Genomic DNA, 251727 nt, shown 5'->3' with positions numbered 1-251727 from the left:
GAAATGAGGAAGAACGTGCGGGACACACCCGGGTGGCAGGCAAACTTCGAGGTGTGCCCCCACTTTAGCACACCTGCACGCTGAGCGTCCGGAACAAAAAGTTTGCCAGCAGGGCAGCCTCCGGGCACCCTAACACCCCGTAGAGAGTCTTCCACTAGCCGCTCAACCTCCCATCGGAGTGCGCCGATGATCAGGGTCTCTGGAACAACAGGCTCCTCTGAAGACATTTCCTCCACCGGTTCATGAATTCTTGACAAGGCATCGGGCTTCCCGTTGCGTGATCCCGGACGGTAAGTAATCACATAGTTGAAACGTGTCAGGAACAGCGCCCAACGGGCCTGGCGTGTGTTGAGGCGCTTGGCAGCCCGAAGGTACTCCAAATTCTTATGGTCGGTGAGTATTTGGAACGGCACCTCCGTCCCCTCCAACCAGTGCCTCCATTCCTGTAAAGCCTGAACTATAGCGAGCAGCTCCCTGTTGCCGACGTCATAATTTGCCTCCGCGGGGGTGAGGCGGCGGGAGTAGAATGCGCAGGGGTGTAGTCTCTGGTCGACTGCAGACCTCTGGGATAGGATGGCCCCCACTCCGGAACTCGACGCATCAACCTCGACCACAAAAGGAAGATCTGAGTCAGGGTGAACAAGGACAGGTGAGCTAGTGAATGCCCTTTTAAGACCTACAAAAGCGGCTTCCGCCACAGAGGACCACACAAACGGGCGTTTATTAGAGGTCAACCTGGTAAGGGGCTCGGCCCTCATACTATAGTTCCGGATAAAACGCCTATAAAAATTGGCAAACCCGAGGAACCTTTGTAACTGCTTACGTGAAGTGGGGGTTGGCCAATCTGCAACTGCCTGAATTTTGGCTGGGTCAGGCCGTAATTGCCCTTTTTCGACGATGAAACCAAGAAATTGCATTGACCCGCGGTGGAACTCGCACTTCTCGGCCTTGACAAACAGCCTATTTTCCAGAAGCCTTTGGAGGACCATGCGGACATGTTGGCGGTGTTCCTGCAAGTTTCTAGAAAATATTAAGATGTCATCTAAATAAACAAAACAGAAGACATTTAGCATGTCACGAAGCACATCATTTATGAGGCTCTGGAAAACAGCGGGTGCATTAGTCAGACCAAAAGGCATGACTAGGTATTCAAAATGTCCGAGCGGGGTTTTGAAAGCGGTTTTCCACTCATCTCCATCCCGAATCCTAACCAAGTGGTAAGCGCTGCGCAAGTCTAACTTGGTATATATGGTGGCTGACTTTAACGGTGCGAAGGCCGAATCTAATAATGGCAGCGGATATTTGTTTTTAACAGTAATCTCATTAAGGCCCCGGTAGTCAATGCACGGCCGAAGACCCCCATCTTTTTTGCCAACGAAAAAAAACCCCGCTCCCAACGGTGAGGACGAAGGGCGAATTAGGCCAGTTGCCAAGGAAGAGGTTATATAATCTCTCATAGCCTCCTGCTCAGGTTTAGAAATTTGATATAACCTCGAGCTAGGTAGTGGGGCATTGGGCTGCAAGTCAATGGCGCAGTCGTAAGGGCGGTGCGGAGGCAGGGTCTTAGCCTGGTCTATACTAAAAACCTGTTCGAGATCATGGTACTCGGCAGGAACATTTACTAAATTTACAGGCTCGGCAACTGTTTGGGCTTGATCCGGAAGCAGGCACGCCGAGCGTAAGCAGTGCGCGTAACAGAAGGAACTCCAAGTCACTACTTGTGTTTTAGTCCAGTCAATATTAGGGTTATGCATCTTTAGCCAGGGAAGCCCTAGCACAACCGAAGCCGATTTACATGGCATAACCAAGAAGCTACGAACCTCAAAATGGTTCCCGGACAGCTTTGTTTTAAGCGGGGGCGTTATAAACCTTACGTCCGCCAGGGGTCGCCCATCGAGATCTAGAACCTTTTTAGGAGTAGAGAGTCTTATTAATGGGCATTTAAGAGCATCAACAACACTCTGGTCTATAAAACATTCATCTGCCCCTGAATCTACTAAAGCAGTGAACCTAAAATTAACCCCCCCATGCGAAACCTCTCCCGGCAATTGCAGTCTCATTTCACCTCGAGTTTGTTTTAGTTCAATCGACTCGTTGCGAGGCAAATCATTAGACTGATTGCCATAATGTACGAACCTGGTCCCCCCTCTGGCGAGAGGAACCCCAGGGGCCGAAGATCCAGGACGACGTGAAGAGATCGCGTCACAGGCGGCAACGTGGTGCCCCGGCAAGCCACAGTAAAGACATAAGCCCGCCCTCATTCGTCTCCGCCGCTCCTCCGTAGAAAGACGACCGCTGCCGAGTTGCATTGGCTCCTCCCCCGCCAGGACCGGACTCCGCGTCGGCGTAGAGGTTGATGGTGATTCGACGAAGCCGTCTGCACGTAACGTTGCCGGACCGTACCGCGATGACGACCCACGACGGCCCCGCTGCTCCAAGGCTCGTTCCCTCTCGCGCTCCTTCAGTCGATTGTCCAACTTCACGGACAAGGAGATAAGGTCTTCCAGGCCCGAAGAATCCTCCCGGGCCGCCAACTCGTCCTTCACCGCAGACGACAGCCCCCTCCGAAAAATTCCACACAGCGCCGCCTCATCGTAACCGCACTCCGCGGCCAAAATGCGGAATTGGATGGAGTAGTCCGCCACGCTAAGCTCGCCTTGAAAAAAATCCAGCAGGCGGCTGCCTGCCTCCTTGCCTCTAACCGGGTGATCAAACACTCTCACAAACTCTGTTTTAAAAGTCTCGAATGACTGACGGATTGCGGGATTAGCGTTGCTTACCGCCATTGCCCAAGTGGCCGCTTTACCGGCGAGGAGACTCATGGTATACGCTACACGGGACCTGTCACTCGCGAACGTATATGGCTGCTGGTCAAATACAAGGGAGCACTGGTGCAGAAATTGTCGACATGCGCCGGGTTCTCCCTCGTAACGATGGGGGTGTGGCAACACTGGCTCCCGGAAAGCAGCTGGTGGAACAACCGGAGACGGGGCGGAGTGACCGGGCGCCGCGGCAGCGTTACCTACGCCACCGGACTGTGCAGGTGGGGCCATATTTTCAATTCTAGTGGTTAGCGCGGTGATCACGTTCACTAGTTCATTTAACGATTGTTCATGCTTGCTGATCATATGACCATGACCGGCAAGCGCGTGGCGAATACCCTCCGAGTCTGTGGGATCCATGGTCGGACTATTCTGTTATGACGGCAAGCCGTTAATGTGGATCCAAAAACACAGACCAGGAGATCAATAGAACAAATGTTTGTGTTTAATTAGTATAACAAAGGGCGCACGCTAGAAAACGCGGATATAACAAGTACAACAGAGGACGCACGCTAGAAAACGCGGATATAACAAGTACAACTTAGGACGCACGCTAGAAAACGCGGATATAACAAGTACAACGAAGGACGCACGCTAGAAAACGCGGATGTAACAAGTACAACTTAGGACGCACGCTAGAAAACGCGGATATAACAAGTACAACTTAGGACGCACGCTAGAAAACGCGGATATAACAAGTATAACTAAAAGAGCACCCAAGAAGGCGTGAATATAACAGAGTACCAAATCCTAACTACAAAAACCAGAAGAGCACAAAAGTAAATAAGATCAAACCAGACACGACCGAAGAACGTCGGAAGGCACCGAGGATGACGATGAGCACACAGCGATAAGCAAGGCAGGAACAAGCATATGTAATAGTCCGACACTCGCAGACGGTGACAGGAATCCTTAAATAGTGAGCGCTCCTAATGCGCCACAGGTGTGCGGCCACGGCCCCGCCCATCCAGCTGAATCAGATGCTGGAAAGAAAAAACAACTGAGAAGGCATACAGATATGACAATGTTATTCCCTGACACTTGTAGGAATGCCTCTGCCATTACATTTGACTGTTGATTAAAGTTATGCATGGTAAAACACTGTTTTCTCTTATTTTGAAATTACTTTACCTTCAGCGTTTATTTAGCAATCGGGGAAAATACTTGGATAAAAAGAATATCTTGTAAAAATATTGAAGAGACAGAAACAATGACATTTTGCAGCTCTCTTCGTCGCGTTTTCCTCGTTGTGAATAGTTCCCCCTCGACGGGCTGACTGGTCCTTCTCAAGCCATTTATATAGCTATTGGGGATAAATACTTGGATAAAATGAATATCTTGTAAAAATATTGGAGTAGAGAGACTGAAAGAATGACGTTTTGCGGCTCTCTTCGTCTCGTTTTCCTCGTTCTGAATAATTCCCCCTCAATGGGCTGAATAGTAAAACCGGTTAGCACAGTCTATCGCTGACGTCATCCACCAGTTGGGGACGCTAAAGCCCTTTAAAAGTAGGCGTGGCTAATCAGCAGATTAAAAGACGAATTTCTCGTCATCTGCGCTTTGCTAAATTGTTGTATATAGTCGAATTGTCTCAAAATATGATTCTAATTCACATAATAATGCCATTTAAGACTTTTTTTCTCATGTCATGCGCTCTTTAAATCTGTCTGAGCGGGGCATGTGCGTTAATTGCGTCAAATATTTTAATGTGATTAATTTAAAAAATTAATTACCGCCCGTTAACGCAATCATTTTGACAGCCCTACTTTATTGTTGTTGTTGTTGTTGTTTTTTGCTACTGTTGCATTTTCTTCGATATGTTAGATGATAAATAATCAAAGGAAAATCGGAAAAAAAAAAAAATGTGTAAAAGGGTACATATTTCAACCAAAAAAATCTCGACCACTCCTTGATATCTGCGATTTCTGCATCGCGACCCTTGTTATATTACCATTACCACCTTGTTATATTTCCCAGACTGGAAAATGCAGGTTGACTTAGACCACAGGTGTCAAACAAGTCCTCAAAGGACTCAAAGCACCTCAAGTGGGTGTGGGTTTTTGTTCAAACCCATTATGAGGACAGCCTTTCCCCAATCTGCTGTCTTATAAGTATAATCAGTTGATTGCAGTCAGGTGCTGCTTGTTTTAGCAGAAACCTCATTGGTTGAACTGTCTGTGCTGGATCTGTTGGAACAATGACCAGGACACACTTGCCACGTTTACATGGAGCCAAATATTCCAATTACAATCGGAATATTTGTTCAAACCGAATAAATGTGTTCCATATAAACACCTCATTCGGAATGAACAGGCCCAAACCGAATGGAATTTCATTCCGATTCACAGGGGTGGAATATTCCTTTTCCCAAACCGATTAGAAGTAAAATTATATCATGTAAACACGGAAGCGGAATGGTGTCTGCTTGCGTTCTTTCTGCGCATGCTCCGTACTGACGTGGTGACGTCACTTAGTGACGTAAGTAACGTCACATGCAACATGGCTTCCAAGCACACGCACGGCGCACCCACACAACTTTTTAAATGAACGGCGTGTCATTCTGAAGTTTTGTTTCCACTCGAAAAGTTAAAACAGTAGCTGATCTGACGATCGATCTCCATGTTTTGCAACGTGACACTTTGTTTTGATTAATCTGCGCATGTCAGACGGCAGTTGTCAAACGTCCTTTCGGAATAAAGGCAGACACATGTAAACGCTGGATCGGAATAGATGAAGTGACATGTAAACAGCTGATGTGAAATTTCCATTCGGAATGATTTGAATCGGTATGAATAAAAGTCAGCATGTAAACGTGGCTACCGTCGCCCTTTGTGGAATCGGTTTGACACCCCTGACTTAGACCAAAAACGCATCTTCCAGCCTGAGATCATTACAACCAGCTTCAGGCCGGACCTGGTCTTGTGGTCATCCTCCCAGAAAACTGTGCTCATTATACAATTAACTGTACCATGGGAAGCAGCAGTTAGTGAAGCATGTGAGCTCAAACGACTGAAGTAGGCGGACATTGCAGCCCAGGCAGAGCAACGCGGCTGGCATGCCCAGGTGCTTCGAGTTGAAGTTGGGTGCAGAGGCTTTGTTGCCACGTCCACAACCAAGCTTTTGAAAGGAATGGGAGTGAGAGGTCAGGCCTTGCGGCGGGCTGTAAAATCCTTGTCAGATGTAGCCGAACGAAGCAGCAGGTGGATATGGATTAAGAGAAAGGGCCCCATCTGGGCTACAAAATAACATCCAGGGGTAAAGACTGAGGGGCGGGCACACCTGGGACGTCGTTGAGCCCTCTGGAGGTGTCGTGGGCCTATCAATGAAACACCAACGAAGGAGGGTGCCCACCTGATGACGCCAGTGAAGCCTTTGCCCCTAACCCACAACCAACACCAAGTGCTGATAAATCTGAGGGATTGTACCATCTAGTCCTATGAGCTCAACCATGTTGCAACTATAAAATCCCCCCCAAATCCAGCAGTGTCTTGACACTCAGTGATACATGCTACATGGAGTTTCTGGATCGTAATAAGGTAAGTACGCGATAATATCTGGTTAAAGTAATGGCATCTTTAATTCTGCTCTTTCATGCTCCCACCTCCAGATAGGGTTTTGGTGTTTAAATTTGTTCTTTTTTTTTTAACCCCAGCCATTTTCACCAGAGCAAGGCCCTTCGCTCCCGGCCGTTTTTTCTGGATTTTGACTGATTTTGCATGGCCCACAGAAAATTCTGTTCTATTGCTATATAAACTTTGAACACACCAAAAGAAAGATTAGACTCTCTTCTTTCAGCAGAAAAAAAAGTAAGTTCGTATCTTTTTCCATTCTTCAGAAATCAGCATTAGAAAATAGCTTAGTTTGAGCAATTTTCCAATTTCTGATGAAAAAACGGAGAAAATGAGCTTTTTGTAAACGCATACATTTCAAACATAACTTTGACTTTAACAAAGCTATTTTTTGCATTAGTTACATCCCAAACATCTGAATAATGTTTTCCTTTCACAAAATAACATGAACAACCAGCCAAATAGAGCTTTTGATCGCAAAGTAGCAACTTATTCACACATGACTAGTGAGAGATGACGGTTTGTAGCCGAGATGACGCCGTTGTTGCCACGTCAGCCGTGTAAACTTTTCCCTCGTCGTTGTCTGTCTCACAAAGATGGATTATTTTTGCATTCCTGCGGGGACTGCTCGGCGAGCCGCTCCACGGGGGGTTTCACTCGTTTTGCACGATCGTCCAGCGCCTGGCATCCCAAGCGTCCTCAGCGCTCTGTCAATGCTGGCCGGCCGTTCACTGCTGTTGAATCGGCTTGCCTGGTCTTCCAAAATGCACTACTGCCCTCCAGTGGCCAGTTTTATTGCTTTAAAATTGGTTTGGAGCGTTGTTCTTTGTTTCTCAGTTCCAGCGGAAGCTATATATGCTTATAAAAAAATTTTTTTTAAACGCAAAAGAGGTATAAATACGTTTGTGGGACAGTTGAGCATTTAAAAATAGAACGTATTTATACGGTTCCGGGAGCAAATGAGTTAAATGCCCTCCTGTTCAAAATCTTTCTTCCCCCAGAAAATTGAGATTTTAAGCTTTCCAATGATTTATCACACATGCATATCGGACAATTTTGAAAGTTGGCCAAATCGGGTTTCTCAGGGCAGAACTTCAAGTCACCTGAGTGTTTTCCGCCATATATATGGCCTAAGTAGAGAAGCTATGATGATGATCAGGTGTGCAGAACAGCTGAGTAGAATGAGTACTAATGACTGGGAAAAAACATTTTTTAAAAACTAGGGCTGTCAAAATTATCGCGTTAACGCGCGGTAATTAATTTTTTAAATTAATCACGTTAAAATATTTGACGCAATTAACACACATGTCCCGCTCAGAAAGTATTCTGCCTTTTGGTAAGTTTTACAGCAAGGCTTTTAGTGCTGTCCAACAGCGAACTCTTGTGGTCGCTTTGCGACATGGTTTATTTTTTTTCTTGCCAGTTCAATATGGCTGCACGACGTCTCGGGCTGACGCCTATGTTGTATTGTTGTGCTCATATGATCCTTGGACAAGATTTGTCCGTACGTATGGTTGTTGTAAAGAATGTACATAATATGTTAGTAAGCGAAATGTTATATTTTTTGTATGAGACGCTTTTTGTTTATGTTTAGTGAACCTGTATAGCGTGCTAAGCTAACGTTGTTGCTAATGCAATGCTTGTGTACTTTTTTTTGTAGTTTGACTATGGTCTAAAGAGGACAGTGGTTTGAGGCCATTTTATTAATAAATCAGATGAAAAAGAAAGAAGTCTGATTATTAAGGCGTCGTTCACTAGCTGTCTAGCTTTGGAAAAAGTAGACGCTTCGGAGTGAGGACAGCATAGACAGATTTAAATGACAGTAGACTGAAATGCCCACTACAGTCCTTATGTACGGTATGTTGAATGTATATATCCATCTTGTGTCTTATCTTTCCATTCCAACAAATTCTTTCACAAAATATATATATAATTTACAGAAAAATATGGCATATTTTATAGATGGTTTGAATTGGGATTAATTGCGATTAATTAATTTTAAAGCTGTAATTAACTCGATTAAAAATTTTAATCGTTTGACAGCCCTTAAAAAAAACACGCAGGCTTGCTGCAGTGCCCTAACAGGCCTAGTTACTGTAAACAGGAGGGGTGGAGTGGTACATCTCGTGGATTCATTTCGATTGGCTTTCTTCAAGCGATGCTTTTTAGTACAGAAAAAGGCAGTACTTGAAATGCTTTTATTTTAAGAAATTTCATCAAGACAAGTTGAGTTAATATATATTCAGGTATGAAAATCTCTCACCTTTATAATTCGCCATTTTGAAGTCAAAAAGGGTGACCTATGTGAATTGCGTATATCCGAGGAGAACATTTTTAGAGTGATCCTCTAACTTAAATAGATGTAGGCTCTAATAAACCACAATTGTTCTCTTGTACTAAAACATATTGTTAGAAACACATAAAATGTTAAATCAATAGCAATATTTTATAATATTTACTCCGTATTTTGACCGTTAGTTGGCGCCATGGTTTGCGGGCTCACAGTGATGACGTAATTGGTAACTTTCCAAATGTGTAGCGTGTTAAAACAATTGCTTATTGCTGCCTAAACACGCAAAGTAATATGCCACGATGTGCTGCTTTTGGATGCAATTTCCAGTCAAATGGAAACAAAGGGAGTGATGTGAGTGGTCAAGGTGGAAATATTATTTTTTGTGAATAAATGTGCAGAAGTGGAAGCTTCTCCCCTTTTTGGTACTTTTATACACGTATCCTAGCTACCACGCGTTACAATGTACAAGACATGGATTACACATGGTGTGCTTTTTGCCCTGTACTGTATGTAAAGCACACGACAGCTCTGGATGCTAACAATCTACATGATTATATTGGGATAAGTTTGAAAACGCAATATGCTTACCTTGAATATCTGCTAATAAAACTGGACAGCATACACTCTCGCTCCCAACCGGCGTTCCAAACGGCATACACTCTCGCATCACCAGTTTTGCCCAACTTTTGTCTTATCAGGTATTTGCTGCACACATTTTTCCCTGAAGCTCGTCTTGTGACGACAGTGCTGTCCTGCTCTTCACCTTTCAGATCTGGTTCAAATAGGAAGGGTAGAACTGACGACATGTTGGAAAAGCTAACGAGTGACACGCTGGAATTTCGGCAACGGGACCAGTGACGTCACGCAGTGCGATGTAACAAGAATGGCGAGCTGTCACTTAAAATAATTTTCCAACCTTTATTAAAAACATTAAGAGGGGTTTTAATATCAAATTATTATAACTCATACTAACATTTATCTTTTAAGAATTACTTGTCTTAAAAATAGAGGATCCCTTTAGGTGGGGTGGGGGGGATGGGGGGGGGTCGAGAGATCTTTTTAATGTCGGGCGCTTGGTATGCAAGCGGCACACAGCCAAAAAAGTGCACCACAGTGGCCAAAAAATTGACTTATTTCACCCAAACAAAGGAGGGTACACTGTTGCGTCCTGTCTTTAAAGTGTCAAGGTTGACTGCACGTCGGCCGTGAATGAACACTTGAAGCACTGTCATCTGGTTGTAATTTTGGAAGACGACAGGAACTGGCTGATTGTAAATCCATCTAACTAACTAACGACATGTTTTATTGCCTGTCGCGATATGCCATGAGTCCATTTATCGCACGGTAAATAAAAATGAGGGCGGTCATTTTCACGGCTGCGTTTTATCGCTGCGTGCGTGCTTGTACATGTGCGTGTTGATGGCATATGAAACTCCAGTTTTCACAGATTTTTATTGGTCATCCACACGCAGTAGAATTAAAGTTCAGACATAAAAAACAAGGAAACACATCTATATTAAACACTGTAAACGTTAGCATTGCTACATTGAGGCTGATAGGGAAAAAGACAACCTACTTTAGCCTGCTATAAAACATTGGCAGTCTTCTCCAAATCGCAAACTTGCGGTTAAAAGGTGACACTTCAGATATGAAAAATCGCTGCTTAACAGCATTTGCAAACGAAAAATAAGGGGGGAAAAAAAAGATTACTGACAGTAAATGCAATGACAAAAAGAGCTTTTTTTTGCAGAGTGTAAATCTGCCTGTTAGCGGTTTAGTGAACATACTTCTGGTGAACATTTCAAAATAAAAGCACGTCATGTTCGTCACAACCCAGCACATACACACGCGCAAATCCGATACCGATAAATAACGATTTCTGGAGTTATTCCCACATACTTCAGAATTCAGATTCTACACTAAGAGTAGCTTTAAAATGACACCCTTTGTGAAAAATCTGATTGGCAATGAATAATTATTGTGCTACTATTATATATTGTAGTATATATATTAATGCTAGATCTTTTTTTAAAGATTGTTTTGAATCATGTTGGAAAGGCAAAGTCAGTGTTCTGAATCTGTTTACGTTCCTTTCTTTTTCACTAATTAATGCTTTAGCATTTGACCTGATTATTTATTTGAGATTTATTGTTATTGACGTGTTTATTTGTACTTTAATAAAGAATATAAGTGTTCCAAAATGTTTTTTTGAATGAATAAGTGCCATCAACAATTTGGTTGCTAAATTAGAAAAAAAAAAAAGGGGGAGGATTATTAGATTAGTCGACTAATCGGGAGAAAATTAGTCGTTTGGGACAGACCTAGTTGTACGGTGTACCGGAACATATTTCCTCCACACCCTTCTCCCCTTTTTTACCCCTGACCCATGCCTGTATATTAAAGTGATCCATTTCGCTGATATTTCAAATGAATGAGTTTTTTTGTTAAAAAATATTAAACCTTTCATGCATGAATTGTGATTCCCCCCCCCCTAAATTTAACTCATTGGCTACCACTGATGGCGCTGGAAGTCCAATCCATATTGACTGGGAGACACTGGAGAAAAACTCCTACACAGTTTGTGGTCAAAAAAATTCACTCCAATCCATTTTTTAGAAGCCATTGCCTTTTGTTCATTTACATTGATTTTAGCTGATCTGTCAAGCGGCACAGAATATTGTGTTTGATGGCTACACAAGCCCAAAAAGAAGAACAACTGGATTCCAATCTTGAATCATGAAAATCATTTTCCCCATCTTTTCCGTTCTTTAGTCATGAGCAGTTGAAAATCAGCATTTTTTTTTTCCTATACATTTTTGAACGCGAACCTAAGTGTTCTATCAAACACATCTTTGGGAGTGAATGAGTTTATTATTTTGTTTTGAGATTCGTTGTTGCGTTTTCTGATATGCAATTATTTTTGGATTTTTTTTGTTTTGTTATTTGCATATTTTTCTAATTAATGATTAACAATAATAATAAAGAAACCAACAGGTTGCTACCATTTTTTCCACTCCAATAATGTCTCTGTGAACTCATTTGTTGCCATTGACGAACAAATATTTTGAAAATTTGAACAGATGATTTCTTTGTCAATGAGGCGGGTAGTGATGCATAATTTTTATTCCGTTACATCGACTTTTGGGGGGAAAAAATGTACTTTTAACAGTTTCACCACACCAAACATTTCCCTTAAATAGATGTGTGAAGAAAAAATGCTACTCATGCTACTTTAGCATCCACGAGTCGTTTGTTGCTTTTCTAATGTTGGGTAGAGAAGCCTAAAATTGTACCCAAGAAAAGAGCAGCTTTATTTCCAAATACATGACTCAAGTTAAAGTAAAAGTGGTCATCCAATAAATGCACTCACGTAGAACGTATTTGGTTCAAAGAATACTCAAATACTGCTTAGCATTTCTTTTTAAAAATCATATAATCAGAGTCGTGTTACTTGGCATTGAAATTCTTTTCATTATATTGGCGACTCGACCTCCTGACCTTCCTGCATTTCAAATAAGTCAACAAAATGAAATGTTTCCAGTGTATTGATTCAAGTTCTTTTTTCATTTTTAGATGATTTTTAAAAACTAGCAAGTTAGGATTTTAATGTTCTCATCCAAAACAACATTTTACACAAAGAAGTGAAAACAATCAAAATTAAAACATAGATTTCATAATGCGCAAAACTATTTCAAGTGTACGTATGACATTGTCTTTTAAATTTGTGAAAAACATAAGTTAACCCTTTAAAGGGTACATATTGAACTCATTGGCTGTCATTAAAGGTGCTCAAAGTCCAATCCTTTTGGACAGCCCCTCCCAGTACAAATGGATGAAAAACAAATGCTGGTGGGAACGTCATAGACCTTCCCCCTCCATGTCGCTGCAAAGAACCCGACGACTGCCTCCTCGAATTCTGTGTGCGAGGCCACTTAGCCCATAGGGTCGACACCCGGTCAATCGTCGGAGAGTACATGAGACTGAACTAAATCCGTTGAAGACCAAATGGACTCAACTTTTTATAATAATAATCAACATTTGGAATGACTCATCCTTCTTGACGCCAAGGACCAAACGTTGTCGGAATTACGGAATCATTCCGTCAAACCATTCAAATCTGAAGAAAGACATAAACAATTGGTATTGAACATGAATTTACACTCTGATAAGTAACATTGCTGAGATCTTACTTGACAGTCTTCAGGCTATAGCTGGGATCCTCCTTGATGTCCAATAAGACCCTCTTTCCTTTTTCCTCTATTCGATTGTCCCTGAGATTCAACTTTTGAAGATGGGAGGGGTTTAACTTGAGAGCCTTGGCCAATGAAATGCATCCTTTATCTGCGATCCCGCACTCTGACAGCCTGCAACAAATGAGATGATTCCCTTTAGTCAAGAAGGGAACCTGCTTAAAGTGATGAAGGTTCTGCTGAAAGTAGGGGTGGACGATATCCATTTTTTGAAACCGATACCGATAACTTCCTGCTCCTCAAGGCCGATATCGATACGAAATCCGATAATATATTTATAATATTTCAATGTATGTACCTGAGTTTTTGAACGAATGTAGGTCAAAAATACTAGTGGTTGATTCTGCCTGATTTGCCTTTGACCGTACCAGAAACATGAACATTATTATATAGAACAAAAAAAGACAAGAACAGTTTTGACTTCAAATAAATTGTCCATATTAATGTTTTCAAATAAATCTGAGTCAATCACAATCAATCAGTCAATATCATTGACGATGTGTTCCCCTGAACAATAAACACAGATGCTTAACAAACATAAACCCAACAGGTATTCTGCTTTGTCAGCAGATAAAATATTTGGTGCAACAGGAGAGGAGACTTCTGTCATCTTGGTCCATGAAACAACTTTCTTAACCTGGCAATTACATATCAATAGCCAAAAGACCTCTTGAGAACTTGTAAACATAACACTGTAAAATGCAAACATTTGCTAATTGCCATAGTAAGGTTTATAACTCAGTGAAGGAAAAATACGGCCTCTAGAACAGTAATAAAACTTTGCATACTGACAAAACAGGAGTGGAAATGCACACATCCCAATCCGACACTGTGCCAAAAATATTATGAATAGGCCCGATAACATATATTGTTATCGGATTTATTGGGATGACGTCATAATTCCTATTATCGGACGGATCATTATCATGCACCTCTAGCTGAAAGTAACATTGTGTCTGCCTTTTCCTTGACTGATACAGGGTTGATGCGGGTCATTAAAAAGCATGAAGTGATTAAATGGATTTTGTGAAAATTAAAAAGGATTCAACTAAATGTGTCAAAAGCATTTCAAATTATGTAAACTTGACAGGATTTTTTTTTTTCTTAACATAATTGATTATAGTTATGCTAATCGTAGCAGTGATTCTTTCGATTAGTCGACCGGATGCACGGAAGATGACGAACTGGAGGAGCTTCATACTTGAGGACCTTTAAGATGCAGTGTGGGCTGGCCAGTCCTTTCGAGAGGATCTCAATCCCCTCGTCTGACGGATTGTTCCAGCTCAGGTCCAGCTCTTGAAGATGGGAGGAGGTTACCTTCAGTGCCTCAGCCAACGAAATGCAACCTCGCTGAGTGATGCTGCACTTTGTCAGGCTACAACAAATGAGATAATTGCCTGAAGTCAAGAAGGGAACATTGGTTAATGACGGTTCTGCTGGAAGTAACATTGCGTCTTCCTTTTCCTTGACTAATCCGGGGTTGATGCGGGTCATTAAACAGCATTGAAAGTATGATTTTGTGAAAATTCAGGCTGTAAAATGCATTAAACTAAATGTTTGAGGCATTAAAAATAATGTCAACTTGACGGGAATTTATTTATTTTTATTATTACATATTTTAATAGAGTTGCGGCTAACAGCCGCAGTGATTCCTTTGATTAGTCAACCGGATCCATGGAAGATTACGAACTGTGGGAGCTTCTTACTTGAGGATTTTTAAGATGCAGTGTGGGCGGGCCAGTCCTTTTGAGAGGATCTCAACCCCTTCATCCGACAGATCGTTCCTGGTCAGGTCCAGCTCTTGAAGATGGGAGGGGGTTACCTTGAGAGCCTCAGCCAATGAAACACATCCTTTACTGGTGATCCCGCAGTGTTCCAGACTGCAACAAATGAGATAATTGCATGAAGAAGGGAACCCGGTAAAAGTGGTGAATGTTTGCTAAAGGTAACATCGTGTCTGCCTTTTCCTTGACTAATACAGGGTTGATGTGGGTTATTAAAAAGCATCAAAACTCTTCAACTGTTTTTTTTTTTTGGGGTGAAAATTCAGGCCATAAAAAGCATTAAAAATGGTAAATGGTGTTATACTTGTATAGCGCTTTTCCGCCTTTCAAGGTTCTCAAAGCGCTTTACACTACATCGCCATCCACCTACTGCTGATGCAGCACCAGGAGCAATGTGGGGTTCAGTATCTTGCTCTAGAGCTCCTTACTTGAGGACTTTTAAGATGCAGTTTGGGCTGGCCAGTCCTTTCGAGAGGATCTCAACCCCATCATTTGACACATGGTTCTCACTCAGGTCCAGCTCTTGAAGATGGGAGGGGTTTAACTTGAGTGTCTCAGCCAATGAAACACATCCTTTATGGGTGATCCCACAGTTGTGCAGCCTGTAACAAATTCGATGATTGCCTGAAGTCCAGAATGGAACATTGGTTAAAGTGATGCCGATTCTGCTGGAAGTAACATCGTGTCTTCCTTTTCCTTGACAAATGCAAGGTTGATGCGGGTTGTTAAAACGCATCAAAACTCTTTAACAGTTTTTTGTGAAAATTCAGGCCTTAAAAAGCATGAAACTACATGTTTGAGGCATTTAAAATTATTTAAACTTGACGAGATTTTTTTTTTTTTTAATTAAATAATTTACTAGAGTTGCTGCTAACAGCAGCAGTGACTCTTTTGATAAGTTGACTGGATCCACGGAAGATTACGAACTGGCAGAGCTTCTTACTTGAGGATTTTTAAGATGCAGTGTGGGCTGGCCAGTCCTTTCGAGAGGATCTCAACCCCTTCATCTGACAGATCGTTCCTGGTCAGGTCCAGCTCTTGAAGATGGGAGGGGTTTAACTTGAGTGCCTCAGCCAATGAAACACATCCTTTACTGGTGATTCTGCAGCGGAACAGCCTGTAACAAAAGTCCAGAATGGAAAATTGGTTAAAGTGATGACGGTTCTGCAGGAAGTAACATCGTGTCTTCCTTTTCCTTGACTAATGCAGGGTTGATGCGGGTTATTAAAAAGCATCAAAACTATTTAACTTTTTTTGTGAAAATTCAGGCCTTAAAAAGCATCAAAAATGGGAAATGGTGTTATACTTTTATAGTGCTTTTCGACCTTTCAAGGCTCTCAAAGCACTTTGCACTACATCGCCATCCACCTACTGGTGACGCAGCACCAGGAGTAATGTGGGGTTCAGTATCTTGCTCAAAGATACTTGGGTGAGTTCATCAGGGGAGAGAACTGAACCCACATCCTCTGGGTTGGGGGACAACTACTCTACTACTGAGCCACGCCACCCCCTAAAAGATTAAAGTTTAGGGAGACTTGACTGTTAACATTTTTTTTTACATAACTTACGAGAGTTGCTGCTAATGGCAGCAGTGATTCCTTTGAATAGTCAACGGGATCCATGGAAGATTATGAACTATTAGAGCTCCTTACTTGAGGACTTTTAAGATGCAGTGTGGGCTGGCCAGTCCTTTCGAGAGGATCTCAATCCCTTCATCCAAAAGATTGTTCCCGGTCAGGTCCAGCTCTTGAAGGTGGGAGGAGGTTAGCTTCAGTGCCTCAGCCAATGAAACACATCCTCGTTTTGTGATCTTGCAACCTGAGAGACTGCAACAAATGAGATAATTGCATGAAGTCAAGAAGGGAACCTGCTTAAAATGATGAAGGTTCTGCTGAAAGTAACATTGTGTCTTCCTTTTCCTTGACTAGTACAGGTTTGATGAGGGTCATTAAAAAGCATCAAAACTCAGCATCAAAACTTTTTTGGGGGTGAAAATTCAGGCCTTAAAAAGCATTAAACTACATGTTTGAGGCATTTAAAATTATGCAAACTTGACGAGATTTTTTTTTTTTTAAATTACATAATTTATTAGAGTTGCTGCTAACAGCAGCAGTGATTCTTTTGATTAGTTGACCAGATTCATGGAAGATTACGAATTGAAGGACCTCCTTACTTGAGGACTTTTAAGATGCAGTTTGGGCTGGCCAGTCCTTTCGAGAGGATCTCAACCCCTTCATCGGACAGATTGTTCCACCTCAGGTCTAGCTCTAGAAGATGGGAGGGGGTTACCTTGAGAGCCTCAGCCAATGAAATACATCCTTTCTTTGTGATGCTGCACCTTGACAGCCTGCAACAAATGAGATAATTGCCTGAAGTCGAGAAGGGAACCTGCTTAAAGTGATGAAGGTTCTGCTGAAAGTAACATCGCTGTGCTGTCCACACAACACGTGACATGTGTTGCTCTTCAGCCAGCGAACCAAAAAATGAAACTCTCCAGAGATAAGGCGTACTTTTCTTGGGTTTATGGAGGTCTCAAATTGTTTGTTGGTAACTAAAATACAAATGAATACATTCAAAATGTAAAACAGTAATATCTTCCTACGTGTGAGTAGCTTAGCAGAAACACAACAGAATGTCTTAGTGAAATCAATGGATAGTGAAAAAGTTCGCCTAAAATAAAAAATACATTTTTTTTTTCAAACTCAATATACAAACTAACTAAAACCTTACAAAGACGAAGGTTAGCCTAGGCTTAGCTGGCAGAGCAAGTTCGTCGATGTTACTTTTAAGCCTCACAGGCGCTGAGAAACGTGCTTGAAAAGAGGAAAAAAGGTTGGCGTCAAGGATCGCTAATTGGGACAGATGCTCTGGCCCTCGGCATGAATGCACGTTCGCTGGAAAAGAAGAGGTCTCACTCCCAACGCTTTCCAGATGAAACCTTTGGACAACAATTTTTATATTTTAACTAACTTATTAACTTATTAATTTTTTTATCATTTTAACACAAAGGCATGACAAACAGTAGTGGCTTGACAGTCGTGTCTGCCTTTTCCTTGACTAATGTAGGGTTAATCAGGTGATTAAAGAGAATTAAAAGTCATGAAATAGATTTTGTGCAAATTCAGGCCTTAAAAAGCTTTAAACTACATGATTGAAAAATTATGTGAACTTGACGGGAATTTTTTTTTTTTGGAATGAAAACGAGATAATTGCCTCAAGTCGGGAAAGGAACTTGGTTAAATTGATGAAGGTTCTACTCAAAATAAAATTATGTCTGCCTTAGGGCCAAAATATACCGGCCGCGTTGACTGCGCATGACGCAGTGTGTCAAAAATTGGCAAAATATACTGGCTGCCTACAGCTGCGGTCCGGCAACTCCGTCCCGTTGTGAGCTCTCGGGTAATCGTGCACGACAATGTGGCATTAAAAGCAACGACAAACACACAGAGTCTGTACTCATGAGAGAAGCAGAGATAGAGGTGGACTTGATTTGACTGAACAAATTTTTCCCGAATTTTTTTTTTGCTTTTACCATGAATTTGTGACACTATTTCTGTTTTAAATTTCATAACTTGCATCATAATTCAACGTCCATCTGCTGTGGACACCATGCAGCTTCCTTTTCATTGTTGTCTTAGAAAAGTGATCTGCTGCATCATAAATCACATTGTGACTTTCCACCTCCATGATGAAGGGTTCTTCGTCCATGTTCACAGGTGTTTTCACCGTGAATAATCAACTGGGCTTCTGACTCCGGGCCTTGCTCCGCCCATTTTGACGGATCTATCTCTGGCAAAAATAGAAAATAGCCTAAACCCATCCGGCGGGCTCCGGGACGCATGGTCCACAGACAGTCCGGAGCACTGACGCGGCCACTATACTTTGAACGATAGGATAGAATGGAAATTCATTGGCTCCAACGCTCGCCAGACCCGGACCAAAGACGCGTCCGGTATATTTTGGCCCTTATCCTTGGCTAGTAGCAACGGTGATTCATTCGATAAGTCAACCGTATCCGCGGAAGATTACGAACTGGAGGTAGATTTCTAAGTGGAAGAGCTCCTTACGTGAGGACTTCTAAGTTGCAGTGTGGGCTGGCCAGTCCTTTTGAGAGGATCTCGACTTCCTCGTCCGACACGTCGTAGTTGGAGCTCAGGTCCAGATGCCTCAGATTGGATGGAGAACTGAGAACGGAAGCCAGCAGGTGACAGCTGCCTTTGTCAAGCCAACATTTACTTAGACTGGAGAACACAGAAAGGAGGAAGTCGTGAGAGTGAGCCAAACCTAACTTCTGCTGACTATGGTATGGTGCTTTGAAAAAATATAATAGATTATATTTCAAGATACAAAACAAGACAACAAAAAATAAAGAGCAAATGACAAAATCCAAAGACATTATGCAATTTATTTTCCCGTGATAGTATCACCAACATTACTTGTGCTGGATAGACGCAGTGTTTGTTTTGGATGTCGTCAAGAAGGACGTTCATCTCGTACAACCACGATGGGTGAATCGTTGTCTTTTTTTTTTTTTTCAAGATTATAGATTGGATTGAACCCAAATTTTGACCCATTTGAGATTTTTCAAGATTTTGGATCTCCTACTGTTTCAGGATGAACTTTAGGTAAACCTGTTACACTAACCCAGCTGTTTGTTTGCAATTTCTTACTGTCTTTACCAGTGTTGTTAATAACGGCGTTACAATATAACGGCGTTATTTTTTTCAATAGTGGGTAATCTAATTAATTACTTTTCCCATCTTGGCAACGCTGTTACCGTTACTGAGGACGGAAAGGCATGCGTTACTATGCGTTACTATATTGGTCGAAAAGTCTAAAGGAGACGGACTCACCGAGACGACAGAGCAGAGCAGGAGTGGGGAGGAGACAGGAAAGTTGTGACGCCGAGCAAACGCGATGCTAGGTAGCTCCAATAATACATGTTGTAGCCGATAGCCTACAAACTACGCCCGCATGTTATGGTAGATATGGTAGACATGGTAGATATCACATGTACTGTATATAGATATAACTAGATGCAAAATGACACGGCAAAAGACACGGCACTAGATGCGTTACTAAACAGCCGCCATCTTAAAGCAGTAGACTTTTTAGGACGGCTCTGTTGTAGAGAACCTTCCTAGCGAACCTAAGTAACTTTTATACTTTAATACTTCTAAATCGGCCAAATCTTGACTTGAATCCATCTTTAAATGATGAAACGGTTTTAAGACTTTCATATGTCAAAAGTAGAGAGAAGGGAACTAATGCAATAATGGGAGCAATTTTAACTTTTAACAGTTGATTCAGGGTAAAGGGTAAATTAGGGTAAAGAATTGGGCTCGGGCCAAATGTACCTGAAACCTTCACAAAAAACTTCACATTGTGTGGCAAATGTTTTTTTTTTGTTTTTTTTTTTTTGAGGAAAAAAAAAGTAATTATCACCAATTACTTTGCCAAGTAACTAATTACTCTTACATTTAGGTAATTGAGTTACTAAGGCAATTACTTTTTCGGAGAAGTAATTTGTAACTATAATTAATTACTTTTTTTCAGTAAGATTAACAACACTGGTCTTTACTTATGTCAATGACTTAGTTGGAGCATTACACACATTGAAATTAGGGTTAGGCAACAATTAAATGTGTTCATCTCAAGTAATAGCATGAAGTCTTTGCAATGAATCACACTGTCATCATCACTTCAAAAGTAGCAATAGACGTGGTTATATAGTTATCCTTCCACTCGTCCAAACAGCCACGAGTCAACTTCGCCATCAGTGCCAACCTTTTCTGGTTTCTCAACTTACTCACTCCCGGACATTTTTCAGAAACCATTGCTTTTTGTTCAGTTACAATATTTTGGCTGATCTGTCAAGCACTACAGAATATTGTGTTTCATGGCGACACAAACTTGAAAAAGAACAAGAATATTCCAATCTTTCATCAGGAAAAGAAGTTTTTCTACACTTTTCCATTCTTCAGTTATGAGCAGTTAAAAATCCTCAATTCTTGTTTCTATACGTTTTTGGTAGTAAACTTAAAGTGTATGTCAACACCTGGGGAAATGCTAATATTCCATCATTTATCCATAAACGAATGCCTTTTGGATTCATATCATGTCACTTCGTGTAATTACACACATCGCAACACCAAGAAAATGAGAGAAATTTGGGTCAATTTCAAGCTAAAAAGACCCGCCCCCGAGATCCCAGAAATCTGGCAGATTGTGTGCGTGACATCAAAACAAGGAAACAACCGGCTCAGTGCTTTAGTACTGAATGGCGGCGACGATGGCGGACAATTACGTTTCTAGTTGCACCGACGAATCCGACGTAACGAACATTCTTCTAATGGTGACGAGGAGAGTTATGAACCTTTGTTTGGTGTTTTGGGTTATCAATTTGAGCCCAAACGAAAGCCAATGCAGCCTAATGAAAGGATCATTGAGGGGAGCAATCACATTGATGAAACCCCGACAACAGTTCGTGTGGGAAACATCAAATGGTATTTTTTGCATTTCTTTTTGTGAAGCTGATACACCGTGACCGCAAAATAAAGTAATGTATAGAATAATTATCATTTAATATGCTATCATCGGTTTCGCTCTGCCAACCGACACAAATATGAATGGGATTAGAGCAGGGGTCCCCAACCTTTTTTGCACCACGGACCGGTGTGATTTGGGTCTTTTTTTTATGGACCGGTGTCCCTCTTTTATATTCAGTTTGACTCTCAATGTTATGGTGCTAAAAAACTATTTACATCACAAACATACATGTGCAACACGGAAATGGCATAAATTAACGCTTAACGACACGGCAAAGTCGTTAAGTGAGAGGGCTACGTGCAGTTGTTGTGTGCGCCAAACATGGCAAACGTAAGTTAATATTCCTTTCTTTAAAGAAAGTTTGTAGTGTATACTTAGGAATCGCTGCATTCGCGGTCCTTTTTAACATTACGCGCATGCCAACTCTGTCAGAACACCGGCAATGTGCGGTAGAAAAATACAGCAAATATAAAATAGCATTTGTTTTTAGCCCCGTCGTGTTAAGTGCAGGGAAAAAATACAACTCACCCGCTGAATCAGTGGGAGGGCTGAGTTTGTTTCGTTGAGACGAGATGGGAGAGTGAGAGAAGCTAGCATCAAGCTAGCGATGTTGGAAATTGTAGCAGTTTTCAGCGCGCTCCAAGCGATGTCGGGATATTCCGAAATGACTTTAATCCAGAACTTCGGTAGAGTTGTTGTCTCAAATGTACGTTTAAGTCGCCGTGATTTGCGATCTCTACAAGCTGATATTCCTGTTCCACAGACATGCTCGAATCACTCGATTTATTCACATACGGGTCACGAATTCACTCCTTCGCAGTTTGTGGGTCTTTAGTGATTGGGAAGTAGCATACATTTTGTTTTCTTTGAGGTTGTAGGCACATCTTCTGGCTCGTCAGGTTCCCGTTTCCCTGTAAAATTGCAAAATTAGCCCTCTTAGCACTGACGAACTTTACTCATTTTCTGCGTAGTCTAGCTCTTTTTCTCTCGTTCGGGAAGTCATGGGTACTACATTGTGACAAATGGCTATTCGTAAACCACATAGCATGACAGGTTTGAACCATTTTAGCGATTTTTTTGATAAAACACGAACGCAACTCTCTCGTCGATAAACAACGATGGCACCTGCCTCGATCTTTTGTTTCCTTGTTATGACGTCTCCGCCCCATTCGGCTGTTTCCGGAACACTTTCGGAAATGTTAGTCATTTTCGATCTATTTTCGATAATTGCTCATTAATGTGATTGATTTTTTTGTCAACTTTATCAATATTTGTTATCTTGGCACACAACGGTTCTATTGATGTCTCACACCCCCTTTGCGTTTTCATACCCTTTAAGTGTTCCAAAAAACCTATGAACACATCTTTGGGAGTGAATGAGTTAACTTTTTTTGTTTTCAGATTCGTTGTCACGTTTTCGTATAAGCAATTCTTTTTTAATTTGATTTTTTTTTGTGTGTGTATATGTGAGTTCCATTATTGTTATTATTATTTTTTTAGTTAATCTGTTTTGTGATTTTTTTAATGTTTAGTCATTTTTAGTTGTTTTGTTTGCGTTTTGTGCACTTGTTCTTGGATTTGCCATTGTGCTTTTGGAATTTTCGGACTCCACTTTATTTCACTTTGGAGCACATACTCTGATGTTTGAGAAGCCTTGACCACCAACAGCAGCTTTTTGAGCCCCAAACGCGATCGGGAGTAGCTGGCAAGATTAAAGGACTTCATGGTTTCATCGTCTGTCAGTAAGAAAAAGGCCAGGGCCGACCACATGTCATTTGACATTTGACCCCAGGACAGACGTCTTGAAGCTAATTCCTGCTGGATCTGCTTCAGCAAGGAGTCGTCCTTCAGCTCATTTAGGCAGTAGAACAAGTTGACATTCTTTTCTGGAGTGTTCTGTTTGATCCTTTCCATGATCAACTCGACTGTCTTTGACTTGCTTTGACCGCAGGCCTGAGGAGCCTTCAGCAGTTCCTCCACTAGTTCCTGGTTGCATGGCAAGGAAAGGCCAAAGAGGAAGCGAAGGAACATGTCCAATTTTCCTTCACTCTCTGAAGCTTTCTGCAGAGCTGACTGGTGGACCTCAGTGATTGTGGTCTGCTTAAAAAGCTCAGCCACTTTTTTCAGTAACCAACCTGAATCATCCAGTACGTTCTTTTTGTCATGGAAGAGGCTCATCATGACGTACAGTGCGGCCAGATACTCCTGGATGGTTAGATGAACGAACTGAAACATCTTCTGTTTGTTTCTCTTGAGCGGAGGGACCTCCTTAAAGACCTCAGTGAATATTCCGGAGTGTTTTGCAGCTTGGCTGTAATCAAAACCGCTGTCCACCAGGTCTTTCTCGTAGAAGATCTGACAGTTCTTCATGGTGTGGTCAAAGGCCAGCTTTGCGAGTGCTTTCACGTCAAGGATGTACTTATTTGTATTTCTCTCCTTGGAGTTTTCCAGTAGGTGACCTATTAACGCTGAGTACATGTTAGTCAGCGTTGTGGGAAGCTCTCCCTTCTTCCCTTTGTCCAAATGATGCTGAAGAACTCTGGCGGTGAGCCAGCAGAAGATTGGAATGTGGCACATGATGAAGATATTTCGAGATTTCCGAATGTGATCAATGACGCGCTCCTCATTTGGGAACCTTTTCCTGAAGTATTCCAGCCTCCGGGAATCGCTGAATCCTCTCACCTCTGTTCTGCTGTCGATGAGGTCGGAGGGGATATCGCGGGCCGCCGCGGGCCGCGTGGTGATCCAAACCCTGGCGCACGGAAGCAGGTTCCCATTGATGAGATACGCCAGCAGTACCTCCAGCGGGTAGGCTTCCCTCACGTCCATGTCCACTTTCCCCGTATTCTTCAAGTCGATTTTGAAGTTGCACTCGTCCAGTCCGTCGAGGATAAACAAGATCTTGATCCTGCTGCTGTCGTAGTCCTGCTTGTCAGACATCTGCAGGTCGGCAAATATATTGTTCAGTGTCTCCTTGCTCATGTGCCTGTTTCTGCAGATATAACATCGTATTAACTCGGCCAGCGTAAACCTTTTCCCTTTGTCCATGTTTAACTCGCGGAAGGTGAAAGGAAATATGAAGTCCATGTCCTGGTTGCTACTACCGCTGGCCCAGCCCGACACAAACTTTTGAATCAGGAAGGTTTTTCCTATTCCCGCAAAGCCGACGGTGAGCATCGTGCGTATCGGTCGCCGGTTCCCGTCAGGTCTTTTGAAGATGCCGCATGGCAGGATAGACTCCTTTGCCGCAGTGGCACTGGTCTCCATCTGAAGGACCTCGTGCCGCTCGTCGGGGATGACGTCGGCCCCGTAGGTGACGTCCAGCTCCGTGTAGACGTCCGCCAGAGGCTGCTGCTTCCAGCGCTCGGTGGTGCCCTCAGATGCAAAGCTGTATAAACCCTTCAAGTGTTCTTGAAGCTTCCCCTTCAATCGGTTAATCTGATTATCATCATGGACGGAGAAGACGGCACCTGCAAGAAAGCAGCAGTGACACATTATGGAAAAAATACAAACACCTTGCGACTAAGCACACAGCCATCGGGGACATGAATAGGTAAATGTCCCACCGTCACATCACAGACAGTTGCCACGTTTACATGGAGCCAAATATTCCAATTACAATCGGAAGATTTGTTCAAACCGAATAAATGTGTTCCATATAAACACCTCATTCGGAATGAACAGGCCCAAACCGAATGGAATTTCATTCCGATTCACAGGGGTGGAATATTCCTTTTCCCAAACCGATTAGAAGTAAAATTATATCATGTAAACAGGGAAGCGGAATGGTGGCTGGTTGCGTTCTTTCTGCGCATGCTCCGTACTGACGTGGTGACGTCACTTGGTGACGTAAGTAACGTCACTTGCAACATGGATTCCAAGCACACGCACAGCGCACCCACACAACTTTTTAAATGAACAGCGTATCATTCTGAAGTTTTGTTTCCACTCGAAAAGTTAAAACAGCAGCCGATCTGACGATCGATCTCCATGTTTTGCAACGTGACGCTTTGTTTTGATTAATCTGCGCATGTCAGACGGCAGTTGTCAAACGTCCTTTCGGAATAAAGGCAGACACATGTAAACGCTGGATCGGAATAGATGAAGTGACATGTAAACAGCTGATGTGAAATTTCCATCCGGAATGATTTGAATCGGTATGAATAAAAGTCAGCATGTAAACGTGGCTAATGACAGACAGTTTCTGTGATTGTGTAAATCAAGGCACTTCCTCTTCCTATCTGTTAAGGACAAAACAATTCCATTCCACACCTCAAAATTCATTGATAGGTTATGACGTTATATTTGACTTTTATGTGATATTCATGTGTGAATTTCAAAATAGTTTGAAAATGGCTATTCGTTAACAATAGAATATATATATTTTTTCACTCTTTAGATCGACCGTCTGCCAGAGCTCTCTCCCGTCCTTTGAGATGCGGACACTCCTTTCAGTGTAAAAACTCCGCGCCAATGATTAGTTGGAGGAGCGATTCAATTTTATGAAGTCCCACATGTAATTTATTTTTATCTTAAGTGAACTGTTTTGTATTCATATAAATTGCTGCCGTGTGCTGAAAACAAACAAAAAAAAAAACAATTTACTGTTAACACTGATGAATGAAAATTTTTTTAGAACTAAGGATTTATTTTAAATTCTTAATCATTTCTGATGTTTCTCATGTGTGGCTCAAAATGACCTCATCTATTGCTCCGGGGATGCATTCCAAAGAAATAAATGAGATGAGGAAGAGCGATTGATGAGATCTCGATAAGAGCTCACCATTCTCAGATATGTCTAAGATGAAAAAGAGAAACAAAGTCTATCTATTGTTCCTAAAGGTCTCTTTGGAGCAACAGAGCAGCAACAAATGATCACAAAATGAGAAGCAATAGTTAGGTCTCAGGAGTTGAGATTGGGAAATGGATGAGCAACAAAATTTTTGCAACGGGTTAATTCATGGTTAACTTCCACACTTTTCAAATCACTTGCTTTCTACCGCGGGAAGCTATGTCGGGGACTAACCTTTTATGTTCAGCATGTTGCTGTGCAGCTTCTGGGCCAAATCTTTGTTCCAGATCTTCTCCAGAATCTTGACGGTTTCACCCAGAGTGTTGTCACCGTGCTTACTCAAGAGCTTTCCAGCAATGTACTCACGGCTGGTGTTTTCACGCTCGCTTTCAGGCAGGTCCGTGTGGAACCTGAAGGACGCGAAGTCCTCCTCCCCCAGCTCCATCAGCGTGTTCCACAGCAGCTCCCTAAGTCTGCTGTCCTGAGCCATCCTTCAGACTATACACGTGAAGGAGGTGACCGTCGAACAGGTATCTGCGGACGACAACTTTTATTGACCTATGGTAACTTGAGCTCATAAACCGTTTGAGTGAGGTGACGCAAAACACAGATGTCAGGTCAATCTTCATCTTTCCTCTTAGCACTGGTTGAATGTAACGAAGAAAAATCGTCTCTCATTACTGTACTTCAGTACTTTTTTGTCTATATTTGACTTGAGTACAAATATGAAGTGGTACTTTTTACTTTTACTGTAATACGTTTTACATCACAAATATGTCCTTTTTACTCCACTACTTTTTCCAAATTGTCGCCTGTGTTACACGATACTTCTGATTGTTTTTTTTTCTCATTGTGAATTGATGGTTTTCATGCCTTCAGCGCAATCGATAAGCCCTGTGCAACTATACCTTAACTGAGCACTAGCTGGAGCAACAGCGTTTCCAACAGCAGTTCTTTCTGCCAGCTGTCTAGAGCCATCGTTCCTCCTTGTTAACATGTGAGCGAGGTGACCGTCGATCGGGTATCTGTGAACGATAACCTTTCATGGCTTAGATTGACTTAGTAACTGTTGAAGCACTGGAAGTGGTCCTCCCCCAGCTCCATCAGCGTTTTCAACAGCAGCTCCTTACGCTCAGTGTCCAGGGGCATCCTTCCACCTTGTAAACGCGTGAGCGAGATGACCGTCGACCGAGTATCTACGGACGACACCTTATTGTAACTTGAGCTCGACTTGTTACTAGCCGCTGATGATGGATTAGTCTCGATCCTGGTTCTGTTGGACCTGAGTGCAGCCTTTGACACAATCGACCATAATATCTTATTGCAGAGACTAGAATGGGACATAGGCATTAGAGGAGCAGCCCTCTGCTGGTTTAAATCCTATTTATCTAATAGGTACCAGTTTGTCAATGTAAACCAGCAATCATCACCGAATTCCAGAGTCAGTTATGGTGTGCGGCAAGGGTCGGTCCTCGGGCCCATCTTGTTTACGCTGTATATGCTTCCTCTAGGCAATATCATCAGATAACATAGCATTAACTTTCATTGTTACGCTGATGACACACAACTGTATTTATCAATTAAACCTGAGCAGATCAGGTAAGTGGATAAACTAAGCACCTGCGTCCGAGATACAAATACCTGGATGAGCACTAACTAACTTCTACTTAACCCTGAAAGGACAGAAGTCCTTATAATAGGCCCAAAAAGTATGAGAGACTCTCTAACAGCCCAGATAGTCACCCTGGATAATGTAAGTGTAGCCTCCAGCACCACACCTCGGATTTCTATTTGACCCAGACTTGTCATTTAAAGCTCATATTACACAAACCTGCAGAACAGCCTTCTTTCACCCGCGCAACATAGCCTAAATTCGAAATATTTTGTCTAAAAACGATGCAGAAAAATTAATTCACGCGTTCGTTACATCTAGATTGGATTACTGTAACTCCCTACTTGCAGCTTGTCCTAAAAGTCCTCTAAAAGGTCTTCAGCTAGTCCAGAACGCAGCAGCAAGACTTTTAACAGGAACTAATAGAAGAGAACACATCACACCCTTGTGCTCCAGGCCCTTCACTGGCTTCCAGTCGAGTTTAGAATTAAATTTAAAATCCTCCTTATTACATTAAAGACCATTAATGGTTTGGGGCCGTCTTATCTCACCGATGCTCTGGTTCCATAATGCCCCAACAGAACACTCCGCTCTCAGAATGCAGGTCTACTAGTAGTTCCCAGGGTTTCTAAAAGTACAGTAGGCGCTAGAGCCTTTAGCTACCAAGCTCCTGTCCTATGGAATCAGCTTCCAGCTAGTATTAAAGAAGCCAATACAGTCTGTACATTTAAGATTATACTAAAAACGTTCCTATTCGACAAAGCTTATGGTCAGGCTAGTTGAAATCGGACTAGACTCACCGTTCTGTTTAAGCTGCACGAGAAGCAATAATGCTGGAGAAGTACAGCCACTGAGTCCTATCTCCTTTTTCTCACTCTACCTACCACTTGTATTGTTCAGCCGCAGCCTTCTGATTATCCGGACCCCTGGCTGGCTGGATGGACGTCCTTGTTGCCCAACCCCAAGTCTCATCTGGCTAGATGGACCTCCTCTTGTTCCCTCACTCTATTGCATTTCTAGAAACTGTAACTCCGTCTGCTAATTCCCCTTAGCAGTCCTGGTGCATCTTGTCTATCCGTCCTGGGAGTGGATCTCTCCCGACTGTGGTTCTCCCTAAGGTTTCTCATTTTTTCCTCAGAGTTTTCGGAGTTTTTTCTTGCCAACATGGAGGGTCTAAGGATGAGGCATGCCCAGGACCTGGACGAGAACTTTATTTAATCTACATCTACTGCTTTTGACTGTGTATCATACTGCCACTGCAAAGCCCTTTGAGACAACCTTGTTGTCATATAGAGCTATACAATAAATAAATAAATAAACCATTTGAGTGACTCGACGCAAAGCATGGACGTCAGGTCAATCTTTTTCATTCATGTCGGGACTCCCTTGTTGCTTTGTTTGCTATATTGTTACACTAAATGACTTGATATTGAAAATACCTGACAATATACTGTAGTAGAAGACACAAAATACCAGATTGGGTTCAAATTTTCTTTTTCAAAGAGGCCAGATTGCAAACAATAGAATAAAAGCTGGCAACAAGGAAATGCATTCCAAGCAACATTGAGGCAAGTTGACACTTCCACAAGAAGTTGTCGAACCTGTTTAAGCACCCATTTCTTTCTAAAAACAACTTAATTGTCAGTAAATGTGTGTCGAAAATTCCATATTACACAAAATATAATTGGGTATTTCAAGCTAAAAGACATTTTGGTGAACACAAAATGTACTGTGCGCTTAAATGGTATTTTTGTGTTTCCTGTTACGCACCTGATAGAATTGTTGCGCAATAAACGAAAGAGTCGGCTCACTGACAAAAGGAGCAAATTATAAACAAACTTTAAAGGGAAGGAACTTGCGACTCATTTTTTTGCTCATGAGTTTCATTCAGTATAAGAGAAAACTTACGCGGCCTTGTTCTCTTCTCAACTCCTCCCGTCCAAATGACTTGTTTTTCTGGTCCTCCTAGACAGGGCACACTGGGTGTGACCCAGTGACGTGCGGTGAGGTTCATGGTTGGTGAGGCACTGACTCCTTTAGTGTCAGATTTCGAAATACATAAACCAAAAAGGGTAGCTTATTCAATTGGCTACTGCTTATTTCATATCTCATCAGCATTCTTCACAAAACACGCACACACGGTACATATTACAGATACATAAAAGTAAGAAAATAACATGCATTTGCTCCACACCCTCCATGGGTTGGCCGCTGCAGTTCTATAATTCATGCAAACGTCCGTGAAGTTGGCCCCCCATCAGACGCAAATTTATATAAAAATTATGTCAATCGTTTGTGCTATGATTGTGCTCGTTTGTGCTACAAAAAGTTTCGTTTGTGCCATCATCGTTTTGCAGTTATTAAACATTGTTTTTTAGGTCATCCAGAGTTCACCCAGCCCCCCATCTGCGGCGGAATGGAACCCCGGTGGTGTCATTTGATTCTGCCTCGTTAGTGCTGGATTGTGCTGCAAAAAGTTTTGTTTGAACTGCTACGGTTTTCGAGCTATTCATAAAAATGTCTCGTGATGACGTCACGCGCAGCCCCCCATCTGCGGCGGAATGGAACGGCGATGATGCCATTTTTTTCTTCGTCGTTAGTGCTGGTTTGTGCTGCAAAAAGTTTTGTTTGTGCCATCATCGTTTTGCAGTTATTAAACATTGTTTTTTAGGTCATCCAGAGTTCACCCAGCCCCCCATCTGCGGCGGAATGGAACCCCGGTGGTGTCATTTGATTCTGCCTCGTTAGTGCTGGATTGTGCTGCAAAAAGTTTTGTTTGAACTGCTACGGTTTTCGAGATATTCATAAAAATGTCTCGTGATGACGTCACGCGCAGCTCCCCATCTGCGGCGGAATGGAACGGCGATGATGCCATTTTTTTCTTCGTCGTTAGTGCTGGTTTGTGCTGCAAAAAGTTTTGTTTGTGCCATCATTGTTTTGCAGTTATTAAACATTGTTTTTTAGGTCATCCAGAGTTCACCCAGCCCCCCATCTGCGGCGGAATGGAACCCCGGTGGTGTCATTTGATTCTGCCTCGTTAGTGCTGGATTGTGCTGTAAAAAGTTTTGTTTGAACTGCAGTTTTCGAGATATTCATATTATATGAATAGCAAGGTTATCCAGTCTCTTGATCTCCTCAAGTTCATGTCTTCGCTTCCACCCTGTACCTGTCACACCCGACAGGTACCAGGGGAAGATGGCAACAAACCAACCAGCCCCCCCTGGAATTCTCTCGGGGCAAAGCCAAAGCACTACAACTCTGGAACTACACGGTATTATCCTTCTATGGAGGAAGTAGAGCCTAGTTCGGGCCCAAAAAATCCAGCCCGACCCGACACGGCCCGCTGGTATTAAGGCCCGACCCGGCGCGAGCCCGATCAATTAACTAGATTTGCAGGCCCGAGCCCGAAAAACCCGATTTTTTTAATTTATATTTTTTTGTTGGAGTGACACGGGAAAAAAAACGCAGCAGCAATTTATTTTCATTTCTTCGAGTTGGCAGAAAAAACGCAAGTTTTCTTAATGTTTAAATAGTTTACATATTTTTATGATCATTATAAAAACATTACACAACGAAATAACGCAGGGAAAGTTTAATATTAAAAACAATATATGCAGTTTTGCAGACACACAGAGGAGAAGATTCAAAAGGATCACATTTGTCTTGCCTTTGTGTGCATAAATAAAAGTGTCTTTCGTAATGAATTCACAGTTGTCCAAAAAAATGCAAGTTTACTCAATATTTAAATAGTCTACATATTTTTATGAGAATTATAAAAACATTTACACAACGAAATAACGCTGGGAAAGTTTGTTAAATATATTTCTGAGTGTGTAGGATATTGTTCTCATATGGACGCGCCTCTCTGACAAGGAGAGGGAACAGCAGGAAAAAAATAAATAAATAAAATTTTTAAAAAAAACTACAAATGCTTTGAAATAACATTCTTTATTGTAATGACAACAATACCAAAAATTAATTATAAAAAAATAAAAATGAAATAAAAGCTTTTAAACTGCGGGCCGGCCTTGACTGCAGTCTGCAATTTGCGGTCTCATGTCCTGCTCTTTATTCCTGTGAAATAAGGGAAATAATTAGACCGGCTCGGACTAAAAATGGCGATTTGAACAGCAGGATATTATGGCTTGCTTACAGTGTTTATATTTTGTTGGTCGTCGTCGTGCAGGAATAAGATTGCGTCCACTGGCAGGTTTCAGTGACCTTCTCTGCTAATCTATTGTGCGGCCTGCAGCGCTGAAAACTGACGTCATCACTTTACATTATTATGAATATCTCGAAAACCATAGCAGTTCAAACAAAACTTTTTGCAGCACAATCCAGCACTAACGAGGCAGAATCAAATGACACCACCGGGGTTCCATTCCGCCGCAGATGGGGGGCTGGGTGAACTCTGGATGACCTAAAAAACAATGTTTAATAACTGCAAAACGATGATGGCACAAACAAAATTTTTTGCAGCACAAACGAGCACAATCATAGCACAAACGATTGACATAATTTTTATATAAATTTGCGTCTGATGGGGGGCCAACTTCACGGAGGTTTCATGCAACATAAAAGAGAGTAAAGAGTGGTGTACAAAACCACAGAATTCATGACATATTCTGACCTTCAATGAAATATTCAGTAGTTTTTAAAATGTTTAATTCTGAAACTTTAATCAATTTAATACAGATTGTTCAACAAAAAGCATGGGAAAAAAAATAAATATTTAAGGTCAAAATGTTGTTTTTTTTAGTCTTGCGCCTGTCCTTCGCCACAACAACCTCCGTTACTTTGCAAGGTCGTAGGTTTCTCAACTTTGCTAGGGACGATATAACAGCATAGGTACACTTTTTGCTGGGGACCAGGGGTCGCGTTAACCGAATATTTTCCGTCGTTGACCGTTTTTTTTTAAACGGTGACGGAAAAAACTGAAGTCCGTCCGTCATTTTGACAGGTTGCAATTCACACCCCAGACCACAGGATAGCGAGTGAGCATATTGTAGCGTCGCCGGGGCTGTCATCAATGGGTTAATTTGTGCACCAACGCGGGGCTGTCATTGGTGTGCTGGTGCACCAGCGTGACGGCGGGAAGTTAATAAAGGAAAAGGGAAAAAGGCTCGTGTGTTGTTTTCGCGGCCAAACTTCCGTTTAGCAAACACTACAATATTAATAAGCTATTGTCTCTCTTGATGCATGACGTCGCTGGCCTTACACGGAAAAATGTCCGAACTAGCATTCAGGTGTAGCAAACACGGAAACGTTAGGAAGCTTTGGAGAGCATTGTCTAAGGCTACGTTCATTCTACAGGTCTTAATGCACGAATCCAATTTTTTCGTGTTTTTCCGACTCGAGTCAGGCATTAACTTAACGGTCTGAACGGGACAAGTCGCATAGAAGTGGACCATTTCAAATCCGATCTGGGTCATTTTTGTATGTGGTTCAGATCCGATTTTTCCAGACTGTCGCGGCGGTCTTTACCCTCCAGTGTCCCAAATCCGATTTCAGTTGTGCGTTATTGGCGCCTAGCTTGCAGTGAATACGGCTTGACAACAGTCATAAAAATATAAAAATGGGTTGAGGATAAGCATGAGAATGATCGGTTTTCTCTCTGCTCTATGTGAGCTATATTTCAACATTTCCTTCACGGCCGAGAGTCGGGAGAGGGGTCTGGCTGCAGCCCATCTTGGAGAGTCAGGTATGTGTGTGTCTGCCCATATGTGTGTGTGACATGCACGGACAGTGCGTGCATGCTATCGATCCATATAAACTGTGAATATAAGGCTAAACGGGGATTATTTATGTCTGTTATTTGTGTCCTTTTGAAAAGCAAAATATGATAGCCCTGGAATGACGGATGACTTGTCATTTGTTTTGATGCTTCTGCGCACCGGCGCGTGTCGGACTGCGAATTAGAGCGCATGCGTAATACTTGAATGGTCTCAATGGACAAAGGCAGTCTGACCGGGCACGCCCCAAAAACGGATATGACAAAAAAATTGGATTTGTGCATTAAGACCTGTAGTATGAACGTAGCCTAATTGAATGAGCAGGGACAAACAGCTTGGAGTCAGAAGTACGTGCGCTATTCTCAAACCTGAACGCACCCCGAGTCTTGGATGACAAATCAACAGAGCAGAGAGTAGACACAAAATGGCTGGTAGTTTCTTCAATTTATTCAGAGTTGAGTAAGTAACGCACCGCTTTTGACCAACACTGCTATTGAATATGTCATTATTATCATTTTAAAAATTTAAGTGACAGGTAAAAATAGATTATGACCGGATTTTTATGACCCTGTCAGTCAAAATGACAGACAACGAAAAAGTCTAGCGCAACCTCTGCTGGGGACGGTACATTAATAAGACCAAACAGATTGGATGGATGGATTCTCATGAATACGAACCTAATTAATTGATGGGCAAAATGACCAATGCAAAATAAATCCGTATCTACTGAAAATTACTTTCACGTGCATTGGACAGGTGATACGCTGTTCGATTCAAACCTTTGTTTTCAAAAACTACTAAAGAAACATTTTGAAAACTTCCAGAATAAATGTCTGTTTTTTATTAGCAAACATAAACATAATGAAAATAATTCTCTTAATAATGGTAGGGTCAGGTCTATCCTTACAACATACTGTATGGGAAGACAATATAAATTCCCTATGTAACTGAACTCATTATATAACGCAAATAAGGTAAGGTTGCTTAAAAGTTAGCATCCTGAAAAGTTGGTAGTGTTATGTCCCTACCGACCCGATGCAAACCTACGCCCTTGCTTTGTTGTAAAAGTCCTCCTTATTTTCCTTTATTTTTAAAAGTCTCTCCGCCTCATTGGAGACAATTGCTTCAGTTATATCGTTCTGTATTCTATTTGACAAGCCAGAAAACACAGTGGATGTGTCCAAATGTCTAGTTAACCTTTCATCTTTCTCAGCAAAAGCATGCAAGAGTTCTACATAACTGCCACGTTTAGAAGAGCTTGCCCTCTCATCGTTACCACGAAATGTTAACTCCTGTTTAGCTAGGAAGCAGGTTACATTAATGAGGTCTTTTAAAATCATTCGGTTTGCCTTTACCTTAGTGTTGTAGATGCTAACGTTGAGCTTCCGCTGTTCGTTTAAAGCCAAATCGATCCTTGAGCTTCCAAAGATTTTTAAAGCAATCTGGCTTTGAATGTGAGTGGTCGAGCTCTTGTGTTTGCTGAGGCTTCGTGGTCGTTTTTTAACGTCACAATATCCCGTGTTAGTCCAGACATTGGCACAAGTTGAGAAGGCAGGATAAGCAGTAAAGGCGATTTTTCGAAGGACAGCCACATAGTCTTTTATGGTTTACCACTCCGTTTGAAAAGCGCGAGTTATCTTCTGTCCCGTAGTCTGAAGCAAACCTTTAGCTCCAGCGTTGTGTTAATCAGTGATTAATAATCACGTCCACTTTTGAAGGGAAGTCCAGTTTCACGTACGCTCCCTTTCAGTGCGGCAGAGTACTATCTGCCGCAGCCTGTGCCTTTTCACTGCGGTTTTATTTCCCATCCGCAAAACTAACTATGTGCTAACAAATATTAAACTTTAAGGGTTAAAGACATTAGCCAGACTGTGGAAAATCAGGTCAAATAAACGTATCTGCAAACATTTTAATGTACAGTGGTACCTCTACATACGAATTTAATTCGTTCCAGGACCTTGTTTGTAAGTCGAAATGGTCGTATGTCGAGCAGGATTTTCCCATAGGAATACATTATAATTCCATTAATTCGTTCCAAAGCCTAAAAACACACACTAAATTCTTAATAAATACTGCTGGCACTGTTACAAATGGCAATTAAACATAGAAAAACAAATAAGTTATAAATAAATAAGTCAGAATAATATAATAATAAGAAGAATAATTAATAATTATTCCTGTAAATAATGTAACGAATTGGATTCTAATATGGCGGACACTTTTTACTGTCCCTGAACGCACCGCGAAGCTGACGTCACGGTGAGATAGGTCGGTGCGGTAGAGATAATACTTTCGTTTTCTTGAGAGCAGTCAACTGCTTAAGACAATGGGCGTTTTGTGTTGGATAAGTTCTTAAATAAATGATAAAAACGTGACGAAGCTGGCGATTTCCTTGGCAATGTTACCACAATAATAATTGTCACCTTAACTTATAAATAGTGGCGAACGGTGGTCGGAAGAGGACCATGGAGCTGTATTGTTGAGCCAGTTCAGGGACGCGCACACCAAGCTCATATTTTTCTATAACTTGCATCTTCATTTCAAAGGTAAGCATCACTTTTTTCCTTGTTTCTCCAACTGTATCAACTTTTTTTGAAAACTGTGTTGATTTCTCACACAAGAAAATCCACCGTGCGTTCGTTTGCAGTGCTGTCATGTCGTCGTATTTCGAGCAACTCGTCGGATGTAGAAACAAATGGCCGCTCAAATTTTACGTCGGATGTCGAAAAGATCGTGTGTCGAAGTGATCGTATGTAGAGGTACCACTGTATGTAACTAACCCTATGTAACTAAACCCTAACCGGAGTGTGTGCAGTATTATGAACCAAACAAGAGCACAAAGCAAAAAGCACTGGAGATATGAAGAGCTAAGACAAGGAAATAGCACGAAGCATATGTCATCCGCTGACTCTGAATACATTGTGAGATATGGAAGGACCAGTCTGTTGCAGGGGGCAGCAGGAAGCCAAATCAATTAAGACAGGGGTCTCCTAACCGGTCCTCGAGGGCCGCTGTGGGTCCTGGTTTTTGTTTATACCGATCAAGCACAGACCTTTTGACCAATGTGGTTTCTACTAAAACAAGCAGCACCTGACTGCAATCAATTGATGACACTTATAAAACTCCAGATTGGTGAAAAGATGTGGTCTTGTTTTGTTGGAGTGAAATCCTGCACCCACTGTGGCCCTATGTGGAATAGTTTGGAGACCACTGAATTAAGACATGACTTAAATACCCCAAACACATTGATAAGCCGCTTGCTTTTATTTCCATTGAAGACATGCTGAATATTGCCAATATTGCTTTGTTTCGCAGTGTAACATCATCAAACATTGCATACCAAATAAGGTGTTATACCAAGTTGTTACAAGCCGCCGTCAGCGGCATTGATTTAGTCTTTCCATATCCTGTTTTATTTTGGTAGGTTACTTTGTGTTCACTTAAGTCAGCTTTGTCTTCCTCCCCTAATCACCTGAGTGCCGACACCTGTTCCCCATTAGCTATACTCCTTAAATACTCCTCTTGTTTGTTGCCCTTTGCCAGTGCTTTTTCCATGTTTTGGAGATCAGTAGGCCATCACGTCAGCACCATCATTCAAGATTTGCCATTGCCTGTTTTGTGTTGAACTTTGAAGCCTGTTTTTACATTTCCTTTTGTGAATTAAATACTTTTTGGACATTGCAATCCTCTCTTCTCGTGCATTTGAGTTTAGCCGTGTGTGCCCCGTCGTGACAAAATAGATGCGTTTTTTAGCTCTTTTAACAAAGAATCGAGACAGTTTTACCGCCCACACGAAAACGACTTTCTTGAATGAATATGTATTATTTTACTCTGCTTGAACTTATAAATCTTGTATTGTGAATATGTATTATTTTACTCTGCTTGAACTAATAAATGTCATACCTGTGTGATTGTCATTGGAATGTGGTCGTGAAAACTTTTAGACTAATACATTTCTGTTCAAAGATGGTTATGTGGCCCAGTCCACGATTTGTTGTTAAAATACAGTACTAATATTTTGTGCAATCCAATTATTTAAAATAGGGCTGTTAAAACATTAAAAATTTTAATCAAGTTAATTACAGCCTAAAACTTAATTAATTGCAATTCAAACCATCTATAAAATATGCCATATTTTTCTGTAAATTATTGTTGGAATGGAAATATAAGACACAAGATGGATATACACATTCAACATACGGTACATAAGGACTGTATTTGTTTATCATAACAATAAATCAACAAGATGGCATTAACATTATTAACATTCTGTTAAAGCGATCCATGGATAGAAAGACTTGTAGTTCTTAAAAGAAAAATGTTAGTACAAGTTAGAGAATTTTTATATTAAAACCCCTCCTAATGTTTTTGTTTTAATAAAATTTGTAAAATTTTCAATCAAAAAATAAAGTAGTAGCCTGCCATTGTTGATGTTAATAATTACTTACACAATGCTCATGGGTGCTGAGGCATATAAAATCAGTCGCACCCAAGCACCAGCAGAGGGCGGCATAACTCTATACAAATAAAATTGAATTGAATTGAATTGAAAAACACAACAAGTGAGCGTTTCACTGTACTGTCATTTAAGTCTGTCTGAGCAGGTCATCTGCGTTAATTGCGTCAAATATTTTAACGTGATTAATTTAAAAAATTAATTAACGCCCGTTAACATGATAATTTTGACAGCCCTAATTTAAAACTGATTTTACAGTCGTAAATCCATTACTGTAATGAGTCCATGAAAACATTTGATGTTTTCACTTCAAAAAAGCGTTTATAAAGAAGCGCTCCCATCAGGGGGGACATTTAACGCGGAGCGGCTGTTTTTCGGCACACACCGGCCCGTTGTCGATCCGCCGATCAAGTTTTATTTTACAATCGTGACAACGGTGACGCTCACCTGCCCAAATGTCAGTTTATATTCGGGCCGGTGCCGATTTTGGGTACCCGACTCCTCATCGTGACAAACCGGAGTATGATAAGAAAATTTGTGGTCTCAGGACGAGCTCTGAAGCACGGGACGGGACCGGAGGGGAGGAAACATCGGTTTGGGCATCAAATAGGGATCTGGCGACTGGATCGACCGAAGCTTTTCCAAATAACGGCTTTTATGCAACTCATCCAATGAGTTTACAGCGTCTGAAAGCAGCGGGACTTCCATAATTTGCAAGTGAATCCACCTTTAGAAACTACGATCAATGGGAATACGGACACACAATGACGGACAATATGGCGGCACAATACAGCGATCATGTGATTGTGTGAAGTTGGTGATTGGGGTCTATAGTTTATTTGAACATTTCCAGTCTGGCTTTCGAGCTCATCATAGCACTGAAACTGCATTAGTCAAAGTAACTAACGACTTGTTACTAGCCGCTGACGTTGGATTACTCTCGATCCTGGTTCTGTTAGACCTGAGTGCAGCCTTTGACACAATCGACCATAATATCTTATTGCAGAGACTAGAATGTGACATAGGCATTGGGTGAGCAGCCCTCTGCTGGTTTAATCATATTTATCTAATAGGTACTAGTTTGTCAATGTAAACCAGCAATCATCACTGCACTCTAGAGTTAGTTATGGTGTGCTGCAAGGATCAGTCCTCGGGCCCATCTTGTTTACGCTGTATATGCTTCCTCTAGGTAATATCATCAGAAAACATAGCATTAACTTTCATTGTTATGCTGACAACACACAACTGTATTTATCAATTAAACCTGAGCAGATCAGGCAAGTGGATAAGCTAAGCACCTGTGTCCGAGATATAAATACCTGGATGAGCACTAACTATCTTCTACTTAACCCTGAAAAGACAGAAGTCCTTATAATAGGCCCGAAAAGTGTGAGAGACTCTTTAACTGCCCGGATAGTCACTCTGGACAATATAAGTGTAGCCTCCAGCACCACAGTTAAAAACCTAGGAGTTCTATTTGACCCAGACTTATCGTTTAAAGCTCATATTAAACAAACCTGCAGAATGGCCTTTATTCACCTGCGCAACATAGCCAAAATTAGAAATATTTGATCTAAAAACGATGCATAAAAATTAATTCACGCGTTCGTTACATCTAGATTGGATTACTGTAACTCCCTACTTGCTGCTTGTCCTAAAAGTTCTCTAAAAGGTCTTCAGCTAGTCCAAAACGCAGCAGCAAGACTTCTAACAGGAACTAATTGAAGAGAGTACATCACCCCTGTGCTCCAGGCCCTTCACTGGCTTCTAGTCGAGTTTAGAATTAAATTTAAAATCCTCCTTCTTACATTTAAGACCATTAATGGGTTGGGGCCATCTTATCTCACCGATGCTCTGGTTCCATATCGCCCCAAAAGAACACTACGCTCTCAGAATGCAGGTCTACTGGTAGTTCCCAGGGTTTCTAAAAGTACTGTAGGAGCTAGAGCCTTTAGCCACCAAGCCCCTGTTTTATGGAATCAGCTTCCAGTTAATATTAAAGAAGCCGAGACAGTCTGCATATTTAAGATTAGATTAAAAACGTTCCTATTCGACAAAGCTCATGGTTGAAGCTAGTTGAAGTCGGATTAGTTCAGTCTAAACTGCACTAGAAGCTATCATGCTGGGGGAAGTACAGCCACTGAGTTCTCATTTTCTCACTCTACCTACCACTTGTCTTACTTTATTTCTGTTTTCCAATGTTAATATCTAGTTAACTAGTCGCTTCATCACTAGTCACCCGGTGTCCCCTTTCCCCCTCCCCACTGGGGAGGGGCTATTTTTCAGCTGCAGCCTCCTGACTATCTGGAACCCTGGCTGGATGGACGTCCTCGTTGCCACCCCTGTCTCATCTGGCTAGATGGACCTCTTCTTGTTCCTTTACTCTACTGCAGCTTTACATACTGTGACCCCGTCTGCTAATTCCCATTAGCAGTCCTGGTGCATCCTGTCTATCCGTCCTGGGAGTGGATCTCTCCGGACTGTGGTACTCCCCAAGGTTTCTCGTTTTCTCCCAAAGAGCTTGGAGTTTTTTTTAGTTTTTCCTTGCTAACATGGAGGGTCCAAGGATGGGGGGTGCCCAGGACTTGAACTTTATTTATTCATCTTTACTTCATTTGCTGTTTCTGATGGTGTATCATATTGCCCCTGCAAAGCCCTTTGAGACAACCTTGTTGTGATTTAGGGCTATACAAATAAAAGTGAATTGAAACAAAACCAAAACTTACTATAGCATATCCTGGTAAAAACATCTGAAGTTACAGAAAAACATCTCCGGTAGGGGAAAAACACCTCAAGTTATGACCTTGAACACCGGCACTGGCCAAAATGATGATGAGCTCAGTCTGATAAGCCACAGTCACCCATTGTATTCAATCAAGGCATATTGGAAAACACAGGAACATAACAGTCCATATTGTGATTCAGTTTAAAATAGTCAAGGCTATGGAAAGGCACACTCAAACAGGTTAATATAACAATGATGCTCTATGCCAGGGGTCCCCAACGACCGAGCCGCAGACCGGTACCGGTCCGTGGCGCATTTGGTACCAGGCCGAGCAGAAATAATAATTTATTAACGACTGCATTCTGGCCGATTGACTTTGGCCTGTGCCGCTTAACACACCAATATCCCGGTCTACTCTAGATATACAACTACAGGACAGGAGGTCGTCATAGAAATGCATTGATTGGGCTGTTAGCACTAAATCTCGTTTTGTATATCTATGCGCGCTTGGACTCGATAATAACGTATGACGTAGGCCGTCGCCAATCACATTTCTTCCCGGAAATAATTAGCCCCCACACTAGAATGACTGAATAACAGCTTTGGACAGACTTTTTACGTGGAAAAGGGAACCTGACGAGCCAGAAGATGTGCCTACCACCTCGAAGAAAACAACATTTATGCTACTTCCTAATCACTAAAGACCCACGAACTGCGAAGGAGTGAATTCGTGACCCGTGTGTGAATTCGCCGTGTCGTTAAGCATTAATTTACGCCATTTCCGTGTTGCGCATGTATGTTTATGATGTAAATAGTTTTTTAGCACCATTGGATAACATTGCGAGTCCAACTGAATATAAAAGAGGGCTTTTTTCACCGCCACAAAAGCTTTGGGAGCAAAATTTTATAAGGGTGCAAAATTTGACAGAACACCGGTCCGGGAAAAAAAAGACCCAAATCACACCGGTCCGTGGTGCAAAAAAGGTTGGGGACCCCTGCTCTATGCTACAATATTCTCATGTAAGCATAACAAAAGCATGCAAAATATGTTTAACAGTTGTGTTTTAAGCATGAATAAAATTCTGTCACAAGAATCACGTTTTTCGGGACTTACTTCCTCCTCTGATCCACTTTCACTTTAGTATTCCGACTCGTGGCACAATCAAGTCGACGAGTCCCGACTGCTGTTTTCCATTGAGTCAAATTCCTTTTGCCGGAATCCTTACCTTTGATGACGTTATCGGTTTGAACGATGCAGAAGCAGAAATTATATTTCTTGCACAATTTCAATAGCTACGGATGTGTGCGAGTCTTGCTCATTGATTTTTGAATACTCTTTGACAAGATTCAATCATTTTTTTCGTTTGGGGGAAAAAAACGCGATCGTGGCAATTTAAGCCTACATTCTGTTTCATTTCTCATCTTTAACACTAGATGAAGCGATTCACGGAATTGGTTCTTCTCCGTAGCTCAAGAGTCACACCGTGAAAGCATGTTGATATCAATGTGGGAATTTTCAGTATTTTGTTTAACATAAATGAACATAAAATATCCAATGCAATAAATTGAGCTTCAGAAGTGTAATGCACATTTATATAAACTACCATTCAAAAGTTCAGAAATGTCCTCCTTTTTGAAAGAAAAGCACAGTTTTTTCAATGGAAATAACATTAAACTAATCAGGAAAAACATTCTATCCATTATTAATGTGGTAAATGACTATTATAGCTGGAAACGTTAATGGAATATCTACGTAGTTTTGTAAAGAGGCCCATTTACAGCAAACATTACTACAGTGTTCTAATGGTACATAGTGCTTGCTAGTTGCCTTAGAAAGATAATAGATGATTAGAAAACCTTATGCAATTATGTTGGCACAGCTCAAAACAGTTTAGGTGGTTAGAGAAGCTATAAAACTGATCTTCCTTTGAGCTAGTTGGATATCGGGAGCATCACCTTTGTGGGTTTGATTAAACCCTCACAATGGCCAGAAAAAAAGACAACTTTCACGTGAAACTTGACAATCTGTTCTTAGAAATGACAGCTAGAATAGAAATTGCCAAGAAATTGAAGATTTCCTATAACGCTGTGTACCACTCACAGGCGGTTTTTTTCTATGGGCAATGTGGGCGACCACCCAGGGCGCAATCTATTTGGGGGCGCACGAGCGCCCTCGAGAAAAAAAAAAAAAATCCGCTAGTTTTCTAGACTAATACCGCTCATTTCCACGTCAAGTTAGTAGAGTGGGCTCTAGGGCGCCCCTTACTATCATGTCAATTGCTGCTGCTAAGAGTCGTGTGTGTCAGAAGAAAAGGCAGGGGGAGACGGGAGGGGGATCAGCTGCTCGCAACTGCAGAGTGAGTGAGCAGGACGAGTCTCACTCACTCTCAGAGGAAAAGCAAGGAGGGGGGCGGTGGATAGACTGACCTCTCATGATCCCAGGCCACGCAACACAAACTCCTGCTTCCAAATAAATTGTATTTAATTCATGAAATTCACATAGATATTATTAAATGTATCGGGTTATGATATAACCCAATCAATGTCTTTGTAAAATGTTAAAAAAAAAAAAAAAAAAAAATGTCGGTTGGGGGGGCGCTGATGGGGTGGTTCGCCCAGGGCGCGAAAGTAGCCAGGACCGCCACTGGTACCACTCCTTCAGAGAGCACTACAAACAAGATCTAACCAGAGTAGAAAGAAAAGCAGGAGGCCCCGCTGCACAACTGAGCAAAAGACAAGTAATATAAGAGTCTCTAGTTTGAGAAATTGTTGATCTCAGGTCCTCATATAGCAACTTCATTAAATAGTACCCGTAAAACGCCAGTGTCATTGTCGACAGTGAAGAGATGACTCCGGGATGCTGGCTTTTGGGGCAGCGTGGCAAAAAAAAAAAAAAAAAAGCCAAATCTGAGGCACGCTAATAAAAGGAAACAATTAATATGGTCAAAAGAACACAGACATTGGACAGAGGATGATTGTCAAAAAGTGTTATGGACGGACGCATCATAGTTTGAGGTGTTTGGACTTTGGATCAAAGAGAAGAACATTTGCGAGATGCAGAACAACTGAAAAGATGCTGGAAGAGTGCCCGATGTCATCCGTCAACCATGGTGAAGGTAATGTGAAGGTATGGGGTTGCTTTGGGGCTGGTAAAGTGGGAGATTTGTACACTGTCAACAGGATTTTAAATAAGGAAGGCTATCACTCCATTTTGGAAGCGTGAAGTTTCTCTAGATGACCTCAACAAATTAACAGCTAGTATGTCATTGGTCTGCAAAGCTGTAATTGTTGCAAAGGGAGCATTCTTTGATAAACGCAAAGTTTGAAAGAGAAAATGATCGTTTCAAATAAAAACCCTTATTTCTAACCTTTTCAATGTTTTGACAGTATTTTCTATTCATTTTGCAACTCATTTGAGAAATAAAAGTGACTTTTGAAGGAAAACCCAAAATTGTCTGGGTGACCCCAAACTTTTGAACGGGAGTGTATCAGGGTAATGACTATATATCAGAATGGTGATATATCACCTTATTGTCCTGCCAAGAAGCCACATATTGTTTTCAAAAGGTGACATGTTTAAAAAAGGAAGCAGTAGGTTGCTAGCCAATTACTGTCAATCAATGATTGAAACTTTTGAATCGATGTCCACAAGTTTGCTTTTCCCCTTCATCCTGTCGGAACGCTAGAGGCTGGTCCGGCGACGTCAAAGAGTTCTCTTCTCTCAGGGCGAGTTACATTTACTTTTCGACTAACTTTTGAAGAAAAATGTACTTCTATGAGTAGTTTCACCACGCCATCCATTGAGTCGAAGAAAAAATGCTACCCTTACTCTGCTAATTTGGCCTACGATAGTCGTTCGTGACTTCACCAAAAGTAGGTGGCCAAAAATTATACTCAAGTTAGAGTAGCGTTACTTCCAAATACCGTAATATTGCTTCAGTAAAAGTAGTCATTCGACAATATTCACTCAAGTACAAGTAAAAAAAAAACATTATTTGGTGAAAAGAATACTCAAGTCCTAAGGAATTACCGATCATTACTATTTAAAATCATGTCATCAGAGTAGCGGGGCGGCCGTGGAGTAGTTGGTAGCTGGAGTTGTCCTTGGACCAAAGGGTCAGGGGTTCGATTCCCAGCTATGACTGCCCACTGTCGAAGTGCTTGTCCTTGGGCAAGGCACTGAACCCTGATTTGCCTCCAATGGGTTGACAGCGCCTTGCATGGCAGCAGTGTGAATGTGTGCGTGAATGGGTAAATGTGTGCAAATGTAAAGCGCTTTGGGCATGGTAACCATGCAGATAAATGCGCTATATAAGTACTGTCCATTTAGTGTTATTTGTTTGGACATAACACTGTTCATAAATGTCATAAAAATGACATGGACATCTGTCCAGGTAATTGTAAAGCATCCTCATCTTCTATAAAATTGCCCTCTCGCTGTGATTAGTATCCATTTTTCTTTACCATTAGGAATACCTGTTAAGTGGATGAAACATTTCCAGTGTATTTATTCAAGTTTTTGTGGATTGTTTGGTGATTTTTCAACTTTCATTTCAGGTTAGGGTTTTACAGGTCCATTACAAAATAACATTAGATCCTCTTTTTGACATGAAGAAGTGAAAATTATCATTTTTAAAACATTGATGTCGAAATGAGCAAAACAATTTCAAGTGTGCGTGTTACCTTTTTTTGAATTTGTGACAAACATGAGTTGAACTTTAATAAGGTATTTATTGAACACATTGGCTGCCGTTGGCAGTGCTGGAAGTCCAATCCATTTGGTCATTCCCTCCCAGTCCAAATGGATTGGACGTCTACTCGTGACAAACATATTTCAATTCATGGCAGAAAATAACTGCCAGCTGTTTGGTGGCAGCATGGTAGAGCAACGTTGCAGCAAAACACCCGACGCCGGCAGGCGAACCTCCTCAAATTCGGTGAGCGTGGTCGCGTTTGTCTTTAGCGGTGCTCTTGAGGTCGTTGGACAGTACGTAGCATCGATCTAAATCTGAAGAAGAACAAATGGGCTCAACGTCTTTTAAAAATGAACATCTGGAATGTCTCGCCCTTCTTGACACCAGGGATCAAACGTTCTTCTTGAACAATTCAAACCTGAAGAAAGACACAAAGAAAAGGAATTGAACATGAATAAACACCAGGGTGTCCCCTCCATATAAAAAGATTGAGGCGCGCTGCCACGCCTTTTTTTTTTTTTTTTAAGATTTAAAGAAACATTCTAATTTATAATTTGGATAATTAAACAAAATGTCTATATGAATATATAAAGCTAATTAATTAAGCGCTATTTGCCATAAGTCATCTGAAATAGTACGTCAAATACAAATTGTTCCTTTGCACGCCTTATTTTGAAAATCACATCAGTTCTCCTGTTGTAAACTTCCGCCTGACGTCGGCGCGGACTCCGCGGAGTTGGAAATCGGGGGCAAAAATATCCGTAGAAAGCTATTCCATTTGATGAATGGAATTCCAGTGTTTAAGCCTTTGAAAACAACCTTATTATGGACATTGGACATAACGTTGAAGTTCTTTATGGCGTGTCTATGACCCGAATCGTTGCGTCCTAGGAGCTTATTTGCCACAGGCCAGTGAAAGGAGGAGTAGAAATAACCAAATGGTTATGGCAAGCGTTGTATTTTAAAGTTGCGATAACGTGTTCAAAAGCGGAATGATGCAAGATCACAGCTTTACACTCAGCTCAGGAAGACGCTCCAGGGAAGGAGAACTGAAAGCAAACGCAGGCAATCTGGCTCGGACCAAACATGGACAGAAATGGCAAAGTTCAAGCTCTGGCTGTCCCACATAAATCAAGGTGAGTTTAAGATTTGTGCAACTATTATTTTTATTTATCATAATTGTATCGTTTTAACTTCAAGTGCCCGTGACACAAAAAAAGCATGTGTATTTCATATACCACACGGTATTTTATGCTCCTGAATGAAAAGGACCGCTTGCATGTGTGTGGAAGCGATCAATATATTTATTCAATTTTTTGAATCCCGCACTACCAAAATGGGATTTATGTGAAACACTGGGATCATGGCACACGTTTTAACAAGGAGGCGGCTTGCATTTTGTGGCTGACTCCCTGTACACCCAGAAGGCCACTCGGCTGACGACCGATGGCTCGTCGCACGCCACGGTCGCCGGCCGATGAGCGTCCGTGCTCGGGCAGCCAGGCGCTCTCATCTGCAGTGCTCGATTGTGTCCAGACTTCTACCCCCCTTCGGTCCTCTTCGCTGACCCGCCTATCGAGGCTAGCCTCGGCTTAGCATCGGGCAGCCACGCGCGCCGGCGTCGGCCGGTTTGTCCACTGAGAAAAGTTTGTGGAACTATTATTTTTATTCATCATAATTGTATTGTTTTAACTTCAAGTGCCCGTGACACAAAAAAAAAAAAAAAGCATGTTTATTTCATACTTTACGCGGTATTTTATGCTCCTGAATGAAAAGGACAGCTAGGATGTGTGTGGAAGCGATCAATATATCAAGTCAATTTTTTTAGTCCCCGCTACGAAAATGAGATTTTTGTGAAACACTGGGATCATGGCACACGTTTTAATAAGGAGGAGGCTTGCATTTTGTGGGTGACAATGCTCCCCGTCCACCAAGAAGGCCACTCGGCCGACGACCTGCGACTCGTCGCGCACCATGGATGCCGGCCGACGAGCGTCCGTGCTCGGGCAGCCACGCGCTCACGTTTGCGGTTCTCCATTGTGTCCAGACTTCCACCCCCCTTTGGTCTTCTTCGCAAGCCCGCCGATAGAGGCTATCCTCGGCTTGGCATCAGGCAGACGTCGGCCAGTTTGTCCACTGAGAATGCGCTATTTTCGGCGTTCATTCCCCCCTGCGCCCCCGGCGACGGGCACTGCCTGGCTGCTGAGCCCAAACTCGCTCGCTGCCGGTGGCTTGCCAATCGGTGAAGACAATCACCCCCGCTGCCTTGTGTGACACGTGCCGGGGTAGTTTTGTGTGATTTTTCTTTTTCGAAAGGCGAGAAAGAGACTTGGAGGTGCCGCTCGGCTCGGGTTAGCATGTCGCCTAGCTGTCACGCCTCCTGTTTTGTTCACGCTCTTACCGCCGTCTCCGAAGCCGGGACAGGAAAATGACAAAAGCCGGACTACGGTGGCATAAAATACTGTTCGGGAGGTTTAAGAAGTTGGCAGTTTTGACTATTATGCAGTAGTTTAGCCCTGCCGTCCTGAATACATGCATTTTTATGATTTAATATTCCATTTAACACAAGGCTGTTATTTGTCATGACCATACCATTTTTATTAGCAATTAGGGAAAAATACTTAAATAAATAGAATATCCTGTAAAAATATTGGAGTAGAAAGATTAAAACAATGATGATATTTTCTTCGTTCTAACTCTTCCCCCTCAATGGGCGGAGTTCTATATCAGCTGAAATCATCTGCTGACGTCACCACCCAGCTGGAGGCGCAAGAGCGCTATAATGACAGGAGTGGCTAAACTGCAGATTAAAAAACTCATTTCTCGTCATCTGCGCTTGGCCAAATTGTTGTATGAAGTCAAATTGTCTCAAAATATTAAAAAAATATGAATAATTTGGATTCCAATAATTATGCACAGTAGCCAAGTGGTAAGCACATCCGCCTCACAGTTCTGAGATCCAGGGATCAGTCCCGGGCTCTGGCCTTCCTGTGTGGATTTTGCATGTTCTCCCCGTGCCTGCGTGGGTTTTCTCCGGGGACTCGAGTTTCCTCCCACATCCCAAAAACATGTGTGGTAGGCTGATTAAACACTCTAAATTTTCCATAGGTATGAGAGTGCACGTGATTGGTGGTTTTTATCAGTGTGCCCTGCGATTGGCTGGCAACCAATTCAGGTTGTACCCCGCCTACTGCCCGTAGTTCGCTGGGATAGGCTCCAGCACCTCCGCGACCCTCGTGAGGCTAAACGGCATGGAAAATAAATGATTGAATGAATAATGATGCTATTTAAGATTTTTTTTTAATCGTGTCAGAGGCACTTTAACCCTTTAATACCGAATGTGTCTGTTGCGACACTTTACCCATATCATCTTTGACGCCTCGTCACACTGTAGATACGTCACCCACGTGCAACTGCCTGGTCTCATTTGAAAGTGCGGAAGTTTAGGTCCACGTCAGTTTTTACTTCAAGTCAAGTAAAACGGGAGATCATGTCATTTGAGTTTTAGTGCACTCATAAATAAGCATTACAACGCTGCATGGACCATGTGTTTATGTCCATATTTCTATCATTTCTTGTCCTTTTTCAAAACCGAAAGCACCACCAAAGACTACTTATCCCAAGAGCCGTTGTAGGGTCAAGAAGGACGAACGTAATGTTAACATTTTTAATAAATTGCCGAGGGTGGCGCCACCTAAGGAGATGGAGGCGACGTCACAAGCGATGGCCCGTAGGATTGAGCGAGCAACTTTGAAGCGTGCGCAATGAATCGAAAACTAAATTTTGCGCAAGCTTATGCATTAGTTCATCAACTCAAGGAAGAGGATGAGCCGGGTTTGCCGTTGTTTTACTCGGATGAGCCGGCGTCTCGGTGAGTGACAGCAGTGCGCAAATGGCGGAAGAGTGGCGAGTGGGCTGTCTGACGTAGCTCCGTGTCCTGTTCAAGAGCAAACTTTCTTAAGTCGCATGCCTGAAAAATTGAATTGGACTAGGTTATTGTCAATATTTTTTTAGGACTTTTTTTTTTTTCAATGTTATATTTGAGTTTTTCTTCACTATCAAGCTTTTCCATTTTTATATACTGTAGATGTGTGTGTTCGAGAAGGTTAATTGCATGTACCTGTGTATACTTTTGATAAGGTGATGGGTAAAATTCCTCACCTCACAAAGAGATATCCTCCAAACCCTTTTTATGTTAGATGATATAAATGTTAGATACACACATATATATATTTATATATTCCCTATTTTACACTTTATATAAAGGCCAAAAACGCCTATGACCATACCTGCTGTTTGTGTTGAATTGTCAAACATAAAACTATTCAGTCTTATTTTGTTCTGTTGAATGTTTATCCTAACAAGTTGAATAACTATTATCAAGTTTCAAAACGGTTGGTCGAGCATGTTTGGTTGTCAATGGGACATCAACATCACAAATTTTCTAAAATGTTGATTTTCATTGGTCAGTGAAGAAAACAGCAGTTTGAATATGAAGATTATGGTGTCCTGAAAAAAGGGACCCAACCTGGCCATTGAGAACATTTTTTTCTTTGAAATATAAAGGCAACATTAGAGGCATGCAAATTCGGCCAAAATAGGCTTAGGTGTTAAAGGGTTAAGTTACGGTGTTAAAAAAGGTTTGTTTATATCTTGGCACAGCCCTTGTCCCAAAAATTACAAAACAGATGGTGAATTTTCATTGAAATAAGTATTTTTCATCTCATTGAAACACATATATTTTTATATCGATTTCTACTAGGGACTAACTTTCAAACAATCAGAAAAGTAACTCCCTCAAAGACACTTCAGTTTTGACTTAAATTGCATTGACTAATGTAATCTTTGAAAACATGGATTTGAAATACTATAGTCCTAACGGCTAGTCCAGTTTACGTGTATGTAAGTTACAGATGTTTGTGTGTCTTAATTTCCCAGAGCTTTTTTTTTTTTGTACGGGTGAAGACTGAGACAGACCTGAGAAACCGGCTGGGGACAATCTGCTGGCGTGCATCACATTGACTATATATGGACTACTTATTGCTGATTTCCTTCAAATTGTTTATTAAAAATCAAGTGCAGGCAGGATGCAAACTTTGCAAATAGATCTTGGTCGTGGTTCTTCTTGGAAAAAACAAAATATATTGATAATAATCAATAATATAATAAATTGTTTTAAAAAAAGAAATAATCCTATTTGTCATGATATGAAAAAATTTCCACCACGGCAAGCTGTCTGAATCCGATGCAGCCCACCACCACCACAGCTTCAAAAAATTCTAGCTGAAAACCCTTAACACTCTGACAAGCAACATTGTTTTCATCCTACCTGACAGTCTCCAGGCGATAGCTTGGATCCTCTTGGACGTTCAATAAGACCATCTTTCCTTTTTCACCTATTGGATTCTTCCACAGGGACAGCTGTTGAAGATGTGAGGGGTTTAACATGAGTGCCTCGGCCAAAAAAACGCATCCTTTATTGGTGATCCCGCATGCTGACAGCCTGCAAAAAATGAGGTAACTGCCTGAAGTCAGGAAGGGAACCAGGAAGATTACCAACAGGAGGAGCTCCTTACTCGAGGGACTCTAACTTGCAGTGTGGACTGGCCAGTCCTTTCGAGAGGATCCCAATCCCTTCATCCGACAGGTCGTTCCAGCTCAGTTCCAGATGCTTCAGGTTGGATGGAGAGCTGAGAACGGAAGCCAGCGGGTGACAGCTGCCTTTTTTCAGCTCACAACCAGATAGACTGGAGAACAAAGGCAGGAGGAAGACGTGAGGGCAAGTGAAAAATAACGCCTGCTGACTTCAGTATGCTACCTTGAGTCATAATAAGAAATTATATTTCAAGATGAAAAAAAAAAAGCAGCACATCACAAAACCCTGTGATAAATCTGAAAAAACTAATTGTTTTATCCAAGGGCGTAGGTTTGCATTGGGACGGTAGGGACAAAACACTACCAACTTTTTAGGATGCTCAAATTGTCCCCACCAACTTTTAAGCAACCTTATTTGCATTATATAATGTGTTGGGTTATGTATATGGCTCATTTAGATTGTCTTCCTATATGATGTGACAATAGAATTGACCCTAGCATTATTAAGTGAATTATTTTTAATATTATCAGACTTCCATTTACTCCTTTTTCACTTTCTAATGAGCCAGTCCATGTTTTTTTCCCTCAAACGCACATTTGATTGGCTGATTATTCCCACCCCCACTCTCTCACAGCACAGAATTACGTTACATGTCGACATGCCCCCGCCTCCTCTGCCGGCTTCGAAGAGGAGGGATATTAGGAGGAGGAAGCTCATACCGCAGGTATTAATGCACAAATCCGATTTTTTTGTGTTTTTCCGACTCGAGTGAGGCATTAAGTTGACGGTTTGAATGGGACAAGTCGCACAGAAGTGAACCATTTTAAATCCGATCTGGGTCACTTTCGTATGTGGTTTAAATCCGATCTGGCCCACAGTTTTCCAGAACGTGGCGACGATCTGAACTGTCAAGTTTCCCAAGTCGGAATGCAGCAATTACGTCAGCAAAGAGCGACAGGAACGGAGGACGGCAGCGATTTAGGCGTTAGCGCCGAGCTTGAACTCGGCTTTCTGAGAAGAGGCGAGCTTGACAACAGTCAGAAAAAAAATAAAATCACGGGTCAAGGCTGAGAATGCTCGGTTTTCTTTCTGTGTGGTAAATGAGCAGTACTCTATTTCAGTATCGCTTCTATGGCCGAGAGTCGGGGCAAACTGACCGTATGTGTGTGCGTGCGTGCACGACGTACACACATACGGTGCGTGCGTTCAATCAATCCATATAAACTTTGAGTATAAGACTAAACAGGGATTATTCATGTCTCTTATTTGTGTCCTCTTTTTGGAAATAAAAATGTTATCATCCTAGAATGATGCAGAGCCAGCATGTGTGGTCATTTGTTTTGATGCTTCTGCGCATGCGGGTCCGTTCGCTCAGCGCCTGTCGGACTGCGAGTTAATGCACATGCGTAACACTTGATTGTGCTCAATGGACAAAGGCAGTCGGAACGGGTACGCCAAAAAAAAAAAAAAAAAAAACACATACGACGAAAAATCGGAATTGTGCATTAAGACCTGCGGTATGAACCTAGCCTAATTAGATGTTGTTGTTTTTTCCAGCTGGCAGCCACTGTAAGTAATATCAAAAGTGAAAAGGTGGCATAACGCAGCACTAATTTTGCCACTGAAAGTCCGACCTGCATCTCAGTTGAGCATTAACGATAAATTAAACTGTGTGAAGTTGCCAAACTGATCAGGAATCTGCTTCAGTATGAAGGTAGATTTGTGTCTATTATTCATTCCCAAAAAAAGTAGCTTCAATCAAAATATATATTTTCAATCACAAAAAAAAGTCACTTCAATCAAAAAAAAAAAAAAAAAGTGTTTGAATGCAAAAATAAATTTGAAAGAAAAAAAAATGCATTTCAAAACAATTTCCTTGATTGAATTTTCTGTTTTTGATTGAAACAACTTTTTTGATTGAAGTAATGTAGTTTTGCGTTTGGGCTAGAGCAGGGCGGTAAACCAAAAATTTACCGGTACCCAAATTCTTCATGCTGACAGACGTAATTTTGACCATGTCGGTGAATTCGGTAACTTAATAAAACAAGAAAATACAGTCTTTTCATCCCGCTTTGACGCTGTGTTGTTCGGCTATGTTCATTCCCCTTCAAGAAAGCAGTCAGTGTGCTTACGTATGGAGTCACATGGTTATCAGGAAGCCAAACAAACAGAAGCCCGGTAGGCTAACGCTAGCGGCTAACGCTACAAGCAAACGCGATGGAGTGTGGCTTAAGGGAGGTTCGCCAAACTTTCACCAGACACTAAGTAAACTTTTGGCCGGCATCCAGACAGGCGTTCACTCGCTGTCCTCCCTTGTTCTCACGATTTCCAGAGAGGGTGCTTTCAGTGCTTTCTACTGGTAGCCAGGCCACAGGCTAACGCTAGCGGTTAACGCTACAAATGAACGTGATGGAGACGGATGGCAGCTCTAACCTCGTCGAAACGGCTGAACTTAATGAATGGATTGGGCACGGACTGCATCTAGCAATTAGTAAGTCGCGTAATTTTGTATCTCTGTCTGTGTGTGATTTCTCTGATAGCTTTTTGTGATGGTAAAGCATTTAGCATAAAGTACAATCCAAGAGTGAAAATTATAATATGACCGTTTAATGGCCCCAGCTATTTTTTTGTATGTCCTTAATTGTGTGTCATTACTCCCATCATAAAATCTTAAATATTTCATTTGCAGAAGATCAATATAGCTTTAATGTGTGTGTGTGTATCTGTGATGGGGTTCATGTGTGCTTGCATGTATTAAAAAATGCACTGGGAAAAAACCCTGAAACCTTGAAGTAAACACTTGTGTTGAGTAATTATGTCACTGCAGCCATTAACAACAAATTGTCTTTTTGAAGTGTACTGTTCAAGCTGTAATTCATTTGTGTTACAAAGACATGTTTGCACAGGCATATTGATTTTGACAATGTACATTGTTCAAGCCATACAAGCTGTTATAAATGTTCATACTTGAATTCTCATTGTTTACAATAAATTTTTATATACTTAATGTTTAGACTGCATGTACAATTGTTAAATAAAATTCAAAGCTAGTAAATAAATCAATGAGAAACAGTTAATCTGTAATCCATGCACTTATTCAGATTTTTTCAATTAATATAACGGTCCGCTTGGGCGAATTTATCGTTAAATCTGCTCAATTTACCGTGATACGTGCTTAAGGCCATATCGCCCAGCCCTAGTTTGGGCCACATTTTGGCTAGGACATTTGTGTCTTTATATTCAATCAAAAAATATATTTTCAAAAGAAAAATCACTTCAATCGAAAATGAAAAATTTTCAATCATAGAAAAAAGTTTTTGTATGCGAAAAAATATTTGAAACTCAGAAACACTTCATTTATCATTGAAACTGTTTTCTTTGATTGAAGCAATCCTTTTTGCGTTTGGGCCATGTTGCGGGTAGGACATTTGTGTCTGAATCATTCAATTCCAGAAACAGTTGCTTCAATCGAAAAAACTATTTTCAATCCCAAAAAAAAAATCATTTGCAAAAGTAAAAGTGCCCCTACCTTAAAATATATATATTTTTTGAAAATATTTTTTAAATTTGAATTATGTATATATTTTTTTATTGAAGTGTCACATTCTTGTCGAGCAAAAAGTCTTGAACTCATTTATTTGAAGTCCTAAAAGTTCTGAACGCACTTTTTTTTTTTGAAGTAAAAAAAGTTTGGATTGAATCATTTTCACACAAAGATCACACTTCGCCGCTATTTCCGACATGTTTGAGTGACAAGTGACTCCGCCGATGGCGTAAGCCATAAAAGCATGATGACCATTCCGCCACACGGGACCCTCCAAGGAGGTGATCTCGGGGTCCCACCAGTGTGCTGCAACAGGGCACCGTACCGTCGCGGGCACTCTGCTGAGATACCGATGTCACACCACCGCCCCGGCGCGGAGGCCGGTCGCTTATAGTGTTGTATCGGTCGTGAACGATTCGTTCTTTTTGAATGAATTGTTTGGAGGAATGAGACCGAACTAATCATCTTCTGCACTGATTAGTTCTTAAGGAATTTGGGAGTCGGGACTTGCGTGTGAGGGCGTTGAGCAAGCGGCACCGTCTGACACGACCAATCAGACGCCAGCCTCATTGCGGGCAGGGGGAGGGAGCGGAAACAGAATCAGAGCGTCCGTCACTCACTTCCACGTGTGGCCAATAAGCAGCCAGCTTGCAGGCGGGGGGCAAGACTAAGTTATGTCACTTCCCGTTCAGTGACTCGGTCCTCCGGCTCCTGACCGAGATTGCTGCTAACTTGACTTTGCAGACACGCAGTGAACGAGTCAAAAACTGAAAGGAGAGGACTTTGTTGTATATTTGTTAATGTGGAGCCTATCATGTGCTGCTCAAACACACAAAAACACCACGCAAACCTAGCAAGCATGGTTTAGTGTACTACTTTTCTCAACAAACTCGGGACTACACATGATGACATACAATCAAATTTACAGTAGTTAAAAATTATTTCGCCAGGAGCTACGAAGCAAACAAAAGGTGAGCTGCGGACGCGTCATGGCAGCGCAGGGGGGAGAGAACTGTCAATCTATGGAGGCTTGCTTACCAAAATTAATATTAAGTGTAATCATTATAATACTGATTTGCAATGAAACAGTATATACATGTAATTTTTTCCCCGAGTTTTTTATTTTTTCCGTGTCAGGTGTTGGTTGGTTTGACTAATGAATTTCCATCCATACATCCTGCGCCAGTCAACCGGCCAAAACAACACAAGCAGGCACGGGTGATGTCGCAATATGTCTCTATTTTTCTCAACAGACTGATGAGAGTGGAAAGGCGACACTGTAAAGACGAAACATTCAATTATTTCTCGTCAGCATTTGACGATCTGAGATGAGGGGATGACACAAGAGCTGACTGGATTATATATTTATTAATACCAATGCAAAAATAATATTACAATAAGATCCTCTTAACACTGATTTGCAATGAAACTTTTTTTTGTATCAAAATTTAGTATTCTTTTCATTTCAGAGCAATACATTTGACAACCAGCTATTTAAACTTTAGTTTTAATAATAGTTACCAAAAATAATATTGATGAGCATAAAAACACAACCGAGCGTCAGGTAAATATAATGTGTTGGTCCTTCCACATTTAGAAATTAAACTTTCAATTTCTCTTTCAATTCGCGTGACAGCGTGTCATGGAGGCTGGTAGTAGCAATGTTGTGCAATGTGATCAAGATCCTGCTAGAGAAAGTCCGTGCGCCCCCGAGCCTACTCAAAAGGAAAATGTTTCACCGTGTTCCTAAATCAAAATGCATGACTTTGATCCCATAGAAATACGATTGACGACGCGGAAGTTCTCCTTCGCTATTGCAGCTGCGGGGGAGAGACGAGACAAGGCAGCGAAAACAGAACGATATAGTCCGTCACTCACTTCTGAATCTACGACGAGCGACCAATTAGGGGCCTGTGTGCAAAAGGGGGCGGGACCAAAAAATGTCACTTCCCGTTCAGTTATATTGCTAAGCGGTCTTTGGTGATTCTTTTGGCAACGTCACTTCCCGTTCACTAACCGAACGATTCATTTGGGTGAGTGGGGGGGCGAACGATTCGTTAAACGATTTGTTTGAACGAATCTTTTTACTGAACGAACCGGAATGGATTCATTTACTCAAGTGAACGACATATCCCTTCACTAGTCGCTTAAGATACGAGGCTTTACACCCCCGTACCGGCACGTCGCGACGCCCCGGTTGAACGCCGATTGCCATCTGTCACGTCAGGGCAACGGGTCAAGTTTCGCGTGTTGAATCACATTAAGCAGCAGGCTCCGAGCCGAGCCGAGTCCGATGGCTGGCTGGTACCCTGGTGGCCATTATTCTCGCTTCATCATGCTTTTATGGCTTACGCAATTGGCGGAGTCACTTGTCACTTAAACATGTCGGAAGTAGCGGCAAAGCTGGATCGTTGTGTCAAAATGATTCAATCAAAACTTTTTTTACTTAAAAAAAAAGTGCATTCAAAACTTTTATTACTTCAAATAAATGAGTTCAAAACTTTTTGCTCTCCAAAAAAATTGACACTTCAATAAAAAAATATATATCTCTCAATTAAAAAAAAAAAAAAAATCAAATATATATATATATTCATATATGTTTTTTTTGGGGGGGAAGGGCAATTTTATTTTTGCAAATGATTTTTTTCTTTGACTGAAAATAGTTTTTTGATTGAAGCAACTTTTCCTGGGATTGAGTGATTTAGACACAAATGTCCTACCCACAATACGGCCCAAACGCAAAAAGGATTACTTTAATCAAAGAAAACAGTTTCAATGAAAAATGAAGTGTTCAAATGCAAATTTCCGAGTTTCAAATATTTTTTCGCATTCAAAAATTTTTTTTCTATGATTGAAAATTTTATATTTTTGATTGAAGTGATTTTTCCTTTGAAAAAAATGTTTTTTTGTTTGAAGCAAATTATTATTTTTTGATTAAATAATAAAAACAAAGCTGTCCTAGCCAAAATGTGGCCCAAACGCAAAACTAAGTTACTTCAATCAAAAAAAAAAAAAAAAAAATTCAAAGTTTTCAAATGCATTTTTTGAGTTTCAAATTTATTTTTGCATTCAAACACGTTTTTTTCTTTTTTTTTTTTTTTTTTTATCGAAGTGACTTTTTTTCTTTAAATTGAAAATATATATTTCGATTGAAGCGACTTTTTTTTTGTTGTAGCAGCTTTTTTTTTTGCTGTAATAATAAAGACACAAATCTACCTATGTGTATTCGACTATCCTAACGTTAATTAAACTGAGAAAAAGAGTGAACTCTGCTCATCTTAAAGAAATGTTGTGGACTAAGGTTTACCCCCTTCTTCCCAATTTTTATTTTGCTTATGTGGTCTTAAGCAGCCCAAAGGAGCTTTCATTTTTTGTTGAGTTTGGCTGTGCTGTGCTTGTGGACAAAAGCAGTCGTGCTTTTCTGAAAGGAAGGCTCTTTTTTTGTTTATTTTTATTATTCCCTGACTAAGAATTTTTGTTATATTTACTTTATTTATACAGACAATTTTGAATGGTATTAAGACATTGATTTTTTTGCATTCCTGAATAGTTAAGAGATGATGAACAATTTTGTATTTTTGTATGTTAATACACAAATTTGTGTTCAAATATTGCAATTTAAATTTCCGAATAAAATCCAGACATTTATTCTGGACGTTTTCAAAATGTTTCCTTTGTAGTTTTTGAAAACAAAGGTTTAAATCAGTCTAAATCTACTAGAAATAAGTGAAATTATCTGCCAGTGCTTCAAGTAAATTATAATCCGATTTCCTAAAGAAAAATAGCTAGCTGAAAATAAACTTTACAGACTTTTTTTTTAAGCAAAAAGCTTCTATATTTAATCTTAAAAAAACTTTTCAGATATGTTATTCAATTATATATTGTTCAAAACATTATTTGAAAGCATTTTTTTCTTGATTTCGGGTGAAAAATGTCTGACGGATTTTTGGGCTTAATAAGAACAAGTGGTAATATTTACTAAAGGTAAATGTAAGAATCTGACACATTCATCTGTTAACTAGGCTTTAAAACTCAAAACAAGATGAAGAAAATTATTAGACTAAATTTAAGAAAAACGATCAGATTAACACATTATACTACTGTATATTTGCAGTGTGTGAGTTAGTGTCAGTCAATACAGATGTACAGTGGGGCAAATAAGGATTTCGTCAACCACTAATTGTGCAAGTTCTCCCACTTGAAAATAAAAGAGGCCTGTAATTGTCAATATGGGTAAACCTCAACCATGAGAGAAAGAATGTGGGGGGAAAAAAACAGAAAATCATATTGTTAATTTTTAAAGAATTTATTTGCAAATCAAGGTGGGAAAGAAGTATTTGGTCAACACCAAAAGTTCATCTCAATACTTTGTTATGTTCCATTTGTTGGCAATAACGGAGGCCAAATTTTTTCTGTAACTCTTCACAAGCTTTTCACACACTGTTGCTGGTATTTGGGCCCATTCCTCCATGCAGATCTCCTCTAGAGCAATGATGTTTTGGGGCTGTCGTTGGGCAACATGGACTTTCATCTCCCTCCAGAGATTTTCTATGGGGTTGAGATCTGGAGACAGGCTAGGCCACTCCAGGACCTTGACATGCCTCTTACGAAGCCACTCCTTTGTTGCCCTGGCTGTGTGTTTGGGATCATTGTCATGCTGAAAGACCCAGCCACGTCTTCAATCTTCAATTCCCTTGCTGATGGAAGGAGATTTTTCTCAAAATCTCTCAATACATGGCCCCATTCATTCTTTCCTTTACACAGATCAGTCGTCCTGGTCCCTTTGCAGAAAAACAGCCCCAAAGCATGATGTTTCCACCCCCATTCTTCGCAGCGGGTATGGTGTTCTTCGGATGCAATTCAGTATTCTTTCTCCTCTGTATTTCTAGCAAAAAGTTCTATTTTGGTTTCATCTGACCATAACACATTCTCCCAGTCCTCTTCTGGATCATCCAAATGCTCTCTAGCAAACCGCAGACGGGCCTGGACGTGTACTGGCTTCAGCAGGGGGACACGTCTGGCAGTAAAGGATTTGAGCCCCTGGTGGCGCATTGTGTTACTGATAGTAGCCTTTGTTACTGTGGTCCAGCTCTCTGTAGGTCACTCATTAGGTCCCCCCGTCTGGTTCTGGGATTTATGCTCACTGTTCTTGTTATCATTTTGACGCCACGGGGGGAGATCTTGCATGGAGCCCCAGATCTAGGGAGATTATCAGTAGTCTTCTATGTCTTCCATGTTCTAATAATTGCTCCCACAGTTGATTTCTTTACACCAAGCGTTTTACCTATTGCAGATTCCCAACCTGGTGCAGGTCTACAATTTTGTCTCCGGTGTCCTTCGACAGCTCTTTGGTCTTGGCCATAGTGGAGTTTGGAGTGTGACTGACTAAGTTTGTGGACAGGTGTCTTTTATACTGATGAGTTAAAACAGGTGCCGTAACGAGTGGAGCCTCGTTAGAAGAAGTTAGACCTCTTGACAGCCAGAAATCTTGCTTGTTTGTAGGTGACCAAATACTTATTATCCACTCTAATTTGGAAATAAATTCTTTAAAAATCAAACAATGTAATTTTCTGTTTTTTTCCACATTCTGTCTCTCATGGTTGAGGTTTACCCATATTGACAATTACAGGCCTCTCCATTCTTTTCAGGTAGGAGAACTTGCACAGTTGGTGGTTGACTAAATACTTATTTGCCCCACTGTATTTTATCATTTAGCCTATCAATTAATTACATTCTTATTGGTGAGAAATGTAGCCCTGGCCGCCGTTCACGCAGTCTGTTGGTCTTATCATGTCCCGTCCACAGCAAAAAGTGTACTGTACATGCAGGTTGTGTTGTTATATCATCCCTACCAATATAGAGACCAAAACTACGCTCTTGGTTTTATCGATATGATGTATTCTATTTTCAATCACCAACAGGAACGCTCATGTGCTGGCTGTGACAGTCTTCATTTATTTTGGATGTCGTCAACAAGGACGTTTGTCTCGTACGACTACACTGAGTGAATAGTTCTTTTTGCTAATAATAGCAGTGATTCTATTGATTGGTCGACCGGAACCACAGAAGATTATGAACAGGAGGAGCTCCTTACTCGAGGGATTCTAACTTGCAGTTTGGGCTGGCCAGTCCTTTGGAGAGGATCTCCACCCCTTCGTCCGACAGATTGTTGTAGCTCAGATTCAGATGCCTCAGGTTGGATGGAGAGCTGAGAACGGAAGCCAGCAGGTGACAGCTGCCTTTGTCCAGGTGACAACGACTTAGACTGGAGCAAACAAGGAGGAGGAAGACGTGAGCCAAACATACAACCTGCTGACTTTAGTATGCTGCTTTGAATAATAATCATAGATTTTATTTCAAGATGACAAAAAAAAAGGCAAATTACAAAACCTGATCGATAAAACTAATCGTTTTATCGATATAATGGATTGTATTGTCTAGTCATGATGTCACCAACAGGAACTCTCATGTGCTGGTTGTGACGGTCTCTATTATTTTTTGGATGTCTTAAACAAGGATGTTTGTTTCGTACGACCACATTGAGTGAATCATTCTTTTTTGCTAATAACAGCAGTGATTCTATCTATTGGTCGACCGGAACCACAGAAGATTATGAACAGCAACAGCTCCTTACGTGAGCTCTTCTAAGGTGCAGTTTGGGCTGGCCAGTCCTTTTGAGAGGATCTCCACACCTTCGTCCAACAGATTGTTGTCGGTCAGGTCCAGACGCTTCAGGTTGGATGGAGAGCTGAGAACGGAAGCCAGCAGGTGACAGCTGCCTTTGTCCAGATGACAATCACGTAGACTGGAACACACAGACAGGAGGAAGACGTGAGCATAACATAACGCCTGCTGACTTTAGTCCGCTCCTTTGAATAACAATAATAGATTTGAATTCAAGATGACAAATATACAAAAGAGCAAATTACAAAACCCTGTGACAATTCTGAAAAAACTAATCGTTTTATTGATAAGATGTATTGTATTTTCTAGTGATGTTGTCATCAACAGAACACGCATGTGCTGGCTGTGACGGTCTTTAATAGTTTTGGATGTCGTCAACAAGGATGTTTGTTTCATACGACCACATTGAGTGAATCGTTCTTTTTGCTAATAACAGCAGTGATTCTATCTATTGGTCGACCGGAACCGCAGAAGATTACCAACAGGAGCAGCTCCTTACTTGAGAGACTCTAATTTGCAGTTTGGGCTGGACAGTCCTTTTGAGAGGATCTCCACCCCTTCGTCCGACAGATTGTTCTTGCTCAGGTTCAGACTCAAGTTGGATGGATAGCTGGGAACGGAAGTCAGCAGGTGACAGCTGCTTTTGCTCAGGCCACACTCCATTAGGCTGGAGCACACAGACAGGACGAAGACATTAGAGCGAGTGAAAAATAACGCCTGCTGACTTTAGTCCGCTGCCTTGAATAATAGTAATAGATTTTAATTCAAGATGACAAATAAAAAAAAGAAATTACAAAACCTCATCGATAAAACTAATCGTCTTATCGATGGATTGTATTTGTAGTCATGATGTCACCAACAGGAACGCTCATGTACTGGCTTTGACAGTCTTTATTAGTTTTGGATGTCCTCAACAAGGATGTTTGTTTTGTTCGACCACATTGAATGAATCCTTCTTTTTTGCTAATAATAGCAGTGATTCTATTGATTGGTCGACCGGAACCACAGAAGATTACCAACAGGAGCAGCTCCTTACAAGAGGGACTCTAATTTGCAGTGTGGACTGGCCAGTCCTTTCGAGAGGATCTCCACCCCTTTGTCCGACAGATTGTTCCCGCCCAGATTCAGACTCTTCAGGTTGGATGGAGAGCTGAGAACGGAAGCCAGCAGGTGACAGCTGCCTTTGCCCAGGCCACAGTGACGTAGACTGTAGAAGACAGGCAGGAGGAAGACGTGAGCCAAACATAATGCCTGCTGACTTTAGTATGCTGCTTTGAATAATAATCATAGATTTTATTTCAAGATGACAAAAAGGCAAATTACAAAACCTGATTTATCGTTTTATCGATATGGTGGATTGTATTTTCTAGTCATGATGTCACCAACAGGAACGCTCATGTGCTGTCTGTGACAGTCTTTATTAGTTTTGGATGTCGTCAACAAGGATGTTTGTTTCGTTCGACCACATTGAGTGAATTGTTCTTTTTGCTAATAATAAAAGTGATTCTATTGATTGGTCGACCGGAACCACAGAAGATTATGAACAGGAGGAGCTCCTTACTAGAGGGATTCTAAGACGCAGTTTGGGCTGGCCAGTCCTTTTGAGAGGATCTCCACCCCTTCGTCCAACAGATTGTTAAAGCTCAGGTCCAGATGCCTCAGGTTGGATGGAGAGCAGAGAACGGAAGCCAGCAGGTCACAGCTGCCTTTGTCCAGCTGACAATCATGTAGACTGGAACACACAGACAGGAGGAAGACGTGAGCCAAACATTAAACCTGCTGACTTTGGTATGCTGCTTTGAATAATATTCATAGATTTTATTTCAAGATGACAAATAAAAAAACAAAACTATGACAAATCTGAAAACTAATCCTTTTATCGATATTTTGCATTTTATTTTCAAGTGAGGATGTGAGCAACAGGAACGCTCATATGCTGACTGTGATGCAGTCTTCATTTGTTTTGGATGTCGTCAACAAGGCCGTTCATCTAGTCCCACCGCGATGTGTTTTGTTTGGGTTTTTTTAATTCAAGATTGTAACTCGGAATTTCCACGAATTTCGACGCATTTGACATTCCTCAAAATTCTGAATTTGCAAGTGTTTCAGGATGAACTTCAGGTCAACATTTTCTTTGCTGCCATACAGATATCAATAATTAGTTGGAGCAAAAGATAGATTGAAATTGGGACTGGCAAGCAATGAAAAATGTTTATCTCAATGAGCAGCATGAAATCCTTGCAATGAATCACACAAAACCATCATCAAATCAAAAGAAAGCAAGAGACTCAGGAATATAGAGACCTCTCGAAATGCGTCTTTCCTCTCGTCCAAACAGCTGCGAGACAACTTCGGCACCAGTGCCAACCATTTCCGGTTTCCTAACGCTTTCACTCCCAGCCGTTTTTCAGAAGACATCGTCTTCTGTTCATTTGCGATGATTTTGGCTGACTTGTCAAGCACTACAGAATATTGTGCTTGATGGCTACACAAACATTTTTTTTTTCTTCACAAAATGTTTTGACTCTTTTCCGTTCTACAGTGATGAGCAGTTGAAGATCAGGAGTAATTTCCTTTTTCTATACGCCTTTGGTAGCGTTCTGGAGAGCTGCAGATTCTGTTCAGTTACAAACAGTTAAAAGTAAAGATGCACGATAATGTCGGTTACCGATAATTATCGGCCGATAGTGGCAATTATGACGTCACTCAGATAACAGATAAAAAAAAAAAATTCAACCGATAATGGAATCCGATATTTAGATACTTGATTTAGCCTCCAATTGTGCGCAGTCGAAGCAGTTTTGTCCAATTCTGCACCGCCGCCTCCTCAACCCCTCCTCCCTCGGAAGCCCCTGATGCATGAGTGACGCGACATGGTTGAGGTAGTTGGATGTCGTGGCGGCTCTTTCACCAGCGTAGGTTGATTTTTCCGTGTGTGAAACAAACGGCGCTCTCGCCAATTGCAAAAACATGCACTGCAGAAGTTCCACGAGGCGGAAAGAAAGTGTCCTCATGTAACACCACTAACCTGATCAGACATTTAAAGATGCATCAAAAAGATATTTGGAACGAATACGAGGCTGCTAGCGCGAAGGCTAAAGCGAACGTAAACAAACATAAACTAAGCTAAGTTACGGGGCTTGTGACGATCGAGAGCCGCTTTTGGCAGCTCGGTCTCGGGCAGCCCCGCCCCACTCATCTCCGGTTAAACTCATTAAGCGCCACGGCCAGACTGAGGCCTGGCGCGTGTGCTCATTTGGGGGCCGGACGGACTGAAGAGCACAGGCGGGAGGAGGTGCCAGGCTCGGTCGGACGAGAGACGTTTTTTTTTTTTACCGAAGTGACCCGAGAGCCAAAGCCCCTGATGAAAAAATAACGCAGTTTATACTGTACGTCCACCATTCTTCGTGAAACGCATGCCGATCACATCAGTTTCATCACGGACATTTGGACCCGTGACGTCAGTCAAGTAAGCATGCTTATCATTCCGGCACAGTGGTTAGATGATCATTTCAACATGCACCAAACCACACTCACAAGAAGTCAATCAGTCAGTGATGCATTCAGTACGCTATAAATTTACGACTAGGCATGTGCCGGTATGAGATTTTGACGGTACGATAACCTTGGGCAAAAATACCGCAGTTTTACAGTATCACGGTATTGCAATTATAGCTCCAAAATGTGTCATTTTGAGATGTATGGGTTTATTTTTAAGAACATATTTGCAAATTGTTACATGAATAGAATGTTAACATGAATAAATAACATATTTTAAATAAAATTAAAATGAATAGAACTTATAGACTATCCACAGGCACAGCTGCGTTTGCTCAAGATTTGAGCAAGAACAAAAATAATTGCTATTTAAAAAAAAAAAAAAAAAAACCTCTTCTAAATAAAATAAATATTTACTGCACAACTTTTTTGTTTTTTTGGAGGGGGCAAAAAGCTCAAGTAAAGTTTCGCCATTTTCAGCCATTGTGTCAACTCCAGTCTACATGTCATGCCTTTGTGTTAAAAAGACATAAAGTTAATAGGTTAAAATATAAATATTGTTGTGTGATGGTTTCATCTAAAAAAAAACATTGGGAGTAAGACCTGTCCTTTTCCAGCGAACGTGCATTTTTGGTTAGGGCAAGATCATCCGTCGCAATCAGCGATCTTTGACGCTATTCTTTTTTCCTTCTGTATGGAGAAAAACACCGGTGACCTTTTTGTGTCCCGCACTGGTTCCATCATTATTAAATACACATATATATAACAAAGGGCCTTTGGGCTATGTGTAAAAGTACAACTGTGTACTAAAGTACAGTGAGTTCCTTCCTTTGAGAATGCCTTTATTACAACAACTGCCTTCGACAATAAAGAGCCTAACCATGATTGGACACGACAATAAAGAGCCCAACCATGATTGGACAGGCAGTGTGTCTCCTGAGATCACGTGACATATGCCTATAAAGAGCCTAATCCCGGGCCACACTTTAGGGTCGGTCGTAGGATTTCACGCGTAGTCGCTCGGCCGGAGCTCCTTGATCGCTCAAACCAGGAACGCTGCGTGGCCCTCCGTTCATTGTCGACAGGTAAGAGCTTGATTTCAATATCATGGAGGAACTCATTGCGCTTTGGTGCGGGGATATTTTAGCTTCGACAACTAAATGATCTAGCGCCATTGTTATGTGTGTTGATGTGTTTTTAACTGCTTCGTAAGGGTTTTTTGACAATTCAGACCTAGCGTTTTAGTTATTCTTGATTTTGTTTCTGCTTGCTTTTGTGGGATTGTAATCAATTAAGCTTCATTCATTCATTTATTTGCAATTTCTAATCAATAAACATTGTCTGTTAAGCAAAAGTGTGCCTGTTGCTTACTCACTGCGAACCAGCTACGAAATTTCTTTCATCTTCCATAAAAAGTGTGATCCGGAAATTTCGTAAAAAATTTCGTAAAACACCTTCATTCAAGCTTGTTTCCCAGTGGCCATGAGATTTACAACCCTGACGAAGTTGCTCTCCCAAATAAGACTAGGCTAACATTTTCTACGGTATAACGGAAAATTTTAGTGGTTTTGAAACTGATGTTTTCATACCACGGTAAACCTTGAAACCAGTAACAGGCACGTGTCTATTTATGACGTCTTCATCAGATCATTTTTCTTAAATCTAGACAAATAATTTTTTCTCCATCTTGTTTTGAGTGTGAAAGACTAGTTAATGGATGAATGCGCCAGATTATTCCACTTACAGTGCCTTGCAAAAGTATTCGGCCCCCTTGAACCTTGCAACCTTTCGCCACATTTCAGGCTTCAAACATAAAGATATAAAATTTTAATTTTTTGTCAAGAATCAACAACAAGTGGGACACAATCGTCAAGTGGAACAAAATTTATTGGATGATTTAAACTTTTTTAACAAATAAAAAACTGAAAAGTGGGGCGTGCAATATTATTCGGCCCCCTTGCGTTAATACTTTGTAGCGCCACCTTTTGCTCCAATTACAGCTGCAAGTCGCTTGGGGTATGTTTCTATCAGTTTTGCACATTGAGAGACTGACATTCTTGCCCATTCTTCCTTGCAAAACAGCTCGAGCTCAGTGAGGTTGGATGGAGAGTGTTTGTGAGCAGCAGTCTTCAGCTCTTTCCACAGATTCTCGATTGGATTCAGGTCTGGACTTTGACTTGGCCATTCTAACACCTGGATACGTTTATTTTTGAACCATTCCATTGTAGATTTGGCTTTGTTTTGGATCATTGTCCTGTTGGAAGATAAATCTCCGTCCCAGTCTCAGGTCTTGTGCAGATACCAACAGGTTTTCTTCCAGAATGTTCCTGTATTTGGCTGCATCCATCTTCCCGTCAATTTTAACCATCTTCCCTCTCCCTGCTGAAGAAACGCAGGCCCAAACATTATGCTGCCACCACCATGTTTGACAATGGGGATGGTGTGTTCAGGGTGATGAGCTGTGTTGCTTTTACGCCAAACATATCGTTTTGCATTGTGGCCAAGAAGTTCAATTTTGGTTTCATCTGACCAGAGCACCTTCTTCCACATGTTTGGTGTGTCTCACAGGTGGCTTGTGGCAAACTTTAAACAAGACTTTTTATGGATATCTTTGAGAAATGGCTTTTTTCTTGCCTCTCTTCCATAAAGGCCAGATTTGTGCAGTGTACGACTGATTGTTGTCCTATGGATAGACTCTCCCACCTCACCTGTAGATCTCTGCAGTTCATCCAGAGTGATCATGGGCCTCTTGGCTGCATCTCTGATCAGTTTTCTCCTTGTTTGAGAAGAAAGTTTGGAAGGATGGTCGGGTCTTGGTAGATTTGCAGTGGTCTGATGCTCCTTCCATTTCAATATGATGGCTTGCACAGTGCTCCTTGAGATGTTTAAAGCTTGAGAAATCTTTTTGTATCCAAATCCGGCTTTCAACTTCTCCACAACAGTATCTCGGACCTGCCTGGTGTGTTCCTTGGTTTTCATAATGCTCTCTGCACTTTAAACAGAACCCTGAGACTATCACAGAGCAGGTGCATTTATACGGAGACTTGATCACACACAGTTGGATTCTATTTATCATCATCGGTCATTTAGGACAACATTGGATCATTCAGAGATCCTCACTGAACTTCTGGAGTGAGTTTGCTGCACTGAAATTAAAAGGGGCCGAATAATATTGCACGCCCCACTTTTCAGTTTTTTATTTGTTAAAAAAGTTTAAATTATCCAGTAAATGTTGTTCCACTTCACGATTGTGTCCCACTTGTTGTTGATTCTTGACAAAAAAATGAAATTTCATATCTTTATGTTTGAAGCCTGAAAAGTGGCGAAAGGTTGCAAGATTCAAGGGGGCCGAATACTTTTGCAAGGCACTGTATTTGAAGCAAATATTACTATTTGTTCTTATTAAGCCCGTACATCTAAAAACTTGGTCATTTTTCATCAAAATCAAGAAAAAAAATGCTTTCCAATAATGTTTTGAACCATACCTATTCTTGAATAAAGAACATCTCTGACAAACATGTTTTTTAGGATTAAATATATTAATGTATTGCTTAAAATAAGGCTGTTAAGCTTATTTTCAGCTAGCTATTTTTCTTATTTCAAGAAATGTAAGCGAGTGAAATGTACTTGAAGCGCTGGCAGATAGCTTCACTTATTTCCAAAAGATTTATACTGAAAACATGGGAATTTAACTGGTTTTAAGGAGGTGTGCTTTTGCAATGTAGTAATGTTATATATACATGTTAGGAATGCCTTACTTTTAAAGGCATTTTTGTGCAACATAGGTATTTACTCTGTAAGTAATTGTTGCCAAAAGTTTACCATTACACAATGTCAGACAATCTGTCATCATTTAGATGTTGGAATTTACTACTTGTTCACATTTGATGGTGAAAAAAAAACAGCAAAAAAAATTCAATTTTTACACAGTAATATTTGCTCTTGTGTATACTTTAAAATTTTACATATAACGTTTAATAGAATTATTGGCTTGACATTATCGATCATCGGCTGGGACGAGGAGGAAATTGTCGGTTATCGGTTGAAAAATGTATTATCCTACATCGCTAGTTGAAAGGACCGGAAGGATTGTTTCTATTAGTCTTTGTTAGCAAACCTAAGTGCTCCCAAAAAATGTACAAACACGTCTTTGGGAGTGAATGCGTTCATTTGCTTTCTTTTTCAGATTTGTTGTTGGATTCTGTGATATGCAATTGTTTTCAGATTTTTTTTTTTTTTTGCCCGTTTTGTGATTTGCAGTTGTTTTGTTTTGTTGAGTCATCATGTTTTGTGACTAGTTGCACTTGTTTTTGGATTTGCCATTGTGCTTTTGGATCTTTCCTACTTCAAAAAGACTTTAAACCACGCACCTTGATCGTTGAGAAGCCTTGACCACCACCAACAGCTTCTCGAGCCCCAAAGGCGATGCGGTGTATCTATACAGCTGAAAGACCTCCATGGTTTCGTCGTCTGTCAGTAAAAAGAAGGCCAAGGCTGACCACATGTCATTTGGCATTTTCTCCCAGTCAATATGGTGTGAAATATTTTTCTTTATCTGAAACTGCTTCAGCAAAGAGTCGTCCTTCAGCTCGTTTAAGCAGTAGAACAAGTTGATGTTCTTCTCTGGAGTGTTCCGTTTTATCCTCTCCTTGATCAACTTGACTGTCTTTGACTTGTTTCGCCTGCAGTCCTGAGGAGCCTTCAGCAGTTCCCCCACTAGTTCCTGGTTGCACGGCAAGGAAAGGCCAAGGAGGAAGCGGAGGAACATGTCCAGGTATCCTTCACTCTCCGAGGCTTTCTGGAGAGCTGACCGGTGAACCTCAGCGATTTTCCAATCCCCTTCATCTTCTGTTTCTTCTTCCGATTCTTTTTCTCCATCTTCTGATTCTGTTTCTTCTTCTGATTTTTTTTCTCCATCTTCTGATTCTGTTTCTTTTTCTGATTTTTTTTCTCCATCTTCTGATTCTGTTTCTTCTAATACTTCCGATTTTTCTTCTTCTTGGAAGACACACTCCAGTGCCTGCTCTGAATCAACCAGTATGTTCTTGTTGTCATGGAAGAGGCAAATCATCACGTGGAATGCGGCAAAATACTCCTGGATGGTCAAATGGACAAACTGAAACATCTTGCCCTGTTGGTTTCTTCTGAGCGGACGGACCTCCTTAAACACCTCAGTGAATATTCCGGAGTGTTTTGCGGCTTGGTTGTAATCAAATCCGCTTTTTGCTAGGTCCTCCTCGTAGAAGATCTGTTGCTTACTCATTGTGTGGTGAAACGCCAGCTTTGCTAGCGCTTTCACGTAATCAGCGTACTCGGTCGTCTGTCGCTCCTTGGACTTGTCCAGCTGGTTAAAAGCATACTCCGAGTACATGTCTGTCAGCGTTGTGGGAAGCTCTCCCTCCTTCCCTTTGTCCAAATGATCCTGAAGAACTGTAGCGGTGAGCCAGCAGAAGATGGGCAGGTGGCACATGATGAAGATGGTGCGAGTTTTCCGGATGTGCTCAATGACACGCTCCTCATTTTGAAATTTTTTCCTGAAGTACTCCAGCCTTTGGGAATCATTGAATCCTCTCACCTCTGTTCTGCTGTCGATGAGGTCGGAAGGGATATCGCGGGCCGTCGCGGGCCGCGTAGTGATCCAAACCCGGGCGCACGGAAGCAGGTTCCTCTTGATGATGTGCGCCAGGAGTATCTCCAGCGGGTAGGCCTCCGTCACGTCTAGGTCTACTTTCATCTCATTCTTCAAGTCCATTTTGAACTTGCACTCGTCCAGTCCGTCCAAAACAAACAAGATCTTGATCCGGCTGCTTTCGTAGTCCCGTATCCCGGACTTGTGCAGGTCGTCTAATATAATGTTCAGAGTCTCCTCGCTCATGTGCCTGCTCTCACAGACGTAGCATCGGATGAGCTTGGCCAGCGTAAAGTTTTTCCCTTCGTCGGTGTTCAACTCGCGGAAGGTGAAGGGAAATATGAAGTGTACGTCCTGGTTTTTATTCCCGCTGGCCCAGTCGCACACAAACTTTTGAACCAGGAAGGTTTTCCCGATTCCCGCGAAGCCGACGGTGAGCAGTGTGCGTATCGGTCGCGGCTGTCCGTCATGGCTTTTGAAGATATCGCACGGCAGGATAGACTTCTTGGCCGCCGCGGCACGCGTCTCCATCTGAAGGACCTCGTGTCGCTCGTCGGGCCTGACGTCGGCCCCGTAGGTGACGTCCAGATCCGTGTAGACGTCGGCCAGAGGCTGCTGCTGCCAGCGCTCGGTGTTGCCTTCGGGAACAAAGCTGTATAAACTATGCAGCTTTTCTTGCAGGTCTGCCTTCAATCTGTCAATATGATCATCATCATGGACGGAGAAGACGGCGCCTGCAAGAGAGCAGCGGTGACCCATTATGGACAAAAAAACAACAACCTCGCAAACAACCCCAGGGCACACAGCCACCAGAGACATGAATGCATAGATGATGAAAGTTCATCAGCTAAAAGTCTACCTTGCTTTTGTGAAATATGAGCTTAAGAAGTGAAACTGATGATTTTTTTAGGAGCTCTACATCCTGCTTTACAAAACAAACAGGCTTTCCAAATGTCTTTGGCTTTGATCAAAACTGATAAAGCTCCGATTGTCTGCCAGGGCAGAAGGAGCACCCGGGGGAGCATTTGAGAATGGAGGCTCAACTAAATCAGTACAACCTGAGGTTCATGCAGACCAGAACAGAATTTTAGGACAAGTAATTCTTACTCGTCTCATGGTTGACTTCCACAGTTTCTAAGTCACCGGTGTTCTAACCCCTGAAGCTACTTTGGGGCCTAACCTTTTATTTCCAGCACGTTGCCACGCAACTTCTCGGCCAAGTTCTTGTTACCAATCTTTTCCAGAATTTTGATGGTCTCCTCCAGAGTATTCTCGCCGTGCTTCTTCACCAGCGCGTTAGCAATGTTCACCCGGCGGGGGTTTTCTTGTACGCTTTGAGGCAGGTCCGAAAAGAACTTGAATTCCTCGAAGTCGTCCTCCCCAAGCTCCTTCAGCGTTCCCAACAGCAGCTCCTTCCACTTGCTGTCCAGAGCCATCCTTCCTTCTTGTCAACACGTGAGCGAAGTGGCCGTCTCTCGGATATCTGCGGACAACAACTTTTATTAACTTGAGCTCGTCAACCATTTGAGTGATGTGACCAGTGGCATTTCTTGGGTCTCCAAGCAAGATCTCTCTGGGGCCCCTGTCATTGCACGCTGCTAAAAAATGTGTTTTTTGCACACATCAATAAACAAGAAATAAGTAAACGATGTATAAGACCTCATCAAAAGAAAAAGTTGGTAGACAAGTTATATAAAACATTTGATAATATAAACCATTAACATAAAAAAATAGACTTGCTTGGTCTGGCTCGGCTAGTGCAAAATCCACAGAAGAATGGCAGCAACGTAACATTTAACTAACTTTCACAGTATCCACAGGTACACTGATTTTTTAAAAATTGCTTGCGAACATTTGGATTGTTCAAAACCATCCACAAAATAGACCAGATCCAAAGATCAGCCCAAAAGGATTTCACATCATAATTCAACATGTTTTAAGTTTAAACGTTCTCCTTGGTACATATACAGTGGGGAGAACAAGTATTTGATACACTGCCAATGGGAAAACCCACTGTATATACATATATATGTATGAAAATGTGTTTGATAGAACAATATGTCTATATGCTGCCATTGCAGATTCATGGCGCATTAAGCCCCCAAACTATTTTTAATTTGTGCCTTTTACCCTGGAAACCCTCGTTACAGACATGGCGAAACCGCTTTTGTGTCAACCCAGCCATAAAAAGAAGGTAAGTAACTATATTTATTAAACAAAATGTCTGTCATTTTTAGCTTTGAATCGTTAATTGATGTCTAATATTTTGTTTAAAAAAAGGAAAATAAACAATTTTAAAAGAATTATTCACTCGCATATTTTAATCTTTTAAACAAATTACGTCACACTGAAAAAAAAAATGGCGTCACGGATATCTATCTCATAACTATCGATTCATTGTATTTTTTGTTATTGTGGCATTTTCCCCAATATGTTATGTTATGAACTCACGTTTATATGATCACTTGTTTGCATTATGTAGCCTTTTGTCTTCAGTCAATGCAATAATGCATTCACATTCAGGTTAGTTTTAACATATACCATCTGGTGTCACAGAAGTAAGCCCAGTTATCTTAAAACTTTGAAGAAGACAAAGGAGTCACAAGACTCCCCTTAGTCGACTCATGTCTTTGATCATCAAATAAGGGGAAGTCAGACAACCCCCAGAACGCTTGAACAATTGTTTGAATGATTCAAGTAAACACCCGATAAATTGGAGTCAGACTCTGAAATGTCTGTGCCTCCTTCATTATGGCTACGTCTACACTAGGACTGATAATTTTCTCCAGGGTATTTTTCCAACTATTTTTATACCTGTCCAGGGGCGGACTGGGACTAAAAAGTAGCTCTGGACTTTGACTCTGCCCAGCCCACAAGAATCGCTATACGAAGGGAAACACAGACCCCCGGGGGCATGCCTCCCAGGGGAGAATTTTTTTTTTTTTTTTTTACATTTTATTGTAAAATGCATCAATTTCGGGCACTTTGAGAGAAAAATTAAGAAAATGTGTCTAGACTGTTACTGTCTGACCTGGGGCGCTCAAAGTACTGCAAGGCTGAACTGGGGTTGGATTCATTTTCTGTACTAGCTCTATGATCAACCTGAATAAACAAATGTAAGAATTTATTTTTCAAAGCAAGTTTTACGTGTCCAATTGATTATAATATATCTCTGTCTATAAAAGGACTTCATTGTTAATGCCATAATTCAGTGGTCTCCAAACTATTCCACATAGGGCCGCAGGATTTCATTCCAACAAAACAAGACAACACCTATGCACCAATCTGGTGTTTTACAAGTGTAATCAGTTGATTGCAGTCAGGTGCTGCTTGTTTTAGCAGAAACTTCATCGGTTAAACTGTCGGTACTCGATCGGTTGAAACAAAATCCCAGGCCCCACAGCGGCCCTTGAGGACCGGTTTAGAGAGCCCTGCCATAATTGATCTTGCCATACAAAAAATAAATTTCAATGAAAATACAATAAACATTTCAAGACACATCCTGTATACATAAAGTATGTAAAATAATTGACCTTTTACGGCGCTTTTACAGATGTCAAGTGACTGATAGGGCCAGCATAGGATTCACGGAAGTTAGGTAGTACCTGTGTTTACCGTAATAAGGACACAATCAATCGATTACAGTAGACAACAATTCACCTACCACTATCTCTTTTTTCTTCCGTTGCAGTTTCACCTCCAGAAGGATAACTCCTCTTCATTTTTTCAACCAGACATGATGGGAAGTCACATACATAAGAACGGGTGTAATTCACATGATGTCATACCCTCTTCAGGGTTTGTATCCCTCTGTGAAACTCCATCGAGTTTATATGGACCACCAGGATCTACTAGGGAAAAAAAAACATTCCATTTTCAAAAGGTATGAAGATGATGAATAATTTCAACAAGGCAATATGTTGTCTTGCTAAATGTATACATATTTCGAACGGCACAAATGCAATTAACATTTCTAGATGAGGTGGGAATGGAAGCGAAGTAACGCTAATAATTCCAGCAACCTACCTGTATGGAAAGCCTATCCGGTGTGTTTGTGTCCGATACAGATTCATTTTTTGCTTCGATACAAATGGAATCTTCTGAATTGTACCGCCTTCTTGGGAGACTAACGGTGTACACTTGCTTGGGAAACTAACAGGTCCAAGGCACGGATACTCGTTAGCCAGTTTGGGTTGATTATTGTCTGAAAACACAGGACACAGATTAATGGACAAAAGAAATGTGTCGTCGTTGCAAGAATAATCCAATCATCTTTCTTCATCCGCGAAACCGTCAAACCCATCTAAGAACACTCCCAGACACAAAAAAGGAGAACTGTGTCAAATTTTGTCAAAATCTGCATAGGCAAAAAACATGCGAACCAAAGGCGTAGGTTTGGATAGGAACGGTAGGGACATAACACTAGCAACTTTTCAGAATGCTCAAATTGTCCCCACCAATTTTTAAGCAACCTTATTTAGAGTATATTCAGTTCAGTTATAAGTTATATAGATTGTCTTCCCATATTTTGTAATGTTAGGATTTACCCTACCATTGTTAAGTGAATTATTTTCATTATGTTCGGACTAACATTTGCCCCTTTTTAATTGCTGGATGTACCAGTCCATTTCCCCTCCTCAAACGCACCTTTGATTGGCTGATGACTTGCATCCATTTAAAATGTATTTGTATATTTTATTCATTTTATTTGTGTTATACCCTGACCCTGATTCATTTATTTAGACAGTCAAAGACAAATGTTTATATATTTTTTTGCATTCCAGGATGGTTCGAGATAATGAGCAAGTTTGTATTTATCATTTATGTTATTATAATGTCAGTTATGTTCAAATATTGCAATTTAAATTTGCTAATAAAATCATTTTTGGAAATTTTCATAATGTTTCTATAGTAATTTTGAAAACAAAGGTTTTAATGGAACACTGCATCACCTGAACCAACACATATGAACGTTAGTATGAGTCAATACAGATTAATTTTCTTTTGATCATTTAGCCTATCAATTTATTTGGTTCATCTTCATGAGAAATGTAGCCCTTTCCCCCGTCGACCCAATCTGTTTGGTCTTATTAATGTCCCGTCCCCAGCAAATGTGTACATGCAGGTTAAGCTGTTATATCGTCCCTACCAACGTTGAGACCAAACTTAGGCCCTTGATGCAAACACCCACACACACTCATACACACTCACACAGTTCCATTTATATATATGTAGTGTAAGTATAGATTCATTTGACTTTAGTTTTATTATGTATTGCACATTATATGCACAAAATACATGTGTGGCCACTATTTGTCCAGTGATTAGCCTGTGTAAAAATAATTTGACTGCAAAAAATGACAAGAACTATGATCTCTGTAAAGTGTGATATCGCCTATCCCTACCTCCCAGTCAAAATTAATTGGTCAACTAGTGACGTCAATGGCAGCCCACGAGTCGTCTGCTACTTTTTCAAACTGTCCAATGACTCGTGTGCATACTTTGTATGTTCAACCAAGGGCATAGGTTTGCATAGGGACAAAACACTAGCAACTTTTCAGGATGCTCAAATTGTCCCCACCAACTTTGAAGCAACCTTATTTGCATAATATAATGTGTTCAGTTATATAATAATGTGTTCAGTTATATAGGTCATTTAGATTGTCATCCCATATGTTGCACGGTAGAATTGACCCTACCATTATTAAGTGAATTATTTTCATCTCTTTCAGAATTACATTTACCCCTTTTTCACTTTCTGAATGAGCCAGTCCAGGTTTTTTCCTCAAACACATGTTTTATTGGCTGATGACTTCACTCCATCCTTATGCACTCTCTCTCACAGTACAGAATTACGTGACATGCCTTCTCCGCCTGCTTCGAAGAGGAGGGATATTAGAAGCTTTTTTTTCCGGCCAGCAGTTACTGTAAGTAATGTCAAAAGTGAAAAGTTGGGAAAGGCAGCACTAATTTTGCTAATTAAAGTGCGACCTGCATCACAGTTTAGCATTAACATTACATTAAACTGTGTGAACTTTCCAACCTGAGTAGGGAGAAGCAGTGTTCTCCTGTATGTGTATTTTACTATGTTAACAATTAAACTGAGAAATGTAGTGAACCTCTGCTCAGCTGTAAGGAATGTAGTGGACCAAGGTTTACCACCTTCTTCCCAGTTTTCATTTTTACTTTGCTTACATGGTCTTAAAGCAGCCCAAATGAGCTTGCTTGCTTTTTTTTTGTTGAATTTGGCTGCGCTTGTGGACAAAAGGAGTCGTGTTTTTCCTGAAGGAAGCCTCCATTTTTATTTATTTTTGTTATTCCCGGACTAAAAAGTTATTTTGTTATATTTTATTTATTTAGACGGACAATTTTGAGTGGTATTAAAACAAATGTTTATGTTTTGCATTCCTGGATAGTTAAAACATGATTAACAATTTTGTGTTTCTTTGAATGTTAATACACAAATTTGTGTTCAAATATTGCAATATCAATTTGCTGATAAAATAGAATAAAGTCGTTTTAGAAAAGGTTTGAATCAGTGTCAATCTACTAGGAATAAGTGAAATTATCTGCCAGAGCTTCAATTTTACTCGAATTCTTGAAATAAGGAAAAATAGCTAGCTGAAAATAAGCTCAACAGACTTATTTTAGGCAAAAAGCTTCTAGATTAAAAAAACAACAAAAACAACCTAGTTTGTGAGAAACGTTGTTAATTCAAGAATAGGTATTGTTCAAAACATTAAAAAAAAAATCTTGATTTGAGTGAAAACTAGGTTTTTTGGAGTTAATGAGAACAAATGGTAATATTTACTAAACGTAAGTGGAACAATCTGACACATTCATCTGCTAACTAGCCTTTAAAACTCAAAAACAGAAAATGATTCGACTAGATTTAAGAAACATCAGATTAACACGTTATACTATAAATTTACCGTGTGAAAATTAGTATAAATCAATACAGATTTATTTTTGCATTTATCATTTAGCTTATCAATTAATTAGGTTCTTATTGGTGAGAAATGGAGCCCTGACCGCCTTTCACACGGTCTGTTTGGTCTTATTATGTCCCGTTCCCAGCGAAAAGTGTACATCTAAATTATGCTGTTATATCGTCCCTACCAACGCTGAAACCAAACCTGCGCCCTTGTGTTCAACCAAGTATTTTATTCAAAAAATAAACTGCTAACAAGGAAATGCACGGGGCAGCGCCAGTGGCGTGAGTCAACCTTCTGAAGACAACAGGAAGTTGTGTAACTGCTAACGAAACCGTTTCTCTCATAATAAAAAAAAAAAAAAAAAAGTCGAAAAGGAAAGGAATATTCAAGCACATGATCGTAATCACGCATGACAAAAGGCTACCTGACCAAAGGAGCAACCTGTGGGCAAACTTTGGAACTAGCGACTCGCGCCTGAAAGAGAAAACTTACCCTGTCAGCCTTGTCGCGACGTTTCTTCCAGAGCGTGTGAGTGAAGACTATCTCAACTAGTCGACGGCACGCCGCACCTTGTGTGTGTTGCGTTCAAGGGAGGGGAAGGGAGTCGAATTTATCCAACACGGATAGTACCAGTTCTTGTCTGCTTGCCTTAATCCTTCATTAGTAATGCTGTAAGGAAGTGCGCCGACGCCGCCGAGCCTTGGAAGTGCGTGTCAAGTCATGAGGGGAAGTTTCCGCGAAGTGCTTGCTTCATTTAGGGGAGGTTCCGAAAACGATGACGCCCGAAGCCTCTCTGCCCAGCTGTACCACGTGATTGCCTCAGTCAGCGCTTTCGATTTGTCAGCCCGCTACAGGATATCAAGGGCGTAGGTTTGGTCTCAACCAGTGGCGTCGTTAGGGGTGTTTGAGGTTGGCTTCAGCCCCCCTAAAATATTCTTCGGCCCCCCTAAATAATTTGGTGGTGTTTTATTTAAAAAAAAAAAAAAAAAAAAAAAGTTAAATGCTGACATATTCACTATGTAGTTGCCGGAATATTAGTTTAAATCATTAATCATGTAATCTGTTATTATTAACTTGAGGTGCCTGTGACACGTAAAAGCATGTTTATTTCATAATATTTTATGCTCCTGAATGATATGGACCGCTTGGATGTGTGTGGAAGCGATCGCTATATTTATTTAGTTTTTTGAATCCCGCACCATGAAAATGAGTGACTTCCGGCTTCGGTCTTGCATTGAGGAGGAGGGCGCTGTGACATGTACGGGTGAAGGCGTCCTCTTCACCAAACAGCCGTACTGTTGTGTATGAGGACTAAAGATTCAGCTGATTTTGCGGATTAATACGTTTTTTTTTCGCACCATGCCAGCATACCTGTTAAGTTGTAGAAATTGCAAATAGGGGGATTTCTGTTTGCCAACCCCGATGACGCGCGCGACAATCGCTAAGACAAAATGCAACCATTTTTTTTCAAGTTCATTTTGATCACAACACTTGTGTAAAAATTAACTACACTGTCAAAGAACCTCTTTGTGGCGGCATCAGAGATGTGATACTGCTATGTTGCCTGTGTCATGCCACTTCTCCTTGTTCCTGTAATCAACATCTAGGATATCCTCAGCTTTCCTGATCACATCCATTTGCACAAATTTGGACATCAGCTTCCTCAGCAGCCTCTTCATCTCATCAACCATCACTCCAATTAGGGTTTCGTCAGACTAAATCAGCAACATTAATTACATCATTTAGAAAATTAATCATATTTGTTTTTAAAAGTATCTTTGTCATGGCAGTTTTTTAATTGAATTGTAACCTAGAATTGAAACTTTATATTTTTTGTTTCAGCACAGTAATAATGATATAATGTAATAAAGTGTATAGTATACACTTTAGCTTTAGCATAATAGCGAATCTAAATGATTAAACTTCAAGTAAGTAACGATACGCTTTCTCACTTAAATTCATATATTGTGGGGGTAGGACCGCAGTGGTTTAATATTCCATGATGTTTGATCCACGAAAACACAGAGTAAAGCAGCGACTTCTTCCTCGTCATCGTTCTCCCATCATTAGCTCTAATGCTATTAGCATTATGCCTACTGCCCCGAGTTAGCTGGGATAGGCTCCAGCACCTCCGCGACCCTCGTGAGGAATAAGCGGCATGGAAAATGAATGAATGAATGAATGCTATTAGCATTAGGCTAGTTAGCTATCGCTGGCAGGTAAGACTTACGGCAATTACGTTGACGAACGTCGTTTTTCCCGAATACTGGAGGCCGACCAGGGTCAGCTCCATCTCTTCCTTCCAAAATAAAGACTTGAATCAGTCTAAAAGCCGGTTTATTAGTGCCAGCATCTTGGGAAGTCGGAGGTGCTTCGTCTCTTCCCTCCCTGTCAGATGTTTGGTTGGGCTATTCCAGCTCTGAAGGGCAGGGAGGGCAGGGAAGTCGGAGACGGCCAGGCTATTCGTTGTTGGTCACTTTCCGAATCGGGCCGAATGGTATCGTTACAAAACGGTGACAAACAAAAACGTTTAAAAAAAAAAAAAAATTGACATTTTTGGAAAATCGGGAGATTTGGCTTTCTAATTGTGAGGCGTGAGCATTGGGGTCAAAATCGGGAGTCTCCCGACCAAATCGTGAAACTTAACAGGTCTGCGCCAGTTGAACGGCTGCAGAAAAATCTTGCTGTATGAGGGAGAGGCGTGTGCGCCTTTTTGGAGTTGGCCAAAACAAGCCCTACTACTGTGGGACCATTGGACTTACGAGGAAGTGAGTAAACGTCTTGTTTTGTATTATGTCAAATACGAATACAGCGATTACAAAGTAAACACCACAAACTTTATTTAAATAAAGGACTACTTACGTTTGATCATTGATAGGCATGTAAAAAGCTCACCTCATGCACATTACCAGCACGTTAGCTGCACAACTGCAGCCACCCTCCTCCGGGGAACGAACTGTAAATTGCTCTCCGACGGGCGGTTTGCCGATCCACGAAGACAGTCGACAACCCAGTCGTCATGTCAAATAATCCAGATTAGTTATGTGTGATTTTCCGCTTCGAAGACTTTGAAACATCACTCGGTTCGGGTTAGCATGTCGGCTAGCTGTCACACCTCTTGCCTTGTTTACATTCTCCGAAGCCGGGGAAGGGAAATGACATAAGCCCGATTTAGTTGTCATAAAATATCGTTCGGGAGGTGCGACAGTAAAGGTGAAGTCGACAGTTTTGACCATTATGGAGTAATTTTGCCATGTCGTCCTGAATAAGGGCATTTTTATTATTTCATATTCCATTTCGCACAAGACTGTTATTTGTCATGACCATGCCATGTATTTAACAATTGGGGAAAAATACTTGGGTAAAAAGAATATCCTGTAAAAATATTGAAGTAGAGAGACTGAAACAATGACATTTTGTGGCTCTCTTCATCGCGTTTTCCTTGTTGTGGATAATTCCCCCTCAATGGGCTGCATACTAAAGCAGATGAAATCGTGACTCCGCTGACGTCATCCACCAGTTGGAGACGCTAGAGCCCTATAACGGTAGGCATGGCTAACCGGCAGATTAAAAGACTAATTTCTCGTCATCTGCGCTTTGCTAAATTGTTGTATATGGTCGAATCGTCTCAAAATATGATTCTAATTCATATAATAATCTTATTTAAGACTTTTTTTTTCTCCTGTCATACACACTTTAATCCTTCATTAGTAATGCTGTAAGGAGCTGCGCCGAGCCTTCGAAGTGCGTGTCAAGTCATGAAGGGAAGTTTCTGCGAAGTGCTTGCTTTATTTAGGGGAGGTTCCTAAAACGATGACGTCCGAAGCCCCGCTGTACCACTTGATTGCCTCAGTGAGCGCTTTCGGTTTGACAGCTCGCTACAGGATATCAAGGGCGTAGGTTTTCCTTGCCGACATGGAGGGTCTAAGGATGGGGGATACCCAGGACTTGAACTTTATTTATTCATCTTTGTTGCCTCATTTACTGTTTCTGATTGTGTATCATATTGCCTCTGCAAAAGCCTTTGAGACAACGTTGTTGTGATCCAGGGCTATACAAATAAAATTGAATTGAATTGAATTACTGATTATGCCTCAAAAAAGTAATCTAGTTATTTTAGTAATTACTTCAGCATCAAAGTAACAAAGTAACCAAGGGCACTTTGACAGTGGGCAGTCGTAGCCGGGAATCCAACCACTGACCCTTCGGTCCAAGGACAACTCCAGCTAGCAACTGCGCCACGGCCGGCCGAACAAAATAATGTCATCGCATGGAACTGATTTACCGATATGTGAATTTAAAGTGGGAGATCAGATTTTTTTGACGTAAGGCTTAATCTTTGAGTTTGCGGAGGTTTAATTAATCGATGGAGTTGATTTCACCACCATTGATTTGCGCTAGTTTAGCCACTCCGGAGCCCTGAAACTAACAAATTACTGACCAACTGCATGGATTTGTTGAAATCAACTCCACCGACTAATTCAACCGACGCCAACTGGAAGATTAAGCCTTATCTAAGAATTTCGGGTTTAGGGTTATCAGCATATCAGTGCCAATGTAAAACAATGCAAACTGACTGCAAAATAATCAACTACACACATATGAATTGCACAGTCCAATAAACACAAAGATGGGGGCGGGAGCGGATGCGCGTGCACAACCCGGAAGTAGGCCGTAAACACACGCAGTCAATGTGGACACAAAACATGGCGGCAACTGAGCACTTTACACTCAATCGGACTGACAACAAATCCCAAAGATGCAAAACAAACACGTCACCTCACGGCATAAATGTGCAACATGAATATCATGCAAACAATGCTTGCCAACTTGGTGCGATGACTGCCAGTCGTTGCAACGAAAGCTACGGAACGGCCGCGCATTAAGGGGGTCCAAACTATCGCTGATACCCTCGAGAATGAAGGAAAAATACTCACATTCATTCGTGGATGTACACAGATCAACATTCCCTCGCACATCTCAACACACGGCGCAAATGTGCAGCCGCACTGGCAGCCTGGCCCGCGCCCAGTGTTGGGAAAGTTCATTTTCTACATGAACTAGTTCAAATTGCAGTTCACAAATTTTAAAATGAACTGTTCACTTCATAGTTCATAATTCAAAATTTTGAACTAAAGTTCATGGTTCCAAAAAATGAACTTTTGTAGTTCAGTTCTTTTTGTTCGCCAAAAATTGTTGCAAGCTATTATTGGCAGTGTCCATATAGAACCACAGACAGTAATTCATGTATCCTTTTAAACACTGAAACTATGTGTTAGATTCATCTTCATATTCAATTTCAAATCCTTGTCCAACCAGGGTTTACACTATTACACTACACATATGTTTTCTTTAAATTTCCTGTTTAGCAGTATCTGGACTTTTTTTCTGGTCGGCACCTTCGGGATGGCTGCAACCCTTTAATTTGGTTTATGAAAGCTGGCCTTTCCACTTTACTCAAAGGCTGTAGGTCTCCCACAATATACTGCAGAACTAGATTGTCTAGCTGTGGCTGGGAGAGACAGAAAACGGGGCCACTCTGGTATGCTGCTAGCGGTATTTGGGTGGCAGAGGTACTGCTCTGGCCAACCGTTGCCGTCTCTTTCTTAATCGCACATGCTCGCAGTCGCAGATACCTAGCAAGGCTTGTCGCATGCTTTATTTCGATGAGCCTTTTAAGGTTGGCTAAAGACGTTACCGACGTACGGACGGTCTTCTTCAATCCAGGTGGACAAAGTTTACAAGTAAACGTTATGTTTTTGCCATCCGGGTCGGTACTGACTTTTTCGTAAATCTCTTTTAAATGCTGGTACTGTGTAGGAAGTTGCTCTGAGCGGGCCGGGTTTCGAGAGCTGCCAGCTTCTGTGTCCATGATGCCGTTGTTGTGATGACGTATTTGCTTAAACAATACGGCCGTGACAGGCTGCTTGGGTTGCCAGGTTGGATAATTTTTTCGCTATTAAGGTTCATTTTTTTATTCTGTGTTTTTAGCCTATGGCTTTATATGCAGTTTTGTCGGTAAGGCTCTAAATGTGATGAACTAATGAACGAAGTTATGAGCACCGCTCACAACCGCTAGAATGAGCGCGTTCACAGTAACGTTCATGAGACGGAAATATGATGAGTTCAATTCACGTTCGCCCAAAATATGAACGTGTTCATGAACGATCGTTCATTGAACGCGTTCACGCACAACACTGCCCGCGCCTTTCTCAGTCCCGACTCCCAAAACAATTAGCGCGTGCGACTCGAGACCAAAACAGGAAGCCGTTAGAGCGGTTACCATGGAAGCACATACCGGGGACGTTTGGAGCATTTTCTATTCAAAATGCTTTTTAGACATGACTACAATTTTCTTCATTCTACATGCATTGTGCGGCAATAACAAAATAGTAACGCACAGACACTAAGGAAACTAACTTGAATCAGATTACTGGTTTAGAAAAATGAACGCGTTTGATTACTCGTTACTGAAAAAAAGTAATCAGTAACGCGTTACTTACTAAGGCGTTACTGATAACAGTAGAGCCCCTTCAGTGCTTCGCTGTCCAATCCACTTGTTCAAATAAAGAACGCCCACATCTCTGAAAATCCAGTTCGCATTTTCCTGTGACCTAACTAGCAGTAGGTACTACCTTTTTATTTTTTCCGCAGTTGATCTCTGCGCACGTCTTTTACCTTTGGTGTTTTCCGATCAAAAGTCACATCCCAGCTGTAAAATAACGCTGATACTTAGCTGCTGCTGCTCGCTAGTTAGTCTAAAATGCTAGTAGAGTTAAGTGTGCACTCTTGTTACCACTATCTTTGGGGTGACTTCCTTCGGGAGAATCAGCTTTGTTTCTCACTTTACGCAGATTAGTACAGGAGCTGAGCTCATTCACGTATGATTATCATCAGTGGATAGTCATAATTATACACTAATAATAATCACTCCACTACCTATATTGCACTCCAGCAGTCAGAGCAGAGGAATAAAAGGTGAGTAGGAGAGTAATGATTAGAAAGTAGAGAAAGCCAAGACGATGATTATATACAGCATTAATACCCCCCAACTCTCGGACAACTTTTTTACATACAGGTTGTGGCGTCCAGGTGGGTATAACTAATTGAAAATAATGTAGCCTAATGTTTTTCTGCTGAGTGTGTATGATCACGTGACAGATTTGTAGATCCTACAATATGTGCTCGTCTGTCATTGTTCATTGTAAATCTTATCTTCCTTATTTTTGGAGTGAAACTTTTGAATTTTACATACGAAAATATTGAGTTAACGTCGACTAAAACTAGATGAAATTAGTATGAGTTTTCGTCAACAAAAACTTGACGAAGACAAACACATTTTGAAATGACTAAATTATGACTAAGACTAATCAGTATTATCGTCCAAAAGACGAAAACTAAGACTAAAATTAAAATGGCTGCCAAAAACAACACTGCTCTGGTGACTTGAAGTTCTGCTCTGAGACCCCCTATTTGGCCACATTTCAAAATGGGCCGGACAAAAGTATTGGAACCCTCAGCCTAATACTTGGTAGCACAACCTTTAGGCAAAATAACTGTGAACAACCGCTTTCGGTATCCATCAATGAGATTCTCACAATGCTCTGCTGGAATTTTAGATTTTTGGAGCCAACTGCTCCATGTCTCTGAGATTTGAAGGGTGCCTTCTCCAAACTGCCATTTTCAGATCTCTTCACGGGTGTTCTATGGGATTCAGGTCTGGAGTCATTGCTGGCCACTTTAGAAGTCTCCAGTCCTTTCTCTCAAACCATTTTCTAGTGCTTTTTGAAGTGTGGTTTCAGGAACGCCACTGGCAGCCAGAGGGTGACATGTGGCCCCTGTTTCAGAAAAGTCCCAGAAATGCCACTAGCTCAGAATACCCATGTAAGGTCATGTGCTCCATTGTTTGACTTCTCTTCAAAGGAAAGAACTGTAAAAAAAACAGGAAATCCACTCCTCTCGGGGGAAACGCTATCATAGCGACTCTACACTCTGTCACTGTTTCCTCCAACTGCAGTTTGTAATAAAGAAATCTCATCATTGTACCCAGATTTTCGATGTCTTGGTTTCGCTGGATCATACCGAGGGCAACATTATAAATCATGTCTCAAAATATAATAAATTCAGACGGTAAAAATATACTCGACGCCCCTGAGCTTTTACTTCCTATGCATGCATGTGTACGCAAACATGCGCACAGTGGTGTGGGTGTGTCCTAACAATGCAGGGTCATTCGAGGACGCAGCGTTTTTTTCTTTTTTGCAAAGAACGCACACGGTGAAGAGACGATGACAAGGACGAGACGAGAAACTCGCGTAAGTAACTTCTTCTGTCAGTCGGTCACTTCCTGGGTTGGTTGTTAAGCTATTATTTCATGCGATCTTAGTTTAGTTCGATTAGTCAGATGTTGGTCAGCTTTTGCTAGTCGATCAATTGTACCATTGGTAAGGTAGTTGATTCAGTATCTCACCAGATACCAAGTCATCTAAACATGCTAGTTTCGTTATGAGTCGTAATGGACTGCGATAGTAAAACAATAGACTTTAGGGTCAAGGTCTTCAGGGTCTGCTATTGCTTTAATTCATGTAAATAAAACAATTTTACGGATTCATATAGATATAATTACACTAAAATACACTTAAAATAGAAATTGTGTGTAATTTTTAAAACATACTTTTTTTTAAATTGACTTTTTACATTTACTTTTTGACGCTTCAAAATGTATGCTCAAAGTTAGTTCAGGCTTACATTCTCTGAGCGTATACTTTAGAAGGGTACAATGTAATATCAAGTTTGAGGGTTATATGCCAGTCTAATGATGAAGTTAATTACATTTGTACTTCAGGGCATTATTTTGGAAACTTTTCAGTAATCTACAGTTCTCAGAATAGTCAAAGTAGAAATGTAAGGATAAAATATACTAAAATAATATCAGTAAGCATATGATTACAGCTGCAGAACTACAGTAAAAATATAACGCTTACATATTTTAAAGCCACCAACAATTCATTTTTAATATACACATAACAAACTACACTTTAGTTTTGCTAGTTAAGCAGGTATTAGTACATACAGTATATAGACAAGTTTCCTGGGCGAAATATGGGCGCCGCTATCTTGGAAAATTACTGCTTCAAACTTCCGGTTTAGAAAAAACCTCATGAGTTGCGCTTTCAGTTAGCAGTGTGTTGACGAAGGTAAAACTGCAAAATCAAGCCAGAGGAAACCACGGAATCTCAAAAAAAAAAAAACACGGATTCAGGGTGACGTAGATAAGATTGTATGATTTTTCTTATCTTTTGGTTTATTGTTCATGGACAAAATTATGACAACCTGTCAGCCTCTATTGACGTGAGGTATAGATTGATACGCCGGCCACTTGAGTGACCAAAATCAGGTGAAATTACAAATTACATTAAATTTGCCAAATGCAGAAGGGCTGACACGGACTTTGTTGCTACAAGGAAATACTAGAAGGTATGTACATAGTATAAACAAAAATACTATTTCATTATTTTTCTCTTGCAGATATTGATCGCAATAAAACATCTGGACTAGGGCTGCAGCTATCGAATATTTTAGTAATCGAGTAATCGACTGAAAATTCTATCGATTAATCGAGTAATCGGATAAAACAAATATATTTTTAGGTGAAGAGCAATTATAAATATACATGAGAAAACAAGACATTTCATCTAATCTTGAACCATTTTCAGTCAATCAATGTCTTTATTTTCGATGTATATTGTAGCTAGAATAAAAAAAAAAAGACTAATTCACTGCTTTCACTCAAAAAACTTTTAGATCTTATTTAAAAAAAAATATATATATATATATATATATATTACCTAAAAATGCCGTTACGCTTGATAACACACATCACTTAAAAGTTAGGATTTTTTCCCACGTGTTTCAATTGAATTTCTCTTTGTGTCAAGCCATTTTTAAGTTCTAGTTAAGTTTTAAGTTAGTCTAAACTGTAAGTCCTGATAGAATTTTGAGTTTTTGCAGTGTTCAAAATAAATTTATGATACAGGCTGTACTGGGGCACATTAGGGACCAGTGCTACTTGGTGTTTTATCCAGCAATGACTACAGAGCTAAAATTGATAGTTAGCGTGATTAAGTTTTTATTTTACACCCTCATCACTCCACAATGCTATGTTATGTTAAAGCCTGTATGTAAGACACGTTAGCCACGCAACGACAGTGGTCATAATTAATTGAAACCTAGTCCTCCGCAGGGCTAACTTTACGTGAGCTAGTAGTGACAGTAACGTTAATCTTATTTATTAGCGCTTAGCGCTGTACTGCTTTAAGATGGCGGCTGTTTAATAACGCTGCCCAGACGCGGCCGAGTCTGTCATTGCGCATCTAGTTCAACATACATGTGATCTTTAGGAGACGCATCAGACGCTAGCTGTTACCAATGTAGCATCGTGCGGGCTAGTATTTGGCAACGTCGGCGTCGTCTGTGGCGGCTGTCAGCTGCAGTAAGTTTTTTTTTTTCCCTTCTTCCTCTCCGCACGTGACAGCGCGTTGTCCCGCATTAAAAGTAGTCTGAGCAAAACGTGATGCTTAGAGCTGTCAAAATAAACGATTACTCGAGGTGAATAAAATTACTCGGATCAGTTTTGAAACTCGAGTTACTCGAGTTGCTCGAGTACTCGTTTCAGCTCTAATCTGGACAACATGATTCCATTTCTTGTTTTCTTTAAAACAATTGGTGCATGTGCAGAACAGGTCAATAAATCATAATTTATTAAATGATCGGAAAAATAGCATACAAGAATGTGATATCAGACAGCCTCGCCAAACTTTGACCCGACATTACGGACTCCAAACAGGCTTCCTCCCGCTGTCCTTGGTAATTCCAGCTCCAATAGCGTATCTAAAGTTAAAAAGCTCGTCGTTGGATCTCGGGATCGAGCAGAGGGTCCGCCGCGAGGCGAGCCTCCAACCCCCGCCTCTCGACCGCCCACGGGTAGAACAACGAAGTCTCGATATATGTCCATCAATGCATAGTAAGTGTTGCGGTGAGGCACATCAACTTATCTTCCAGTGTTTAACAGTGTTTTTCACCTGTAAACAAACGAACAAAAAACCTGTATCCACTGCATTGATGCGGTGACATAATTGTTCCATCTACACGTACTGGTTAGCAACAGGCTAGAAGCAGATACAGTAGTCGTAGTAAATAATAAGCAAGATCAGAATTACAATCATCATCGTAATAACAATATCAAAGGTTTTAGCTTTAGCATTTTTTGAGCACCGGACACATGAAAATGCAGGGATAGGAAGAACATACCTTCTATAATACAGCGGCAACATGGCTACAAAAACAACCGGTCTTTGTGGTAACATGAGCTTGGTTCCACATCTGCCTTTACAAACATGTCCTCCCCTGTCGTGATAATGGCATATGGATGCGGTATTTCCAAATTGTCCTTTTTAAGGGATTTTGATGAGTAATGTTACTCCAGCGCCACTATTGTTTTGGATGGAGAAGTTCTAAAACAATAGTTGCTCACAGACGTGCGGAAGTAAAGCGGAAGTACCTCGGAAACTTGTCTATAACATAAGTGAATCCTTAGGAGCTTGCCCAATAAAGGCTGAGGCAAGCAACCAATTTTATGTTAAAAATTAGGTAAGATAATTTTGCTATCGGACCTCTTGCAACAGAAGATATAGAATGATTAAATCATTTTGTCTTCATTCGTTTCAAATATTTCCAAAGTCAGAAAACGATCAATTCACAATGAGAAAAAAAGAAAATCAAAAATAACGTGTAACCCAGGCGATAATTCGAAAAGTAGTGGAGTAAAAAGTACATATATGTGATATAAAATGTGTTGAAGTAAAAGTAAAAAATACCACTTCATATTTGTACTCAAGTATACATACACGAAAACGTAGTTATGTAAAGTAATGAAAGCTACTTTTTCTTTGTTACATTCGACCACTGCTAATAGGAAGATTGACCTGACATTTGTGTTTTGCGTCACGTCACTCAAACCGTTTATAAGTTACAATAAGTCAATAAAAGTTGTTGTCTGCAGATACCTGATCGACGGTCACCTTCCTCCGTGTATATAAGTCTTCAAGATGGCTCTAGACAGCAGACGGAAGGAGCTGCTGTTGAAAACGCTGATGGATCTGGGGGAGGACGAATTCGAGTGCTTCAAGTTCTACACGGACCTGCCTAAAAGCCTGCGTGAAAACACCCGCCGTGTGTACATTGCTGACCAGCTGGTGATGAAGCACGGCGATAACACTCTGCATGAGACCGTCAAGATTCTGGAGAAGATCGGGAACAACAATTTGGCCCAGGACCTGCGCAGCGACATGCTGAAAATAAAAGGTTAGTCCCCGATTTAGCTTCCCATGTTAGAAAGCAGGTGGCTTGAAAACTGTGGAAGGTAACCATTAAACGACCCGTAGCAAAATTTTTGTTCATCAACTATTTCACAATCTCAACTCTTGAGACATAACTGTTGCTTCTCATTTTGTGATCAATTGTTGCTGCTCTGTTGCTTCTAAGAGGCCCTTAAGAACAATAGATAAACTTTGTTTCTCTTTTTCATTTTAGACATATCTGAGAATGGTGAGCTCTTTTTCATCAATAGCTCTTCCTCATCTCATTTATTTCTTTGGAATACATCCCCGGAGCAATAGATGAGGTCATTCTGAGCCACACATGAGAAACATGAGAAATGATTAAGAATTTAAAATAAATCCCCAGTTATTAAAAAAAGTCATTGATCAGTGTAACAGTAAAGTGATTTATTTATTTTTTTCAGCACACAAAAGCAGATTATATGAATACAAAACAGTTCACTTAAAATTAGGGCTGTCTAATTTTCGCGTTAACGGGCGTTAATTAATTTTTTAAATTAATCACGTTAAAATATTTGACGCAATTTACGCAGATGCCCCGCTCAGACAGATTTAAATGACAGTACCGTGAAACGCTCACTTGTGTTTTATGGAGTTTTGCCGCCCTCTGCCGGCGCTTGGGTGCGACTGATTTTATAGGTTTCAGCTCCCATGAGCATTGTGTAAGTAATTATTGACATCAACAATGGCGGGCTACTAGTTTATTTTTTGATTGAAAATTTTACAAATTTTATTAAAACGAAAACATTAAGGGGGTTTTAATATAAAATTTCTATAACTTGTACTAACATTTATTTTTTAAGAACTACAAGTCTTTCTATCCATGGATCGCTTTAACAGAATGTTAATAATGTTAATGCCATCTTGTTGATTTATTGTTGTAATAAACAAATACAGTACTTATGTACAGCATGTTGAACGTATATAACTGTCTTATCTTTCCATTCCAACAATAATTTACAGAAAAATATGGCATATTTTATAGATGGTTTGAATTGCGATTAATTACGATTAATTAATTTTTAAGCTGTAATTAACTCGATTCAAATTTTTAATCGTTTGACAGCCCTACTTAAAATAAAAATAAAGGACATGTGGGACATCAGCAAATTGAATCGCTCCTCCAACTAATCATTGGTGTGGCGTTTCCACAATGAAAGGAGTCTCCGCATCTCAAAGAACGGGAGAGAGTCCTCTCATTTTAACCTTTTAAACTCCGAGCAATTTTTGTTAAATTAGGGCTTGATTTTTCTATCAGTATTAATTAACTACCCCCCAAAATCGGTGCCTTGTTGCACATATTTTTAATCCTAAATCATCAAATGTCATGAATTTTCCCCCCAAATTTCTTACATTTTTGAAGTGTCATCAACAACTTACACTACCGTTCAAAAGTTTGGGGTCGCTTTGACCCCAAACCTTTGAACTGGATTGTACATAATGGAAAATCCCATATGATACACGATGGTAGTGTATTGTAACGGTAGTGTAAATCGAAGAATTTCACATGCCTGAATATGGAAAATCACACACATTGCTTGATGCCTGATAAACTATAAATCATAGTAAGGTTTTGACAACTGATCATAAGAATTGAACATCTTGGATTTGACACATCGTATATCGAGGTTGAGCAAATGAGCACGGGGTCATTTACATTCCAAAAATGGCCCTTTTTGACATTAGTTTGTAAACAATCGACATTATTGTCACAAAACTTGAAAACTGACACTTTCTGACACATTTGAATGAAATGAAACGTCATCTTTTACATCTGGAAGGAATCTTTTCATGCCTCTGGCTCTATCTCTCTCCCTCTCAGCCCTTGGAGCTCTGGCAGAGGGTCAAACGGAAAAGAGAAAAAAAATATATTGCATTATTTACGAATAGCCATTTTCAAACTATTTTTAAATTCACACACGAGTATCACATAATTGTCAAATATAATACTGTAACGTCATAATTTATCAATGAATTTTTAAGTGTGGAATGGAATTGCTTTGTCTTTAACGGGTCACTGCTGCTTTCTTGCAGGCGCCGACTTCTCCGTCAACGATGACGATCAGATTGCCAGATTGAAGAGGGAGCTCCAAGACAACCTGCGGCGTTTATACAGCTTTGCTTCCGAGGGCACCACCCAGCGCTGGCAGCAGCAGCCTCTGGCGGAAGTCTACACAGAGCTGGACGTCACCTCCGGGGCAGACGTCAGCCCAGACGGGCGGCACGAGGTCCTTCAAGTGGAGACGTGTGCCGCCGAGGCCAAGGTGTCTATCCTGCCGTGCGACATCTTCAAAAACCATGACGGGAAGGCTCGCCCGATACGCACGCTGCTCACCTTTGGCTTCGCGGGAATTGGGAAAACCTTCCTGATTCAAAAGTTTGTGTCGGACTGGGCCAATGGTAGTACTAACCAGGATGTGGACTTCATATTTCCTTTCACCTTCAGCGAGTTAAACATGGAGAAAGGGGAGAGCTTTACGTTGGCTAAGCTGATCCAAACTTTTGTCTGCGGAGACAGGCACATGAGCGAGACACTGAACAATATATTTGTCAACCTGCAAACTTCTGGGAAGCGGGACTTTGAAAGCAGCCGAATCAAGATCTTGTTTATCCTCGACGGACTGGATGAGTGCAACTTCAAAATTGACTTGAAGAAAGTGAGGAAAGTGGACATGGACGTGAGGGAAAGCTACCCGCTGGAGGTACTGCTGGCATATCTCATCAAAGGGAACTTGCTTCCCTGCGCCCGGGTTTGGATTACAACGCGGCCCGGGGCAGCCCACGATATCCCTTCCGACCTCATAGACAGCCGAACAGAGGTTAGAGGATTCAGCGATTCCCGGAAGTTGGAGTACTTCAGGAAAAGGTTCCCAAATGAGGAGCGCGTCATTGAGCACATTTGGAAATCTCCCACCATCGTCATCATGTGCCACATTCCCATCTTCTGCTGGCTCACCGCCATAGTTCTTAAGGGTACTTTGGCCAAAGGGAAGAAGGGAGAGCTTCCCACAACGCTGACTTACATGTACTCAGCGCTTATAGGTCACCTCCTAGAAAACTCCAAGGAGACAAATACAACGGAGTACGTTTGTGGCGTGAAAGCGCTAGCAAAGCTGGCCTTTGACCACACCATGAATCAGCGTCAGATCTTCTATGAAAAGGACCTAGAGGACAGCGGTTTTGATTACAGCCAAGCCGCTAAATACTCCGGTTTGTTCACCGAGGTGTTAAGGGAGGTCCATCCGCTCAGAAGCAACAAAAAAAAGATGTTTCAGTTTATCCACCTGACCATCCAGGAGTATCTGGCCGCACTGTACGTGATGATGAGCCTCTTCCACGACAACAAGAACGTACTGAATGATTCCGAATGGAAAAAAATAAACCAGAAGGCAATCACTGAGGTCCAGCAGTCGGCTCTGGAGAAAGCCTCAGAGAGTGAAGGAAACCTGGACATGTTCCTCCGCTTCCTCCTTGGCCTTTCCTTACCGTGCAACCAGGAACTAGTGGGGGAACTGCTGAAGGCTCCTCAGGACTGCGGGCAAAGCAAGTCAAAGACAGTCGATTTGATCACGGAAAGGATCGAACAGAACACTCCAGAGAAGAATGTCAACTTATTCTACTGCCTAAACGAGCTGAAGGACGACTCCTTGCTGAAGCGGATCCAGAAGGAACTCGATTCAGGACGACGTCTGTCCTGGTATCAAATGTCAAATGACATGTGGTCGGCCCTGGCCTTTTTCTTACTTACAGACGACGAAACCAGGAAGTCCTTTCATCTTTCCAGCTACTCTCCAGGGCCTTCGGGGCTCGAGAAGCTGCTGTTGGTTGTCAAGGCTTCTCAAAAATCAGAGTATGTGCTCGACAGTGAAGTAAAGTGGAGTGCGAAAATTCCAAAAGCACAATGATAAATCCAAGAACAAGTGCACAAAACACAAACAAAACAATTAAAATTTACTAAAAAATCAACAAAAAAGATTAAATTTTTCTTTTTTTTAAAAGAATTTCTTAAAAGAAAACGCGACAACAAATCTGAAAACAAAACAAAATTAAGAAACAGTAAATGGTTGGCAGTAATGGCGAAGTTGACTGGTCGCTGTTTGGACAAGAGGAACGAAAACTGTATACCGCGTTTGTAACTACTTTTGAAGTGATGATGATTTCAAACTATTACTCGAGATGAACAATTTTCATTGCTGCCCAACCTTAATTTCAATAGTCCGACTAAGTCATTGAAATACGTAAAGACGTTAAGAAGCTTTCTCTATGCGACCAAACAAAAAGCTGGGTCAGTGTAACAGGTTCACCTTAAGTTTATCCTGAAACTGGGGGAAATCCAAAATCTTGAAAAATCTCAAATAAATCCAAAGTTAAATCCAATTAATAATCTTGGAATTAAAAAAAAAAAAAAGACTACGATTCACACATCGTTGTCGTACGAGATGACTGTCCTTGATGACATCCAAAACAAAGACTGTGTCACGTGCAGCTTAAGAGATGTTGGTGACATTATCAGGAGAAAATAAAATGCATAATAACTTTAGGTTTTGTAATTTGCTCTTTATTTTGTTGTTGTCTTGTTTTGTATCTTGAAATAAAATATATTATTATTGTTCAAAGCACCATACTAAAGTCAGCAGAAGATAGGTTTGGCTCACTCTCACGTGTTCCTTCTTCCTGTGTTCTCCAGTCTAAGTTTATGTAACCTAGACAAAGGCAGCTGTCATCTGCTGGCTTCCGTTCTCAGTTCTCCATCCAACCTGAGGCATCTGAATCTGGGCTTGAACCATCTGTCGGACGAGGGGGTGGAGATCCTCTCGAAAGGACTGGCCAGCCAACACTGCAACTTAGAAGTCCTCAAGTAAGGAGCTTTGCAACTCAGAAATATACCTCCAGTTCGTAATCTTCTGTGGCCAAAGATAAAGGCCAAAATATACCGGACGCGTCTCTGGTCCGGTTCTGGAAAGATATAGCGCCGGAGCCTATCCGTTTCCATTCTGTCCTATTGTTCAAAGTATAGCGGCTGCGTCAGTGTCCCAGACTGACTGCGGACCATTGTAGTTTAGGCTATTTTCTATTTTTGCCGGAGACGCATCCTTCAAAATGGGCGGAGCAAGGCCTGGAATCAAAAGCCCACTTGCTTATTCACGGTTAAAACACATGCGAACATGGACAAAGAACGCTTCATCATGGAGGTGGAAAGTCACAATGTGATTTATGATGCAGCAGGTCATTTTATTAAAAAGGAAGCTGCATGGCGTCTTATTTTGTGTGTTTTTCTGGAAAAAGATATCAAACACACGACATTCCAACAACTTTGTTTTTTATTAACTCAGGGCGATAAAAATTCCCACAAACTGTGGTCTTGGCAGGCTGTCTCTCTCACTCCGGCGTCACATGACCAAAACAACATCACCGTTGCGTGCACTTCAGGGTGCCTCGAAAAACATTCAATCAGAATATTACACATGGGACACCACAGCAGAAGCTATGAGGATGGACGGCGAGGTATTATGCAAGTTATGTAGTTTAATACAGAAAAGCTCATGGTAAAAGCAAAAAAAAATTCGGAAAAAATGTTCAGTCAAATCAAGTCCACCTCTCTCTCTGCTTCTCTGATTAGTACAGACTGTGTGTTTGTCGTTGCTTTTTATGCCACATTATCGTGCGCAATTACGCGGAACCTCACGACGAGACGGAATTGCCGGACCCCTGCTGTGCGCAGCCAGTACGATTTTTTTACGTACTGTGGATTAGGCAGTCAACGTGGCCGGTATATTTTGGCCCTAAAGCAGACACAGTTTTACTTTGAGTAGAACCTTCTTCATTTTAACCAGGTTCCTTTCCTGACTTCAGGTAATTATCTTATTTTCATTCAGAAAAAAAAATTCTCGTCATGTTTACATAATTTTTCATTCATCGAACATTTAGTTTAATGCTTTTTAAGGCCTGAATTTTCACAGAATTCATTTCATACTTTTGATGCATTTCAATAACCCGCATCAACCCTGCATTCGTCAAGAAAAGGCAGACACGATGTTACTTTCAGCAGAACTTTCATCACGCAAAGCATGTCCTCTTCTTGACTTCAGGCAATTATATCATTGTGTTGCAGCCTGTCCGACTGTGGGATCACCAGTAAAGGATGTGTTTCATTGGCCAAGGCTCTCAAGTTAAACCCCTCCCATCTTCAAGAGCTGGACCTGAGCTGGAACAAACTGTCGTATGAAGGGGTTGAGATCCTCTCGGAAGGACTGGACAGCCCACTCTACATCTTAAAAGTCCTCAGGTATCGAGCTCCTCCAGTTTGTAATCTTTCGTAGATCCAATCGACTAATCAAAAGAATCACTACTGCTCTGAGCAGCAAGTCTAATAAATTATGTGGAAAAAAAACATTTTAACCCTCAAGTTTACATACTTTTCAATGCCTCGAGCGTTTAGTTTGAATGCTTTTTAGGGCTGAATTTGGACAATTTCCCTTTCATGACAAATCCAAAAACAAGTGCACAAAACACATACAAAACAACTAAAAATGACTTAACAATCAAAAATCACAAAACAGATGATTAAAAAAACAAAAAAAACCTCAAGCAAATCACACAAAAAAATCAAATTAAAAAACAATTGATTATAAGAAAACGCGACAACAAATCCGAAAACAAAACAAAATTAACTCATTCACTACTAAAGACGTGTTCATATATTTTTGGAACACTTAAGTTCGCTACCAAAAATGTGTAGAAACAAGAATTGATGATCTTCAACTGCTCATAACTGAAGAACGGAAAAGAGTAGAAAAACCTCTTTTTATGATGAAAAATTTGGATGTACTTTTGTGTAGCCATCAAACAAAATATTCTGTGGCACATGGCATATCAGCCGAAATCATTGCAAATGAACAAAAGGCGGTGGCTTCTGAAAAATGGCTGGGAGTGAATGAGTTAAGAAACCAAAAATGGTTGGCACTGGTGGCGAAGTAGTGGCTGTTTGGATGAGACGATAGTTAACTTTATGACGGTGTATATTGCTACTTTTGAAGTGATGATGACTGTGTGATTCATTGCATAGATTTCATGCTATTACTTGAGATGAACAATTTTCATTGCTGCCCAACCCTCATTTCAATGCTCTAAGTCATTGACATAAGTCAGGGGTGTCCAAACATTTTGCAAAGGGGGCCAGATTTGTTGTGTTAAAAATGTGGGGGGCCGACCTTGGCTGATGTCAATTTCTCGCTACGTATCTTCCCTGTAATCTTGTCATGTCAGCGTGTCTTTTTTGGTAATATCGCCTCACATCAAACTCTTTAAAAACAGCGACTGTGTCTTTGCAAATGAGGCAGACACAGTTGTTGCGTATTTTAGTGAAGTAATCGTCCAATTTCTACCTATCCTTGAAGCCATCGCAGTCAACTTTTTTTTTTGATTGTCGCCATTTTAGAAAATTGGGAGTAAAGGGTCACACGGGGTAATGTTGCTTCGAGTGCTTCTGCCATTTAGTGCGTAAATGAGGAGCAGCATTTAGTGTGTAAGCTACTTCATATGCTGGAACCAGCACTGCTGACCAATTTATTAAGTCTGTGTGCGGGCCAGACGGGATTGATTTTATGACAGAGGCTGGGGGCCGGATGAAATTGGACCACAAGCCGCATTTGGCCCCCGGGCCGGACTTTGGACATGTCTGACATCAGTAAAGACGGTAAGAAATTGTGTCTCTATGCGAGCAAACGAAAAGCTGGGTCAGTGTAACAGGTTTACCTCAAGTTCATCCTGAAACAGTGGGGAAATCAAAATCTTGAAAAATCTTAAATGGGTCAAAGTTTGAGTTAAATCCAATCTATAATCTTGAAGAAAGAAAAAAAAAAGACTACGATTTACACGTTTTGGTCGTACGAGATGACCGTCCTTGATAACATCCAAAACAAAGACAGCGTCACATGCAGCTCAAGAGACGTTGGTGATATTACCAGGAGAAAATAAAATGCATAATAGCTTTGGGTTTTGTAATTTGCACTTTATTTTGTTGTTGTCTTGTTTTGTATCTTGAAATGAAATCTATTATTCAAAGCACCATACTAAAGTCAGCAGAAGATAGGTTTGGCTCACTCTCACGTGTTCCTCTTTCCTGTGTTCACCAGTCTATTTGATTGTGACCTGGACATTGGCAGCTGTCACTTGTTGGCTACTGTTCTCAGTTCTCCATCCAACCTGAGGCATCTGGACCTGTACTCCAATGATCTATCGGACAAGGGGGTGGAGATCCTCTCGAAAGGACTGGCCAGCCAACACTGCAACTTAGAAGTCCTCAAGTAAGGAGCTTTGCAACTCAGAAATCTACCTCCAGTTCGTAATCTTCTGTGCATACGGTTGACTAATCTAACGAATCACTGCTGCTACTAGCCAAAGATAAAGGCCAAAATATACCGGACGCGTCTTTGGTCCAGGTCTGGAAAGCTATAGCTCCGGAGCCAATCCATTTCCATTCTATCCTATTGTTGCGGCCGTGTCAGTGCTCCGGACTGAGATGTGTCCCGGAGCCCGCCGGATGGCTTAAGCAATTTTCTATTTTTGCCTAGGACGCATCGGTCAAAATGGGCTGAGGAAGGCCTGGAATCCACGGCCCAGTTGCTTATTCACGCTTAATATACCTGCTAACGTGGACAAAGAATGCTTCATCAAGGAGGTGGAAAGTCACAATGTGACTTCAGATCATTTTTATAAGGGCAGAATTAAAAAGGAACCTGCATGGTGTCTTATTTTGTGTTTTTCCGCCAAAGATAACAAATGCACGACGCGCTGACAACTTTGTTTTTTGATTAACTCAGAGCGATAAAATCTTCCACAACCTGTGGCTCTTGGCAGGCTGTCGCTCACTCTCACGTCACATGACCAACATGACATTACCAGCCTCCCTTCTGCCTGGGCTACCGGCCGCGGGAGTGGGGGGAGGTCAGGGCTCCAATCTCGCATCGCCCCGTGGCGGCTGCTCTGCATCCTCCTGCTTCCGCCTTCCCCTCTCTTCTCTGACTGGGTTTCCGCCCTGTGCTCCATCACGGGTCGGTGGCTGGGCGCCGGTGTATCGGATGGATGTTGCCTGCTCCGGCGGGGGACCCTGCCCTGGGCTTGGTGGGCCGCTTGGGGGTCCTGTGAAGTGCCATGCCGGTTGGGGGCTGCGGTCGTGGCTCGTGGGCCTCGTTGGGCTGACGGAGGTGGTGGTGGGGTTGGTTGTGCGTCCCCTCTTGGTTGATGGGTGCGCGTGTGGCCCGGGAGGGGACGATGGCTCCTTTGCTGGGCTGCGGTAGGAGGCATGTGCTGCGCTGAACCCCCCCGCCGTCCCATCCTCCCTCCCCGGGCTGACTGGGTGAGGGCGGAGGCCCTGGGTTGGAGCCCGCGTCGCGTCTCCGCTTGTCTGCGTGGCTGTTGCGCGCTCGGTAGGGCTCGCGTGCGGCTGGATGTGATAGGGCGCGCTCGGGTGGGGGGTCCCGATGCCAGGAGTGGCGATGGGTCGGTCACCAACGGGCTTACACTCACAAAGGATTAACACGATTACTGGGTTCCAGATCATAGAGCTGATTTGTGTACACTCTGCCACTTTCAACCACTTGGCTTATAGACTCCCCCACCCCCGTCCCCCTCTTTCCCTGGTCAGCTGGTGGTGTCAACCGGAAATACATCTCGCTGACAATAGCACCAACATATTAGTAATTAGTGTAGACGTTCAATGTATTTCTTGTTGTTTGTTTGTGGTTCTTTTTGTTCTTCTCTTGTGTTTTTCTTCTGTTCCCCCATAACCCCTTCCTGTTCGCTGCTTTGTCATAATATACAAGGTATGTTGAATGATCACAATGGGAGTATGTCATTCTCTCAATGTGAAACATTAAAACTGTTCAGACCAAGCGGGTGCTTAGACTTCTATCCTCCGTGTCAAACAGCTGAACAGTACAGGTTTTAAAAAATGAATAGATAAAAAACACCGTTGCATGCACTTCAGGTTGCCTCGGAAAACATTCGATCAGAATATTACACATGGAACACCACAGCAGAAGCTATGAGGATGGACGGTAAATTATTATGCAAGTTATGTAATTGAAAACAGAAGTAGTGTCACAAACTTATGGTAAACGCAAAAAAAAAAAAAATTGGGAAAAAATGTTCAAATTCAGTCCACCTCTCTCTTTGCTTCTCTGATGGGTACAGACTCCGTGTGTTTGTTGTTGTTTTTAATGCCACATTATCGTGCGCAATTACCCGAGAGCTCACGACGGGACGGAGTTGCCGGACCACGGCCGTGCGCAGCCGGTATGTTTTGCCAATATTTGACATACTGCGTAGCACGCAGTCAACGTGTTCGGTATATTTTGGCCCTAAGGCAGACACAATTGTACTTTGAGTAGAACCTTCTTCAATTTAACCAGGTTCCTTTCCTGACTTCAGGTATTTATCTCATTTTCATTCCCCCAAAAATTTTTCCCGACAAGTTTACATAATATTTTATTGCTCAAACATTTAGTTTAATGCTTTTTAAGGTCTGAATGTTCACAAAATCCATTTAATGACTTTTGATGCTTTTTAATGACCCGCATCCACCCTGTATATAATGTAAATACACCAGATGCATGATTGTTCCGGTTCTGGTCCGGCTCAGTCTTGACTGCGTGCCACGCAGTACGTAAAATGCAGGCAAATCATACCGGCTGTGCACGGTTGCAGTCCCCCAACTCCGTTCCCTCGTGAGCTCTCGCTTGATCACGTGCGATAATGTGGCATTTAAAACGACAAACACACGGAGTCTGTACTCATCAGAGAAGCAGAGAGACAGCACATTTTTTCTTTGCATATTGATATTTTAGTTGTGTCTGTCTCTTAATTCCAGATTGACTGCATCATGTTGAGATCAGGGCTCCGTGTGTGGGGTAAGGGGGCCTATTATGCCCTTGGTTGTGTCGGTGGGCTTATAGCTTTGTGCACATTTAAAATTTATGCTACATAACATCTCATAGAGCTGTTATAAACAACTCTTAAATAATAGGTAATATTTATAAAATCGATAGCGAATTATATACTACACGAACTAAAAAACTGCGTACTTGGAATGGCGTTCCGCAAGCAACACGTCACTTCCGCTCATTAATATTCATTACATTAGCTACTGTTGCTAAATTGGGACAAGCCACCGTTTGTCCCTAATAGGAAATGAATGGAAGTCGTGTACGAAAGAGATGTTTACAGAGCTAAATCTACCAATTCTCTTCGAAAATGATGTGCCTGCTGCCAAATTCACTGGCAAAGATGTGGAACAACATAAAAATGTTGAGTTAAAGAGATGGCTTGAGTGTCGAAGGCTGAAAAAGACGAAAAAAATGAGCCGACCGAAGCATAGCTTTAGCTTTTTTATCGACGCGACTGACAATGACATTCTCCTTTTTTTTTTTTTTTTCCCCCCATTATGACAAAGCAGCGAACAGGAAGGTATTATGGGGGGACAGAAGAAAAGAAATACAAGAGAAGAAAGAAAAGAAACATACACAAAGAACAACAAGAAATACATTGAACATCTAAACTAGTTACTAATATGCTGGTGGTATCGTCAGCGAGATGTATTTCCGGTTTACACCATGTGGGGGCCTATTGGCCAGTGAAAGAGGAGAATGGGGGTGGGGGTGTCTATAAGCCTATAAGCTAAGTGATTGAAAGGGGTAGAGTGTACACAAATCAGTTCTGTGATCTAGAACCCAGTAATCGTGTGAATCTCTTATGAGTGTGAGCCCGTTGGCGACCAACCCTACGCCGCCGCATCGCCAATCCCGGCACCGGGACCCCCAACCCGGGCATGCCCTACCACATCCAGCAGCACGCAAGCCCCACCGGGCGCGCGACAGCCACGCAGACGGGCGGAGAAGCCGCGCGGGCGCCAACCCAGGGTCACGGCCCCCACCCAGCCAGCCCGCGGAGGGAGGGCGGGCGGGGGAGCGGGGGGCCATGCGCAGCCCATCCCTCCTCCCGCAGCCCAGCAAAGGAGCCATCCCCCCATAGCCCCCCCCCCCCCCGGGACCCAGGGTGGTCCCCCAGGCCACCCGCGCACCCATCAACCGGACAATGACAATGACATTGACATTCTCATATTTCAACAAGCTATCCTTTACCATCAGTCCTGTCTTTCTTATATATCCTCTGGTTGTCCTACATCTCTTACCATTTTTGGGGGTAATTTAGTTAGCTTTGTGTAGCGATCGCAAATGCTACTCAGTGACAGCCAACGAACACTTTTAATTTTTTCATTGATAACACATCTTAATTCTATAATTTATTTACCCCAAACCCCCCCCCCCCTTGCTAAAGTTGTTTATTATATACAGTGCCTTGCAAAAGTATTCGGCCCCCTTGAATCTTGCAACCTTTCGCCACATTTCAGGCTTCAAACATAAAGATATGAAATTACATTTTTTTGTCAAGAATCAACAACAAGTGGGACACAATCGTGAAGTGGAACAACATTTATTGGATAATTTAAACTGAAAAGTAGGGCGTGCAATATTATTCGGCCCCTTTACTTTCAGTGCAGCAAACTCACTCCAGAAGTTCAGTGAGGATCTCTGAATGATCCAATGTTGTCCTAAATGATAGAATAAATTCTATAAATAGAATCCACCTGTGTGTAATCAAGTCTCCGTATAAATGCACCTGCTCTGTGATAGTCTCAGGGTTCTGTTTAAAGTGCAGAGAGCATTATGAAAACCAAGGAACACACCAGGCTGGTCCGAGATACTGTTGTGGAGAAGTTTAAAGCCGGATTTGAATACAAAACGATTTCCCAAGCTTTAAACATCTCAAGGAGCACTGTGCAAGCCATCATATTGAAATGGAAGGAGCATCACACCACTGCAAATCTACCAAGACCCGGCCGTCCTTCCAAACTTTCTTCTCAAACAAGGAGAAAACTGATCAGAGATGCAGCCAAGAGGCCCATGATCACTCTGGATGAACTGCAGAGATCTACAGCTGAGGTGGGAGAGGCTGTCCATAGGACAACAGTCAGTCGTACACTGCACAAATCTGGCCTTTATGGAAGAGTGGCAAGAAGAAAGCCATTTCTCAAAGATATCCATAAAAAGTCTCGTTTAAAGTTTGCCTTAAGCCACCTGGGAGACACACCAAACATGTGGAAGAAGGTGCTCTGGTCAGATGAAACCAAAATTGAGCTTTTTGGCCACAATGCAAAACGATATGTTTGACGTAAAACACAGCTCATCACCCTGAACACACCATCCCCACTGTCAAACATGGTGGTGGCAGCATCATGGTTTGGGCCTGCTTTTCTTCAGCAGGGACAGGGAAGATGGTTAAAATTGACAGGAAGATGGATGCAGCCAAATATAGGAACATTCTGGAAGAAAACCTGTGGGTGTCTGCACAAGACCTGAGAATGGGACGGAGATTTATCTTCCAACAGGACAATGATCCAAAACATAAAGCCAAATCTACAATGGAATGGTTAAAAAATAAACGTATCCAGGTGTTAGAATGGCCAAGTCAAAGTCCAGACCTGAATCCAATCGAGAATCTGTGGAAAGAGCTGAAGACTGCTGTTCACAAACACTTTCCATCCAATCTCACTGAGCTCGAGCTGTTTTTCAAGGAAGAATGGGCAAGAATGTCAGTCTCTCGATGTGCAAAACTGATAGAAACATACTCCAAGCGACTTGCAGCTGTAATTGGAGCAAAAGGTGGCGCAACAAAGTATTAACGCAATGGGGCAGAATAATATTGCACGCCCCACTTTTCAGTTTTTTATTTGTTAAAAAAAGTTTCAATTATCCAATAAATTTTGTTCCACTTCACGATTGTGTCCCACTTGTTGTTGATTCTTGACAAAAAATAAAAAATTTGATATCTTTATGTTTGAATCCTGAAATGTGGCGAAAGGTTGCAAGGTTCAAGGGGGCCGAATACTTTTGCAAGGCACTGTATTTTATATAACTGTTTTTGTTTCATATGTACTGGTCCTTTCCCCCCCCCCCATAATTCAGGGGTACTGTGGTACTGCCCCATCCCCCCCCCCATACATCATGGTCACTCAGGTTATGAGGTTGATCCTATTGCTGAAGATGTATGCCAAATTTAACTTCTTTGACTGGAAAACAATGAAAAGAAAGTTGAAGAAAAATATATACTGTATACTTATGTGATAACCTATGTACATCGAGGCTTTGGTCAGACAATATTTTGCTAAATAATACCTTCCCAACAGACACACACACACAAAAATTAACGAATCCCTCATGTGGTTTGGAGACAAATGATTGTAACTATACAGTTAGCCAGCAGGTGGTTCCGTGGACACATGAAGCTCCAAGAAATGAACCCTTTCTCGAACCAACTGGCTCAAGTGGTGCAATGCCTCATGAGGCTTCATCTCACCATCACTACTAAACAGGTTCCTGCCTTGACCTCAGGCAATTATCTCATTTGTTGCAGCCTGTCCCGATGTGGGATCACCAGAAAAGGATGTGTTTCATTGGCGGAAGCTCTCAAGTTAAACCCCTCTCATCTTCAAGAGCTGGACCTGAGAACGAACCAGCTGTCTGACAAGGGGGTCGAGATCCTATCGAAAGGACTGGCCAGCAAACACTGCATCTTAAAAGTCCTCAAGTAAGACGCTCCTCCAGTTCGTAATCGGTCGACTCATTGAAAGAATCACTGCTGCTATTGGCAGCAACTCTAATCAATTATGAAAAAAAAAGTTTTTTTTCCTGTCGAGTTTTCATAATATTGAATGCTTTTTTAAGTTTGATGCTTTTTAAGGCTCCAATTTTCACAAAATATTTGAAATGACTTTTAATGCTTTTTAATCACCCGCATCAACCCTGTATCAGTCATGAAAAAGGCAGACACTATGTTATTTTCAGCAGAACCTTCATCACTTTAACCAGGTTCCCTTCTCGACTTCAGCCAATTATCTCATTTGTTGCAGGCTGTCCGACTGCGGGATCACCAGTAAAGGATGTGTTTCATTGGCTGAGGCTCTCAAGTTAACCTCCTCCCATCTTCAAGAGCTGTCCCTGAGCAAGAACGAGCTGTCTGACGAGGGGGTCGAGATCCTATCGAAAGGACTGGCCAGCAAACACTGCATCTTAAAAGTCCTCAAGTAAGACGCTCCTCCAGTTCGTAATCTTCCGTGGATCCGGTCGACCATTAAAAAGAATCACTGCTGCTATTAACTCTCATAAATGATGTAAAAAAAAAAAAAGTGTTTTCTTTAGACCGTCAAGTTTGCATAATTTTCAATGCCTTAAGACATTAAGTTTCATGCATTTTAAGGCCTGAATTTTCACAAAATCCATTTAATACTTTTAATGACCCACATCAACCCTGCATTAGTCAAGGAAAAGGTTGACACGATGTTACTTTCAGCAAACCTTCACTACTTTCACCAGGTTCCATTGTTCACTTCAGGCAATTATCACATCTGTTACAGGCTGTCCGACTGCGGGATCACCAGTAAAGGATGTGTTTCATTGGCTGAGGCTCTCAAGTTGAACCCCTCCCATCTTCAGGACCTGTACCTTTCCAAGAACAATCTATCGGACGAGGGGGTTGAGATCCTCTCGAAAGGACTGGCCAGCCCACACTGCATCTTAAAAGTTCTGAAGTAATTAATCAATGGTGTTAAAAAAAAAATCCTGTCAAGTTTACATAATTTTAAATGCTTTGAAATATTGAGTTTAATGCTTTTTAAGGCACAAAATCCATTTAATGATTTTAATGCTTTTTAAACCCGCATCAACCCTGTATTAGACACAGAAAAGACGGACACGATGTTGCTATCAGCAGAACCTTCGTCACTTTAAGCAGGTTCTCTTCTTGACTTCATGCAATTATATAATTTGTTGCAGGCTGTCAGAGTGCGAGATCACGAAGAAAGGATGTGCTTCATTGGCCGAGGCTCTCAAGTTAAACCCCTCCCATCTTCAAGAGTTATTTCTCATCAACTATCAAATAGAGGAAGAAGACGAGAGGGTCTTATTGAAGATCAAGAAGGATCCCAACTATAGCCTGAAGACTGTCAAGTAAGATCTAAGAACTCACCAAAATGTAAATTCATGTTCAATACCGATTCTTTGTGTCTTTCTTCAGATTTAACAAATGGGAATAAGAACGTTTTGTCCTTTGCATCACGAAGGGCAAGTCATTCCAATTATCCATTTGTCCTGGGAGGGTCTGTCCAAAAGGATTGGACTTTGAGCACCATCAATGGCAGCCAATGAGTTCAATAAGTACCCTTTAAAGGGTTAACTTAAATTTTTCACAAATTTAAAAGAAAATGTCATATGTAGACTTGAAATAGTTTTGCTCATTTTGACATCAATGTTTTAAATTTGATCATTTTCACTTTGTGTAAAATGTTGTTTTGTATGACAACATTAAAGGGGATGTAGTGCCCTGGGAAAATTTTGATATTCCATCATTTATCCATAAACGCATGCCTTTTGTATTCATATCATGCCACTTCGTGTAATTACACACAAGAAAATGAGAGAAATTTGGCTCGATTGTCAAGCTAAAACGACCGGCGCCCGAGATCTGGCAGATAATTTCGTTTCTAGTTTCAGCGTCGAATCCGACGTAGAAGGACATAACGAATGTTCATCTAATGGTGACGAGGAGAGTTACAAAGCTTTAATCGGTGTTATAGGTGACCAATTTGAGCCCAAACGAACGCCAATGCAGCGTAATGAAACGGTCATTGAGGGGAGCAATGACACTGATGAAACATCGGCAGCAGATCGTGTGGGAAACACCAATGATTTGTTTAGCATTTCTTTTTGTGAAGCTGATACACCGTGACTGCAAAATAAAGGAATGCATAGAATAATTATCATTTATTGCGCTATCATAGCTTTTCGCTCTGCCAACAGACACAAATATGAACGGGATCAGAGGATTTGTTCTATATATTTTACGAACGATAATTTATACATGTGTCGAGTCCTGTATCCAATGCGTGACATTTTTTTTTTTTTAAATTATAAAAGAGTACTCACTCTGGCCATTTCGAGCTTGGCTGCTCCCTCCTTTGCTTAGCTTTAGCCTCCTTTAGCAGTCATCGTCTCTGTCTTGATATCTCGGGACATTTAGGTGGCTGTGCCTGTATGGTCGGCACCGCATCTCCTTTGAGCAGCAATCTTTTAGCAAAACCCGATTTCTCTTGTCCATAGTTCGAGAAGCTTTCAGTTGGAAAATGCGCACCACAGAAAAGCGTGCCGGAGGCTGTGTCTAGAAAATTAGCCCTCTTTGCACGGACGAACTTTACCCATTTTCTGTGTAGTCCAGCTTTTTTTTTTCGCGTTCAGGAACTCATGGATACTATATTCCGATAAATAACTATTTGTACACCACATAGCACAGCAGTTTTGAACCATTGTTGTGATGTTTTGGTCAAACAAACCCTAACGCTACTCTCTCGTCGTTAAAAAACAATGGCACCTAGCTCCGCCTCGACTTTCAATCACTTGTCTTGACGTCGCCGCCCCATTCGGCTGTTTCCGGAACACTTTCGGTAATGTTCGTCATTTTCGATCTATTTTCGATCATTGCTCATTAATGTGATTGATTTTTTTGTTAACTTTATCAATATTTGTTATCTTGGCGCATAACGGTTCTATTGATGTCTCACACCCCCTTGCCGCAACATCCCCTTTAAAACTAGGCTTGCCACCCGTCCCTTGAAATACGGAATCGTTCCATAATTAGGAATCAAAAGTTGTGTTCCGTACTGAACTAATACGGAATGCTGTTTATTCCGTATTTCTCAGTTGTCCCATGGGGCAACCCCGCGGATCCAGCGGCGCGGAGGGGCGGGTGGCAGTGCCCTAGCTCATCCACGTCAGTCTCACACACACACACACACACACACCCGCGCTCACAAGTGAACACTGAACCAACAATAATGAACAAAATAAAGTGCAGGAAATATTAAAGAGAGCAAAATATGTTATCTGCCTGTTGTCTGCACTGCGCTCCACTTCCGGGTTTGTTGCCTAGTTACCTCGCTCGCTCTGGTCAGTGTACCGCCCCGCACGTTTTAAAAACAAATATGTCTAAACAGCTGACACTCACGACAGCCCACATCGTCCTCAAAAGAGGAAACATCTCCAAAAAGAATAGACTGGAGTGGGAAGGGGGTAACCCGTGGCTCGATAGTCACTGATGATGATTATAAACAGGGGTGCACATATTTTTTTTGCCCAGGTTCTCAGAGGAGGACCTGGAGATGTGACTTGGTCCTCATTGAGCTTGAGAGCCGACCCGCCTGATGCGATAAAATTATGACAAGCTTTACTTAGAGCCAATTACCTTTAATTAATTATATAAACAATTAACGCTTGATTAACATCAACTGGCACAACAAAATTGCCATTACTTTGAAGTGAAATGTAAAGTAATAAACATAAAAGCACTAATTCAAAATAAAGGGCATTCATATGCGGCTCTCACATTAACTCCAAGCCTTTGTAAAAGTGGGATGTCCTCCTCATAAGAGCTCATTGAACGTGCATGTTTAGCTTTGTGAAATGCGAGCAAAAACACGTTTGTCAGCGCATGGCGCTGTTCTACAATAACTTTATTCCGCCACTTGTCCATAGGGCGAGTGGGGTCCTGTCTGACATCGATAGTTTGATTAATTGCCACATGCTTTGTTTTTTTCGTGCTTTTCAAAGTTTGGATGGCTAAAATTCTTTGACCCTACATAAAATGCGCTGCTCTTATTAGCGACATTGGGATTCTCACGGCAAATGTTGCACCACATTTCCGTGCGAGCATCATTTGCTTCTAGCCATGGTACCTCCTGCAGCCACTTTTCAGCAAAAGTCCTTTTTTTCGGTAGCTCCGGTGATGTCTCTGTCGTCTGTCTGTCTTTTGACGGGGTGGGGAACACGGAAATAATTACTCAGTGGGGCCCGCCTCTTTGACATTTTGAGAAGTCATTTTCTCGTGTCCGCCGCAAATACAGTGGTCAGCTAGGCCTGTCGCGATAACAAATATTAGTGTGCGATAATTATTCTCATAAAGTATTGCGATATGCGATATTATTGCGCCCCCCCAATTTTTTTTTTCAACCAATTTACAATAACACAGTGAGAATACAGTATACATTCATAGATAAATTCAAAAATACTTTTTAAGAAATCACAACTAAAAACAATAGACCATGCCTCTTAAGTAAAAAAAGACAACAATATTGATACCGCACAGCACCACAGAATAAATAAAATGTGTTAAAAAAAAAAAAAATTAAAAAAAAAGAGAGAGGAAAAAAAATTGCACTTAATAACTTAAGCATTTAGGCAAATGAAAACTTTTCCCCGTCATAACTTCTGCAATGGTGTTCCATAGGGATGCAACATACAGTTAAGTCACGGTTCGGTACGATTTTTGATACGGGGTCACGATTTTCGATCCGATTCAATACATTTAATGCTCTGTAAAAAAAAACCCAAAAAAAACCAATTTTTTGTTTCGTTTTTTTTTTTTTTTTTTTTTTGCTAGCGAGCAAAAATTAAATTGCCATCATATAAACATGTATTTTAGTGCATAATATTTACTGTATGTGCTTACTTCTTACTGATCTGAAAAATGTTTGTACAAAAGAGCTGAGAACAATCTTTACAGTTGGTAAAGTGAGGCAAGGCACACTGTTGATTGCTACAGCTTTCTTAACAGCTAAGTTTACTACATGAGCAAGACATCCTATTTGTTGTCCTAATCCATCTGTGTCACGCACTGAAATAACAATATTTGCAACATTATCTATAGTCACTGGTATGGAATGATTTGGCCTTCTTAACTTCCATTCAGTCATGTCAGTTTAGAATTCATCGATGTACTATATTGACTACGTAACCCATAATCAATCTGTGCTCACATAGCCAATGGCATGGGATGTAGCACATCTAGTGTGCCATTTCATGATATCTAGTGTGTGCGCGCATTAAAAAAGTTAACAAGCGCCGCTGAAGTCACGTCTGCTCATTACTACACAACACCAGCATATGACACAGCGCTCTTAATTTCATTCAGCTGTTTATTGTCAAAGCGAGGTTGTTCGTAGCAGCCTAGTCTGTAACAATGTTTTGGCGGACTTCGTTGTAAATATCCGGCGTTGTGCCGAAAAACAGCCACCCGCGTGAAATGTCACTCCTGACGGGAGCGCCCACACGTCAACGACACCGGCGCGCTGTAGATGGTCCACAGCAGAGGTTGCGCTAGACTTTTTCGTTGTCTGTCATTTTGACTGACGGTCATAAAAATCCGGTCATAATCTATTTTTACCAGTCACTTAAATTTTTAAAATGATGATAATGACATTGTGGTGACCCTTTGTTTGGCATAATTCACCTTCCGTACTTGTGTGTCCATTTGGCCGAGCGCGTTAGCGGCTACGACACAGTCACATGACAGAGACATTTAAGAGCCGCGCGCGTTCCGGCGTGAATAGAGAGTTCACAGAGAGCAGCAGAGCTACAGCGGTTGGACACAGCAATTCGAGCTAACAAGACTCTTAACATTGTGTACCGCTTCAACAGTATTTAGTAGTGATGGCCAAATGAAGCCTCATGAAGCAATGAAGCTTTGCAGCCAATCGGTTTGCACATGTAGCAAAGCCTCATTGTGCTTCATTTACTCTATGGCGCCATCAAGTGGTCTACTCTACAAGCCCAAGTGGTCAACATTGTTAAGAATTCAATGGTTATTTTATTATGACAAAGATATGAATGTGCTTATGTTAGTAATTTAGTATGTGAACAAAATACAACAAGTGCTAAGGATAATTTGTTATTCATTTTTGTTGAGAAATAATAGCTTTCCCACAGTGGCTGGCTTTAAACGGTTTCATTTTTTTGGACAATATTTCACCAGCTTTAGAAAATATTCTTTCACAAGGCACAGATGAAGCTGGGGTGCAGATAAATGTGAGTGGCAGTTTATATAAATTTGGGTAGGTATTTTTTTGTGCCTCCCAGTACACCAATGGATTGTTCATTCTGTTGATGTTTGGTTCAGATAGGTACACACACTCACATTTAAATTAATGTAGTTCTTCTCCCTTACCTTATTGAAAGCAATCAAATGAAAATGTTCCCATACAGGGGAGGGTCGCTTTTTTGCGCAGTTTCCATCGCAAGCAAAGGACAAGGCTCGAAAAAAGATTGCACTGGTTGCACTGTTGCGCACAGATCATGTAACAAGTACAGGAACCCGAAATGCACAAAATGTGAGATAACAGGCGATCGCCATTGCGTTTTGCAACCAATTTATACCGTAGTCTGTAGCCTACTATGTTTGCAACGCGCGCCGAACGTCGGATCACTTCCGAAGCGTTCATTAGATTCAGCCGGCCGGCGAGGCTTCTCACGACATCATTTCCGGGTTCTGCCTAAATGACACGCGCCTCGCTACAAGCTTCGTGGAAACACCCCTCCCATTACTCGACACAAGCTTCGGAACCTCGGCCCAATTTCGTCCCATCACTAGTATTTAGTTTTCATTCAAATTAATATTCTGTCCGAACAAGCTTAACAGAGAATCCACACCGTGCCATCACACATCTAGCAGATGAATATGTAACTTTTTCTCCGCAGTGACAAAAACAGCTGACTGTGGCCCAGGTAGGTATGGAACAATGAAATTAATAGTTCACCTGCTGTGGCCTTAACGCAGTCTTCCTCCTGGTGCGCATGGACTTGAATTGCGTGCCCGCTTGTGCAGTCCCTGTTTTTTCACCTCTTTTATCAACACCATCGTCGTTTTGGGGCTTTTTGAAGAAACTTCGGACACTCAGTTGCCTTGACATTTTTCAGAGTAAAGCCAACGACGTCATGCATCAAGAGAGACAATAGCTAATTAATATGCCCACTCGCCACCCTGTGGTCTGGGGTGTGAATTGCAACCTGTCAAAACGACCGATGGACTTCAGTTTTTTCCGTCGCCGTTTTAGAAAATCGGTCAACGACGGAAAATATCCGGTTAACGCGACCCCTGGTCCACAGTCACTCCGGAGCACTGATGCGGCCGGTATACGTTGAACAATAGGGTATAATGAGAACGATTGGCTCCGGCGCTAGTTTTTGCCGGACTTGGAACGAAGATGCATTTTGCGCAGTTGGTAACGAGGAATCCGAACTTTTAACAGCACGTCTGCCGCACGCGCGCACGCACGTGCACGCGAGGCGATAAGTCGCAGCGGAAAAATTACCGCCTTCATTTTTATATATCACGCGATAAATGGAATTATTGCATATTGCGACAGGCTTATGGTCAGCCATTGGTACGCAAAAGCGTATGGAAGCCGTTGAGGGCCAGCGCGTTTGTCTATGTCCGCATGCGGACCACTTATGTGCACCCCTGATTATAAAGCAAACTGCAAGGCATGAAGGAAAGCTTTTTCAATGTCTCACGGAGGTGCGACAGACCTCAACAAACTGAATATAAGATCCCAGAGGAGCCACTTTTATCACAATTCCTTGTACCTGTAACATCCCCTGAGCTTGATTTGGTATGTTGTTATGCTCTTGTATATTGATGACATACTGTATAGCCTACCGTAATCTCCCGGATATAACGCACTTTTTTTAAATCAAAATTTACTTGCATGGTTTAGCACAATAATACCTAATCCCAACAACAGTGATATGATAATCAACTTTCATGTTGTGAATAATTGTTGTCATGATATTTTTCACAACAAATAAAATGTTTTTTTTTGTACTATTCGTCTATTATTTACCGGTACATTTTTCTTGCCTTGTCGTCGCAACATGCCTGCACACGGCGATGTTGTCTTGAAGAGAACGTATACGGCGATCCGTTTCATAGGCGTGGCGCAGTTGGTACAGTGGGGCAAATAAGTATTTAGTCAGCCACCAATTGTGCAAGTTCTCCTACTTGAAAAGATTAGGGAGGCCTGTATTTGTCAACATGGGTGAACCTCAACCATGAGAGACAGAATGTGGAAAAATAAAACAGAAAATCACATTGTTTGAATTTTAAAAAGAGTGGGAAATAAGTATTTGGTCACCTACAAACAAGCAAAATTTCTGGCTGTCAAAGAGGTCTAACTTCTAACAAGGTCTAACGAGGCTCCACTTATTACCTGTCTTAATGGCACCTGTTTTAACTCATTATCAGTATAAAAGTTACCTGTCCACAAGCTCAGTCAGTCACACTCCAAACTCCACAATGGTCAAGACCAAAGAGCTGTCAAAGGACACCAGAGACAAAATTTTAGACCTGCACCAGGCTGGGAAGACTGAATCTGCAATAGGTAAAACGCTTGGTGTAAAGAAATCAACTGAGGGAGCAATTGTTAGAAAATGGAAGACATAAAAGACCACTGATAATCTCCCTCCATCTGGGGCTCCATGCAAGATCTCACCCCGTGGCGATAAAATGATAATGAGAACGGTGAGCAAAAATCTCAGAACCACAAGGGGCGATCTAGTGAATGACCTACAGAGAGCTGGGACCACAGTAACAAAGGCTACTATCAGTAACACAATGCGCCGTCAGGGACTCAAATCCTGCACTGCCAGACGTGTCCCCCTGCCGAAGAAAGTACACGTCCAGGAGGCCCGTCTGCGGTTCGCTAGAGAGCATTTGGATGATCCAGAAGAGGACTGGGAGAATGTGTTATGGTCAGATGAAACCAAAATAGAACTTTTTGGTAGAAACACAGGTTCTCATGTTTGGAGGAAAAAAAATACTGAATTGCATCCGAAGAACACCATACCCACTGTGAAGCATGGGGGTGGAAACATATACATATATATATATATATATATATATATATATATATATATATATATATATACTGTTAAAAAAATTATTCACTTGGATATTTTAAACTTTTTAACAAATTACATCACAACGAAAAAAATTGTGTCTGTAAATAAGTCACGGATATCTTCCTCATAACTCTCGCTTAATTGTATTTGTTTTGTACTGTCGCATTTTCCCCGATATTCTAGATAATAAATTATCAATCCAAACAAAGAAAAACTGAAAAAGAAGTTTAAAAGGGTAACTATGTGTTAAAGTCTCGACCACTCCTTGATGTCTGCGATTTCTGCATCGCAACCCTTGTTATATTACCGTGTTTCACCCATAAAATATCCAGAAAATCCAGCTCAAAGTCAAAGTTTGCTTTATTGTCAATTCTACCACATGTGCAAGGACAGACAGAGAATTGAAATTGCGTGACTCTCTAGCCTCAGTGGCAGTAAAAATGAAATAAAAGAAAGAAAATATATATAAAAATAGACAACTGTACAATCTGACAATGTCAAACACACGAAATGAAAACAGGTACTGGAAAAGTAGCAGACTGCAATAGTGCAAATGTTTTGTCCTATACACACACACGCGCGCGCACACACACACGCACACACACACACACACACACGTATACATACATACCAACATGTATGATTGTGCAAAAAGGGTTGTATAAAGTGACTAGATGACTATTTATCAATGACTATTATAAAGTGAGTATAAAGTAACTGTTTTAAGGTGCCTATTGTAAAGTGACTGCGTGCAAAATGACTGTTGCTTGTGAAGTGGGACTGGGAAGTCAGAGTCCAGATGGAGCGGATGTGAGGAGCGAGGGCAGAGCAGGGAGAGAGTTGAGAATCCTGACAGCCTGGTGGATGAAACTGTCCCTCAGTCTGCTGGTTCTGGCTCGCAGACTCCGCAGTCTCCTGCCTGATGGCAGCAGGCTGAAGAGGCTGTGTGATGGATGGGTGGAGTCTCTCGCAATGCAGAGGGCTTTGCGGGTGAGGCGAGAGGTATACAGTTCTCCAAGAGAGGGGAGAGAGGTGCCCATGATCTTTTCAGCGGCTCTCACCATGCGCTGGAGGACCTTCTTACAGGAGCTGGAACAGGCTCCGTACCACACGGTGATGCCGCTGGTCAGGATGCTCTCAATAGTACCTCTGTAGAAGGTCCGCGTGATGTGGGCCGGGGCCCTGGCTCTCCTCAATTTGCGGAGGAAGTAGAGGCGCTGGTTGGCTTTCTTGGCCAGTGATGCGGTGTTGGTGGTCCAAGAGAGGTCTTCAGTGACATGCACCCCCAGAAACTTGGTGCTGCTCACCCTCTTGACCACCGCACCGTTGATGGTCAGGGGTGCATGCTGAGGGCGTGTTCTCCTGAAGTCCACAACAATCTCTTTTGTCTTCTCCACGTTTAGAGAGAGATTGTTGCGGTCACACCACGGGGCCAGGCGGCTCACCTCGCTCCGATAGTTGGTCTCGTCGTTGTTGCTGATGAGGCCCGCCACAGTCGTGTCATCGGCAAACTTGACGAGAAAGTTGGAGCTGTGCAGTGCTGTGCAGTCGTGTGTCAGCAAGGTGAAGAGGAGGGGGCTTAGCACACATCCTTGGGGTGCCCCAGTGTTCAATATGGTGATGCTGGATGTGTTCCTGCCGACCTGGACTGCCTGAGGTCTCCCAGTCAGGAAGTCCAGCAGCCAGTTGCAAAGTGAAGTGTTGATCCCTAGCTGGTCCAGTTTAATGATGAGCTGTTGGGGAATGATTGTGTTGAATGCTGAACTGAAATCAATGAACAGCATTCTGACGTAGGCATTCTTATTGTCCAGATGGGTGAGGGCTGAGTGGAGGGTGGTGGTGATGGCGTCGTCGGTCGAGCGGTTCGACCGATACGCAAACTGGAGGGGGTCCATGGAAGGTGGGAGGACAGTTTTGATGTGTTTCAGCACTAGCCGTTCAAAGCACTTCATAAGGATGGGAGTAAGTGCTACCGGACGGTAGTCGTTGAAACTTGAGGGCGATGACTTCTTCGGCACCGGGATGATAGTGGTGGTTTTGAGGCAGGTGGGAACAACAGCTTGGCTCAGGGAGATGTTAAAAATGTCTGTGAAGACATCTGTGAGCTCACCAGCACAGTCCCTCAGAACACGTCCCGGGATGTTGTCAGGACCAGAGGCTTTGCGGGCGTTGACTCTGCTAAGTGTCCTTCTCACGGCGTCAGGGCACAGTGTTAACACCTGTTCGCCAGGAGGAGGTGGTTTTTTCTGTGCCGGCGTGTTGTTTTGTGCCTCAAAGCGAGCGAAGAAGTCATTTAGAGCATTTAGCAGAGAAGTGGAGCTGTCACAGCTGTGTCTTGACACCCGGTGATACATGCCACACAGAGTTTTTGGATCGAAACAAGGTAAGTACGCGATAATACAGTATCTCGTTAAAATCATGGTGTCTTTAATTATGCTCTCTCATGGTCTCACCTTCAGTTAGGGTTTCGTTGTTTAAAAGTAAAAAATGAAATGCCCTACTGTTCAAAAATTAAAAAAAAAATTTTTTTAAAAGCTTTCTAATGATGTATCACACATGCATATAGGACAATTTTTGAATTTGGCCAAATTGGGTGTCTTAGAGCAGAACTTCATGTCACCTAAGTGTTTTCCGTTAAATATAAATCTGTGACAGAGGACATAGTAGAGCAAGGCTGCCCTCAAGCGGCCATCTCTCCTAAAGGGAATAGTTACCATTCTCGCAGACATCACACAACTCTCTAGATTGGTCTAACACATTCATTATAGTAAAGCATTCAGGGAGATGTTACTACATGCCATTGACACAGCAAAGTTGACCGACTTATCAGCCCTCGCCTGATAAGCGAAGGAAAGGACGTCAACAACACTTCGGTGGGGTCAGAACGCCCTCGCCTTACCAATACAACAACTTAGTAGCGTGGCGCCTTGGGCATCAAGACATGCCTTAGTTGCCGTGGCAACCACGTCCCAGCCACGAAAGATGACGCGCGAACTTGACCGGCCAAACTTGCCACAGAAGGATGATCCCAAGACAACACTCAGGCACGCCTTCCGCTAGGCCCACTCCGCCGCAGCTTTCAAAAGACTTAACTTTTAGCGAACAACGGTCGCTTCTCGGGGACATTCCGATATATGGGTTGTTTTGCGAACCTTGGATCCAACATTGCCTCTTCGTCGTCTGTTTTGCCTTGTTTTTTGATCACTATCGACGAATAAATTGTCAGCCTGTTTTCAGTGAGCCTTCTTTAAACCGTTCAGAATGGAGTCAGTACAAAGGGTTAACACCGGAGTGAATGCGCGGGATTTGGCCTTCGCGGCCGACTTGCTGGGGCTGCGCCAGTGGGACGCCTACTGGTTCGGCTGTTGCGGTCCCGGCGGCTCAGCCGGGAGGCCGAATTCCTTCACTCCCCATGACCTATAGTAACATCAGAATTCAATAAATAATAAGTAATGATTGTATATAGAATATCTAATCAATTTGAATATTATTTATAATTGATTCTGCATGCTTTCCTCAATTATTACGTTTGTGATGTGAAAATTGAGTAATTAGCTCTTGAAAACGTCAAATTTGCACTAAATAAAACATAATTAAGTTGCTATTTTGGGCAAAACCTTATGATATGTTAAATATTGCTATTGATCATGAAAACTTGGCATGCATTTTGTGATTTTTGTGCCTTTAGTGTAAAATCTGAGACTTTTATAGCCAAATTTTGTTATACTTATGTACATAAAAAATAATTCATCGGGATTTTATAAGGGAAAAACTGACTTTTTTGATGCACCCGCTCATGGAGTGTCATGTGTGCTTAAGGTAGGTGCCTGTTTTGGTTTTTGGTCGATAGCAGTTTTGGTTTTGAAAATATTTGAATTTTAAGTTTCTTTAAAAAAAAAATAGGCCCCCTATTATTCTGCCCCGATTCCCGTGTCCCGTCCATATGTTATGAAGTCTATGGCGCGGCACACAACAGATGTCCATTTACCATTTTTAAAAATATAAAATATACACGTGCTCCCCTTGAAACCTTTACTGCCGATCCGGGTCACGGCACCAATGTAACTGGTTTGCATGGAGCCACGCCGCTTGACGCGATCCATCGCCCTCATCTAGGTCAGGAGTCCTAACCGCGCTGCACGATGCGCCCAACACGGCAGGCGAGTGTGCTGACCACTAAGCCAAAAGCCCTAGCTTGCAGCTGCCAGCGCACCCTCTTGAAGGAATCAGGAGGGAGGTTTCACGCGGGTACGAGTCCTGACCTGAACGAGGAAGACAGATCGCATCGTTCGGCGCGGCTCCTTGCAGACCGGTTACACCAAGAAACGTTTTTATCTTGTCACGTCATCGTCACGAAAGAAATTGTCAACAAAATATTTTTGTTCCTTTCATTTTTGTCGAGAACAACAAAAAATTTTCTCCCGCCCCCAGTCTTTAAAAATAGACCAACTGGGCACAAAACCGCCCAATCTGGAAATGCGGGTGGCAATCATGCACACACGGGTGTTGTGGGTGTCACCGACATCTCGGAGGACCGGACAGACAAGTCATCACTCAGACGGGAGGCGACGAGGTGACAACAAGGCTTCGTAAGTTTTCTCTTATGCTGAAAAGAAAATTACAAACAAACAAAAAAGAGTCGCAAGTTTGTTTGCTTTAAAGTTGTTGTTGTTTTTATCATTTGCTCCTTTGGTAAGTTAGCCGACTGTTTCATTTATCGCGCCGCAATTCTATCATGTGCGTAACAGGAAACAAAAAAAATATCTTTTAAGCCATAGAGTACATTTTGTGTCCAAAACCGAAATGTCTTTTTGCTTGAAATGCCTCATTATATTTTGCGTAAGACGGAATTTTCGACGCTCGTTTACTGACATTGGAGTTTCTTCTTCTTTAGAAAGACATGGGTGCCTAAGCAGGTTCGGCAACTTCTTGTGGTATGTAGAAGTGGCAACTCGCCTCAATGACACTTGGAATCCATTTCCTTGTTGCCAGCTATTATTTGATTGTTTGAAATTTTGCCTCTTTGAAAAAGAAAATTTAGACCGAATCTGGTTTATTATGTCTTTAACTATATTGTCAGGTATTTTCAATTTCAAAACAAGTCATTCAGTGCCACAATACAGCTAAAAAAGCAACAAGGGAGTTCCGACATGAATGAAAAAGATTGATCTGACGTCCAGGCTTTGCGTCGCGTCACTCAAATGGTTTACGAGCTCAAGTTACAACAAGGTGTCGTCCGTAGAAACCCGATCGACGGTCATCTCGCTCACACGTTTACAAGGTAGAAGGATGCCTCTGGACACCGAGCGTAAGGAGCTGCTGTTGAAAACGCTGATGGAGCTGGGGGAGGACAACCATCAGTCCTTCAACAGATTTAAGTTATGGTAAGCCATGAAAAGTTGTCGTTCACAGATACCCAATCCATGGTCATCTCGCTCATGCGTTTACAGGGTGGAAGGATGCCTCTGGACACCGAGCGTAAGGAGCTGATATTGGAAACGCTGTTGCTGCTTCTAGTGCTCAGTTAAGGTATAGTTGCACAGGGCTTATCGATTGCGCCGAAGCCATGAGGGCGATCAATTCATAATGAGAAAAAAAGAAAACAATTCAAAGGAACGTGCGACCCAGGAAACAATTTGGAAAGTAGTAGAGTCAAAAGTACATATAATGTACTTTTGGAAAATGTATTGAAGTAAAAGTAAAAAGTACCTCTTCATATTTGTAATTAAGTACAGTATAAATACGCCAAAATGCACATAGGTATAGTAATGAAAAACTACTTTTCCTTCGTTACATTCGACCACTGCTAAGAGGAATGAAAACCTGACATCTGTGTTTTGCGTCACATCACTCAAACGGTTTATGAGCTCATGTTACAATAAGTCAAAACAAGTTGTCGTCCGCAGATACGTGTTCGACGGTCACCTCCCTTAAGCGTATAATCTCAAGGATGGCTCTGGACAGCAGACGGAAGGAGCTGCTGTGGAACACGCTGATGGAGCTGGGGGAGGACGACTTTGAGTCCTTCAGGTTCCACACGGCCCTGCCTAGAAGGGTGCGTGAAAACACCCGCCTTGAGTACATAGCTGACAAGCTCTTGATTAAGCACGGCGAGAACACTCTGGATGAGACCGTGAAGATTCTGGAGAAGATCGGGAACAACGAATTGGCCGAGAAGCTGCGCAGCGACGTGCTGGAAATAAAAGGTTAGTCCCCAACATACAGTAGCTTCCCGTGGTAGAAAGCAGGTGACTTGAAAACTGTGGAAGTTAACCATGAAACAACCCGTAGCAAAAATGTTGTTGCTCATCTATTTCCCAATATCACCTCCTGAGACATAACTATTGCTTCTCATTCATTTTGTGATCATTTGTTGCTGCTCTGTTTCTCCTAAGAGGCCCTTAGGAACAATAGATAGACTTTGTTTCTCGTTGTCATCTAAGACATATCTGAGAATGGTGAGCTCTCATCAAAATCTCATCAATAGCTCTTCCTCATCTCATTTATTTCTTTGGAATGCATCACCGGAGCAATAGATGAGGTCATTTTGAGGCACACATGCCCACAACCCCCCCCCCCCCCAAAAAAAAAAAACGGCGCAAACATGCCTTGTTTCCCATATTTTTACTCCAAAATCATCAAATGTCATGAACTTTTATTTTCCAAATCTCTTACATTTTTGAAAGTGTCATCACCAGCTAAAGTCAAAGAATTTCACATGCCAAATACGGATAATCACAAAAATTGCTTGATGACTGCTAAACTATAAATCTCAGTAAAATTTTGAAAACTGGTCATAAAAATTCAACGTCTTAGCTTCGATTTGACATGTTGCACATCGAGACTGAGCAAATGAGCACGGTGTCATTTACATTTCAAAAATGGCACTATTTGACAATAGTTTTTCAACAATCCACATTATTGTCACAAAAATTGAAAAGTCACACTTTCTATTCATTTTAATGAAATGAAACGTCATCTTTTAAATCCGGGAGTGGTCTGTTCATGCTGCTGGCTCTACCTCTCGCTCTCTCAGCCTTTGGAGCTAGTGCTGTATTGGTCGAGAACGATTCGTTCTTTTTGAACGAATTGTTTGGAGGATTGATACCGAACTAATCACCTTCTGCACTGATTAGTTCTTCAGGAAGTTGGGACTTGCGTAGGAGGGAGTTGAGAAAACGGCAGCGTCTGATATCGCGCACGACCAATCAGACGCCAGTCTCATAGTGGGCAGGGGAGGGAGCGGAAATGGAATCAGAGCGTCTGTCACTCACTTCCACGTGTGGCCAATAAGCAGCCAGCGTGCAGGCAGGGGGCAAGACTGAGTTATGTCACTTCCCGTTCACTTCGTCGGTCCTCCGGCTCCTGACCGACATTGCTGCTAACTTGACTTCTCAGTCACGCAGTGAACGAGTCAAAAATGAAAGGAAAAAACTTAATATGGAGCCTATCATGTGCTGCTCAAACACACAAAAACACCACGCAAACCTAGTGAGCATGGTTTAGTGTACTACTTTTCTCAACAGACTCGGGACTAGGACATCCTATCAAAATTACAGTAGTTTAAAACTCTTTCGCCAGTAGCTTCGAGGCAAGCCAAAGCTGAGCTGCGGACGCGTCACGGCAGCGCAGTTGGGAGAGAAATGTCAACCTGTGAAGGCTTCATGGCAGCAATATTCACCTCATCTGTGTACAGCAGTGGTGTCCAAACTATTCCACATAGGGCCGCAGTGGGTGCGGGTTTTTGTTCAAACCCATCATAAGGACAACCTTTCACCAATCTGGTGTCTCTCAAGCGTAATCAGTTGATTGCAGTCAGGTGCTGCTTGTTTTCGCACAAACTTCATTGGTTAAACTGTCTGTGCTCGATTGGTAGGAACAAAAACCAGGACCCACAGCGGCCCTTGAGGACAGGTTTGGACACCCATGGTGTACAGGAAAATGACTACCGTATTTTTCGGACTATAAGTCGCAGTTTTTTGTTTGTTGTTGTTGTTGTTTGTTTGTTTTTAGTTTGGCTGGGGTGCGACTTATACTCTGTAGTGATTTATGTGTGAAATTATTACCACATTATTATATCATTTCACATGTTATTTTGGTGTTTTGGAGTGACACTGATGGTTTGGTAAACTTGTTAGAATGTTCTTTATGCTATAGTCATGTGAATAACTCTTAATAGCTATGTTATTTTCACATACCGGTTCGCATTTCGTTGTTCATGCATCATGTAACATTATCATAATATAAACTTATTCAGCATGTTGTTCTCTATTGTATTTTTATTAGGGCTGTCAAACGATTAAAATTTTTAATCGAGTTAATTATAGCTTAAACATTAATTAATCGTAATTAATCGCAATTCAAACCATCTATAAAATATGCCATATTTTTCAGTAAATTATATGTATGTATTCTGTAAAATAAATTGTTGGAATGGAAAGATAAGACACAAGATGGGTATATACATTCAACATACGGTACATAAGGACTGTAGTGGGCATTTCTCTCTACTGTCATTTAAATCTGTCTATGCTGTCCTCACTCCGAAGCGTCTACTTTTTCCAAAGCTAGACAGCTAGTGAACGACGCCTTAATAATAAGACTTCTTCCTTTTTCATCATATTTATTAATAAAATGGCCTCAAACTATTGTCCTCTTTAGACCGTCGTAAAACTACAAAAAAAAGTACACAAGCATTGCATTAGGAACAACGTTAGCTCAGCACGCTATACAGGTTCACTAAACATAAACAAAAAGTGTCTCATACAAAATATATAACATTTCGCTTACTAACATAATATGTACATTCTTTACAACAACCATACTTACGGACAAATCTTGTCCAAGGATCATATAAGCACAACATTACAACGTAGGCGTCAGCCCGAGACGTCATGCAGCCATATTGAACTAGCAAGAAAACAATAAAGCATGTCGCAAAGCGACCACAAGAGTTCGCTGTTAGAAAGCACAAAAAGCCTTGCTGTAAAACTTACTAAAAGGCAGAATATTTGTCTGAGCGGGACATGTGCGTTAATTGCGTCAAATATTTAAACGTGATTAATTTAAAAAATTAATTACCGCCCGTTAACGCGACAATTTTGACAGCCCTAATTTTTATTTTAAATTGCCTTTCAAGATTACATATCTGTTCTATGTGTTTGATTTTATCAAGTAAATTTCCCCCCAAAATGCAACTTATACTTTGGTGTGACTTATGTTTTTTTCCTCTTAGTTGGGCATTTTATGGCTGGTGCGACTTATAGTCCGAAAATACGGTATTTAGTATGATCAGCATAATACTGATTTGCAATGAAACAGTATATGGTGGAAAAAACTCAGGTGACTTGAAGTTCCGCTCTGAGACCCCCAATTTGGCCAAATTTCAAAGTTGTCCGATATGCATGTGTGATACATCATTGGAAAGCTTAAAATCTCAATTTTCTGAAAGAAGAAAAATTTTGGACAGGAGGGCATTTTTAAAAGAAAAATGTTTTTTAAACAGCAAAACCCTATCTGGAGGCGAGAGCAGAATTACAGATGCCATGATTTTAACAAGATATTATCGCGTACTTACAGTACCTTGTTTCGATCCAAAAACTCCATGTCGCATGTATCACTGAGTGTCAAAACACAGTTGTGAATGCCCACAGTTGGATTTTTGGGGTATTTTATGGGTGAAAAATGGCAGTATAACAAGGGTCGCGATACAGAAATCGCAGACATCAAGGAGTGGTCGAGATTTTCTTTTTCATAAATTTACCCCTTTAAACGTTTTTTTTTTTTTCTTTCTCAATTTTTCTTTGTTTGGATTGATTATTTATCATTTAACGTAAAACAACAAAACATATAACAACAACAAAAATACCATTAAGCGAGTCATGTGGTAGATATGCGTGACCTTTTTACAGACGCCATTTTTTTCATTGCGACGTCATTTGTTTTAAAGTTTAAAATGTGCGGGTGAATAATTTTTTAAAGTCGTTTTTTTTTTATAAAGGAAATATTAGACATCAATGAACGATTCAAAGCTAAAAATAACATAAATTTGGAATAATAAATATAATTAATGACCTTAGTTTTATGACTGGGTTAAAACAAAGGTGGTTGCGCGACGTCTGTAAACGGGGGTTTACAGGGTAGAACGGACAAATTAAAAATAGTTCGGGTCTTGAATCTGCTATGGGAACATACAGACATATTGTTCTATCAAACACAACAGTTGTTTTGGCTTAAAATACAGCAGTTTCTTTTAAAGAGGAGTGCAAGAGCAAAAACTGATTTTTCAGTCTTGTCTGTTTTCCGCCACAGACATGTCATTTTTTCCACCCGAGTTTTTTAACTTTTATTTTTTTTTGTATCAGAGCATGTCGGGTGTTGGTTGGTTGGTCTGCCCAGCCCGTCCCACTCAAGCGCCCGAAAACAACGCAAGCGGGCACAGTTAACGTCGCAATATGTCTCCATTTGTCTTAACAGACTAATGAGCGTGGAAAGGCGACCTTGTAAAGAGCAAACAATTATTTCTCGTCAGCATTTGTCAATCTGAGACGAGGGGACAACAGAGGAGCTGAATGGATTATTTACTTAGCAATACCAGTGAAAAAAATGATATTTCAGTACGATCAACTTCATACTGATTTGCAATGAAACAGTTTTTTATCAAAATTTAGTGTTGTTTTCATTTCAGAGCAACACATTTGACAACCAGCTATTTACACTTTAGTTTTAATGATAGTTACCTAGTGATGAGCATAAAAACAAAAACAACAAGCTTGAGGTAAATATGATGTGTTGGTCGTGCCATTATTAGAAATTAAAATTTCCAATTTCTCTTTTTATATGCGTGACAGCTAGCGTGTCAGGCAGGCTGGTAGTGGCAATATTGTATGTTATCGAGATCGTGCAGGAAAAAGTCCGTGCGCCCCTGCCCCCATTCCCCAAAAAAGGAAAATGTTTAACCGTGTCCTAAATCAAAATGCTAGAACGAGACATAACTTTGATCCCATAGAAATATGTCAGACGACACGGAAATTCTCCCTCGCTATTGCAGTGGGGTGGGCAGTCAGATGAGGCGGCGAAAACAGAATGATATAGTCTGTCACTCACTTCTGAATCTACGACGAGCGGCCAATGAGGAGCCTGCGTGCAAGATGGGGCGGGATCAAGCAATGTCACTTCCTGTTCAGTTATATTGCTAAGCGGTCTTTGATGATTCGTTTGGCAACGTCACTTCCCGAACGATTCATTTGGGCCGGTGTGGATGGGGAGATGAGGGGGGTGAACGATTCGTTGAACGATTTGTTTGAACGAGTCTTTTTACTGAACGAACCGGAATGGATTCGTTTCCTCAAGTGAACGACATATCCCGGCAGCACTTGGAGCTCTGGCAGAGGGTCAATATGAAACGTGAAACAAAATATAGATTCTATTGTTAACAAATACCCACTTTCAAACTATTTTTAAATTCACACGAGTATCACATAAAAGTCAAATATAATAATGTAACGTCATAATCTATCAATAAATATTTAGGTGTGGAATGGAACTGTTTTGTCCTAAACTGCTGTCTCTGCTGCTTTCTTTCAGACGCCGACTTCTCCGTCCACGATGACGATCAGATTGCCAGATTGAAGAGGGAACTCCAAGACAACCTGCGGCGTTTATACAGGTTTGCTTCTGAGGGCAACACAGAGCGCTGGCAGCAGCAGCCCCTGGAGGACGTCTACACGGAGCTAGACATCACCTACGGGGCAGACGTCAGCCCAGACGGGCGGCATGAGGTCCTCCAGATGGAGACGTGTGATGCCGCGGCCAAGCGGTCTATCCTGCCGTGCGACATCTTCAAAAGCCCCGACGGCAACCGGCGACCGATACGCACGATGCTCACCGTCGGCTTCGCAGGAATAGGAAAAACCTTCCTGATTCAAAAGTTTGTGTCGGACTGGGCCAGCGGTAGTACTAACCAGGACGTGGACTTCATATTTCCTTTCACCTTCCGCGAGTTAAACATGGAGAAAGGGGAGAGCTTTACGTTGGCCGAGCTGATCCAAACTTTTGTCTGCGGAGACAGGCACATGAGTGAGCGACTGAACAATATATTTGTCGGCCTGCAAACTTCTGGGAAGCGGGACTTTGAAAGCAGCGGGATCAAGATCTTGTTTATCCTCGACGGACTGGACGAGTGCAACTTCAAAATCGACTTGAAGAAAGTGAGGAAAGTGAACAAGAACGTGAAGGAAAGCTACCCGCTAGAGGTACTGCTGGCGTATCTCATCAAAGGGAACCTGCTTCCGTGCGCCAGGGTTTGGATCACCACGCGGCCCGCGGCAGCCCGCGATATCCCCGCCGACCTCATCGACAGCAGAACAGAGGTTGGAGGATTCAGCGATTCCCGGAAAATGGAGTACTTCAGGAAAAGGTTCCCAAATGAGGAGCGCGTCACTGAGCACATTCGGAAATCTCGCACCATCTTCATCATGTGCCATATTCCCATCTTCTGCTGGCTCACCGCCACAGTTCTTCAGGTTCATTTGGACAAAGGGGAAGAGGGAGAGCTTCCCACAACGCTGACTGACATGTACTCGGCGTTTATTGGTCACCACCTGGAAAACTCCAAGGAGAGAAATACAGCGGAGTACATCCCTTACATGAGAGCGCTCGCCAAGCTGGCCTTTGACCACACCATGAATCAGCGTCAGATCTTCTACGAGAAAGACCTGGAGGACAGCTGCTTTGATTACAGCCAAGCAGCGAAACACTGCGGTTTATTCACAGAGGTGTTTAAGGAGGTCCATCCGCTCAAAAGCAGGAAACAAAAGATGTTTCAGTTTATCCACCTGACCATCCAGGAGTATCTGGCCGCACTGTACGTAAAGATGTGTTTCTTCCACGACAACAAGAACGTACTGGATACATCAAGATGGAAAAAATTGTTCATGTCTATTAAGCGGAAGACAATCACTGAGGTCCACAAGTCAGCTCTCCAGAAAGCCTCGGAAAGTGAAGGAAACCTGGATATGTTCCTCCGCTTCCTCGTTGGCCTTTCATTGCAGTGCAACCAGGAAATAGTGGGGGCGCTGCTGAAGGTTCCTCATGACTGGGAGCAAAGCAAGTCAAAGACGGTCAAGTTGATACAGAAAAGGATCAAACGAAACACTCCAGAAAAGAACGTCAACTTGTTCTACTGTCTAAACGAGCTGAAAGACAACTCCTTACTGAAGCAGATCCAGCATCAACTAGTTTCAGGACGTTTGTCCTGGCGTCAAATGTCAAATGATATGTGGTCGGCCCTGGCCTTCTTCTTACTTACGGACGACGAAACCATGAAGTTTTTTGATCTTAGCCGCTACTCCCCATCGCCTTTGGGACTCAAGAAGCTTCTGTTGGTGGTCAAGGCTTCTCAAAAATCAGAGTAAGTTCTCTAAAGTGAAATGAAGTGGATTCCAAAAGCACAATGGCAAATCCAAGAAGAAGTCCACAAAACACAAAGAAAACAACTAAAAATTATGAAACAATCAAAAATCACAAAAAAGATGGATTAAAAAAAAACTAATACAATTCTCACACACACAAAAACAAATTAAAACACAATTGCTTGTCAGAAGACGCGACAACAAATCGGAAAACAAAACAAAATCACTTCATTCACTCCCAAAGATGTGTTCATAAATTTTTGGAACACTTAAGTTCACTACCAAAACGTATAGAAACAAGAATTGAGGATTTTTAACTGCTCATAACTGAAGAACGGAAAAGTGTAGAAAAACTTCTTTTACTGATGAAAGATTGGAATCGACTTGTTCTTTTATGTGTAGCCATGAAACCCAATATTCTGTAGTGCTTGACAGATCAGCCAAAATCATTGTAAATGAACAAAAAGCTCTGGTTTCTGAAAAATGTCTGAGAACCAGAAATGGTTGGCACTGATGGCGAAGTTGACTCGTGGCTGTTTGGACGAGTGGAAAGATAACTCTATAACCACGTCTATTGCTACTTTTGAAGTGATGATGACAGTGTGATTCATTGCAAAGACTTCATGCGATTACTTGAGATGAACACATTTAATTGTTGCCTAACCCTAATTTCAACGTGTGTAATGCCTAAACTAAGTCAGTGACATCAGCAAAGACGGTAAGAAATTGCAAACAAAAAGCTGGGTCAGTGTAACAGGTTTACCTAAAGTTCATCCTGAAACAGTAGGAAATCCCAAATCTTGAAAAATCTCAAATGGGTCAAAGTTTGGGTTAAATCCAATCTATAATCTTGAGGGAAAAAAAACAAAAGACGACCATTCACACATCATGGTTGTACGAGATAAACGTCCTTCTTGACGACATCCAAAACAAACACTGCCTCCATCAAGCACAAGTAATGTTGGTGATATTATCACGGGAAAAGAAAGTGCATAATGTCTTTGGATTTTGTCATTTGCTCTTTATTTTTTGTTGTCTTGTTTTGTATCTTGAAATAAACTGTATTATTATTATTCAAAGCACCATACTAAAGTCAGCAGAAGTTAGGTTTGGCTTCCTCTCACGACTTCCTCTTTTCTGTGTTCTCCAGTCTAAGTGAATGTCGCCTGGACAAAGGCAGCTGTCACCTGCTGGCTTCCGTTCTCAGTTCTCCATCCAACCTGAGGCATCTGGACCTATTATTCAACGGTCTATCGGACGAGGGGGTCAAGATCCTCTCGAAAGGACTGGCCAGCCCACACTGCAACTTAGAAGTCCTCATGTAAGGAACTTTTCCACTTAGAAATCTACCTCCAGTTCATACTCTTCCTTGGATAGGGTTGACTTACAGTATCTAATGAGATACTGCTGCAACCAGCCAACAATAAGGGCCAAAATATACCAGACGCGTCTTCGGTCTGGGTCTTGCAAGATATAGCGCTGAACCCAATCCGTTTCCATTTTATCCTACTGTTCAAAGTATAGAGGCCGCGTCAGTGCTCCAGACTGACTGTGGACCATCTCCGGCGTGTCAGAACCAGCCGGATGGTTTAGACTATTTTCTATTTTTGCCGGACACGCATCTGTCAAAATGGGCGAGCAAGGCCTGGAATCAAAAGCCCAGTTGCTTATTCACGGTAAAAACACCTGCAAACATGGACAAATGCTTCATCGTGGAGGTGGAAAGTTACAATGTGATTCATGATGCAGCAGATCATTAAAAAGGAAGCTGCAGAAGAAGCTATGAGGATTGATGGTGAGTTATTATGCAAGATATGTAATTTAAAACAGAAATAGTGCCACAAACTCATAGTAAAAGCAAATAAATTCGGGAAAATGTTCAGTCAAATCAAGTCCACCTCTCTCTCTGCTTCTCTGATGAGTACAGATTCCGTGTGTTTGTCGTTGTTTATAATGCCACATTTTCGTGCCCGATTACCCGAGAGCTCTTGACGGGATGGAATTACCGGACCGCAGCTGTGCGCAGCCACTTTTTTGTTTGGTTTTTTGTTTTGCCAATTTTTGACATACTGCGTAGTGCGCTGTAAACGCGGCCAGTATATTTTGGCCCGAAGGCAGTCATAATTATACTTTGATTAGAACCTCCATCAATTTAACGAGGTTCCTCTCCCAACTTCAGGCAATTATCTCATTTTCATTTAAAAAAAAAAAAAAAAGGTTTTCCCGCCAAGTTTACATAATTTTTCATTCCTCGAAAATTTAGTTGAATGCTTTTGAAGGCCTGATTTTTCACAAAATCCATTTCATGACTTTTAATGCTTTTTAATCACCCGAATAAACCGTGTATTAGTCAAGGAAAAGGCAGACACGATTGTCATGTCTATGTGTTAAAAAGATAAAGAATGAATAAGTTGGTTAAAATTGTAAAAGTTAGTTAAAAAATAAATACTGTTGTCCAAAGGTTTCATCTGAAAAGCACTGGGAGTGAGACCTATCCTTTTCTAGCAAAAGTGCATATATGTTGAGGACCAGAGCATCTGTCGCATTGAGTGATCTTAGACACCAAACTTTTTTCCTCATTTCAAGCACGTTTCTCAGCGCCTGTGAGGCTTAAAGGTAACATCGACGAACTTGCTCTGCCAGCTAAGCCTAGGCTAACCTTCGTCTTTGTAAGTTTTTACTTAGTTTTTATATTGAGTTTGAAAGAAAAATGTATTTTTCTCTTTGAGGCGAACTTTTTCACTATCCATTGATTTCACTGAGACATTCTGTTGTGTTTCTGCTAAGCTACTCACACGTTGGAAGATATTATTGTATTACATTTTGAATGTATTCATTTGTATTTTAGTTACCAACAAACTATTTGAGACCTCCATAAACCCAAGAAAAGTACGCCTTGTCTCTGGAGAGTTTCATTTTTTGGTTCGCTGGCTGTAGAGCAACACATGTTACGTGTTGTGAGGACAGCTCAACGATCAGAACCTTCATCACTTTAACCAGGTTCCCTTCTCGACTTCATGCAATTATCTCAATTGTTGCAGCCTGACAATGTGCGAGATCACAAAGCAAGGATGTGTTTCATTGGCTGAGGCACTGAAGGTAACCCCCTCCCATCTTCAAGAGCTGGACCTGAGGTGGAACAATCTGTCTGACGAGGGGGTTGAGATCCTCTCGAAAGGACTGGCCAGCCCACACTGCATCATAAAAATCCTCAAGTAAGAAGGTCCTTCAGTTCGTAATCTTCAATGAATCTGGTCAACTAATCAAAACAATCAGTGATGCCGTTAGCAGCAACTCTAATAAAATTTGTAATAATAATAAATGAATAAAAAAATCCTGTCAAGTTTACATAATTTTTAATGCCTCAAACATGGAGTTGAATGCTTTTTAAGGCCTGGATTTTCACAAAGAAACGGTTAATGAGTTTGGATGCTTTTAAATGACGCCCATCAACCCTGTATTAGTCAAGGAAAAGGCAAACACGATGTTACTTTGAGCAAACATTCACCACTTTTACCGGGTTCCCTTCTTCATGCAATTATCTCATTTGCTGTAGTCTGGAACACTGCGGAATCACCAGTAAAGGATGTGTTTCATTGGCTGAGGCTCTCAGGTTAAACCTCTCCCATCTTCAAGAGCTGGACCTGACCAGGAACGATCTGTTGGATGAAGGGGTCGAGATCCTCTCAAAAGGACTGGCCAGCCCACACTGCATCTTAAAAATCCTCAAGTAAGGAGGTCATTCAGTTTGTAATCTTCCATGAATCTGGTCAACTAATCAAAAGAATCACTGCTGCTGTTAGCAGCATCTCTAATGAATTCTGTAATTAAAAAAAAAAAATCTCATCAAGTTTACATAATTTTAAATCCCTCAAACATGTAGTTTAATGCTTTTTAAGGTCTGAATTTTCACAAAGAAACAGTTAATGACTTTAAATGCTTTTTAATGACCCACATCAACCCTGTATTAATCGAGCAAAAGGCAACAATGTTACTTTCAGCAGATCCTTCATCACTTCAAGCAGGTTCCCTTCTTGACTTCAGGCAATTATATCATTTGTTGCAGGCTGTCATCATGCAGCATCACTCAGAAAGGATGTGTTTTATTGGCTGAGGCACTGAAGGTAACCTCCTCCTATCTTCAAGAGCTCGACCTGAGCTGGAACTATCTGTCGGATGAAGGGGTTGAGATCCTCTCGAAAGGACTGGCCAGCCCAAACTGCATCATAAAAGTCCTCAAGTAAGGAGCTCTAAGAGTTCATAATCTTACATGGATCCCGTTGACGATTCAAAGGAATCACTGCTGCTATTACCAGCAACTCTCATAAATTATGTCCAAAAAATGTTTTAACTGTCAAGTTTCCGTAAAGTTTAATGCCTCAAACATTTAGTTTAATGCTTTTTAAGGCTTTAATTCTCACCAAAAAAAACAGTTGAGTTAGGATGCTTTTAAAGGACACCCATCAGCCCTGTATTAGTCAAGGAAAAGGCAAACACGATGTTACTTCCAGCAGAACCATCATTACTTTAACCAATGTTCCATTCTGGACTTCATGCAATTATCTCATTTATTGCAGTCTGGAACACTGCAGGATCACCAGTAGAGGATGTGTTTCATTGGCTGAGGCACTGAAGGTAACCCCCTCCCATCTTCAAGAGCTGGACCTGACCAAGAACAATCTGTCGGATGAAGGGGTTGAGATCCTCTCGAAAGGACTGGCCAGCCCACACTGCATCTTAAAAATCCTTAAGTAAGGAGCTCCTTCAGTTCGTCATCTTTCGTGGATCTGGTCGAGTAATGGAAAGAATCACTGCTGCGATTTGCATAACTATAATCAATTATGTTAAAAAAAAATCCTGTCAAGTTTACATAATTTGAAAGGCTTTGAAACATTTCGTTTAATCCTTTTTAAAGCCCCAATTTTCACAAAATCCATTTAATGACTTCATGCTTTTTAATGACCCGCATCAACCCTGTATCAGTCAAGGAAAAGGCAGACACAATGTTACTTTCAGCTAGAGGCGCACGATACTTATCGGTCCGATAATAGGAATTATGACATCATCCCAATAAATACGATAATAATATATGTTATCGGATGCTTTTAATAATATTTTTGGCACAGTGTCGAATTGGGATCTGTGCGTTTCCAGTCCTGTTTTGCCAGTATGCAAAGTTTTATTACTGTTCTAGAGGCAGTGTTTTTCCTTCACTGAGTTATAAACCTTACTATGGCAATTAGCAAATGTTTGCAACTTACAGTGTTATTTCTTCACGTTCTCGAGAGGTCTTTTGGTTATTGATATGTAATTGCCAGATTAATTAAGTTGTTCCATGGACCAAGATGACAGAAGTCTCCTCTCCTGTTGCACCAAATATATTATCTGCTGACAAAGCAGAATACCTGTTGGGTTTATGTTTGTTAAACATCGGTGTTCATTGTTCAGGGGAACACATCGTCAATTATATTGACTGATTGTGATTGATTCAAATTATATTTGTAATTATATATTTATTATAATTTTTTGAAAAATGAATATGGACAGTTTATTTGGAGTCAAAACTGTTCTTGTCTTTGTTTTGTTCATTATAATAATGTTCATGTCATCATGAAAATTCTGGTTCGGTAAAGGCAAATCTATATTGAATCAATCACTAGTATTTTTGACCTACATTTGTTCAAAAACTCAGGTGAATATACATTGAAAAAATGTACATATATTATCAGATATCATATCGGTATCGGCCTTGAGGAGCAGGAAGTTATCGGTATCGGTTTCAAAAAATGGATATCGTGCACCCCTACTTTCAGCAGAACCTTCATCACTTTCAGCAGGTTCCCTTCTTGACTAAAGGGAATCATTCCATTTGTTGCAGCCTGACAAAGTGCGGAATCACTCAGCGAGGATGCATTTCATTGGCCAAGGCTCTCAAGTTAAACCCCTCCCATCTTCAAGAGTTGAATCTCGGGGCAATTCGAATAGAGAAAGAAGGAAAGAGGGTCTTATTGGAGATCAAGGAGGATCCCAGCTATAGCCTGGAGACTGTCAGGTAAGATCTAAACAATGTTGCTTATCAGAGTGTAAATTCATGTTCAATATCTATTGTTTGTGTCTTTCTTCAGGTTTAAATGAGATTAAGAACGTTTGGTCCTTGGCGTCAAGAAGGGCGAGTCATTCCAAATGTTCATTTTTAGAAGACGTCGAGTCCATTAGGTCTCCTTCAGATTTAGTTCGGTCTCATGTACTCTCCGACGATCGCAAGAGGACCGGGTGTCGGCGCTACGGGCAAAGCGGCCTCGCTCACAGAATTCGGGGAGGTCGTCGTCGGGTTCTTTGCAGCCACATAGAGGTGGAGTTCAAGGGGAAGGTCTACGACGTTCCCACCAAACTGCTGGCAGTTTTATTCATCCATGTATTTGTACTGGAAGGGGCTGTCCAAATGGATTGGACTCTAGAGCATCATCAATGGCAGCCAGTGAGTTCAATAAGTACCCTTTAAAGGGTTAACTTATGTTTTTCACAAATTTAAAAGAAAATGTGATACGTACACCTAAAATAGTTTTGCTCATTTTGACATCGTTGTTTTAAATTTGATCATTTTCACTTTTTTGTGCAATATGTTGTTGCGTATGAGAACATTAAAACCCTAACTTGAAATAAACGTTTTTAAAAATCATCTAAAAATTCAAAATGAACTTGAATCAATACACTGGAAACGTTTCATTTTGTTGACTTGATTGAAATGCAGGAAAGTCAGGAGGTCGAGTCTCCAATACAATGAGAAGAATTACAATGCCAAGTAACACGACTCTGATTATATGTTTTTTTTTTTAAAAAGAAATGATAAGCAGTATATGAGTTCTTTTAACCAAATATGTTTTACTTGAGTGCATTTAATGGATGACCCCTTTTTCTTTAACTTGAGTCATATTATTTGGAAGTAATGCTCATTCTTGGGTACAATTTTCAGCTTCCCTACCCAACTTTGGAAAAGTAACAAACAACTGGTGTATGCCAAAGTAGCAAGAGTAGCATTTTTTCTTCACACATCTATTCAAGTGAAATGTTTGGTGTGGTGAAACTACTGTTAAAAGTACTTTTTTTTTTTCTCCAAATTTCAAAGTCCCGGAAAAAAAATATATGCATCACTACCCGCCTCATTGACGTCGCCGGATGAGCCCTTTCAGTGCAAAGGGTTGGGTCTCCTCTAATGTCCCAACAGGATGGATAGGAAAAGAAAACATCATTTTTCAAAATATTTGTTCGTCAATGGCAGCAAATGCGTTCACAGAGACATTATTGGAGTGGAAAAAATTGGTAGCAACCTGTTGGTTTCTTTTTTATTATTATTAATTAATTAAAAATATATATGCAAATAACAAAAAAACAAAGAAAACGCAACAACAGATCTCAAAAATAATAAATTCATTCACTCCCAAAGATGTGTTTTATAGAACACTTAGGTTTGCGTTCAAAAATGTATCAAAAAAATACTTGCTGTTTTTCAACTGCTCATAACTAGAGAATGGTAACGAGTAGGAAAAAATGATTTTCATGATTCAAGATTGCAATCCAATTGTTCTTTTTGGGGGTTTGTGTAGCCATCAAACACAATATTCTGTGGTGCTTGACAGATCAGGTAAAATCAATGTAAATGAACAAAAGGAAATGGCTTCTAAAAAATGGATTGGAGTGAATTTTTGTCCACAAACTGAGTAGTTTTTCTCCAGTGTCTTCCAGTCAATATGCATTGGACTTCTAGCGCCATCACTGGCAGCCAATGACTTAAATTTAGGGAGGGAATCACAATTCATGCATTTAAGGATACATTTTTTTTTTTTTTTTTTTTACAAGAAAACTGTCATTTATTTGAAATATCAGCTAAATGGGTCACTTTAATATACAGGCAAGAAATTGGGAGGTGTGAAGGGTGTGGAGGAAATATGTTCCGGTACACCGTACAACTAGGTCCATCCCAAACGACTAATTTTCTCCCGATTAGTCAGCCAACTATTTTTACGATTAGTCGACCAATCTAATAATCCCCCCCCCCTTTTTTTTTTTTTTCTAATTTGGCGATGAAATTGTTGATGGCACTTATTCATTCAAAAAAACATTTTGGAACACTTACATTCTTGATTAAAGTACAAATAAACACAAATAAATAATAAGGTCAAATGCTCATAGAATTAATTAGTGAAAAAGAAAGGAATGTAAATAGATTCAGAACACTGACTTTGCCTTTCCAACATGATTCAAAACAATCTTTAAAAAAAGATCTAGCATTAATTTATATACTACAATATATAATAGTAGCACAATAATTATTCATTGCCAATCAGATTTTTCATAAAGGGTGTCATTTTAAAGCTACTCTTAGTGTAGAATCTGAATTCTGAAGTATGTGGGAATAACTCCAGAAATCGTTATTTATCCGTATCGGATTTGTGCGTGTGTATGTGCTGGGTTGTGACGAACATGACGTGCTTTTATTTTTGAAATGTTCATCGGAAGTACGTTCGCTAAACCGCTAAAAGGAAGATTTACACTCTGCAAAAAAAGCTCTTTTTGTCATTGCATGTCGTGTCAGTAATCTTTTTTCCCCCTTTTTTTCATTTCTAAATGCTGTTAAGTAAGCAATTTTTCATATTTGAAGGGTCACCTTTTAACCGCAAGTTTGCGTTTTGGAGAAGACTGCCAATGTTTTATAGCAGGCTAAAGTAGGTTGTCTTTTTCCCCATCAGCCTCAATGTAGCAATGCTAACGTTTACAGTGTTTAATATAGATGTGTTTTCTTATTTTGTATGTCTGAACTTTATTTTTATGGCGTATTGATGACCAATAAACATCTGTGAAAAGAACTGGAGTCTCATATGACAAGCACGCACGCAGCGATAAAACACAGCCGTGAAAATGACCGCCCTCATTTTGATTTACCGTGTGATAAATGGACTCATGGCATATCGCGACAGGCAATAAAACATGTCGTTAGTTAGTTAGATGGATTGACGATATGCCAGCTCCTGTCGTCTTCTAGAATTACAACTGCACTGAAAAAATTGTGGTGTTGAACTGACATAAACTGACATAGGGGTGGCGTGGCTCAGTGGTAGACACTGAACCCCACATTGCTCCAGGTGCTGCGTCACCAGTGGGTGGATGGTGAGATAGTGTAAAGCGCCTTGAAAGGTGGAAAAGCGCTATATAAGTTAACACCATTTACCATAAAAAAATTATGGAAAGAATTTGCACCTGATAATATTGCTTTCCTTCAGCATTTAGCAATTGTGTCCTTTTAACATAAAGCACACGTCTCGCCAACATTAGGCGCTTATGTTGCGTGACAGGGACGTGCGGTGAGGTTCATGGTTGGTGAGGCACTGACTCCTTTAGTGTCAGATTTCCAAATATAAAAAACCAAAAAGGGTAGCTTATTCAATTGGCTACTGGTTATTTCATATCTCATCAGCATTCTTCACAAAACACGCACACACGGTACATATTATCGATACGTAAAAGTAAGAAAATAACATGCATTTGCTCTACACCCTCAATGTGTTGGTCGTCGCAATTCTATAATTCATGCAACATAAATGAGAGTAAAGAGTGGTGTACAAAACCACAGAATTCAATTCTGACCTTTAGTGAAATATTCAGTTGTTTTTAAAACTTTTAATTCTGATACTTTAATCAATTTATTACAGATTGCTAAACAAAAAGTGTGAAAAGAAAAACAAAGAATATTTTATTTAAGGCCAAAATTTAGTTTTTAAATATTCTATTGTATTTTTCTTGGTCTAAGCTTTTTTAAAAAATTTTTTTTTTATAAGATTGAAATGAAAACTGTTTGTGCTCTTGCGCCTGTCCTTCACCACAAAAACTGGCGTTACTTTGGAAGGGCATAGGTTTGGTATCAACATTCGTAGGGACGATATAACAGCATAACCTGCATGTAGGTACACTTTTTGCTGGGGACGGGACATTAATTAGACCAAACAGATTGGATGAAGGGGGCAAAGGGCCACATTTCTCATGTATATGAACCTAATTAATTAATAGGCAAAATGATCAATGCAAAATAAATCCTTATCTTCTGATAATAACTTTTACATGCATTGGTTCAGATGATACACTGTTCGATTCAAACCTTTGTTTTCAAAAAATACTAAAGAAACATTTTGAAAACTTCCTGAATAAATGTCTGGTTTTTATTAGCAAACATAAACATAATGAAAATAATTCACTTAATAATGGTAGGGTCAATTCTATCCTTACAACATATGGAACTATTGAAAGATCTAAATTCTCTATGTAACTGAACATTATATCATGCAAAAAAGGTAAGGTTGCTTAAAAGTTGGTGGGGACAATTTTAGCATCCTGAAAAGTTGGTAGTGTTATGTCCCTACCGTCCCTATGCAAACCTACGCCCTTTTTGTAAAAGTCCTCCTTATTTTCCTTTACTTTAAAAAATCTCTCCGCCTCAATGGAGAGGATTGCTTCAATTAGATCATTCTGTGTTCTATTTGACAAGCCAGAAAACACAGTGGATGTGTCCAAATGTTTAGCTAACCTTTCATCTTTCTCAGCAAAACCATATAATCGTTCTACATATATGCCACGTTTAGAAGAGCTTACACGCTCATCGTTACCAGGAAATGTTAACTCCTGTTTAGCTAGGATGCAGGTTGCATTAATGAGGTCTTTCAAACTCTTTCGGTTTTCCTTTACCATAGCATTGTGGATGCTACCGTTGAGCTTCCGCTGTTCGTCAAAGCCAAATCGATCCTTGAGCTTCCTAAAGTTTTTAAAGCAATCAGGCTTTGAATGTGAGTGGTCGAGCTCTCATCTTTGCTGAGGCTTCGTGGTAGTTTTTTAATGTCACAATATCTCGTGTTAGTCCAGACATTGGCACAAGTTGAGAAGAAAAGGCAGGGAAAGCAGCAAAGGCGATTTTTCGAAGGACAGCCACATAGCCAGTCGTTTTTTTTCGGGTGTACCAGTCTGTTTGAAAAGCGCGAGCTATCTTCTGTCCCGCAGTTTGAAGCAAACCTTTTAGCTCCGGTGTTGTGTTAATCGCATCCACTTTTAACGGAAAGTCCAGTTTCACGTACGCCCCCTTTCAGTGCGGCAGAATACTATCTGCCGCAACCTGTGCCTTTTCACTGCGCTTTTATTTCCCATCAGCAAAACTAAATATGTCGCTAGCAAACATTAAACTTTAAGGGTTAAAGACATCAGCCAGACTGTGGAAAATCAGGTCAAATAAAAGTATCTGGAAACATTATAATGGCGACATGCAGATGTACGGCAACCAGCACGCTCCAATTCCATGTATCAACCCAGTTTGTTATGGATTGCGCATTCAGAGGTGAGGCTTTACTCGTTGCTGCCGCACCTCTCGTTTCATTTCTTTATTTGAACAGGAAATAGGCAAATTCAGCGATTTTGACTATAAAAAATCTTTGAAATGAGTCATACATACAGAGCAATGGACAAATATTAATATAAATTTGATGCTATAATTATTTTTTTGTCATGATGACAGCCTCCCCTGACCGCACGTCACTGCTTGAAAGTCTTCTCCAAACAGTTGGTCCAGAGCTGACATTTTCTTCTTTTTGCAAGGAGGCTCATCATCTGAATGAATAACAACAGTGGTATATTACCAGCTTTGTTTGCCATGACTCAGTGTTGCTTTTTTTTCATCTGAATTGACCATTTTGTGCAAAAATACACACACAAACCTTTGAGTACATCTTTGGTGGTGATGTCTGTGTCTTCATGGGCAGGCTCACTCTGACATGGATCTGACATGAGCCCAATAAAACATTGGATTAAATCTCCTGAGCTTTCTTTTTTTTTTCTCCTTTTAAAGCTGTCCTGTTCAGCTGTTTGACACAGAGAATGGAAGTCTAAGTGTCCGGATTCTGAACAGTTTTAATGTTTCACATTGAGAGTCTGACATACTCCCATTGTGATCATTCAAAATACCTTTTTATTATGACAAAGCAGCGAACAGGAAGGGATTATGGGGGTACAGAAGAAAAGAAATACACAATCTCCTGTGCTTTCTAAACGAAGCTTCTGTAGTGGTCAACACATCTGAGCCAACTAGTCACAAGCAGAATCTTCCACACTTTTTAGAAAAATATATTATAATAATATATTTTAATATTCTCTTGCACAAATTTATTGTTGTGTAATTTCAACTGGTTTAACTGCGTAAATAAATTGAAGATACTTAGCAAATAGTGTTTTGCTTGTTGCTGACAATGCTGACACTACGTTTCAGGGTCATCATAATTTTTGCCACCCCACCACCCCTCGGCCCCTGTTTCAGAAAAATCCTAGAACCGCCACTGGCTCAGAATACCTATATAAGGTCATGCTCTAGTGTTTGACTTCTCTCCAAAGAAAGAAACTAAAAAAGCAGAAAATGCACTCCTCTTTGGGGAGACGCTGTGATACCGACTTTGCTCAATTATGTCTCAAAATATACCAAATATAGATGGTAAAAATATCGTACGTATGTGTACGCAAACATGCGCACAGCCGTGTGAGTGTGTCTTTACAACACTGGGTCATTGAGGAGTAGTACTACTTTGTCATTATCATTTTTCAATGTAGCGCTAGTACGTTGCTATCCTAAATTTGTGCCGCTTACTAAATTTACGTTCTTTGATGTGTGCCATTGTTTGCTTGGTATAGCTTAGCTTTCTATGTTGTGTCACAATCGGACAGTGACAGCTGATGCTGATTCAACATAAATCTAGTAGCATCGTCATTATTGTGGCCTAATGAATATTGTTTCAGAATGTGATATAATCACAATATTTTACATACCAATAGAATAAATGAAACAGTCATCAAAATATGTCAATGTTGTTTACAATTTATGGTTTTATTTATTGTTTTTATGTAATTCATGCCCTTGTCAGTGCTTCAACCTCCTCAAGTTTGGCTCTCACGTCTGGGATCCCCTGACAACACAGGCAATCTCTTGGAAGGATAATTACTTGAAAGTTTACAGCTACACCTGGAAAATAAAAACGTCATTTATTTTGAAATATAAAATTCATTTATTCATTCATTTTCCATGCCGCTTTTTCTCACAAGGGTCGCGGAGGTGCTGGTGCCTATCCCACCTAACTACGGGCAGTAGGCAGGGGACACCCTGAACTAGTTGCCAGCCAATTGCAGGGCACAAAGAGACACACAACCATTAACGCACATACTCATACCTACGGACAATTTAGAGTGTTCAATCAGCCTACCATGCATGTTTTTGGGATGTGGGAGGAAACCGGAGTTTCCGGAGAAAACCCACGCAGAAATATAAAATCAATTCTATAAATAATTTATTTAGCCACATTTGGGCGAGCTTTATCATATTTAGATGGGTAGGAACTCTCCCTTAACCTAATATTCAGTTTCAGCAGTATGGAGAGCATGGAAAAATATACAACCATGTAATCACTTTCTCTCTAATAGAAAAATCTCGATGCTGGACATAGGCTTACCACTGTCCCGTTCGTGAAGTGTTGAGCTTTCAATCGGCGTCATCACAACGTCTGCTGTGTCAAAAAAGTCGTGGTCATCTGACGCCTCAGGTTCAAACATGCAGGGATTCATTGTAGATCATCTTTCCTGTGAGCCGTTGCCATCGTTAGCGTCACAAAAGAGCGATCCTGAATGGTTACTTTTGGTGGAAATATCACTGATACCGTTGCTGATATGCTCACTGTGGATAGTCTTCTGTTCAGTTACGCGTTAATATTGTTGTATGTTGTATGTAGTATTGTACATTGCTGTTTTCCGAACTCGTCCAAAGTTTATATTCGTAAAGTTACACCAAAATCCGCAAAGCTCTTTAGCTGCCCATTAACCAGGTTCCCATCCTGACTTCAGGCAATTATCTCGTTTGTTGCAGTCTGTCCCACTGCAGGATCGCCAGTAAAGGATGTGTTTCATTGGCTTAGGCTCTCAAGTTAAACCCCTCCCATCTTCAAGAGCTTGACTTGAGCGACAACAATCTGTCAGACGAGGAGGTTGAGATCCTTTCAAAAGGACTGGCCAGCCCACACTTCATCTTAAAAGTCCTCAAGTAAGGAAGTTCTCCAGCTTGTATTGTTCTGGTGATTTGGTCAACTAATCAAAAGAATCACTAATTATATTAGCCAAGGATAAAGCAGACACAATGTTACTTTCATTAGAAGCTTTATCACTTTCAACAGGTACCCTGACTGACTTCAGGCAACTATCTCTTTCATTGAAGGCTTTCAAAGTGCAACATCCCGAAGCGAGGAGGCATTTCGTTGGCCAAGGCTCTGAAGTTAAACCCCTCCCATCTTCAACAGCTGATTCTAGAAAGCAATCGTATCACAAAAGAAGGAAAGAGGGCATTAGTAGACATCCAAAAGGATCCCAGCTATTGCTCGAAGACTGTCATGTAGGATTCAAACAATGTTGCTTTTCAGAGATTTTCACGTTGAATTTTGATTTTTTTTTTGGGGGGGGGGGGGGTGTCTTTTCTTCAGCTTTTTAATTAAACACTGAAGAACAATGTTTGATGCCTGCACTAAAAACATCCTCAACTTGCTTAAAGAAATGAGAAATTGCTTGTTTGATGTGCACTCGTGATACGATGTTTTTGCAGGTTGAACAAGTAGTTTTGAGAATTTCAGTTGTGATCTGAAAAACGTACCAAAGCAATTGAGAAAAACTGTAATGCAATGTCCACTACTTTGGACCAGTTCTGGCCCAAAATGGTTGCTGATCCAGCAAGTGACTCTCTATTGAGTTTGGGCCATGTTTCAAAAAGACACTGGGGCAAACCGTTTTATGAAATTGGGCCAAAATTTGCCCTACATCTGGCCCATGTCCGCTACAGTTATATTTTGCTATCAGGGTTTACGCCTTCTGTCATTGTTTGCATACTATCCTCATTAAAATCTGAAAACCTATAAATGTTTGGGTGGTTTTAGTTCAAGCAGACGCTACATTTTAATCTGTGTGATTTTGACAAAGATCAGATCACATTTGATGGTGATTTTATGCAGAAATGTGAGAAAAATTCCAAAGGGTTCAGCTTTTTCATACCACTGTATTTTTTTTTTTTTTCAATATTTTTGATGTAAAAAAGTGACATTTATTTGAAATATTACCTTAATGGGTAACTTTGATTTATTTACACAAGTTTTATTGGTTTGATTTTTCAAAACAAAAGCATTTCAGGTACTGCCTTTTTTTGTGTGTTGTACCGAAAACAAGCTCCTCAAGAAACCCGACCGAAATTAAAGTATGAGATGGACCACTCCACCCATCTTATATATTGTTGCGAGGCCACGTTAAAGCTCATCATAAAACGGCCTCTGATTAAATCTAGACAGTTGAAAGTTCAAAAGAGTAAATCAACTTCTGTACAAACGTACTCGACTGCCAGCAATTCCAATGTCCCAATAGAAGCGTCGTTTCACATCTATCATGAATCTTGACTCTATATTGCTCAACATTGCTTCTAACTATTCGGGTGAAATACTTGGAGATAGGTTATGGACCTCACTTTTGCTGATTAAAAAAAACAACTCCACAACACTTATTTAATAATATATTCATCATCTAAATTATCTCTAAAAATATACCAAATGTACACAGTAAAAATATGCTAGAATCCCCTTAGCTTTTTCAACATTTGCACACGATGTGCGCAAACATATACACAAAGACGTGCCCGCATTGTGGGTGTGTCTTTCGGTCGAGGACTTTGGACCTTAGCGCGCAGTATTAAAGTGACTCACACGGCGAAAAGACGACAACAAGGACGAGACGAGAATCTCGCGTAAGTACAACTTTGTTCTGTCAGTTGTTGGATTGTCAGTATCTCTACCGGTCCAGGTTTGTTCATAGGTTAGTCGGTCGTTCCCTTCGGTTGGTTGTTTTTTTAGCGTTTATTTCACGTGATCTCGTTTTAGTTCGATTGGTCAGATGTTGGTCAGCTTTTCGCTAGTCCATCAATCGTACCGTCGGTAAGGAGGATGATTCAGTAGCCGCATTTTCTGAAAACAAAGGCTTAAGACGCACTTTCTATGAATGGCCTTTTTTAAAACTTTTTTTCATGTTCACATTGTATCACAAAAGTGAGTACACCATTTGCATTTTCATCCGTCTCATCAGACCATAGGAAATGGTTCCAATAATCCATGTGCTTTGTTGACATGTCTTCAGCAAACTGTTTGCGGGCTTTCTTGTGTACTGTCTTCAGAAGAGGCTTCCTCCTGGGGTGACAGCCATGCACACCAATTTGATATAGAGTGTAGCGTATGGTCTGAGCAATAACAGGCTGACCCCCTCCCCCCCCCCCCTTTCCAATCTCTGCAGCAATGCTGACAGCACTCCTGTAACGAGTCACATGACATTTTGGAGGGAAAATGACAAGCTCAATTTGGACATTTAGGGATGTATGTAGTTTCTAAGGGGTGTACTCACTTTTGTTGCCATGGGTTTCGATAGTAATGGCTATATTTTGAGTTGTTTTGAGGGGAAAATAAATTAATTCTCTTATATAAGTTGCACACAGACTACTTTTCATTGTCAAAGTTATTTTGTAAGTGTTGTCCCATGAAAAGATATACTTAAATATCTGCAGAAATTCGAGGAGTGTACTCACTTTTGTGATACACTATACGGTATATTTGCACCACATTTTAAGGTGCATAGAATAGACACTACAGTAGAGGCTGGGGCTACATTATGCATTCGTTATAGTATACTATACTATACTATATTATACTATACTATACTACACTATACTATATACAGTGTTGTTAATAACGGCGTTAGAATATAACAGCTTTACTAACGCCGTTATTTCTTTCAGTAGTGAGTAATCTATATAATTACTTTTCTCATCTTGGCAACGCCGTTACCGTGACGGGAAAGGCGTGCGTTACTATGTTGGATGAATGAAGCGAGAAAAGTCTGAGAGATACGGACTCACGGAGACGACAGAGCAGAGCAGGAGTGGGGACGCCGTTGCAAACGCGATGCGAGGTGGCTCCAATAATACCTGACTGTAGCCCATAGCCTACAAACTACGCCCACATAATGCTACGTTAGATATCACATACTATAGAACGAGATGCAAATGACAGGCACGTTGGCATAAGCAACATATATATATTTAGAACTAGATGCGTTAGTAAACAGCCGCCATCTTAAAGCAGCAGACCTCTCAGGAAGGCTCTGTTATAGAGAACCTTCCTAGCGAAGCTAAGTAACTTTTTATTTAAAATTCTCCGAAATCGGCAAAATCTTGACTTAACTCCATCTTTAAAAGATGAAACAGTTTTAAAACTTCCACAAGTCGAAAGTAGACAGAAAGAAACTAATGCAATAACGGGAGCAATTTTACCAACATTAACGGTTGATTCAGAACATACACCGCCCCCCCCCAAAAAAAAAAAAAAAACATGAAAATTATTACCTGTTACTTTGTTGCCAAGTAATTAATTACTTTTACATTCAGGTAACTGAGTTACTAACACAATTACTTTTTGGGAGAAGTAATTTGTAACTGTAATTAATTACTTTTTTAAAGTAAGATTAACAACACTGACTATATAGATAAACTATATTCGTTATACTGTGGTCCGAGTTGCTGTGAGACCCTAAACCTATGCTCCTATTCTAGGTCCTCAGGAAATAGTAAATTTTTAACCTGTTGACATTTGTTGTCAGTGCAAAGGGTGTGTCAAGTGGGAGGTTTTAAAACAACTGACTTTAGCCTATGCTGATATATCAAAAGATATCTACTTCTATAAATGCGCTAGTTTCGTTATGAGTAATAATGGACTGCGATAATAAAACAATGGACTTTAGCCTCTGCTGCCATCTCACGAAGCATCATGTCATCTAAACCCACTAGTTTCCATGCGTGTGCTCTGAGAAAAAAAAAAAAGATACTGGAGACAAAATGGCAGACGAGAAATCGGCGTCGTAAAGTCGAAATAACATATGTCGGGTACGTCGTAACCCAGGAACTACCTGTTTTTGTTTGGAAAATTTTTGAAAAGGAAAAAAAAAAATGTCTATTTTTCAATAGATTCGTGTATGATTTTTTAAAAATATAAGTTATTAAAAAAAGAGGAATAAACAGTTAACATCTCTATAGTCTGATCTGGTACAATACAGGATACAACAAAGCCAATACAAGTGACTATTATATGCAAGATAGCAAAAGGAATGTCCATTAGTTTCCTATTTCAATCAGTCGTGTTCATCGGCAGAACAGGAAACAATTCTCCAAATTAGTCTGGAGGAGGGCTGGAAGAAGGACCACAGAATGCAATCGTCCCGCGTAAACAAAGCGACGACGTCAACTTGGGTCACAGGCAAAGCCTTCTACCGTCACTGCTTTCTGTTGTGTTGCGTAGCCTGGAAAAACAGAAACTGAGCAGGACAAAGGTTTCTCAGCCGCGTGTGTTCCCCTTTTCAAGGTTCCCCATATAGGGAATCTTTGGCCACAAACTGAGCAGGAGAAAGGTTTCTCCCCAGTGTGTGCTTTTGAAGGTTCTCTTTTGAAAGAATCTTCGACCGCAAACTAAGCAATAGAAAGGTTTCTCACCAGTGGGCGTTCTGGTGTGTCTTTTTAAGCTTCCTTTTTGTGACCAAATTTTTTACCACAAACTGAGCAGGAGAAAGGTTTTCCTCCACTGTGTTGTCATGTGTTTCAACACCTAGGTAATGACTGGGGTAAAGGTTACAAGAGGTCAATATTTTAGGGTTTGGTGAAGCAAATAACAATTCTCATTGATGCTACATTGATGATCACATTGACAGCAACATATGTCAAAGCAATTGACTGCCAAATACATCAATTCCATTAACAGGAAGTGACCTGTCATCAACAGAAGGTGACCCGATATCAACAGGAAGCGACCAACCCTCCAATAAACAGTAACTAGGCCATGTAAAGCTATCACAAAAGAATCTCTGATCAAATCTAGACAGTTGAACGTTCAAATGAGGTAGCTATTTCATCAACTTCTCTCCGAACATACTCGACGACCAGCAATTCCAATGTCCCAGTAGAAGCACATCTACGTATCACATCTATATATATACTTGACTGTATCTTGCTCAATGTTGCTTCTAGTTATTTTGGTGAGCTACTTGGTCTTTTAACTCGCATTTGCTGATTGTTTCAAAAGCAATTACTTAATAATGTTTACGTGCAACATTAAAAGTATCTCTAAAATATAATGTAAATGTAGACCATCAAAATTTACTAGATGCTTTTCCTTAGCTTTTTTTGCACAAATGTACGCCTGCGGTTTGGGTGTGTCCTTCGGTCGTTGAGGACTTTGGTCCTGAGCGCAAAGTATTTAAGTCACTCACACGGCGAAGAGACGAAGACAAGGACTAGGTGAGAGGCTCGCGTAAGTACTTTTAGTTGTTGGATAGTCAGTGAATCGTTAGCTCAAGTTTGTTCATAGATTCGTCAGTTACTACGTTTGGTTGTTTAGCGATGATTACATGTGATCTCATTTTAGTTTGATTGGTCAAATGGTTGTCAGCTTTTCGCTAGTTGATCAATTGTACCGTCGGGTCAGGAAGATGATTCAGTTTTTCGGCTTAAAAAGTAGGTGAATCCTTAGGAGCTTGCCCAATAAAGGCTTAGGCAAGCAACCGGTTTTAGGTCCTAGGAAATAGTTTGTGCTGATCTTTGTCGTAAGTGCTATGGGTGTGTCAAGTGGTGGGGTGATTAAAACAAAAAAAAAACTGACTTTGGCCTTGGCTGATATCTCACCAGATATCGAGTCACATAAACGCGTAAGTTCTGTTACGAGTGGAATTGGACTGCGATAATAAAACTATAGACTTTAGCCTGTGCTGATATCTCGCCATTTATCTGGTCATATATACAGCAATTGCTCATAAATTTTGCTATCGGACCTCTTTGCAATAGAAAATATAGAATGATTGAATATTTTGTCTCCATTCATTTCAAATATTTTCAACGTCAAAACAGTTTATTTTGTAGCTCAGAAAAAGTTAGCAATAAGCTCCAACCTTATGTCGTGTCGCTTTCCCGAGAAATGTCTTTTGTGTCATGTCACTTAAATGGTTTACAAGCTGAAGTTATGATAAGCCATGAAAAGTTGTCGTTCGCAGATACCTGATCGACGGTCACATCGCTCACATGTTAACATGGAGGAAAGATGGAACTGCTGTTGGAAACACTGTCGCTGCCTCCAGTGCTCAGTTAAGGTATAGTTGCACGGGGCTTATCAAATGAGCCGAAGGCATGAAAGCGATCAATTCATAATGAGAAAAAAAGAAAACGATCAAAAGTAATGTGCAGCCCAGGAAACAATTTGGAAAGTAGTAGAGTAAAAAGTATTTATATGTGCTGTAAAATGGATTGAAGTAAAAGTAAAAAGTACCACTTCATATTTGTACTCAAGTATACATACAAAAAATGTACTTATGTACAGTAATGAAAGATATTTTTTCTCCTTACATTCGCTAAGAGGAATGAAGAAGATTGACCTGACATTTGTGTTTTGCGTCATATCACTCAAACGGTTTATGAGCTCAAGTTACAATAAGACAATAAAAGTTTTTGTCTGCAGATACCCACTTGACCGTCACCTCACCCGTAGATAAGTCAGAAGGATGGCTCTGGAAAGCAGACAGAGGGAACTGTTGTTGAACACGCTGATGGAGCTGGGGGAGAAGGACTTCGAGCACTTCAGGTTCCACACGGACCTGCCTCAAAGTGTGCGTGAAAACACCCGCCAGGCGTACATTGCTGACGAGCTGATAAAGAGGCACGCCCAGAACACTCTGTACCAGACCATCATGCTTCTGGAGAAGATCGGTAACATCAATTTGGCCGAGAAGCTGCGGAGCGACATGCTGAAAATAGAAGGTTAGCGTCCCGTGGTGGAAAGCAGGTGACTTGAAAACTGGAAGTTAACCATGAAACGACCCGTGGCAAAATTTTTGTTGCTCATCTATTCCCCAATCTCAACTCCTGAGACATAACCATTGCTTCTCATTATGTGATCATTTGTTGCTGCTCTGTTGCTCCTAAGAGGCGCTTAGGAACAATAGATAGACTCTGTTTCTCTATTTCATCCAAGAGATATCTGAGAATGGAGAGCTCTTATCGAAATCTCATCAGTCGCTCTTCCTCATCTCATTTATTTCTTTGGAATGCATAACCGGAGCAATAGATGAGGTCATTTTGAGCCACACGTGAGAAACATGAGAAATGATTAAGAATTCAAAATAAATCCTTAGTTCTTAAAAAAAAAGTCATTGATCAGTGTTAACAGTACATTCATTTTATTTATCAGCATACGGCAGCAGTTTATATGAATACAAAAGAGTTCACTTAAAATAAAATAAATTACATGTGGGACATCATAAAATTGAATCACTCCTCCAACTAATCATTGGCGTGGTGTTTCTACAATGAAAGGAGTCTCCTCATCTCAAAGAACGGGAGCGATTCTTCTCATTTGAACCCTTTACATTCCGAGCAATTTTTGTGAAATTAGGATTTGATTTTTCTATGAGTATCTATAAACCACTCCCCAAAAACGGTGCCTTGTTGCACATATTTTTAATCCCAAATCATCAATCTTCATGAACGTTTTTTTTTCCATATTTCTTACATTTTTGAAAGCGTCATCACCAGCTTAAGTCGAAGAATTTCACATGCCAACTATGGAAAATCACACACATTGCTTGGTGACTGAGAAACTATTACTCTCAGTGAAGTTTTGATCATATAAATTGAACATCTTAGCTTTGATTTGTCATATTGCACATCATGGTTGAGCAAATGAGCAAGGTGTCATTTACATTCCAAAAACGACACTTTTTGACAATAGTTTGTAAACAATCCACAGTATTCTCACAAAACTTGAATACTCACACTTTCTATTCATTTTAATGAAATGAAACGTCATCTTTTACATCTGGGAGTGGTCTGTTCATGCCCCTGGCTCTACCTCTCGCTCTCTCAGCCCTTGGAGCTAGAAATTTTGAACAGGAGGGCATTTTTGAAAAAAAAATATTTTCTTAAACAGCAAAACCCTATCCGGAAGAAAGTTTCATTTCATTGAAATGAAACATCATCTTTTACATCTGGGACGGGTCTGTTCTACCTCTGAGCCCTCGGAGCTCTGGCAGAGGGTTGATCTGACAAGTGAAAAAATGCATATGTATTCTATTGTTTACATGTAGCCCAGTGGTTCCTAACCTTATTAAAGGTACCAAACCCCACAAGTTTCACATGTGGATTTACCGATACCTTTGGAATTAGATAATAAAGCTGTTTATTTCTAATTCAAAACCTATATATCTAAGCTAGCGAAACAAATCAATTGATTCAGCAGTGAGGGTAACTCTGTTCAAGGTACTGTAGGTCTGGAGAGCTTAAATCTTATCTAATTTGATCTGCTCTTCAATATGTTTATGATAAATGGCTATATATTTTCATTTTATTACCTTCTTTGAGGAGATCAATGCCAACTTTGATCAAATCCTCTTCCTCTGAATTCATTCCCTCTGTTTCTATGGACTCATCTTCAGACGCGGCCTAATTCGGTGCTTCTACTCGCCTCATAAGGACTTATACTGGTGTTCTACACTTTATTCTACCCCTGCTTTGTCGTTGTGATTTCATTTTGTCGATGTAATTGTGAGGAAAAATTGGTTATTCTTGCAGAGCCGTGATATAAAACTTCAACTCACAAACATCAAGTCACCGCAGGAAACTCATTTAGTTACCATGCCACAGTGCTGCCATCTGGTGTTGAATGAAAGAGCGACTATTCCTGTACTATATACTGGCCAAAAATGACGTCTTAATGACGAGTACAACAGGCGTTACGGCCCACAGAAATCAAGGGAATGCGATTGTACAGTGGGGAGTGGAAAGTGAAAGACTAATAAAACAAAGACATCGCTGAACAACTCAACCATGGAGGTATCTATGAAGAGCCAGTGCCTTGGGTCACACAACCACAGAAACTGCCACATTGTCTGTGATGTGAGGGTGGGACTTTTACGTATTCATGTCTCTGGTGGCTGTGTGCCCTGGGTTTGCTCACAAAGTGATTGTGTTTTGTCCATAATGGGTTACTGTTGCTTTTGTGCAGGTGCAGTCTTCTCCGTTCATGATGATAATCAGGTTAACCGATTGAAGGGGGAGCTGCAAGACAACCTGCGGCATTTATACAGCCTGGCTTCCGAGGGCACCACCGAGCGCTGGCAGCAGCAGCCTCTGACGGATGTCTACACGGAGCTGGACGTCACCTACGGAGCAGACGTCAGCCCCGACGAGCGGCACGAGGTCCTTCAGATGGAGACGTGCACTGCGGCCAAGGAGTCTATCCTGCCACGCGACATTTTTAAAAGCCCTGACGGGACGCAGCGACTGATACGCACACTTCTTACTGTCGGCTTTGCGGGAATCGGAAAAACCTTCTTGGTTCGAAAGTTTGTGTTGGACTGGGCCAATAGGAAAAGCAATCAGGACGTGCGCTTCATATTTCCCTTCACCTTCCGCGAGTTGAACATGGACAAAGGAAAAAGCTTCACGTTGGCCGAGCTTATCCGACTCTACGTGTGGCACATGAGCGAGGGGACGCTGAACAAAATATTTGCCGACCTGCAGATGTCCGGGAGGCGGGACTACGAAAGCAGCAGGATTAAGATCTTGTTTGTCCTGGACGGACTGGATGAGTGCTGCTTCAAAATGGACTTAAAGAACCACACCAAAGTGGACATGGATTTGAAGAAGGCTTACCCGCTGGAGGAGCTCCTGGCCCACCTCATCAAAGGGAACCTGCTTCCTTGCGCCCGGGTTTGGATTACCACGCGGCCCGCATCGGCCCGCGATATCCACTCCGACTTCATCGACAGCCGAACAGAGGTGAGAGGATTCACCGATTCTCAGAGGTTGGAGTACTTCAGGAAAAGGTTCCCAAATGAGGAGCGCGTCATTGAGCACATTCGGAAATCTCGCACCATCTTCATCATGTGCCACATTCCCATCTTCTGCTGGCTCACCGCAACAGTTCTTCAGCATCATTTGAACAAAGGGAAGAAGGGAGAGCTTCCCACAACGCTGACTGACATGTACTCAGCATTTTTAGGTCACCTACTGGAAAACTCCAAGGAGAGAAATACAACGAAGTACATCCTTGACGTGAAAGTGCTGGCCAAGCTGGCTTTTGACCACACCATGAATAAGTGTCAGATCTTTTACGAGAAAGACCTGGCGGACAGTGGTTTTGATTACAGCCAAGCTGCAAAAAACTCCGGAATATTCACTGAGGTCTTTAAGGAGGTCCATCCGCTCAAAAGCAAGAAACAAAAGATGTTTCAGTTTATCCACCTGACCATCCAGGAGTATCTGGCTGCACTGTACGTAAAGATGTGTTTCTTCCACGACAACAAGAACGTACTGGATACAACAAGATGGAAAAAATTGTTCATGCCTGTTAAGCGGAAGACAATCACTGAGGTCCACAAGTCAGCTCTCCAGAGAGCCTCGGAAAGTGAAGGAAACCTGGATATGTTCCTCCGCTTCCTCGTTGGTCTTTCATTGCAGTGCAACCAGGAAATAGTGGGGGCACTGCTGAAGGTTCCTCATGACTGGGAGCAAAGCAAGTCAAAGACAGTCAAGTTGATACAGAAAAGGATCAAACGAAACACTCCAGAAAAGAATGTCAACTTGTTCTACTGCCTAAACGAGCTGAAGGACGACTCCTTGCTGAAGCAGATCCAGCAGGAATTAGCTTCAAGTCGTCTGTCCTGGCATCAAATGTCAAATGACATGTGGTCGGCTCTGGCCTTCTTCTTACTGACAGACACAGAAACCCTGAAGTCCTTTGATCTTCGCCGCTACTCCCCATCGCCTTTGGGACTCAAGAAGCTTCTGTTGGTGGTCAAGGCTTCTCAAAAATCAGAGTAAGTTCTCTAAAGTGAAATGAAGTGGAGTCCAAAAGCACAATGGCAAATCCAAGAAGAAGTGCACAAAACACGAAACAACAAAAAATTATGAAACAATCTAAAATCACAAAACAGATGGATAAAAAAAAAATAATACAAATCTCACACCCACACACACAAAAACAAATTAAAACACAATTGCTTGTCAGAAGACGCGACAACAAATCGGAAAACAAAACAAAATCACCTCATTCACTCCCAAAAATGTGTTCATAAATTTTTGGCTCACTTAAGTTTACTACCAAAACGTATAAAAACAAGAATTGAGGATTCTTAACTGATCATAACTGAAGAACGGAAAAGTGTAGAAAAACTTCTTTTACTGATGAAAGATTGGAATCGACTTGTTCTTTTATGTGTAGCCATGAAACCCAATATTCTGTAGTGCTTGACAGATCAGCCAAAATCATTGTAAATGAACAAAAAGCTATGGTTTCTGAAAAATGTCTGAGAACCAGAAATGGTTGGCACTGATGGCGAAGTTGACTCGTGGCTGTTTGGACGAGTGGAAAGATAACTATATAACCACGTCTATTGCTACTTTTGAAGTGATGATGACAGTGTGATTCATTGCAAAGACTTCATGTTATTACTCGAGATGAACACATTTAATTGTTGGCTAACCCTAATTTCAATGTGTGTAATGCTCCAACTAAGTCAGTGACATCAGCAAAGACGGTAAGAAATTGCAAACAAAAAGCTGGGTCAGTGTAACAGGTTTACCTAAAGTTCATCCTGAAACAGTAGGAAATCCAAAATCTTGAAAAATCTCAAATGGGTCAAAATTTGGGTTCAATCCAATCTATAATCTTGAAAAAAAGAAAAAGACTACGATTCACACATCGTGGTTGTACGAGATAAACATCCTTCTTGACGACATCCAAAACAAACACTGCGTCCATCCAGCACAAGTAATGTTGGTGATATTATCACGGGAAAATAAAATGCATAATGTCTTTGGATTTTGTCATTTGCTCTTTATTTTTTGTTGTCTTGTTTTGTATCTTGAAATATAATCTATTATATTTTTTCAAAGCACCATACCATAGTCAGCAGAAGTTAGGTTTGGCTCACTCTCACGACTTCCTCCTTCCTGTGTTCTCCAGTCTAAGTAAATGTTGGCTTGACAAAGGCAGCTGTCACCTGCTGGCTTCCGTTCTCAGTTCTCCATCCAATCTGAGGCATCTGGACCTGAGCTCCAACTACGACGTGTCGGACGAGGAAGTCGAGATCCTCTCAAAAGGACTGGCTAGCCCACACTGCAACTTAGAAGTCCTCACGTAAGGAGCTCTTCCACTTAGAAATCTACCTCCAGTTCGTAATCTTCCGCGGATACGGTTGACTTATTGAATGAATCACCGTTGCTACTAGCCACGGATAAGGGCCAAAATATACCGGACACGTCTTTGGTCCGGGTATAGCGAGATAGAGCATTGGAGCCAATGCGTTTCCATTCTATCCTATCGTTCAAAGTATAGTGACCGCGTCAGTGCTCCGGACTGACTGCGGACCATCTCCGGCGTGCCAGAGCCTGCCGGATGGTTTAGACTATTTTCTATTTTTGCCGGACACGCATCCGTCAAAATGGGCGAGCAAGGCCTGGAATCAAAAGCCCAGTTGCTTATTCACGGTAAAAACACCTGCAAACATGGACAAAAGCTTTATCGTGGAGGTGGAAAGTCACAATGTGATTTATGATGCAGCAGATCATTAAAAAGGAAGCTGCAGCAAAAGCTATGAGGATTGACTGTGAGTTATTATGCAAGGTGTGTAATTTAAAACAGAAATAGTGCCACAAACTCATAGTAAAAGCAAATAAATTCGGGAAAAAATGTTCAGTCAAATCAAGTCCACCTCTCTCTCTGCTTCTCTGATGAGTACAGACTCTGTGTGTTTGTCGTTGTTTATAATGCCATATTTTCGTGCCCGATTACCCGAGAGCTCTTGACGGGATGGAACCGCCGGACCGCAGCTGTGCGCAGCCACTCTTTTTTTTTTTGCCAACTTTTGAAATACTGCGTAGTGCGCAGTCAACGCGGCCAGTATATTTTGGCCCGAAGGCAGTCATAATTTTACTTTGATTAGAACCTCCATCAATTTAACCAGGTTCCTTTCCCAACTTCAGGCAATTATCTCATTTTCATAAAAAAAAAAAAAAAAAAAAAAAAAAAATGTTTTCCCTGCCAAGTTAACATAATTTTTCATTCTCGAAAATTTAGTTGAATGCTTTTGAAGGCCTGATTTTTCACAAAATCCATTTCATGACTTTTAATGCTTTTTAATCACCCAAATAAACCGTGTATTAGTAAAGGGAAAGGCAGACACGATTGTCATGCCTTTTTGTTAAAATGATAAAGAATTAATAAGTTGGTTAAAATTGTAAAAGTTAATTAAAAAATAAATATTGTTGTCCAAAGGTTTCATCTGAAAAGCGTTGGGAGTGAGACCTATCCTTTTCTAGCAAAAGTGCATTTATGCTGAGGGCCAGAGCATCTGTTGCATTGAACAATCTTTGACGCCAACCTTTTTTCCTCTTTTCAAGCGCCTGTGAGGCTTAAAAGTAACATCGACGAACTTGCTCTGCCAGCTAAGCCTAGGCTAACCTTCATCTTTGTAAGTTTTTACTTAGCTTGTATATTGAGTTTGAAAAATATATTTTTTGTTTCAGGCGAACTTTTTCTCTATCCATTGATTTCACTGAGACATTCTGTTGTGTTTGTGCTAAGCTACTCACACATAGGAAGATATTATTGTATTACATTTTGAATGTATTCATTTATATCTTAGTTACCAACAAACTATTTGAGACCTCCATAAACCCAAGAAAAGTATGCCTTGTCTCTGGAGAGTTTCATTTTTTGGTTCGCTGGCTGTAGAGCAACACATGTCACGTATTGTGAGGACAGCACAACGATGTTACTTCCAGCAGAACCGTCATCCCCTTAAGCAGGTTCCCTTCTTGACTTCCGGCAATTATCTCATGTGTTGCAGGCTGTCACAGTGCGGGATCACCAGTAAAGGATGTGTTTCATTGGCTGAGGCTCTCAAGGTAAGCCCCTCCCATCTTCAAGAGCTGGACCTGAGGTTAAACAGCCTATCGGACAAGGGGGTCGAGATTCTCTCAAAAGGACTGGCCAGCCCACACTGCATCTTAAAAATCCTCAAGTAAGGAGGTCCTTCAGTTCGTAATCTTCCATGAATCCGGTCAAATAATCAAAAGAATCACTGCTGTTGTTAGCAGCAACTCTAATAAATTATGTAATTTAAAAAAAAAAAATCCCGTCAAGTTTACATAATTTTTAATGCCTCAACCATGGAGTTTAATGGATTTTCACAAAGAAACAGTTAATGAGTTTAGATCCTTTTTAATGACCTGCATCAACCCTGTATTAGTCAAGGAAAAGGAAGACACAATGTTACTTTCAGCAGAACCTTCATCACTTTAAGCAGGTTCCCTTCTTGACTTCTGGCAATTATCTCATTTGTTGCAGGCTGTCATGGTGCAGCATCACGAAGAAAGGATGTGTTTCATTGGCTGAGGCACTGAAGGTAACCCCCTCCCATCTTCAAGAGCTGGACCTGAGCTACAACGATCTGTTGGACAAGGGGGTCGAGATCCTTTCGAAAGGACTGGCCAGCCCAAACTGCATCTTAAAAGTCCTCAAGTAAGGAGCTCTAACAGTTCATAATCTTCCATTGGTCCCGTTGACTATTCAAAGGAATCACTGCTGCTATTAGCAGCAACTCTCATAAATTATGTAAAAAAATAAATAAAAAAAAGTTTCCCTAAATTTGATTCTTTTAGGGGGTGGCATGGCTCAGTAGCTGTCCCCCAACCCAGAGGATGTGGGTTCAGTTCTGTCCCCTGATGAACTCACCTAAGTATCCTTGAGCAAGATATTGAACCCCACATTGCTCCTGGTGCTGCGTCACCAGTAGGTGGATGGCTTTGAGAGCCTTGAAAGGTGGAAAAGCGCTATACAAGTTTCACACCATTTGTAATGCTTTTTAAGGCCTGAATTTTCACCCCCAAAAAACGGTTTTAATGCTTTTAATGCCCTTCATCAAACCTGTATTAGTCAAGGAAAAGGAAGACACAATGTTACTTTCAGCAGAACCGTCATCACTTTAAGCAGGTTCCCTTTTTGACTTCAGGCAATTATCTCATTTGTTGCAGGCTGGGAAAGTGCAAGATCACCAGTGAAGGATGTGTTTCATTGGCTGAGGCACTGAAGATAACCCCCTCCCATCTTCAAGAGCTGGACCTGAGCTTCAACAGATTATTGGACGAGGGGGTCGAGATCCTCGCAAAAGGACTGGCCAGCCCAAACTGCATCTTAAAAGTCCTCAAGTAAGGAGGTCCTTCAATTCGTAATCTTCCATGAATCTGGTCAACTAATCAAAAGAATCACTGCTGCTGTTAGCATAACTAGAATCAATTATGTTAAAAAATAAAAATCCTGCCAAGTTTACATAATTTGAAATGCTTTGAAACATTTAGTATAATCCTTTTTAATTTTCACAAAATCCATTTAATGACTTCATGCTTTTGAATGACCCGCATCAACCCTGTATCAGTCAAGGAAAAGGCAGACACAATGTTACTTTCAGCTAGAGGCGCACGATAATTATCGGTCCGATAATAGGAATTATGACGTCATCCCAATAAATCCAATAACAATATATGTTATCGGGCCATTTCATAATATTTTTGGCACATTGTCGGATTGGGATGTGTGCGTTGGTTTCCACTCCTGTTTTGCCAGTATGCAGTATGGTTATTGATATGTAATTGCCAGGTTAAGAAAGTTGTTCCATGGACCAAGACGACAGAAGTCTCCTCTCCTGTTGCACCAAATGTTTTATCTGCTGACAAAGCAGAATACCTGTTGGGTTTATGTTTGTTAAGCATCGGTGTTCATTGTTCAGGGGAACACATCGTCAATGATATTGACTGATTGTGATTGACTCAAATTATATTTATAAATATATATTTTTTAAATAATTTTTTGAAAAATGAATATGGACAGTTTATTTGGAGTCAAAACTGTTCTTGTGTTTGTTTTGTTCATTATAATAATGTTCATGTCATCATGAAAATTCTGGTTCGGTAAGGGCAAATCTATATTGAATCAACCACTAGTATTTTTGACCTACATTTGTTCAACAACTCAGGTGAATATACATTGAAAAAATGTATATATATTGTCGGATATTGTATCAGTATCGGCCTTGAGGAGCAGGAAGTTATCGGTTTCAAAAAATGGATATCGTGCACCCCTACTTTCAGCAGAACCTTCATCACTTTAAGCAGGTTCCCTTCTTGACTAAAGGGAATCATCTCATTTGTTGCAGGCTGTCAGAGTGCGGGATCGCAGATAAAGGATGCATTTCATTGGCCAAGGCTCTCAAGTTAAACCCCTCCCATCTTCAAGAGTTGAATCTCAGGGCCAATCGAATAGAGGAAAAAGGAAAGAGGGTCTTATTGGACATCGAGGAGGATCCCAGCTATAGCCTGAAGACTGTCAGGTAAGATCTAAACAATGTTGCTTATCAGAGTGTAAATTCATGTTCAATACCTATTGTTTGTGTCTTTCTTCAGGTTTATCTAAGAAAAACGTTTGGTCCTTGGCGTCAAGAAGGGCGAGTCATTCCAAATGTTCATTATTAGAAGACGTCGAGTCCATTTGGTCTCCTTCAGATTTAGACCAGGTGTTGGCGCTACGGGCAAAGCGGCCTCGCTCACAGAATTCGGGGAGGTCGTCGTCGGGTTCTTTGCAGCCACGTGGAGGTGGAGTTCAATGGGAAGGTCTACGATGTTCCCACCAAACTGCTGGCAGTTGTATTCATCCATTTGTACTGGAAGGGGCTGTCCAAATGGATTGGACTCTAGAGCATCATCAATGGCAGCCAGTCAGTTCAATAAGTACCCTTTAAAGGGTTAACTTATGTTTTTCACAAATTTAAAAGAAAATGTGATACGTACACCTAAAATAGTTTTGCTCATTTTGACATAGTTGTTTTAAATTTGATCATTTTCACTTTTTTGTGCAATATGTTGTTGTGTATGAGAACCAAGGGTCGCGTTAACCGGATATTTTCCGTCGTTGACCGGTTTTTTAAACCGGTGACGGAAAAAACTGACGTCCGTCCGTCATTTTGACAGGTTGCAATTCACACCCCAGACCACAGGGTGGCGAGTTAGCATATTAATTAGCTATTGTCTCTCTTAATGCATGACGTCGTTGGCTCTTCTGTCAGAATATTGTAGCGTCACCGGGGTCTGGCGGCGGCACCGTGATTGACACATCAACGCGAGGTTCTTATTGGTGCATCCGGTGTGCCAGCGCGTCATCCAATTGATGGACAAGATTGCCGCCCAATCACATGACGCCACAACTCCGCCCCCCTGACTGGAGCCGCCATATTGTGTGTCAGCTGTTCATGTTTACACATTACCGCTATGTACATGCCTCCTATTACGGCGTGTTTTTCTGCTCGTTAATATTAATAATCAAAATGGTGAAGGCGTGTGTGGCGGTTGGTTGCTGTAACAGAAAAGATAGACGGAGAGACTTGAAGTTCTACCGTATTCTGAGAGCCCCGGGAGGTTGAGAGCGAGATGGACTGCTGTAATTCGACAAGAAATCTGGGCACCAAACGATCACCACAGACTATGTAGTAGTCATTTTATATCTGGTAAGATGCATATAATATATATTTAGAAGATTTTGAGCTGACAACCACAATTAAGATCATTGTGTGACGTTGGTGATTGGGGTCTATATCGTTGCCTCTTTTTCTTTGGGAGCGGAGTTGGCGGTAAGCAGAGTAAAAAGGGAGAAAAATACCACGACTCCCGTGTCTAATTTTTCGCCGCCGAGCAAGCGTTACAATATTAATTATAAAATGAATGAAAACTAAATACTATTGAATATGTCATCATTATCATTTTAAAAATTTAAGTGACCGGTAAAAATAGACTATGACCGGATTTTTATGACCCTGTCAGTCAAAATGACAGACAACGAAAATGTCTAGCGCAGCCTCTGATGAGAACATGAAAACCCTAACTTGAAATAAACGTTTTTTAAAATCATCTAAAAAATTCAAAAAGAACTTGAATCAATACACTGGAAACGTTTCATTTTGTTGACTTGATTGAAATGCAGGAAGGTCAGGAGGTCGAGTCTCCAATACAATGAGAAGAATTACAATGACAAGTAACACGACTCTGATTATATGTTTTTTAAAAAGAAATGATAAGCAGTATATGAGTTCTTTTAACCAAATATGTTTTACTTGAGTGCATTTAATGGATGACCCCTTTTTCTTTAACTTGAGTCATATTATTTGGAAGTAATGCTCATTCTTGGGTACAATTTTCGGCTTCTCTACCCAACTTTGGAAAAGCAACAAACGACTGGTGTATGCCAAAGTAGCAAGAGTAGCATATTTTCTTCACACATCTATTCAAGTGAAATGTTTGGTGAAACTACTGTTAAAAGTACTTTTTTTTCTCTCCAAAAGTCAATGTCCCGGGAAAAAAATATATGCATCACTACCGGCCTCATTGACGCTGCCGGATGAGCCCTTTCAGTGCAAAGGGTTGGGTCTCCTCTAATGTCCCAACAGGATGGATAGGAAAAGAAAACATAATTTTTCAAAATATTTGTTCGTCAATGGCAGCAAATGCGTTCACAGAGACATTATTGGAGTGGAAAAAAATGGTAGCAACTTGTTGGTTTCTTTTTTATTGCTAATTTAAAAAATATATGCAAATAACAACAAAAAAAGCTAATCCAAAAATAATTGCATATAAGAAAACCCAACAACAAATCTCAAACCAAATTAATAAACTCATTCACTCCCAAAGATGTGTTATATAGAACACTTAGGTTAGCGTTCAAAACTGTATAGAAAAAATACTTGCTGATTTTCAACTGCTCATACCTAAAGAACGGAAAAGTGTAGGAAAAAAATGATTTTCATGATTCAAGATGGGAATCCAGTTGTTCTGTTTTTTGGGTTTGTGTAGCCATCAAACACAATATTCTGTGGCGCTTGACAGATTAGCTAAAATCAATGTAAATGAACAAAAGGCAATGGCTTCTGAAAAATGGATTGGAGTGAATTTTTTGACCACAAACTGAGTAGGAGTTTTTCTCCAGTGTCTCCCAGTCAATATGGATTGGACTTCCAGTGCCATCACTGGCAGCCAATGAGTTAAATTTAGGGAGGGAATCACAATTCATGCATAATCAATCAGGGAATAGTATCATTTCTCATTTTCACTGTAGGACTGCACTACTCTAACACACCTAATGTAAAATAAATAGCACACCATCGTTTAAAGAAACAGAATAGATACACAACGCCATCTTATCACAGAAGCCCAAAACGTGTGCGCCACGAGCAAGATTGACGCACCAAACTCTGGCAATCAGTCCTACCGACAAACGAAAAAGGACAAAGACCAGCGCGCTTTGTCCTAAAACAAGTGGTGCCTGCCCAGATGACAAAGTTGATAGCAGGCGCTTGTGACGTCAAGACTAGCGTCGGTCGCTGTGGCAACCACATCCCGTCCACGCACGAACCTAAACAGCCCGAAACCAGAAGAGGGATGATCCCAAAGCAACGCCTGGACACACCTTCGGCCGGCCCACGGACTTAAAAAACATTGGACACTGAGATGAGACAGATTTGCTGCTCGGAAACGTAACCTTGTTTTGATCCAGAATTGTCCCTCCATCGTCTGTTTTTGCCTTGTTTTTGACCATTGTCGACAAATAAATTGTCATCCTGCTTTCGGCGAGTCTTTTTCAAACTTTTGGAACATGGAGTCAGTACAAACGGTTTATATCAGAGGTGAACGCGCGAAGTTCTGCCTTTCTGGTTGGCGCGCGCGGAGGCAGCATCGGCAGAGCGGCACTTTGTTCAGCTGTCGCTGTTTCCGTGCGGCTTGTCTGGGGAGGCGAACTTCAAACAGTTGGCGACCTGACGTGATAGGCCCAGACGACGGAGGGGATGGACGAGCGGCTGTGGAAGAGTCAACTGAAGCCCTTTCTAAAGGTAAAAAGACGTTTGGTCGAGGCGGGTGAAAGTTGACTTGTAGCGGCCTTCGACCATTTTGTGTTTTGTCTAACGGTGATTGTTGCATTCGATTGAAGGCACACGGGGAATTAGTTGCGTTACAGTAGTCTTAACACTAGAGGGGTAGCTTCATAGAGAGTGCATGAAGTACGCCATCCGTTTTGTAGTTTAGGCTGGGCGAAAGAAAAAAAAAGAAAAGGACAAGTTTAGATTAGAAAGCGGGTGTCCCCGGAAACCAATTAAATTGCGAGAGACAATAATTGAGAAGAGGTTGTGAGTCGCCCCCTCCCCTCCCACCCCCCGCGCTTCTCAACTGCAGGTTGTGAAACAGCACTTCCCTTCCCTCCCATACATGCGGGTTGGTGTCTGGGCGACACAATCACCAGATTGTTGTTTCCCGATTTGATTTGGTGGGACACACGTAATATATACATGCGCATATATGCATACATACATAAATATATTTGGGCTGTCAAAATTATCGCGTTAACGGGCGGTAATTAGTTTTTAATTAATCACGTGAAAATATTTGACGCAATTAACGCACGTGCTCCGCTCAAACAGATTAAAATGACAGCACAGTGCAATGTTGCCTTGTTACTTGTGTTTTTTGGAGTTTTGTCGCCCTCTGCTGGCGCTTGGGTGCGACTGATTTAACGGGCTTCAGCACCCATGAGCATTGTGTAATTATTGACAACAATGGCGGGCTACTAGTTTATCTTTCGATTGAAAATTTTACACATTTTATTAAAACGAAAGCATTAAGAGGGGTTTTAATATAAAAGTTCTATAATTTGTACTAACATTATCTTTTAAGAACTGCAAGTCTTTCTAGCCATGGATCGCTTTAACAGAATGTTAATAATAATGCTATCTTGTTGATTTATTGGTATAATAAACAAATACAGTACTTATGTACCGTCTGGTGAATGTATATATCCATCTAGTCTTATCTTCCCATTCCAAAATAATTTACAGAAAAATCTGGCATATTTTATAGATGGTTTATAGTGCGATTAATTACGAATAATTAATTGTAAGCTGTGCCCTGCAATTGGCTGGCAACCAGTTCAGGGTGTCCCCTGCCTACTACCCGTAGTGAGCTGGGATAGGGTCCAGCACCTCCGCGACCCTCGTGAGGAAAAGCGGCATGGAAAATGAATGAATGAATGAATAATTGTAAGCTGTAATTAACTCAATTAAAATTTTTAATTGTTTGACAGCCCTAAAATATATATGTATGGGATATGAATGGGTATGTATATGTAAGTTAGATTAGCTGGCGGGTACCCCCGAGTTGTAGTCAGATTGCGAGGAATTGACAATTGCAAGCTCGTTCTGATTGTTGGTTTCCGATCTGATGAGGGGGATGTTACACGCAATATGTGGATGCATTTATATGTATACATAGAAGATACATATATATGGATAGGCATATATACTTGTCCAAAAGGAAGTGGTTTGATTGGCAGGCAGCGTCAGGCTGGGTCAAATTCACCGGGACTGGAACGTGGCGGTTCCCCACCTCACGTCTGACGAGGCGGAGGTTGTGAGCTGGGCTCCCCCGAAACGGGGTAGTGGAAGCCCTAGAAAGTGGTCCCTCCTCAAAAAAACGATAGAAAAATGTATAAGTTAAGGCCGCTGTTGGAGTGACGCCCAACAGCAAAGTAGGCCTCGCTGCTTGCGGTAAGCAGGAAAACGATTTTGCTGTGGTAGCAAAAACATGGCCATGAGTGGATCCGCCCAGCGGAAATATAGGTTAGGGACCCGGGATGGATGGTTCAAAATAAGGAGTGCGGGCCGGCGATGGCCCCTATTTGCAACATGGGGTCCTCGACGGCATCTGCTGGGTTTTTGCCAAAATTAATTATAAAGGGAGGTTAGAATTGAAGCCGGGAATTTTCCAGTCTTTTTTGTTAACTATTTAAGATGAAATTGAGAGCCAAAGAGGGAAAACATGTTAAAAAAAAAAAAAAAATCAGTAGATCTGATTAGAAAAGGAACACAGTATTCAAAATGAGGTGGGCGTGAGGCCCCCCTTGCTCTTGTCCTGGCCAAGCAAAGCAAGGAGAGCAACATTCAAGCACATTTTACTACTGGTGATATCAAATTGACAGTCTAATGAAAAAACAATCTTAAAATAGAACTCCAGATGAAAAGCTAATAAAGTGAAGAAGAGGCGGCATTAGAGGAAAATAAACCCGTGAGCTTGATTGAATATGATAGAATGCTTTAAAATTACAAAAGCCGCTTAAATTGCTTAAAAACAATGAAACTGGTTTTATTCGCCGGGGCCGGCGTGTCGGCCTCGGCTGGATCACCCGGTATCGGCAATTCCCTCTCCGGCCAGAAACCCAGTACCAACTCTTTTTACATTATTTTTCATTAAAAGGTTTGGATTTTCTTTGCTTTTTCCCTTTTATTGATTTCACATGCGGATGTTGCTGTTAGGAATGTGGTGTGGAAAGACGCCCATGACGTTGTTGGTAAGTGGTGGGAATACACATTGTTTAAGTAGTAGGATTTTATTTTTTCCGTCACATTTTTTCGATCTTTTGCAGTCACATTTGGGTTCCGTAATTCCTCGACACATGTCATATAAGTTCACTGGGTTGTTTTATAGTTCCACAATCACAATAGATTCATTTTTGTAAATTCCGTTACCGGCTCAGGATTTTTTGTTCAAAGACTACTACTCTTTCGTTAAGTTCTGAATCATAGTGCTCGGTAGATTTTTGCCATTTAAGTCCCAGTTTTTATTCTTTATCCTGCATTTTTGTCATTTAGGATAGGAGATATTAATTTTATTGTTTTTTTTATTTGTAATTTTAATTAGGATATTTTATTATTTTTTTGGTAAATGGGGTGGAATAAAGTTTTTCTTCGCGTGCGTCACGAACAAGATTGACGCACCAACTCTTGCAATCAGCTCTCCAAGCAAACTCCAAGGACAAAGCGCTTTGTCCTAAAACAAGTAGAGACAGCCCGGACAAAAAAGTTGATAGCAGGCGTCCCATCCGCGCACGAACCTACGCCGCCCAAAACCGGCCACAGAGAGGATGACCCATAAGCAACGCTCAGACACACCTTTGGACACACCTTCGGACACACCTTCGACACGGCCCGCTTCACCACGGACTTTAAAAAGACTGGACACTGAGATAACACAAATTTTGCTGCTCGGAAACATGTAGCCTTGTTTTGGATCCAGAATTGACCCTCCGTCGTCTGTTTTTGACCATTGTCGACAAATAAATTGTCAACCTGATTTCGGCGAGTCTTTTTCAAACTTTTGGAACATGGAGTCAGTACAAAGGGTTAATATCAGAGGTGAACGCGCGAAGTTCTGCCTTCCCGGTTGGCGCACGCGAGGCAGCATCGGCCGAGTGGCACTTGTTTTGGCTGTCGCTGTTTCCGTGCGTCTTGGCCGGGGGGGCGAATTTCAACAGACTGTACTACTCTAATGCACCTAATATAAAATAAATAGCACCCCATAGCTTAATGAAATGAAGTAGAATAGATACGTAATGCCATCTTATCACAGAAGCCCAACGTGTGCGTCACGAGCAAGATTGACGCACCAACTCTTGCAATAATTTCTCCCGGCAAACTCCAAGGACAATGCGCTTTGTCTTAAAACAAGTAGAGCCAGCCCGGATAACAAAGTTGATAGCGGGTGCTTGGGACGTCAAGACCAGCGTCGGTCGCTGTGGCAACCACGTCCCATCGACGCACAAACATAACCGCCCAAAACCGGCCACAGAGGGATGATCCCAAAGCAACGCCCGGACACACCTTCGGCCTGGCCCTACTCGACGACGGACTTAAAAAACACTGGACACTGACATAACACAGATTTTGCTGCTCAGAAACATTTCCTATGTAGCCTTGTTTTGGATTCAGCATTGGTCCCGCCGTCGTCTGTTTTTGCCTTGTTTTTTACCATTGCCGACGAATAAATTGTCAACCTGCTTTCGGTGAGTCTTCTTCAAACTTTTGAAACATGGAGTCAGTACAAAGGGTTAACATAAGAAGATAACGCGCGGAATTTCCGCCTTCCCGGTAACATCGCCAAAGAAATCACCAGCTTCGTCAGGTTTTTATCATTTATTTCAGAACTTATCCAACACAAAACGCCTCCTAACCGCCAAAGTTGACGGTGTTCTCAAGAAAACATTGAAAACGAAAGTAAACTGTCAGCCGCTCCACTCCCTCCCCTCGGGTTCTAATGTGCCACGTCCGGCACATTAGAACCCGATTCGTGACACTATTACAGGAACTATTATCATCATTATTATATTATTATTCTGATTTTTATTTATAATTTATCTGTTTTGCTATGTGTAATTGCCATTTATAATCGTACCAGCAGTATTTATTAAGGATTTAGTGTAGATTTTTGGGCTGTGGAACGATTTAATGGGATTATATTGTATTCTTAAGGGAAAATCCTGCTCGACATCCGACCATTTCAATTTACAAACAAGGTCCGGGAACAAATTAACTTCGTATGTAGAGGTACTACTGTAATTATATCTATTATTCAAAATGTGTCTTTTTAGCTTAAAATCATGGTGTCTTAAATTATGTTCTTTCATGATCTCACTTCCAGTTAGGGTTTCGCTGTTTAATTTTTTTTTTTTTTTTAAATGCCCTCTTGATCAAAATTAGCTTCCCCCAGAAAATTGAGATTTTAAGCTTTTCAATGATGTATCACACATGCATATCGAACAATTTTGAAATTTGGCCAAATTGGTGTCTCTGACCAGGACTTCAAGTCACCTGATTGTTTTCTGCCATATATATTATAAACAAACACACTGTATATTCTGTGTTCTGTTGCCAGCTGGTATGAGCCCTTTTTGTGAGCAGTTTATTTTGTGAATGCATCACACGATGGGACAGCGTGGTCATCCTCTGCTTTTACAAGCAGTCGCCGAGTTGCGATTGAAATAAATCTTGTGAAAACGACAAAGAAAGTCTGACATCGTGACTAGGGATGTTACAATCTTTGCGCAGTTACGCACCCAAAACTTAGAAAATAAAGAATTGTGTGGCGCCTCGTATATTTCCTGGAAGCAGAAACCACAACCGGACACGACCAGGGAGACGTGTGCGTAACAGTGGCCGAGACAGGCAGAGCCTCTCTGGGTGGCAGTTGCGTGAGTCACGCCCTCTGCTCTCCTGAAAGTGACGTCAATTTGACAGTCCAAAAAGGCACCACTCCTGTGACTTTGGGTACCCTTTAGTTGTTTAATTTCCCCCTATACATTTTATATACCTATCGACGCGTAAGTGGGCGAGATCGCCTTGCGCATTTTATTGCCGCTTTGCCAGTGGCGGGGTCGGGCCATCCCGACTCGATGCCGAGCGAGTGGGAGGAGAATCAATCAGCTGGAGGTTCAGATGGGCAATGTCTCAAGTACAACATAAATCAAACAAGAGCAAGAATTAAACGGCCAAGAGAGACGGACAAGACATTGTTACATGCAGGCTGACCTCATGTACAAAAGAAAATGTCATACATTGTGAGCATACTATGGAAATTATGCTGCAGTTACATCTCGTTGTCGTAATGTAAGACGAAAATTGCCATTGGTCTCGTTATGTGTTCGTCTCTAAATGTAACCGGTCTGCATGGAGCCGCGCCGCACAACGCAATCGGTCCCCGTTGTGTGCGTTGCATAGAAACCTCGCTCCCGATGCCTTCAAGAGGGTGCGCCGGCAGCTGAAGCTGCGAGCCTGGGCTTTTGGCTAGTGGTCGGCATGCCCGCCTGCTGTGCTGGGCGCGTCATGTGGCGCGGGTGAAAGTCCTGACCTGGACGAGGGGGACGGATCACGTTGTGCGGTGCGGCTACATGCAGACCGGTTACATGGGTGCTGTCACCCAGATGGGCAGTTTAGGTTTCGGGCTTGAAGGCATGGGGAGGGATGTTTCTATGCACAGAACACATCGGACATACGCGCACCCGTAACACTCACCCCCCGAAACCTTCACTGCCGATCCGGGTAATGGACGCAATGTAACCGGACAAAAACAACAATGGTTTAAGGTTTTTCTACCGCCCCGAGTCCACCCATCTGGAAAAACTGGTGGCAATAATGCGCATATATGGTGTTGCGGGTGTCACCAAAGGTCACACCCAGCGTTATCTTGTCTCGGTGGACCGGACAGACAAGTCATCACTCGGACGGAAGGTGACGAGGCGACAACAAGGCCGCGTAAGTTTTCTCCTAAGAAAAGAGTCACAAGTTATTTTGCTTTACAGTTTGTTTATAATTTGCTCATTTTGGTCAGTTAGCCTTCTGTTTCATTTATCGCGCCGCAATCATGTTCGTAACGGGAAGCACAAAAATACCTTTTAAGCGCACAAGCGCATTTTGGGTGCACAAAAATGCCTTTTGTCTTGAAATACACAATTATATATTGCGTAAGACGGGACTGTCGATGCTTTTTTGAACTCAAAGAATATTGACGTTGAATTTATTCATCTTTTTAGAAAGAGATGGGTACTTAAGCAGGTTCGGCAACTTCTTCTGGTATGTAGAAGTGGCGATTCGCCTCACTGACCCTTGGAATGCATTTCCTTGTTGCCAGGGATTATTCAATCGTTTGCGATCTGGCCTCTTTGAAAAACAAAATTTACAACAAATCTGGTATAGTTTGTATTCAAATCTATTGTTAGGTATTTTCAATATCAAAACAAGTCATGTAGTGCCACAATGTAGCTAACAGGGCCGTCACACCACTCAAATGGTTTATGAGCTCAAGTTACAATAAGGCAATAAAAGTTGTCATCCGCAGATACCTGATCCACGGTCACCTTCCTCACACGTATGTAAGTCAGAAGGATGGCTCTGGACAGCGGAAGGAAGGAGCTGCTGTGGAACACGCTGAGGGAGCTGGGGGAGGACGACTTCGAGTCCTTCAGGTTCCACACGGACCTGCCTCAAAGCGTATGTGAAAACCCCCGCCGGGCGTACATTGCTAACGAGCTGATAAAGAAGCACGGCGAGAACACTCTGGACCAGACCATCATGCTTCTGGAGAAGATCGGTAACAACAATTTGGCCGAGAAGCTGCGAAGCGACATGGTGAAAATAAAAGGTTAGTTCCCGACATACAGTAGTTTCCCCTGGTAGAAAGCAGGTGACTTGAAAACTGTGGAAGTTAACCATGCAACGACCCGTTGCAAAATTTTTGTTGCTCATCTATTTGCCAATCTAAACTCCTGAGACATAACTATTGCTTCTCATTTTGTGATCATCTGTTGCTGCTCTGTCGCTCTTAAGATGCCCTTAGGAACAATAAATAGACTTTGTTTCACTTTTTCATCGAAGACATATCTGGGAATGGTGAGCTCTTATCGAGATCTCATCAATCGCTCTTCCTCATCTCATTTATTTATTTGGAATGCATCACCGGAGCAATAGATGAGGTCATTTTGAGCCACACATGAGAAACATGAGAAATGATTAAGAATTAAAAATAAATCCTTAGTTCTTTAAAAAAAAAAAAAAAAAAATGCCATTGATCAGTGTAACGGTACATTGATTTTTTTTTTTTTCAGCACGTGACAGTGGTTTATATGAATAGAAAACAGTTCACTTAAAATAAAAATAAATTACATGTGGGACATCATAAAATTAAATCGCTCCTCCAACTAATCATTGGCATGGTGTTTGTACAATGAGAGGAGTCTCAGTCAAAGAACTGGAGAGAGTCCTCTCATTTTAACCCTTTACACTCCGAGCAATTTTTTTGAAATTAGGCGTAGATTTTTCTATGAGTATTGATTCATACACCCCGCATCCCCCCCCCCCCCAAAAAAAAAACAAAAACAAAAAAAAAAAACGGCGCAAACATGCCTTGTTTCACATATTTTTATTAGGGCTGTCAAAATGATCGCGTTAACGGGTGTTAACTAATTTTTAAAATTAATCAATAAATATTTGGGTGTGGAATGGAACTGTTTTGTCCTAAACTGCCGTCACTGCTGCTTTCTTGCAGGCGCTGACTTCTCCGTCAACGATGACGATCAGATTGCCAGATTGAAGAGGGAGTTTCAAGCCAACCTGCGGCGTTTATACAGCTTTGCTTCTGAGGGGAACACCGAGCGCTGGCAGCAGCAGCCACTGGAGGACGTCTACACGGAGTTGGACGTCACCTACGGGGCAGACGTCAGCCCAGACGGGCGGCATGAGGTCCTCCAGATGGAGACGTGTGCCGCCGCGGCCAAGCAGTCTATCCTGCCGTGCGACATCTTCAAAAGCCCTGACGGGAACCAGCGACCGATACGCACGATGCTCACCGTCGGCTTCGCGGGAATAGGAAAAACCTTCCTGATTCAAAAGTTTGTGTCGGACTGGGCCAGCGGTAATACTAACCAGGACGTGGACTTCATATTTCCTTTCACCTTCCGCGAGTTAAACATAGAGAAAGGGGAGAGCTTTACGTTGGCCAAACTGATCCAAACCTTTGTCTGCGGAAACAGGCACATGAGCGAGAGACTGAACAATATATTTGACGACCTGCAAACTTCTGGGAAGCGGGACTTTGAAAGCAGCCGAATCAAGATCTTGTTTATCCTCGACGGACTGGACGAGTGCAACTTCAAAATCGACTTGAAGAAAGTAAGGAAAGTGGACATGGACGTGAAGGAGACCTACCTGCTGGACGTACTGCTGGCGTATCTCATCAAAGGGAACCTGCTTCCGTGCGCCAGGGTTTGGATAACCACACGGCCCGCGGCAGCCCACGATATCCCCTCCGACCTCATCGACAGCAGAACAGAGGTGGGAGGATTCAGCGATTCCCGGAGGCTGGAGTACTTCAGGAAAAGGTTCCCAAATGAGGAGCGTGTCATTGAGCACATTCGGAAATCTCGCACCATCTTCATCATGTGCCATATTCCCATCTTCTGCTGGCTCACCGCCACAGTTCTTCAGGTTCATTTGGACAAAGGGAAGGAGGGAGAGCTTCCCACAACGCTGACTGACATGTACTCAGCGTTTGCTGGTCACCACCTGGAAAACTCCAAGGAGAGAAATACAGCGGAGTACATCCCTGACGTGAAAGCGCTCGCCAAGCTGGCCTTTGACCACACCATGAAAAAGTGTCAGATCTTCTATGAGAAAGACCTGGAGGACAGCGGTTTTGATTACAGCCAAGCTGCAAAACATTCCGGTTTATTCACGGAGGTCTTTAAGGAGGTCCATCCGCTCAAAAGCAAGAAACAAAAGATGTTTCAGTTTATCCACCTGACCATCCAGGAGTATCTGGCCGCACTGTACGTAATAATGTGTTTCTTCCACGACAACAAGAACGTACTGGATACATCAAGATGGAAAAAATTGTTCATGCCTGTTAAGCGGAAGACAATCACTGAGGTCCACAAGTCAGCTCTCCAGAGAGCCTCGGAAAGTGAAGGAAACCTGGATATGTTCCTCCGCTTCCTCGTTGGTCTTTCATTGCCGTGCAACCAGGAAATAGTGGAGGCACTGCTGAAGGTTCCTCATGACTGGGAGCAAAGCAAGTCAAAGACAGTCGAGTTGATCAAGGAAAGGATCAATCGGAACACTCCAGAGACGAATGTCAACTTGTTCTACTGCCTAAATGAGCTGAAGGACGACTCCTTGCTGAAGCAGATCCAAACAGAACTAGATTCAGGACGTCTGTCCTGGCATCAAATGTCAAATGACATGTGGTCGGCTCTGGCCTTCTTCTTACTGACAGACGCAGAAACCCTGAAGTCCTTTAATCTTCGCCGCTACTCCCCATCGCCTTTGGGACTCAAGAAGCTGCTGTTGGTGGTCAAGGCTTCTCAAAAATCAAAGTAAGTTCTCTAAAGTGAAATGAAGTGGAGTCCGAGAATTCCAAAAGCACAATGGCAAATCCAAGAACAAGTGCACAAAACACAAACAAAACAACTAAAAATTATGAAACAATCAAAAATCACAAAACAGATGGATTAAAAAAAACAAAAAAAACTAATACAAATCTCACACACACACACACCCACACACACACACACAAAAACAAATTAAAACACAATTGCTTGTCAGAAGACGCGACAACAAATCGGAAAACAAAACAAAATCACCTCATTCACTCCCAAAAATGTTTTCATGAATTTTTGGAACACTTAAGTTTACTACCAAAACGTATAGAAACAAGAATTGAGGATTTTTAACTGCTCATAACTGAAGAACGGAAAAGTGTAGAAAAACTTCATTTTACTGATGAAAGATTGGAATCGACTTATTCTTTTATGTGTAGCCATGAAACCCAATATTCTGTAGTGCTTGACAGATCAGCAAAAATCATTGTAAATGAACAAAAAGCTATGGTTTCTGAAAAATGTCTGGGAACCGGAAATGGTTGGCACTGATGGCGAAGTTGACTCGTGGCTGTTTAGACGAGAGGAACATTAACTTTATAACCACGTCTATTGCTACTTTTGAAGTAATGATGACAGTGTGAGTCATTGCAAAGACTTCATGTTATTACTCGAGATGAAAAAATTTAATTGTTGCCTAACCCTAATTTCAATGTGTGTAATGCTCCAACTAAGTCAGTGACATCAGCAAAGACGGTAAGGAATTGCAAACAAAAAGCTGGGTCAGTAAAACAGGTTTACCTAAAGTTCATCCTGAAACAGTAGGAAATCCAAAATCTTGAAAAATCTCAAATGGGTCAAAATTTGGGTTAAATCCAATCTATAATCTTGAAAAAAAAAAGAAAAAGACTACGATTCACACATCGTGGTTGTACGAGATAAACATCCTTCTTGACGACATCCAAAACAAACACTGCCTCCATCAAGCACAAGTAATGTTGGTGATATTATCACGGGAAAATAAAATTCATAATGTCTTTGGATTTTGTCATTTACTCTTTATTTTTTGTTGTCTTGTTTTGTATCTTGAAATAAAATATATTATTGTTTTTCAAAGCACCATACTAAAGTCAGCAGAAGTTAGGTTTGGCTTCCTCTCACGACTTCCTTCTTTCTGTGTTCTCCAGTCTAAGTCAATGTCGCCTGGACAAAGGCAGCTGTCACCTGCTGGCTTCCGTTCTCAGTTCTCCATCCAACCTGAGGCATCTGGACCTGGGCAATTTCAATTTGCCGGTCCTGGACAGCGACAACGATGTTTCGGATGAGGGGGTGGAGATCCTCTCAAAAGGACTGGCCAGCCCACACTGCAACTTAGAAGTCCTCAAGTAAGGAACTTTTCCACTTAGAAATCTACCCCCAGTTCATACTCTTCCTTGGATAGGGTTGACTTACAGTATCTAATGAGATACTGCTGCAACCAGCCAACAATAAGGGCCAAAAAATACCAGACGCATCTTCGGTCCGGGTCTTGCAAGACGCTGAGCCCAATCCGTTTCCATTTTATCCTACTGTTCAAAGTATAGAGGCCGCGTCAGTGCTCCAGACTGACTGCGGACCATCTCCGGCGTGTCAGAACCAGCCGGATGGTTTAGACTATTTTCTATTTTTGCCGGACACGCATCCGTCAAAATGGGCGAGCAAGGCCTGGAATCAAAAGCCCAGTTGCTTATTCGCGGTAAAAACACCTGCAAACATGGACAAAAGCTTTATCGTGGATGTCACAATGTGATTTATGATGCAGCAGATCATTAAAAAGGAAGCTGCAGCAGAAGCTATGAGGCTTGACGGTGAGTTATTATGCAAGGTATGTAATTTAAAACAGAAATAGTGCCACAAACTCATAGTAAAAGCAAATAAATTCGGGAAAAAATGTTCAGTCAAATCAAGTCCACCTCTCTCTCTGCTTCTCTGATAAGTACAGACTCCGTGTGTTTGTCGTTGTTTATAATGCCACATTTTCGTGCCCGATTACCCGAGAGCTCTTGACGGGATGGAATTGCCGGACCGCAGCTGTGCGCAGCCACTTTTTTGTTTTGTTTTGTTTTTTTTTGCCAATTTTTTAAATACTGCGTAGTGCGCAGTCAACGCGGCCAGTATATTTGTATATGAACAAATCAGATTTGTTTATTTGCGTGACGTGTGCTCAACGAGCAACGTCACTCTTGCGCGTCGAAAGTTGTCGCCACAACAACACAGTTGGTGAACAGGAGAGCCGAGAATATGTTCCAATCCACGGTAAAATCAGTTTTAAATTACTCACCGCTGTTCCAGCGATTGAGTCTGGCCACCATTCAGCGGATACAATTTCCAGGGCGGAGCAAGCCACAGCAAACAGACAGCGGAGTGGACCAATCAGCGACGGGCACACGTGACGTTAGTAAAACGACGAGGCCAGGTCGAGGGACTTGCGCGCGGAAGTAAACATACGAGGAGAGCGGAGTTTATTCAACATGGCTAGCGCGAGACAGACTATTGTCAATGACTCGTGTCGATGTGTTTTTGGTCATTTAAAACTGATTTTACCGTGGATTGGAACATATTCTCGGCTCTCCTGTTCACCATCTATGTTGTTGTGGCGACAACGTTCGACGCGCAAGAGTGACGTTGCTCGTTAAGCACACGTCACGCAAATGAACGAATCTGATTTGTCGATTGATTTTGTACCTGCTCGAGAGGCCATTGATGGGCTGGGTCCAGACTTTTCTCTAACTGTTTGAAAAATACAGGGAGAACAGTCAGGCCATGCCAGGCAAACGTTTCTCAGCGCCTGTGAGGCTTAAAAGTAACATCGACAAACTTGCTCTGCCAGCTAAGCCTAGGCTAACTTTCGTCTTTGTAAGTTTTTACTTAGTTTGTATATTGAGTTTGAAAGAAAAATGTATTTTTCTCTTTGAGGCAAACTTTTTCACTATCCATTGATTTCACTGAGACATTCTGTTGTGTTTCTGCTAAGCTACTCACACGTAGGAAGATATTATTGTATTACATTTTGAATGTATTCATTTATATCTTAGTTACCAACAAACAATTTGAGACCTCCATAAACACAAGAAAAGTACGCCTTGTCTCTGGAGAGTTTCATTTTTTGGTTCGCTGCGGCTGGCTGTAGAGCAACACATGTCACGTGTTGTGAGGACAGCACAACGATGTTACTTCCAGCAGAACCGTCATCACCTTAAGCAGGTTCCCTTCTTGACTTCCGGCAATTATCTCATGTGTTGCAGTCTGCAAAAGTGCAAGATCACCAGTAAAGGATGTGTTTCATTGGCTGAGGCTCTCAAGGTAACCCCCTCCCATCTTCAAGAGCTGGATCTGAGGTGGAACAATCTGTCGGATGAAGGGATTGAGATCCTCTCGAAAGGACTGGCCAGCCCACACTGCATCTTAAAAGTCCTCAAGTAAGGAGGTCCTTCAATTCGTAATCTTCCATGAATCTGGTCAACTAATCAAAAGAATCACTGCTGCTGTTAGCAGCAACTCTAATAAATTATGTAACTTAAAAAAAAATCCCGTCAAGTTTACATAACTTCTAATGCCTCAAACATGGAGTTTAATGTTTTTTAAGGCCTGAATTTTCACAATGAAACAGTTAATGAGTTTCGATCCTTTTCATTGACCTGCATCAACCCTGTATTAGTCAAGGAAAAGGAAGACACAATGTTACTTTCAGCAGAACCGTCATCACTTTAACCAATGTTCCATTCTGGACTTCAGGCAATTATCTCATTTGTTACAGGCTGTTCTGCTGCAGGATCACCAGTAAAGGATGTGTTTCATTGGCTGAGGCACTCAAGTTAAACCCCTCCCATCTTCAAGAGCTTGACCTGAGTGAGAACCATTTGTCAAATGATGGGGTTGAGATCCTCTTGAAAGGACTGGCCAGCCCACACTGAATCTTAAAAATCCTCAAGTAAGGAGCTCCTTCAGTTCGTAATCTTCCATGAATCCGGTCTACTAATCAAAATAATCACTGCTGCTGTCAGGAGCAACTGTAATAAATTATGAAATTTAAAAAAATCCTGTCAAGTTTACATAATTTTTAATGCCTCAAACATGGAGTTGAATGCTTTTTAAGGCCTGAATTTTCACAAAGAAACAGTTAATGAGTTTAGATCCTTTTTAATGACCTGCATGAACCCTGTATTAGTCAAGGAAAAGGAAGACACAATGTTACTTTCAGCAGAACCGTTATCACTTTAACCAATGTTCCATTCTGGACTTCAGGCAATTATTTCATTTTTTACAGGCTGTTCTGCTGCAGGATCACCAGTAAAGGATGTGTTTCATTGGCTGAGGCACTCAACTTAAACCCCTCCCATCTTCAAGAGCTGGACCTGAGCTGGAACGATCTGTCAGACGAGGGGGTTGGGATCCTCTTGAAAGGACTGGCCAGCCCACACTGCATTTTAAAGGTCCTCAAGTAAGAAGCTCCTCCAGTTCGTCATCTTCCGTAGATCCGGTCGAGTAATCCAAAGAATCACTGCTGTTATTAGCTGCAACTCTCATAAATTATGTTAAAAAAAAAAAAAAAAAAAAGTTTTTTTTTTTTTAACAGTCAAGTTTCCCTAAATTTTATTCTTTTAGGGGGTGGCAGGGCTCAGTAGTAGAGTAGCTGCCCCCCAACCCAGAGGATGTGGGTTCAGTTCTCTCCCCTGATGAACTCACCGAAGTATCCCTGAGCAAGATATTGAACCCCACATTGCTCCTGGTGCTGCGTCACCAGTAGGTGGATGGCTTTGAGAGCCTTTTAACACCATTTACCATTTTTAATGCTTTTTAAGGCCTGAATTTTCACCCCAAAAACAGTTTAAAGAGTTTTAATGCTTTTTAATGACAAACCTGTGTTAGTCAAGGAAAAGGAAGACACAATGTTACTTTCAGCAGAACCTTCATCACTTTAAGCAGGTTCCCTTCTCGACTTCAGGCAATTATCTCATTTGTTGCAGCCTGAAAAACTGCGAGATCACCAGTAAAGGATGTGTTTCATTGGCTGAGGCACTGAAGGTAACCCCCTCCCATCTTCAAGAGCTGGACCTGAGCTACAACAATCTGTCGGATGAAGGGGTCGAGATCCTCTCAAAAGGATTGGCCAGCCCACACTGCATCTTAAAAATCCTTAAGTAAGGAGCTCCTTCAGTTCGTCATCTTTCGTGGATCTGGTCGAGTAATCGAAAGAATCACTGCTGCGATTAGCATAACTAGAATCAATTATGTTAAAAAAAAATCCTGTCAAGTTTACATAATTTGAAATGCTTTGAAACATTTAGTTTAATCCAATTTTCCCAATTTTCACAAAATCCATTTAATGACTTCATGCTTTTTAATGACCCGCATCAACCCTGTATCAGTCAAGAAAAAGGCAGACACAATGTTACTTTCAGCTAGAGGCGCACGATAATTATCAGTCCGATAATAGGAATTATGACGTCATCCCAATAAATCCGATAACAAATATGTTATCGGCCTATTCATAATATTTTTGGCGCATTGACGGATTGGGATGTGTGCATTGGTTTCCACTCCTGTTTTGCCAGTATGCAGTTTTATTACTGCTCTAGAGGCCGCATTTTTCCTTCACTGAGTTATAAACCTTACTATGGCAATTGGCAAATGTTTGCACTTTACAGTGTTATGTTTACACGTTCTCGAGAAGTCTTTTGGTTATTGATATGTAATTGCCAGGTTAAGAAAGTTGTTCCATGGACCAAGACAACATAAGTCTCCTCTCCTGTTGCACCAAATGTTTTATCTGCTGACAAAGCAGAATACCTGTTGGGTTTATGTTTGTTAAGCATCGGTGTTCATTGTTCAGGGGAACACATCGTCAATGATATTGACTGATTGTGATTGACTCAAATTATATTTATAATTATATATTTATTATATTATAATATTATAATTTTTTGAAAAATGAATATGGACAGTTTATTTGGAGTCAAAACTGTTCTTGTCTTTGTTTTGTTCATTATAATAATGTTCATGTCATCATGAAAATTCTGGTTCGGTAAAGGGAAATCTATATTGAATCAACCACTGGTATTTTTGACCTACATTTGTTCAAAAACTGAACTGAGGTGAATATACATTGAAAAAATTTATATATATATTATCGGATATTGTATCGGTATCGGCCTTGAGGAGCAGGAAGTTATCGGTAACGGTTTCAAAAAATGGATATCGTGCACCCCTGCTTTCAGCAGAACCTTCATCACTTTCAGCAGGTTCCCTTCTTGACTAAAGGGAATCATCTCATTTGTTGCAGCCTGTCACTGTGCGGGATCGCAGATAGAGGAGGCATTTCATTGGCCAAGGCTCTCAAGTTAAACCCCTCCTATCTTCAAATGTTATTTCTCTTCAACAATCGAATAGAGGAAGAAGGAAAGAGGGTCTTATTGGAGATCAGGGAGGATCCCAGTTATAGCCTGAAGACTGTCGAGTAAGATCTAAACAATGTTGCTTTTGAGAGTGTAAATTCATGTTCAATACTTATTGTTTGTGTCTTTCTTCAGATTTAACGACTAGGAGTAAGAACAATGTTTGGTCCTTGGCGTCAAGAAGGGCCAGTCATTCCAAATGTTCATTATTAAAAGATGTCGAGTCCATTTGATCTCCTTCAGATTTAGACCAGGTGTTGGCGCTACGGGCAAAGCGGTCTCGCTCACAGAATTCGAGGAGGTCGTCGTCGGGTTCTTTGCAGCCACATGGAGGTGGAGTTCAAGGGGAAGGTGTGCGACGTTCCCACCAAACAGCTGGCAGTTTTTTTCATCCATTTGTACTTGGAGGGGCTGTCCAAAAGGATTGGACTTTGAGCACCGTCAATGGCAGCCAATGAGTTCAATAAGTACCCTTTAAAGGGTGAACTTATGTTTTTTGGTGAACTTATGTTTTTCACAAATTTAAAAGAAAATGTCATATGGCCACTTGAAATAGTTTTGCTAATTTTGACATGGTTGTTCTAAATTTGATCATTTTCACTTCTTTGTGCAATATGTTGTTTTGTACGAGAACATTAAAACCCTAACTTGAAATAAATGTTCGTCATCTAAAAATTAAAAAGGAACTCGAATCAATACATTGGAAACATTTCATTTTGTTGACTTATTTGAATTGCAGGAAGGTCTGGAGGTCGAGTCGCCAATACAATGAAAAGAATTACAATGCCAAGTAACACGACTCTGATTATATGATTTTTAAAAAGAAATAATAAGCAGTATTTGAGTATTCTTTTAACCAAATATGTTTTACTTGAGTGCATTTATTGGATGACCACCTTTTCTTTAACTTGAGTCTTTTATTTGGAAGTGATGCTACTCTTTCTTGGGTACAGTTTTAGGCTTCTCTACCCAACTTTGGAAAAGTAACAAACGGCTCATGTATGGCAAAGTAGCATGAGTAGCATTTTTTCTTCACACATCTATTCAAGTGAAATGGTTGGTGTGGTGAAACTACTGTTATAAGTACTTTTTTTTTTTTTTTTCAAAAGTCGATGTACCGGGAAAAAAAATTATGCATCACTACCAGAGGTTGCGCTAGACATTTTCATTGTCTGTCATTTTGACTGACAGGGTCATAAAAATCCGGTCATAATCTATTTTTACCCGTCACTTAAATTTTAAAAATGATAATGATGACATATTCGTACTTGCGTACGACTAAAACCAGATATTACTCATCCTTAATAGATGAAAACAAAAATAATCCTAGGTTTCTGTTCAGCACTGTAGCAAGGCTGACAAACAGTCACAGCTCAATAGAACCTTATATCCCAACCTCCCTTAGCTGTGATGACTTCCTAAAATTTTTTAACAATAAAATCGCAACTATTAGAAATAAAATAAACGAATCACTTCCAGTTATTAGGTCTGATAAAGTGCAGACAAAGAATTCAGAATCTCCCATAAACCCCTCTAAAATATTAAATAACTTTACCACTGTAGACCAAATCGATGTAATTTCAATTATAATGTCCTCCAAACCATCAACGTGCCTCCTAGACCCAATCCCAACCAAACTTTTTAAAGAGACCCTGCCTCTAACTATTGACATTATCTTAAATATAATAAATACCTCATTAGTTACTGGCTACGTGCCGCAGTCCTTTAAATATGCAGTTATTAAACCGCTCTTGAAAAACCTACTCTTGATCCTGACATTTTGGCCAATTATAGACCTATTTCTAATTGACCATTTCTCTCCAAAGTCCTTGAAAGAGTGGTAATTAAACAGCTCTGTCAGCACCTACAGGACAATAGTTTATTTGAACATTTCCAGTCTGGCTTTCGAGCTCATCATAGCACTGAAACTGCATTAGTTAAAGTAACTAACGACTTGTTACTTGCCGCTGACATTGGATTAGTCTCGATCCTGGTTCTGTTGGACCTGAGTGCAGCTTTTGACACAATCGACCATAATATCTTATTGCAGAGACTAGGATGTGACATAGGCATTAGAGGAGCAGCCCTCTGCTGGTTTAAATCATATTTATCTAATAGGTACCAGTTTGTCAATGTAAACCAGCAATCATCATCGTACTCTAGAGTTAGTTATGGTGTGCCGCAAGGATCGGTCCTCGGGCCCATCTTGTTTACGCTGTATATGCTTCCTCTAGGTAATATCAAAAAACATAGCATTAACTTTCATTGTTACGCTGACGACACACAACTGTATTTATCAATTAAACCTGAGCAGGTCAGGCAAGTGGAAAAACTAAGCACCTGCGTCCGAGATATAAATACCTGGATGAGCACTAACTATCTTCTACTTAACCCTGAAAAGACAGAAGTCCTTATAATAGGCCCGAAAAGTGTGAGAGACTCTTTAGCTGCCCAGATAGTCACACTGGACAATGTAAGTGTAGCCTCCAGCACCACAGTTAAAAACCTAGGAGTTTTATTTGACCCTGACTTATCATTTAAAGCACACATTAAACAAACCTGTAGAACGGCTTTCTTTCACCTGCGCAACATCGCCAAAATTAGAAATATTTTATCTAAAAGTGATGCAGAAAAATTAATTCACGCGTTTGTTACATCGAGATTGGATTACTGTAACTCCCTACATGCAGCTTGTCCTAAAAGTTCTCTAAAAGGTCTTCAGCTAGTCCAAAACGCAGCAGCAAGACTTTTAACAGGAACCAATAGAAGAGAGCACATCACCCCTGTGCTCCAGGCACTTCACTGGCTTCCAGTCGAGTTTAGAATTAAATTTAAAATACTCCTTCTCACATTTAAGACCATTAATGGGTTGGGGCCATCTTATCTCACCGATGCTCTGGTTCCATACCGCCCCAACAGAACACTCCGATCTCAGAATGCAGGTCTACTGGTAGTTCCCAGGGTTTCTAAAAGTACTGTCGGAGCTAGAGCCTTTAGCCACCAAGCCCCTGTTTTATGGAATCAGCTTCCAGCTAGTATTAAAGAAGCCGAGACAGTCTGCACATTTAAGATTAGATTAAAAACGTTCCTATTCGACAAAGCTTATGGTTAGGCTACTTGAAGTCGGAGTAGACTCACAGTTTAGTCTAAGCTGCACTAGAAGCTATAATGCTGGGGGAAGTACAGCCGCTGAGTTCTATCTCCTTTTCTTACTCTACCTACCACTTGTCTTACTTTATTTCTATTTTCCAATGTTAATATCTAGTTGTCTAGTCTCTTCATCACTAGTCACCCGGTGTCCCCTTTCCCCCCTCCCCTCTGGGGAAGGGCTTTTTTTCAGCTGCAGCCTCCTGACTGTCCGGACCCCTGGCTGGATAGACGTCCTCGCTGCTTCCCCCGTCTCATCTGGCTAGATGGACCTCTTCTTGCTACTTTATTCCACTATATTTTTACGGACTGTAACTTCGCCTGCTAATTCCCACTAGCAGTTCTGGGGTTCCTGTCTATCCGTCCTGGGAGTGGATCTCTCCTGACTGTGGTACTCCCCGAGGTTTCTCATTTTTCTCCCAATTGACTCTGGAGTTTTTGGAGTTTTTCCTTGCCGGCATGGAGGGTCTTAAGGATAGGGGATACCCAGGACTTGAACTGTATCTATTCATTTTTGTTGCTTCATTTCTGTAAAGCCCTTTGAGACATTGCTGTTGTGATTTAGGGCTATACAAATAAAATTGAATTGAATTGAATATTCAATAGTATGTAGTTTTCATTCATTTTTAATTAATATTGTAACGCTTGCTTGACGGCGAAAAATTAGACACGGAAGTCGTGGTATTTTTCTCCCTCTTTTTACTCTGCTTACCGCCAACAACACCAACAAAACAACAACTCCGCCCCCAAAGAAAAAGAGGCAACTATATAGACCCCAATCACCAACGTCACACAATGATCTTAATTGTGGTTGTCAGCCCAAAATCTTCTAAATATATATTAAATGCATCTTACCAGATATAAAATGACTACCACATAGTCTGTGGTGATCGTTTGGTGCCCAGATTTCTTGTCGAATTATAGCAGTCCATCTCTCTCTCCTCTTCGGGTCTCTCAGAATACGGTAGAACTTCAAGTCTCTCCCTCTATCTTCTCTGTTACTGCAACCAACCGCCACACACGCCTTCACCATTTTGATTATTAATGTTAACGGCTAGAAACACGCCGTAATAGGAGGCATGTACGTAGCGGTAATGTGTAAACACGACGAGCTGACACACAATAAGGCGGCTCCGGTCAGGGGGGCGGAGTTGTGACGTCAAGTGATTGGGGTCTATACACAGGCGGCAATCTAGTCCACCAATTGGATGACGCGCTGGCACACCGGGTGCACCAATAAGAACCTCGCGTTGATGTGTCAATCACGGTGCCGCCGCCAGACCCCGGTGACGCTACAATATTCTGACAGAATAGCCAACGACGTCATGCATTAAGAGAGACAATAGCTAATTAATATGCTCACTCGCCACCCTGTGGTCTGGGGTGTGAATTGCAACCTGTCAAAATGACGGACTTCAGTTTTTTCCGTCACCATTTTAAAAAACCGGTCAACGACGGAAAATATTCGGTTAACGCAACCCCTGATTAAAATTGAAGTTAATGTAAAGATTTACCTTCATTTTTTAAATAATAATAAAGTTATAAGTAACATACATTCAGAAAAATAAGTACAAATGACTTTTATTATGCAGAGTGAAATGGAATATATCTCGAAGATCACGCAAACATTGACTTTTTTAAATAATAAGGAAATGAATAAGTAGCCTCATATAAATGAACAAATATAAGTCCAAAGTGCACATTGACAGCTAAGATGTTCTGAATCTCCCCATCAGAGCAAATAAAACTAAATATGATAAATAAGTCTCCTCAACTCTTTTGTTGCTCTTAAAGATTTGATCCATTTTATGTTGCATTGCCCTTTTTTGTCGCATCAATTTAACAAGCTTTTTTTTTTTTTTTTTTTGCTGTTCCAGAAAACATGCACATTTGAACCAATCAGAGCTAACCATCTATGCTGATCACATGTCAGTATGTCAGCCAATTGAACGGATAAATGAGTCCAGGCATTTTGCTTTGCTGAGCCTCCAGTTCTTTTCACAGATGTTTATTGGTCATCAACACGCCGTAGAATTAAAAGTTCAGACATTCAAAATAAGGAAACACATCTTTATTGAACACTGTAAACGTTAGCATTGCTACATTGAGGCTGATGGGGAAAAAGACAACCTACTTTAGCCTGCTATAAAACATTGGCAGTCTTCTCCAAAACGCAAACTTGCAGTTAAAAGGAGGCTTCAAATATGAAAAAGTGCTGCTTAACAGCATTTGCAAACGAAAAAAAAGGGGGGGAAATGGATTACTGACACAATATGCAATGACAAAAAGAGCTTTTTTTGCGGAGTGTTAATCTTCCTGTTAGCGGTTTAGCGAACGTACTTCCAGTGAACATTTCAAAATAAAAGCACGTCATATAAATAACGATTTCTGGAGTTAATCCCACATACTTCAGAATTCAGATTCTACACGAAGAGTAGCTTTAAAATGACACCCTTTATGAAAAATCTGATTGGCAATGAATAACTATTAAAGTACTATTATATATTTGAGTATGTTTATTAATGGTAAATATTTTTTTAAAGATTGTTTTGAATCATGTTGGAAAGGTGAAGTCAGTGTTCTGAATATGTTCACTTTACTTATCACTTGTCTTCACTTTCTCTTTTCTAATTCTAATATCTAGATGACTAGTCTTTTCATCACTAGTTACCCGGTGTCCTTTTGTTCCACTTAGCTGTGTCTGACCACACTCGAAGTGGAATGATGTCGAGGATGTTTCCTTTTGGTGCGTTGCTGGCAGCTTCTGATTGTGCCAGGTGGGACAGTGATCGGTCCTTATGAAGTGGTTGTCGTCAGCCCGACTACAGTGAAAGTTGACGGACGCACTGAGTGAATTGATCCCAGTGCAAGCCCGGTTGCCTGAAGGACCTAGCAACGCCAGTCCCCCAGGCCATGAGTCCTCAACTGGAATAGCGATGCAACCTACTACGAAGCTGCGCAACCTTGAGATGAATGTTCGTCGGGAGTCAGCAAGGAACGAAAACTGCGACGAGGATTAAGTCGACAAAAGGAGAGTGGCGGACACGGCCTACCATCGGTCCTCAGCTATTCTCCATCTTCTGGATCGAATCAACTGAAAAAACTAATTACTGAATTATGAACTAATCTACTGGATCTAATCAACATCACGAGCACATTGCCACGATCGACAATGGACTATTGGGAAAATGAACAATCAGAGGGGATGGTTATTATAAAAAAAAAAAAAAACTTGTGATCATTATGCAAACTGAATGTCAAAAATTGATATTCGATATTTTCTGCATCCTATATGGTATACTGGGGACGGGTTTCAATAGGCTTCGGCTTCTCCCGTCAGCCCTTTTAAATCGGGTTGAATTATTTGTAAACACATATAAATGCTGTATGTTTGTTTGGATTTGAAATGCCTGAAGGGAAAATAAATAAATAAATGAATAAATACATAAATAAATAAATAAATAAATAAATATGTTGACATTCCATTCTTTTTCAATAGTTAATGCTATGAGCATTTGGCCTTATTATTCATTTGCGATTTATTGTCATTTACATGTTTATTTGTACTTTAATAAAGAATTTAAGTGTTCTAAAATGGTTTTTTTTTTTTTTTATTAATATGTGTCATTAAAAATTTCATTGCTAAATTAGAAAAAAAAAGGGGGGGGGGGGATTATTAGATAGTCGACTAATCGTAAAAATAGTTGGCTGCCTAATCGGGAGAAAATTAGTCATTTGGGACGGACCTAGTTGTACGGTGTACCGGAACATATTTCCTCTACACCCTTCTCACCTTTTTTTACCCCTGACCAATTTTTATGCCAGTACATTAAAGTGACCCATTTAGCTGATATTTCAAATAAATGTCAGTTTTCTTGTTAAAAATATTTAACCTTTCATGCATGAATTGTGATTTCACCCCCCTAAATTTAACTCATTGGCTGCCAGTAATGGCGCTGGAAGTCCAATCCATATTGACTGGGAGACACTGGAGAAAAACTCCTACTCAGTTTGTGGTAAAAAAATTCACTCCAATCCATTTTTCAGAAGCCATTGCCTTTTGTTCATTTACATTGATTTTAGCTGATCTGTCAAGCGCCACAGAATATTGTGTTTGATGGCTACACAAACCCAAAAAAAGAACTGGATTCCAATCATGAATCACGAAAATCATTTTTTCCCCCTACACTTTTCCGTTCTTTAGTTATGAGCAGTTGCAAATCAGCAAGTATTTTTTTCTATACATTTTGGAACACGAACCTAAGTGTTCTATGAAACACATCTTTGGGAGTGAATGAGTTCATTATTTTGTTATAAGATTTGTTGTTGCGTTTTCTCATATGTAATTATTTTTGGATTTGTTTTTTTCCCCTGTCATTTGCATATATTTTTAAATTAATTAATAATAATAAAAAAGAAACCAACAGGTTGCTACCAATTTTTTTCCCACTCCAAAAATGTCTCTGTCTCTCATTTGCTGCAATTGACGAACAAATATTCTTAAAATTTGAACAGATGTTTTCTTTTCCTTTTCATCCTGTCGGCACGCTAGAGAAGACCCAATCCTTTGCACTGAAAGGGCTCATCCGGCGGTGTCAATGAGGCGGGTCGTGATGCATAATTTTCATTCCGTTACATCGACTTTTGGAGAGAGAAAAAAGTACTTTTAACAGTAGTTTCACCACACCAAACATTTCACTTGAATAAACGTGTGAAGAAAAAAATGTTACTCTTGCTTTTTTGGCATACACGAGTCGTTCGTTACTTTTCCAAGGTTTGGTAGAGAAGCCCAAAATTGTACCCAAGAAAGAGTAGCGTTACTTCCAAATAATATGAAGTTAAAGAAAAAGTGGTCATCCAATAAATGCACTAAAGTAAGACATATTTGGTTAAAAAAATACTCAAATACAGCTTATCATTTCTTTTGAAAATCATATACCGTATTTTTCGGACTACAAGTCGCTCCTGAGTATAAGTCGATCTAGCCATAAAATGCCCAACGAAGAGAAAAAAAACATATACAAGTCGCACCGGAGTATAAGTCGCATTTTTGGGGGAAATTTACTTGATAAAATCCAACACATAGAACAGACATGTCATCTTGAAAGGCAATTTAATATAAAAATACAATAGAGAACAATATGCTAAATAAATGTACAGTGTACAGTGCATGAACAACGAAATGTGAATATACTGTCCTACGCTACGGCTCGGTCCTGGCCATACAGCGAACTCCCAAAAGACAATGCTGGACGTCCGTATATTTTGCTGAATCAATTTGGTCCTCGATAGAAAACAGGTTCGCATCAACGTAAATGAATGATAATTAGGTACTATTAGTAATAAGTAACAGGTTAGCATGCGTTCGCTATCATTAGCACATCATTCAAACAACCACACAACTGGCTCAAAGTGTCCGATCGCGGGTGGAAAACACACAACAACAACAGAAAAGATGATACACGCAGGCGTTGCCTCTGTAGAGATGATTTAAAAGCATAAACAATGAAAGTAGGTTCGCAGCCGTCTATTCTCTCTCGCTAACTCGCCCACTCACTCACTCACTCACTCACTCACTCACTCACTCACTCACTCACTCACTCACTCACTCACTCACTCAGAGCTACGTAGCTGTCAGTGTTCTTCTGGCGTGTGAGCACTCTTCTTCACGTAAACAAGTGCGAGTGCGCCCTCACGTGGGCGTGAAAGCGCCACAAACTAAATGCATCCATTTCAAGATAAAAAAGTCAATAATACAATTGAACATACACTGCCAAAGGCAGAACGCGAACGTGGCCATAGCTATAAAGAGATATTCAGATAACTATAGCATAAGAACATGCTAACAACTTTACAAAACCATCAGTGTCACTGCAAAACACCAAAATAAACTGTGAAATTATATCATAATGTGTTAATACTGTTGATTTCAACAGAGGTAGGGTTATTTTACATTGAGCAACTTGATATGCCACCTTATTTGGTATGCCAGGTTTACTGATGTAACACTGCGAAACAAAGCGGGATGATTGTTGACGATATTCGGCACGTTATCACTGGGAAAAAAATCAAGCGGCTTATCAATGTGATTGGGAACTTTAAATGGTGTCTTAATTCATTTGGCTTCCTGCTGGCCCCTGCAAACATTTTTAGACACAGTAAACAGACTGGTCTTTCCTCATATCCTACTGTATTAGAAGTCAAAGCCCAAAGCCAAACGCTACACACGCTTTATCGTATTTCCTCGTCTTAGCTCTTCATACCTCCAGTGCTCTTTGCTTTGTGCTCATGTTTGGTTTAAAAATATTGCGCACACTCGGTTTAGGGTTAAGGTTACTTGGGTGTTTCGGGCTTGAAGGCATCAGGAGGGAGGTTTCTATGCACCGCACACAACAGACACGCATGCACCCCTCGAAACCTTCACTGCCGTCACGGCACCAACGTAACCGGTCTGCCTGGAGCAGCGTTACATGGCTCATCTAGCACGGCAGGCGAGCGCGCTGACCACTTATGGGGTGCAGCTTTAGCTGCCCACGCACATTCTTGAAGGCATCGGGAGGGAGGTTTCGCGCAAAGACAAGTCCTGACCTGGATGAGGAAGACAGATGCTTCAGCTCCTTGCAGACCAGTTACACCATTACACGTCACGTCATCATCATGAGAAAATTGTTTGTCAAGGAAATATTTTTGTTATTTTCATTGTTGAAAACAACAATGGTTATAAGTTTTTCTCCCGCCCCCAATCTTTAAAAAGAGACCAACTGGGCACAAAGCCACTCAATCTGAAAAAACGGTGGCAATAATGCACATATATGGTGTTGTGGGTGTCACTGAAGTTTACACCCAGCGTGCCCTGTCTAGGAGGATCAGAAAGACAAGTTGTCACACGGACGGGAGGAGAAGTGGGAACAACAAGGCGTAAGTTTTCTCTTAAACTGAAATGAAAAGCTGAAAGAGTCGCAAGTTTGTTCGCTTTAAAGTTGTTGTTTTTTTAATTTGGTCCTTCGATCAGTTAGCCTACTGTTTCATTTATCGCATCGCAATATTATAATGTGCATAACGGGAAACACAAAAGTGTCTTTTAAGTGCACTGTACATTTTGTGTCCACCAAAATGTCTTTAAGCTTGAAATACCCAATAATATTTTGCGTAAGACGCGATTCTTGATGCGTGTTCACTAACATTGAAGTTTTTCTTCTTTTTGGAAAGACGTGGGTGCTTAAGAAGGTTGAGCAACTTCTTGTGGTAAGTACAAGTGGCAACTTGGTTTAATGATGTTTGGAATGCATTTCCTTATTGCCAGCTATTATCCGATTGTTTGCAAACTGTCCTCTTTGAAAAAGAAAATTTAGACCGAATCTGTTATATTTTGTTTTCCAATATATTGTCAGGCATTTTGCCACAATGTAGCAAACAAAGCAACAAGGGAGTTCCACCATGAATGAAAAAGATTGACCTGACGTCCATGCCTCGCATCATGTCACTCAAATGGTTTACAAGCTCAAGTTACAATTAGGTTGTCGTTTACAGATATATAATCCATGGTCATCTCGCTCATGCATTTACAAGGTGGAAGAATGCCTCTGGACACCGAGCGTAAGGATCTGCGATAGGAAACGCTGTTGCTGCCTCTAGTGTTCAATTAAGGTATAGCTGCACGGGGCTTATCGATTGCGCCGAAGGCATGAAAGTGATCGATTCATAATGAGAAAAAAAGAAAACCATCATTAGTAACGTGCAACCCAGGAAACAAATTTGGAAAGTAGTGTACTAAAAAGTACATATATGTGCTGTAAGATGTATTGAAGTAAAAGTAAAAAGTACCACTTCACATTTGTACTCATGTCAAGTACAAAAATGCAAAAATTTACTTAAGTACAGTAATGAAATATACTTTTTCTTCGTTACACTCGACCACTGCTTAGAGGAATGAAGACCTGACATCTGTGTTTTGCGTTATGTCACTCAACGGTTTATGAGCTCAAGTTACACTAAATAAATAAAAGTTGTCGTCCGCAGATACCTGACGGTCACCTCCTTCACACGAATATAAGTTAGAAGGATGGCTCTGGACAGGAAGGAGCTGCTATTGAACACGCTGATGGAGCTGGGGGAGGAGGACTTCATGAACTTTAAGTTGCTCACAGACCTGCCTAAAAGCGTACGTGAAAACCCCAGCCGGGCGTACATTGCTGACGAGCTGATAAAGAATTACGGCAAGAACACTCTGGATGAGACCGTCAAGATTCTGGAGAAGATCTGGAACAAAGATTTGGCCCAGAACCTGCGCAGCGACATGCTGAAAATAAAAGGTGAGTCCCCGACGTAGCTTCCCGTGGTAGAAAGCAGGTGACTTGAAAACTGTGAAAGTTAACCATGAAACGACCCGAAGCAAAAATTTTGTTGCTCATCTATTTCCCAATCTCAACTCCTGAGACACAACTATTGCTTCTCATTTTGTGATCATTCGTTGCTGCACTGTTGCTCCTAAGAGGCCCTCAGAAACATTAGTTAGACTTTGTTTCTCTTTTTCATCAAAGACATATCTGAAAATGGTGAGCTCTTATTGAGATCTAATCAATAGCTCTTCCTCATCACATTTATTTCTTTGGAATGCATCACCAGAGCAATAGATGAGGTCATTTTGAGCCACACATGAGAAACATGAGAAATGATTAAGAATTTAAAATAAATCCTTTGTTCTTAAAAAGTCATTGATCAGTGTAACAGTACATTGATTAATTTTATTTCAGCACATGACAGCAGTTTATATGAATACAAAACAGTTCACTTAAAATAAAAATAAATTACATGCCTGACATCATAAAATTGAATCGCTCCTCCAACTAACTATTGGCGTGATGTGTCTACAATGAAATGAGTTTCTGCATCTCAAAGAACGGGAGAAATTCCTTTCTTTTGTGAAATTTGGGGTTGATTTTTCGATGAGTTTTCTATGAGTATTCAACCCCCCCCCCCCCACCCCCCACCCCCAAAAAAATGTTATTCCTAAATCGTCAAATGTCATGAACTTTTTTTTCAAAATTTCTTACATTTTTGTACACATTTGCATTGCATACATTTTTTCTCAGTAAGGTTTTGACAACTGATCATAAAAATTGAACATCTCAGCTTCTATTTGACATATTGCACATCGAGGTTGAGCAAATGAGCACGGTGTCATTTACATTCCAAAAATGGCACTTTTCGACAATAGTTTGTAAACAATCAACATTATTGTCACCAAACTTGAAAACTCACACTTTCTATTCAGTTCAATGAAATTAAACGTCATCTTTTACATCTGGGAGGGGTCTGTTCATGCCTCTGGCTCAACCTCTCGCCCTCTCAGCCCTTGGAGCTCTGGCAGAGGGTCGATCTGAAAATTGAATGAAATATATAATTTATTGTTTATGAATAGCCAATTTCAAACTATTTTTATATTCACATGAGTATCACATTAATGTCAAATATTTAATAATGTAACGTCATTATCTATCAATAAATATTTCGGTGTGGAATGGAACTGTTTTGTCCTAAACTGCTGTCACTGCTGCTTACTTGCAGGCGCAGACTTCTCCGTCCACGATGACGTTCAGATTGCCAGATTGAAGAGGGAGCTCCAAGACAACCTGCGGCGTTCATACAGGTTTGCTTCCGAGGGCAACACCGAGCGCTGGCAGCAGCAGCCCCTGGAGGACGTCTACACGCAGCTAGACGTCACCTGCGGGGCAGACGTCAGCCCAGACGGGCGGCATGAGGTCCTCCAGATGGAGACGTGTGCCGCGGCCAAGCAGTCCATCCTGCCGTGCGACATCTTCAAAAGCCCTGACGGGAACCGGCGACCGATACGCACGATGCTCACCGTGGGCTTCGCAGGAATAGGAAAAACCTTCCTGATTCAAAAGTTTTTGTCGGATTGGGCCAGCGGTAATACTAACCAGGACGTGGACTTCATATTTCCTTTCACCTTCCGCGAGTTAAACATGGAGAAAGGGGAGAGCTTTACGTTGGCCGAGCTGATCCAAACTTTTGTCTGCGGAAACAGGCACATGAGCGAGAGACTGAACAATATATTTGTCGACCTGCAAACTTCTGGGAAGCGGGATTTTGAAAGCAGCCGAATCAAGATCTTGTTTATCCTCGACGGACTGGACGAGTGCAACTTCAAAATCGACTTGAAGAAAGTAAGGAAAGTGGACATGGACGTGAGGGAAACCTACCCGCTGGAGGTATTGCTGGCGTATCTCATCAATGGGAACCTGCTTCCGTGCGCCAGGGTTTGGATCACCACGCGGCCCGCGGCAGCCCGCGATATCCCCTCCGACCTCATCGACAGCAGAACAGAGGTGAGAGGATTTAGCGATTCCCGGAGGCTGGAGTACTTCAGGAAAAGGTTCCCAAATGAGGAGCGCGTCATTGAGCACATTCGAAAATCTCGCACCATCTTCATCATGTGCCACATTCCCATCTTCTGCTGGCTCACCGCCACAGTTCTTCAGGATTATTTGGACAAAGGGAAAAAGAGAGAGCTTCCCACAACGCTGACTGACATGTACTCAGCGTTTATAGGTCACCACCTGGAAAACGCCAAGGAGAGAAATACAGCGGAGTACATCCCTGACGTGAAAGCGCTCGCCAAGCTGGCCTTTGACCACACCATGAATAACTGTCAGATCTTTTACGAGAAGGACCTGGCGGACAGCGGTTTTGATTACGGCCAAGCTGCAAAACACTCCGGTTTATTCACAGAGGTGTTTAAAGAGGTTCCTCCACTCAGGAGAAAAAAACAGAAGATGTTTCAGTTTGTTCATCTGACCATACAGGAGTATCTGGCAGCACTGTACGTGATGATGAGCCTCTTCCACGACAACAAGAACGTACTGGATGATTCAGGATGGAAAAAATTGTTCAAGCAGAAGACAATCACTGAGGTCCACAAGTCAGCGCTCCAGAAAGCCTTGGAAAGTGAAGGAAACCTGGATATGTTTCTCCGCTTCCTCTTTGGCCTTTCCTTGCAGTGCAACCAGGAACTAGTGGGGGAACTCCTGAAGGCTCCTCAGAACAGCGGGCAAAGCAAGACAAAGACAGTCAAGTTGATCAAGAAAAGGATCAAACAGAACACTCCAGAGGAGAATGTCAACTTGTTCTACTGCCTAAACGAGCTGAAGGACGACTCATTGCTGAAGCAGATCCAGCAGGAACTAGATGCAGGACGTATGTCCTTACATAAAATGTCAAATGACATGTTGTCGGCCTTGGCTTTCTTCTTACTTACGGACGACGAAACCATGAAGTCCTTTAACCTGGGTGAATACCTCCCATTTCCTTTTGGGCTCGAGAAGCTGCTGTTGGTCGTCAAGGCTTCTCAAAAATCAGTGTAAGTCGTCTAAAGTGAAGTAAATGTGCGAAAATTTCAATAGCACAATGGGAAATCCAAAAACAAGTGCACTAAACACAAACAAAACAACTAAAAATGACTAAACAACTAAAAATTACAAAGCAGATGAATAAAAAAAAAAAACTAATGCAAATCACACAAAAACATCAAATTAACAATTTCTTTTAGAAAACGTGACAACAAATCTGAAAACAAAACAAAAGTAACTCATTCATTCCAAAAGGTGCGTTCATATACTTATTGAAACACTTAAGTTTGCTACCAAAAACGTATAGAAACAAAAATTGATGGTCTTCAACTGCACAAAACTCAAGAATGGAAAAGTATAAAAAAAACCATGACTGATGAATTTACATGTTCTTTTTTAAGTCTGTGGAGCCATCAAACACAATATTCTTTGGTGCTTGACAGATCAGCCAAAATCATTGCAAATGAACAAAGGCGATGGCGTCTGAAAAATGGCTGGAGTGAATGAATTAAGAAACCGGAAATGGTTGGCACTGCTGGCGAAGTTGACTCAAGGCTGTTTGGACGAGAGGAAAGATAACTACTAGTATATCAAGACGTCTATTGCTACTTTTGAAGTGATGACGACTGTGTGATTCATTGCAAAGATTTCATCAAATCCAAAATATTGAAACATCTTAAATAGGTCAAGATTTTAGTTGAATACAATGTATAATCTTATAAAAAAACAAAGAAAAAACAAGACTACGATTCACACATCGTGGTTGTACGAGATGAACATCCTTCTTAACATCCAAAACAAAGACTGGCCAGCACAAGTAATGTTGGCGATGTTATAACGAGAAAATAAAATGCATAATATCTTTGGGTTTTGTAATTTGCTTTTGATATTTGCTGTTGTCTTGTTTTGTATCTTCAAATAAAATCTATTATAATTGGGATGGCGTGGCTCAGCGGTAGAGTAGTTGTCCCCCAACCCAGAGGTTGTGGGTTCGATTCTCTGCCCTGATGAACTTGCCTAAGTATCCTTGAGCAAGATACTGAACCCCACATTGCTCCTGGTGCTGCGTCACCAGTAGGTAGATGGCAATATAGTGTAAAGCGCTTTGAGCGCCTTGAAAGGTGGAAAAGCGCTATATAAGTATAACACCATTTACCATTTATTCAAAGCACCATACTAAAGTCAGCAGAAGTTAGGTTTGGCTCATTCTCACGACTTCCTCCTTCCTGTGATCTCCAGTCTTAGTGGATGTTGGCTGAACAAAGGCAGCTGTCACCAGCTGGCTTCCGTTCTCAGTTCTCCATCCAACCTGAGGCATCTGGACCTGAGCTACAATGACGATCTGTCGGACGAGGGGGTGGAGATCCTCTCAAAAGGACTGGCCAGTCCACACTGCAACTTAGAATTCCTCAAGTAAGGAGTTCTTCCACTTAGAAATATACCTCCAGTTCGTAATCTTCTGTGGATACGGTTGACTAATCTGATGAATCGCTGCTGCTACTAGCCAAGGATAAGGGCCAAAATATACCGGATGCGTCTTCGGTTCGGGTCTGGCAAGATGTAGCTCCGGAGCTTATCTGTTTCCATTCTTTCTAGAGCCTAGTTCGGGCCTAAAAAATCCAGCCCGACCCGACACGGCCCGCTGGTATTGAGGCCCGACCCGGCTCGAGCTCGATCACTTAACTAGATTTGCAGGCCCGAGCCCGGAAAACCCGTTTTTTTTTTTTTTTTTTTTTTTTTTTTTTTTTGAGTGACGCGGAAAAAACGCAGCAGCAGCAATTCATTTTCATTTCTTCGAGTTGGCAGAAAAAAACGCAAGTTTTCTTAATGTTTAAATAATCTACTTTTTTTTTTGAGAATTATCAAAGCATTCACACAACGAAATAACGCTGGGAAAGTTTGTTAAACATATTTCTGAGTGTGTGGGATATTGTTCTCACATGGACGCGCCTCTCTGACAAGGAGAGGGAACAGCAGCAAAAAAATGAAATAAAATAAAACTACAAATGCTTTGAAATAACATTCTTTATTGTAACGACAACAATACCAAAATAAAAAAATAAAAATGAAATAAAAGCTTTAAACTGCGGGCTGGCCTTGACTGCAGTCGGCAACTTGCGGCCCCCGCCTCATGTCTTGCTCTTTATTACTGTGAAATAATTAGACCGGCTCTGACTAAAAATGGAATTTGAACAGCAGGATATTATGGCTTATACTTGTTATATTTTTTGGTCGTCGTCGTGCAGAAATAAAATTGCCGCACTTCTCCGTTATGTTCTGCTCTACTCGAAGAGGTCCGGCCCTCGAAACAAAGGATAATAAAGGTGTTTGAGCAGTTTCTTTTTTGCCCGCACAGCTTTTAAGATGCCTGCTCAGCGTCGAAGTGCCAGTCTTTTTGCTGTTGTATGAGAGCAATGTGCCGCACTCGTTACATTCGACGAAGCCGACAGTTTTTTGTTGCATCTTCCACGATCAAATGAAATCCTTTCCACACCTCACGAGTCACTACCAGTGCATTCTTGCCTCTTCCATTCCACCGTCTTCAGTTTGTTTTTAGCTTCTTTCTGCTCCAAATTGGAAAAGTACCAAGAGGATGAGTTGTGTACACTCGGTGCAGAGAGGGAGAAAATGAGGGCGGCGCAGCGGGAGGACAAGAACAAAAAGCGGCCGGCGCCACGGCATTCGTGCACACGCACAAGCAAAAGCGCAATGCAGAGAGCCTGCTCTCCAATTTTTTATTTTTTATTTATTTTTTTAAATAATTTATTAGTCCGGCATGGCGGCCCGACCCGACTTGACCCGAACGTGAATGCTTAAAATGTGGGCCCGACCCGACTCGACATTCGGGTTCGGGCACAAAATCTATCCTCTAATTCTTTCCTATTGTTCAAAGTGTAGCGGCCGCGTAAGCGCTCTTGATTGACTGTGGACCATGTGTCCTGGAGCCTGCAGGATGGTTTAGGCAATTTTCTATTTTTGCCAGGGATGCATCCGTTAAAATGGGCGGAGCAAGGCCTTGAATCAACAGTCCAGTTGCTTATTCACGGTTAAAACACCTGCAAACATGGACAAATGGCATGGACATGGGGTGGCGTACCTCAGTGGAAGAGTAGTTGTGGGTTCAATTCTCCGCCCTGATGAACTTGTCTAAGTGTCCTTGAGCAAGACACTGTACCCCACGTTGCTCCTGGTGCTGCTTCACCAGTAGGTGGATGGCGAGATGGTTTAAAGCGCCTTGAAAGGTAGAAAAGCGCTATATAACACCATTTACAAAGACTGCTTCATCATGGAGGTGTAAAGTCACAATGTGATTCATGATCAGTGTTGGGAGTAACGGCGTTATTTTTTCAGTAACGGGGTAATCTAACTAATTACTTTTTCCGCCGTTACAACACCGTTACCGTTACTGACGGTCAAAAGCGGTGCGTTACTTACTCTGAATAAATTGAAGAAACTACCAGCCGTGTCAAGTCGACTCTCTGCTCTGTGGATTTGTCATCCAAGACTTGGGGTGCGTTCAGGTTTGAGAATAGCGCACGTACTTCTGAGTCCAAGCAGTTTGTCCCTGCTCATTCAATTAGACAATGCTTTCCAAAGTTTGGTAACGTTTCTGTGTTTGCTGCACCTGATGCTAGCCTCGTTCCCATCTCCCACTGTCAGCCAGCAACAATTCTGCTTCCATCTTGAGGACGGCAGACGCTTTGAAGGTGACGTGAATTGTCGGGAAACGAGCCTACCTGAATGCAACCTCTCGAGAGATGTGATGGAAGTGATTGTGATTGGCTGAGGGTTAGAGTCATGTGTCTTGGTAAGCCAATCAGAGCCGGTGATTTCACAAGCAACCCAGAACAGCGCGTGCGGCAAACACACACGCAAAACAGATGCACAGGGTAGGGATGGCAGAACATTCAGAAGAAAAATTGTCCTTTAAGAGGTGGAGATATAGACACTATTTCAAGTTTGTCGAAACGAAAGGAAAGAACCTGCATGTAATGTGTAATTTATGTCCCGGGGCAAAGCTATTGTCGACATCTGTGGTAAGCGATTCAAATCTGCTGAAGCACCTAACAAGTTAACTACCTGTCTGTTCTTCTCTATTCCACTGACTCGAATACTGCTCAGAAAATTTCAAATTCTTTGACATACAACAAGGTCTTTTTAAAGTAACGGAAATAGTTACTTTCCCTGGTAACTAGTTACTTTTACTATAGAGTAATTCAGTTACTAACTCAGTTACTTTTTGGAAGAAGTAGTGAGTAATGTAACTAATTACTTTTTTAAAGTAACGTGCCCAACACTGTTCATGATGCAGCAGATCATTTTCATAAGGACAGCATTAAAAAGGAAGCTGCATGGTGTCTTATTTTGTGTGGTTTTCTGGCAAAGATATCGAATACACATCAAAATTTACTCATGGAACGCCACAGCAGGAGCTATGAGAATGGACGGTTAGTTATTATGCAAGTTATATAATTTAAAACAGAAATAGTGACACAAACACATGGTAAATGCAAAAAAAGTTTTTGAAAAAAATTTGTTCTGTCAAATCAAGTCCACCTCTCTCTGCTTCTCTGATGAGTACAGACTCTACAGCAGGGGTCGGCAACCTATGACACGCGTGTCAGCACTGGCACGCGAAGGGTTAACCAGTGACACGCGAGGGCATGGCAAAAAAAAAAAAAAAAAAAAAAAAAAAAAATGCGTGTTATGTTTATTGTCGGTTGTATCTTTATCACTTGCTCAAGCGCCCCATCTTGTGGCCGTTTTATTTATTGGTTCTAAAACAGTAGAAGAAAAATGCAAATAGGAAGTTCTTCAAATGGGATTCAGTGTGTTACATGTCAGCTCCACTCTCACAACTTGAGTGGCATTTGTGTTCTTTAGAGCAACGTCTGTGAGTATTTTGTTGTCAAATTGAGAATTACACTGTTTATATTGTCTTTAGGTTGCATGTTTGAGGGGAAATGTGTTTGATATTTCTAATTAAGAACTACTGAATACAGACTAATTGTGTTTGCATATATGGATGGCATTTTTGTTCTTTGCAACATTGTTGCTGATTGCATGTATTTTTTCATTGTTTTAGTTTCATAAAAAAGAAAACAGACACATAAAGGATTACTGAAAACATCCGGAGTGTGAACCTTTTCGTGTTTAGCTGTTTGGATAGCGGAAGCGAGCCCATTTACAATGTGCCTTTTTACCGGAAATTAAGGCATTTTCAGTTGCGCGCCCTGTTATTTAGGGGCTTTACGGGACCGCCCCTCTCACCCACTCTGCCTGTGGCGTTATATGCGAGCAATAATGGATTTTGAGCACACCTCCAGCTCTTCCCCAATTTCTCGACGCCTGCGCTTGTCGGTTTTTTTTCTCTGCGCGTTTAATTCAGCCCACGCTACTAACATGTCACGAAGCCGACCAATCAGAGAGCTGGCGGAAGTACACTGTGTTACCAATTGCACTTTTTGGTAATTGCAACTCTGCACCGTAGGGTGTAGTGGACAGGCGAATAACTTGGCTTGTTGTCGTCGATTTGCCCAGTGCTTATTACTTCAGAGAGGTGGTGATGTGTATAAAAACACAGTGACACGTTGGATGGTATTTTGCTGGAGACTTTTATTAACAAAACTAAAACCAGCATGGGACACAGCCACTTTTCATGGCGCTCTTCGCACAACTCTCTCAAAACACCTTGCTCCCTGCCTCTCTTTTTCTTACGCTTAACTAGTAAGCTGGTCATACTGTAGGGGAGAGCGGCCCCTTGGGGGTGCCGGTAACAACTGGTTGGCTGGTTACTTCCGCTTGCTCTGTGCATTATGCCTCGGCAGCGTTGTGTGTGTGTCGCACAACAAGTGTCAAACGCAACTACGAGACGAAACATGAAATTCATGAAAAACAGGGCCAGGGATCACATTAAGGTAGGCATCTTTTGTATTTGTTATATAAAGTCTAAAATTGTGCATAGAATTCACTGTTAGTGAAAAAGACAAAGTAGTCGCCTGACTTTGAAGGTTAAATCAGCCCGCTCTGTACTGTGAGAAACCTGCACTGAGAATCACGCTCTTTCCCCTTTTCTTGCTGGGTTGTGTGTGTGTGATATGTTTACATAAGATGATGCTCAAGTTTTGATATTTTCTACAATATACTTTTATTTTTTAGTTATTTGATAAAGAAGAATGGTAGTTGTAAGATTTCAACGTATGTTCATGTTGTTTTCTTTGGTGTAAAATTACAGCTCTGTTGGATATAAAAATTCAGATGTGCATCATTAATCTTGGTGTGGCACACTGATTGACAAGAAAATTTGAAAGTGGCACGCCACACCAAAAAGGTTGCTGACCCCTGCTCTACAGTATGTGTTTGTCGTTGTTTTAAATGACACTTTGTCGTGCGTGATTACTCGAGAGCTCACGACGGGACGGAGTTGCCAGACCGCAGCTGTGCGCAGCCGGTATGTTTTGCCAAATTTTAACATACTGTGGAGAACGCAGTCATCGCGTATATTTTGGCCCAAAGGCACACACAATTTTACTCTGAGTAGAACCTTTATCAATTTAACCAGGCTCCTTTCCGACTTCAGGCACTTATCTCATTTTCTCATTTTCATTCCAAAAAAGAAAAAAATTTCCCCCCGTCTAGTTTACATAATTTTTAATTCCTTGAACATATAGTTCAATGCTTTTCCAGGCCTGAATTTTCACAAAATCCATTTAATGACTTTTAATGCTTTTTAATGACCTGCATAAACCCTGTACTAGTCAAGAAAAAGCAGACACAATGTTACTTTCATCAGAACCTTCATCACTTTAACCAGGTTCTCATCTTGGCTTCAGGCAATTATATCATTTTTTGCAGCCTGTCCTACTGTGAGATCACCAGTAAAGGATGTGTTTCATTGGCTGAGGCTCTCAAGCTAAACCCCTCCCATCTTCAAGAGCTGAACCTGAGCTTCAACGGCCTATTGGACGAGGGGATCGAGATACTCTCAAAAGGACTGGCCAGCCCAAACTGCATCTTAAAAGTCCTTAAGTAAGGAGCTCCTCCAGTTTGTAATCTTCCATTAATCTGTCAACTAATCAAAAGAATCACTGTTGCTGTTAGCAGCAACTCCAATAAATTATGTAAAAAAAAATGTTTTAAGTTTTTTTCCCGTCAAGTTTCCATAATTTTTAATTCCTCGAACATTTGGTTTAATGCTTTATAAGGTCTGAATTTTCACAAAATCCATTTCATGACTTTTAATACTTTTTAATGACCCACATCAGTTTATGCCTCAAACATTTAGTTTAATGCATTTTTAGGCCTGAATTTTCACAAAATCCATTGGATGACTTTAATGCTTTTTAATGACCCACATCAACCCTGTATTAGTCAAGGAAAAGGCAGACACCATGTTACTTTTAGCAAACCTTCACCGCTTTTACCAGGTTCCCTTCTTGACAACAGGCAAATATCTCATTTGTTGCAGGCTCTCAGGATGCAAGATATCAAAGCAAGGATGTGTCTCATTGGCTGAGGCTCTCAAGTTAAACCCCTTCCGTCTTCGAGAGCTGTACTTACACGGTAACGATCTGTCGGACGAGGGTGTTGAAATCCTCTTGAAAGGACTGACCAGCCCACACTGCATCTTAAAAGTCCTCAAGTAAGGAGCTCCTCCAGTTTGTAATCTTCCATGGATCCGCTCGACGCACCAAAAGAATTACTGCTGCTATTAGCAGCAACTCTAATAAATTATGTAAAAACAAAAACTTTTTTTTAAACTGTCAATTTTCAATGCCTCAAAGATTTAGTTTAATGCATTTTAATGCCTGTATTTTCACAAAATCCATTTTAAGGACTTTTATTGCTTTTTAATGACCCGTATAAACCCTGTATTTGTCAAGAAAAATGCAGACACAGTCTTCATCTCAGCAAACCTTCACCACTTTTACCAGGTTCCCTTCTTGACCTCAGACAATTATATCATTTGTTGCAGCCTTTCAGAGTGTAAGATCACAAAGCGAGAATGTGTTTCATTGGCCGAGGCTCTCAAGTTAACCCCCTCCCATCTTCAAGAGCTGAACCTGAGCTTCAATGGCCTATCGGACGAGGGGGTCGAGATCCTCTCGAAAGGACTGGCCAGCCCACACTGCATCTTAAAAGTCATCGAGTAAGGATATCATCCCGTTTGTAATCTTCCATGAATCCACTCAACGAATCAAAAGAAGCACTGCTGCTATTAACTCACATAAATTATGTAAAAAAAGTCAAGTTTACATAATTTTCAATGCCTCAAAGATTTAGTTTAATGAATTTTAAGGCCTGAATTTTCACAAAATCCATTTAGTACTTTTAATGCTTTTTAATGACCTGCATCAACCCTGCATTAGTCAAGGAAAAGGCAGACACGATGTTATTTTCAGCAAACCTTCTCTACTTTTACCAGGTTCCCATGTACGTATTTTAGTCTAAGTAAGCTATAATTATTCACTTATTGCTTTAGAGCATATATTTTTCTATTGTTTATTTATTTATCAAAAACATAAGTTTATACTGGGGTGCCACATCCAATTTTGTTATTCACAATGTTGTTGTTGACAATGACAATGAAGACCTATTCTATTCTATTCAAGACTTGAGGCAATTATCTCATTTATTGCAGGCTAAGAAAATGCTTGATCACAAAGCGAGGATGTGTTTCATTGGCTGAGGCTCTTAAGTTAAACCCCTCCCATCATCAAGAGCTGGACCTGAGCTACAACAATCTGTCGGATGAGGGGGTTGAGATCCTCTCGAAAGGACTGGCCAGCCCACGCTGCATCTTAAAAGTCCTCAAGTAAGAAGTTCCTCCAGTTCGTAATTTTCCGTGGATCCGGTCAACTAATCGAAAGAGACACTGCTGCTATTGGCAGCAACTCTAATCAATTATGTTAAAAAAAAAAAAGTCAAGTTTACATAATTTTAAATGCTTTGAAACATTTGGTTTAATGCTTTTTAAGGCGCAAAATCTATTTAATGACTTTTAATGCTTTTTAATGACCCTCATCAAACCTGTATTAGTCACGGAAAAGGAAGACACAATGTTACTTTCAGCAGAACCTTCATCACTTTAAGCAGGTTCTCTTCTTGACTTCAGGCAATTACCTCATTTGTTGCAGGCTGTCACAGTGCGAGATTACGGCTAAAGGATGCATTCCTGTGGCTGAGGCTCTCAAGTTAAACCCGTCCCATCTTCAAGAGTTGGACATGAGGGACAACTCTCTGTCGGACGAAGGGGTTGAGATCCTCTCGAAAGGACTGGCCAGCCCACACTGCATCCTAAAAGTCCTCAAGTAAGAAGCTCCTCCAGTTCATAATCTTACGTGGATCCGGTCGACTGTTCAAAAGAATCACTGCTGCTATTGGCAGCAACTCTAATCAATGAGGCTTAAAAAAAAATAATTAAAAAAAAAATCCCGTCAAGATTACATAATTTTAAATGCTTTGAAACATTTAGCTCCTCCGTGAGTCATCATCTTATCATGGTGGAGGGGTTTGCGTGTCCCAATGATCCTAGGAGCTATGTTGTCTGGTGCTTGAAGCCCCTGGCAGGGTCCCCCATGGCAAACAGGTCCTAGGTGAGGGGCCAGACTACGCATGGCTCCAAATGACCCCTTATGATGGGTAAAATAAATGGACTCAGGTTTTCCTTGCCCGGACGTGGGTTACCAGGGCCCCCCTCTAGAGCCAGGCCTGGAGGTGGGGCTGGAAGGTAAGCTTCTGGTGGCTGGGCCTGTCCTCTCGGGGCCCCGCCGGGAACAGCCCGAAAAGGCAACATGGATTCCCTTTCCCATGGGCTCACCACCTGTGGGAGGGGCCAAAGGGGTCGGGTGCGGAGAGAGTTGGGCGGCAGCCAATGGCGAGGGCCTTGGCGGTCCGACCCCCAGCTGCAGAAGCTAACTCTTGGGACATGGAATGTCACCTCTCTGGCAGGGAAGGAGCCTGAGCTGGTGGGTGAGGCAGAGAAGTTCCGGCTAGATATAGTCGGACTCTCCTCCACACACAGGTTGGGTTCTGGTACCATCCTCTCGCGAGGGTTTGGACTGTCTTCTACTCTGGAGTTACCCACGATGAGAGGCGCCGAGTGGGTGTGGGCACCCTGGCTTGGTGCCTGTACGTTGGGGTTTACTCTGGTAGACGAGAGGGTAGCCTCTCTCCGCCTTCGGGTGGGAGGACGGGTTCTGACTGTTGTTTGTGCCTATGCACCAAACAGCAGTTTAGAGTACTCACCCTTTCTGGAGTCCTTGGAGGGTTTACTGGAGAGCACCCCATCTAGGGACTCCCTCGTTGTCCTGGGGGACTTCAACGCTCACGTGGGCAATGACAGTGAGACCTGGAGAGGCGTGATTGGGAGGAACGGGCCCCCGATCAGAACCCGAGTGGTGTTCTGTTATTGGATTTCTGTGCTTGTCACGATTTGCCCATAACGAACATCATGTTCAAGCATAGGAGTGTCCATATGTGCACTTGGCACCAGGACACCCTAGGCCGCAGTTCGATGATCGAATTTGTATTCGTGTCATCGGCCTTGTGGCCGCATGTTTTGTACACTCGGGTGAAGAGAGGGGCGGAGCTGTCAACTGATCATCACCTGGTGGTATGTTGGCTCCAATGGCGGGGGAAGATGCTGGCCAGACCTGGCAGGCCCAAACTTTTTGTGAGGGTCTGCTGGGAACGTCTGACAGAATCCCCTGTCAGAAAAAGCTTCAACACCCACCTCCAGCAGAACTTGTCCCGGGGGAGGTGGGAGACATTGAGTCCGAGTGGAACATATTTCTGCACTTCCATTGTTGAGGCGGCTGATGAGCTGGTGGCCGTAAGGTAGTTGGTGCTTGTCGTGGCGGCAATCCCCGAACCAGCTGGTGTACACCAGCGGTAAGGGATGCCGTCAAGCTGAAGAAGGAGGCCTACCGGGACTTTTTGGCCTGTGGGACTCCGGAGGCAGCTGACAGGTACCAGTTGGCCAAACGGACTGCGGCTTTGGCGGTCAGTGAGGCAAAAACTCGGACATGGGAGGAGTTTGGCGAGGCCATGGAAAACTACTTCAGGATTGCTTCGAGGAAAGTCTGGTCCACCATCCGCCGTCTGAGGAGAGGAAAGCAGTGTACCATTAACACTGTGTATAGTGAAGATGGGCGCTGCTGACCTCTACTCGGGACATCGTGAGTCGGTGGGGAGAATACTTCGAAGACCTCCTCAATTACACCGACACGCCTTCCTTTGAGGGAGCAGAGTCTGGGGACTCTGAGGTGGGCTCTCCGATCTCTGAGGTTGAAATCACTGAGGTGGTTGGAAAGCTCGGGGGTCGATGAGATCTGCCCGGAGTTCCTAAAGGCTCTGGATGTTGTGGGGTTGTCGTGGCTGACACGCCTCTACAACATTGCGTCAACATCGGGGACAGTTCCTCTGGATTGGCAGACCGGGGTGGTCGTCCCCCTTTTTTTTGGGCTCCATCAGGCCATGACCTCCAACTCTCACTGGAGCAGTTCCCAGCTGAGTGTGAAGCGGTTGGGATGAAGATCAGCACCTCCAAATCAGAGACCATGGTCCTTTGTTGGAAAAGGGTGGAGTGCCCTCTCTGGGTCAGGGATAAGATCCTGCCCCAAGTGGAGGAGTTTTAAGTACCTTGGGGTCTTGTTCACGAGTGAGGGTAGGAGGGAGAGGGAGATCGACAGGCGGATCAGTGCAGCGTCTGCAGTAATGCGGACTCTGCACCGGTCTGTAGTGATGAAGAAGGAGCTGAGCCAAAAGGCAAAGCTCTCGATTTACCAGTCGATCTACGTTCCTACCCTCACTTATGGTCACGAGTTGTGGGTCGTGACAGAAAGAACAAGATCCCGGATACAAGCGGCCGAAATTAGTTTTCTCCGCACGGTGTCCGGGCTCTCCCTTAGAGAAAGGGTAAGAAGCTTGGTCATCCAGGAGGGACTCAGCGTCGAGCTGCTACTCCTCTGCGTTTAGAGGAGCCAGATGAGGTGGCTCGGGCATCTGGTTAGGATGCCTCCTGGAAACATGCCCGCGACCCGACCCCGGAACAAGCGGAAAAGGATGGTATAGTATGGTATCGTATGAAACATTTAGTTCAATGCTTTTTAAGGCCCCACTTTTCACAAAATCCATTTAATGAAATTTTTTTCAATGACCCGCATCTACCCTGTATTAGTCAAGGAAAAGGTAGACACAATGTTACTTTCAGCACAACCTTCATCACTTTAAGCAGGTTCTCTTCTTGACTTCTTGACTTATCTCATTTGTTGCAGCCTGTCAGAGTGTGAGATCACTAGTAAAGGATGTGTTTCATTGGCTGAGGCTCTCAAGTTAAATCCCTCCCATCTTCAAGAGTTATTTCTCATCAACAATCGAATAGCGCAAGAAGAAAAGAGGGTCTTATTGGAGATCAAGGAGGATCCCAGTTACAGCCTGAAGACTGTCCAGTAAGATCTAAACAATGGTGCTTATCAGAGTGGAAATTCATGTTCAATACCGAATGGTTGTGTCTTTCTTCAGATTTAAAGAAGAGGAATAAGAACAACGTTTGGTCCTTGGCGTGGCGAAAGGCGAGTCATTCCAAATGTTCATTATTAGAAGACGTTGACTCCATTTGGGCTCCTTCGGATTTAGTTCAGTCTCGTGTACTCTCAGACATTTGCAAGAGGACCGGGTGTCGACGCTACGGGCAAAGCGGCCTCGCTCACAGAATTCGAGGAGGTCGTCGTCGGGTTCTTTGCAGCGACACGGAGGTGGAGTTAAGGGGAAAAACTGCTGCCAGTGGTTTTCATCCACTTGTACTGGGAGGGGCTGTCCAAAAGGATTGGACTCTGAGCACCGTCAATGGCGGCCAATGAGTTCAATAAGTACCCTTTAAAGGTTTGACTTATATTTTTCACAAATTTAAAAGACAATGTCATACGTTCACTTAAAATAGTTTTGCTCATTTTGACATCAATGTTTTAAATTTGATCGTTTTCACTTCTTTGTGTAAAATGTTTTGTATGAGAACATTAAAACCCAAACTTGAAATAAAGGTTTTTAAAAATCATCTAACAATTAAAAATAAAAAACTTGAATCAATACACTGGAAACATTTCATTTTGTTGACTGACTGAAATGCAGGAAAGTCAGGAGGTCAAGTCTCCAATACAATTAGGAAAATTACAATGACAAGTACCGTGACTCTGATTATTTGATTTTTTAAAAGAAATGATAAGCAGTTACTCGTTACTTGAGTATTCTTTTAACCAAATATATTTTACTTGTACTTGATTGCATTTATTGGATGACCACTTTAACTTACGTATTATTATTTGGAAGTAATGTGACTCTTACTTAGGTCCAACTTTAGGCTTCTCTACCCACCTTTGGAAAAGTAACAAAAACTCGTGTAAGCCAGAATGCAAGAATAGCATTTTTTCTTCACACTATTCAAATGTTGGGTGTTGTGAAACTACTGTTATTTATTTATTTTCCAAAAGTTGATGTAACGGAATAAAAATTGGGCATCATTACCCACCTCTGGCATTTATAAAAAAAAATAAAAAAAAACTCGTTGACGGCGCCTGACGAGCCCTTTCACTTCAAAGGGATGGTACGTCAGTGCGAGTTTTAGTCCCCGGCTCTTCTACCTGCGGTGCCACACGCCGCTTTCCAGATGGGCTGAGTCCTCGGTGCTCCAGTCGAAGACGTCCAGACATGCGAGTTCCAGGCACGCCAGACATACAAGCCGAATGAAGAAGCAGTGCCGCCGCCAAAGTCGCACACAAACCCGTCCTCGGCAGCGCTGTAATCTGATTACTTTCTTTCAGCAACGAGCAATCTAACGCGTTCATTTTTCCAAGCCAGTAATCTGATTAACCTTAGTTTCCTCAGTGCCTGTGCGTTACTATTTTGTTGTTGCCTCATTCTGTATGTAGAATGAAGAATACTGTAGTCATGTACGAAAAGCATTTGAATAGAAAATACTGCTCTCGAGTTTGAGAGTGCCATCACATCTCATGTTTTCTCATCGGAAAAAAAACGGGTCACGTGTATTACCATGCTGTGTGCGCGCCGTCTGCTACGGCGGCCAACAACATCGCCTGGCTACCTAGTCAGAATATACCACAAACGGCTGGATTTGCTCAATGGAAATACAGCCATTACTTTACATTTCTGTCCAGTAAAGATGACAAAAATATCTCCGTGCGTTGCAAACTCTGCGCTGGCTCAGAAAGACCCTCGACCGCTAAAAACTCGACATCCAATTCAACAAGACGGCACTTGGAATTACAGCACAACGCGAAAAAACTTCGAAACAAAGCCGACAGGTACGAGACAGATAGCACTTCTACAGTTTGTAACCAGCCTATATAATATGTGTAATTATATACATTTTATACACTGTAAATGCTAACATTCAAATTAATTAAATGTGATAAGTGAACTAAACTCAATTTTCATCAACCTGTTGTGAACACTACTTTTAAATAAGTAAGTAGTAATTTGGGGTTGGAGAACTTGCTTAACTTGATATATCCCAGTTAAGTCAAAGTAGAAAAAATAATTTCTTGTACCCAGTGTTCTTTGGGCGTTCTATAAGACATGCGCAGATCTGCCCTGCCCACTTTCGCGCTCTTTCCAACACCTTTCTCAGTTATTTTCGCCATTGTGGGTTTACTTGTCCTCAGCACACTGATTTGGTAAGTAAATATTTTACTCTTTTGTAAACCGTCGATTTGTCTTGTTGTAGTGTAGTAGCCTGTGTGCTGCCAGGGAGGAGAAGTGTCAATTACATCAAATATCACCGCCAGCAAGCATGCTATATGACCGTGACAGTAACCTCATCATTTTCAGAAACAAATGTAGACTACAGTTTATGGTAGACTCCCATTTTATGCCGCCGTTTTAAATTCTTGACAGACGGGGCTCGTAACGTTTTTAGGCGATGGGAGAGGTTTTTAAAACCGATTTAAAACAGTTACCCAGCGGTTTTAAGTTAGCTAGACCGAGGGGAGGTTCGCTTCCTGTTTTAAAAATAAAAACACTAATTCTATCGTTAGCGGGTGTTTTATTTTGTGAAACTAACAGGAAGTGCCTTAATCACTACGGCTAGCTTGAGTAGCGCCGAATATGCACGTTGTAGATCTAAACGGCTACTTTCTCACGTAAAAATGTTAGAAATGTCTATAAAGTGATTTATTTACAGAGTTAGTGCTAGAATTAAGTCAGCTTCAGCCTGTCTATTTCGGCTCAGGTAAGAGCTAAATGCACAGTCAGACTTTATGTGCGCCAACGTAATCGGTTCTTGCGCTGGAGCAGGGGTCCCCAAACTACGGCCCGCGGGCCGGCCGGATACGGCCCGCCTCCACAATTTGTCCGGCCAGCTCTGAACCCCCCCCAATAGTGTTATTATTTCCTGGCTTTTTTCTGTGAAGAACCCAGACAGGGTTATTTGGTTATTATCTATTTAATTAATTGTGTTATTATTATTCATTATTATATGATATTGTATTATGTTATAATTATTTTTATTTTACTTTGTTCCAAGAAGAATTCAGAAAGGGTTATTTAATTATGGCTTTCTGAAAAACAAAAATTTTTTACATTTAGGCACTGCTGCAATCGTCACACTTTTTCTGTTACAAACTGACCCGGCCCCTCATCAGAGAAGGGAAAAGTCATGTGGCCTTCACAGGAAAAGGTTTGGGGACCCCTGCTTTAGAGTGTTTGTCATCTGCCCTTCCATTTGCTTTTCTTCATGTGCAGTGCTCCCCCTCCATGTTTGATCAAACTGCACTGATAATTTGAAATTGTTTTAAAATGCATTAATCGCAAAAATCAGAGGACTAGATCACATTTGCCCCTGTTATTTCACCACTTTAACTTTGGTCTAACCTAATATAGGAATACAGATAGAAAGAGTGCAGAGATCACACTCGACGCTATAACAACCTGGTGTGTTTAAGGTTGGTCATTTATGCGCCTATATTTTGAAATTGTTGCCTTAATTTTGTGTTCTTTTTCACCATCCCCCAATCAGGCTGAAGCAAATGGTCAAAAGTCCACACATACCTCAGTCTCAGCAATTACAGGTATGTTTCATACACTGATCAATGAATCATTTAATATTTGTATTTGTTTCATGGGTTGGGATAACAAACATGCATTAATGTTTTTACAGATGGATTAAGAAATTAATTGTACATCTCAATTTGAATGTTCAAAAATAATCATTTACGTTAATTTAAAAATAACTCATTATAAACATTTTAGTTTGTGAATATTAAAATAATTTATTGCAGATTTTAATTTGTGATTAAAAATAATTGGACATTTTAATTTGTGACTGTTAAGAAAAAATGTAACTTTTTTTTTTCTAACAAGTTCTCAATGCTGAAATTATCGTGTCTTTTCAGGTCAACCAAAGCAGTATTCTCTAATGCAGTGGACTTGCAAGTACTGCACATTTTCTGCTGAAAAGAGCCTACTTGCTTAAGCATTACCGCTTAAAACATGGATACCACACTCGGACATCCCTACTCCCATGTCTTCATAAGGACTGCCTCTGCACATTTAAATCTTTTAATGCACTCAAAGTACACCTATCGACATGGCACTCTCAAAAAGATGCAGGCAAAAGTGGAGAAACTGCATTCGACCGTCAGTTGTGCAACTTTGTGGAGCCCTGCTCAGAAGCAGACTTCTTTACCCATTTGCGAGGACATCTTAAGCTGAGGCAAATGGTTACTTGCCCATATCAAGACTAACTTTCAGAGCAGTATTTATTCGACCTTCACTGCACACAAAAGCAAAGAAATGTGAAATGTGTTTGAGCCATAGTGTGGGTAGGACATTTGTGTCTAAATCATTCAATCCCAATAAAAGTTGCTTTAATCAAAAAAAACTTATTTTTAATCAAAGAAAAAGAACCTTTTGCAAAAATATATTTTTTTGAAAATATATATATTTTTAAATATATATATTTTTTATTGACGTGTCACTTTTTTTAAAAGGAAAAAGTTTAAAACTTTTTAAAGTGGAAAAAGTTTTGAACGCATTTCTTTTTTTCTTTTTGAAGTGGAAAAAGTTTTGAAGGCACTTTTTTTCGATTGAATCATTTTGACACAAAGATACGACTTCAACGCTACATGTTTGAGTGGCAGGTGACTACACCAATGGCATAAAAGAATGACTAATGGCCACCAGGGCTCCATCGAGCCATCGGACTCTGCTCGAGTCCAAGACAAAAATAGGGCACCGGTACGGGGGGGTGACATCGGCATCTCACCGGAGTGCCCGCGATGGTATGGTGCGCTGCTGCTTAATGTGATTCAAGAGGGGAACTTCACCCACTGCCCTGACGTGACGGTTGGCAATCGGGGTCCAACCGCAGTGTCGCGACGCGCCGGTATGGGAGTGGCCGACGAGTGGCCCGACACTAGCCTGCCCAGTAGCCCGCGCCGGGAGCCCCGTGGCTTCAGCTTTGAATGAGTATCGTGTCAGTCGCGGGCCGTCTACTCAACAGCCGGCCTCCGCGCCGGGGTGGTGATATCGGGGTCCGCCAGTGTGCCGCAACAGGGCACCGTACCATCGCCGGCACACCGGTGAGATGCCGATGTCACACCCCCGTACCGGTGCCCTATTTTCGGCTTGGACTCGAGCAGAGTCCGATGGCTGGATGGAGCCCTGGTGGCCATTATTTTTGCTTCCTGCTTTTATGCCATTGGCGTAATCACCTGCCACTCAAACATGTCAGAAGTAGCGTTGAAGTTGGATCTCGTGTCTAAATGATTCAACCGAAAAAAAAGTGCCTTCAAAACTTTTTCCACCTTAAAAAAAAAAAAAAAAGTTTAAATCTTTTTGCTTTTCAAAAAAAAAGTGACACGTCAATTAAAAAATAAAAATTAAAAAATATATATATATATTTTTTCAAAAAAATATTTTTGCAAAAGTTTTTTTTTTTTTTTTTCAAAAACAAAAATGATTGCTTCAATCAAAGAAAACAGTTTCAATGAAAAATAAAGTGTAAATTTCTGAGTCTCAAATATTTTCTCACATTCAAACCTTTTTTCTACAATTGTTTTTTTAAATGTTTTTTATTGAAGTAATTTTCTTTTGAAAATATACATTTTTTGTTTGAAGCAACTTATTTTTTGATTGAATAATAAAGACACAAATGTCCTAGCCAAAATGTGGTCCAAACGCAGAATTACATCAATCAAAAAAGTTGTTTCAATTAAAAAAAAAAAAAAAAGAATTAAATAAAAAAAAAATTTTTTTTCAATCAAAGAAAAATAGTTTTCAAACATATTTTTTGACTTACAAATTTATTTTTGCATTCAAACAAATTTTTTTGATTGACATGACTTTTTCTTTGATTGAAAAAAAAAAAATATATATATATATATACTAATGACATATTTTTGAATAGAAATTACTTTTTTTTTTTTTTTTAAGAGGAAAAAGCTTAATATGAAATTAGAATTTGAATAAAAATAAGACACATATTCTTGGTAAGATTTTAGGTTTCTCAGGTGTATAACTCCAGTACACGTTTTGCATTTACTCTTTTAGTGATGTGAAAAAAACAAAGTATCTTGTTTACTGTATCAGGTGTTAAAGTGAAATTTGAATTTGAACTGAGTTGTGTGTTTTAAAAAGAGTTCTGTATTTTTGTTTATTTTATCACTGCTGCGCAGTTTAAACCATGGCACAATGTTGATTGTAGTTCCAGTTTTGATCATTAATATTGTTGGAGAAATCAGAACTGTTAGCTTTACCAGAGCTCAAGCTCATGTTGTAATGGGAAACTAGTTTGACGCCATGTCTTCAATGCTGAGTTAATGTCCTGAAATTATGATAATAGGATCTCGCCTGTTAGTCTTTGGAAATTACAGGATAGGAGTGGACATTGATGCAGTTCAGGTATTATTCAGTAATTTCTGTAGCAAAAGGTTATTTTAGGTACTTATACTTTGTATGAGGTGCAAAATGTTTGCAAAAGTGGGTTTATAATTAATCCACTGATTGTTCATTGATACTGAGCATTAACCAAACACCGTTCAGCCTGCCAGGAGCCAGTGTCTCCCATTAAATGCACTTTTGAGCATTTTAAAGTAAATTTTAATTCCATTGAATTAATCCAATGAGTGTTCTCCATTTATTGTGTTTTGGGGGTCATTACTGTTAGATAATGTGTTTTTAATGAAATTAGTATGTGCAGATGTAATTTCTATTGTGGAATTCTTTTAGGTCAAGAAAATTAAGTTGACCTGAATATGATGGGAGTACTGTACACTCAAAATAAACAAGTTACTGTAATCCAGTTATTTAAGTTAGTTTGAGTACTGCCAACTCAAAATAAACAAGTGACTATAATCCAATTTTTTAAAGTTAATTTGAGTACTGCCAACTCACAATAATTAAGTTAATCAAATCTAATTCATCTAAGTCAACATAAATTATTTTTTTTAAGGCAGCAAGTTTGCATATATTTTTTTAGTAAAGTCAACTTTTAATATTTTACAGTGTAGTTAAGAGTTTGTAATCATAGGCAGAGTTTTACATTTGTGGGACTAGGCGGATGTTGAGTTAATTATCGAGGCTTGATTGAATATTTGCTTGATTGATTGAATATCTGCTTGTGCTCATACATACCTAATACATGCATAATACTATTGCTGTTAGGGAGCGCTGGGAATCGGACCCCAAAGCAGACAAGGGAAAATTCCGTTATTATTTTACAAGGTTTATTTACAGCGGCGCGTCGAGGGTCGTTGTAGCACACGTGCACGTCGTGTGATCGCTGGCAGGCGTAGACGTGATATCAGGCAACTGTACAGGTCAGGGAGCAGGCACGAGGAATCCTGGGACGGAACAAAGGTCAGATTAGCCGGGAGTATATATGTCGGTAAATACCTGACTGACGGGAATGCCGAAAAAGTTGGTCTGGCGACGAGTGGCAACGACGATCAGGCTTTTGTAGGCGGCTGATGTTAATGGCTCGCAGCTGTCGTCGCTTCCCCCCGTCTGGTCTCCAGCCTGTAATCAAGGAGCCCTAACAGTACCCCCCCCCCCCCCCCACGGGCGCCACCAGGCGTCCGAGACAGGCGACCGGGATTGGCACGATGGAACTCGCGAATCAGGGACTTGCACAACACCTGCCTGGCAGGGATCCAGCTCCGCTCTTCAGGACCATAGCCCTCCCAGTCGACCAGATACTGCAACCCACGGCCACGGCAGCGGACGTCCAAGAGCCGCCTCACTTTGAAAGCTGGGTGCCCGTCAATTGACAATGGAGGAGGAGGAGTCGGCACCGGGGGGGACAACGGGCTTAACGAGACTGGCTTGATCTGGGAAACATGGAAGGTGGGGTGGACACGGAGAGACCTTGGGAGCTTGAGGCGGACTGAGCAAGGATTCACCACCTTCTCTATTTCATAGGGGCCGACGAAACGTGGAGCCAGTTTCCTGGAGTCAACCCTTAGTGGCAGATGCTTGGAGGAGAGCCATACCCTCTGACCCACAGAGTAGACCGGTGCTGGTGCACGGCGACGGTTGGATTGGGTCTGGGAACTCTCAGAAGAGCGGATAAGTGCAGCACGCGCTCTTTTCCAAACGTTATTGCACCAGCTGATGTGCCTTTGCACTGAGGGCACCGCAATGTCCTGCTCATGGGAAGGGAACAAAGGGTGTTGATAGCCCAGTGAGCACTGGAAGGGGGACATACCTGAGGAGGCATTCGGCAAGGTGTTATGGGCATATTCAACCCAGGGAAGATGGTCACTCCAAGTGTTGGGACATGACTGCGCCACACAGCGGAGGGCCGCGCCGCTTCCAGCTGCTGATTTGTGCGTTCGCACTGGCCGTTGGTTTGGGGGTGGTAACCTGAGGAGAGACTCACACCAACGTCCAGGGCTGCGCAGAAGGCTTTCCATACCTGGGAGGTGAATTGCGGACCCCTATCCGATACAATGTCGGATGGTATGCCGTGCAGGCGGAAGACGTGTTGGACCAGCAGCTCTCCGGTCTCCTTTGCTGTCGGGAGTTTGCGAAGTGGGATAAAGCGGGCCCCCTTAGAAAACCTGTCCACCACGGTGAGTATGATCGTGTTTCCTCTGGATGGGGGCAGGCCGGAGACAAAGTCCAGGGCGATATGGGACCACGGGCGACCAGGGATAGGAAGGGGGCGGAGCAGCCCAGCGCTGGCTTTGGTAGAGTTCTTACCGCGGGCGCAGATGTGGCAAGCCATGACAAAAGACCGAGTGTCCTCCAGCATGGTGGCCCACCAGAACCGTTGGCGCAGCACGGCCAGGGTTCTGCGGATACCTGGGTGGCAGAACAGACGGGATGAATGGGCCCACTCTAGCACCTGCGGACGGACGGATTCAGGAACAAACAAGTCGCTCTGGGGGCCCTCCCGGGGGTCAGGATGTTCACCAAGGGCCTCCTTGACCTTTGACTCTATTTCCCATTCCACTGATGCGAGAAAACAAGTGGAAGGGAGTATGGGAGCCGGTTCCTCTTTAGTTTTGCCGGGCAGGAACTGGCGGGACAGGGCATCAGGCTTAATATTCCGTGACCCTGGGATGTAGGAAAGAGAGAAATTAAAGCGTTCAAAAAACATGGCCCACCTGGCTTGACGTGGATTGAGTCTCTTAGAGGATCTTAGATACTCCAGGTTCTTGTGGTCGGTCAAAACTATGAATGGCTGGCGAGCGCCCTCCAACAGATGGCGCCACTCCTCCAAGGCAAGTTTCACAGCCAACAGTTTGCGGTCCCCGATGCCATAATTTTGTTCGGCTGGGGAGAGCCTATGGGAGAAGAACGCACATGGGTGCACCTTTCCGTCTCTAGCTTGCCGTTGGGATAGTACTGCCCCCACCCCCACTTCAGAGGCATCTACTTCCACAATGAACTGTAACGAAAGATCGGGGTGAGCCAGCACAGGGGCAGAAGTAAAGCGCCGTTTTAGGTCCTTGAAGACAGCATCAGCGGAGTCAGACCAGCGAAACTGTGAAGCAGTCAATGTGAGGGCCGAAAGTGGAGCTGCGACTTTGCTGTAGTTTCTGATTAACCTCCGATAAAAGTTTGCGAACCCAAGGAAACGCCGGAGTTGCTTCCGATCGGTGGGCCGTGGCCACTCTACCACAGCGGTTAGCTTACCAGGGTCCATGCGGAGTTCGCCCTTGGCAATGACGTAGCCGAGGAAAGAGGTCTCGGAGATGTGGAACTCGCACTTCTCAGCCTTTACGTACAGCCGGTTTTCCAGGAGTCTTTGGAGAACCTGGCGCACATGCTGCTCATGCTCTGTGGGGTTAGGGGAGAAAATCAGGATGTCATCAAGATAAACGAAAACAAACCTGTTGATCATGTCACTCAGCACGTCGTTGACCAGGTTCTGGAAAACCGCGGGGGCATTTGAGAGTCCAAAAGGCATGACAAGATATTCAAAATGGCCTAGGGGAGTGTTGAACGCGGTCTTCCACTCATCTCCCTCCCTGACACGGACCAGATGATAGGCGCTGCATAGGTCTAGCTTGGTGAAAATACGTGCGCCATGGAGGGGTGTGAACGCAGAGTCCATCAAGGGGAGTGGGTATGTATTCTTAATTGTGATCTTGTTAAGACCACGGAAATCTATGATTGGCCTCAATGTGCCCTCCTTTTTCCCCACAAAGAAAAGGCCGGCACCAACAGGGGAGGAGGATGGACGGATTATACCTGTAGCCAAGGACTCTGTGATGTACGACTGCAGCGCCTCCCTCTCAGGTTCAGAGATCTTATAAATGCGCCCTTTAGGAAGGGCGGCACCCGGAAGGAGGTCTATGGCACAGTCATATGGGCGGTGGGGGGGGCAGAGCTGCCGCACGGTCCTTACTGAAAACGAGCCCAAGGTCGTGGTAGCAAACCGGGACCGAAGACAGATCAGGCTGGACTGAGTCCCGGACAGGATAGGCAGGAACCAAGGCCGCTTTTAAACAATTATGGTGACAGTGGTCACTCCACGAAGTGAGCTTGGGCTGGGTCCAATCCACCGCAGGGTTGTGCTTCTTGAGCCAGGGTAGCCCCAGGACCAATGGAGTGCGAGGACAATCTATGACAAACAGACTGATTATCTCTCGGTGATTTCCAGAAAGGAGCAGGTGGAGAGGCTCCGTCTGCTCCTCCACACTAAACAGAACCTGTCCATTGAGTGCAGTGGTTCTCAAGGGAAACTGTAATGAGCGGGTTCCAACACCCAGCTGAGCTGCCAACCTGCGATCAATAAAGCTCTCATCAGCTCCACAATCAACCAAGGCCATCACCATGCGGGTCTGATCCTTCCATGAAAGAGTGGCTGAGAGCTGGAGCCGAGCTGAAGATTTATTGGACGCGTGACTCACCAATATTTCCTCACTTACAGATGAGCTTGGACGTACCGGACATTGGCGCAGAAAATGCCCCTCCTGGCCACAGTAAAGGCATAACTGGGTAGTGAGCCTACGTGTGCGTTCCTCCACAGAGATCCTGGCTCGTCCAAGCTGCACGGGCTCCGGGTTCCCAGCAGAGGGCAGAGTAGAGGCAATGGCATGTGTAGAAAACCCCGGAGGAGGGGCCATAATTGAGGAAGGAGGACGGTGAAAAGGGGAAGACTGCAGCTCGCGGCGTTGACGTCGTCTTTCGAGGAGTCGATTATCGATATTAATCGAAAGATTAATAAGATGGTCGAGATTACCTGGCTCGTCCCTGGAAGCTAGCTCGTCTTTGAGGGATTCGCTGAGAGCGCTGGTGAAGACCTCTTGTAGCGCGGCGTCGTTGAAATTACTCTCCGCCGCAAGCGTGCGGAATTCCACGGAGAACTCTGCGACGCTGCGTTCCCCCTGACGGATGGACATTATGCGTTTGGCGGCTTCCTTACCACGGACTGGGTGATCGAAAACTTTGCGCATCTCCGCTGTGAAATCGGCATACGAGGCGCACGCCGCTGAGCCCTTCTCGTACAAGGCTGCCGCCCAGCTCAGGGCTCTCCCACGAAGGCACCCGATCAGGTAAGCGATCTTGGCCCGTTCGCTACTGTATGTATGCGGCTGTTGATCGAATACGAGAGCGCACTGCACTAAAAAGGCACGACAAGAGCCCAAGTCGCCATCGTAGGGAGCAGGGGGGGGCACGTGTGGCTCGCGTGGCGTCGGCGGGGAGGAGACGAAGCCTCGGCGGGGTGACGATGTCGGTCGCTCGGGGAGTGGCGTAAACTGCGTTTGGATAGACTGAATAGCCAGAGAGATTTCTCCTACCTTTTGGAAAAGGTACTCGAGGGCTTGCACGTGACGGTCCACGGCGGGGAACGACGGGGAAGTGGAACTCTGATCCATGTCCGCGGGGTCCACGTGGCCAGACCAAACTGTTAGGGAGCGCTGGGAATCGGACCCCAAAGCAGACAAGGGAAAATTCCGTTATTATTTTACAAGGTTTATTTTCAGCGGCGCGTCGAGGGTCGTTGTAGCACACGTGCACGTCGTGTGATCGCTGGCAGGCGTAGACGTGATATCAGGCAACGGTACAGGTCAGGGAGCAGGCACGAGGAATCCTGGGACGGAACAAAGGTCAGATTAGCCGGGAGCAGGGGCGGACTGGTAATCTGTGGGTTCTGGAGGATCACAGAACGGCCGGTGCCCTGGACGGCCGGCGGCCGCCATTCATTATGCATCACTGTTTTTATCCCCCCTATCCTCTGATTATCTACAGTTCGCATCCAATCCGACAGGTGGCAGCAATGCGCCTGGTTTTTCACCGCCAATCTGATAGACTAGGAACGACGAAAGCACAGAGTAGCCTTCATTGGTTCCTTCCTTGTGGAAGCAAAATAGCAACGAGTGTTAATGCACAATACGGGGCCGGATGTATGGGTGGGCCAGGGTGGGCACGGCCCACCCAGACGTGAGTCGTGCCCACCCAATAAAAATGTCGGGAATATCTACTGTAGCGTCACATTGGATATAGAGAACGCACGGAGAGTTGGTCTCACCTACTTTTTTATTGCACAATTAACGGTTACTGTTGGCCGCAACCACGCTGTTGTGAATTCCCTGCTGTGAGGGCTGGACAGCGAACTGCCTCGCTTTGGGACAACTGCGTTGTTGCACATGCGCAGAGTATTCTAAAAAGACCGCGGTTGAGGAAAAAAAGTTCGTCCTCGGCCGATAAGTAAGTTATAATGTTCTCCATATATACTGCAATCATATATGTGATGCTTGTGCTTATATCAGTACTCTTTATTATTGTTTGTAGTTCGTAGCACGTTAGCTCCGCTCGTAGCATTCTATTGCTAACGTAGCGCCTAGAGCGTGATAATATATGTACAAGTTGCACTGTATTGGATCGCTAAGGGTACATCCCGAAATTAATCCCATTCAATGTTCAGATTTGAGATCGTTGTCCATTGTGATGGTAGTTTTCTGATTCATTTAGCTACCTAGTGCTTAGCTTGCAGCTATAGCAGCCCTCTTGTTTGTGGGAATTGCCATTTATTATTGATGGTTAATTGCTTGTCCAATGTGGACATCTAGTGGTCATTTTTTGGATAACGCCTAGTTCGGTTTAGGCTGGAATTCATTCAATTCATTTTATTGTGAATTGTACATGTTATTTCACTATAATACGTTTATTGATGTTTTTCTTTATTTCTTTTTGATACACAAACCACACACTTTCAAATTAATGTCCAAATGCATTTAAACGGCTCAAAGGAATGAAAAAACTGTAATTTAATTTCATCAAACCAACTGAAGTTGCTGCATCTTCTCTGACCGGAGGATTAGGTCAATTATATTCAGCCGGCAATGTTTTCACCGACCCCCAAATCCTCACACACATCGAACAAGCATTCACCAAAACAAGCTGTTTTTCCAACCTCGTTTGTTATCCGCGCGCTTCCTCTCACTCCTCCAGACACATTCTCGCAGTCGGACATCCGGGCATTAATGACGTCACCAGCCACAACAAAGCGTCGCCATATTGATATGGGGGCAAAAACACGAGTCACAAGCAGTTGCTCTGTCCTGCATTGTAGTACAAACGCGTTGAACTTTTGTCTTATTTGCGGTCTTTTTTTTCCCGTCGGAATGACTAAAAGTTGCCGTGTTGCGGGTTGTAACACAAGGAAGAGTTTGGAGCCGCATTTGAAATTCTTCATTCTTCCTCGTGAGAAAAAAAGGACAAGCAAATGGATGAAGCAATTAATCGAGGAACAGTAAAAGAAGACTGTTCCGTGGACCATTCTCGCCAGTGGGAACCTAAATCCAGGCACAATTACATTTGCAGCCGACTGCTGCTCTGATCGGTCAATCGGTATATTATTGGCCTGGTGGGAATTGGTTATTTTGCATAAATACAGTAATGCTTGGAGGCGAATTACCGGTTACGGCAGAAATAATCACTCCGTATATACTACCAGTTTTCTTAGTTCCACACAGTACATATTCCACGTAATTGATGAAGGTCAACTTACTGGGTGACTTTATTAGGTAGTTGTAGATGTTTCCGAACTCCACTGCAGGCAATTCCTTTGGATTGTTTATCCAGCTATCAGCTGCGACTTTGTACGGGCAGATTTGCAGGCCAATACACGCTTATTTTAAGTTGCATCGCCTCCTCGCGTCTGTCGGCAGTGACTCGTGATAATAATAAGTCATGTTTAAGACGTCTTTATGAAAAAAAGACGCAAAACACAGCTGAAATATATGAATTTCAGACGTTTGTCTACGGATGTTTACCTGTGTGTGCCCCCATCTCAAAATGGCGACACTTTGCTATGCGAGATGACGTCATTGTGACATTAAGCTGACCGCGAGAATAAGTAGATAGATGAATGAAAAAAAACAAATAAACCCCCCAAAAATTAATGCAGCCTCAATGTGACACAAGCCAGTGTCCTACTTGTGCCAGTCCCAAGCCCGGAGAAATACAGAGGGTAAAAAAAAGCCTGCATTGGGGTGCCCCCTCAAGATTTCTTAGTGCCCACTCTGGTGGGTAATCCTAGATCCGGGCCTGGCACAATATGGATGGTGGTGGCAAAAAAACTGAAAAGAGCAGGGTGGCGCGGAGAAGGTTAGAGAGAAAAAATTAAAGAAACTGGAGAGTGAAGCATTAAAATGTCATAAATCGACAAATATTTTCGCAAGCAGCAGTCTGGCTGCAACGGCCACGTCGGGTAACAACAGCTCAGCTCCCGGCGATGGTGAGAGGGAGCTGCAGCCGCTCTGACGTGCAGACGGTGCTGGGAGAGAGAAAAGAAGAGGGAGGGGGCAACGATAAACTGTTGGAAGTTCCCCAGACAAGCGCAGGGCAAGTAAATTGGGATGAAGAGGGTTACTTGCTCTGTAAACTGGCAATTGTTATCCATCAGGTAGCTACATTTTAAATCAAATAAATGACAATTAAAGGGTTAGTGCCAGCTAGTCGATGTACCCGTTTGCAATCGTGTCAAGTTACAGTATGCTAGTCCTACTATCCCTCTCCTAAGAAAAAATATTTTAGCCGTAAAACAATGTATGCACACGCAGCATAGCAATATTAATTCAGAAGAAATATAACAAAATATTAATAAAATGAATGGTTTTACTTTAAAGTTTAGGTAGTTAAATTGATGTTATATACATTATTAATCATTTATATATCATTTTGTTTTCTGGTTAATACTTGCCAATGAAGTTTATGTATACAGGATTTGTCTTGAAATGTGTATTGTATTTTCATTGAAATTTATTATTTGTATGGCAAGATTAATTATGGCAGGGGTCTCCAAACCGGTCCTCAAGGGCCGCTGTGGGGCCTGGTTTTTGTTTTAACCGATCGAGTACCGACAGTTTAACCAATGAAGTTTCTGCTAAAACAAGCAGCACCTGACTGCAATCAACTGATTACACTTGTAAGACACCAGATTGGTGCAGAGGTTTTGTCTTGTTTTGTTGGAATGAAATCCTGCGCCCGCCGCAGCCCTATGTGGAATAGTTTGGAGACCACTGAATTATGGCATAAACAATGAAGTCATTTTATAGACAGAGATCTATAGAGATATATTATAATCAATTGGATACGTAAAACTTGCTTTGAAAAATAAATTCTTTCATTTGTTTATTCAGGTTGATCATAGAGCTAGTACAGAAAATGAATCCAACTCCAGTTCAGCCTTGCAGTACTTTGAGCGCCCGTAGTCAGACAGTCACAGTCTAGACACATTTTCTTCATTTTTCTCTCAAAGTGCACGAAATTGGTGCATTTTACAATAAAATGTAAAAAAAAAAAAAAATTCTCCCGGGAGGGGCATGTTCCCGGACCCCCCTATGGGGTCTGTGTTTCCCTTCGTATAGCGATTCTTATGGGCTGGGCTGAGTCAAAGTCCAGGGCTGCTTTTTAGTCCCAGTCCGCCCCTGGCCGGGAGTATATATGTCGGTAAATACCTGAGTGCTGGACGTGACTGACGGGAATGCCGAAAGAGTTGGTCTGGCGACGAGTGGCAACGACGATCAGGCTTTTGTAGGCGGCTGATGTTAATGGCTCGCAGCTGTCGTCGCTTCCCCCCGTCTGGTCTCCAGCCTGTAATCAAGGAGCCCTAACAATTGCATAATAATATTTTTCTTATTGATATAACCAGTAAATGATTACTATAACCAGTAAATGATTATTGCTTGCTATACTAGGTTGTAGTATAATGCATAAGTGTTACAAAGACTAAAAGAGGGCCGGGATGACAACTGCCTTGCTTCATGGCCGCATCATTGTGTAACTAGACCTTCCGAGACATCTTCAGCACCTGGCGTCTGGACTTTCGTCTAGACCTTCGAGGACAATTTTCCATCCGAGGACATCTTCCATGGCTGCAGTGTTGCATAACTGAAGTGTCTGGGTCATTTTGACCATTGTTTACATGAGCCTTTGCTTATATACGTGTACTTACTTAGTTCCACCTACATGCTCACACATATCCAATCACATGGGTGTCTCCAGCTTGCTTCCCCCTCCCTCAGGGCGGCAAACCCCTAAATAAAAATACCAAGGAGGGTTTTTTCCTGAGATCAATTTTGGTGACTATACAGTCTAGTTCCTCCTTTGCTCTCCTTGGCCAAGAAACCGTGTCTTCTCGCCTTATTTTTGGGTAATTTTACGAATGTCCACCTAAGGATCTATTTTTGAACTTGACAGGGGAGAAGCATGTTGATGACTGAAACGAAAGTCAAACGTTTGGGCACGCTTCATCATTTTTGCGTTTTATATATTTTCACTACTATTGTAAATTCTCACTGAAGACATCAAAACTATGAACGAACATGTGGAATGGCAAAAAAAAAGTGAAATAACTGAAAACAGGTTTTGTATTCTACATTCTTCAGTGTCCACCTTTGAGGTATCTCCAAACTTTTGGCCAATACTGTATATATATATAAACATTTTGACACTGTTTGAGTTCAATCAACTGTTCAAGTTGTTGTTGGTAGCGTTTGAAACCTTAGGTTTAAAGAAATTCTAAATATCCATCTTGCCTCCTCTGATGTAGTTTGGGCTAAGCAAAGCAAAGGATAGTCTCCAAGGTGCTAGTCACATGATCTGTTTGTAAAATGATTTTGACCCATTATGAAAACTGTACGTTGTAGGATTTTTGTTATATTTGTTTTTTTTTTTGTTATATTGCTTTACAACTTTTATAAACAACATTTTACGGACTCGGTCTTTATTTCAAAGGGTATGTTCAGAATATTTGACAGTAGGCTTAATCTTGGAGTTAGCGGGGGTTTAATTAGTCGTTGGAGTTTATTGAAACAAATTTCGTGCAGTGTGTCTGTAATTTGTTAGTTTTAGGGTTCCAGAATGGCTAAGCTAGGGTGAGTCAATAATGGTTGAAATCAACTCCATCGACTAATTAAACCCCCGCTAACTCAAAGATTAAGCCTTATGTGAAAAACTCAATTACATGTGATGAAATGTTTGTTATTTTTATGTTGAGGCAGCAAAAGGAGCAAAAATTGGTAAAAAGTGATAAGTTACTTTGATGATAAAGTAATCAGTAAAGTAACTAGATTACTTTTTTGAGGTGTAATCAGTAATCGGTAATTAATTTACTTTTTTAGGTAATCTGTGACAACACTGTCATAACCCTAATATGTAAATGTAGATTACACTACTGAAGCTCAATTGATCATCACATAAATCACATTGGATGATTTTATGTTCATTTGAATAAAAAATAAAAAGTGAAATTTCCCACATTGTTTACAACACTTTTGTCACGGTTGGACTCTTGAAATCATGTAGAAGCACCGATTAAGTGACTCACTTCATCTTGTGTTAAAGATGAGAAATGCAACAGAATGTAGGCGTAAAGTGCCTGTGAAGAAGCTCAATTTGGCTTTCACTGCTCCCGTGAGGGAGACAGTCTACCTCTGCTGTCACCTGCTGTCAACGTTGTTGTTGTCCAACATGCCTCCTAGCATGCATTGGAGCTCTACAGATATAAATAACATTCAAAATTCCTGTTCTGTGCTAATCATTTCCTCAATTACTGTTCCAGTTGTTTCATTAATTGCGAGTTATGGTATTTGGTAACACTTTAATTGACAATGCAGTGTCTCCCCTAGGATTTTTTGAAGCTGTGGATGTGGGCTGCATCGGAGTCGGACAGCCTCACCATGTCTTGCCACGGGGAATTTAAAAAAAAATTTCATTTCATTGTTTTGTTGGAATGTAATCCTGCACCCACTGTGGCTCTATGTGGAATAGTTTGGAGACCACTGCTATAGAGAATGAGGCACCACGTGACTACTCTGTTGTACGATGCCACCACAAGTTTAACTTCATTACAATATTAATGAATTGAAAGAATGTGTGTGTCATGTTTGTCCTCCTAGAAGTCTTCTTAAAACAAAAAATATATTTCCCTCTCCCATCTTTTTCCATTTTCAAAATAAAAAAAAAAGCTCCGGAGCAGCGCTAAAGAGCCGCACGTGGTCCTAGAGCCGCGGGTTGCAGACCTCCGTCGTTGTCCTTCTTTTTCCTTTTATTTGGCCCTTATAAGTACTATATTACAACAACAATAACAGTCCTTCTGTCAACAGAGCCATTTGAAGGAATAGGAGGGGGGGGTGGGTTCTAATAGCCGTGTAAAGAGTTTTGCTAGATTCGGTGAATAGTTTTTTTTCGTTGTTCGTGAACTAAATTTCCACACAAACGCACATCGAGGCAGGGGCAGACTGGTAATCTGTGGCTTCTGGAGGATCACAGAACGGCCGGTGCCCTGGACGGCCAGTGGCCGCCATTCATTATACATCACTGTTTTTCCCCCCATCCTCTGATTATCTACAGTTCGCATCCAATCCGACAGGTGGCAGCAATGCGCCTGGCTTTTCACCGCCAATCTAATAGAAAAACGAAGAACACACAGAGTAGCCTTCATTGGTTCCTTGTGGAAGCAAAATAGTGACGAGCGTTAATGCACAATGTGGATGGTGGTGGCAAAAAAAAAAAAAAAAAAAAAAAAGAGAAGAGTGGCACAGAGAACGTTAGTTAGAAAAAATTAAAGAAACTGGAGAGCGAAGCATTAAAATGTCATAAGTTGACAAATACTTTCGCAAGCAGCAGTCTGGCTGCAATGGCCACGTCGGGTAAAACAGCCCAGCCCCTGGCGATGGTGAGAGTGTGAGCGGCAGCTGCTCTGACGTGCAGCTGGTGCAGGGAGAGAGAAAAGAAGGGAGGGGGTAATGATAAGCTGACAAGACAAGCGAAGGGCAAGGAAGTAGGGATGAAGAGGGTTACTTGCTCGGTATACTGGCAATTGTTATCCACCAGGTAGCTAGACTTTAGGCAAGGCAAGGCAAATTTATTTATATAGCACAATTCAACACGAGGCAATTCAAAGTGCTTTACATCACATGAAGATCATAAAAATCACATTTAAATCAATACAACGTAAAAACCAAGACAAAAGATCGCACTTAATCACAGAATAAAAATAAATACAAATAAAACAAAAATAAAAAATAAAACAAAAGCTACTACTCCTAATAATAATTGAAATCAGCAATGGAGATAAGCACAAGAGGAATAGAAAGCAGGTAGATTGAAATATATAGACAGTTATGGATATGCAGTGCTAAACAAAAGCGTTTTTAGCCCTGATTTAAAAGAGCTAACAGTTTGAGCATACTTCAGAGGCAGACCTGTTAAGTTTCACGATTTGGTCGGGAGACTCCCGATTTTGACCCCAATGCTCACGCCTCACGATTAGAAAGCCAAATCTCCCGATTTTCCAAAAATGTCAATTTTTTTTTTTTTTTTACGTTTTTGTTTGCCACCGTTTTGTAACGATACCATTCGGCCCAATTCGGAAAGTGACCAACAACGAATAGCCTGGCCGTCTCCGACTTCCCTGCCCTCACTCCCCTTCAGAGCTGGAAAAGCCCGACCAATCATCTGACAGGGAGGGAAGAGGCGAAGCACCACCGACTTCCCAAGATGCTGGCACTAATAAACTGGCTTTTAGACTGGTTCAAGTCTTTATTTTGGAAGGAAGAGATGGAGCTGACCCTGGTCGGCCTCCAGTATTCGGGAAAAACGACGTTCGTCAACGTAATTACCGTAAGTCTTACCTGCCAGCGATAGCTAACTAGCCTAATGCTAATAGCATTAGAGCTAATGATGGGAGAACGATGAGGAAGAAGTCGTTGCTTTACTCTGTTTTCGTGGATCAAACATCATGGAATATTAAACCACTGCGGTCCTACCCCCACAATATATGAATTTAAGTGAGAAAGCATATTGTTACTTACTTGAAGTTTAATCATTTAGATTCGCTATTATGCTAAAGCTAAAGTGTATACTATACACTTTATTACATTATATTATTATTACTGTGCTGAAACAAAAAATATAAAGTTTCAATTCTAGGTTACAATTCAATTAAAAAAACTGCCATGACAAAGATACTTTTAAAAACAAATATGATTAATTTTCTAAATGATGTAATTAATGTTTTTAATGTTGCTGATTTAGTCTGACGAAACCCTAATTGGAGTGATGGTTGATGAGATGAAGAGGCTGCTGAGGAAGCTGATGTCCAAATTTGTGCAAATGGATGTGATCAGGAAAGCTGAGGATATCCTAGATGTTGATTACAGGAACAAGGAGAACTGGCATGACACAGGCAACATAGCAGTATCACATGATGCCAGACAATACATGGAGCAAGTTGAAGACTATCTCTGATGCCACCAAAAAGAGGTTCTTTGACAGTGTAGTTAATTTTTACACATGTGTTGTGACCAAAATGAACTTGAAAAAAAATGGTTGCATTTTGTCTTTTGTCGCGCGCGCGCGTCATCGGGGTTAGCAAACCGAAATCTCCCTATTTGCAATTTCTACAACTTAACAGGTATGCAGAGGTTCAGGTAACTTGTTCCAGAGGTGAGGAGCATAGTAACTAAATGCTGCCCCAAGAAATTTATTTCATTTTAAATGAAATAAATGACAATTAAAGGGTTAGTGCCAGCTAGTCCATGTACCCGTTTGCAGTCGTGTCAAGTTACAGTATGCTTGTCCAACTATCACTCTCCTAAGAAAAAATATTTTAGCTGTAAAACAACGTATGCACACGCAGCAGCAGGAATATTAATTCAAAAGAAATATGACAAAATGTTAGTAAAATGAATGGTTTTGCTTTAAAAAGTTTAGGTAGTTAGTTTGATATGATATACAGTGTATTTTTAATCATTTATATATTGTTTTGTTTTCTGGTTAATACTTTCCAATGAAGGTTATGTTTACAGGATTTGTCTTCAAATATTTATTGTATTTTCATTGGAATTTATTATTTGTATAGCAAGATTCATTATGGCAGGGGTCTCCAAACCAGTCCTCAAGGGCCGCTGTGGGGCCTGGTTTTTGTTTCTGTCACATTTAGACAAGATGAGCGGACTCAGATGCAGAATTCATTCTTTTAATAACATAAAATGGTCAGAGGCAAGTACAAACTAAGGGCGCTCCAGTAGGAGGAAATAACGGGCTATGAAACAAAAATAATAAAAACGAGACACAAGGGAGCCAGGCAAAATGCACTGGAGTATACAATTACAACAAAGGGCTATGCATAAGGCACACAATAACAAAGAGCTATGGCAGAATGCTATGAACAACTTACAACTTAGAATATCTTTTGCTATGGACTGGCTTTGGTGGCAACGAAGGGCGAAGACACTTTGGCACAAGACTAGGGAGTGACAAACAATTTAAGCACATGAGGAATGGAGCACAGGTGGGAACAATAGCTAATCATAATCAGAGACAGGTGAGACAGCAGGAAGGGTGAGTGATGGAAACAGGAGGTTGAGCCTTCAAAATAAAGCAGGAAGAGACAACAATATACCAAGACATGACAACCCACACCCAGGTGTGACAGTTTCAACCGATCGAGTACCGACAGTTTAACCAATGAAGTTTCTGCTAAAACAAGCAGCACCTGACTGCAATCAACTGATTACACTTCTAAGACACCAGATTGGTGCATAGGTGTTGTCTTGTTTTGTTGGAATGAAATCCTGTGCCCGCTGCGGCCCTATGTGGAATAGTTTGAAGACCACTGAATTATGGCATAAACAATGAAGTCATTTTATAGACAGAGGTATAAAGAGGTGTATTATAATCAATTGGATACATAAAACTTGCTTTGAAAAATAAATTCTTTCATTTGTTTATTCAGGTTGATCATAGAGCTAGTACAGAAAATGAATCCAACTCCAGTTCAGCCTTGCAGTACTTTGAGCATCCCAAGTCAGACAGTCACAGTCTAGACACATTTTCTTCATTTTCTCTCAAAGTTCATGAAATTGATGCATTTTACAATAGAATATATATATTTTTTTAAATCCCCGGGAGGCATGCCCCCGGACCTCCCTAGGGGGTCTGTGTTTCCCTTCATATAGCGATTCTTGTGGGCTGGGCTGAGTCAAAGTCCAGGGCTGCTTTTTAGTCCCAGTCCGCCCCTGCATCGAGGTACCATTAACTTAGCAAGGACAGGTATGAGAGTAATTTTTCGAGTGTCCCAGAGCTCGCAAAACTTGAAAAAAGTGCATTTATCAAAGTTTCGTCAGCCGTAATTGCGTATATCTGTCAGTACACCTGCCCCTCGTTGTCGAAGTTGGCGCGGAATGCCGGCGCTCTGAAAATAGAGCAAATTCCGCACAAATTCAGTCAAACATTGTCAAACACGCCACACATAACGACAGAAAGAATGGCCCAAATGTCTACATTGTTTTGAAGAAGAAAAAAAAGCGTTTTAGAACTGCAAATTGAGTGTAAAGCAGGAATTGTGTCCATAGTTTAGAAGGACTGAATCAGGGGCATGGAGTATGGATTGTGGTCATTGTGTCTGAAGTTAATGTATGTCTAGTGGTTGCATTTCCATATGAACGGCTGTTGTCTGTCCGACAACGACTTGCCAATTCAAAAGCACTTGGGTCATTTTTGCCGCCTCTGGGTTTTACGGGGGAGAGGCCATATTGAACATTGTTTGGCACTAGTAGAAGTACCAGAATTCTCTGGGACTTCTAGTGTTAAGGGGGCCCATATAGTTACAAACATTACAATACACAATCATTAGGTTTCCGCCGAACTCGTCACACTCGGCTGCCGCTAGTTTGAAACGGCCTTAGAAAAATTTAAATAAATAAAAAGCATCTCATTCACATGGCGTGGCGGCTTTGATTTTGGTGTGGCGGTCCGCCACAATCTGCTGGTTGTAGGGCATTCCCTGCAATGACACCAGATGACTGTCATCAGACAATCATAATTATGTCCTGACACTGTCATGAGCATTAATGAATGCTTATAGCAAATGTCTATTAGTGTCATCCGGAAAATTTTCTCACTTTTGGATGGATGTAAAAGATCCCAGCTGGAAATAAATGGAGTTAGAGACATAATTTGCCGTATGAAACTTAATGACTTCTGACCTATTAACCCAAATAAATCAACAAATAGGCCGCACTGGACTACAAGCCGCAGGATTCAAAATGAAGGAAAAAAGTAGTGGCTCATAGTGCGAAAATTACGGTAATTAGGCTGTTGCTAAGCTGGACCATTGGCCTTTGTGCATTTTTGTCCATATGTGTGTGTGTATTGGGGCTGCAACTCACGATTTTTTAAAATCAATTAATCAGACGATTAATACTTGTATTAATTAATACATTTTTAATTATTTTATATACTGTATATGGCGGAAAACACAGACAAGGCTGAAAAAGCAGTTTCTCCTTTTGCACCCCTCTTTAACTCATTCACTCCCAGCCATTTTCACCGGAGCAAGGCCCTTCGTTCCTGGCCGTTTTACTGGATTTTGACTGATTTTGCAAGGCTCACAGAAAATTCTGTTCTATTGCTATATGAACATGGAACCCACCAAAAGAAAGATTAGACTCTCTTCTTTCAGGAGAAAAAAGTAAGCTCATATCTTTTTCCATTCTTTAGAAATCAGCATTACAAAATAGCTTAGTTAGAGCAATTTCCCAATTTCTTATGAAAAAAACAGAGGAAATGAGTTTTTTGTAATCGCAAAAATTTCAAACATAACTTTGACTTTAACACGGCTATTTTTTGCTTCAGTTACATTCCAAACATCTGAATAATGTTTTTCTTTTACAAAATAACATGAACAACCAGACAAATAGAGCTTTTGATAGCAAAGTAACAATTTATTCACTCTTACCTAACTGAGAGATGATGTTTGGTGGCTGCGACAACGGTTAAACTTTTCCCTCATTGCCGACTGTCTCGTAAAGATGGATTTTTTTGGGTCTTTTTTTTGTGGTGACCACTGTCTCGTTCGCCTGGGGAACTTGTGTTCCTGGGGGGAAACTGGTTTGGCCGTGCCCGTTTCCGTGCAGGACACTCGAGCGTGCGGGGGACCTGAGCAGCAAGCCTGCGGAAGGGCTTTGCTAAATTACTAAAACGGACACTAATAAAGTTGTACTGTTTGAACCGGGTTGGGGGTCTTTCCAAATGCGTTACTGCCCTCCAGTGGCCAGTTTCATTGCTTTAAAATTGGTTTTGAGGCCTGTTTTTTGTTTCGGAGATCGATCGGAAGCTCTTGATGCTTCTTATAAAAAAAATTTTCAAAAACACAAAAGACGTATAAATACGTTTTTTGGACAGTAAAGCATTAGGAAATAGAACGTATTTATACATTTCTGGAAGCAAATGAGTTAAAATAAACTGCTGTATTTTAAGCCAAAAGAACTGTTTTGTTTCATAGAACAATATGTCAGTGTGCTTCCATAGCAGTTTCATGGTGCATTAAGTCCCCGAACTATTTTTAATTTGTCCGTTTTAACCTGGCGACCCCCCGTTACAGACACCGCACAACCGCTTTTGTTTCAACCCAGCCATAAAAAGAAGGTAAATAATTATATTTTTTATTCGAAATGTCATTTTTAGATTAGAATCATTAACTGATGTCTAATATTTAGTTTTTAAAAAAATGACTGTAAAAAATAATTCACTCGGATATTTTAAACTTTTTAACAAATTACATCACAATGAAAAAAAAATCAATTCAATTTTATTTGAATAGCCCTATATCACATCAAGGTTGTCTCAAAGGGCTTTGCACAGGCAATATAATTAATACACAATCAAAAACAGTAGATGAATTAAATAAAGTTCTAGCCCAAGTCCTGGGCATCCTTCATCCTTAGACCCTCCATGTCGGCAAGGAAAAACTCCAAAAACTCTTTGGAAAAAAATGAGAAACCTTAGGGAGAACCACTGTCAGGAGAGATCCACTCCCAGGACGGATAGACAAGATGCACCAGGACTGCTAATAGCAGGGATGGGCAAACCGGTCCTCGAGGGCCGCAGTGGGTCCTGGTCTTTGTTCCAACTGATTCAGGGTTGGTTGAAGGTCATTCAGTTGTGGTGCCACATATTCAGTTAAAAGGTCAAGGTAAACATTTGCAGAAATTGATGTCTCATTGAAGAAAAATGGACCAATTATTTGATTGCACGTGATCCCACACCACACATTCACCTTTGGGCTATTACGCTCAATTTCTCTAGTCAGGTGGGGGTGTTCTGATCCCCAGATTCTTACATTGTGTTTGTTCTGTTTCCCTGAAACACACAAATGCAGTGTAATAAAAACCTTTAAGAAACACTGAATACAATAGAACATATCAGAATAAAATATCTAATCAACTGCATTTTTAATATTTTGTTTGAATGGTAAAGAGACTTTATGGACACCCTGTATGTTATATTGCACTGACACAATCAAACTAGTACTGATACGCGATTTTATCCATTTTCCCATAAATTTTGCAATTACGGCTGTCAGTTCCATTGAAAACCACTACAGTGCTGCTTGTGCTTGGAACACCCTACACACACCCTACAGGAACCACGTGACGGCGAGATAAAAGAGTGTCGCAACTCTCTTTATTCGGCTCTGGACACTACCCTCTAGCGGCTGGTGGAATACTCGCTAGTAAAGGGTGAAAGTGGGCCGGAACAGTCCGGTACGCCGTAGTTACGGGTAAAAGATTCGGGACCGGAACGAAAATATCAGAAAATAATCCCCAAAAATTCTTGATTTATTAATTTTTATTTTAAAGCATTGCCATTCATTTCCAATGGCCTTTCAATTGCAAGGTAAGGTTTCAACTGTAGGGTTAATGCCACAGCTAGAGTTAGGTTTACAGGAAGTGACCTGATATCAACAGGAAGTGACCCCAAATAAACAGGCAGGTTGACCTTGACCAAATAGCACATATAGGTTATGTTAGATTGAAATAAAATTGCGTCTGATTTCACTCATTTTTACTCTACATATTGTATATGTGCATTATTATTTACATTATTAACATATATATATAGCCTTAAAACAAATCACTTTGGTGGAATTAAAAAAAAAAAAGTCACATCCAAACTGTGAAAATGCACTCAAGGTACATTTTATGAACATTTGATTGCGAAAAGTAAAATTCAATAAAATGAATGAATAATAATAAATTCCAATTGATGATCGACATTAACTCATGAGGACAATATGCCAAACCATTTGACCGAAAAAACAAAAAATTTATAAAACAAAAATGACATTGTCATTAGACAGAGGGACTGTTTTTTATTTTTGCTGCAGGCAGTATCAGCTCCTTTGCTGTGGCGTGGAGTTATTTTGCACTGAGCAACTTTGTATAACACATTATTTGGTATGCCACGTTTACTCACGTTACACTGCGAAACAAAGCAATATTGGCAATATTCAGCACGTTTTCAATGGAAATAAAATCAAGCGGCTTATCAATGTGTTTGGAGTATTTAAGTCATGTCTTAATTCAGTGGTCTCCAAACTAGAAACCACATTGGTTAAAAGGTCTGTGCTTGATCGGTATGAACCAAAAACCAGGACCCACAGCGGCCACTCGAGGACCGGTTTGGAGACCCCTGTCTTAATTGATTTGGCTTCCTGCTGCCCCCTGCCACAGACTGGTCTTTCCATATCTCACACTGTATTAAAAGTCAGAGCCAAACGTTACATATGCTACTGTACGTGTTATTTCCTCGTTTTAGCTCTTCATATCTCCAGTGCTCTTTGCTTTGTGTTCTTGTTTGGTTCATAATACTGCACACACTCGGGTTAGGGTTTAGTTACATAGGATTTCGGGCTTGAGGGTATCAGGAGGGAGGTTTCTATGCACCGCACAGAACGGACACGCGCACCCCTCGAAACCTTCACTGTCAACCCGGGTCACGACACCAATACAACCGGGCTGCATAGAGCCGCGGCGCGGGTACGACGCACCGCCCAATCTGTAATGACTGGTGGCAAAAATGCGCACACGGATGTTGTGGGTGTCACCGAACGTCACACCCAGCGTGCCCTGTCTAGGAGGACCAGAAAGACAAGTTGTCATTTGGACGGGAGGAGACAACAAGGCCACGTAAGTTTTCTCTTAAACTGAAATGAAACTCATGAACGAAAAATGAGTCGCAAGTTCATTCACTTTAAAGTTTGTTTGTAATTTGCTCCTTTGTCAATGAGCCTACTGTTTCATTGATTGTGCCACAGTTCTATCAGGTGAGTAACAGGAAACACAAAGATATCACTTAAGAGCACAGTACACCAAAATGTCTTTTAGCTTGAAATACCCAATTATATTTTGCGTAAGACAGAATTTTCGACGCACTTTTACTGACAATTAAGTTTTTCTTTTTTTCCGAAAGACATGGGTGCTTAAGCAGGTTCGGCAACTTCTTGTGGTATGCAGAAGTGGCAACTCGCCTCAATGTTGCTTGGAATGCATTTCCTTGTTTCCAGCTATTATTCGATTGTTTGCAATCTGGCCTCTTTGAAAAAGAAAATTTAGACCCAATCTGGCAATCTGGTGATTTTGTCTTCCACTATATTGTCAGGTATTTTCAAGATCAAAACAAGTCGTTTATTGTAACAATTTGGCGAACAAAGCAGCAAGGGACTCCCAACATGAATGAAAAAGCCGAATCTGACGTCCATGCTTTGCGTCGCGTCACTTAAATGGTTTACGAGCTCAAGTTACAATAAGGTGTCACCCGTAGATCCCCGATCGACGGTCATCTCGCTCACGCGTTTACAAGGTGAAAGGATGCCCCTGGACACTGAGCCTAAGAACCTGCTGTTGAAAACGCTGGTGGAGCACCACTTCCAGTCCTTCAACAGTTACTAAGTCAAGATAAGCCATGAAAAGTTGTCGTTCACAGATACCCGATCCACGGTCACCTCGCTCACATGTTAACAAGGAGGAAGGATGGCTCTAGATAACGGGCAAAAAGAACTGCTGTTGGAAACGCTGTTGCTCCCTTTAGTGCTCAGTTAAGGTATCGTTGCACAGGGCTTATCGATTGCGCCGAAGGCATGAAAACGATCAATTCACAATGAGGAAAAAAAACAATCAAAACGATCAATTCACAATGAGGAAAAAAACAATCAAAAGTAATGTGTAACGCAGGCGACAATTTGAAAAAGTAGTGGAGTAAAAAGTACATATTTGTGATGTAAAATATTTTGAAGTAAAAGGTAAAAAGTACCACTTCATATTTGTACTCAAGTCAAGTATAGACACATAAACGTGTACTTAAGTCCAGTCATGAGAGTTTTTCTTCGTTACATTCGACCACTGCTCAGAGGAGTGAAGAAAAATTGACCTGACATCTGTGTTTTGCGTCACATCACTCAAACGGTTTATGAGTTCAAGTTACAATAAGTCAAAGTTGTCGTCTGCAGATACCTGATCGACGGTCACCTCCCTCACGCGTATACAAGTCTGAAGGATGGCTCTGGATAGCAGACAGAAGGAGCTGCTGTTAAAAACGCTGATGGAACTGGGGGAGGACGAATTCGAGTGCTTCAAGTTCTACACGGACCTGCCTAAAAGCATGCGTGAAAACACCTTCCGTGAGTACATTGCTGACCAGCTGGTGATGAAGCACGGCGAGAACACTCTGCATGAGACCGTCAAGATTCTGGAGAAGATCGGGAACAACGATTTAGCCCAGAAGCTGCGCAGCGACATGCTGACAATAGAAGGTTAGTCCCCGACGTAGCTTCCCGTGGTAGAAAGCAGGTGATTTGAAAACTGTGGAAGTTAACCATTAAACAACCCGTAGCTAAAATTTTGTTGCTCATCTATTTCCCAATCTCACTTCCTGAGACTGAAGGGGAAAATATATTGTCATCGCACACACCATATAATTGTTTGCATTAGTCTAACACATATATAGTCTAATACATACATATGGTACAGGTTCTCGTAGGCACCGTCTAACTGTTTGCATTACTCTAACACACGTAATATAATTAATCAGGAAATAGTATCATTTTCATATTTACGGTAGGACTACATTACTAATATAAAATAAATAGCACACCATAGTTTAATGAGAAGAAATAGAAGAGATACACAATGCCGTCTTATCACAAGATTGACGCACCAACTCTTGCAATCAGCTCTCCCAGCAAACTCCAAGGACAAAGCGCTTTGTCCTAAAACAAGTACAACCAGCCCGGACAGCAAAGTTGATAGCGGGCGTCCCAATCCGCGCACGAACCTAAGCCGGCCAAAACCGGCCACAGAGGGGAAGACCCAAAAGCAACGCCCAGACACACCTTCGGACACACCTTTGACACGGCCCGCTTTAGCAAAGACTTTAAAAAGACTGGACACTGAGATAACACAGATTTTTGCTGCTCGGAAACATGTAGCCTTGTTTTGGATCCAGAATTGTCCCTCCGTCGTCTGTTTTTGCCTTGTTTTTACCATTGCCGACGAATAAATTGTCAACCTGTTTTCGGTGAGTGTTCTTCAAGCTTTTGAAGCATGGAGTCAGTACAAAGGGTTAAAATAAGAGGACGCACGAGATTCGGCTTTCCCGGTCGGCGCGCGCGGAGGCAGCGTCGGCTGAGCGGCACTTGTTTTGGCCGGTGCTGTCCCCGGGTGCGTCTGGGCCAGGGGGCGAATTTCAACACAATGGAACATGAATCATGATGATTTTTTTCTGTCTCCGTCCCTGTACCCGTGAATAACGCGCACCCGTGATTTTACTTGTAAATTTTGGGAAAAAAAGTGTGTGTTATATTCAGGAAATTACGGTATTATATCAGTTTTATGAAAGTAGCCTGATCACAGACATATTGGAATCATTGTTGTCCAATGTGCTGATACATAGAATAATGCTGAAAAAAAAGATGCGTTTCAGACAGTAAAGTTTCTTTTTAGTTTGTAAAATATAATAGTCACGTGTTTGATAATTGTCAAAACATCAACATAAACTACCACACAATGAAAACGTACAGATTAAAAAGGTGTAGACTGCTGGACCTACATCTGTCCTTTTAATCTGTACTGTAGTGATCTACAATATGCTACAAGGCAAAGTTACATATTTTTGTAACACATGTAACTCTTTGTAATTCCTGCTTTTTGATCTATGTAATCTTGTGTGTGTGTGTATAAATATATAGACTTTTTTGGATACATGCAAAAATCTTGTGAAAATGCCTTTGAATGTTAAAAAAAAATATTGAAAAATAAGTAACATGAAATAACTGATTGAGAATGGGTCATGTGACTCCTGTGTGTTTAACACACCTGTGTGTGTTTCCGCTGAGCGAACCTGAAGAAGCCATGGTCGAAATGCTTGGTTCCCGCTGAATAAAATCACAGCTACTCAGTTCAGTGTGCAGTGGTTTATGTTGATGTTTTGACTAGAGATGTTCCTGCGGCCGACCAGCACCTGATTCCTGAAATTGGTTGTGCACAGGGAATTCTGTTCACTTATGTTTGATAATTGTATTTCAATGATATTTGATCATTGCAAAAACAGAGTGTGGCTTTGGCCTAAAAATTCATCAGTCAGGTTCCTTTAAAAAGTCTGCCTCTGAAATTTATTTCATTTGCATTTAATATGTAATTCCTATGCATTCTTTTCTTGTTCTACTTCTATGTTGTTTCAGATCAGGATTAAAGATGTTACACAATGACAAATCCAGCTGTTCTACGGGTCATCTTTGGTGATGCATCTGACTCAAGAAAATTGCACCTGGGCTCTGGTATTCCAGAAACAGTGGGCGAACTGCATCATCTCGTAAAGACATGCTTTCAATTGAATGAGGACTTCCGTTTGCAGTACATGGATTCTGACTTTAATGAGTTCATGAATCCAACTTCAGTGTTTGGAATCCAAAATGAGACCACACTCAAATAAATAGACATGTCTCTCACGCCACCTGTGGAACCCTACATCACTTTGTACCCAGTTGAACCGTCTGATGAGGCTCTGAATGCCACAACCCGAAATTCTGAAACCTTTTATTCATTACTGGCCTCATCAAGCAGCAATGATACCCTGTGCACATTGACCTCACATTCATCCCCAGAATTTCATCTCTCAGGATTGTCCTCCTGGCCCCAGGTTTTTGTGGTCCCTAAATTCACCTATGAAGCTGGATTTGAGCTACAGCAAAACAATAATGAGTTTGAGACAAATGGACTTCATACTTCAACCCTGGGCCAAAGCTAAAAGGGGTCATCCTTGATAGCCTAGCGCAAGAGATGATAAAGTACACCAAATACCCAAAAGACTATCAGTGTGAAGAAGTAGCAGCAGCTTTGACAAGGCCCCATCCTTGTTTGGGACAGTTAGGGACCAAGACAGGATTTTGGGGATGGAAGCAGTCACTTAAAAATAAAATGCAAAATTATCGAACAAAGCTTGGAAGACTCGGTCATCCTGAAATCCGTTTAAACTCCTTGAAACACAAAGGAGAAGGCCAAGGCAAAGATGCAGCTAATATCGAGAAGCCTAGAAAGGCTGAAGTCAACTACATACCTCTGCACCCACAAGGTGAAGCTGCGGAGAGTTTGGAGAACAAGAGAATGAATTTATTGTCAGAACTGAAAAAGAGGGACTATGAAGTTGTAATAAAAGCAAAAATGGAGAAAACCTTCTCTCACAGACATCTCGACGTTGTGGAGCTGAGGCCTATGATAGCAGACTTCAAAAATAGATGGCCTGCCCTGTTTGAGCAGAGTGAAGTAAGTAAATGTTTTTGTGTTGTCAAGTTTTATTTTTTGTCCATCGTGATTAAGTGCTGCAATTTGTATTTTTGTATTGCAATAACCCTGCATCCCTTTATGGCAGTACAGGTAACATGTCTGTACATTGTTGAAAAATTTTCAGGTGAATGCAGGGCTCTTGCGTATCACCACCAAACCACTGCAGTCAAAGTTCTTGTCACAGATGGACCACTTCACGGACAAGCTGATTCAGATCTTCCATAAAAAAAGGAGGTGTTAAAGGGCAAAAGATCAAGCGCATCCTGGCAATGACAGACTCGGTTAGTATAAATGCGTGAAACAAACTTTCACTGTATCGTGGCGATTAAGTTTTTTCTTGTTTGTAGCTGCTCATTTAAATAAATATTTTACAGCTGGAAATATTGTGTTTTCATAACACTAGAAAATAGGTGCTACATGAACAAAGAAAATGGGCTGTGCTTTTGTCTAAAAGGGAAGAAGGAAAATCTGCTGATAAGAATGCACTGCAGTGCACCATCCAAAAAACACCTCTTGCAAATTGAGTGTTGCTTGGTTGACACAAAAATGGAAATAGAAATGCATCTGTCCTAGAACCAAAACCAAATGGTGGGTAGTTTGTCCTTGTAGATCTGCAACTCGCCTAATAATGATAGCAGTCTGGTTTGAAGTTAACTATTCTTTTAATCTCGGTAAGAGGGAGGCTTGAAGCAAGGAGGTGAATGCTTGAAAACCTACCTAGTGCAGCTATAATTTTCACAATTGAATGTCTTTCTTTTACAATTTGATTATACAATTATTCTTAAAACTGCTCTAATCCCTGCGCCATCATCACAACAATGTGTTTTTATTTGTCACCGGTGTTTTAGTGTGATGACATCAACATAAGGAGGGAGTGCATCCTGAGATGCCTGGTCGTCTATGTCAACAAAGACCCGGATGTGTTTTTCAAGCAATATTTAGTAAGTTTATCACAGTTCTTTCTCATCTAGTATATATAACGCATACATATCGCTAATGTAAACATGCAACGTAAAAAAAATACTGTAATTCATCTTTTTCTATTTTTCCTGTATTTCCTGACTTATGGCACCTCTATTTTACTCGTCAGGAAATTACTGCAACCTAATGACACAAAGTAGTCACTGTATACACTGTTAATTATCAAACAAAGATAGACAGTACACGCAGACACACCTACCTTTGCAAGTGGGCATGGATTTAGTTTGTCACTCCTTTCATGTCAAGTTCTTTGTCACACATCTGCACTCTGTCCGGTTTCAGCTCCTCTTCTGCCTGTTCTGTCAGTGTCTGCCAACTTTTTAACACTAGAAATACCATAGGTGTCCCATTTTGGGACATCCTAGGACAGGGGTGTCCAAACTTTTTGCAAAGGGGGCCAGATTTGGCGTGGGAAAAATGTGGGGGGCCGACCTTGGCTGTTACGTAGAACAATATATTTAAGCAAAATTTAGCAAGCCATTTGTCACATTTGCCTTATTATTTTTTTAATGAATAATTTCAACAATCTCGCAACTAGCCTTTGCGGCGTTCTCTTTCGAATCTCGGGTTCTTGCGAAATACTACTGCTGTGAAATTAAACTAGCTTCAAGTTGCTTCAATCGCTGCGTATCTTCTTTGTAATCTTGTCGTTTATGTCAGCGCGTCTTATTTGGTAATATCGCCTCACATTTCTTTAAAAACGGCGACTGTCTCTTTGCAAATGAAGCAAGACACAGTTGTTGTGTATTTTAGTGAAGAAATAGTCCAATTTCCACCTATCCTTGAAGCGTCGGCCGTCAGTCAACTTTGTTTTTTGTTGATTGTCGCCATTTTAGAAAATTGGAAGTAGAGGGTCACACGGAGTAATGTTGCTTAGCCCTTAAATACCTGCAACATGAAGCAATTATCAGAGAATCCCAAAATTTGAAAAATAAGGTCCTAATGAAACCTTTTTTTTCAAATTTGTGAAAAGAAAAGTCAAAATGAATATGTGTAATCAGCGCTCTAATATCTATTAATCCATGCTAAATGATGTTTTTTTCTTATGGAACCTGCAGATGCATGTGTTGACTTGCATCCATCATTTTTTTCCCCAAAAAGAAATGTAAAAATTCTAAATTAGTCTGAAAATCATGAAATTTTAGGTTTATCAAATGTGATACATTTGGCAATAAAGGGTTAAAGTGCTGCTGCCTTCTAGTGGGTTAATGAGGAGCAGCATTTCGTGTGTAAGCTACATTATATGCTGGTTGCAGTATTGCTGACCAATTTATTAAGTCTGTGTGCGGGCCAGATGTTATTGATTTTATGACAGAGGCTGGGGGCCGTTAGCCTGGTACACCAGACTCAACGCTGTTCCAGCTATTGAGTCTGGCCACCCTTCCCACGGAAACAATTTCCAGGGCGGAGCAAGCCACAGCATACAGACAGCGGAGTGGACCAATCAGCGATGGGCAGACGTGACGTTAGAAAAATGGCGACTTCAGGATGACGGACTTGCGCGCGGAAGTAAACATACGAAGAGAGCGGAGTTTATTCGACATGGCTAGCGCGAGACAGATTGTTGTCAGTGACTCGTGTCGATGTGTTTTTGGTCATTTAAAACTGATTTTACCGTGGATTGGAACATATTCTCGGCTCTGCCGTTCACCGTCTGTGTTGCTGAAGGGACGACTGTCGACGCGCAAGAGTGACGTTGCTTGTGAAGAACACGTGACGCAAATAAACGAATCTGATTTGTCGATTGATTTTGTATCTGCTCGAAAAGGCCGTTAATGGGAGGGGTTCCAGACTATTTCTCTCAGTGTTTGAAAAATACAGGGAGAATAGTCTGGCAGAGCCAGGCTAGGGGGCCGTATGAAATTTGTCCACGGGCCGCATTTGGCCCCCGGGCCGGACTTTGGACATGTCTGCCCTAGGATCATCCCCAAGAAAATGGGACACCCTGGAGATTCGCCCCCAAGCTGAGCCTAGCCTTTGTTTTGTAGATGGGACCATTACTTATGCACCGCAAGCCGCATCCCATTTCTGTTTTTCTTCCCCTACCCCTCGGCCCTTCAAATGAAGCAATAAGGGGTAGGGCTTGAAACGTCAGCACAACCCAATCCTCAGCTAATGGCTGAATTTATGAGCAAAGACAAAGCAGCCTCACTCAGGAAGGTTTCGCCCTTACTTTTGCATTCAAACACATTTTGCTTTCATTCAGACTTTTGTTTTCAATTGAAAATATATACTTTGAAGGAACTTATTTGGGGGGGGGGGGGGGGTTGAATAAGAAATAAACAAATCTACCTACAAATTTATCAACCTACAGTAGGCTTTCAAAGCTGTGATTGATTTTAATAAAATATTAAAACATATCAAAAGCAAAACAAATATAACAACACAACAATTTCTTTGGCTGTCTTTATTTTGAGGCAACTTTTGCATTCAAACATATTCTGCTTTCATTCCATTGACATTTGTTTTCGATTGAAAATATATATTTTGATTGAAGCAATTTTTGGGGTGGGATTGAACAATAAAGACACAAATCTACCTGCAACTTTATCAACCAACAGTAGGCTCTCAAAGCTGTGACTGATTCTAATAAAATATAAAAAATATCAAAAGCAAAATAAATTTACCAAACACAACAATTTGTTTGTATATCTTTTCATTATAGTCATCATCCAAATACAAAATACATGGTGTCTCAGCGGTGGTGGTGGTGTCGTATTCTGTCTGGGCTGTCATAACAGGGTTGGCACTCCAATGCTGGCTCCTTCTTGCATTTGCCACAGGTGTACCTGTAGCAGTGATCACATCTGCCGGTTGCAGAGTTCTGTGAGCATTCAACTCTAACTTGACACTTGGCTCTTTTATAATAAAATGAAAGCAAAATGTGTTTGAATGCAAAAGTAAGGGCGAAACCTTCCTGAGTGAGGCTGCTTTGTCTTTGCTTGTAAATTCAGCCATTAGCTGAGGAGGGGGTTGTGCTGACGTTTCAAGCCCTACCCCTGATTGCTTCATTTGAAGGGCCAAGGGGTAGGGGAAGAAAAACAGAAATGGGATGTGGCTTGCGGTGCATAAGTAATGGCCCCGTCTACAAAACAAAGGGTAGGCTCGGCTTGGGGGCGGATCTCCAGGGTGTGGACACCCTTGGTGATATTAGGGAGCACCAAAACCCCTGGTGCTTCTACAAATGACGTCACAATGAAAAAATAAGGTGTCTGTAAAAAAGTCACGGATATCTACCTCATAACTATTGCTTAATTGTTTTTTTTTTTTTTTTTGGTTACTGTCGCCTTTTTCCGATGTTAGGTGTTTAAAAAAAAAAAAAAAAAAACATTTAAAAGGGTAAATACAGTGCCTTGCAAAAGTATTCGGCCCCCTTGAACCTTGCAACCTTTCGCCACATTTCAGGCTTCAAACATAAAGATATAAAATTTTAATTTTTTGTCAAGAATCAACAACAAGTGGGACACAATCGTGAAGTGGAACAAAATGTATTGGATAATTTAAACTTTTTTAACAAATAAAAAACTGAAAAGTGGGGCGTGCAATATTATTCGGCCCCCTTGCGTTAATACTTTGTAGCGCAACCTTTTGCTCCAATTACAGCTGCCAGGTGCTTGGGGTATGTTTTTATCAGTTTTGCACATCGAGAGACTGACATTCTTGCCCATTCTTCCTTGCAAAACAGCTCGAGCTCAGTGAGGTTGGATGGAGAGTGTTTGTGAACAGCAGTCTTCAGCTCTTTCCACAGATTCTCGATTGGATTCAGGTCTGGACTTTGACTTGGCCATTATAACACCTGGATACGTTTATTTTTGAACCATTCCATTGTAGATTTGGCTTTATGTTTTGGATCATTGTCCTGTTGGAAGATAAATCTCCGTCCCAGTCTCAGGTCTTGTGCAGATACCAACAGGTTTTCTTCCAGAATGTTCCTGTATTTGGCTGCATCCATCTTCCCGTCAATTTTAACCATCTTCCCTGTCCCTGCTGAAGAAAAGCAGGCCCAAACCATGATGCTGCCACCACCATGTTTGACAGTGGGGATGGTGTGTTCAGGGTGATGAGCTGTGTTGCTTTTACGCCAAACATATCGTTTTGCATTGTGGCCAAAAAGTTCAATTTTGGTTTCATCTGACCAGAGCACCTTCTTCCATATGTTTGGTGTGTCTCCCAGGTGGCTTGTGGCAAACTTTAAACGAGACTTTTTATGGATATCTTTGAGAAATTGTTTTCTTCTTGCCACTCTTCCATAAAGGCCAGATTTGTGCAGTGTACGACTGATTGTTGTCCTATGGACAGACTCTCCCACCTCAGCTGTAGATCTCTGCAGTTCATCCAGAGTGAACTCTTGGCTGCATCTCTGATCAGTTTTCTCCTTGTTTGAGAAGAAAGTTTGGAAGGACGGCCGGGTCTTGGTAGATTTGCAGTGGTCTGATGCTCCTTCCATTTCAATATGATGGCTTGCACAGTGCTCTTTGAGATGTTTAAAGCTTGGGAAATCTTTTTGTATCCAAATCCGGCTTTAAACTTCTCCACAACTGTATCTCGGACCTGCCTGGTGTGTTCCTTGGTTTTCATAATGCTCTCTGCACTTTAAACAGAACCCTGAGACTATCACAGAGCAGGTGCATTTATACGGTGACTTGATTACACACAGGTGGATTCTATTTATCATCATCGGTCCTTTAGGACAACACTGGATTATTCAGAGATCCTCACTGAACTTCTGGAGTGAGTTTGCTGCACTGAAAGTAAAGGGGCCAAATAATATTGCACGCCCCACTTTTCAGTTTTTTATTTGTTAAAAAAGTTTAAATTATCCAATAAATGTTGTTCCACTTCACGATTGTGTCCCACTTGTTGTTGATTCTTGACAAAAAAATTAAATTTCATATCTTTATGTTTGAAGCCTGAAATGTGGCCAAAGGTTGCAAGATTCAAGGGGGCCGAATACTTTTGCAAGGCACTGTATATAAAAAAGAACATTTCGATCACTCATTTTTGTCTGCGATTACCGTGTTTCACCCATAAAATCCCCCCAAAATCCAGCTGTGACCATTCACAGCTGTGTCTTGACACTCAGTGATGCATGCTACATGGAGTTTTTGGATCAAAACAAGGTAAGTATGCGATTATATCTTGTTAACCCTTAGATGCATAAGTGGGTCAAAAATGACCCGGTGAGGTTGTTTTCTTGAAATATCTTTGGATTGAAAAATTGTTACCAATTCATATTCCAGGTATTCGTCAAAAAACGTGTTTGATATAATACCATTCAAATTTTTGATGACCGTTTTGAACATTTGAAGAAATTGTCATTTTTTTATTACTACCCAAAGCTTCCACAAGTGGGGTCAAAAATGACCCACATGCATTTTCTATGGAATCCAATGGAAATCTTTCATTCTTATTAACTTTGTCTGTCAGGAATAAATGTACCATGGACCACACAGATTAGGTATGTAAAAAGCGACATCCCTAAAGAAGATTATTTTACACAGCAAGAGCTGATATGTGTACTATAAGTATTATGTCCATATAGTATTTTGTGTGTGTGTCTTTCATGACTTTTTTTTTATCATACATCAACAAATTAACCTACTTCATAACTAGCTAGCTAACTAAGGGTAGGTTCGTACCGCAGGTCCTAATTCACAATTGTAATTTTTTGTCATGTCAGTTTTTTTGGCGTGCCCGTTCAGACTGCCTTTGTCCATTGAGCCTGTTCAAGTATCACACATGCGCTCTAATTCGCAGTCCGAGATGCGCTGAGCAAACTGGCCTGCATGCGCAGGAGCATTGGAACAGAGAGAAAACCGAGCATTCTCAGAGTTGTCATCAACCCATTTTATTTTTTTATGACTTTTGTCAAGCCCACTCCTTCCCCAAAATCCACAGCTGCAGCACTACCCTAGCGCCCTGTCTCTCTCGCTCTTAGCTGACGTTAATTGCTCTATGAATTCCAATTTGGGGGACTTGACAGTTCAGACAACAACCACATTCTGGAAAAATGTGGCCCGGATGGGATTTTAACCACATACGAAAGTGACCTTGATCTAATTTAAAATGGTCCACTTTTATGCGACCCTTCCCGTTCAGTCGAGTCGGAAAAACACAAAAAAATCGGATTCGTGCATTAAGACCTGCGGTATGCACCTAACTTAAGTTAGCTAACATTACTGTGTATATGGGGTGTGTGTGTGTATTTATTTATACAGCTACATATTGTGACAGTAAATCTATAGGTTGATATATCTCGATACTTTGTATCCTGAAGGGTTACTGGTCACACACCTTCTAGAACTGTTTCAAAAATATATAAAAGTACAATAAATTAAACCTTTAAATATGCATACTCGTGCAGTTTGTTTCATGTGAAGAGACATGCCGCATCACTGTTTTCATTGTATCAGGGAGTATCATGGTTTTTGTGTTTCTGAGTGTAGCTATGAGGAAACAAATGTTTGTGGCAACAAAATAATTACAGTTATTTCAGTTGTGGTTGAAGGTGATGATGTGAAGCGCTTCGCACCTTGTTGCGTGAGAAAGAAGGAAACAATGTTTGGCCTTGTCCATCCATTTTGAACAAGTTTGACATTAAGTTGGAAAGAAATGGAAGACAATTATGGTTCGTCTTTTGGCTGGTATGAAACTCATCCAGTTCCAATTATCTTCACTCTGATTCATTTGTCCCCATTTTTTCAACCACACCATCCTGCTCTCCAGATTAGAATCTTTACACATCACTGGTACCGCACTTTCCTGGTTTCGCTCCTACCTCACTGACCGACAACAATTCATCGCCATCAATCATTACACATCCCCTCCTGCTCCCCTACCACAAGGTGTCCCCAAGGTTCAGTTCTAGGTCCCCTCCTCTTCATTCTCTACATCCTCCCCCTTGGTCAGATCATCCGCAAACACGGACTCCAATTTCACTGGTACGCTGACGACATCCAAATTTACATAACCACACAACAAATCTCGCACAGCACCCAATCCACACTTCAAAACTGCCTCAGTGAAATTAATTCCTGGATGCAAGAAAACTATCTTCAACTCAACAGTAACAAATCAGACATAATCATCTTCGACCCTGCAGCCCACATCATAGACAGTCAATTTTCCCTCACCCTCAACAACTGCACCCTGCCTTTCTCAACACATTCCCGCAACCTTGGTATCATTTTTGACAATAAACTCAGATTCGACCACCACGTCAACCATATCACCAGAACTGCCTTCTTCCACCTCAAGAACATAGCCCGTCTTCGCCCCTCCCTCACCTTCTCTACCGCTGAAACCCTCATCCATGCCTTCATAACCTCCAGACTTGACTACTGCAACAGCATTCTCTTCGGTTCTCCATCCAAACTCATCAATAAACTACAATATATCCAAAACTCTGCTGCACGCCTTCTCACCCGGACCCCCTATAGGAACCACATTACCCCCGTCCTCCACAAACTGCACTGGCTTCCTATTTCATACAGAATTCAGTTCAAAATCATCCTTCTCACTTACAAAGCACTCAATAACTTGGCCCCGCCCTACCTCACAGACCTTCTCTGTCCCCACACCCCTTCCCGTCACCTCCGCTCTTCTAATGGAAACATCCTCGCACCGCCCAAACAAATAACACACCGAACTAGGGGGGACAAAGCCTTCTCCGCTGCCGCCCCCTCCCTTTGGAACTCACTCCCAAAACCCATTCGTTCATGTTCAGACCTTCCCACATTCAAAAAACTGTTAAAAACTCACCTTTTTAAACTAGCTTTTAACTTATAATTATTTTCTTGTTTTGTTCTGTCCACGTTGTTTGCTGTTTCTGTTCCTACTGTAAAGCGTCTTTGAGCATTGGTAAAAGCGCTCTACAAATAAAATGTATTATTATTTTTATTTTTTTTCATTTAATTAAGTTTAAGTCTGCATTTTACATTTACTAATGTAAAATATGAATTGATACGTACACTGCTGGACAAAAGTATTGGCAGCCCTGCAATTCTGTCAAATAATGCTCAATTTCTCCCAGAAAATGATTGCAATTACATTTGCTTTGGTAGTAATATCTTCATTTATTTTGCTTGCAATGAAAAAATACTATTTCTTTTTTTAAAATCCTTATCATTTAACACAAAGCTCCAAAAATGGGCAAGACAATTATTGGCACCCTTTGAAAATTCATGTGATGCTTCTCTAATTTGTGTTATTAACTGCACCTGTTATTTACCTGTGGCACATAACAGGTGGTGGCACTAACTAAACCGCACGCACAGCCAGTTAAAATGGACTAAAGTTGACTTGACCTCTGTCCTGTGTCCTTGTGAGTACCACATTGAGTATGGGGAAAAGAAAGAAGACCAAATAACTGTGTAAGGACTTGAGAAACAAAATTGTGAGGAAGCATGGGCATCTGAAGGCTACAAGTCCATCTCCAAAGACCTAAATGTTCCTGTGTCTTCCGTGCGCAGTGTCATCAATAAGTGTAAAGCCAATGGCACTGTGGCTAACCTTCTAGATGTGGATGAAAAAGAAAAATTTATGAGATATTTCAACGTAAGAATATGCGAATGGTGGATAAAGAACCTCGACTAACATCCAAACAAGTTCAAGCTGTCCTGCAGTCCAAGGGTACAACAGTGTCTACCCGTACTATCCGTCGGTGTCTGAATGAAAAGGGACTCCATGGTAGGATACCCAGGAAGACCCCACTTCTGACCCAGAGACAGGGGTTAATTTCTGGCACCTTTTGATTTTGGCCTCCCAATATTCCGGGACTTATTTGGCGAGATCCGTTACCTCTCGTGTTTAGAATGTTGTGTATTTGTTACACTTAGAATGATCAGGCCGTTGTTGGTGAACACCGTGTAGCACACGTCTTTAATCTCGCTACTCTTGTACTGCAGCGCACATCAAACATAAACATATATTCCCCGCAGACCCAGACATTACATGTCAAATAAGGATGTGCTTCCCAGGGCAAACCAATCAATCTAGGATGACATAGATCATCCTATCAATATATTACATAGAACGTAATAATAATATAAAAACGTTTTTTAAAATTGTATAAAATAAAAATAATAATCTGCATAAATTCATTTAAAGAAACAAATCCCAAGAATTGTACATTGTTTATAAAAAAACTAAGGTCATTTGAAAGAGTTGGAGATTTGTTGATGACAAATCACACCCCTCCCCGACATAAAAAACAAAAAAAAAAAACTTCGGCAGCATTTGGGCAGCAAGCAGCCAGGATTAAACATTATTAAACATTATTTCAACATGCCACAAAGAATTGTATTTAGAGTTGTTTTTTTTTCCCCAAAGAAAGCTAGATTCAAAACGAGCCGAAAAAGCAACAACCAGCGAACAGGGCAGCTGCAGCGATCTAGCGGTGAGAAGCAGGTGCAGCAGGAGGCTAGCGCCAGCAGCTATAGCCAGGTTCACGGACAGCCAAGGCAAGAGGTTACTACCGTGGCAGCCGCTAGTCAGGTTCAGCGCCACCCGGATTTGGGACCAGCTACAGCACCAGCAGTCATCCAGGTGGACCACCAACAGCCGGTAGACCAGCAACAGCCGGAACAGCAGGCCTGTACCCTGGCATCAGCTAGCCCGGTCATGCAGCCGGAGCAAAAGGCAGGAACCGCGACATCAGCTCGCTCAAAGGAAGATCCCGAAGGAGAGAGGAGTGCACTGAGCGGAGAAGAAAGTGGGACATCCTCCAGCGACGGGGTTTGGACTGCACCTCAGTTCAAGGTGAAGCAGACTTACTACCCCTGGCTTCTTATGGGAAATTCGGGTTTGGGTTGCACAATTTGTAAGGCGGTGGGAAATTTGGGGCCAGATATTTAAAAGCCTTTCCTAGCGTTATTTCGTTGAAGACCATTTAAACATTAAGAAAACTTGCGTTTTTTTTCCTGCCAACTCGAAGAAATTAAAATAAATGTCAAATCCACTGAACGCCTGAAAGAACAGACACACAAATATGAAAGATATAATTGTTTATTGAATATGCATCTTAGTCTTGTTTAACTCGTAGAATTCATTTCAAAAGACAGGCTTTAATTTGTTATCGTTTTGCACAGACGTTATCACACAAAACGCAACCTTTTTCCAAGCAGTGCTCTGACTAACGCGTCGCATCCCCGCATTCCCTCCTCACAAATAAAACATAATGCAATTTCAGGGGGTTTTAGGGCTGGAGTGGAGCCTACAAATAAACATAACATTTTCGGGCGGGGTTTCGGGCTCGGGCTTACGAATAAAACATAAAATTTTGTTTTGTTTTTCAGACTCGGGCCTCCAAATCAAGTTAATTGATCAGCCTCGGGCCGGTCAGTCTTTAATACCCGCGTGCCGGGTCGGGCTGGATTTTCTAGGCCCAATCTTCCCTCCACAGACAACACAGAGTGCAATGAGGGTCAGGAGAAAAAAGGCTGCGTTCAGTGTTACCGGACCGGTAAATGTGGTTATGTGGGCAATTGCCCGTGGTGTGCAGAGGAAAGTCAAAATAATTGTAAATTGTTGTCATAACATTTATACCATGAATATTATCTGAAATTGAGGCTTGTAAGTCCCACAGTATGGCAAGTGGGCATTTGCATGTTGTTTTTGACACCAGTTTTTGCCTGTGTTCCGGGACCTGTATGTGTCTAGTCATCCCTGTGCTGTCATATGTACTTTGCGTTCCGGCACCTTATGATTTACAAATTAAGCACTGCCCAGAGACATAAACAAAGCCAGACTGGGGTTTGCCAAAACTTACCTGACAAAGCCAAAAACGTTTTGGAAGAATGTTCTTTGGTCATATGAGACGAAGTAGAGCTTTTTGGGAAAAGGCATGAACATAGTTTACAGGGGAAAAAACGAGGCCTTCAAAGAAAAGAACACAGTCCCCACAGTCAAACATGGCGGAGATTCCCTGATGTTTTGGGGTTGCTTTGCGTTCTCTTGCACTGGACTGCTTGACCGTGTGCATGGCATTATGAAGTCTGGCGGCTACCAACAAATTTTGCAGCATAATATAGGGCCCAGTGTGAGAATGCTGAGTCTCCCTCAGAAGTCAAGATAGACAATGACCTAAAAAACACTTCAAAAAGCACTAGAAAATGGTTTTGAGAAAAAGCACTGGATACTTTTAAAGTGGCCAGCAATTAGTTCAGCCCATCCCTCCTTCCGCAGCCCAGCAAAGGAACCATCGTCACCCCCCAGATTGAGTTTTTAACAAAGCAAGTGTCGCTAGGATGATTGTAAAAGCCTCCGGTTCAACTCAGGAAAACGGATAAAAAATTTAAAAATGCCTTCCGCCGATGTTAATACTACAAGGCAATTTCGCTGTCAATCACAAAGGGATTCACTTTCAGACAGATCATCCAATCGTCATGCAGAGAACCAGAGCGTCCGGGCCAGCCGAGCCCCGCCCACTGGCCAAAGACCCCCAGAGACACACTGTGTTCGGCCATTTACGCTTTTGTGGCGCTTTCCCTGCCGAAAAGGATCATTGGATGGGCGGGATGAACCCGCCAAGCCAATAGCCAATAGCTCATCTCTGTCACACTTGGACGGAATGGAGCAGACTCACGTGCAGAATTCAGTCTTTTATTGAACACAAATAATCAGAGGCAGGAACAAACTGAGGGCGCTCCAGAAGGAGGAAATGACGAGCTATGAAATAAAATGGTACAAATGGGAAACAAGAGAGCCAGGCAAAATGCACTGGAGTAGAATACTATAACAAAGGACTTGGCACTAGGCATAAAAGAATAAAACTGCAGAATATCTTGGACTATGAATGCAGGCTGTAGTGACGACGAAGGACGAAGACACTTTGGCACGAGACTAGAGAGAGACACAATTTAAGCACATGAGGAATGAGGCACAGGTGGGAACAATAGGTAATCATAATCAGAAACAGGTGAGACTGCAGGAAGGGTGAGGTGGAAACAGGAGGGTGAGGCTTCAAAATAAAGCAGGAAGAGACAATATACCAAGACATGACAATTTCGTTTCGCTGTAGTGAAACAATGCACTCTCAACTCTGGAGTCGAATAAATGAGTCTCATAGTAACCAGTGATAACAAGCTAATTCTAAACAAAAGTTCAGCGCGTTGTAGTGCATATTTAATCAATGACATGTACACGCTGTGTAAACTCAATGGCCTTGCTGGCTTCCCCCTGTTGCGGCTTACTAATAACCTTTTCTATAAAGATGGCTATCTGCATCAACAAGGTGTAATCATTCTCAAATGTAACTCTTTTTGTACGGAGTTAGCACACTGTATTACAAAGAAATGACACCCTGTCTATCTACCCCCAACAAAGTACCGTCTCCCTTCCCCAATAGGTGACTGTGTGCCAGATCCGGCATCAGTTCACCCGGTTCACATAGCAATCACGTCTGCTGAACGCCTCAGTGGGGATCATCAATCTGACAGTCCAAATGATGGGTTACACAATGGTCCAGGGTGGACCATGCAGACCGGACGGGCTGAAAATCTTAAATTTAACAGTTGATATGTGACGTCACAACAGCACGCACCCTGAAGACGGGCATCCGCTGTGACACTAAACAGGAGTTCAGGACACGTCATATCAGCGTAAGTAAATTTTCATGCTGAGCGCTTTATTCAAAGTCAAATTTGCGTTTTGAAGTCACTTCTTGACTGCTAAACAAGTTATTCACTCGAGCGTTAATAAAATGATATGCCATGTCAGCAAGTTAAGTAATACAAAATATGTTGCATAACAACATATGGAGGGAAAAAGCATTTACTCTGTGTTGCTATAAATGTTTCAATGTTTGAATACTATTCTTCCAACTGAGCCTTTCCTCCTTGTGTTTGTGAGTTTGTGTCACTGCCTTGGTTGCACAGATGGGTGAGCCTGGGACCAGGTGCTGCTGATCAACGTCAGCAACTTCCTTGAACTGGTCTTTGGCCTCACATCATCGCCAGATCAACAACTCACCAACGCGACTTTCAGCTATCAAATAATCTTGTAATCCTGAGCTCATTTTTGTTTCTTTTCCTTAGATACTGTACTGCTTGCCTGCCCGTTCACCTGTTCTATCATCAAATTGCCCACCGGATTCTTCGGACACTATCTGCCACTACCTCTCATCGTCAATGAACTCTTGTTACCACTGCTAGTTTGCCCCTGTCTCTGCGCTGAGGTCCCCTGTTACCCCAGAACCTCATAAAATATACAATATGTTGTTTACAGTATAAAAATGGGTCATCTTTCTTGTTACAATTAAAATATTTTGTGAAAAAACAATATTGTATTGTTTTGGTGCATTAACATGTTAACATTAATAAATGGGATGAAAAACAAGTGTTGTCAGTATTGCTATTAATAGACACATTTGATTTGAAATATAAACACATTCCAGTATGATACATTCAACAAAATGGACCCCAAATTTAACACTGAAAACAGTTTCGATACAAATCTGGCCCAGATTGGGTAACATGTGTGCCATATCCGGGCCATACTGTAGTGTCTGCTACTTTGGACTAGTTCTGCCCCAAAACTGGTTGCTGATCCGGCAAGTGACCCCCTACTGATTTTGGGCGATTGTTCGAAAAGACACTGGGGCAGGTCCGTTTTATGAAATTGGCAGTACATCTTGTCCCATGATGCTTCAGTTATGTTTTGCTATTTGGGTTATTATTACGTGTACTGCTTTGGTCTACCTTGTTACATTGCTACACAAGTAACTGTATAAATTAATAAATGACAAATAAATCTGCACATATACCACCATATTTAGTTTTTAAGCATGGTAGCCAAAGTAGATCATGTATTTTCTGGCCGAAATTACCAAAGTGAAAATGTTTTTCTTTGCTTGTCTTCACCCTTAAGATGAATCATAATTACAATACACCAACTAATTGCTTGCTGTCACTCAGGTTCCCAACAAGGATGTAGACGAAACAATGGACGCTTGTTGATGCAAAAAAAAAAAACAAAAAAAACTGCGGCGTATGTTTGGCTGGTATGCAACAAATGAAGTTAATGATCTGTTTTACATTGAGCGTATTCCAGCGATGCCCTGTTCCCACAGTTCATTTTAACATTATTTTTTTTAAACTTTAGTTTCAGCTGCTACGATTCAAAGTGGTATTTGCAAATCTGTGAGAAAACGTTTAGTCATTTTAAATGGCTGTAGTCCAAACAACTATGTTTTTGTTTTTAATCTAATGCTAAATATTCAGTGCATTTATTCAAATAAAATCGAACATTTAAAAATTGGTCAAAACAGAAACACATACCAGCATCCTAAGCCTTGCTAATTTGTTTTTAACACATTTTTGGCCGCAGAATTAAAAAATGTTCTCAGTTTTTGTCTATCACGTCAAGTTTTGTATCTATAAGATACTTATTTTGATAAAAATAATAAATGCA

The 251727-nt window shown here is 41.5% G+C and overlaps 6 protein-coding genes and 1 long non-coding RNA gene across 17 annotated transcripts; 4 read left to right on the top strand and 3 right to left on the bottom strand.

The window, feature by feature from the left end:
• Positions 1-14970: 14970 nt before the first annotated feature.
• Positions 14971-16340, bottom strand: LOC130928251 (ribonuclease inhibitor-like). Its single transcript, XM_057854664.1, has 3 exons — positions 16287-16340; positions 15662-15918; positions 14971-15320 (listed from the first exon to the last, which is right to left on the bottom strand). The coding sequence occupies exons 1-3, from the start codon at positions 16338-16340 to the stop codon at positions 15143-15145; spliced, it is 489 nt and encodes a 162-aa protein (XP_057710647.1). The 3' UTR covers positions 14971-15142.
• Positions 16341-16366: 26 nt separating this feature from the next.
• On the bottom strand, positions 16367-29656 carry LOC130928242 (NLR family CARD domain-containing protein 3-like). Its single transcript, XM_057854635.1, has 6 exons — positions 29580-29656; positions 26294-26593; positions 22904-24737; positions 18786-18959; positions 16892-17065; positions 16367-16544 (listed from the first exon to the last, which is right to left on the bottom strand). The coding sequence occupies exons 2-6, from the start codon at positions 26547-26549 to the stop codon at positions 16367-16369; spliced, it is 2616 nt and encodes an 871-aa protein (XP_057710618.1). The 5' UTR covers positions 26550-26593; positions 29580-29656.
• A 15407-nt stretch (positions 29657-45063) lies between these two features.
• Positions 45064-77939, bottom strand: LOC130907310 (NACHT, LRR and PYD domains-containing protein 3-like). Of its 5 annotated transcripts, none has more exons than XM_057822361.1 (13): positions 77657-77939; positions 74256-74433; positions 73894-74077; positions 71410-71712; positions 68971-70963; positions 62664-62834; positions 62139-62309; positions 61602-61769; positions 61053-61223; positions 60513-60683; positions 50855-51025; positions 50608-50781; positions 45064-45696 (listed from the first exon to the last, which is right to left on the bottom strand). In XM_057822361.1, exons 4-13 carry the CDS (start codon positions 71663-71665, stop codon positions 45669-45671), a joined length of 3474 nt encoding a protein of 1157 aa, XP_057678344.1. In that variant the 5' UTR covers positions 71666-71712; positions 73894-74077; positions 74256-74433; positions 77657-77939; the 3' UTR covers positions 45064-45668. The 5 variants fall into 5 exon arrangements, with proteins under 5 accessions (XP_057678344.1, XP_057678256.1, XP_057678416.1 ...); XM_057822273.1 differs by having other exon boundaries at positions 73894-74080; positions 77657-77938; XM_057822433.1 differs by having other exon boundaries at positions 73894-74433.
• Positions 64553-113284, top strand: LOC130907807 (NACHT, LRR and PYD domains-containing protein 12-like). Of its 6 annotated transcripts, XM_057823387.1 has the most exons (15): positions 65454-65685; positions 72380-72423; positions 73783-73827; positions 73921-87656; positions 88011-88187; positions 89226-89527; positions 91597-93412; positions 94250-94420; positions 95675-95848; positions 97698-97868; positions 104035-104208; positions 104531-104704; positions 105035-105208; positions 105453-105626; positions 105694-113284. In XM_057823387.1, the coding sequence occupies exons 6-15, from the start codon at positions 89272-89274 to the stop codon at positions 105710-105712; spliced, it is 3303 nt and encodes a 1100-aa protein (XP_057679370.1). In that variant the 5' UTR covers positions 65454-65685; positions 72380-72423; positions 73783-73827; positions 73921-87656; positions 88011-88187; positions 89226-89271; the 3' UTR covers positions 105713-113284. The 6 variants fall into 6 exon arrangements, with proteins under 6 accessions (XP_057679680.1, XP_057679370.1, XP_057679454.1 ...); XM_057823471.1 differs by lacking the exon at positions 88011-88187 and having other exon boundaries at positions 73921-85479; XM_057823310.1 differs by having other exon boundaries at positions 73921-88187.
• A 4598-nt stretch (positions 113285-117882) lies between these two features.
• On the top strand, positions 117883-129849 carry LOC130915381 (NACHT, LRR and PYD domains-containing protein 3-like). Of its 2 annotated transcripts, XR_009063226.1 has the most exons (6): positions 117883-118786; positions 118853-118931; positions 119309-119608; positions 124989-126813; positions 127965-128609; positions 129663-129849. XR_009063226.1 is itself a non-coding variant. In XM_057835668.1 (5 exons), exons 3-5 carry the CDS (start codon positions 119353-119355, stop codon positions 128137-128139), a joined length of 2256 nt encoding a protein of 751 aa, XP_057691651.1. In that variant the 5' UTR covers positions 117883-118786; positions 118853-118931; positions 119309-119352; the 3' UTR covers positions 128140-129849. The 2 variants fall into 2 exon arrangements, 1 of the variants encoding a protein (XP_057691651.1); XM_057835668.1 differs by having other exon boundaries at positions 127965-129849.
• LOC130928229 (uncharacterized) lies at positions 128558-204807 on the top strand. The gene is made up of 36 exons (XM_057854603.1): positions 128558-128609; positions 129777-130029; positions 130371-130544; positions 130881-131054; positions 131392-131565; positions 132693-132866; positions 132980-133229; positions 140800-140924; positions 141096-141269; positions 146993-147088; positions 147514-147752; positions 149995-151810; positions 152959-153132; positions 154844-155017; positions 155344-155517; positions 156030-156203; positions 157208-157381; positions 167794-168053; positions 168957-170781; positions 171972-172169; positions 174069-174242; positions 174581-174722; positions 174828-174835; positions 175091-175264; positions 175791-175964; positions 177107-177280; positions 188424-188677; positions 189933-191745; positions 192974-193147; positions 198590-198763; positions 199203-199376; positions 199710-199883; positions 200376-200549; positions 200872-201045; positions 204013-204186; positions 204260-204807. Exons 1-36 carry the CDS (start codon positions 128558-128560, stop codon positions 204276-204278), a joined length of 11004 nt encoding a protein of 3667 aa, XP_057710586.1. The 3' UTR covers positions 204279-204807.
• A 1544-nt stretch (positions 204808-206351) lies between these two features.
• On the top strand, positions 206352-208709 carry LOC130916288 (uncharacterized). The gene is made up of 4 exons (XR_009063295.1): positions 206352-206427; positions 207632-207693; positions 207768-207819; positions 208144-208709. It is a non-coding gene; the product is annotated as an uncharacterized LOC130916288 (long non-coding RNA).
• The last annotated feature ends 43018 nt before the right edge of the window (positions 208710-251727 follow it).

Source organism: Corythoichthys intestinalis, chromosome 1, assembly GCF_030265065.1.
Source record: "Corythoichthys intestinalis isolate RoL2023-P3 chromosome 1, ASM3026506v1, whole genome shotgun sequence".
NCBI lineage: Eukaryota > Metazoa > Chordata > Actinopteri > Syngnathiformes > Syngnathidae > Corythoichthys > Corythoichthys intestinalis.
This window is presented reverse-complemented; position numbering and strand designations above follow the sequence as displayed.

Excerpts from the sequence above, each read along its gene's own strand:
- LOC130928251 (XM_057854664.1), bottom strand. The coding sequence starts at position 16,340 with ATGGATCCCGTTGACTATTCAAAGGAATCACTGCTGCCATTAGCAGCA. Across the intron at positions 15,919-16,286 it reads TGCCATTAGCAGCAACTCTC|TCAAGGAAAAGGAAGACACG; the intron begins GTAAGTTATGTA and ends ACCCTGCATTAG. Across the intron at positions 15,321-15,661 it reads TGCATCTTAAAAATCCTCAA|GCTGCACAACTGTGGGATCA; the intron begins GTAAGAAGCTCT and ends AATTTGTTACAG.
- LOC130928242 (XM_057854635.1), bottom strand. The coding sequence starts at position 26,549 with ATGGCTCAGGACAGCAGACTTAGGGAGCTGCTGTGGAACACGCTGATG. Across the intron at positions 24,738-26,293 it reads CAACATGCTGAACATAAAAG|GTGCCGTCTTCTCCGTCCAT; the intron begins GTTAGTCCCCGA and ends GCTTTCTTGCAG. Across the intron at positions 16,545-16,891 it reads TGCATCTTAAAAGTCCTCAA|TCTCTCAGGTTGCAAGATCA; the intron begins GTAAGGAGGTCC and ends CATTTGTTGCAG.
- LOC130907310 (XM_057822433.1), bottom strand. The coding sequence starts at position 71,665 with ATGGCTCTGGACAGCAAGTGGAAGGAGCTGCTGTTGGGAACGCTGAAG. Across the intron at positions 60,684-61,052 it reads TGCACCTTAGAAGAGCTCAC|TCTAAGTCGTTGTCACCTGG; the intron begins GTAAGGAGCTGT and ends TGTTTGCTCCAG. Across the intron at positions 50,782-50,854 it reads TGCAAGTTAGAGTCCCTCGA|GCTGTCAGCATGCGGGATCA; the intron begins GTAAGGAGCTCC and ends CATTTTTTGCAG.
- LOC130907807 (XM_057823697.1), top strand. The coding sequence starts at position 89,272 with ATGGCTCTAGACAGCAGACGGAAGGAGCTGCTGTTGAAAACGCTGATG. Across the intron at positions 93,413-94,249 it reads AAGGCTTCTCAAAAATCAGA|TCTAAGTTTATGTAACCTAG; the intron begins GTATGTGCTCGA and ends TGTGTTCTCCAG. Across the intron at positions 104,209-104,530 it reads TGCATCTTAAAAGTCCTCAA|GCTGTCCGACTGCGGGATCA; the intron begins GTAAGACGCTCC and ends CATTTGTTGCAG.
- LOC130915381 (XM_057835668.1), top strand. The coding sequence starts at position 119,353 with ATGGCTCTGGACAGCAGACGGAAGGAGCTGCTGTGGAACACGCTGATG. Across the intron at positions 119,609-124,988 it reads CGACGTGCTGGAAATAAAAG|ACGCCGACTTCTCCGTCCAC; the intron begins GTTAGTCCCCAA and ends GCTTTCTTTCAG. Across the intron at positions 126,814-127,964 it reads AAGGCTTCTCAAAAATCAGA|TCTAAGTGAATGTCGCCTGG; the intron begins GTAAGTTCTCTA and ends TGTGTTCTCCAG.
- LOC130928229 (XM_057854603.1), top strand. The coding sequence starts at position 128,558 with ATGCAGCAGATCATTAAAAAGGAAGCTGCAGAAGAAGCTATGAGGATT. Across the intron at positions 168,054-168,956 it reads CGACATGGTGAAAATAAAAG|GCGCTGACTTCTCCGTCAAC; the intron begins GTTAGTTCCCGA and ends GCTTTCTTGCAG. Across the intron at positions 193,148-198,589 it reads TGCAACTTAGAATTCCTCAA|CCTGTCCTACTGTGAGATCA; the intron begins GTAAGGAGTTCT and ends CATTTTTTGCAG.